The sequence below is a fragment of the Trichomycterus rosablanca genome, chromosome 14, assembly GCF_030014385.1.
Source record: "Trichomycterus rosablanca isolate fTriRos1 chromosome 14, fTriRos1.hap1, whole genome shotgun sequence".
NCBI classification, from domain to species: domain Eukaryota; kingdom Metazoa; phylum Chordata; class Actinopteri; order Siluriformes; family Trichomycteridae; genus Trichomycterus; species Trichomycterus rosablanca.
This window is the reverse complement of record NC_086001.1, coordinates 34593055-34881412: the sequence shown is the minus strand read 5'-3', so window position 1 is coordinate 34881412 and position 288358 is coordinate 34593055. Positions and strand designations below refer to the sequence as shown.

Here is a 288358-nt window from a genome sequence, read left to right as displayed (position 1 = left end):
CACAAATAAAGAAAACCGTCGAGCCCAACTTGTGAGAATCTGTTCAGCCATGATAATAGAGACAGCAGCTGATCTGGTGTTAAGAACCACACAAACTACAATAATAATAATAGTAATAACTTTAACTTATATAGCGTCTTTCAGCAAACTCAGGATCGATGTACAATGACAAAACAAACATAACAGAAGGGATCGATTACACATAGAATTCAAGAAGAAAAAATAAAGTATTGTGTATAGAGAAATTCACAGAGAGAAGAGATCCAGCAAAGAGTCGAGCAGAGAGTTCTAGAGTGTCACTCATAGTGGACGACCTAAATAAATTAATCATTCATGATGCATCATGGTACAGGACTTTATCATCAGATCTCAGTTTAACATTTACTAACAATCTTTATTATTTATAATGTTATAAATGTATTTGATTATTTATAATGTTATAAATGTATTTTATTATTTATAATGTTATAAATGTATTTATTATTTATAATGTTATAAATGTATTTGATTATTTATAATCTTATAAATGTATTTATTATTTTTAATGTTATAAATGTATTTGATTATTTATAATGTTATAAATGTATTTTATTATATATAATGTTATAAATGTATTTGATTATTTATAATGTTATACATGTATTTGATTATTTATAATGTTATAAATGTATTTGATTATTTATAATGTTATAAATGTATTTGATTATTTATAATGTTATAAATGTATTTGATTATTTATAATGTTATAAATGTATTTGATTATTTATAATGTTATAAATGTATTTATTATTTATAATGTTATAAATGTATTTGATTATTTATAATCTTATAAATGTATTTATTATTTTTAATGTTATAAATGTATTTAATTATTTATAATGTTATAAATGTATTTGATTATTTATAATGTTATAAATGTATTTATTATTTTTAATGTTATAAATGTATTTAATTATTTATAATGTTATAAATGTATTTGATTATAATGTTATAAATGTATTAGATTATTTATAATGTTATAAATGTATTTGATTATTTATAATGTTATAAATGTATTTGATTATTTATAATGTTATAAATGTATTTGATTATTTATAATGTTATAAATGTATTTATTATTTATGTTATAAATGTATTTGATTATTTATAATGTTATAAATGTATTTGATTATTTATAATGTTATAAATGTATTTATTATTTATAATGTTATAAATGTATTTGATTATTTATAATCTTATAAATGTATTTATTATTTTTAATGTTATAAATGTATTTAATTATTTATAATGTTATAAATGTATTTGATTATTTATAATGTTATAAATGTATTTATTATTTTTAATGTTATAAATGTATTTAATTATTTATAATGTTATAAATGTATTTGATTATAATGTTATAAATGTATTAGATTATTTATAATGTTATAAATGTATTTGATTATTTATAATGTTATAAATGTATTTGATTATTTATAATGTTATAAATGTATTTGATTATTTATAATGTTATAAATGTATTTATTATTTATGTTATAAATGTATTTGATTATTTATAATGTTATAAATGTATTTGATTATTTATAATGTTATAAATGTATTTGATTATTTATAATGTTATAAATGTATTTGATTATTTATAATGTTATAAATGTATTTGATTATTTATAATGTTATAAATGTATTAGATTATTTATAATGTTATAAATGAATTTGATTATTTATAATGTTATAAATGTATTTAATTTTTATGTTATAAATGTATTTGATTATTTATAATGTTATAAATGTATTTATTATTTATAATGTTATAAACGTATTTATTTTTTATGTTATAAATGTATTTGATTATTTATAATGTTATAAATGTATTTATTATTTATGTTATAAATGTATTTGATTATTTATAATGTTATAAATGTATTTATTATTTATGTTATAAATGTATTTGATTATTTATAATGTTATAAATGTATTTGATTATTTATAATGTTATAAATGTATTTGATTATTTATAATGTTATAAATGTATTAGATTATTTATAATGTTATAAATGAATTTGATTATTTATAATGTTATAAATGTATTTGATTATTTATAATGTTATAAATGTATTTGATTATTTATAATGTTATAAATGTATTTAATTTTTATGTTATAAATGTATTTGATTATTTATAATGTTATAAATGTATTTATTATTTATAATGTTATAAACGTATTTATTTTTTATGTTATAAATGTATTTGATTATTTATAACGTTATAAATGTATTTGATTATTTATAATGTTATAAATGTGTCTGATTATTTATAATGTTATAAATGTATTTGATTATTTATAATGTTATAAATGTATTTGATTATTTATAATGTTATAAATGTATTTGATTATTTATAATGTTATAAATGTATCTGATTATTTATAATGTTATAAATGTATTTGATTATTTATAATGTTATAAATGTGTCTGATTATTTATAATGTTATAAATGTATTTGATTATTTATAACATTATAAATGTATCTGATTATTTATAATGTTATAAATGTATTTGATTATTTATAATGTTATAAATGTATTTGATTATTTATAATGTTATAAATGTATCTGATTATTTATAATGTTATAAATGTATTTGATTATTTATAATGTTATAAATGTGTCTGATTATTTATAATGTTATAAATGTATTTGATTATTTATAACATTATAAATGTATCTGATTATTTATAATGTTATAAATGTATTTGATTATTTATAATGTTATAAATGTATCTGATTATTTATAATGTTATAAATGTATTTGATTATTTATAATGTTATAAATGTGTCTGATTATTTATAATGTTATAAATGTATTTGATTATTTATAACATTATAAATGTATTTGATTATTTATAATGTTATAAATGTATTTGATTATTTATAATGTTATAAATGTATTTGATTATTTATAATGTTATAAATGTATTTGATTATTTATAACATTATAAATGTATCTGATTATTTATAATGTTATAAATGTATTTGATTATTTATAATGTTATAAATGTGTCTGATTATTTATAATGTTATAAATGTATTTGATTATTTATGTTATAAATGTATTTGATTATTTATAATGTTATGAATGTATTTGATTATTTATAATGTTATAAATGTGTCTGATTATTTATAATGTTATAAATGTATTTGATTATTTATAATGTTATAAATGTATTTGATTATTTATAATGTTATAAATGTATTTGATTATTTATAATGTTATAAATGTATCTGATTATTTATAATGTTATGAATGTATTTGATTATTTATAATGTTATAAATGTGTCTGATTATTTATAATGTTATAAATGTATTTGATTATTTATAATGTTATAAATGTGTCTGATTATTTATAATGTTATAAATGTGTCTGATTATTTATAACGTTATAAATGTATCTGATTATTTATAATGTTATAAATGTATTTATTTTTTATAATGTTATAAATGTATTTGATTATTTATAATGTTATAAATGTATTTGATTATTTATAATGTTATAAATGTATTTGATTATTTATAACATTATAAATGTATCTGATTATTTATAATGTTATAAATGTATTTGATTATTTATAATGTTATAAATGTGTCTGATTATTTATAATGTTATAAATGTATTTGATTATTTATGTTATAAATGTATTTGATTATTTATAATGTTATAAATGTATTTGATTATTTATAATGTTATAAATGTATATTTATTATTTATAATGTTATAAATGTATTTGATTATTTATGTTATAAATGTATTTGATTATTTATAATGTTATAAATGTATTTGATTATTTATAATGTTATAAATGTATTTGATTATTTATAATGTTATAAATGTATTTGATTATGGTATAAATGTATTTGATTATTTATAATGTTATAAATGTATTTGATTATTTATGTTATAAATGTATTTGATTATTTATAATGTTATAAATGTATTTGATTATTTATAATGTTATAAATGTATTTGATTATTTATGTTATAAATGTATTTGATTATTTATAATGTTATAAATGTATTTATTATTTATAATGTTATAAATGTATTTGATTATTTATGTTATAAATGTATTTGATTATTTATAGTGTTATAAATGTATTTGATTATTTATGTTATAAATGTATTTGATTATTTATAATGTTATAAATGTATTTGATTATTTATGTTATAAATGTATTTGATTATTTATAATGTTATAAATGTATTTGATTATTTATAATGTTATAAATGTATTTGATTATTTATGTTATAAATGTATTTGATTATTTATAATGTTATAAATGTATTTGATTATTTATAATGTTATAAATGTATTTGATTATTTATGTTATAAATGTATTTGATTATTTATAATGTTATAAATGTATTTATTATTTATAATGTTATAAATGTATTTGATTATTTATGTTATAAATGTATTTGATTATTTATAGTGTTATAAATGTATTTGATTATTTATGTTATAAATGTATTTGATTATTTATAATGTTATAAATGTATTTGATTATTTATAATGTTATAAATGTATTTGATTATTTATGTTATAAATGTATTTGATTATTTATAATGTTATAAATGTATTTGATTATTTATAATGTTATAAATGTATTTGATTATTTATGTTATAAATGTATTTGATTATTTATAATGTTATAAATGTATTTGATTATTTATAATGTTATAAATGTATTTGATTATTTATGTTATAAATGTATTTGATTATTTATAATGTTATAAATGTATTTATTATTTATAATGTTATAAATGTATTTGATTATTTATGTTATAAATGTATTTGATTATTTATAATGTTATAAATGTATTTGATTATTTATGTCATAAATGTATTTGATTATTTATGTTATAAATGTATTTGATTATTTATAATGTTATAAATGTATTTGATTATTTATAATGTTATAAATGTATTTGATTATTTATAATGTTATAAATGTATTTGATTATTTATAACATTATAAATGTATTTGATTATTTATAATGTTATAAATGTGTCTGATTATTTATAATGTTATAAATGTGTCTGATTATTTATAACGTTATAAATGTATCTGATTATTTATAATGTTATAAATGTATTTATTTTTTATAATGTTATAAATGTATTTGATTATTTATAATGTTATAAATGTATTTGATTATTTATAATGTTATAAATGTATTAGATTATTTATAATGTTATAAATGAATTTGATTATTTATAATGTTATAAATGTATTTGATTATTTATAATGTTATAAATGTATTTGATTATTTATAATGTTATAAATGTATTTAATTTTTATGTTATAAATGTATTTGATTATTTATAATGTTATAAATGTATTTATTATTTATAATGTTATAAACGTATTTATTTTTTATGTTATAAATGTATTTGATTATTTATAATGTTATAAATGTATTTGATTATTTATAATGTTATAAATGTGTCTGATTATTTATAATGTTATAAATGTATTTGATTATTTATAATGTTATAAATGTATTTGATTATTTATAATGTTATAAATGTATTTGATTATTTATAATGTTATAAATGTATCTGATTATTTATAATGTTATAAATGTATTTGATTATTTATAATGTTATAAATGTGTCTGATTATTTATAATGTTATAAATGTATTTGATTATTTATAACATTATAAATGTATCTGATTATTTATAATGTTATAAATGTATTTGATTATTTATAATGTTATAAATGTATTTGATTATTTATAACATTATAAATGTATCTGATTATTTATAATGTTATAAATGTATTTGATTATTTATAATGTTATAAATGTGTCTGATTATTTATAATGTTATAAATGTATTTGATAATTTATGTTATAAATGTATTTGATTATTTATAATGTTATAAATGTATTTGATTATTTATAATGTTATAAATGTATATTTATTATTTATAATGTTATAAATGTATTTGATTATTTATGTTATAAATGTATTTGATTATTTATAATGTTATAAATGTATTTGATTATTTATAATGTTATAAATGTATTTGATTATTTATAATGTTATAAATGTATTTGATTATTTATAATGTTATAAATGTATTTGATTATTTATGTTATAAATGTATTTGATTATTTATAATGTTATAAATGTATTTGATTATTTATAATGTTATAAATATATTTGATTATTTATGTTATAAATGTATTTGATTATTTATAATGTTATAAATGTATTTATTATTTATAATGTTATAAATGTATCTGATTATTTATAATGTTATGAATGTATTTGATTATTTATAATGTTATAAATGTGTCTGATTATTTATAATGTTATAAATGTATTTGATTATTTATAATGTTATAAATGTATTTGATTATTTATAATGTTATAAATGTATTTGATTATTTATAATGTTATAAATGTATTTGATTATTTATAATGTTATAAATGTATCTGATTATTTATAATGTTATAAATGTATTTAATTTTTATGTTATAAATGTATTTGATTATTTATAATGTTATAAATGTATTTATTATTTATAATGTTATAAACGTATTTATTTTTTATGTTATAAATGTATTTGATTATTTATAATGTTATAAATGTATTTATTATTTATGTTATAAATGTATTTGATTATTTATAATGTTATAAATGTATTTATTATTTATGTTATAAATGTATTTGATTATTTATAATGTTATAAATGTATTTGATTATTTATAATGTTATAAATGTATTTGATTATTTATAATGTTATAAATGTATTTGATTATTTATAATGTTATAAATGTATTAGATTATTTATAATGTTATAAATGAATTTGATTATTTATAATGTTATAAATGTATTTGATTATTTATAATGTTATAAATGTATTTGATTATTTATAATGTTATAAATGTATTTAATTTTTATGTTATAAATGTATTTGATTATTTATAATGTTATAAATGTATTTATTATTTATAATGTTATAAACGTATTTATTTTTTATGTTATAAATGTATTTGATTATTTATAACGTTATAAATGTATTTGATTATTTATAATGTTATAAATGTGTCTGATTATTTATAATGTTATAAATGTATTTGATTATTTATAATGTTATAAATGTATTTGATTATTTATAATGTTATAAATGTATTTGATTATTTATAATGTTATAAATGTATCTGATTATTTATAATGTTATAAATGTATTTGATTATTTATAATGTTATAAATGTGTCTGATTATTTATAATGTTATAAATGTATTTGATTATTTATAACATTATAAATGTATCTGATTATTTATAATGTTATAAATGTATTTGATTATTTATAATGTTATAAATGTATTTGATTATTTATAATGTTATAAATGTATTTGATTATTTATAACATTATAAATGTATCTGATTATTTATAATGTTATAAATGTATTTGATTATTTATAATGTTATAAATGTGTCTGATTATTTATAATGTTATAAATGTATTTGATTATTTATGTTATAAATGTATTTGATTATTTATAATGTTATAAATGTATTTGATTATTTATAATGTTATAAATGTATATTTATTATTTATAATGTTATAAATGTATTTGATTATTTATGTTATAAATGTATTTGATTATTTATAATGTTATAAATGTATTTGATTATTTATAATGTTATAAATGTATTTGATTATTTATAATGTTATAAATGTATTTGATTATTTATAATGTTATAAATGTATTTGATTATTTATAATGTTATAAATGTATTTGATTATTTATAATGTTATAAATGTATTTGATTATTTATAATGTTATAAATGTATTTGATTATTTATAATGTTATAAATGTATTTGATTATTTATGTTATAAATGTATTTGATTATTTATAATGTTATAAATGTATTTGATTATTTATAATGTTATAAATGTATTTGATTATTTATAATGTTATAAATGTATTTGATTATTTATAATGTTATAAATGTATTTGATTATTTATAATGTTATAAATGTATTTGATTATTTATAATGTTATAAATGTATATTTATTATTTATAATGTTATAAATGTATTTGATTATTTATGTTATAAATGTATTTGATTATTTATAATGTTATAAATGTATTTGATTATTTATAATGTTATAAATGTATTTGATTATTTATAATGTTATAAATGTATTTGATTATGGTATAAATGTATTTGATTATTTATAATGTTATAAATGTATTTGATTATTTATGTTATAAATGTATTTGATTATTTATAATGTTATAAATGTATTTGATTATTTATAATGTTATAAATATATTTGATTATTTATGTTATAAATGTATTTGATTATTTATAATGTTATAAATGTATTTATTATTTATAATTTTATAAATGTATCTGATTATTTATAATGTTATGAATGTATTTGATTATTTATAATGTTATAAATGTGTCTGATTATTTATAATGTTATAAATGTATTTGATTATTTATAATGTTATAAATGTATTTGATTATTTATAATGTTATAAATGTATTTGATTATTTATAATGTTATAAATGTATTTGATTATTTATAATGTTATAAATGTATCTGATTATTTATAATGTTATGAATGTATTTGATTATTTATAATGTTATAAATGTATTTATTATTTATAATGTTATAAATGTATCTGATTATTTATAATGTTATGAATGTATTTGATTATTTATAATGTTATAAATGTGTCTGATTATTTATAATGTTATAAATGTATTTGATTATTTATAATGTTATAAATGTATTTGATTATTTATAATGTTATAAATGTATTTGATTATTTATAATGTTATAAATGTATTTGATTATTTATAATGTTATAAATGTATTTGATTATTTATGTTATAAATGTATTTGATTATTTATAATGTTATAAATGTATTTATTATTTATAATGTTATAAATGTATTTCATTATTTATGTTATAAATGTATTTGATTATTTATAATGTTATAAATGTGTCTGATTATTTATAATGTTATAAATGTATTTGATTATTTATGTTATAAATGTATTTGATTATTTATAATGTTATAAATGTATTTGATTATTTATAATGTTATAAATGTATTTGATTATTTATAATGTTATAAATGTATTTGATTATTTATAATGTTATAAATGTATTTGATTATTTATAACATTATAAATGTATCTGATTATTTATAATGTTATAAATGTATTTGATTATTTATAATGTTATAAATGTGTCTGATTATTTATAATGTTATAAATGTATTTGATTATTTATAATGTTATAAATGTGTCTGATTATTTATAATGTTATAAATGTATTTGATTATTTATGTTATAAATGTATTTGATTATTTATAATGTTATAAATGTATTTGATTATTTATAATGTTATAAATGTATATTTATTATTTATAATGTTATAAATGTATTTGATTATTTATGTTATAAATGTATTTGATTATTTATAATGTTATAAATGTATTTGATTATTTATAATGTTATAAATGTATTTGATTATTTATAATGTTATAAATGTATTTGATTATGTTATAAATGTATTTGATTAATTATAATGGTATAAATGTATTTGATTATTTATGTTATAAATGTATTTGATTATTTATAATGTTATAAATGTATTTGATTATTTATGTCATAAATGTATTTGATTATTTATGTTATAAATGTATTTGATTATTTATAATGTTATAAATGTATTTGATTATTTATAATGTTATAAATGTATTTGATTATTTATAATGTTATAAATGTATATTTATTATTTATAATGTTATAAATGTATTTGATTATTTATGTTATAAATGTATTTGATTATTTATAATGTTATAAATGTATTTGATTATTTATAATGTTATAAATGTATTTGATTATTTATAATGTTATAAACGTATTTGATTATTTATAATGTTATAAATGTATTTGATTATTTATGTTATAAATGTATTTGATGATTTATAATGTTATAAATGTGTTTGATTATTTATAATGTTATAAATGTATTTGATTATTTATAATGGTATAAATGTATTTGATTATTTATGTTATAAATGTATTTGATTATGTATAATGTTATAAATGTATTTGATTATTTATAATGTTATAAATGTATTTGATTATTTATAATGTTATAAATGTATTTGATTATTTATAATGTTATAAATGTATTTATTATTTATAATGTTATAAATGTATTTGATTATTTATGTTATAAATGTATTTGATTATTTATAATGTTATAAATGTATTTGATTATTTATGTCATAAATGTATTTGATTATTTATGTTATAAATGTATTTGATTATTTATAATGTTTTAAATGTATTTATTATTTATAATGTTATAAATGTATTTGATTATTTATGTTATAAATGTATTTGATTATTTATAATGTTATAAATGTATTTGATTATTTATGTCATAAATGTATTTGATTATTTATGTTATAAATGTATTTGATTATTTATAATGTTTTAAATGTATTTATTATTTATAATGTTATAAATGTATTTGATTATTTATAATGTTATAAATGAATTTATTATTTATAATGTTATAAATGTATTTGATTATAATGTTATAAATGTATTTTGATTATTTATAATGTTATAAATGTATTTGATTATTTATAATGTTATAAATGTATTTGATTATAATGTTATAAATGTATTTGATTATTTATAATGTTATAAATGTATTTTTATTATTTATAATGTTATAAATGTATTTTTATTATTTATAATGTTATAAATGTATTTGATTATTTATAATGTTATAAATGTATTTGATTATTTATAATGTTATAAATGTATTTGATTATTTATAATGTTATAAATGTATTTTTATTATTTATAATGTTATAAATGTATTTTTATTATTTATAATGTTATAAATGTATTTGATTATTTATAATGTTATAAATGTGTTTGATTATTTATAATGTTATAAATGTGTTTGATTATTATTTATAATGTTATAAATGTGTTTGATTATTTATAATGTTATAAATGTATTTATTAATGTTATAAATGTATTTGATTATTTATAATGTTATAAATGTATTTATTATTTATGTTATAAATGTGTTTGATTATTTATAATGTTATAAATGTATTTATTATTTATGTTATAAATGTATTTATTATTTATGTTATAAATGTATTTGATTATTTATAATGTTATAAATGTGTTTGATTATTATTTATAATGTTATAAATGTGTTTGATTATTTATAATGTTATAAATGTATTTATTATTTATGTTATAAATGTATTTGATTATTTATAATGTTATGAATGTATTTGATTATTTATAATGTTATGAATGTATTTGATTATTTATAATGTTATAAATGTATTTGATTATTTATAATGTTATGAATGTATTTGATTATTTATAATGTTATAAATGTATTTGATTATTTATAATGTTATAAATGTATTTGATTATTTATAATGTTATAAATGTATTTGATTATTTATAATGTTATAAATGTATATTATTATTTATGATGTTAAATGTATTTGATTATTTATAATGTTATAAATGTATTTGATTATTTATAATGTTATAAATGTATTTGATTATTTATAATGTTATAAATGTATTTGATTATTTTCTGCTTCAGAACTGAACAAGGATTTCTGCTGCTCCTCGTGTCCACGTTCCTCTACAACCCAAAATCAGCTCCACAATCACATCAAGAGCTGCAACCATGATAAATATGAGACTCTGGTGAAGATTAAGACTGAACATGAGGATCTGACGTCCACCAGAAGCTCCAGTAATCAGCAAACGTCCTCTGGTACTGTCAGCATTAACACCTCTCTCAGTCCCACACAGGAAGAAGGAAACGTCTGCTCACAGTGTGGGAAGAGCTTCAGGTTCCTGAGTCATCTCAAAATACACCAGCGCATTCACACAGGAGAGAATCTGTATCAGTGCTCACAGTGTGGGAAGAGCTTCAGGACCCATGGTGTTCTCAAAACTCACCAGCACATTCACACTGGAGAGAAACCATATCAGTGCTCACAGTGTGGGAAGAGTTTTAATCAACAGAGTGCTCTTAAAATACACCAGCGCATTCACACTGGAGAGAAACCATATCAGTGCTCACAGTGTGGAAAGAGTTTTATTACACAGAGTGATCTGAAAAAACACCAGCGCATTCACACTGGAGAGAAACCGTATCAATGTTCACAGTGTGGGAAAAGTTTTACTGAACAGAGTGCTCTCAAAGTACACCAGCGCATTCACACTGGGGAGAAACCGTATCAGTGCTCACAGTGTGAGAAGAGTTTTAATACACAGAGTAATCTAAAAATACACCAGCACATTCACACTGGGGAGAAACCGTATCAGTGCTCACAGTGTGAGAAGAGTTTTAATACACAGAGTCATCTTAAAATGCACCAGCGTATTCACACTGGAGAGAAACCGTATCAGTGCTCACAGTGTGAGAAGAGTTTTAATACACAGAGCAATCTAAAAATACACCAGCGCATTCACACTGGGGAGAAACCGTATCAGTGCTCACAGTGTGAGAAGAGTTTTAATACACAGAGTAATCTAAAAATACACCAGCGCATTCACACTGGAGAGAAACCATATCAGTGCTTACAGTGTGGAAAGAGTTTTAATCAACAGAGTGCTCTTAAAATCCACCAGCGCATTGAGAGGAACTGTATCAGTGCTCAGTGTTGAAAGAGATGTTTTGTATAAAAGTGTCGACTAAATGCTACAAATGTGTGTAAATGAGTCTATAAAAGTGAGTGAGCTGAGTGAGTAGGGACTTAGTGAGTGACGTCTTCAGATGAATTGGTGCTTCATCCAGCTAAACGTGGTGGTAAGGAACTGAACTTAAGTAACGGTGCTTTTTTTTATTTCCAGGTTTATGAGTTTCCATCGTTTTCACTTTTAACATATATTTAAATTTTAGTTCATCTCTAATCTAAAACTATTTTTTTCTTGTTAATAATGTAGAATATTTTGTGGTCACATTGATTTTTGTTTGTATTAAATATTCATTAGTAATGTTGTTAAAAAATTTTTTGCTTGCACAACAATAAAAAAACTTGGTACAGAATTTCCCCATATTTTTTTTTGTAAATTATTTGTTATACTGACTGACTTTTTTTTGTCAACACTAAAAGACATATTTAGTTGAGTAAACAAAAAAAACCCTTGGGACCAAATTTCCCTGAAATTTTTCCTGTCTACTCAACTTTTGCACATTTGTTAAACTGACTGACATTTTCTTGTCAATATTAAAATACATATTAAGTTGAGCAAACATAAAAACATTCATTGTACTATGAACTACAAGTAGTCTTGAGCAAAACTATTTGAGTTGCACTGACTTTTCTTTTGTTTACCAAACAAAGAAAAATTAGTTAATGTAAGCCTTAAATTCTCGCCTAATAAACAAAGCTTTCTCAAGTTGAGTTGGCTAAAAATTATAAATTGTAAATCAGTACTAAGAAATATCAAGTTTTGCTATAAAATTTAAAGATTACAGCTGGTGTGTGAGGTGTAAAGAAATAGAGGAGGCTTTAAACTTTAGAAGAAACAAGCTTTGTTTTATTAATCTCACAGCCTCAGCTGATGCATTAAGGATACATAAACCTAACACCAACCATGGTAAGAACCTTCTCTTTTCATCAACAATCCTTCAATCCCACCATCAAAAGAAACCAAAATTAGCAGTTCCAAAGTAACCAACGCAGAAACACAACAAAAGTTCTCCAAAACTTTTCTTAATTCTTGAAGGGACTTTACAATGATAAACGAGGGTAAAACACCCAACAACTGAACAGCAATACTTTGGCTGTCTACAGCTTGAAGAGTTTATTCTTTAGGGACTGAACTCTATTGGTGCACCTGTCTCCTAGACCGACAAAGATGTTCTGCACTGCCTCAAATGTGTATTTTATTCCTTTTGGATATTCCATGTTCTCTAAATAACAGGTTCCATATTATGTTATTCTTATCATAAGAGTTTTTTTTTTTTTACTTATTAAAGGAATTTACTTTTCTTATTGTCAGTTGTAGCATTTGATGCCGTTTGAAGTTTTTGTAGAAGATTGACCAGTTTGCAAAGAAAAAGCATTATTTGTTTACAGGGGATGGGAACAACAGTGACCACTGTTAGTAACAATTCAAAACTTAACAAACCTTAAGCAGAAGTCATTCCTGACTGACCAGGAGAGCTTGTGGCTGCACAAGCACCAAATTTTAGTAATATTGTAACCAGCCTCAGGCAGACTCACAGGACTGTCAGAAGAGCTGGATAACCAATGATGGATATTCCCATTAAGGAGATGCAGGGTCACTAGGAATGAGCCCAGTGTTTTCTAACCCTGGTCCTAAAGGAACACTGTCCTGCACATGTCTTTTGTCACTTCCTTTAATACACATCCCACATAAAGTCCCTCTTAACGTCCCACCCATAACATTTGATTGACAGAAAGCCTTTTTGATAGTGAAGATGCAATAGCACACAGGGTTGCAAACACGTTTTAATTTTGGCAGACCTACAGCGCTACAGTGAGGAACTGCAAAACAAAATGGATGATTATTTCAACTATTAAGACAATGAAAATGAAAACACAATTCGCTTTTCCTTATTACATTTTTCCAGGCAATATACACAAAAATGCAAATGCACATTTTCAATTTGAATTATGTCTTAAATGATGGGCAACATATTCTGGACTTCATTCAAATTATAAAGTAAATTTGAATATTAAAATGCAAAATTAAAAATTCTAATTCAATTGTGTTGTGTATTTACAATGTGAGTGCAGAATTCAAATGTAAAATGTGTATTTATATTTGTATTTTTGTGCATAATGGCTGCTAAAGTTTATATGGAAAAGTGCTTTTCACATTTCAATGTTTTGTCTTAATGATCTGATTGATATATAAAAAGGAAAAAACAATACACACAAAACAACAGCTTGTTAACAACTGATAACTATTTTTAATGGATGTGCAAGAAAAGCCCCTGGTACGTGCTGGTCAGTGTTAATCCAAGACCAGTGCTCCTCTGAGCAGGCAGCAGGAAGGCAGAAAACACTCTGGACAGGCCACCAGTCCATCACAGGAAAGAAGCCATTATGCACAGAAATGTAAATGCTAATACAAATTTTGCATTTGAATTTGAATTATCAGTTTAATAATGCACTCACACTAGAAATGCAATTGTAAATACACAATTGAATTTGGAATTTGAAATTTTTTATTTGAAGTTTAATAAAGTCTGGAATATGCTGCCATAGATGCACACTCGAAATTCACGACTGTGTGGTTTTACTTACAGAAACTCGCAAGAGCTATCATATTATATTGCAGGAAACTCACCAGGCAGATCTTTGATACTGGCTCATGCTCCCTTAGATACACTGGCAGTCCCCTTAGAGCTGTAGCCCTCCTATGGGATAGTATGTCTGTTGTCTATAAAGTAAAAAAAAAACATTAGGTACACCAAATTGCTGCTGTCAAAACAACCTTGTATCTCCATTTTGATTTCATGATGAATGGACAAAATGAAACTGCCCAAATTTATTTAGAAAAAGTCTGTTGAATATCACTGCTATAGACTATATATAATAAATACATTTACAGCCTTAATACTGTTTGTTTTTATTAATCTTTATGTATTTATTTTCTCTATATTTTAAGGCAAACACACAATAACGCTAACAAAGCAGATAATGAATATATTGCCAAATATACAGTGTACACTGATCAGGCATAACATTTGGAACACCTGTGTGGTCATAATTTGTTGGTTCCCCCTTTGCTGCCGAATCAGCCCTGACTCATCAAGGCATGGACCAACACCTTTCTATCAGAACCAGCATGAACTTCTTCCGCAGTTTGGATCCAGCATGAACTTCTTCTGTTGGATCCAGCCTTCACTCCCCACATGCATCAATGAGCTTTTTTCTGCCCATGACCCTGTCACTGGTTTACCACCGTTCCTTCCTTGGACAACTTTTGAGAGATGCAGACCAGGAACACCCCACAAGAGCTGCAGTTTTGGAGATGATCTGATGTCTAGACATCATAATTTGGCCCTTGATTCAAGTAGTGAGCGAAGGCTTTCCAATGTGGTCCGATCCTACAAACAAAGTACTGTAGCTAAAATTGCTGAAGAAGTTAATTCTGGTTCTGATAAAAAGGTGTCGGTCCATGCCTTGATGAGTCAGGACTGTTTTTGCAGCAAATGGGGAACCAACAAATTATGACCACAGGTGTTCCAAATGTTATGCCTGATTAGTGTATATCCAAATACACTTTGAATCACATCTACCCATAATCACCTGGTCATCAAGTTTGTCTAGGAGAATTCTCATCTCATCTCCAAAGTCTCTGCTCTTTGCACGGTACATTTTGATTAGTGTGTTGGTATGCTTATCAAGAGAGGTCATGAAAGCAGTTTTGAGGTCCGTACAGGTGATCCTTTGGAATTCAGCAAAAATCTGAAGGGCGGGAGAGAGAGAAGGAGAAATAAAGAGAGGGAGAGGAAAAATGCACATTTACAGTATTAGTACAATATTACAATTACCTATCACAACACAATGGGATATTTGCACTCAAGATCAGACAGGTAAATCTAAAGGGACACTTACTTGCTCTTCCAAAAAGAGGCAGGGCCACCTTTCTTTTACAACAGAGACAAGAGGCTGCTCATTGACTATTTCTTTTCTCCTGAGTGAGAATGTATTTTCCATTTTTGCATTGATCACAGTCATGTCCATGTTCTTTTTCTTTCCTTCATTTTGAAGGTAATCCCGCTCTCTCTCCAGTGTGGCATCATCTACACCAATAGGGTTGTCAGGAAGAAAGTTTATCTCTGACCTTCTAGGCTTCTTCACAGGAGCTTTTGAACCATTGTCTCTCTTACTGCTAAGCTCTGTACATCCAGCGAAGCGCAACTTTTGCCTGTAATTGCCCATTTTGAATTTGAGGCTCATTTTCCAGCCACGGCATCCTCTATCACAACCAGACTCCTTTAGACATGGGTGTCTGGAAACCAATGCAGCTGCAACTTGCTCAATCTCAGAATCACTTGGATATGCCTTGAAGGAGTACATAGTTTCTGCTAGTTTCTCCAATATGTCTATTGTTATCTCTCTTGTAATTTCCAGAGTAGTTTTCTGCTTGTCATAGACTTCGTTAGCTTTTCTTAGTCTGAACTCCACATCATATGAGAATGTTGGTATTGGAAATGCCTTTGGCCACCGCTCTGCCCTAGATGTGGAAGGGGACTGACTAGATTGACTGGAGACACTAGCTGTATCAAGGGTTAAATCAGTGTCAGACCCCATGCTTTCACTCCTGGAAGTCTCTGCTTGTGGTGTAACATTAAACAGTTCCTGAATTATTTTAAGTGTAACTTTCTCAGCTGGAAGCTCACTGATGTCTGTCAAATTACAGAGTTGGCCACCAAAATCAGGATCCTCAAACTGGATAACAAAGTTTCTGTCAATATTTAGTTTGTCACAAAGAACTTCTTTAAGACTATCTACTGAGGATGGCACTTCAGGCAGGGTCAGCTTCTTTATGCAATCTGGTGCAACTATTACTCGGAGAAGCATTGTTGCTTCCTAAGAAAAGAGACAAGAGAAAATGAATAACCTAGTGTCCTACCAGTACATTAGGCTGAAAGATTAATCAATTTTATAGAGAAATCACAATTTAAGAGAATTTTCAAATCGCAAGAGCAGCTATTTTTATTACAGCCTAAATTTTAAGTGGGAGAATTTGGGGCCGAAAGATTCATTGGTTTTATTACGCAATTTACAATTTGCAAAACCGGCAATATTTATAGAATCCTACGTTATCAACTGTGTTGCTGTAACAAATTTGAAGTGAGAACACTGAAGCTAATAGCATAAAGGTTGTAAACCATCTGTAGATAAGTTTGACCAATCGGAAACAACCTGTGTGACTATGTTAAAGCCTCAAGTCAGAAAAAGTGGATACACTAAACTTTCTGGCCTCAAAAAAGGATTATACCTCAATTGATAGAGAATTACCACAATTTTAATCACAACAAAACCAAAAAATTGCCATTAGATATTTTGTCCATATCGTTCAGCCCTACCAGTAACTTATATACACCTCTGTTAATGTAATAAAAACCTCTTGGGTGACACTAACAACTTTCTCCCAATTCTGTAAGCTGCAAGAGGGTAGAAGTCATTTAGATCATTTGGGTCAGTGACAACCAACTCCACATATGCACTGTCCACCACCTCATAAGCCCTGAGATGTTCAACATACCAAGAAGAAAATCTCTCCAATACAAAAGAAACTTCGTTGACAACTACCAAAATGCTATGTATTCTTCCAAATTCTGGCAGGCCACCACAGCTTCCGACAGACACCATCATTCCTTTGGAGTATGAGGTCCCATTTAACACAACACTCAAAGCAAAAGACACTGTATTATGCTCAGCATATTTTCTCTCAACAGCCATTTTCAATCTTCCATCTAGTGAGGATGTCTTGACAGTTTTGACTCTGTCAACACACAAGCGCTGTTTGAAAAAGCTGGGAGATTGTAAGACATGTGCCATCATGAGTTGGTGCTGGTTGGCCAATGTCTGAAGAACGTTTTTAAAATTCTGTGTGTTCAAAACAATTGTTTTGAAGTAACTGTGTTTAGATTCAAAATGCATAGTCCACAGCTCAACAACAGGACCAAAGCAGCGTATAAGGTTTGGATAGTGTTCCAAAAAATGATGCTTTGATCGAAATCTTTCATTTGGAAACACTTCTGTAAAAAGCTGGCGATGATCAGATATTTTAGTCTCCAGATAACAAAGACTGTCCTCTGAAAACTTGGGTGAAGCAACAAGCTCAACAATATCTTTGAGATCCATCAAGAGCTGCCATGCTTTCTCTGTTTCTGGCACAATATGACCAACCATAAATAGTATTAGCCTTATCAGCGTCCAATTTTCATGGCCATTGCCACCAATTGTTTTTTTAGATGAGAATGTTTGTGGAATTTTTTGTGGACGGTTCACCTTATCTGAGAAGCTGTAGGGGAAAGACTGAATTATACTATTCAAATAATCAAGTGTAAAGAACTTTCCAGAAATTAGCTTCTTAAGGCACAAAGATAATTCAAAAGGCACTACACCTTCAAACAAATCATGTAACGCATCTGGGGGAAATCCAGTCACTGGATGAAAATATTTGAGATGTTTTCAAAACGCAGTCTCCTTTTACCCCATTCACACTCGTCAAGCTCAGATTTGTTTTGAGTTCCTCAAGAAAAGCATTATGCTGTTCAACACTTCTTAATGAGAAGAGTCCCTTCTTCACTTCAGTGGTCTGAATGTCACTGATGGAAGCAAGACAAAACCTACAGAATTTTTCTACACGAAAACTTTCTTGAAATCCTGCTAGGCCATGTGCCCCAAGATTGTCTGCAGAGACAGTTAAAACAGTTCCTTTGACATGTTTACCAACATGGTCTCGATATAAGCCCTCTTGCTCAAGTATTTGTATATCCTTCACAAATGGCTCAAAAAATACTTCATAGCCAAATTCCCTAACATCACTGCTTTTCCCCAGTAAGGCCAACTGAACAGAGTTCAAATTTGATCTGAACTCTGCAGGCCAATTCAAAATTACCCAGTACACTGCTGTAATCTTGTGCTTTTTACGTGACGTTCCCAGGGGATTGACTACTTCAAAGTCATCAATGTACAGACCAAGAGAAATAGCTGTATTCTCATTATGGAGTAGTGGGTGTTCCCTGAAATACTGTCCATCAAAACAAGATGTATAAAAACCATGGGTGGCTTCACTGGAAAACAAAGTCTTTTCGATTACCTCATTATGGCCTAACAGTGTTTTCAGAACTCTGAGACAGGGCACATAAACAAATGTCCTGTTTTTTCTTCTGCTGAACACAAACTCAACAGGTTCAACTACATTAAAGTTCTTTTTGTAGTACACATTACGCCTATGATCAGTTGACAATGGTCCCTTAGCTGTAGTAAAGTAAAGAGGATTTGTCTTATGAACAGCCTCAGTGATTTCAGTGAGAACAGACTGATCAACTTCACAGTTGTGACTGAGTAAAGTATCTCTAATGACTTTTGCAACACATGTTTTTGAAAGAATTAAAATATCATTCAGACCATCAAAAATCTGCCTTATAGCACTTCTAGATACATGTAATTCTGTCTGCATACAGAGAAACAAAAATGCCAATTTCTTCTCAAGGATTTTCTGGATGTCAAATTCTGTAGCCTCTGCCTCAACCACTAAAGACTCAGCAATACCAGATTCCCCCTCATCACAGTCTGATGCAGAATCTGCCCAGTCTTCAGACTTTGTGCAGTTAACTGGTACAATGGATGATCTATAATCGCAAAAAGTTTGGTTTTGGTGACATTTAGATTTGTGGGTATGGAATGTTACATAGACATTAGTCTTAAAATTACAGTGTAAAAAAGGGCACTGTAGAGTCTCATGCTTTTTTAGATGTGTAACTCAAATGCCTGATGAATGTGTCTTCAGTGCAAAGATTCCTGTAATCGCACAGTTCACAATGAAAGATGGCTTGCTCTCTCCTTTTGCTTGCATTTGAATGAGCTCTGTGGAGATGAGTTTTCAAAGCACCAGCGGTCTTAAATGTGCAAACACACTCTGGATATAAGCACAATAATCGTAAACGTCGCCCTGGTTGCCAGTGTCTGAGTCTGTAGTGTTTCAGCAGCAAATTACAACTGTGGCTCGTGAACTTACAGAATCTACACTGCATGAGAGCCGCACCACCAGTACTTGGTCCAAGGTAGACCTACAAAAGAATGTACACAAATCTGAATACACAAAAAAGGCATCAGTAAGAAAAAAACAGACACTTTCTATAAAATATTAGAAACTCTTTTAAATTACTCACTAACAAAATTTTAAATACTTCCCATTTATTACAATAATACACACGTACCATAAGTCTTGACCATAAGTCTTCTTAAGACAAGAAATAGTATCATGACTTTTGGCACATCCATGAGTGTGCGTGCATATACAGTGTATCACAAAAGTGAGTACACCCCTCACATTTCTGCAGATATTTAAGTATATCTTTTCATGGGACAACACTGACAAAATGACACTTTGACACAATGAAAAGTAGTCTGTGTGCAGCTTATATAACAGTGTAAATTTATTCTTTCCTCAAAATAACTCAATATACAGCCATTAATGTCTAAACCACCGGCAACAAAAGTGAGTACACCCCTTAGTGAAAGTTCCTGAAGTGTCAATATTTTGTGTGGCCACCATTATTTCCCAGAACTGCCTTAACTCTCCTGGGCATGGAGTTTACCAGAGCTTCACAGGTTGCCACTGGAATGCTTTCCCACTCCTCCATGACGACATCACGGAGCTGGCGGATATTCGAGACTTTGCGCTCCTCCACCTTCCGCTTGAGGATGCCCCAAAGATGTTCTCTTGGGTTTAGGTCTGGAGACATGCTTGGCCAGTCCATCACCTTTACCCTCAGCCTCTTCAATAAAGCAGTGGTCGTCTTAGAGGTGTGTTTGGGGTCATTATCATGCTGGAACACTGCCCTGCGACCCAGTTTCCGGAGGGAGGGGATCATGCTCTGCTTCAGTATTTCATAGTACATATTGGAGTTCATGTGTCCCTCAATGAAATGTAACTCCCCAACACCTGCTGCACTCATGCAGCCCCAGACCATGGCATTCCCACAACCATGCTTGACTGTAGGCATGACACACTTATCTTTGTACTCCTCACCTGATTGCCGCCACACATGCTTGAGACCATCTGAACCAAACAAATTAATCTTGGTCTCATCAGACCATAGGACATGGTTCCAGTAATCCATGTCCTTTGTTGACATGTCTTCAGCAAACTGTTTGCGGGCTTTCTTGTGTAGAGACTTCAGAAGAGGCTTCCTTCTGGGGTGACAGCCATGCAGACCAATTTGATGTAGTGTGCGGCGTATGGTCTGAGCACTGACAGGCTGACCCCCCACCTTTTCAATCTCTGCAGCAATGCTGACAGCACTCCTGCGCCTAGCTTTCAAAGACAGCAGTTGGATGTGACGCTGAGCACGTGCACTCAGCTTCTTTGGACGACCAACGCGAGGTCTGTTCTGAGTGGACCCTTTTAAAACGCTGGATGATCTTGGCCACTGTGCTGCAGCTCAGTTTCAGGGTGTTGGCAATCTTCTTGTAGCCTTGGCCATCTTCATGTAGTGCAACAATTCGTCTTTTAAGATCCTCAGAGAGTTCTTTGTCATGAGGTGCCATGTTGGAACTTTCAGTAACCAGTATGAGAGAGTGTGAGAGCTGTACTACTAAATTGAACACACCTGCTCCCTATGCACACCCGAGACCTAGTAACACTAACAAATCACATGACATTTTGGAGGGAAAATGACAAGCAGTGCTCAATTTGGACATTTAGGGGTGTAGTCTCTTAGGGGTGTACTCACTTTTGTTGCCGGTGGTTTAGACATTAATGGCTGTATATTGAGTTATTTTGAGGGAAGAATAAATTTACACTGTTATATAAGCTGCACACAGACTACTTTTCATTGTGTCAAAGTGTCATTTTGTCAGTGTTGTCCCATGAAAAGATATACTTAAATATCTGCAGAAATGTGAGGGGTGTACTCACTTTTGTGATACACTGTATATATATATATATATATATATATATATATATATATATATATATATATATATATATATATATTCACTGAGCTCCTGAGAGTGACTAATTTTTTCACTAATGTGTGTAGAAGCAGTCTGCATGCCGAGGTGCTTGGTATTATACATCTGTGGCCATGGAAGTAATTGGAACACCTGAATTCAATTATCTGGATAGGTGAGCGTCATATTTCAGGGGTGGGCGATATGGCAATAATATTTCACAATTTTTTTTGTAGGATCACAATCTCAATTTTATCACGATTCAATACTACTAAACAGTACAGTAGCCTTGGCTTATTAAAAAAAAGTTGAAATACATTTTTTAACTCTTGTTATTATCTAAGTATTGGTATTAATATTTAACTGAACCCTGAATATTTAACTGACTGAAGACTGGTTAAGTTATAACACTAAATATTTTACCTGCTGTAATCTCTTAAAAGTGCAATGTGATTCAGAACCGAAACAAAGTCAATAATAACTGTCTTTAACAAAAACAGATTAAACAGCAGATTTATTATTCACACTTCTTACAGCTGGTCTTGCTGGCTGCAGTGTAGCGGACCTCCTCAGTGTACTGTTTGGGATGTTTTAAATTCGCTTTAAATTATTATGTTTTGTGTCAATATAGCGTTAGCTTTAAGCGGACCTGTTACATTATAGTGTGACACTGAGGAAAGACTCCACTTTATTAGGTTGTTATTTAATCCATTCGTTCCTCCAAACACCTGTCAGCCAACAGAACGTAACTTTTTAAGGCTTCTGATTGGCCGACATGCGGTTACAGTCAGTGCTGTAATCCCGCCTACAGATTTGCATACAGCTTTTTTATGCACGGTGAAAGAAAAATATCTGTGTACGTGTGAACGGGGTTCGCTGGCTTTCATTCATGTCTCCCCACTTGTAAAAACAAAAAATATAGGCGGGGGAAAGCATGATTGATTATAATAACCACAGTGTAAGATCGATTAAATGTTGAATTAATATAAGCCACTTAACACTAATTCAATATATATTTAACCACAAAACAACCATGAATCAACCATAAACCATTGTGGATTTTATGTTGGTTTTAAGTTTGGAGTTGAGTTGAAACAAAGTTCAATGTTGCATAAATAAATCTGTTCTGATGTCGGAGATCAACGCTGATTAAAAGAATAACGTTAATTTAACGTTGTTTTGCTATCAGGGCAGCTACAGCAGTTTAGTTTGTCTTAAAGCTAGTCATTAGTCATTATAAGGACAATATGATTCCTTAAAGAACAGTATTAATATAATTTTACAATGATGTTTCTCGTGTAACATAACTAGTTTATTTTAGAATTGTACCTATAAAGACACCATTACACTGTTTTAATCAAGTGCGGTGCTATCTAAATTTTTTATATCGACTACAAACCCTAGCTAAGTGTTACTCACCTAAACGAATAAAACTGCAATATCCAAACAAGAAACCAAATATCAACAATATGAATCAATATTAATATATGTAAAATATTAAAGCACCTACCATTTTAAAACGTTGAGTGATGATGTGAAGTTGATAAAACCATCCACAGATACTGTTGGCTCCCTCGGGGGACAAAATGGCTGAGTTTTTCTGGCACACTGCCAGGCAATTTCCCACGCGATGACATTAGCCAATGAGCTTTCAAACAGTCACATGTTGTGAGGTGAATTTTGAATGAACTCATTATTTATTGTTCATCAGGCTTATCATCTTCATTTTCTGAACGAAATCCATATGAGTCATTCTTTAATTTGGGGTACATTCCATGTCCAATGATAATAATTATATTTATTCTAACTTTTCTTTAAAAATGTCATATTTTACCTATGAATGGAAAACATGTTGTAATATCACAAAAACATTATGTGCATTCTATGCTTCATTTAGCTTAAAATTTGTCATGATGTTCCTAAATGAACAGTTTTTGCTGTGTCCGTTTTTTAAGTTGAGGGTGCCTTGGTTTCAAAATAATGAATAAAATCATTAAGGGCAATGTTAGGATGAATCTTTTGTCGAGAGGTCCTGAAGAAAGCAGTCGGGAAGTCCAGAAAGTACTCTACAAAACACTTTATTAAGTGTAAAAATGATCTGTGAATATATATCAGAGCTAAGCTGATCAGCGCTCTTTTCTCCTGCAGTCTAGACACACAACCACAAAAGCAAGAACCCCGTTTTTGTCCGCGCCGTCCTTTTAAACTAGTCTGGGCTCCTCCTCCGCCGCTGCTGTTGGAGCCAATGAAATGTGCTAAAAAGCCCCGGGCTCCGCCTCCCCCCCCCTCGGTGGGAGTCAGAGAGGGAGCCTAGCCGGCGCCATGTTGGACAAAAGACCATGCGGCCTGGATGTCGTAAAACTTGGAACATGCCGTAAAACTTCCCATATTGAATTTATGTTTAATGTTCTGAAAAACCTAACATTCCCCCCTTCACATTAACTTTTAACTATAGGTTAGGTGTCTCTAGATTCCAGGAGATAGGATAGCCGTCAGCAACCCCCAATTTAACCCCTTCTGACTTACATGGCCACTGGGCTGAATTTTTACAATAAAAGGTATCTAAAAAATAAAAGGCTACCAGTTAAACTAAAGGAACCGTACCTATCGCAACAGCTCCTACCCTTAAACCAAACAAACAAACAAAAAATAGAAAATTAAATAAGAATAGGAAAACAAAATAAAGCAATTTAAAAATAGAAAATCAAAATCGAGAAAAATAAAATAAAAACAATGGGTGCGTGGCTTCTACAGGAAGTCCGTTCAGGTTGTCCTCCACCAGACGGAGCTGCAGATATTCAGAAGGGGCCCATAGCTCCTGTGTCTCTGCATGACTCCTAATGTCTTATGGATTCTCCCCTGTCGGTCTTACCTGTTTCCACAGCAACACAAACATTTAAACGATGAAACACAGAGAATATCCCTCCTAAAAATAGCAGAGTATCAAACATATATACATTGTAAACAATCCTGAACTAACCCCTTGCGTTTTGTAGCTAAACTATGTGTGTTGCACTTAACTAGTGTTTTCAAAGATGGTCTAGGTGTCTGCGAACTATATGTTTATGTTTTTTCTCTCCTAGTCTAACTAAATTCTTTCTCTTCTTCTTGTTCCGGTGGCTCCTCTGGACTCGTCTTCCGCATGGTTGGTTTCGCTGGGCGTTTTTTTTTCTTTTTTTCTGTGATTTGTTCCCTGTAGGCAGGTCCAGTTAGTGGCACTTCTGTCCCTTGGAGTGGGTCTTCCAGTCCCCTCATTGTCTGCCTCTGCCAGTCCTTCCAAGTCTCCTTCCTTCATCACGGTGTGTGATCAGTAGTGCTGGTCCTCTCTCCTCATTTTCTCTGGACGGTTTTACCTTTAATTAAGCAGAGTTAGTAGCACTTATACTGCTCAAAGTGGGTCTTCCGGCCCACCTTCAAGGGTATCCTCCTCATCATCATCTACCTGATATCTCGACAAATCAGCCAACACCATCTGGATAACTGGTGGATCCTGCCCCCCTCTGCTTCCTCTACTCACTATATCTATTACAAATCTTCCCATTAACACCCTGATACACGGGACACAACAACCACATACCACTAAAATTGCCGTTCCCACGCATGCTGACATCACCAAACTCGCAATAACTTCCTTTCATGGCCCAAACATCCCTTCTAGCCACTTAACCCATTCATACCCACATACAATCATACAACAGACAAACATATAAGCTACTTACCCAGCCCTCACCGCAGCCACCCCACTCCCAACAACGGGATACACGGCCACGGTGAGCTTAGACACCACTGCCGCAAGGCTTTCTGGGTAAAGCCTGTGCCGGCCCCCAGTAGCGACGCTACACTGCCCCCTCCCTAATGGTCAACCGTCCCGGTGACCCACTCACCAGCGTCCACTGGGTGGCTCCATGTCCGGACCGCACCCCATTACACTGCCGAGTCGCTCTTCCACCCACTGCTGGACCGGGCACCCTGCCCCTACAGCCACCTGGGCTAGCGCACTCAGACAGACCGGGCATATTGGCTCACCAAACCATCAGAGCCACCCAAACACCACGATCCCACTTCTGACACCAATGTGGCGCCGGCGAGTAAGGAAGGTTAGCGTCAGGGCCGCAAGTGAGCTGCCTTTGGCAGTTCATTCAGTGGTTTAGGGACAGACACCCATTCATTGTTTATCCCTGAATTTTCCTTCCATTCTTGTGACAAAGCCCTTAATCCTTCCAAAGCTCGTGTCACACTACCATCGGGTGCAGTATTATTGGGGATGAAGGTGCAACACGATGAACCCACAATCTGGCAAACTCCATCTTTCTCTGCTGACAACATGTCTAATGCCATTCTATTCTGTAAGGTCATAAGTGAAGTCTGGTCTAGCTGGTCTCTCAGTCCCTCAATGGCCTGAACACTGAAATTAACAAATCTCTGCTGATTGTAATAGAGATAGTTTACCCAGTCTACATTCTTATTGATAGTTACCCACCAAAAGAGTGCACTTTCAAACCCTGCAGCAATCTGGTTCCTAGCCTTAAATTCATCTGGGACCCCCCCTTGGGACCCCTATACCCTCAATCCACACGGTCTTGTCGAAGGATCCGCCAGGTTTGACCTCTCGGGTATCTCTTCGATGGCTGTGGTGATTGGTCAGGACGTCCGCGGCATCCTCCACTCCGTGTTGCTTGTAAATTCTGAAAGGCATAATCAGAAAGACCAACACACACTCACCAGACCAATTCCCATGCAATCTTCGCCGGATTCTCATATCTCCACACAACCATACTAAATCCGCCCTACTGAATTTTGTGCATTCAGCTGGCTGCCTGTATAATTCCCATTTACATTTGTCAACTTTATGTTTTAGATAAATTTAGAAAATTTTTAATACGTTGTTCAGATCCAGGTGGGGCTTTAGTTTCCAGTGGATAGAGACCAACCTCTGTCCAACTCAGTTCCTCAACTTTTGCGCCTGTTTTCGCCTTCTCTTTGACAGAGGAGGTTTCCACCAGTCGCTTAACAATTACTTGTTTCAATTCTCTATGTGTTAAATTAGACATTTTAGACCGCTTTAAACAACCTTTCGAGCAAAACCTGTAACACGTATTAAGAAAAAGACAAACTGATACGAGTTTGAGAATACGAGTATTCTTTTAACATTCGCTGGCACAACTCAGACAAAAGAACATAAACCTCAGTACAACAACAGTGTCTACTGGAAACAAACAATTACTTCACCGCGACCGACAATGGCCCTATGGAAACAAACATATACTTCAGGGCAATCGACAGTGATCCCCTGGAAACAAACAGTCACTTCACCGCGACCGACAATGGCCCTATGGAAACAAACATATACTTCAGGGCAATCGACAGTGATCCCCTGGAAACAAACAATTACTTCACCACGACCGACAATGGCCCTATGGAAACAAACATATACTTCAGGGCAATCGACAGTGATCCCCTGGAAACAAACAGTCACTTCACCGCGACCGACAATGGCCCTATGGAAACAAACATATACTTCAGGGCAATCGACAGTGATCCCCTGGAAACAAACAATTACTTCACCACGACCGACAATGGCCCTATGGAAACAAACATATACTTCAGGGCAATCGACAGTGATCCCCTGGAAACAAACATATACTTCACAGCGACCGACAATGGTCCTATGGAAACAAACATATACTTCAGGGCAATCGACAGTGATCCCCTGGAAACAAACAATTACTTCATTATTTGTCTCTCATACTGCATTAACCCTTCCTGCTATATAAAATTCCACTTCAAACAGTTCAAACTGATCAGAGCAGAAGGTGCATACACATTACATCTAACATTTTCTACACTTATTCTACTTCATCATCGCCGCATGCTAGAGAGCCTTCAGATTTTCTAAATCACATTTTTTCCCAATACAAAATCACCAATCCACTAATTATTATTTACTCTGCCATACTTAAAATAACAACAGCTCTGCTATATCAACTTCCATCAGTCCCACAAACCCCTGACTTATATTATTTATTCATTCAGATTTTTTCCCCAACTTTTGGTCACTGGTACTAACACACCTCCTGCTTCTAACAATACAGACTCCATTTCCCACAATCCAACAGACTCTCACATGACCATCTCCTGCTCCTAGTCAGCCAATCCCTCATGCTCATCATCACCAGCGCTTTGATCCACTTTGGCTTTCTTGAATCACATTAAACTCTACTTAAATAGTTCCACTTAGTTAACTGTCTACTAGACTATTCGATACTTCTCACCTACCAAGTTATTTTCTTCACTGTTCCCTCAATCTTTAAACTGCACTCATCTATGATCATGCATAGTATTGCCACAAGGTTTACTGCACCACATTGAACCAATCTAACTTCTTCAATAAACTATATAATATAAAATGAGTGAGTTGACCCGATCAATTAGCTAGAAAAGATTCATCGGATACAACACAAGCATCAAATATTAACAATTGCCAATTAACAATTTCCAAAAAAATATTACCAATTAAATTGAATCTTACCAGAATCCGTGTAAGCAATTATATTTAATCTCCTGAGACCCGAGCTTTGATTTTTTTTTTTTTTTTTTCAATGCATTTTTCCTATTCCTTTTGTTTTTAACCTTATTAGTTGGGCGACACGGTGGTTCAGTGGGTAGCACCGTCGCACACTGTCACAGCAAGAAGGTTCCCCCTCCGCGGAGCCCGCATGTTGTCGTGTGGAAATAAAAAATGCAGTCACACCATGACTTGTATTGACAATAAGAGGATGACATGACCAAATGTGCTGTTTGAGCTATGGTACAAGGGTACAGCTCTCCACTCCCCCCTTTTCTGAAAAAGAACTGCATTTATAATGCCATTCTTTTCAGAAACATCCAAATAGAAAGGGTAAGAGTATTTCGGTTGTTGTAGGTCACAATATTTTAGAAACAGTAACATATTAGCTTTTACCTTTTACTAGTATTCAGCATTTGTATACAGAGAAAAACACGACATCACTCTCAAATAAACATAAGCTTTGACAATATATAATCTAATATATTACCATATGTCCTAATCAGAGGTGGAAAGAGTACCAAAAAATTGTATTCAAGTAGAAGTACCATTACTTTAATGAATCTTTACTTAATTACAAGTAAAGTTACTACTCTAAAAATCTAGAAAGTAACTCATTTAAAATGTACTCACCGAGTAAACAGCAGGGGGTCTCCTCTGTGTAATGTAAACAGTATGGATACAAACCTCAACAGTAGTTTTTAATTCAAATGCAATAGAAGAAATGTTGTCCTTAACTCAAATGCAATAGAAGAAACATGTTGATGCAACACTTAACAGTTAGGGATGTGTAATGCGTCATTTCAAATGACATAAAACTTTTTCAAACTGTATAACCACTAGCGATGTGTCGTAAAATTATTCGAATCTATGAACCGGCTCTTCTAACCGAAACAAAGGAACCGACTCTTCCGGGAGTCGTTATGCGAATAAACGGCTCTTTAAAAGGAACCGAGACAAACGAATCGACTCCCCGTCGTAAAATTTACTGCAGCAGTTCCCCAGCCGCGATTTCTTTACCGTTTTTATATTGCTCAGTAACAGATGTTATTTAAAATGTAGCAATTACTAATACAAAACATACTCAAGTAAAAGTAAAATTACAGTCTGTGTAATGTGCTTTAAAAACTACTTTGTTACAGTAACCAGTGTGATCAGAGCGGTAACACTAAGCACTGGCTTCGTGTATGTACAGTGTATCACAAAAGTGAGTACACCCCTCACATTTCTGCAGATATTTAAGTATATCTTTTCATGGGACAACACTGACAAAATGACACTTTGACACAATGAAAAGTAGTCTGTGTGCAGCTTATATAACAGTGTAAATTTATTCTTCCCTCAAAATAACTCAATATACAGCCATTAATGTCTAAACCACCGGCAACAAAAGTGAGTACACCCCTAAGAGACTACACCCCTAAATGTCCAAATTGAGCACTGCTTGTCATTTTCCCTCCAAAATGTCATGTGACTCGTTAGTGTTACTAGGTCTCAGGTGTGCATAGGGAGCAGGTGTGTTCAATTTAGTAGTACAGCTCTCACACTCTCTCATACTGGTCACTGAAAGTTCCAACATGGCACCTCATGGCAAAGAACTCTCTGAGGATCTTAAAAGACGAATTGTTGCGCTACATGAAGATGGCCAAGGCTACAAGAAGATTGCTAACACCCTGAAACTGAGCTGCAGCACAGTGGCCAAGATCATCCAGCGTTTTAAAAGAGCAGGGTCCACTCAGAACAGACCTCGCGTTGGTCGTCCAAAGAAGCTGAGTGCACGTGCTCAGCGTCACATCCAACTGCTGTCTTTGAAAGATAGGCGCAGGAGTGCTGTCAGCATTGCTGCAGAGATTGAAAAGGTGGGGGGTCAGCCTGTCAGTGCTCAGACCATACGCCGCACACTACATCAAATTGGTCTGCATGGCTGTCACCCCAGAAGGAAGCCTCTTCTGAAGTCTCTACACAAGAAAGCCCGCAAACAGTTTGCTGAAGACATGTCAACAAAGGACATGGATTACTGGAACCATGTCCTATGGTCTGATGAGACCAAGATTAATTTGTTTGGTTCAGATGGTCTCAAGCATGTGTGGCGGCAATCAGGTGAGGAGTACAAAGATAAGTGTGTCATGCCAACAGTCAAGCATGGTGGTGGGAATGCCATGGTCTGGGGCTGCATGAGTGCAGCAGGTGTTGGGGAAATACATCTCATTGAGGGACACATGAACTCCAATATGTACTGTGAAATACTGAAGCAGAGCATGATCCCCTCCCTCCGGAAACTGGGTCGCAGGGCAGTGTTCCAGCATGATAATGACCCCAAACACACCTCTAAGACGACCACTGCTTTATTGAAGAGGCTGAGGGTAAAGGTGATGGACTGGCCAAGCATGTCTCCAGACCTAAACCCAATAGAACATCTCTGGGGCATCCTCAAGCGGAAGGTGGAGGAGCGCAAAGTCTCGAATATCCGCCAGCTCTGTGATGTCGTCATGGAGGAGTGGAAAAGCATTCCAGTGGCAACCTGTGAAGCTCTGGTAAACTCCATGCCCATGAGAGTTAAGGCAGTTTTGGGAAATAATGGTGGCCACACAAAATATTAACACTTCAGGAACTTTCACTAAGGGGTGTACTCACTTTTGTTGCCGGTGGTTTAGACATTAATGGCTGTATATTGAGTTATTTTGAGGGAAGAATAAATTTACACTGTTATATAAGCTGCACACAGACTACTTTTCATTGTGTCAAAGTGTCATTTTGTCAGTGTTGTCCCATGAAAAGATATACTTAAATATCTGCAGAAATGTGAGGGGTGTACTCACTTTTGTGATACACTGTATGTGTATTGATCGAATTTGTTTAAAATCATATCCCCGCTATTGAAACATTCTCCACTTGCGACATATTGATGTCGAATTATTGTCCAGCATTGCCCCACACATTAAAACAAAAACAAAAAAAAACAAAAAAAAAACAATATAACAATCTCTCAACAATACATGCAAAGCTCCTAACACGATTAACAAGCGCTGGGTTAGTCAAAAATTTTAATCTTATCCACTATAACCACTCTGATTAAGGAGATTTTCCTTAACTATTTGTGAAAATGTCTTACTCCTCTCAGTGGAGAGGGGTAATACTTTTCATGCATGGATGAATTCTACTCTAAGTGCCCCCTTTCCTAGTTTAAGCACCTTAAAGTTGAAGAACGCTACCTACCTTAAAACACACTTAGTAAGGTACCATAACAAATACTTGTCTTAACTCATAGTTATTTTAAGATTATAAAAATAAAGTTGATTATAAAATTAACTGCAGCACTTACTTGATCCAGGCGTACAAAGACAAAGATAGCCGATGGACAAGAGATACGGCAAGCCGCGCACATAGAGCCAAAATGGCCGACGGACAGAAACACGTTGCCCATTCAGAGCCAAAATGGCGGATAGACAGAAAACCACGCTGCGCTCTCTGGTCCAAAATGGCCGCCGAACAAAAGAAACCACGCTGCGTAACTCAGAGCCAAAATGGCGGACAGACAGAAAACACGCTGCGCTCTCTGGTCCAAAATGGCCGATAGACGGGAGACCACGCTGCATTCCCAAGTCAAAATGGCGGACAGACAGAGCCAAAATGGCGGACAGACAAAAGGTTACATACAAATACACACAGAAACACTGACAAACAAACTCCTGATGTACTGTTTTCGAACCGAATTTAGAATTTAGAATAATCAAATTGCTCGAGCCCCGTTGCCAAAACAGACGAGCCCGAATTTAGCATAATCTTATAGATCGAATCCCGTTCCCAGAACCAAAAGATTCTTTCAAGATTAACCGGCGCTCCGTTACCCAAACAGCCAAGCCCGCATTTATTACAATCTTATTATTCAAGCCCCGCTATCCAAAACCGACAGGCTCTCCTTTTAAGATTTGTAACAATCTAATTAACCGAATCCCGTTGCCCAAACAGACAGATTCGTTAAAATTTAGAACACTCTTCTTAATCAAATCCCGTTACCCAAACAGACAGATTCTTTTAAGATGTGTAACTATCAAATTAGGCGAATCCCGTTGCCCGAACAGACGGATTCTCCTTGCATTCCAATGGTGTTCCCGGGCCTATCCCAGTCCAACACAATGGCGCCCTGTACAGTTTATTTAGACCGATCTGGTTCAATTTCAGCAATCAGGACACATACATTTTTAGCTTCGGCATATATTCACAGTTTTAAACTATCTAATGATACTTTAGTAATTTAATCAGACACTTACGGATTCTGAGATTCACTTTCACACTCAATACGCTAAATAATAAATGCAGCTAATATATACACAGAGAACGTCTGTTTACCTTAAGTAGGCGCGCGCCTTGTATTGAGTACAAAATATCCTCAGAATCTCCGGTCTTTAGCTCAGTCAGCTGAATTAATTCTGATGCAATTCTCAGACCTCTACGAACCATATCCTCTGCTACCATTTGTTAGGATGAATCTTTTGTCGAGAGGTCCTGAAGAAAGCAGTCGGGAAGTCCAGAAAGTACTCTACAAAACACTTTATTAAGTGTAAAAATGATCTGTGAATATATATCAGAGCTAAGCTGATCAGCGCTCTTTTCTCCTGCAGTCTAGACACACAACCACAAAAGCAAGAACCCCGTTTTTGTCCGCGCCGTCCTTTTAAACTAGTCTGGGCTCCTCCTCCGCCGCTGCTGTTGGAGCCAATGAAATGTGCTAAAAAGCCCCGGGCTCCCGAGGGAGCCTAGCCGGCGCCATGTTGGACAAAAGACCATGCGGCCTGGATGTCGTAAAACTTGGAAAATGCCGTAAAACTTCCCATATTGAATTTATGTTTAATGTTCTGAAAAACCTAACAGCAACAACATCTATTTTTTATTTATTTCAAAAGTTTAAATACTAAAGAAAAATAATATTTTTTAAATTGAGTTTCTTTTAAATAATTTAAATATCTTTATTTATTAATGTCCGCAAAAGTTCTGTCAACTATGTTACTAACAGAACTCCACTCAGCAACTCAAAAATGGTTTGTTCTAAAACTATGTGACCAGCATTACATGATATCATTCATCTCTGTGGAGGGTATATTGAACACACTGTGGTGAATGTCCTCTTATTTTTAAAATATTTTATCTATAATAGAACATTGTCAATGAGTATATTAATTGACCGTCAACTATGTTACATACATTGTCATGGTTAAATTTTTTTTATAATTTTTATTCAAATGTATGTTCAAATTAGACATTATTCTGTTCATGAAATGACATGTGGTCAGCCAGGCAAGGTCTACCACTGAAGTTATGGGTCAAAATAGGGAAATTGTCAACTATGTTACCTGTCAACTAAGTTACCTAGTAGTCTACATCTACTGTCCCTTTAATATAAAAATAAAAAAAAATGAATGCTTAAGCTTTGCAAATAGTGGATATGTTACACTAAAGGAATATATTAACTTGAACCACTGATTGTTCTGTTGAGAAAGAACATTGTTTTTGTACTTTTTTGGTGATGAGAAATGTACCCCAAATTATAGAATGACCCATATAAAAGTTCAAGAAACTCAAAATGTATTGTTGATTAGACTTTTTAAAAGGTTTTTTGCTCAACCAACTTGATAAAAATAGTCTTTCTAACTTTTGTTAAGTTGGATTTTTTACAGTGTTGGAACTAATAATGCTTAATAATATAATGGGAAATAATAATGCTTATTTTAAACATTCATGCATTTAGTTTGAGTTTATTTGGTAGCACAATGTTACTTACTTAAAGCTAATTATGAATCAAATAATATTCATTATTTAACTATTTTGGTTGGTGTGGAATTTTGTCATGGAAAAAGTTTTTGAATCCCTGCTTCGATTTCGGAACGCTAGTGTGCATCGTTTGCATACTCAAAAATGGCTGCCTAGGCAGTAAGTGATCCAGGTACTTTATGCTTACTGATTAATGATTCTACGTATTCGAACACAAACCGCTCTCGCGTACTGCTTTCGTACTATTTAGTATGGAAATATCCCTGATAGCACATATACGTCTCAGAGACGTCTGGAAAAGGTCGGAACATCTTAAATGCATCGCGTTCCATTTAACTTGATCTTACATTGGTCTCATCATCATCACCGCGTTCTACATACTGAACACATACGCATATACGTCTTTTTGACATCTGCATTATGCAGCGATTTTTACCCGAGCTGCAATTTCCCAGTTCGGATTCTGACCTCGTCGAACTTTCACACCATATGCTCACAACATGAAAAAAGTAGTTAGTATTGTATCCAGTACGCTGGAAGGTAGAATTATTACTGTTTTTTTTAACCTCCTTATTAACTCGCACTTAGTACATAACTACACTGGGCGAGTCGCAGGGCTCATCAGTTCATACAGACAGGCAGACGTGACCTACCTTTGAAGAAGGATGACATAAAAGTGGGGAGGGGAAAAAGGGGGAAAAAAAACACCCCACACCATTCATTATGTTGTTGATTGAGAAACACACATGCAGCAGTTTCTGCTGTGGCCAAGCTGAATTGTACATATGACCATATGCATTTATTCTTCATTAGTGCAACTAGGAAACCTCATACTTATCTAAACAGAGCTAAATAAAGGATCAAGTACATGCAAGAAAAATAAAGTTTTCTTTAAAGTTAATGGAAAGTATAACATTCATGGATCTTACCTCTGCTAAGAAAAGTTTACAGACATTTGAATATTTAATCTACTTAATATAGTAAAAAAACATTTATACACACACACACGTACATTAGACTTGGACTAATTCACACCTTATACCAAGCCCTGAAAATTAGGTAATAAATTGTCCAGTAGCTGGACAAGATCTTTGTTTACTTTTCATACTTCCTGAGTTACATTACAAAATCAAAACAAAAACATGGATAACTCAGCAAAAGACTACTGTATCTGGCATTTGATGACCTGATGGACCCAAGTTCAACGTCGCAAAACGAAAACGAAGCAAGACACGTTGAAGGTAAGCACACTTATTTTATTGCAAATAGTAACAGAAGTAGTATAGATCAATGCCTTCATAAATGTTACACTCTTCTTTGCTCATGTGTTCCATGTGTGTTGCGACATGCACAAATTTTAAGTTCAGCAAGAGTCAAAGTAATTAAACACTTTACGAAGCTGTAAATGTGGTCTGCATTACAGGAGCGAGGAGGCTAGCAGTTTTTATACTACCACGCAGAGATGGTCAAGAATCCATGCAGTACAGGTGCAGCAGATGGAAATTGGGTTAAAACTCCACTCATCAGAAACTTAAGACAACTCAAACCCCTTGCATGGCTGCTACAGGCAACACATATGATGTCTGCATTCACCTAGAAACAAAAATAGCAAGATTTACAATACAAAGGTGCACTGTAGAAATTCTACAAGTAGTAGAAGGAAGTGTCCTTATAACTGTGTGCATTGGTGTGTGTGTGTGCACTGCTGCAACAAAACACTTCATCTGGAAAATACACTTTGTATTATTTATATTTAACTTTCAACATTCAACTAAATGTCTTAAGATTCGAATGAGGTTTAAGTTTTTGAGAAATGTAACCGACAAAAAAGCCTGTGCTTCCCTCCAGCTAAAAGAAAGCAGTGTAAACTCACTTCCACTGTTAGGCTCTGTGGCGTCAGGGGAATGTGCCATCTCTCCCTGACGCCACAGGCCTTACAGAGCAGAGACGAGCTGCGCATTTAATTACCTGGCCAGCTCGTTAGGGTGAACGGGCTGCACCTGTGCTTTCCCTTATTTAAGGGATAGGTGCAGAGCTGTAGCCGTCGCACCTTCTGCTCCTGTTGGCTGTTTCTTTTCTCTGTCTTTCAGCTTGTTTGGCACTGCGGTGCCCTTTTATGTTTGTTATTTTTTATCTCTAGGTTGTGCCGCCGCACTGTGCCGCCGCCGCCGTGCCGCCGCTGCCGGGCCACCGCTATTGGGGCGCCACCAGGCCGCCGCCGCCGCCAAGCTGCCGCCATTGTGCCGCCGCTGTCGAGCCGCCGCCGCCGCCTGGTCGCCGCCTTCAGGTCGCCGTCAGGCCGCTGCCGCCGAGCCGCCGTGCCGCCGCCACCGTGAGATCCTATTATCGCGCCCAGAGGAACGCGACCCCCTCCCAGCGCAAAACTTCCCAGCCACCCTGGCTGGTGACAGCGCCTTTGCATTTAATTTTTGAAGTCCGCAAATAAATCACACCCGGTAGCTGGCATGGCTCTAGCCAGCATAAGCTGCTGGAAAGCGCCGTGCCATCCAGCTATTGTCGGTGTTACCCCCCCCTTTTTCGGCCAACAGCGCGAGGTGTTCCATCTCGCGAACCCACTCTTTGCCTCAATAGCGCCGGGAGCGAGTCTGCCACCAGCGCCGCTGTGGCAGGCTGTTAAAGCTCCCGGTCGGGAGGCAAGAGTCTTGGGTTCGCGCCTCGCGCTTCCCCTTTTCTTTTGTATGCCTTTTTGTTCCTTTTCAGCCCCCGACGTCCGGCTGCCTTCGGGATTCCCCAAAGTGTTTTTTGTTGTTGTTATTCCTTTTATTTTTGTGTATATTATGTTTATGATTTGGTAAATAAAACCCTTTTTAGTTAATCCTCCGCATCCTTGGGTCCTTCCTCCCCACCTCATAACATCCACTGCATAAGCTTAATAAAGCACCTGAACTAAGGATGCTGTGTGAGAGCTCTGCTGCAGCTGGCCAACATAATGCTCCATTTGGGTCACGGTCATCAGTTGGGCCCAAATAGTATAGCTAACCTTTTTTTTTTTTTATCTATCAGCTGGCTAACAGAGCTTCTGTCTGTATCACACACATACCAACAGTTTCTGTAATATTCAGAAGTGTTTGAGCACTGTGATATACTGCATTTTGAGTTTCCTTTTAATTAACCGTCAATTGTTTGTTAAATTTTTACCATTTGTCTCTCCGGAATGCCTAAATCCTAAATTATAGCTGTAGTATCTCATTGTTTGAGCACTGTGATATGCTACAGTAATTTGCACAGAGCTGAAAGAAGTTTACACTGCTGCTATCACTTAACCACAAGGGTTTTTGTGAAAGTTTATTACTCAGCATGCCAGTGATGGAACTAACAAAGCAGCCAGAACTCATTCATTTGTAAGTAGTACTGAGATTTTGAGTTATGCAATGAAGTTCAGCTCTGCATTTTTTGTAAATGAGCAGTGAAATTGGGCATTGATGACCTTCCTTCACTGACTGGTGCAGCATGTCCACTAGAACATGCTTTGCTCACCTTACTATCAAACATTTGTTCCGTTGAAACCGCAGGGTCTGAGATTACCAAGCTGTATGTGTCATGTGGGAAGAAGGGAGGACTCACACGCAGAGATAAATACAAATTATATATTTTATTTAATAATAATAAACAGAAAAACAAACAGGGAAAATAAAAGGGCAACAGAAAAACCGATCGGAACCTCCGACGGGAGAAGCGAACTAAAAAATGACAAAAAGGAAAAACTGAAGAGAGCTGACGCGAACCCCAGTCTTCTAGGCGAGAGCCGGGAGCGTTACCACCGCGCCACTCTGGCGCGGGTTAACGAAACACGCGTAAGCGCTGAAAGCGCTATGGTGCGCTGTTGCGGGAGAAACAAAACCTCCGCTGACTTCTAGCCCCTGCACAGCGGTAGGCTAGCGTAGGATTCAATCGGTGACAGATCAGCTTACGGTCGCCGTAGCTGAAGCACACCGATCTGAAAAAGAGTAAAGATACAAGTTCAGATTAGACAAGCACACACATGCGGATTCGAACCGGGGTTGCTGGCAGACCAACCGAGTACCTTACGGAGTCGGCACCCAGCAGTTGCGAAATCTAATGAATAGATTCAATATACGCAATGTAGCGGAGCACTTGAACCAATGCCGTTTCACAGCGTGTATGCAACCGCTAATGCTAAATGCTAAGGAAAATAAACAAACAGCAGTACGAGGACTGCAAGGCGTCGCACCACACTATGTCTAAGAGGAGAAAGGAAAACTGACTACCTCGACCTTGCGGTCTACACACCCTAATGGCCTTGTGCCACCAGGGGAACCACCTAAGGCTACGAACAGAGTGTGGACGAGCTGCCACCAGGAGAGCGAAAACAAACAAAAGGTGCGACACCCACTACTGCACGGAGCTGGCTTAAATAGCCAGCCCCACAGCTGCGGGTGATCAGCCCTAATGAGCCACCTACCACTTAAGGCCTTGTTTTCTGAGCTCTGTAACGCCTGTTTCGCTGGGAACCCGGGGCACGGTCGGGAGGCAAGAGTCTTGGGTTCGCGCCTCGCGCTTCCCCTTTTCTTTTGTATGCCTTTTTGTTCCTTTTCAGCCCCCGACGTCCGGCTGCCTTCGGGATTCCCCAAAGTGTTTTTTGTTGTTGTTATTCCTTTTATTTTTGTGTATATTATGTTTATGATTTGGTAAATAAAACCCTTTTTAGTTAATCCTCCGCATCCTTGGGTCCTTCCTCCCCACCTCATAACATCCACTGCATAAGCTTAATAAAGCACCTGAACTAAGGATGCTGTGTGAGAGCTCTGCTGCAGCTGGCCAACATAATGCTCCATTTGGGTCACGGTCATCAGTTGGGCCCAAATAGTATAGCTAACCTTTTTTTTTTTTTATCTATCAGCTGGCTAACAGAGCTTCTGTCTGTATCACACACATACCAACAGTTTCTGTAATATTCAGAAGTGTTTGAGCACTGTGATATACTGCATTTTGAGTTTCCTTTTAATTAACCGTCAATTGTTTGTTAAATTTTTACCATTTGTCTCTCCGGAATGCCTAAATCCTAAATTATAGCTGTAGTATCTCATTGTTTGAGCACTGTGATATGCTACAGTAATTTGCACAGAGCTGAAAGAAGTTTACACTGCTGCTATCACTTAACCACAAGGGTTTTTGTGAAAGTTTATTACTCAGCATGCCAGTGATGGAACTAACAAAGCAGCCAGAACTCATTCATTTGTAAGTAGTACTGAGATTTTGAGTTATGCAATGAAGTTCAGCTCTGCATTTTTTGTAAATGAGCAGTGAAATTGGGCATTGATGACCTTCCTTCACTGACTGGTGCAGCATGTCCACTAGAACATGCTTTGCTCACCTTACTATCAAACATTTGTTCCGTTGAAACCGCAGGGTCTGAGATTACCAAGCTGTATGTGTCACGTGGGAAGAAGGGAGGACTCACACGCAGAGATAAATACAAATTATATATTTTATTTAATAATAATAAACAGAAAAACAAACAGGGAAAATAAAAGGGCAACAGAAAAACCGATCGGAACCTCCGACGGGAGAAGCGAACTAAAAAATGACAAAAAGGAAAAACTGAAGAGAGCTGACGCGAACCCCGGTCTTCTAGGCGAGAGCCGGGAGCGTTACCACCGCGCCACTCTGGCGCGGGTTAACGAAACACGCGTAAGCGCTGAAAGCGCTATGGTGCGCTGTTGCGGGAGAAACAAAACCTCCGCTGACTTCTAGCCCCTGCACAGCGGTAGGCTAGCGTAGGATTCAATCGGTGACAGATCAGCTTACGGTCGCCGTAGCTGAAGCACACCGATCTGAAAAAGAGTAAAGATACAAGTTCAGATTAGACAAGCACACACATGCGGATTCGAACCGGGGTTGCTGGCAGACCAACCGAGTACCTTACGGAGTCGCCACCCAGCAGTTGTGAAATCTAATGAATAGATTCAATATACGCAATGTAGCGGAGCACTTGAACCAACGCCGTTTCACAGCGTGTATGCAACCGCTAATGCTAAATGCTAAGGAAAATAAACAAACAGCAGTACGAGGACTGCAAGGCGTCGCACCACACTATGTCTAAGAGGAGAAAGGAAAACTGACTACCTCGACCTTGCGGTCTACACACCCTAATGGCCTTGTGCCACCAGGGGAACCACCTAAGGCTACGAACAGAGTGTGGACGAGCTGCCACCAGGAGAGCGAAAACAAACAAAAGGTGCGACACCCACTACTGCACGGAGCTGGCTTAAATAGCCAGCCCCACAGCTGCGGGTGATCAGCCCTAATGAGCCACCTACCACTTAAGGCCTTGTTTTCTGAGCTCTGTAACGCCTGTTTCGCTGGGAACCCGGGGCACGTTCACCAGCTACTACAGGCCTCGTTATAGGACCCCCTCCTCTAGGGACAGCTCCTGAGGTCCCAAGACCTGCAGCTCGGTTCCGTCGGAACTCGCTGATCAGTTCAGGGTCCAGGATCTGGCGAGCCGGTACCCATGAACGTTCCTCAGGGCCGTAACCCTCCCAATCCACCAGGTATTGGGTGCTACCCTGAACCTTCCTGCTATCAAGCAACTGACGGACAGTGAAGGCAGGGGCACCCTGGATGATACGAGGGGCGGGAGGTTGGGGAGGGGGTAAAACTCCCCCGCACATAAATGGTCGGAGATGGGAGACATGGAATGTTGGATGCACTTTCATGCGGGGAGGAAGCTCCAACCTATATGTCACCGGGTTAATCCGCCTTACCACCTTGAACGGGCCGATGTACTTGGGTGCCAGCTTATGTGGGACACCTCGAACGGGGAGATCCCTCGTTGAAACAAGTACCCGTTGGCCTGGCCGGAAGGTAACAGCCGGCTGCCGCCTGCGGTCAGCTTTGCGCTTCACAGAGCGCTGGGTGGCCACAAGTGCCTGCCTAGCTTTGCGCCAGGCGGCGCGGCAGTGACGGACATGAAGCTGTACAGACGGGACCGCTACCTGCTGCTCCTGCTCAGGAAAGAGCGGCGGAGGGTACCCGAACTGAGCTTCAAACGGTGACATGCCAATCGCCGAATGATGCAGGGTGTTGTGAGCAAACTCTGCCCACATCAACTTATCCGACCACGTGGTCGGATTCCCTGCCGTCAGGCACCTGAGCATCTTGCTCAGATCCTGGATAAGCCTCTCCGACTGCCCATTCGACTCCGGGTGGTAACCGGAGGATAAGCTGGCCTTAGCGCCGATAAGTCGGCAAAAGGCCCGCCAGCACTGGCTCACAAACTGTGGGCCCCGATCAGACACAATGTCTGACGGGACCCCATGTGCTCTCACCACATGATTCAGAATGATCTGCGCAGTGCCCATGGCGGATGGTAGCTTGGGCAGCGGAATAAAGAGGCAAGACTTGGTAAACCGGTCGACAATTACCAATACCGCCGTGAACCCTCTGGACTTTGGCAAGCCTGTCACGAAGTCCAGGGAGATGTGGGACCACGGTCTAGCAGGTATTGGCAACGGATGAAGAAGACCCCTCGGGCGTTCTCTGGGGCTCTTGTTCAGAGCACACACAGAGCAGGCACGGACAAAGTCACGTACCTCAATCTCCATCCCCGGCCACCAAAATCTTCGGCGCAACAAAACCAGGGACTTAGTCACGCCTGGGTGCGCCGCAAACGGGGAAGCATGAGCCCACTCAAAAACCTGACGCCGTACAGTAGAAGGTACATACAGCCTGTCAGGAGGTCCCCCACCGGGGTCGGGTTCAGCCCGCTGGGCGTCCCGAATGACCTTTGAGATACCCCAGGTGACTGGGGCAGCTATCTGGGTCGAGGGGATCACGGGATCAGGTCCGGTCTCCGGCCTAGTCGGTTCCCACTGTCTAGACAGGGCATCCGGTTTAGTGTTTCTGGATCCCGGTCTATAAGACAGTGTGAAGTGGAACCTACCAAAAAATAAGGACCACCGGGCCTGACGTGAGTTCATCCTCTTTACTTGCTGGATGAACGACAAATTCTTGTGATCTGTCCAGACAAGAAAAGGATGTTTGGCCCCCTCGAGCCAATGTCGCCACTCCTCTAAAGCCAACTTAATGGCTAAAAGTTCCCTGTCTCCGACCGGGTAATTCCGCTCAGCCGGAGTCAGGCGGTGCGAAAAGAAGGCACACGGATGCAGCTTCCTTCCTGGCCCCACTTCCTGGGACAAAATTGCCCCTACCCCGATCTCTGAGGCGTCCACTTCGACCACGAAGGGTTCCTCAGGATCGGGCAACTGCAAAACTGGTGCAGTCGTCAGGAGAGCTTTTAGCTTGTCAAAAGCCTGTTGGGCCTGCACCGACCACTTGAAAGGGACTTTGCCCGTAAGGACCGTTAATGGAGCGGCGACGGAGCTAAAGTTCTGGATGAAACGCCGGAAAAAATTTGCAAAGCCCAAAAACCTTTGCATCTGGCGTACAGAACTTGGAGTAGGCCACTTCTCCACAGCAACGACTTTAGCCGGGTCCATGCGAAGGGTGCCCTCAGCCACTACAAACCCCAGGAAAGAAACCGTGGGGGAGTGAAAAACAGACTTCTCCAGCTTGACGAACAACTGGTGATCGAGCAAGAGCTGGAGAACCCGTCGGACATGCCCTACGTGCTCGTCGATGGACCGACTAAAGATAAGAATATCGTCTAGATAGACATAGACGAATTTATCAAGAGTCTCCCGCAAGACCTCATTGATAAACCTCTGGAAGACTGCGGGGGCATTCATTAACCCAAATGAATGGCTACCTTCTCTGGGCCGGAGAGCGAGAAAAGGCGCCCTCTAGGGGGAGTAGTGCCGGGCAACAAATTAATGGCGCAGTCGAACGGTCTGTGGGGGGGCAAGTCCTGCGCCCGGGACTTGCTAAAAACCTCCCGTAAATCATGGTACACAGGAGGAACTGTGGCCAGATCCGGGGTCTCCATCTTGGGTACTGGTGGGTCGGGATTCGCACCAGCCTGAAGCAAGCACGAACCTCGGCACCGTGTTCCCCAGATGAAGATTGACCCGGAGGCCCAGTCGATCTGGGGGTTGTGTCTTTGCAGCCACGAGTGCCCCAAGACCACCTGGAGGTGAGGAACGTGAGTTACTAGAAAGGTGATCCATTCCTCGTGGTCATTCAGACGCAACGTCAAGTGTTGCGTCCGGTGGGTAACCGGGCTGCCCGCTACGGCTCGGCCATCTACTGCATGGACCGAGACCGGCCTGGTTAGCGGTTGGACCTCTATCCCCAGCCTGCGTACCAGATTGATGTCCATAAAGCTCTCTACCGCCCCCGAATCCACACAAACCCTAAGGTTTGTGTCCCCCGAACCCCAAGACAACCGGGCCGATAGGAACAGGCCCTGAGTAGGGATGTTAATAGGGCCCTCTCTCGTCTCCCTGGCACGAGAGCGGCCTACCTGTTTAAAGGTCGTCGATGTTGGGGAGATGAGCCTGATGCCGGAAGGGCATCAGGTCCCGTCGACCCAAGCTGCATGGGTTCGGGATCCGGTTCGGGTGGAGAGGCTCTAGGAGGGACCTGTGCACGAATAAACGGAGGACAGGTACTCCGTTCTCGCGCACGCTGGCGAAGGCGTGTGTCGACGGATGTCGCCAGCGTATAAAAGGCCTTTAGTGTAGTGGGTGGGTCCCTAGTGGCGAGCTCGTCCTTGATCTTACCAGAGAGACCACGATGGAAGATGGCGGTAAGGGCTCCCTCGTCCCAACCACACTCTGCTGCTAGCGTTCGAAACTCAATAACATAATCCGCTACAGATCGACTACCTTGGGTGAGCTCGAGAAGGCGTGGACCCACCTCGCGGCCCCCCGAAGGGTGAAAAAAGGTCTCCTTAAGGGCCTCCTTGAAAGCACTTTCGGATGAGCATTCGGGGGCATTTTGCTCTCAGAGGGCAGTAGCCCACTCCAATGCTCTACCGGACAACAAGGACACGATGTAGGCGACTTTAGAACGCTCGGTAGGATAGCGAGAGGGTTGTAGTTCGAACGCTAGTGCACATTGAAGGAGAAAGCCGCGACACCTCTTAGCGTCCCCCGAAAATCTTTCAGGGGGAGGTATGGGGGTGTCGCGGACTCCAGACTCCCCAGAGTGGGTCACGGGATTTGGGATGGGCTCAGAGGTTGGCGGATGCCGGGTGCTAGCGCAATGTAGCGGAGCACTTGAACTTTATGCAACCGCTAATGCTAAATGCTAAGGAAAATAAACAAACAGCAGTACGAGGACTGCAAGGCGTCGCACCACACTATGTCTAAGAGGAGAAAGGAAAACTGACTACCTCGACCTTGCGGTCTACACACCCTAATGGCCTTGTGCCACCAGGGGAACCACCTAAGGCTACGAACAGAGTGTGGACGAGCTGCCACCAGGAGAGCGAAAACAAACAAAAGGTGCGACACCCACTACTGCACGGAGCTGGCTTAAATAGCCAGCCCCACAGCTGCGGATGATCAGCCCTAATGAGCCACCTACCACTTAAGGCCTTGTTTTCTGAGCTCTGTAACGCCTGTTTCGCTGGGAACCCGGGGCACGTTCACCAGCTACTACAGGCCTCGTTATAGTATGGAGTTCTGTTAGTATACCATAATCTTAATAAAAATGAGAAGTCTAATTAAATGATATCCATGGCAACAAAGTTTTAATCTTATGATGTGACGGCTTGAGATTTGATGAGCACTTTTGAAACAGGAAATGTAACAGGCAACGTTTATTCCAAACTTTTTGTTTAATGTTAACATTCATCTGCCATTTCAGAATGATCTACAGCTGTTAACATCTGCTGAGTGAGAGTGTGTTGGAGGCTCAGGAGGAAGCATTGCAGAGTTACGATTATTGGTTAAACTGTCCAATCGAAATTTAACCCTTTCATGCCTGAGTGGAACATTCCATTTTCGGACACTATGTAACATGGTCATAGAAAAAACCTTATTGTGTAAATACCGTACATAGCATAGACTATATATACACACACCATTATAACCAGAAGAATCAGTTCTTTAAAATGATATAAAACTCAGTATGGTTATTTAAGTGTAATATGAACAAATCTATACAAAAATCCTTCAAAATCAACCTAAAAAAACTCTCAATTTTTATTTCATACATAAATACTTACATTTTTAACACATTTCTGTGCAATTTAGAGAAAAATATAGAGTATATGAAATGTTTGCAATTTTGTGAGCCATTTGTCAAGAAAATAATTTTGAATTTATCATCTTCTATTCAAAAGTTATGATCAATTTAGCAGAAGGTGTCATTTAGCAATTTAGAATGTTCGTGTAGCTCCTTTTTTACCTCACTTTTTACCAATGTCAGCATACACTATAAACCAATGAAAGTGTACTTTTATGAAAAAAAAACCTGCATATACACACACCATTATAACCAGGAGAATCAGTTCTGTAAAATTATATGAAACACAATGTTTTTCAAGTGTAATATAATAAATGTTTACAAAAAACCTTCAAAATCAACCTAAAAAAATCTCTCGTTTTTTATTTAATTCATAAATACTTACATTTTTAACACATTTCTGTGCAATATAGAGAACAATATAGAACATATGAAATGTTTGCAATTTTGTGAGCCATTTGTCAAGAAAATAATTTTGAATCTATCATCTTCTATTCAAAAGTTATGATCAATTTAGCAGAAGGTGTCATTTAGCAATTTAGAATGTTCGTGTAGCTCCTTTTTTACCTCACTTTTTACCAATGTCAGCATACACTATAAACCAATGAAAGTGTACTTTTATGAAAAAAAAAAAACCTGCATATACACACACCATTATAACCAGGAGAATCAGTTCTTTAAAATTATATGAAACACAATGTTTTTCAGGTGTAATATAATAAATGTTTACAAAAAACCTTCAAAATCAACCTAAAAAAATCTCTCGTTTTTTATTTAATTCATAAATACTTACATTTTTAACACATTTCTGTGCAATATAGAGAACAATATAGAACATATGAAATGTTTGCAATTTTGTGAGCCATTTGTCAAGAAAATAATTTTGAATCTATCATCTTCTATTCAAAAGTTATGATCAATTTAGCAGAAGGTGTCATTTAGCAATTTAGAATGTTCGTGTAGCTCCTTTTTTACCTCACTTTTTACCAATGTCAGCATACACTATAAACCAATGAAAGTGTACTTTTTTCTTAATTATTACTAAATTGTCAACATCCATATTTTTGAAATAAGACAGCAGATAAAATGTATTTGACAAAATAAGCACTCTAACAACAGTGTATAGTTCAAAAACATTAAAGATTTTTATTAGAATTATATACACTTCTCATTCTATAAATAATTTCAAAACAATACAATATAGTTCAGCACTATTGAAGAACATCACTCCATAAAACAAACTTTCAAATAATCCAATTCAACAATACAAGAAAAAGCAATTATTTGTTCAGGATAATCATTGAACAATTCAGTAAACAGTTTTGAGGCAACAGGATATCAAATCTCATCTAAGCCATTTTGCCAAAAATTCACTACAAAATATTTAACAGACAATGCACAATGGATAATTACCTCAAGTTACCTCCTTCCAATGAACAATGCACACTGAACTTTGACCTGTGAAGAGAAAGAGAAACAAAGAACATATACACAAACACAGGGGTTGAGGAAAGATGAGAGGGACTGACAGTAGAAGACAGAAGCCCTGTGTAGGTCTAACTGCGAAACTCATCTCCTTTGCTAGAATGCCAAGACTGAAAACAGTTTCGATTGCCAACTAAACAAAATCTTCTACCTTGGCACTCAGGAGCCATGCATGCAATCTTTGTTTTATTTTCTTTTTTGAATTTTTTGTAGCAAAGCCAGCAATTTCTTGATACTTGCTCTATCTGAGGAATGTGGGTGACGTAAAACGATGAGGAAGTGGTTGGAGAGTTTCAATGGCTACTGAAAGCTGAGATGGCAAAATTGAATCGACGGAAATGTCTGCAAGTTGGCGCGACAGATTTTCCCTAAAGTTTATCTGGCTGTAGCCTGCTGAACTAAACCCATAACGTGATGCTGGATTGGAATGATGCCAGTCCTGAAACAAAATGAAACTATTAACGACGGCTATGTCCACAAAATGGAAGAAAAGTGTTTTCCACCACTTTTGAGTTTTCTGAAGCAGATTGTATGTGTTTAACATTTGATCAGATCTGTCAACACCTCCCATGTGTTTATTGTAGTCCTTTACTACAGCTGGTTGATGGACTACTTTCCTGTCCCACGTGGCACCATTCTTTACCATCCTAGAAACCTCTGATGAATCATTAGCATTGTGGAAATTAGAGAGGCATGTAACTGCTCGTGTGTCCTTCCACTGAACAACTAAGACATTTCCGTCAATTCTACACCACCTCATATCACCACGGTTAGCTTGCCGCTCCCATTTCTTGACATCTTTGAAATCCACTGGGAATTTCTTACGATTAATCCTACGATTAGTCCCACAAGCATTGATTCCCCACTCCTTAAGTCGGACCATAACAGTTGGTGATGTATAGAAGTTGTCAAACCAAACTGTGTGACCTTGATTTTTAAATGGTTGCACAAGGTCTTCGATCACTTTTATAGCCAAATCAGTTATGCGCCCATCAAGACTGCCTGTGTAAACATCAAAGTCTAAGGTATATCCCGAATTTGAAGTTGCAATGACCCACAATTTGAAACCCCAGCGAGTAGGTTTGCCCTTCATATACTGCTTGAATCCTGATCGACCTTTTGATTTTACCATTCTCTCGTCTATGCTCAGATTTTCATTAGCCTGGAAAAGCTGCTGACACTTGGTTTTGAGGTGGTCCATCAGGTAACGCAACTTCCTAAAACGATCAAGATTATTTTCTGTGGCAGGATCTACAACATGGAGGGCTGCCATCAATTCCTTGAAACGGTCACGGGACATGAATAACTTGGCCCATGAACCCTGAAGAGATTTGGTTCCCCAATATCTGTGAATGCTGTGCAGGGACGTGAAACCCATGTAAATAAGGAGCCCAAGAAACCGGTAGAATTCATCCGGGGTCACTTCTTCCCATGCCCCATGATGGTTCGCATAAGACGGCCTATTCAGTACAAGCTCCCACCCCTTAGAGTTTGTAAACTGGCAAATCTCGGCAACGATGGTGTACGTGAAAAACAACTTGAAGAAGTCTATTTCACGCAAGGTACTTGTGGCTGACCATACAGCCCTACGCACACTTCCCAGATCTATGCCTACTGGACGAGAGGGATTAAATGGTATGGGCTTTGGTGCTTCTGTGTCTACATCAGCATAGGAAGGAAAGGATACAGAGTCAGGAAAGCGTTTCCGCTTCCTACCTGACATGGGACAAGAAAGACTAACCAAACCCATAAAAGAAAGCAAACATTAGTAAAAATCATAATCTCAGTTTGTACTCTTTTGTTAATTTTAACTTTTTGTTGGCAGCCCTGATTGTGTGTGTGGGTGCAAATGCTGACATTTATTGTCAGCATATATCTACACACACACATTTACAAATACACACTATTGGAATACATGCATTTACCGATAGGAGGTTGTTGGTTGATCCCTCTGCTCATCTTGCTCCTCTTCATCCTCTTCTTCCCCTTCATCCAGGAGCTCCATGTCCATGAAGTCCTCCTCTTCAATGGTCATGCCTTCATGATCTTCATCGCTGTCATGTTCAGCAATAAGTCTAAGCTCGTCAGGGCCTAGCCGCTGTCTCCTCTTCAGAGACTCCATAAGGCGTGAATATTGAGCCTTGTCTCCATCCATCTCAGAATAATAAAAGAAAGAGATTACAGTGAATAAAGGTGGTGACAGTGATGTTATTTTAAAAATAATTACATATATGTAGAATTCAATCACAAATACTCTATATGTTTTTGCCAGAGAAGCTAATGTCCACAGGCTCATGTTTAGAAGTAAACTCAAGTACACTGAACCAATACATATGACAAAAGTTTCTCAAATCTGGCACATGGTTTACACATAAAACAATAATTATCTAAGAGGAGCAATAAATACAAGACAAAACTTGATTATATGGTTATATTTAAAATGTTGTAAATAGTCACAGACTGAAATGTTATGCACCTGTATGCTTTCAAAAAAAAGCTTTCAAAAAAAGTTTGATACCATATTTTAGTCCTTTTCAAATATCTCTTGCAATACATTAGAAATTTATGCAAATCTGACAGAAATATTTTATAGATAAAACTATATTTCACTGATACAAGTAAGAATTACCACAGAAAAAAATATATTATGGTAAAAAAAGAAGTTATAAATTGCCCAGACTGACTTGTTATCTACCTATATGCACCTATATGGTAGCATAGCATACTTTAGTCTCTTTCAAATAAATGCAGCAATTTTTTAGAAAATGATGCAAATTTGACAGAAATATTTTATAGATAAAATAATATTTCTCTGTTATAAGTACAAATTACCACAGATAAAATATACCATGGAAATAAAGGTTATAAATTGCCCAGACTGACATATTATCCACACCTTTATGCTTTCTGCCTCAGCTTACTTTAGCCAGTCATGCTAAATGCATGCAATGCAAAATGTAATGATATTATGAGCAAAGCTAAGGTGATTTCTAAGCAGACTTTAGACAGTATTGAAGTAAAACAAGTAAGCTATAACTGATTTCAAGATTACATGCATAAAATCTAACTTTGGAGTTTGGGAGCAGCCTTTAGCAGCCTTTTCAAACCACATGGCTGCAGGACGCAACAAACAGCTCCGGTAGCTTAGCTTAGCTTAGGTTCACTACTAATCACTTATTTGTGTAAAACTGCTGCATACTTTACAAACTACTAAACAAACAAGACTAAAAAGGTATCTGATAAACTCTCCACACGTATTTATCTCCATCTAGATGGACATAAAAAACATTACAATCGATTCAGAAAGGAGAGCAGAGCACCTGACTGACTAAACTTAGAACGCAACTCTCAGAATCACCTCAGCCTTTCCAAAGCGTAAACACTAATAATATTACAATTTTACCATTAAAGCCAAGTTTTCTGAGTAGAAATGAAAAGTAATAACACTAATAAACAGTTTTAAAATAAATCTTACCTTATTTCACTGACAGATTTTCTCTTTCTGTGTTGTTATCCAGTCGACTGTCTCAGCAGCGCTCCGTGTGAGGGCGGGGCGAATGAAAAAAATAAATTCTCCGCCTTCTCATTAAATATGCAAACCAGCCACGACACAAACCGCTTGACCAATGATATTGCCTTTTAGCCTGGGTTGTCAGCTACCTGGGGCAGTTTTCAGATTTACAATCAGTGATTGGACGGCGGAGATATAAGGCTTCAAGCCATCGAAATTATTGTTTCGAAATTTGAATGGGCCGGCTGTAAAGGGTTAATTCACATTTAGCAAATGCTTTTGTGCTTGTTATTAATTGATAATTTAAGACTGAAAGCAAACCTAAGCTGGTCATTGTATGTGGGCCATAAAATTGAGCTCATATCACAGTTCAAAAACAGAAATCTATTCACCAGTAGAAACTATAACAGCATTAAGGAAAAAAACTATAAATAAGATGATTCATTATAGGCAGTCAAGTTAACAACCATACAAATGACCAAGAGAACTTACCAAAGGTGACCAGGATTGGGATTTGGAGTTTCAGCATCCATTTCCAAGTGCTGTCAAACTAATGAAATTGAGTCACTAATAAAGAAAGAAGAAAAAAAGGGAGTCATTGTAATTATTGTAATCAGTTTGTTCAATTGCAAGTGAAATGGTCATGAAAGGATGCACATGGTCAGCAACAATACTCAAACAGTCTGTGACATTCTATCTACACAAGGCAGGCTGGGTTTATGGATTCAAGCTGTGTCAAATTCTGACCCTACCATCTGTGTACCTCAGCAGAAATTATGTTTCATCAGACCAGGCTATGTTTTCTCAGTCTTCAACTGTCCAGTTTTGGTGAGCCTGTGCCCACTGCAGCCTCTTTGCATTCTTTGGGTCTATTTATATCAATTCATTCATTCATCACTTGAATACCACAGACTATTTGAGTGTTGTTGCTGACCATGTGCACCCTTTCATGACCAGTTTACCATCTTGTAATGACTACTTCCAGCGTGATTTGATTTTATGAACCAGGTTTCAGGTTTTTTAGTTACCAGGTTTTTATCGAGTACAGTACCTTTGTGATTTGGCAGAAGATTGGTAACATGTAAGTGCACCTGAAAGATCTGCAGCAATTGCATGACAACCTTGTCAACAAGGACCACAATCTCAAAGGAATGTTTCCAACATCTTGTGGAAACCATACCATGAACAATTGAGGCCTTTTTCAGAGCAAAATGATTGTAATAATGGGTAGGACCTCAGCAGCCTAAAATGCTACTCCATTAAAGTTTAGCATTAGACTTTGCAGTTTTATAGCAGTTTTATTTTTACTTAGAATAAAAATGTTTCAAAAAGATCAAATAGGTGAATATCCAATCAAAAAAATAAATAAAAAGAAAAGGGAAAAAAAGGCCAGACAACCCCCCCCCCCCCCCCCCCCCAACCCTCCCCCATGTTTACGTGGCTCCGAACATGCAGCCAAATAAACATGGGCGTTTCTGCAGCCATGCACAAAGTCTGTATTTCCATCTAGCACAGGGGTGCACAACTCCAGTCCTGGAGGGTTGGTCTCCAGCAAAGTTTGGGAGTTGCCCTACTGAAATACACCCACTTTGTCTGGTAATTAACTGATGAGTTGAATCAGGTGTGTTTGAGTAGGGCAACTACCAAGCTTTGCTGGAGACCAACCCTAAAGGACTGGAGTTGTGCACCTCTGCGCTAGCCTAGAATAACCAATCTGCGTGACCCTGTGACTGAGGAGCCTCTATCAATCTGCTAAATGTGAATAATATGATCTGATCAGCTGATCTCAGGATCAGCAAAGTTAGAGAAACAAATTCTAATCTCTTAGATCAATCAAAACAAATGACTAAAACTGAGTATTTGGCAGTGATTTGTGCTCAGGTAGGCTGAGAACCAACATGTTACCTACATGTACCCTGTGTGCCTAGGAGTCATGAACAAACTTCTTTCTCTTTAGCTGAAGTGAGGTCCTTTCACTAGAAGGGTATCTATATTTACTGCCAAAGATCTCACAACCAATGTCTGGAAGAGACCAGTCATGTGATTCTCCACAACCCCCTAAGTTCTGCAAACAGGACAGAGAAATTGCATATAATTGTTCAGGCATTAGAAAACATTTGATAATGAGTAAAGGGAGCTGTTGATGTCACATTAAATGAATGCATGAACATGAAGCTATGAAATGAAGACAAGAAGCTACCCTGTTACTAAGAAAAATTTATATATTTGATGGAAAATGGAAAAAACACCAAGAACCATCTTAAATTTATGGGTACATTTGATGCCCAATGTTGGCATTCATATTTTGTTCGGAATATTTTCACAAAAAGATTTACAGCTTCAGGAAAAACTATGGGTCTGTCAGAGAGCAATCCAGCTTAAACCCAGTTACTAATGTTGGCGTGACACCGACTACAGAAGGACAACCTGCCTTTGATCGAATACATGTTCTTATACTAACGCATCTAATCTCATATGCTCTTAATACTTGCATGCATAAGCACGTGTAGTTTGGTTAACACGATAAGCATGCATATGCCTTAGGCAAGCACACCTAATTTCATCATTTTAAATCATGTTGCCATTTAATTTCAATTAGACCAAGGAATCAGGTATGTTTCTGCTTAGCTGATGTTTAAACCTGCAGCCACACTAGCCATTTATGAATAAGACTGGAGAACCATCTCACGATATATAAGCGTTAAAGAATTCCACTAGCATTCAATGATGGAGAGAACAACTTTGTCTTAGAAACGACCCTGATAGCACATACAGTGTATCACAAAAGTGAGTACACCCCTCACATTTCTGCAAATATTTTATTATATCTTTTCATAGGACAACACTATAGAAATAAAACTTGGATATAACTTAGAGTAGTCAGTGTACAACTTGTATAGCAGTGTAGATTTACTGTCTTCTGAAAATAACTCAACACACAGCCATTAATGTCTAAATAGCTGGCAACATAAGTGAGTACACCCCACAGTGAACATGTCCAAATTGTGTCCAAATAAAGCAATAAGCCACGAGAGGCCGTACGTTACTGTGATTTTAGCACGGGGATGACATTTTTCTGTTTAAAATCGTAACAGTAACGTACGGTCTCGAGTGGCTTATTGCTTTTATAAAACGGCGGTCAACATAAAATATAATAAATACAACAATGTTTAATCATAAAGGTATTTATTGTGTATAAACTTACAATAAAGCATTCTTCCGTGACGCAAGGTAATCCGATTAACAGTGTTGCTAGGCAACGTGTAGGCGAAAATAACATTAACTTTCTCTATTCAGTGGCGTATTAATATGGAATGATGTGAGGTGATCCTAGGTGTGCGTTTATCGAGGATTTTACAACGGCTTCGAACGCGGCTCAGCCAATCAGATTTTAGGACCGGAACTATCCGTTTTATAAGTGTCAATATTTTGTTTTCGAAGGGAGGGGATCATGCTTTGTTTCAGAATGTCACAGTACATGTTGGAATTCATGTTTCCCTCAATGAACTGCAGCTCCCCAGTGCCAGCAACACTCATGCAGCCCAAGACCATGATGCTACCACCACCATGCTTGACTGTAGGCAAGATACAGTTGTCTTGGTACTTCTCACCAGGGCGCCGCCAAACAAGTTTATCTTGGTCTCGTCAGACCACAGGGCATTCCAGTAATCCATGTTCTTGGACTGCTTGTCTTCAGCAAACTGTTTGCGGGCTTTCTTGTGCGTCAGCTTCCTTCTGGGATGACGACCATGCAGACCGAGTTGATGCAGTGTGCGGCGTATGGTCTGAGCACTGATAGGCTGACCTCCCACGTCTTCAACCTCTGCAGCAATGCTGGCAGCACTCATGTGTCTATTTTTTAAAGCCAACCTCTGGATATGACGCCGAACACGTGGACTCAACTTCTTTGGTCGACCCTGGTGAAGCCTGTTCCGAGTGGAACCTGTCCTGGAAAACCGCTGTATGACCTTGGCCACCATGCTGTAGCTCAGTTTCAGGGTGTTAGCAATCTTCTTATAGCCCAGACCATCTTTGTGGAGAGCAACAATTCTATTTCTCACATCCTCAGAGAGTTCTTTGCCATGAGGTGCCATGTTGAATATCCAGTGGCCAGTATGAGAGAATTGTACCCAAAACACCAAATTTAACAGCCCTGCTCCCCACACTCTAAACCCGGATTTGGTTTTAATAAATTTCTTGAGCAGTCATTAATTATTCTTTCATGTTTTGTAAAAAAATATTGCCATTACTAAATCAAACTAGTTGTTAGCAATATTAAGCTGAAATATGCAGTGTAATTATCACGTTAAGCAAAGATCACTCAATATGGTACGTTTTTGAGAGGGAGGGGAGGGGCCTGTTTGAAACGGCAGCAGAACGTTGTGTGAAGAGCCCTGGTTTATGGCCGCTGCACTCCGAAGCTGTGGGTTTTGAAATCAGTGTTACTTCAAATGGTGAGTATGTAAAGGAACTATATTTTAAATTCGACATTTCTGATAAAAAGAAACTTTTCACTGAGGTTGACTCAGCTCGGAACAACGTCAGGTCTTTCTCACAAGCATCTCGAGTGCGTGTGATGGATGAGGAGAAGTTGATCAACGTGAGATTATAAAGAATCTATAGTCATCATGAAACGTTGTCAACTTTCTTCGTTTGAACGTCTTTAATATAAACAAAACATCAGTCACAGAGGTCTTACTTCAGCCGCGGTGCTTCATTTAGCGTGCTAAAGGTAGCCAACTCTTTTTTTATCGGTTCACAGTTTATAGCGTTAGCACATTCCCCCATGCCGCGTTTTTCGCCACCACGCCTCTCGTTGAGTCGTTGTGTAGCAGTAATACAGTTATTACAGCCGAGGCTGATAAATGTTTTGCAGTAGAGTTTACAGAACAGAAGTGCAGCTGTTGAGCTAAAACTTTTTTTTTTTTTTTAACAGGATCTTTTGAAGATGCAGTGGAAGTGTAAGTATTGTGAGTTTATATGTGAAAAAAGGGGTTACCTATTAAAACATTACAGGTTAAAACATGGGGGTTACAATAGAACGGTGCCATTTCCTTGCTTACACCAAGAATGTTTGTGCACATTTAACTCCATTAATGCACTTAAGGTCCACTTATCTAAGATTCATCAGAAAACCCAACATGCACAGCTGTGTAAATCTGACCAGGTAATTCAGTGTCAGTTATGTGATTTTTCTGCACCATGTACAAAAGCAGTTTTTTTTACACACCTGCGCAGTACACATTTAAAAGTTAATCACAGAGTCCCGTGTCCTTATAAAGGATGTAACTTCCATACCAGTGTGTACTCCACATTTAATGCCCACATCAGTAAAGAGCACAGAACAGGCAATTGGACAATGTTCAAGCCAGAAGTAGTCTCTGCTAATATAACTAATGAAACAGTCCAAGAAGTACAGGTGCCTACAAATGATGTCCTTGATTTACAGGACAGTGAGGATTCCAGCAGTGAAGAGCTTCCTGATTTAGAGAAACAGCTTGAGCATAACCTAGCAGCTCTTTTTTTAAAGATGCAGACCACCCTTCATATTCCAGAAAGTTCTGTACAAGAAATTGTACAACAGCTTTTGCAGATATGTAAACTGTCCCAGCCACTGCTACATAATTCAGTCACTGACATTCTGAAACAACACACAGATGTAGATGATTCAACTGTGAGACAGATAGTCAGGGTTGCCTCAGAGAGCAATGTCATAATGAGATTTTGTGGCAAGGATGGCTCCTTATCAACCACTAAAAGGAGAGCAGCATATGTGAACAAAAACTTCACAGTGGTTATGCCAGTGGAGTATGTTATTGATAGAGGGAAAAAATCTGCTGCTGTATATGTTCCTCTAAATGCAATGCTACAGAAATTGTTGAACAGGGCAGATATTTTAGACAAAGCTCTTCCAGTACAAAAACATGTGCCACATGAGTACAGTACATACAGAGATGGTTCATACTGTAAAGAAAATGACCTCCTTAAAGGGGAGGAGTTCAAAATTGCTGTTGGGCTTTACACAGATCAATTTGAAGTGTCCAATCCTTTAGGAACATCTAAAAAAAAACACAAAATGTGTGCAGTGTATTGGGTGATAGCCAATGTACCATCAAAATATAGGTCCACACTCCACTCCATTCAGCTTGCTCTTTTATGCAAAGCCTCTGATGTAAAAGAATTTGGCTATGCTAAAATTCTCCATCCTCTCATCCAAGATCTTGTTTATTTGGAACAACACGGTCTATATGTTGAGAAGTTAGAAGCATCAATCAGAGGCACAGTGTTATATGTGGCTGCTGATAACTTGGCTGCTCATTCACTTGCAGGATTCTTTGAGAGCTTTGCAGTGGACAAGTTTTGCAGGTTCTGCATGGCGGCAAGAAGAGAGATCCAAGACAAAGAGGTATGTTCAGGCACCTTTGAACCCCGAAATAAAGACTCTCACAACAGACAGGTGCAGAAGGTACAGCAAGATCCTACTGTGGCTAAACAGTATGGTGTGAAAAGAGGGTGTGTGTTGACTGAAAATTTGGAGCACTTTCATGTTGTTCGTGGCTACCCTCCCGACATCTTGCATGACCTTTTGGAAGGTGTTGTTCCTGTTGAGCTATCACTCTGCCTTTCAGACATGATTTTTAAGAAATATTTCACTTTAGAAACACTGAACCATGCTATCAAAACCTTTGCATATGCTTTTGATGACAAAACTGACCAGCCCCAGCTCATTTCCCAAGGCTTCTCCACCAAAGGGACCATAGGTGGAAATGGCCATGAGAACTGGGCTCTAATCAGACTGCTCCCACTTCTCATTGGCCATAAAATACCTGAAGGAGACAATGCATGGAACGTTCTGATGCTCCTTAAAGACATTGTTGAGTTGGCTGTAGCAACAAAACACACAGACGAGTCGATACATTTCCTTGATTGCAAACTGTCAGAACACAGAGAATTGTTGCGAAGTACGTTTCCTGAATACAGACTACGTCCAAAACACCACTTTATTGAGCATTATCCTGAGATGATTAAGGCATTCGGCCCACTTTCAAATGTCTGGACAATGCGCTTTGAGGGAAAGCACAAATTTTTTAAACAGGTCATTCGCAACGCTCACAACTTCAGAAATGTAGCTCTTACACTGGCTGTTAAGCATCAGAAAATGATGGCTTACCATTTAGACTTAAGTTCATTTTTCAAACCCTCAGTTGAAATGGACAAGGTTACTACAGTGCCGATCACTTCTTACCCTGAGAATGTCCAACAAATTTTCTGCCAGAGAGTTCCTCAGCTTTCATCAGTTCTTGTTGCATCATCAGTCTTTGTGGATGGCATCAGATATTGTGCTGACATGATAATATCTGTTGGTTCATGCTCAGGCCTCCCTAATTTTAAGCAGGTCAAACAGATTGTGGCAATTAACACAGAGATTCTGTTTCTCTGCCGGGTGATGACTGCATGGTACCATGAGCATTTCAGATCTTTTGAACTCTGTAACAGCACTAACTCCTCTCTGTGTGTGGTACAACTAAAAGAACTGAATGATGTTTTCCCCCTTCCAGCATACAGATTTGGAGACAATTTAATAGTAACACTTAGACGTTATATTCTGTGTTAAAAAGCAAGTGTGATTGAGCAGTCAATCGGGGCTCAATCGTTATATTCTGTGTTAAAAGCTTCTTTGAGCCTTCATGTTTAAGATATGCCCTTTCCAAAGGATATAATTGGATGATGATTGTTTTTACTGACATGTCAGTTTGCATGGGATTAGTGTAACCTGAGATTATATCTAAATTTTGTTTTATAGAAAGTAAAAGATACTGGAATCTATACTAACATGTTGGTAAAATCGTCTTTTATTGCCGAATTTGAATGCGACTAAAATGAGAAATGTTGGTAAAAATGGTATTACCCCACCTCCTCATGTAAAACTAATTCTGACTGTATGGGGCTAAAGATATACTCTAGTAAATATATTTTAGTATTTTTAGTAAATGTATGTAAATACTTCTTCCACCACTGGCTCTACCAACCACTCAGTGATGTTTTTCCAACCATCTAACAATGGCTCAGCAACTAACTGTTATTGAGGATTTGTGTACTTCTAATAAGCTTATTATTATTTTTATTCCCAAGATGACTGCACACCAGAAGATGACCTTGAGGGTCATTCTCACAGAGGCAGATATAAGAAAGGTCACCCTGAACACAAGGCCTGCTACCATGGAGGATTTAATATGCAAGCTTAAAGAATCACTGGGACTTGATTACAACTGCAGTCTCCAGTACAAAGATCCTGAATTCAATTACGAGCTGTGCAATCTCACAGATATTGAAGATCTTCCAGAAAAACCAACGGTAAAAGTCATTCCTCTACTTGAGCTGGTACCTGTCTCAACACCTGATGAAATTTTGAGTGACACACAGAGTACAGCAGATACAGAAGTCCTCTCACACTCATCCCAGGACCGACAGACACCATGGCCAGAACTATTTTCTATCCCAGCCTTTTCTGTTGATGTAAACTATAGACTAAGACAGGCAGATCTACTGTATCTTAGGGACGGAACACACCTAAAAGTAACAAAAGAGCTAAAACATGTGATCCTTGAAAGTTTGGCAGAGAGTATGTATAGCTACACAGCATACCCAAATAATGCTCAGTTTGAAAGTGTTGCAGCAGCACTGATAAGTAAGCACCCCTGTCTCCAGGAACGAGGCTCCACCAATCACTATAATGGTTGGAAAAACAGCCTAAAATACAAAATGGCTAACTACAGAACAAAGTGTAGAAGATCAGGCTGCCTTGATGTTGCGGTAAATGCAGGTAAACGGGGAGGGCATTCAGCAGAAGGCGAACCAGCTAACAAGAATATCAAGAAGGCCAAGAAAGGCGAGCTTAACTACTTACCCAACTATCCTGAGGGATTTGATCAGTCAGGCCTTGAGGGTGCCCGCAAGCAATTGATTGATGAAATGCAGAAGAGAACTCCAGATGGACAATGTATAAAACAGAAGATGGATGTGACATTTGCATTGAGAAGAAAAGAGGTAGTGGAATCTGAACCTGCCATAAGCAAGATTTTGGAATGCTGGCCTGCTCTTTTCACGGAAGATCAGGTATGTTCAAGAGAGATTATTAATGTCTGACCATTCTGTCACTTTAATGTAATTTTTGACATCTCATTTTAATCTTTTTTAAATATATTCAAATTTATAAATTATATATTTATTCCAAGGATAATATTGCAATTATCCTTGTTCCATGCCCAACCAACTACATCTGACCTAATATCCTACTACGATACATTCTCGTTATTCTTAAAGGCCCATGTGAGAATGAATGGTGGGTGGGATATTGGTCAGGTGTAGTTGGTTAGGGATGAAACAAGTAGGCTAAGAGGGGATGGAACAAAATTGCTGCAGGCCCAGCCACAGTATTAATTAGTTTTGAAATCTGTATTTTTCAGGTGTACATGGAGTTCAACAGGATTGTGGGCAAGAACCTCAAGCAAGAGTTCTATGAAAGCATTGATCAGCACAGTCTTCGTCTCATTGAGATATTTCAATCTAAGAGAGGGAACATTGGGCAGCTTTTGTCACAGCTATCACAGCAGACTAAGGTTGGTCCATATCCATTATGTACTTGCATTGTATTGTTTTTCACAGCTTATGTGATGACATGTCACTAAAAATGCAACTATACTAATTGCACAATCCAATCAAAATTGTGTTTTCTTATTGACCAGTCATTAACTTGTCATTCTACATACATATGTAACTGTATTGTTATTTTACTCTCCAAAAGACCAAAGAGCCAACTGACATTCGGACACTGGTGCTCAGAGGGCTTCCTATTGTCCTTGGGGACAGTCCCGCAGACTTCTACAAAGAATGCTCTGTAAGTAACCTCTTACTTTATCAAAGAGTATCAAATGTCAGCGTAACCTTGACTTTTCACTATTGTTTTATAGTTTCTGTTTTTGACAAACAATGTGAGCATAGTTTTATGTAGTTTTTTTATAGATTGTTATTTAAAGAATTGATTGAATGTGATTATTGTGCTCTTATGTTGTTAGGACTCTGATGACTCATTCTGCCACCTTGACGTTGCTTTGCTCTCCCCATCCCCCCACCTCAGGCCAGCCTCTCTAAAGATCATTATTGAGGGAGAGGTTGTGATGGACAACATTCAAGACCTGCCAAAAGCTATGTGCATTCTGTTTGGACTTACTTACGCCCTGCATCTCAACTATCCCAAATCAATGAGGAACACATTCCAGTTCATCCAACAGGTTCTCCTTTCACTGGGCCACAATGAACTAAAACCCAGATTACAAACTCTGAAAAACCAGCTTGCACTGTAAGTAATTGCTATGGCTAATAGCAATGGCTAAGGTTAATGTGAGAAGGCATGGCTGCTTGTTTTTTCAGTGACTTTTTCCCCACTACAGCCTTGTGTCTCTTTATTCATTGTTACTGTCCGTTCTTTGACACCAATAGCACTAACAACCCTTTAAAATGTTTGTTAAAATACAATACAAATGTCCTTTTGTCACAAGTGATAAAAAAGGAAATGTTAAACAGTTTTGTTAGATTTTGTATTGTGACAACTGATTGAAGTTTGTTGTGGGATGGGAATGTCCAGCCACTTGTGTTCTACAATTCAGGATGTAGAAATTTTTTCTCAGGACTGCATATTAGTGTTCAGGTGACTAGATAAACTTAACACAGTTCATCAGTCAAGTTGATGTTTTAACAGCTTGTATCAAGTTTTAATGTATGGTTTAAAGTGTTTATCTTGTTAAATGCTGTGCATACGGGTTCTGAAAACAAACAAAACAAATTACCAAGCAGTTTTAATGCCTGTTTTTACTTTTACTTGGTTGACAAATTTGTTATTGACTCGGCAACACATGAGAACTGCAACATTTTGTCAATAAAATACATTGGAACACTGAAAAGTATTGTTTAATTTCTTTAAAAATTTGTTGAAACAATTTAATGCAAAGTAATCTAAAAAATGAATTACAAGAAAACATTAAAGTATTAAACATTTTAAGTAGTAATTAATAATGTTATTATTTGTTATATGATTTTTGTATACTTAAAATATTTATTTTCTACAATTTAAACTTAAGAAAAGAGATCATTTAGGTGAACTTATGATTTTAAGTAAAGACTACTAATGTAAACTTGATTTGTCTAATGGATCCATTTAAGAGTCTATGTTAATACGACTTGACTTTATTAGTTTCTGCTTGTGTAAAAACTTAAGTAATTTAAGGCAACGGGTTTCCACGCAATTTTCTAGTAAACTCAACTAATCTGGGATAAGAGTGCATTTACACCTGGGACCTTGACACATGACACCAGGGAGGGACAACGACACATTTGGGCAGAATTTGGACATGTTCACTGTGGGGTGTACTCACTTATGTTGCCAGCTATTTAGACATTAATGGCTGTGTGTTGAGTTATTTTCAGAAGACAGTAAATCTACACTGCTATACAAGCTGTACACTGACTACTCTAAGTTATATCCAAGTTTCATGTCTATAGTGTTGTCACATGAAAATATATAATGAAATATTTGCAGAAATGTGAGGGGTGTACTCACTTTTGTGATACACTGTATACATCTCAGCGACGTCTGTTGGATGTAACCCAGTTGGTCTGGAATACGTATTTAATAGAGCGTTTGCTCATCTGCAATACGTCTCTGATACGTCGCTGGTGGATCGTGGAAGACCTTCAGCTGCTGCGTTCCAGATCAATCTTACTACGTCATCATCATGGCTGCATCTCAAAGACACTTATGAGAGGTATCTGAGACCATCTAATATAGCGCTTATTCATCTGTAATACATCTCCTAAATATCAGGCTTGGATGCTGAAATGGCGTTCAGACGCTGCATTCCAGACTTATGTGTACAGTATAGCTAAAATACAGCGTCTGAATGTAATTGAATGTGTGTGTGTGCACTCCCCTCTCATGTACTGCTTTAAAAATAATAATAATTATAATAATAGATAATACAGATAATATATCTATAAACAACAGACATTATAATCAGTGGTAGTAAGATTCTTATTTATTATTGTTCCTTGACACAAAATTAAGTGAAATATGAATTCATGAATCAAAATTTTTATATATGATAAATAAACATTAGAATAATAATTACGATGAACACAAATAACAAAACAAAAATAGCAATTAACTACTAAATACAATAAAAATTAATGTCTCCTTCCTGGTGCCAGCCGTAAGTAGTCCTTTAAGCAGTTCTCCGCTTCTGCTTCAGTTGGCGCTGGCAGCACGTGATTTTTCATCGTGGCAGCTGTGTGTGAGAAACAAACAGTATTAAAAGAGTAATTTATCTTCAGGTCCATCTCTCTCAGTGCCTCCAGGACAGTTCTGTCTACAGCTGCAAAATTAAAAAAATATATCATTTTACAAAATCTAGTTTATTTTCTATTCATGATTAATGTGTTCTAGGGCTGTTCATTTTAACTGATCAAACTTACGTGCACACTGATTGGGTATGAACCGCCTTGACAGTCCCTGCTGTATGGTGGGTGCTGTTAAAGCAGAAATTAAAATGAAAAAGTTCACCCTACAGAAGATGCATTTTGCAACCTAAGACGTTGTTCTTACCTATAATATTTATGTATTAATAAACTGATAAATTGCTTTTCTCCTTCTTCATTAAACTCACCGTTGACATGAGGTAGGATGCCCTGGCCTTGTCCTGTCCCCTGAGAAGCATCTGCCCATGTACACTGGTTGGACATGGGCCACCTTGATGGATCTTGTTGTACAGTAGGTGCTGTTTACATGGAATAAAAAATTAGAAAATACATGACTTTTTTTTTCTTTTTTCTTTATTTATTTATTTATTTATTTATTTTTTACAGTGGTGCTTGAAAGTTTGTGAACCCTTTGGAATTGTCTATATTTCTGCATAAATTTGACCTAAAACTTCATCAGATTTTCACACAAGTCCTAATAGTAGATAGGGAGATTCAGATCAAACAAATAAGACACAAATATTAGACTTGGTCATTTATTCATTGAGGAAAATGATCCAATATAACATATCTGTGAGTGAATCTTCAGGATTAGCAGATAATTTGAAGGTGAAATTTGAGTCAGGTGTTTTCAATCAATGGGATGACAATCAGGTATGAGTGGCACCCTGTTTTATTTAAAGAACAGGGATCTATCAAAGTTTGATCTTCACAACACACATTTGTGGTAGTGTATCATGGCACAAACAAAGGAGATTTCTGAGAGAAGTCATTGATTCTCATCAGGCTGGAAAGGGTTACAAAACCATCTCTAAAGAGTTTGGACTCCACCAATACACAGTCAGACAGATTGTGTACAAATGTTGGAAATTCAAGACCATTGTTACCTTCCCCAGGAGTGGTCAACCAACAGTGATCACGACAAAAGCAAGGCGTGTAATAGTCTGCAAGGTCACAAAGGAACCCAAGGTAACTTATAAGCAACTAAAGGCCTCTCTCACATTGGCTAATGTTGATGTTAATGAGTCCACCATCAGGAGTACACTGAACAACAATGGTGTGCATGGCAGGGTTGCAAGGAGAAAGCTGCTGCTCTCCAAAAAGAACATTGCTGCTCGTCTGCAGTTTGCTAAAGATCACATGGACAAGCCAGAAGGCTATTGGAACAATGGAACAGATCTTTTTGGTTTAAATGAGAAGCGTTATGTTTGGAGAAAGGAAAACACTGCATTCCAGCATAAAAACCTTATCCCATCTGTGAAACACGGTGGTGGTAGTATCATGGTTTAGGCCTTTTTTGCTGCATCTGCAAGAGAATGTGGGTCACGCAGCAAGACAACAACCAGAAGCACACAAGTCATTTTACCAAAGAATAGTTAAAGAAGAATAAAGTTAATGTTTTGGAATGGCCAAGTCAAAGTCCCGATATTAATGCAATAATGTTGTGGATGGACCTGAAGCAAGCGGTTCATGTGAGGAAACCCACCAACATAACAGAGTTGAAGCTGTGAAGTTGTACGGAGGAATGGGTTAAAACTCCTCCAAGCCGATGTGCAGGACTAATCAGGAGTTTTCGGAAACGTTTAGTTGCAGTTATTGCTGCACAAAGGGGTCACACCAGATACTGAAAGCAAAGGTTCACATACTTTTACCACTCATAGATCTGTAACATTGTCATTTTTTTATTGAAGAAAATGGTCCAAAGTCTAATATTTGTGTTTCATTTGTTTGATATGGTTCTCCTTATCTACTTGTAGGACTTGTGTGAAAAGCTGATGATGTTTTAAGTCAAATGTATGCAAAAATATAAAATTCTAAAGGGTTTCAAGCACCACTGTAGTTTTGGTTTTGACAAGGCATGATGAGAAAATTAGCTTGGTTACGGCAATTATGGCACATCCTGTGCTTTTGAGAATGCCTGATTTTTATTATTTGCATTTCAGCGACTTCAGGCATCATTCTTACCTGTAGTGTTAACGTACTAATACCCAACTGAAAAATTGCTTTTCTCCTTCTTCAGTAAACTCACCATTAACATGAGGTAGAACACCCTGGCCTTGTCCTGTACACTGGTCAGACATGGGCCACCTTGATGGCTCTTGTTGCATGGTATATGCTGTTTACAGGGAATAAAAAAAAGATACTCAGAAAATGTGTGACTCTAGTTTTGTTTTGACTGGGCATGATGAGAAAATTAGCTTGGTTATGGTGATTATGGCTCATCCTGTGTGTCACAAGAAGACTAACTAACCTGGGCCCAGATTCTTAAAAGAATCTTGGTGTAAAGATAAACTTAACTGGTAGAGCAAGCATCACACTAAACACACAGTCTGACAGTTAAGATTATCTTAACACTATTTTAAGCATCATATTCGTGCTCAGATGCTTTTGAGATTAAAAGTGTACTTAACTGTCATAGCTGTATGGTGGGTGCTGTTAATGGGGAAATTAAAATAAAAATGGTTACTCTACAGAAAATGCCTGACTTTTATTCTTAGTATTTTAGCGACCTAAAGTGTCATTGTTAACTATATTATTCATGTATTAATGCCCAACTGGAAAAAAAATTCTGCTTCTTCAGTAAACTCACCACTGACATGAGGTAGAACACCCTGGCCTTGTGCTGTCCCATGAGAAGCATCTGCCCATGTACACTGGTTGGACATGGGCCACCTTGATGCATCTTGTTGCATGGTAGGTGCTGTTTACAGAAAAAAAAAAAAAAAAAAAAATTACTTTGTGATATTACATTTTTCCATATCACCCACCTCTAACTCTGAGATTATTTATTTATAGTTTTGGTATTGACAGGGCATGACTAGATTAGTTTGGTTATGACAATTATGGCTCAATTATGGAATGTCACAAGAAGACTAACTAACCTGGGCCAAGATTCCCAAAAGGTTAGTTCACCCTTAGTGTTAAGATTATCTTAACTTGTAGAGCGAGCATTACACTTAAGACTTACGCTCTTCTAGTTAGGATTCATAAACACTAATTTAAGAATCATATTCATGCTAAGATGCTTTTAAAAACCCCATGCGTGCTTTATAACTAACTCACATGGCTGTTAAGTCCTGTGTTTAGTTAATAATTGCTTGTTAACCGCAGGACTTGTCATGAATTAAAAAAAGATTGTTTCACCATGTGTATTGTCATGTGCATTTTATTTTTAAACAGGCCACCAAAGTGGATACTAAACAAAGCAACCAGCAGCTAAGCAGCCCCCTTAAAACACTTACTGCACTGAATTACTAAAAATGAAAGTTCCAAATCTTTAAGGGCCTAGATAGTATACAAAATTTATAGAATTTAGAGAATTAAACATTCTCTTTGACTGATAAGAGGAACAAATGGGGTAATCCTAAAAAATAAGAATAGAATCCTGTACTTAATGTTGATGCCTTGAAGTCTCAGTTGTAATTTGACGTATGTAACTATGATCCCAATTTATCCTTAGCGTAAAAATAATCTATTGTTCCAAATGCACAAACTTTCAAATAGCAAATTTCACATCTTTTTATGGCGAACTAGCATTGACGTTATGATAACATCAACTTTTTTCTTAAATGTAATAAAAAATTCCTTGAATGTTGTCTTTGTTATGTTTAACATTTGGGAGCCCTTGGTAAGTGAAAATAAGTACAGATACTCTACAGAGAACACAATTACTATTTTTGGCTGAAGTTAACATGTTGGAAAAAAATAAACATAAAATGTGGCCTGACATACAATTGTCCCCTGCTTCTGATTTGTCATCATTTAGGACAGTGTTGCTGTGGTGATCCATGTGTTGAATAAAGCAGAAAAGACCGGGTAAGTATTTAATTTTTTTACAGAAGTGCCAATATCTATAGTGGACAACAGTCATTTCCTTTATGTGGGGAAACAAAAATGGCTTTCTGATCATTAACAAAACATGATATTAACAAGTTGGATTGATGTTCCATTTGCATAATGAGATTGATACTAATATTTTATTAAAACAGAAGTTTTTACTGCTTAAAGGTAACAGGGGAAAATTCATGCTGTTGATTACTTCAGTCATTAGGTTAAAAATGCTGAAGTGTTCCTTTTAAATCCACCATTCTAAATGTTTCAGACATTATACCTTGACTATCTGACAGATTGTTACACCACTCCTGCTCTGCTCTTCCAGGCTGGAAGGTGCTGGTTAGTGCTAAGAATGCAAAAAAGTCAGGTTTAGAGCGTTGACATTTTTGCAACTCTTTTGTGATTAAAGGTGTAGCTATGGTATGAGATTGTTAATAGATGACATGCACCGTGGTTGCTTCAACAACAAGAATGTGTGTAGTCTGTGTGGTTGGATCCACACAATTGTAAAATTAAATGCACTAACCGTTATTTTTTGAACCATGTTTTTGTCTTTGTGGTGGGGCTGGGGGCCTTGGTGCATTTGCAAGTTTTACTTTGGCAGGTTGTGGTTCTTCTTCTTCTTCTTGTTCAGATGAAGAGTATATTTTCTTTCTACAAGAGTACAGTAATAAATTAGCAATAGGTAGTACACACTGCAGAATTGTTTTATAATATTTATAGCACAGTATGCACAGCTCACTTCCTGACTCTCTTTCCCAGAGTTTCTGTGCTGGAGTTTCTTAACTCAGTTTCTGAGTTAAGATCTGATGTGTAGCATGACTTTTTCCAGTTGGCAACAATGTTGTCAAACGACTCTGTGAGGAGGGCAAAAAAAGAAAAGAGCAGCTTAGATCAGGTATATTATGGTTACAATAATATATTTTTCCATACAGTGTGTGGTCACCAAACTTTTATTATCACCTGATTCATAAAGTATTCGCACGCTGTGCTTGCTCCACCCTTTATCAGGCTGTGGGACCTCTGATTTCCTGACACTTTTCAAGAGTCGGTTTTCGTCTTTGTAGGGAGGCCACCAGGAGAAGCCATCCTTATACCAAGATTTTGCCACTGGTCCGGTTTGCTCCTCCCCAACAAACTCTACTATGAGGTACATTGCAGGAGCTGCACCACGCCCAATCCCCCCAAAATGACACGTTTTTTCTGACAGAAAGGTACTAATACTTTTGTTATTTTTTAAAAGTGAGCTGTAGATAGATAGATGCATTAATAAATTTTTCACACATACTACCATTCACCGTTTGGGATCACAGTTACAAATATATCATTGTAATATTATGTAATGCAAAACTAGTAGTTTCAGATAATTAGGAAGCTACAAATGTAACACAATTTCCAAAATGTAGATGTATCCAGAGTAATGTTGCTAAGGATGAAAATGCCCACAAATAGCAGCAGAAAATGTTGGTACACTGCGGTGCTCAATGTATCTTTGAGCAGAACAGGGCCAGTGTACAATAAAAATTGTCTAAACTCTGTGGCTTTCCACCTGTCAATTTCTCTGAGAGTCCTTGGTCGACGTGCAAACTCAATAGGTACATAGCTTTGGATACCCAGCAGCCTTTCCGTTAATGCGTTTTCCTGAAAGTTGGACAGCCTACAAGTGAGAGGACCTAACTTCAGCCACAGGTACAGAAGTCGCCGCATGACACCTAGGCACACAAGGTGCATGTAATCAAGAGGGAACCCAGATACCATTCCCAGAGATGTCTTTTCTAGAGCTGAAATACCATGGTGGTGATCCAAATCGGTCTTATCCCTGAAACTTTGATCTGTCCGTTGTGGCAGGTCGGTTCTAGGATACGTCATTCTGTTGTCTATGTAAACGCCTTCCTGTGTGCATTTCTCACACCCATGGTACCCTGTGTGACCTTTTATACACTTAATAAAAGCACGAGCTGGGGCATCACAGACCATTGAAGAGAGCTGCAAGGTTAACCTTACTCCCTCAAAGTCAAACCCCTCAGCAAGCTTGGCTATCTCTAATGCAAAGTCATCAAGAAACTCGTTTGGTGAATTAGGCTTTCTTTCACCACAAAACAGCCCAATTGTCACTGGCTCATGATGTGGCAAGTTAATAACAGTGCCAAGGATGGACCACAGCTGTGTTGGTGAGCTTTTGAAAAGTGGTAGCCCATCAATATTGACTTGAAGTTTCAGGTGTTTTGTATTGGTCACTAAACCCTTGTTTTTTTGCAGAATGTGTGTAATTGATTGGAGCACACCAATGTAGTAGTACTGACCACCAGCTTTATCCTGAATTGCAAGATCATTTAATCTTGCTGTACTCAAGAGTGTCCTGGCATCTTTTGGCAAGATTGAGTGATACTTGCCAAGGACATCTAGCAGTGCATTTATTGCACTGTGCGTGATGTGGTGTTGAATTGCCCATTTTGCTAGTTCATCACGCAAAGAATCAAACTCCAGTTCTGACTCTGATCCAGAATCAAAGTCCTCACAGTCAAAAAATACATCATTAGTAATGCAACTGAGGTCATTATTACACACAGAAGATTGGCAATCCATGAACTCCAAAGCATCATCATCGTTTTCGTCTTCAAGTAGAGCATTGTTTTCCATTTCTGAATCAATGCTCTGCTCCCCCTCCCCCCCTTGTGCCTGAATTGACTCTGTCTCGATCAACCCATGCTTTTGCTTTTCGCCTAAGTGTCCAATATGATGGTTTTCTGCAAGACATTCTGTACAGTTAGACAAAAGATACAAAACAGAATCATTGTCACATTCAATGTATGTTATTAAAGTTATTAAAGAATCTATTGCTTGTTTATTACATACCTTTGTCTTTTGCGCACCTGTCTTGCTAGTGAACCTGAGTATAAGAAGACAACTGTGAGTAATTGTATAAAAAAGGTTAATATGGTAAATAATCCATACTCCTTTGATAAGTGTACACACTTAAAAAAAATATATGGTTCTTCAAGGGTTCTTTAGTAAAGTGAATGACCATGAGCATTAAGGACCTATATAGAATGGAGAATTCGTTATACGTTTCTATTTAGCACCAAGAGGGTGCTTGTAGTGTTACAATGTCAAGCTTGTAACAATAGAAGAACCCTTTTGGTGCTATATAGAACCATGCACAACACAATCTCCATCAATCTAAAGAACCATTTCACTATGCAAAGAACCTTTTAAGCATGAAATGGTTCCATATAGAAATCATAGTTTTAAGTAGAACTACTTCCTTAACTAACGAACCCTTGAAAAAATCATTGTTTTGTCAAAGGGTTCTCTGAGTCATGCCACAGAAGAACTACTTTTGGTTCCATAAATGTTTGTAGAAGGGATGTGTGAGTGTGAAGAAGTCTTAAAGAATCTTAATTTGGAAAAGGTTGTGGTTTTTTGTTTTTTAATTTAAAGGTTCTTCACACTCTCACGTTCCTTGTGCAAACTTTGTATTTTATGGTAACAAACGTGGATCTTCTGTGGGATCACTCAGAGAACCCTTTGACAGTTTTCCATAAGGAAAAAAGTAATCCTGGATTGATCTTAATCACTATCTGGGAACACTGACCCTGTGGTGTGTTGAAATGTTTGCAAAGTTCCTGATTTTGTGCCCTTTTTCGACTGCTCAAATTTAGTGAAGGTAAATATATTTGAATGTAGGTTTGATCATTTTTACACATGTATTTAATAATAAATGGGAGATAATGTTAACTATACATTGAACGGCCATTAAATTTACCATGCTTCTTTAATATATAGTTTCTTGATGTTTGAAAGAACCTGTGTATTTTTATTCAGCATTGTCCATTTTTATCCACAACTGGCCAGTTACCTGCTGGATTTCTTTCCAGACAAGCCAGAGCACATCAGGTTAACTGTTTAAAGACTGAGGCCAACTGATTACACAAGTATATGGGTCAAAGAAGAGACGTAACTTTTTAGAGTGACCCCACTTGATAAATAATATACAATTATATTAATATAAGTGGATATACCTTCAATCTACTCCATTTGTACATCTTTACTGAAACCTAAAGTAGTTTTTACAGAAAATTTATGATTTTTGAAAAAATAACCCTTGAAACCCCCAAAATGTCATTCAGTGCAACGGTCCCCCTACCTCTTTAAGTAATAAAACATTAAGAAAAAACTAATTATTCTTAAGTAAAACTTATAATTTACTGCTTTGGCATAATTGTACAAATGTCATGTGTGACATATTAAATAATATTCAATCAGATGTTTTTTAATATTAATAATATTCAGGATACTTTCAGTCCCCATTTTCCCAATCTTCAGTTGTCATTCAGTACAACGTTAATAAAAAGCCTTATTTTAATATGCGATCAAGTTACTGCAGTCATGTGACCAATTATAACAACAAAAGAAGACACCTGGGGACCCTTCAGCACACACACGAGGTCAGTGCATTTTAACATTATTTGATAAAAATCTCTTTTTACTGACACAGTACATTAAAGAACAAAACTGAGTGTCATTCTGTACAACAACATGTGCTAAAGTAAAATTTCTGTCATTCAGTACAACAACAGTCATTCAGTGCAACAGAATTCCGCTGTTGCACTAAATTGACAATGACATTGTTATACTGACTTTATAATGTTTTAAAATTATTTTTAAATATTGAAACCACTTTTTCCATTCTAGGCTTTCTTAATAAGAGCAGTAATTACAATGAATATTAATAATTATGTTTTTGATGAAGTATGATGAAGCGGTCCCTGAGATTTTGTTATTGTCAAGTACGATGACCTGCCATTCGTTGGGGGTAGGAGATGAGGTGCAAGTTAGCTGCTACAAAATAAAATACAAAATAAAATGTGACTTCAAATGGTTTTCACTGCTGAATGAATTTAGATTAACTGCAACTTTTTCACATGTTATGACACAAATTCCACACGTTCACACTGTTCTGGTGCCTTACAAGTTGTTATGATGGCTTCATTAGCTGTGTTTTTATATTAAAATGCTTTATGAATAATAAATGCTTTAACAGCAACCATTTTTTCATGCTTTGACAGGACTTTAAATGATCTCATGTTACATCAGTTTTTATGCAAGTTTTTTGTTTTATTTCAGAATAAAGTTTATGTTTTTGATTGCCTTACTTTTTTCATGATGTAGTAATATCATAACACATACAGTGTATCACAAAAGTGAGTACACCCCTCACATTTCTGCAGATATTTAAGTATATCTTTTCATGGGACAACACTGACAAAATGACACTTTGACACAATGAAAAGTAGTCTGTGTGCAGCTTATATAACAGTGTAAATTTATTCTTCCCTCAAAATAACTCAATATACAGCCATTAATGTCTAAACCACCGGCAACAAAAGTGAGTACACCCCTTAGTGAAAGTTCCTGAAGTGTCAATATTTTGTGTGGCCACCATTATTTCCCAGAACTGCCTTAACTCTCCTGGGCATGGAGTTTACCAGAGCTTCACAGGTTGCCACTGGAATGCTTTTCCACTCCTCCATGACGACATCACGGAGCTGGCGGATATTCGAGACTTTGCGCTCCTCCACCTTCCGCTTGAGGATGCCCCAAAGATGTTCTATTGGGTTTAGGTCTGGAGACATGCTTGGCCAGTCCATCACCTTTACTCTCAGCCTCTTCAATAAAGCAGTGGTCGTCTTAGAGGTGTGTTTGGGGTCATTATCATGCTGGAACACTGCCCTGCGACCCAGTTTCCGGAGGGAGGGGATCATGCTCTGCTTCAGTATTTCACAGTACATATCGGAGTTCATGTGTCCCTCAATGAAATGTAACTCCCCAACACCTGCTGCACTCTTGCAGCCCCAGACCATGGCATTCCCACCACCATGCTTGACTGTAGGCATGACACACTTATTTTTGTACTCCTCACCTGATTGCCGCCACACATGCTTGAGACCATCTGAACCAAACAAATTAATCTTGGTCTCATCAGACCATAGGACATGGTTCCAGTAATCCATGTCCTTTGTTGACATGTCTTCAGCAAACTGTTTGCGGGCTTTTTTGTGTAGAGACTTCAGAAGAGGCTTCCTTCTGGGGTGACAGCCATGCAGACCAATTTGATGTAGTGTGCGGCGTATGGTCTGAGCACTGACAGGCTGACCCCCCACCTTTTCAATCTCTGCAGCAATGCTGACAGCACTCCTGCGCCTATCTTTCAAAGACAGCAGTTGGATGTGACGCTGAGCACGTGCACTCAGCTTCTTTGGACAACCAACGCGAGGTCTGTTTTGAGTGGACCCTGCTCTTTTAAAACGCTGGATGATCTTGGCCACTGTGCTGCAGCTCAGTTTCAGGGTGTTGGCAATCTTCTTGTAGCCTTGGCCATCTTCATGTAGCACAACAATTCGTCTTTTAAGATCCTCAGAGAGTTTTTTGCCATGAGGTGCCATGTTGGAACTTTCAGTGACCAGTATGAGAGAGTTTGAGAGCTGTACTACTAAATTGAACACACCTGCTCAATAAGCACACCTGAGACCTAGTAACACTAACAAATCACATGACATTTTGGAGGGAAAATGACAAGCAGTGCTCACTTTGGACATTTAGGGGTGTAGTCTCTTAGGGGTGTACTCACTTTTGTTGCCGGCTGTTTAGACATTAATGGCTGTATATTGAGTTATTTTGAGGGAAGAATAAATTTACACTGTTATATAAGCTGCACACAGACTACTTTTCATTGTGTCAAAGTGTCATTTTGTCAGTGTTGTCCCATGAAAAGATATACTTAAATATCTGCAGAAATGTGAGGGGTGTACTCACTTTTGTGATACACTGTACTTGCCACTGGTGTGGCATATTTTCATTCTACTACTGCTACTTTAATCAATAAAGAACTTAAAAACAAATTAAGTCATGAATATTCTGATGTAACATGATAATTTGGAGTATGTCATTCAGTGCAACATAAAATCATCATACAGTGCAACAAAAACATTTGCTTAAAATAACTGTAACAAGTAATTATTATATATATTTTTTATGTGAATGCAAGAGAATCCAGGCCTGCTTTATAGAAAACAGAGTTTGATTGGGTTTCAAATAGAATAGAATGTGTAGCAAAAACATCTTGTATACAAATAAACAATGCAAACAATGCACAGAAAATTCAAAACAGAGTAAATACAGTTTCTTCTGAGGTTTTAAATCTTTTGTAAGAGATATACTAAACTTATACATTTGAAATGGCTAAGATTGTTCCTTGTGTGTGTATTTTGTCATAAATTAGTCGTTGCACTGAATGACATTTTTGTGCCCTTGTTGTGTCAACAACATTAAAACTATCAAATAAGCAAAATGCTGAGAAAAAAAATACATATTTACATAGGTGACACATTTGTGCACAATATTAAATGAAAAAATTATACAATTTAACCTTTTTTTTTTTTTGGTACTTGGAACACCCTATTCGTCTTTCACCCATATACCTATATACTTCTGGTTTGATGACTATTAATGGTAAATGAACATATGTTTCTTTGCAGGGTACGGTGAGAGATAATATTTTAGCATCTGTCAGTGGGTGAAGATAATCCTGAGCTTGGCTTGCTTGATAATCATTATTGCTGTAATGTTTTATTCATTCATTCATTTAAAAATAAATGTAATATAGCTACATCAACCAACAATTAGTGTTCTCAGTTGTATTGCTTGCACTTTACGTAACAATAAACAAGTTGATTTAGGTGTTGCACACACAATAAATACAATAAAGTATTTTACACTCAAAATTAATAAAGTTGTTTAAGTATTGCTTACTTACAATAAATAAGTTAATTTAAGTGTGTGTGAATTTTAAATTGAGATTTTAAATGAAGCTTCAAAAAGCTAAGTACTGCTTCAAACTACCCATTACCACTGCTTTACAAGGCTATGCTAGCTATTCAAAGCATCATGTTTTCTTAAGTATTGTCTGGTTTTTCTCTATTTTTTGTTTAATACAGATGTCTGATTCTGATGATGACGATGCAGATCTGCGTGAAGGCCAAACTGCTCATGATGATGCCCAAGTTAGTATCACACTACATTGTTTTTCATTATTATTGAGCAATATAAGAGAGTTTTGTTAATTTAAAAAGGAAGATTGGAAGTTATTCTTAAGCATTTTTAAAACTAAAGTGACCACACACATGAGCTAAAACAAGCAGCACGAAAATTAGAAAGCTGCACTGGAAGTGTATAAGATGGCATGGAAAGCTGCTCTAATCGAGTATAAACATGAACTCATAAAAGCTAAATCTTTATATTATTCTTCCTAAATAGAACTTTTAGTTCAATTTAATTCTGTGTTTGTATGATTTGTGTAAATTTTATTTATTTAAAGTATCCTCCAGGCCACCCAAGGAGGACGGGGGTCCCCGCTGAGTCCTCTCAAGGTTTCTTCCTGTAATTTTAAGGGAGTTTTTCCTGCCACAGTCGCCCTCGGCTTGCTCAATAGGGTTTTTTTGTCTGTTGGTCCTGGATTCTGTAAAGTTGCTTTGAGACAATGTCTATTGTAAAAAGCGCTAAATAAATTAATGTGACTTCCCTTAAGTACACATTTTTATTTTTGTTTCAATACAGATGTCTGATTCTGATGAAGACCTTGCAGACCAAATTGCACATAATGATGCGCAGGTTAGTATCACACTACCTTGATTTTCATTATTATTTAACAATAATAATGTAATGTTAATTTGAAAAAGAGAGAAAAAGCCCTTATAAAACCTTTTTAAACATCATAACAAGAAAACATTTTCTCAATTACACTAAGTTTTTATTTATTTTTTATTCATTTATAATAGATATCTGATACAGATGAAGACCTTGCAGAACCATTTGAAGGCCGAAGTGGTCACGATGCTGCTCAGGTTAGTAATGCACCACCTTCTCATAGTCCTCCATTTCATAAGTACTACTACCTCAAAATACATATTCCTTGAATATACCCGTATTTACCTTAAAATTAAACACAAAACAAATTATATTCATACCCTTCTAAATTTTTGAAGGAGCAAATTTGACCAGGGCACAGGCAGTCTGTCTTATCACCGCTTTTACTTTACGACACAAGTTGGCTGGAACTGCTCTGCAGGATTTATTGACACTAATTGACCTTTTGATACCAGGAATTCTTCCATCAACAAAATTCCTGTTTGAGAAAAAGCAGGGTCTAGTATCACAGTTTAAATATGTTTTCTGCTGCATGTCTTGCAATGCCAGAATTCCAGAAAACACTGGGACATGTAAAGAATGTCAGCGACCATTCTCACAAAAGGAGTGCCTAGACAAAGGTAACTTCTGCATATACACACCCTTGCGAAACCAACTGCAGATTTTTTTGGAAAACCCATCTGTCACATTTATCAGAGATGAAGAGAAGGCAAGACGAGATGTTGTGACTCATGTCACAAATTCTGATTTTTATTTAGAACACTTGAACAATGGAAAAATAACACCACAGGATTTCACTTTGATTTTTAACATAGATGGTGTTCCTTTGTTTAAATCAAGCAAACTGTCCATGACTCCAATTCAGTGTGCCGTCACAGAGGCAAAAAGTATGAGAAAGCATATTTTCCTTCTTGGTATGTGGCTTGGTTCTGAAAAGCCCAACAAAAGAGCATTAACTGAGCCTTTTGTAAATGAGTGTTCCAGTCTAAGTGAAGAGGGTTTGACTTGGAGAAATAGTGAGGGTGTGATCACTACTTCAAAATTTCACCCCTTGGTGTGCACAGCTGATGCAGTTGCACGACCTGTTCTTCGGAACTGTACACAATTTAATGGAAAGTTTGGGTGTGATTGGTGCAAGCATCCTGGAGAGTATGTGCCAAAAGGTGATGGGCATGTGAGATGTTACCCTTTTCAGCCCAGGGTGCAGATTAGGAACAACAGCAACCACATAGAGGAGGCACTAACTGCCAGTCAAACACAGACTGTTGTTAATGGTGTGAAAGGTCCCTCTGTGTTGAGTCTTATGCCTAATTTTGACATTGTCAGGTCATTTGTTCCTGATTATATGCATTCTGTGTTGCTGGGAGTGACACGGTATATTGTCAATCTTTGGTTTGATTCAGCAAATCACAGTATGCCCTGGTACATTGGCCGTGACATTCCAAGAATTGATCAGCGGCTTCTTTCCATCAAAAGTCCACTGGAAATATCCAGACCGCCTAGGTCACTGATGGAACGAAGGTTCTGGAAGGCTTCAGAATGGCAAAGTTTTTTGTTGTATTATTCATTGCCTGTTCTGTCTGGCATACTGCCACTGAGGTTTCTGAAGCACTTCTTTCTCCTGAGCTACAGCATTAATACCCTAGTTCAGGAGAAGATAGACAGAAATGTGCTTCCACTGATAGATGTAGCCCTTAACAAATTTGTCATATACATGGAGGAACTGTATGGTAAAGAAAACTGTACATTCAATGTCCATCAACTGACACATCTGGTATCTTCAGTTAAAGATTTTGGCCCTCTTACTGGTGTTTCTGCCTTTGTGTTTGAGTCCAATAATGGTCAGCTGAAAAACATGATTTGTGGCACCAGATATGTTGCATCACAAGTTGTTAACAAATTTCTTCTTATGAAAAATCTTCCAACCATGGCCAGTAACAGTAACTTGGAAATGGCAGGTGAACATGTCAGAAATTATTTTGATAATCTTCTTTCATCCAAACAGCAAAATCTCTTGTCACGTTATGTGTGGGGTGGTGTTGCTCTTGGCAGAGGGAAAAGAAGATATCTGTCTGTAACACAGAGGCTAGCCTTAGAGGAGCTTCTGGGGCAAGAATTTGTTGCTGAAAGTCCTGTGTTTTATAAAAAAATGATTGTTAATGGTCTGGTTCTGCAGACCTCTGAATACTGCTCAAAGTTTAAGAGTGACAATTCTATTGTGCATACCAAAGAAGGCAGTTATGGAAAAGTGACAGATCTTGTCATAATGGATGCATGCCATTGTGGTATGCAAGGTGGGTGTCAATGTGATCAAGTAAGTGAAGGGATTGTCATTGCCAAATTGTACACCATCAATTCAGACAAAGTTTTCACTGATCCAGAGACTGGCATAAAACAGTCGAGATTTTTATTGTCAGTTACGCTATCAAATCGTACAGTGGCATTTCGATTGTCTAGTATAGATGCCAAGGGAATAGTGATTACTGTTGGACACTCCATGTACATTTCTTCTTTAATTAGAAATGAGGAAATTAATTAGATTTTGATTCTTTAGGCACCAATGTTACAACCCCAATTCCAATTAAGTTGGGACGTTGTGTAAAACATGAATGAATGATGAACCTTGCTTGTGAACGTGTGAGCCTTTCAGGGACGCTCCCTTTATACCCAATCATGACATTTACCTGTTTCCAATTAACCTGTTCACCTGTGGAATGTTACAAACAGGTGTTTTTTTAAGCATTCCTCAACTTTCCCAGTCTTTTGTTGCCCCTGTCCCAACTTCTTTGGAACGTGTTGCAGGCATCAAATTTAAAATGTGAATATTTGCAAAAAAAAAAAAAAAAAAAAAAAATCTTGTCTCTGTAGTGTATTCAGTTGAATATGGGTTGAAAAGGATTTGCAAATCATCGTATTCTGTTTTTATTTATGTTTTACACAACGTCCCAACTTCATTGGAATTGGGGTTGTATATTTTGGATAATTTCTGTATAGTATATTCCATTCCCTTTTCTGGATGTAAATATTTTGTGTAAATATTTTCAACTGTTCTCAACGGTTTCAAACTAGCTAGCATTATTTTTCTGTCAGAATTGTCCACGGTACTTGGAGCAAATTAGGTCCATATGGACATATATACAGTAGACCCTTGACTTATGAATTGGTTCCAAAGGGCTGTTCTTAAGTCAAAATGTTCATATGTTAAACCTATTTTTCCCATAAGAAATAATGTAAATAGAATTTATCCGTGCCAGACCTCCCAAACCTCCCCATTACCTAACCTTTCTAATGTCTTAAATGCTCTTTTTCCCTTAAATCTTAAATTATAGCATAGACATTCCTGTAATAAACAATAATACACACAAAAAAAACAATACACAGTAGTGTTGTACATAAAACACACACCACATTTCATACACCATAATACACCATAATACATTTTTATATAAAATGTATCTACCAGAAACAACAATAACTCTCATATTTCTTTATTATTTTCTTCTTTATTTCAATAGTGTTGTATTTTGTATGTGTAATTGCACAAAAGAAACACAGTGACAACTACTGGCAGGAGTAATTATACAACAACAAATGTAACAGTTGGAGAGTTGCTCGGAATGAACTTGTTCGTGACATCAAGTGTTTTGCGAATTTCGGTTCGCAATCCAAAATTTGTTCGTATTTTAAGTTGAAAAAGATCGTGTGTAACCCGAAATGTTTGTATGGTAAACCGTTTGTAACTCAAGGGTCTACTGTATATTGTATTAACACATTAAATTAAAGATGATGTAAATACACCAATCAGGCATAACATTATGACAGGTGAAGTGAATAGCACTGATTATCTCTTCATCACGGCACCTGTTAGTGGGTGGGATATATTAGGCCGTAAGTGAACATTTTATCCTCAAAGTTGATGTTAGAAGCAGGAAAAATGGACGAATGTGAGGATTTGAACGAGTTTGACGAGGGCCCAAATTTTGATGGCTAAATGACTGGGTCAAAGCATCTCCAAAACTGCAGCTCTTGTTCAGTTATGAACAGGGTTATAATGTTATGCCTGATGGTATAAGGGTGTGCTGTATTGTTTAAAATATTTTAAATACATTAAATACTTTTTATAAATATTTTTTTATTTTTTTTATTTATTTAAGCATTGTATTCATGTTTTGTAATTAACTTGCATACACTTACATCCCTCACTCACATACTTTCAATAAATAAAAAGAAATAAGTACATAAATATTTCATACATTTATATTATTTTGTCTTTCATATTTGTCCCTTGTCATTTATTGTAAACTTCACTGTAAACATTAAACATCAAGAGGTGACTGGTGAGGTGAGTTAAATTGTAAACTTAATACACAAGAGGCCTAAAACTATCAAAACTCAATTTCACAGTTCAACAAAATCATGTTTACAGTTGAACTGTAAACTTCACAGTTCATATTATTAAACACTGAAAAGGTTACCATGAACTTCATAGTAACATGAGAGTTCACAGTTGTATTCATGGTCAAACTGTAAAGATGACAGTAGAACTGTAAACTATTATGGTTCAACTGTAAACTTAAAACTTTTACTGTAAACTTCACAGTCAATATTATTAAACACTGAAAAGGTTACCATGAACATCATAGTAACATGAGAGTTCACAGTTGTACTCATGATCAAACTGTAAAGATGACAGTAGAACTATAAACTATTATGGTTCAACTGTAAACTTAACAGTTTTACTGTAAAACTTCACAGTACATTTTTTCCTGGGTACCATAGCAACCCTCTGTGTGTTGAGTTTTCTCAGGGTAATTTAATTAACTGAACTATTGGGACTGTGTGATTACAGTGATTGAGTAACATTATTTCAGTTAAATCTCATTATGAGAAGCGAATTTTAATCATTTTAACATTTTTCTTTAGCTTAGTTTAGCTCAGTTCGTTTTACTGAATCGGTTCTTTTAAATCATCCGTTTAAACGAATCGAAAAACTGAATCGATTGATTCATTAGGATTTAAGAGGACCTAATGCAGTCGGTTCGGAAGTGCAGAATCGGTTTGGAAGAATCGGTTCTATAAATCGAATCGTCAGCAACATTGCTTTTTGTTATTAGCGTTAAAGCTGGTAGTGGTGGATATATTTAGGGTAAAGCACAACTCTTCCAAAATACATCATCCCATTTACTTTATTCTGGTAAAGGAAACATTTTAGCTTGTAGCTGTAACTAGTTTTCAGGTGACTTGTTTAATAGTTGTTAAACAGCCTATGTGAATATTAGAGACATGACAAATTTGGAGGAATATTAGTTGTGTTAGCTGATTACTCATTTGGTTGGTTGACTAATCAAATATTTAATGTTGTAAATGTCTAATTCAGTTAATATTTTGTGATGTGATCACACAAGACTCTCTGAGAGAGAAACACAGTACCTTGTAATTGTTTGGTTTGTTTAAGTTTAGTTGTGGTTTAGTTTAAAGTTGCTCGACAACACCACCTAGGGGAATTTCACCCCTAGGAATAGTTATATAACGGGCACTTAAGGCCCAGAAAGAAAGACACCCAGGTTCGAACACAATTTTACTCCTTTTCCACCAAAAAAAACCATGGTTCTTGAACTGGTTCTGTTCAGGTTTCTCTGGACCTTGGTGTTCTGTAGAGAACCGACGCGCGTTTGCACCAGTTTTTGAGAACCAAGCAGCGTCATAATCGGTGGGCGTTACTTACTAAGAGTTAAGAGAAGTGATAACATGGCGGAGTGTGTGGATTATGTGCGAGCATTTGTGCTGCTGTTACAGATGTTTGTTTTTATGTAAAAAGCAGCGATCTAACAATCGGTGATAAGAAGACGTGAATTGTTTGTCTCAGTTGTTGTTTTCTTTAGTTTACTGACGTGAGAGGAGTTTTGCGCTTCGCTTTCACCGTGACTCCCGGCGATTTGCTCAGCGCTCAACTCGAGCGGTGAAACATCATTAAAGTTCCACAACATGAACATTAATCTGTGTGAAATAAACATCAAATCCACTCTAAAATACCACATGTATCTGTGTTTAACTGGATTTACTTCACGTGTGTTTATGCAGCTCGGGGAGTTGAAAAAGCTTCACGCTTTATTTTTCACGTTAAGCGTTTTCCGTTCTGTCCGGGTCACTTTTATCTCGTAATATCACACAGTTCACCTTTTTAAAGGCGCTTTGAAAATATAAGCGGCAAACTGGTTCAAAATGTAATCAGGTGAAGTTTAAAAGATAAAAATGCAGCATTAAGCTCCATATGAGACTCCAGCGGACGGCATTGTTGCTAACGCGCTATGCTGTATAACATGACACGCCCACTGACGGACGTCATGGTTCGGGCTGAAAAACCAAGTATTCTGTGGTGCCAGATTGGCCCGCTAGTTTACTGTCTGGAACCTCTTTTTTCCAGTGGAAACACGCAGAACCGGTTCAAAATCAAGTTCGGGAACCGGAACGGGCTCCGTGCCGCGTCGGTGAAAAAGGGGTAATAGAGACCAGAAACTTACTTCCAACACTTAGTTAGTTTTATTAACAATTGTTTACAAAAGTTTCCACATGACAAGCCACGTTCTAAAACAGACACGATTAGTATAAAATAATTAGCCACATCACATTTAATACTCTATGGGTCCATTTATAATTTATAAAGACAACCACGGCAGGAAGGAACAGGGCTGAGGGCTTACCACGGCAGCGGGAAATATGGAAGTAAAGAAATCTCCTACACTACACACCACACGTGATCACACCGCACACCTCAATAACACCCAACGTGCTCTAGACTACAGGGCAAGTGAAAAGGGTTCCACCACCAAAGTCCGTCTGCCTCCTGCTTTGGCCCACAGCTCCTGTCCGGCCAGAGGAAAAAGAAAAACAAATAATTATAAACCAGGTGGTGAAGGGGGGGGGGGGGGGGGGGGGGTTAGGGGGGCAATGATAATTAATAGCTCAAGAGGCAAAGGACACTTATCTCTCTTGCTTCTCACCAGTGTTAATTTCGTTGACGAATGATTTTCGTCATAGTTTTCGTCAACGAACCTTTTTTTTCATGACAAAAACGAGACGATAACTAAATAAAAACTACATAAAAGGATAAAACCTATGACGAAATGAATCGACACTTTCGTCATCGAATAAAAACGAGACGAAAATGTTTGGCAGGGACGACATCCAATCAGAACTGATTTAGTTTTGTGGAAGGTAAGGACAAGTTAGGAAGAGATCCAATCAGAACCGATTTAGTTTTGTGGAAGGTAAGGACAAGTTAGGAAGAGATCCAACCAGAACTTCTTTAGCGTATGTGGAGGGGCGGGACAAGCCGGGTAGCCATTCAATCAGTACTAATCTTTTGCAGTACTGCGGCAGAGCCGTAGATAGAGATAGCTCTGTACCGCGGTAAGAGCACACTCGCACAAGTTTGATCTAAACCCGGGAAGACCAGACTAGCCTGTGAACTGTCTTTACTCATGGAACTAGGTTAACTCCACAATGTCAACATGGAGAAAGAGGAGAGCCGATATATGGACATATTTCTCATTTGACGTCGTGAAAAACAAGACGATGTGTAAACCCGGATAAAAACACAAATCTGAAACATCTGGCACTGCTGGCAGTATAATGGCAACATAATGTCACAGCTGCTTTTACGGTACCCAGTTTTATAAAGAATGTAATATACAATTTGTTATGAACAATGCATATATTTTTCAGGCAGAACAAGCCTACTGGTCATTAATATTTTGTTATTGTTATGCTCAATAAGCGAGGTCATTTACATTTTACACACTTTATATGTATTTTAGGGCGGCACGTGGCTAAGTGGGTTGCGCTGTCGCCTCACAGCAAGAACGTCCTGGGTTCAAACCCCAGGTGGTGCGGTCTGGGTGGAGTTTGTGGTGTGTGGAGTTTGCATGTTCTCCCCGTGTCTGCGTGAGTTTTCTTCCGGGTGCTCCGGTTTCCTCCCACAGTCCAAAGACGTGCAAGTGAGGTGAATTGAAGACACTAAATTTGTCCACGACTGTGTTCGATATAAACTTGTGTAATGAGTAACTACCGTTCCTGTCATGAATGTAACAATGTGTAAAAACATGACGTTAAAACCCTAATAAACAAACAAATATGTATTTTAGTCGACTGAATCGACTGTAGATTTAGTCGACTATATTCTTATGATAATTAGTCGACTAAAACTAGACTAAAAATAAAACAATTCAGATGACTAAATTATGACTAAAACTAAATTACATTTTAGTCTATGACTAAAACTAAATCAAAATTTGCTGTCAAAATTAACATTGTGACAAAGGAACCCAGTACCAGTGCCACAGCAAGCTTTAGGTTTTTCTATTTTTTCCCTCCCATTGTTTTTGTTGTAAATGTTGTTTATCATTTGCTGTTTTGTATCAAACATGAGTTCTCTATAGAAAATAAGCTGTTACACTTGATTTTTTTTTTTTTCAGGAGATATTCCACATTATGTACTTAAACTTCATGGGTGCCAATAATGGCAAGCAGGACTGTACCTTCAAGCTATGTAAGGGACTGTGTGGCACCATTATTTTCAGTTACTACACCCACACTGCACTCACCTGCACTATGTACATATGGATTGTATCCTTGTATTATACCTGGCTATTAAAGTACAGGGTTATATTGGGTGAAGACTCGGTGGAAAAGAAAAGAAAAGTTGAAAATATGTGTGTATATTGTTCAGTGGGGTCATTCTTTTTGTCAGTGAGGGTGTGACACAAAGTGTGGTCACATTTGTTAGATGTGATGTGTGTTTGATTATGTGTGTATGGAGTATAAACTTTTTTTAAGACAGTTTTAACTGTTGTGACTAGGAATGTCCATGGGGGGGGGGGGGGGGGGGGGGGGGGTTATCATGGTTTGCTGCTGTTTGTTGCTCTGTCTCTCAGACTTGAGAGGCATTTGTGAAGACAAGCCGCGACTCCTCGTGTCTCATTTATTTCACCGTTACATTACGGGATAACACTTACAGTAGTGTTCAAAAAAATAGCAGTGACTTTAAAAAAGTGAATAAAGCACAAAATCATTATAATAACTTTTATTTCCATAAATGCAAACGCACTGAAAATACTACACTTTTAATTCTAAATCAAAACATTAACTAAATGTAGCCAGTTTGTGTTAATCCTTTACAGAAAGTTAAGAAAAATGAATATTAGGCTGTTCAAAAAAATAGCAGTGCCAGCATTTTTCTTTAAAAACTAAAAAAATTTATCTATAACATGAAAAAATGTTTGAGGTTTCACTTTACTTTAAATTACTGAACTAATATTCAGTGGCATAACAATTGTTTCCGAGATCTGTGTTGCATGGAGTCGACCAACTTCTGGCACCTCTGAACAGGTATTCCAGTCCAGGATGATTAGACTACATTCCACAGTTCTTCTGCAATTTTGGGTTTTGCCTTAAAAAAACGTGTTTCAGACGTCAGCCCACAAGTTCTCTCTGGGATTGAAGTCAGGGGATTGGGCTGGTCACTCTATTACCTCAATCTTGTTTGTCTGTAACCAAGATGTTTTGGCTCATTGTCATGTTGAAACACCCATTTTAAGGACATTTCTTCTTCAACATAGGGCAACATGATCTGCTCAAGTATTCTGATATATTTAAACTGATCCATGATCCCTCGTATGCGATAAATAGGCGTAAGACCATGGTATGATAAACATCCCCATATCATCATTTTGTACCACAGTGCTTGACTGTCTTCACAGTGAACTTTGGCTTGAATTCAGTGCTTGGGGGTCGTCTGACATACTGTCTACGGCCACTAGACCCAAATAGAACAATTTTGCTTTCACCAGTCCACAAAATGTTGAGCCATTTCTCTTTGGACCAGTCAATGTGTTCCTTGGAAAATGTTAACACATTCAGGAAACGTCTTTTTCTTAACAACGGGACTTTGCAAGGAGTTCTTGCTGGTAAATTGGCTTCATTTAATCATCTTCTGTACTCACTGGTAACTTCAGATGTTCCTTGATCTTTCTGGAGGTGATCATTGACTGAGTATTTGCTATTTTGGCTAATCTTCGATCCAATTGAACAGTAGTTCCACGCTTCCTTCCGTATCTTTCAGGTTTTGGTTGTCACTTCAAGGCATTTGAGATCATTTTAGCTGAGCAGCCTATAATTTGCTGCACTTCTCTGTATGTTTTTTCTCTCTACAATCAACTTTTTAATCAAAGTACGCTGTTCATCAGAACAATGTCTGGAACAACCCATTTTACCCAGTATTTCAAAAGGAAATGTGCTATGACCAACCTGTGCAACATTTGCCACCCTCCTACATTAAATAAGGGCCAAAACTGACACCTGTTCTTCTGCAGAATGAATGACTTCACCAATTGAACTCCTCACTGCTATAATTTTGAACAACCCCTTTTCAATCAATGCTCCGATTACTCAGAATGAGTGGGATGCATGTCCTAATTGTTGGGTTCGTTTTGTTTTCATTACTCTACTACACTTTCAAGTCAATTTTTTGCTATGTAGAAATAGCATTTCTACTAAAAACAGTGATTTATCAGGTTAATGGTGTTGGACTGCTATTATTTTGAACACTACTGTAGATAGATAAGATACAATTTTATTAATCCGAATGGAAATTGTTTCATTACAGCAGCAAAACACAGAACTCTACACATATTGCACAACCATAAAATATAGAACAAAAACACGAAGGGAGGAATATACAGGGGCACCGCTATATATGTACAATTATCGAGTAAAAAACAGTATACTGTATCAATGCATCCAAATGTATCCAAATACACATTTATTATTACCATTATAATTACCACTACCATTACCACCACTATTATCAACATTATTACCATTACTATCACTAGATTATTAATAACAATAATAATAATGACAATAACAAAATGTGACAGCAAATTTGGGGTCTAGAAAATAAAGTGACTTCAGTGAATGAGTGGTTTACGATCAAGGAAAAACAGCCCTAATCAGTCCAGCAACATTAGATCTGGCTGCCTCGACTGTGAAGAGACTCGTTGTAGAGTCTGATGGTGGTGGGTAAAAAAGATCATTAAAGATTTTATGGATTTTACTGTTTTTACTTCAAAAGAAAGGAACCAGATCCTGAACCAACCCCTATTTCTGAACCCAGCCATAAGATTAGAATATAAAGGAGCAAAAATCAACAGCTAAAAGGCATTTTCCCACACAGGCATGCACTGACTTAATGAAAGAAAAAGAAGTAAAAACATAAAATGGAAATTAAAAAACAATATAAAAAAGAACAACAAAACCTTTTAAATGGATAAAATAAATTTTAGAGAATAAAACAAAGAAAGAAAATGATGAACCTGAAATAAAAGTAAAAAAAAAATGAAAACAATAGAATTTTTACTCAAATATTATTGTAACTCAATTCATAATGTAATAATACAGACCCTGTAGCGGTGGTCTTACTAAAAGAATCAAGAAACAGTCATTGGATGAATCACATTTACCATTTTGTAATGTACACAAACAGGGCCGGAGTGGGCCCCTTTTTCAGCCCGGGAGTTTCATGCCCAAACCCGGCCCACTTTTTCCATGGAGGAGCAATTTGAATAAATTAAACAGCAGCTAGCTCTTACAATGCCTTTTTATTGGGTATAAGTTCAGGTATATGTTGGAAAGTTAACAGAAAACACTTCACTTAAACATGTTTAATTCAAATTTAAATCAGATAAAGATTTAAAAATGTGATAAAGATGAAAACGTATTTACATTTGTACAGGAGCAATAAGTTGAAATAAAAATAATTTGAAATTAAAATTGCATTTGTCTTCCCAACAGAGAGGTGCTCTATCGTTAGGTTTACACTAAACTCTTAAGTAGCTTCACTACACACATATTTTGTAGGCTACCTACAGCATCAAAAGCCTCCTAAGCAGTGCACTGGTTTCTGCAACTTTATTAATAACGGTGTCATTGTCTATAGACATGAGACATGGCTTATCTGCTGCTCTGAGGCTAAAAAAAAAAAACATTTCATTAAGGGTTAGCCTATTTTTTTTTTAACAATTTAGCCTATAAAATTGATAGTGATTTAGGCTATTTGTCTCCATTTGTTAAAATAAATTAGGCTATCATGCTGACATCTTTCTGAATGTCTGAACAATTTAACATGTACTGTATCATGTATATTTTCTACGTTGTATTTTACATTACAAATAACTATGTTAGTTTAAATAACTCTGTTAGACTGTCCTCAGTACAGTAGCGTCGGAACAAAAACATTCCATTAATGAGTTAGGCTATTTAATATATTACACTTCAAATTATGTTTATTATTTTCAGCTTGAAACTGGATATTTGTGATTAATGGTGTGTTTTGGGTTCTTCAAAATAAACTACGCTAAGTTGACATAGCAAATGTTGCGATTACAGTGTTGCCTTACAGTGACAATACAAAATTATTTCCATATCTGTCTTTACTGGCTGCAATTGCGGTCTGTCCTCTGGAAATCAGCTCTGTTAATTTGGCACATTTGGCAGCATCTTCTTCCAACGCCTTTCTGTTTTTTTAACCTGGCCTTTTTTCGGCTCCACCTGGCCTCTTCCTGCCCTCCATCACCACCGACTGATGGTTTGCGCTATTCTGTTGCTATATTTATTTATATTTACTTTTACCGGTGCTCCAGAAAAGACGCCTCATGGGCCCGACCAACTTAAACATTTGGGAGGGGGGAATTTCCTCAGATGGTAGAACCCATCTAATCTACTGCAATGTGATGAATGGAGAATGAATGCAAGAAGAAGATTAGATAAGTGACAGATAAGTGTCAAAATTATTCTTCTACTGCAGGTCACCACTTTGTTCTCCTCAGACAGACGGAGGAATTTATTATTTACTGTGTTTGGATCCAGTGTGATCCAAACAGTTAGGCTATTTAATATATTACACTTCAAATTATGTTTATTATTTTCAGCTTGAAACTGGATATTTGTGATTAATGGTGTGTTTTGGGTTTCCTCTCCAGATAACAAACATCTGGAGAGGAAACACAAAATAAACCAATTAACATAGTACAGACAAAGAGAGAGAGAGTGTTTGTGTGTGTGCAGTGTGTGTGTGTACAGTGTGTGTAGTAAATTAGTAAAGTAAGTAAGTACATTTTATTTATAAAGCACTCTTAAAACAACTTACGTTGACCAAAGTGCTGTACATCGAATAAGCATACATAACACAACATTATATTAAAAAAGTAAGAACCAAATAAAAAATACAGAGTAAGAGACAAAATAAAACAAATACAAATAGACTAAACAATTAAAATTAACACAGCTCCTCACTGTGTGTGTGTGTGCAGTGTGTGTGTGTGTGTGTGTGTACAGTGTGTGAGTGTGTAATTATACGTATGTCCAATGTGTGTGTGTGAGAGTGTGACACTGGACAAACACACACGAAAACTGCACAAATACACAGAATCACTGCACAACCAAAGATACAGTGCAACACTATTAAACACCAAACACACAAAAACACAAACACTGCACTCACACAAATACACAGAAACACCACACAACCAAAGATACAGTGCAACACTATTAAACACCAAACACACAAAAACACACACTGCACACACACACACAAATACACAGAAACACCACACATTAAATATACAGTGCAACACTATTCAACACCAAACACACAAACAATGCACAATTAAAGATACAGTGCAACAATATTCAACATCAAACACACAAACACTGCACACACACACACACACAAATACACAGAAACACCGCACAACCAAAGATACAGTGTAACGCTATTCAACACCAAACACTGCACAGACACACACAAATACACAGAAACACCACACAACCAAAGATACAGTGTAACGCTATTCAACACCAAACACTGCACAGACACACACAAATACACAGAAACACTATTCAACACCAAACACACAAATAGACAGACACTGCAGAGACATACAAAGACACTACACAAACTTACAGAGTTGCAACTAAAACACACAAGAACACTACACACGTGGACAAATGCTACACAAACACTTTACATACACACAGACACTACACAAACACATGTGTGTACTGGGGGTGCAAATACTTTTTCACTGCACTGTGTATGTTTGAGTGTTTGTGAGAAACTTACATTGTAGAAAATCTCTGATATTAGTGTCAGGAAGTAAAGTAATACATACTTTTTTCACTGCCAAAAAAATAACAAAACAATCACTAATCACAGTAAAATAAATGTTTACACCAGAAATTGTTGCAGGTACAGCAAGTAAGAAATTTAGTATGTTCTCCCAGTGTTTGTCTAAAGTGACCTTAAGTCTGAGTAACTGACCAAGTGTGAGTGTATTTTATTCAACCCTGGACACACTGTGACCATGACCAGTACTGGGTTAATGAGTAAATGAATGATGTTGTTAGATGTAAAATGTTCATGTTGGTGGATTTGATTGTTTTGTTTGATGTTTGAGTAGCGAAGCATTTTGGAGACAATGGAACACTGAGGGCTTGAACTCACCTTCATCTGGTATCTTCTCAGACTGATCTTTCCAGAATTCTTCTACTTTCTCTCTCAGCTGAGATACAGACTTTGTAACATCATCAAATGAGATTCGGCCGATTCTGCAGATCCAGCAGGAGCCGAGAGAGACTGAAAATTCTACATCCAGACAGAAAATGTTCACAGAGAAACAACAAGATGATGATGAATCACCATATACCAGCTGCCCCTTTTCCCTTTGGCTGGAAACCAATCAGGTTTCCTTTCAGTTAGAGATTAAATAGTGTGACTGTCCACCAAAAAACTCAGCCTTGTTATTTCCTTACCTGTCCAGTAAAGACCGCCATCAATGTTCAATCTAATCTCTTATTATCTGATATCAGGTGAGTTCTTACTATTTCTTATCTTTTTGACGCTACTGTCATCACGTTTTTTTCACATTCTGAACATATTTTATAACTTGGACTGGTGCAGCAATAATATAATAATTATTAGTTCTGTTACCTGGAGGAAATGGACGGGATCCTCTGTGTGTGAAAGCTGTTCCAGTTCAGCATCTTTCCTCTTCAGCTCTACAATCTGCTGCTCCACCTGTTTCAGGACTTTTTCAGCTCGACTTACTTCTGCTGTCTCTCGATCTCTGATCAGATCTTTTAGCTCAGAGAATCTTCTGTTAATTGAGTTGATTAGTTCAGTACAGATCCTCTCAATGTTCTTCACTGCTGTCTGTGCAGAACACTGTTAGAAGATTCATAAAGAGGAAATGTTTCTCACTTAAGTATTTGTCCATTCTTCACATTTATATGTAGCTACTGGCCAGACTAAGACTTTTATCACTCATAGCTTGGTGATGGTGCTAAATGGCTTGATTTTTAATACTCTTGTAAATGTTACCATCATCATCATGTCCACATGATGCAGTATTTGATCTTCTACTTCCCAAATATAAGAAAGAGTTCCAGTCTTCTACCTCCCACCTTAAAATCCAAATACTTCTTCAGTGTACATTATCACTTTAGTTTTTACTGCATTTATCAGCATGTTATATTTCCTCACACATTTTCAATACAACACACCAGCTCCTGTATGTCCTTAATTCAAAATTATATGTGAGGATTAAATCTAATAAAACTTAAAAACTATTTACGTTTCAGCATTTTGATCTTATGCAACAATCAATAATCTTATTTGGTGGCTCAGTAAAAGTCCTAATCTAATCTTATCACCCTTATAATTATTAGCACAACCTCAGATTTGTTGTACAGCATCAATCACCAAATAACCAGAATTTAAATATTTTTTTTAATTCATGAACAACAATCACGTGCAAAGTTACCTGAGATATAAAATATCTCATTTTTAATGGAGATTGGTTTAATAGAGGAGAGTCGGACTGATCCTGAGAGCTTTATGTTTATAAAACTTACCTTGTGAGACTCCACAGCGTTAATCAGCTCACAACGTTCCATCTCTCTGTTCTGGATTTTCTCCTGGAATTTTCTCTGGATCTCCAGCAGCTGCTCCTACACAGAATAACAATTTAGGATTTACTTGTATTGTGTACGAGCAACACATAAACAACCTCAGTGTAAATGCTAATGAGTTGTTGAGAGCTGTATAATAGTTTTACTTGTTTCTCAGTTCTTTCAGCTGCAGCTGATATTGTATCATGTCCTTGTACACATGATCATCCATGGTACACAACACACAGATACACTGCTGATCAGTACGACAGTAAACCTCCAGCAGTTTATTATGCTGAGAGCAGATTGGATCCTGGAGTTGTCTGGAAGCTTTAGCCAGCTTGTGCTTCTTATAAGAAGGAATTCTATAATGAGGCTGAAGGTGAGTTTCACAAAAAGAGGCCAAACACGTCAGACAGGATTTTACTGCTTTGGATTTTCTCTCTGTACAGGAATCACACTCCACATCTTCAGGTCCAGCAGAACAGTGACCAGGATGTGGAGCTTGAAGTTCTGTTTTCTTCAGTTTCTCCACAACTCCAGCCAGAATTGTGCTTGAAGTGAAGGTTTGTCTATACTGTGGACAGCTGTATGTTCCCTTATCATCCTCCTGATCCCAGCATTTATTAATACACACCATACAGAAACTGTGTCCACATGATGTAGTTACTGGATCCTTCAGTGTTTCCAGACAGACAGACTGAACAGCTGAACTTGTCCTGAGCTACTAAAAATTTGGACTCTGCCATTTTTCTACATGTAAACAGAAACACCAGTAAACACAGCAAGTTATTTACAGCAGCTCAGATTTCTTGATTTAGTTCGTGAGTGTTATGTTCAAAACAAGTGTTTAAATAAAATGAACAATCTGAACTACATAAAGTAACAATACACAGTAATGTACAGAAGTGTGGAAATGTATAAACTCACCTGCGTTCAACTTCAATTATCAACAAAACTACAAACACAGACACGGAACAGATCCACACTCGAACAGAACAGGATCAGATCAGTTTCACTTCTGCTGAACTAAAGGAGAGAGAGAGGTTTTTTATTTTTAGCACCTGGTCATGGTCACGGTGGGTCCTTCTTTACTTGTTAACACAATGTAAATCAGGAACACATGCTGCACAATTATTTGAAGGTAACCAATTATCATTCACTTTAGTTTTAAATAATACACACACACATACTTTTTATGCCTCATCCTTTAAAGTAAAGTTCATCATTATGTACAGACATTGTTTCCATCTGGTGGTGCCAGAAATACAAGGAGACGTTGGAATGTCCAAGGCAGTTAAAACAAAGTTACTTGTTGACATTTTCTGTATTTTTTACAGTATAATTTCCTGACCTTTGTCTTGTTGTATTGCTTTACCTGGAACACCTGTAGCCAACTCACCCGTCTTTAAATACTCTATAAGCGCCTACGTCATACTCACCAATTATCCAATCCTCATTCACACCTTCACATATAAACAAACACTCAGCAGGAAGACACTGTGTTTTACCTGTCACACTATGGTGCTAATACTTTTTACTGAAGATGTTTTTATATTCACGCTGCCAAAATAATTCAAAAAGGTTCTGTAAGCACCAGCACAAAGTCAACTTTCTGATTACTATTCCAGTACCTTCAGAGCTAAACTTTAAACGTTACTGCCCTTAAAACTTATTTAAAAGATACTATCATTCAAATCAATTATTCAATTAAAACTTTAAAACTGCACAAAGACTTTTTTTCTTGTCTTTCTCTCCCTCACACTCAGTTACAGGTAGATGTACTGAACTGTACTCTGTACTCACTGAGATGAAAACCTAAATTAACATCTTTGAGACTTTCATGTATGTTTGTAGCTGATAAAGTAAAAAAAAATTATTGAAACTATAAAAAAAGACATTTAAACTGCACTTTCTAACCATTTACACACAGACATTTACACACTAAAGGTAATCAGAATCAGAGTCTAAAAAAGATGTAGATATAAGGGGAAACAGCAACAGCAAACAGACCTACAATCTTAGGGCTTTTATTTCTAAAACGAACATGGAAACATGGTCGCACAGCAGTAAATTACACTAGCCCACCACTGCTGAGATCCAGGGTTTGAATCCTCAGAGGTCCTCTAGGGAGGAAGGGGGCTTTGGATGGATTGGCATCCTGCATGGGGTGGACCCATCATGGCCCTGACCAGTTAAAGCTGTTGTAAAACATGATAGTGAATGAATTTGCTTGGGGTTGGAGCATTTTAGGTAGATAGGAGTTACCATTAGCCAATGGAAACAGCCAGACCAGAGCTTTGGACAGGCAAATTAACTCAACACCACCTGCAGCTTCCAGCTAAATTTCTCTAACAAATATTAACATACGCAGCAAAACTCCAGTAAAAGAATGAAATCTTAATTTGAACATTGACAAATAAGCTGTAATCTCTACCTCAGTAGTGCATTTTTATCTGATTTAAAAAGCAACTATTTATATAAACACACATTGATCTAATTTATTAATCTTAGAAGTTTACTAAATACACTTTTACTTCCTTCAATTCTTAGTTACTTTTAAAAACCTGTACAGCAATAATCTGTTTTAATAGATCAGTCATCAGGATCAGTTTCTAACACAAAATATCAGTGTTCATTTAGTAAAAGAAAAAAGTAGATCATCTAATCATCAGTCTTTCTGTTGCTTTAAAATGATTAATATAGAATAGAGTTACTCCTACCACTAATTTTGCTGCAATTCTTCATAATCCCGGTGTCACGTGTGTGGAATCATGTAACTTTTTGTGTGTATGATGTTGGTTGAGGTTTGCAGTGTTTTGTTATTGTGCACATGTGTTTGAGTTGTCGAACTATCCCAGGGACTGTGACTGGTGGATCCCCTGCCTAACGAGCGTTGAAGGACAGATGGATGGACCTATTACTAGATGTCATCAGACACAATCCACCATACAGCAATCTTTTGAGCTATAACGGACGACGGTACCTAGCGGGACGGACGCGAGGAACCGGCGGAGATGAGAAAGAGGACGCTAAGCGTCGGCTGGTTCGCGTGAGAGACGAGTACAGAAGCTGCTTCAGTTGGACCTTCATTTGGGCCTTGGAATAGTCGCACTGGGAGTTGGCGTTGCTGCTCCCAGGCATATTGTGAGTATCTGCCAGTATATTAGTGTTCAACTAAATGTAATGCTTAGCGTAACGTAAGGTAGCCGTATAAAGAAGGTAGTTATAGGCTCGCTGTGGTGGGTCGTAGTGCTGCTGTCGTCTCTTCTTACAGTCGGCGTTTGCTGTGAACCACGTGGGTTGGTTGCCGAGGAAGAGAGCGAGCGGCTGGACCACGCCGTGCTGGAGGAGGACTTTCTTCCTTGTTACTGCTCCGACGATTGAGTCGCGTCGCTGCCCCGCCACTGGCCGCTGATTTCGACTGTGTTGCTGAGGGTTCTCCTTGTTGCGGGGAACCAGTAAGGTGGACTTTAAGTAACTGGCCTCGAGACAAAAGATTTTAGGTTTAGTACAATACCTTGGTTTTAGCGGTGATTATGTGTGTAGTGTATTTTTATGGGTATTGTTAATAAATTGTGGATAAAAAGGAATTCTGTCTTGAATTGCTCACCACCCAGATTAAAAAGAACCTGTTGTGTTGAGGGGAACCAAAAGTAAAAAAATATAAAACGAACCCTAGTTTAATCCTTGATTAAAGCATATTAATTGGAGTTCCTAGGGCTCTTTCTCTCCTAGGTGGCGTTGTCAGCAACTTGGTAGTTTTCGTGACTTAATAAGTGTCACACCAGTCCTCACAAAACTAAACTAACAATAAACAGAAAAAACATCATCCACAAAAAGCATCCAGAGAAACATAGTGCAGAATGAGGCAGATCAAGCTGAAGAGGGACATGCAAAAAATGCAAACTACTCAACACACAACCTTCTATCAGCTCATTGTTTGAAACGCAGAAACCAAAACTGAAAGCTTTCTTCTCTGTACAGTGCTTTACATCAATATTCATCCCTTACACCTTCCATATTTTGTATTGGTACAACAACCTAAACTGAAATGAACTGCAGAACTCAGCTGCTAGAATTCCTCCACCCCACAATTAAACATCTACACTGACTTCCTGTTCTTGTCTGAATTCAATATAAAACACTTCTTCTGTTTTAGGTTCTGTTTAGGTTGTCTTGGCCCCACAGACATTTCCAGTCTCCTCCAACCCTATTTACCCACTCGCACTATTCGATCCTATGACAGTGTCTGGCTGTCTGTTCCTCATTCAAGGCTACATACTTTTGGAGATATGGCTTTTAGCGTGGTTGTGCCAAAATAATGTAATACACCTTTCTGTATGCCTGCGTGTACTTTTCCCCCCACTTCAAAAAGATTTGAAAAATGAAGTAAAATCTGATACAATAACAATTTAAAAATTGTTGAAAAACAATTTTCTTTGACTGAATAATTAAACAGAAACACTAATAAGCAATTTAAATTCAATTGATTTGGTGGTGTACAAAATTCTGTAATGTCATTTAACTTTGTTATTGCCTTCAAATTACTCTTTATGTGATTATGATTAAAGTAAACATTTAATTAAAACCAATAAAAAGGTACTTAGAGAGTCAATGGGCTAGTAAATGTGCCAGGGCCAGTATGATTATGACCCAAAGAGGGCTGCACATAACGATTTTTTTTTCCAATTACAGTTTTTCTGAGTTGCTAAAACACATTTTCTGAAATGTCCTCTCCTTTTCTCAAAACAGTAAACACAAAACCCAAAATGTAAGCTACTTTCACAAAACCTCTGACTTGTCTTGCAAAATCAATCAACTCAAAACTATTTTATCTTTGCTCAAAATCAAACACTGCCATCAAAATACACACAAATCCAGCCAATGCATGAACACTACACAGCAGTTATTACACACTACATTAAACAATACAAAACACTGTGCTTTTATCATAGCAAAACCAAAAATCTTTATTCAGGAATTCTGGATTTGTTTTTATACATGAAAACATATTTACTGATGTGTTTATATGTTTACATACTAGAGAACCAACAAAGAAATACAGTATATGAACTGCAATATATTTATTTATTGTATATACAGTTTGCAATGTCAATCATTTATTCTGTCTTAGAATCATGCTTCTGGGCTCAGTCAGGCCACAGGATTCATCTACATCACAGGCAATATTCTCCCTATCTAGACAATGCAAAAAAAAATCCATGCAGAATCCAGGCTTGAGAAGAATCCACTCTAATGTCATCACATACTGCATACTGCATACATACTGGAGCAGATTTTTCTTAGTACGCTTAGTAGAATTCCTCAAATGATTTTAGGAAGAGAGAGTATGGTTGAAGGCTTAGATTTATAAAACAGAGGTTATTGATAAACCACCAACGTTTAGACAAAGGTGAAAGCTCACATTTGTCAAACAACAATGTACACAGGATGCTCTCTCAGCTCAGGATCCCCTGCTGAAGTCCAATCAAAGCATCTTGTAGACCATCCAGAAATGTTAGTAGTACCCCATTGCTATAGATGGCCGCACATACATTTTACATTTTCAGCAATATGCAGACACTTTTATCCAGACAACTTACAGTATACAGTCTAAGCAACTGAGGGTTATGGGTCATGCTCAAAGATCCAACAGTGGCAACGTTGCAGTGGGTTTACTAGTCCAGTACCTTAACTGCTAGGCTGCATGTTCACATTGCCACCACAATGACCAGGCATTTCTATAATTGCAGGTTGATCAGTTATGTTTGATATGTATGATATATGAAACTGATATGTTTATCAGTTGAGACCTCTTCTCCACCTCTTTGTGATAATAAATCCAGCTTTGTTCAAATGTAAACATTCATGGGGCATCTCCATGGGTTTAGTTTAAATGTGACACTTCATGACAGACCTCATGTCATTGTATACATGTACTGCTTTACACAGAATACAGTATTCGATATGACTGCTCTTGTTCTTGGTCATCCTCACATTTCTCTTCTTCACCACGCTCTCCTCTTCTTCTTCTATTGTTGCCTCCATTGCTAAAGTTACAATACAGCTCAGAAATGCCACATGCATTGGAACTGACTTTTATCTTGTTTACCTACTAATTTAAACCCTTTTTACTGATATGACACGTGTGTGCACAGTTTTTACCTGCGGTGTGTTAACGATGACAATAGTGTGTTTGTTGTGTTTAATCTTTGTGGCATGTGTGTGCCATTTTGCATCAAAGTGCACTGCTATGAGAAATGTGTCAATCAGATGTGAAACTGTGTCAAACTAGGAGAAAATAGTTTAAGGTTTTGTGAAAAGAGTGAATCATTCAATAGACAAGTTTTGGCAGTTGACAGTTGTGTTCCAAGAATGGGGTTTAGTGTTTTAGCGATTGAGAAAAACTGTAATCGATTCATCTACTAACTACAGTGCTGTGAAAAAGTATTTGCCCCCTTGCAGATTTCTTTTGTTTTTGCACATTTGTCACTCTTAAATGTTTCAGATTATCAAACAAATTTGAATATAAAATTTCCTGTGATTAATTACCTGTGATTAACCACAATTTTGGGAAAGCTTGGTTCAATTTCACTAGCCACACCCAGGCCTGATTACGGCCAGAACTGTAGAATCAAGAAATCACTTAAATAGCACCTGTCTGACAACATGAAGTAGCTAAAAGATCTCAAAAAGCAACACATTATGCCCTGATCTGAAGAAATTCAAAAACAAATGAAAAACAAAGTCATTGACATTTATCAGTCTGGAAAAGGTTACAAAGTCATTTCTAAGGCTTTGGGACTCCAGCAAACCACAATGAGACCTATTATCCATAAAGGGAGAAAACATGGAACAGTGATGAACCTTCCCAGGAGAGGCCGGCCTACCAAAATTACTCCAAGAGCGCATCGACAACTCATCCAGGAGGTCACAAAAGAACCCAGAAGAACATCTAAAGCACTGCAGGCCTCACTTGCCTCAGTTAAGGTCAGAGTTCATGATTCAACAATAGGAAAGAGACTGGGCAAAAATGGTATCCATGGGAGAGTTCCAAGGCGAAAACCACTGCTGACTAAAAAGAACACAAAGGCCCATCTCACATTTGTTAAAAAACATCTTGACAATCCCCAAGACTTTTGGGGAAATATTCTGTGGACTGACGAGACAAAAGTGGAACTTTTTGGAAAGTGTGCGTCCCTTTACATCTGGCATAAAACTAACACAGCATTTCAGAAAAAGAACATCATACCGACAGTCAAACATGGTGGTGGTAGTGTGATGGTCTGGGGCTGCTTAGCTGCTTCAGGAACTGGACGACTTGCTGTAACTGAACCATGAATTCTGCTCTCTACCAGAAAATCCTGAAGGAGAATGTCCGGCCATCAGTTCGTGACCTTAAGCTCAAGCGTACTTGGGTTCTGCAGCAGAACAATGATCAGCACACCAGCAAGTCTGGACTTGAATCTGATTGAGATGCTATGGCATGACCTTAAACAGGCTGTTCATGCTCGAAAACCCTCCAATGTGGCTGAATTAAAACAATTCTGCAAAGAAGAGTGGGCCACATAGATGTGAAAGACTCATTGCCAGTTATCGCAAATGCTTGATTGCAGTTTTTGCTGCCAAGGGTGGCACAACCAGTTAGGTTTAGGGGGCAATTACTTTTTCACACAGGGTCAGGTTGCATTTGATAGCTTTTTTCCCTTAATAAATGAAAACATTATTGAAATTCACTCAGGTTATCTTTGTCTGATGTTGAAATTTGTTTGATAATCTGAAAAGTGTAAGTATGACAATAAGGCAAAAACCAAAGAAATCTGTAAGGGGGCAAATACTTTTTCACAGCACTGTATGTGATGGTTGAAAATGTAAATCAATTCCTGGTAAAACTCAAACTCTCTCTCACCTGTAGTTCAGCAGAAATGAAACTGATCTGATCCTGTTCTGTTCAAGTGCGGATCTGTTCCGTGTCTGTGTTTGTAGTTTTGTTGATAATTGAAGTTGATGAACGCAGGTGAGTTTATACATTTCCACACTTACTGTGTATTGTTACTTTATGTAGTTCAGATTGTTGATTTCACTTGTTTAGAACATGACGTTTACAAACTGGAGGAATAAACATATTGATAAATATATTGCTAGAATCAGGTCTAAAAAGACAGAAAGTGGAAGTACATTTTTACTCTAAAATAAATATATTTAAAGTCTTTTTATAATATATATTTTAATGTACGTACTCCAAGTGCACTTGGAATACTGATTGTGCAGTTGTGAAGTGTGCTTTAATTTCACTTTAAGTGTATGTAAAACATGTAATTAAATACACATGCTGTAGTATATAAGGTAAATTAACTACTTAAAAGAGTTTCATTTTAGTACAGTTTAGTGCACTTAATCCAATTAAAGTCGAGCTTTTGTATTATTTTTGTACAATTACAGTATAATTAGCACATTTTAAGTGTATTGATCATTAGGGTGACAATAATACACTTTAGTGCACTGTAGCCTACTGAAGATTCGTATGCGTAAGTATACTTCTTTTCACTACGGAAGTAACTTTATGAAAAAAATACACTTAAGTAAACCTTTGTATAATGTATTAAAAGTGTGCTTTAAGTGAATTACTACAGCAGTTGTTTAACATACTTTGCAAAAATATATTAAACATGTATTTGAAGACAAGTATATGAGAACTGTATTCAATTAAATAAAACTTGATTGTAACTAAACGTATACTTCAGGTTAATGTATTTATTAAAATTATACTTTTTGATACTTTTATACTTAGATGAATCTTAGTAAATTTTAAGTACACTTAAGTACTTAAGTATTTTTTTTCACTAGGGACAATATCAGCTGCAGCAGAAAGAACTGAGAAACAGGTAAAAATATTATACAGCTCTCTTTAACAAGTAACAACTCATCAGTTCTGTTTATATTTTATACATACCTTTATATTTTATACATATATTTTATTTTATACAGCTCTCTTCAACAAGTAACAGATCATTTATGTTAGTTATGCTGTGTATAAATGACAAACATTTCACTCTAGCAGAATTAGATTATTATAATGCTTTTCTATTCTCTAATTGTACAGTTTATTAGGTACGTTTACCTTTTATAATTATATTATTGCTGCACCAGTCCAAGTAATAAATTACAGCTGTTTGTAACCTTGTAACTTGACGTCCCCTAAACTCAAAATCTTTGAATTCTTACACCTTTTATTGAGAAATGTGTTCCCTTAAACTCGATTATTGTTAGCTTTCATTCAAACATGTTGGGGAGAGCCGGAACCATGAAACCATGTCACAAGCAAAGCATCCTCTCCTGTCTTCCCAGAGATCTCCTTTTTTTTTGTCTCCCCCTGGTGGTATCTTCGTGCATCTTCCACAAATCTGTAACATAGAGAAAACCCCCCTACACAAAAAACATTATGGCCCATAAAGTCGTAACACAGAAATTGTAAGAATCAGAATCAGCTTTTTCGAGAGTCTGTTTTAGTACAATAAGTCATGTTAAGTTTTGTGCACCGGCACCACAATCCATAGGAAATAATGACACAGCAGCACAAAAGCGGTTTTGTCACTTCTCATGTGAATGCGCCGATCAAGCATCTCCATGATTAAAAGCTATAAGAAAACAATAAAGAAGAAAAGGTAAAATGCAGCTTTTATTGTATTTTTTCTTGACTTTTAACTGTTTTTAATTGTATTTCACTGTTTCTATATTATATTTGTGGTATTTTTAGTGAATAAGTGACAAAAACAACCCCATTAATTTACATTACACTAAAATACAGTATATGCAGTTCCACGGGATCATGGGACACATTAACAGGTTTCCTAAACATGAGAAAAAATACCTTAAAACTCAACATCCCAGAACCAACTGACATCGAGTTTCAAGGTACCGCTGTATATTCAGAATGTGAAAAAGTTCAGATATAGTAAGAACTTACCAGAGATCAGATGACTAGAGATTGAATATTGACTAAATATTGATGGCGGTCTCTAGTGGACAGGTAAAGAAATAACAGGGCTTGTGATGCTTGTTGAAGTTGTGCTTGCTCATAATGTACTGGACTTCACCTGAATGCTTCTTTTATATGCAGACATAAACACTTTATCCATTTAACATGTTTCTGGAACATTTTACAATGTTTACAGTGTAAATTTGCTCTTGTTCCAACTGTTTTCAAATCCCTTGTTGTCATGAGTTTCAGAATGAGTGAATATTTACATAAATTAATAAAGTTAATAAGTTAACCTGATAAATATTTGAGTATTTTGTTGAATTCAGGTCAAAGAGAGTTTTACAAATCACTGCTCTGTTTTTCTCTTACATTTTACTTACTGTCCCAACTTTTCTGGATGTTTGATTCGTATTAGAGATCATGAAATACTGTTAATGTTATTTGGTGAAACATCACTGTGCTTCATCATCTTGTTGTTTCTCTGTGAACATTATCTGTCTGGATGTAGAATTTTCAGTCTCTCTCGGCTCCTGCTGGATCTGCAGAATCAGCAGGCATCACAATCAGTCCTGAGAGGTGTGAGAAGATACCAGATGGAGGTGAGTTCAAGCCCTCGGTGTTCCATTGTCTCCAAAATGCTTCGGTACTCAAACATCAAACAAAACAATCAAATCCACCAACATGAACATTTTACATCTAACAACATCATTCATTTACTCATTAACCCAGTACTGGTCATGGTCACAGTGAGTCCAGGGTTGAATGAAATACACTCACACTTAATCTGTTACTCAGAATTAAGGTATATTTAGACAAACACTGGGAAAACATGTCAAATATTTATTTACTTTTAATTTTAACTGTTGTTTGTACTGTTACTCTTTCTTCAATGAAGAATGTCCAGATACCTCCTAAACCTGAAATCAGAGAAGATTTTCTACAATGTAAGTTTCTCACAAGCACACAAACATACACAGTGCAGTGACAAAAGTATTTGCCCTCCAGTACACACGTCTGTGTGTATGTGTAATGTCTATGTTTATTTGTGTAGTGTTTGTGCAGTAGTTGTCTACATGTACACACAAGTGTTCTTGTGTGTGTGTCTGCATGTGTATTTGTGTATGTGTTTGTGCAGTGTTTGTGTTCTGTGTGTTTGGTGTTTAATAGTGTTTCACTGTATTTTTGGTTGTGTGGTGCTTCTATGTTAATTGGTTTTTTTTGTGTTTCCTCTCCAGATGTTTGTCGGTTCACACTGGATCCAAACACAGTAAATGAATTCCTCCGTCTGTCTGAGGAGAACAAAGTGGTGACCCGGAGTAAACAATTACAGTCGTATCCTGATCATCCAGATAGATTTGATAGTTACCAGCAGGTTATGTGTAGAGAGAGTGTGAGTGGACGCTGTTACTGGGAGGTTGAGTGGAATGGGAAGAAGTGGGTTGATATAGCAGTGTCATATAAAAGCATCAGCAGGAAGGGATTCGGTGATGAGTGTGTGTTTGGATGGAATGATCAGTCCTGGAGTTTGTTCTGTTCTCAATCCAGATTTTCATTCTGGCACAATAACAAAAAGACAAAAATTCCCATAATGCCGAGTTCCTCTAGAATAGGAGTGTATGTGGATTATGAAGCAGGAACTCTGTCCTTCTACAGCGTCTCTGATACAATGAAGCTCCTCCACAGAGTTCAGACCACGTTCACTCAGCTCCTCTACCCGGGGTTTAGTATTTATTATAGATCAAAAGTGAAACTGTCAGATTTAACAAATTAAAAATTAAATTTACATGAAAGTGTAACATTAACCTGTTTGAGTGATTTTAGAATCTGTGAGTCTATTGTAAGCAAAATCTTATTATACAAATGATCATTTTCCTTTTGAACCACAGGTTGGTCATTTCAGCAGTAGCGAGCGCTTATGAGCAGTAATAACTGAGAGACGTTTGGTGTTCCTAGGCTGTTTAGTACATTTTATTTTTTATTTTTACTTCTTTTTCTTTCATTAAGTCAGTGCATGCCTATGTGGGTAACAATCCGGGTGTTAATTCATATAAAATGTTCTTTAGCTGTTGACTTTTGCTCCTTTATATTCTAATCTTATGGCTGGGTTCAGAAATAGAGGTTGGTTCAGGATCTGGTTCCTTTCTTTTAAAGTAAAAACAGTAAAATCCATAAAATCTTTAATGATCTTTTTTACCCACCACCATCAGACTCTACAACGAGTCTCTTCACAGTCGAGGCAGCCAGATCTAATGTTGCTGGACTGATTAGGGCTGTTTTTCCTTGATCGTAAACCACTTATTCACTGAAGTCACATTATTTTCTAGACCCCAAATTTGCTCTCATGTTGTTATTGTCATTATTATTATTATTGTTATTAATAATGTAGAGATAGTAATGGTAATAATGTTGATAACAGTGGTGATAATGGTAATAATAATAATAATAATAATAATACATTTAATTTGTAATGCACTTTACATTTGTGTACAAATCTCAAAGTGCCAAAACAATGCAACATTTAACAAATAATTAACATACATACAAAACAACATACATACGCACCAACATATAAACATGTAAATCAAATAAAACCACAAATGGACTCAAATGCCAAAAAAATATTACAAATTTAACCTAAATGCATCTATTGTGTGGGACTCCTTTATGAAAAGTGGAAGACTTTCACCCTTGAATCTCATTTTGAGAGTGTGGAATAGGTAAGAGCAGGTGGTTGGAAGATCGTGGAGCTTGTGGAGTGGAGTGAACACAGAGAAGGTCTGCGATATAGCTCAGAGCCGAGCCATGTAAAGCTTCCAGACATGCAAATGCTGCGGCGGGATCCCGATAGATGTAACATGGGCGTCGTACTGTTCCCATAGCAACACAGCGTGTGTAAACCTCAGTAGGCAGGCGAGTGTTTGAATTTAAGCGCAGCAGCTCCGGTCCCGAGTAATAAGGCATATCACCGTATATGTGAAAGTATATGGCAGACTTTGAATCATTACCCGAGGCAGGGTAAAGTCCATGAATAAATCCAAACAGGACTAAAATTGCCACAGCAAATTTAGAGTTGGAGCAGGGCAGCAACGGCTCATGTTAGGCAAGCGATAGTACAGATTAAGTCCAGAAAACTCCGGGTGCAATAAAATTCAATTTAAGGATGAGTCCAGACTGAATGTTGTCCTCCCGTTCCTGAAGGAGTAGCGATAATTCACCAATAAGATCATTTACTAATCAAAATTCAAAAAATAATAAAATACGGTAACGGTAGCGGCAGCCAAATGCGCCAGCGTTCACCATCACCATACAGTACCCAACATAATGGTAGTGGTAATTATAATGGTAATAATAAATGTGTGATACTTTATTGATACAGTATACTGTTTTTACTCCATATTTGTATATAGCGGTGACCCTGTATATTCCTCTCTTACTGTTTTTGTTCTATATTCTATGGTTGTGCAACGTGTAGAGTTCTGTGTAGAGTTCTGTGTTTTACTGCTGTAACGAAACAATTTCCATCGGGATTAATAAAGTTCTATGTTATCTATCTATCTACGTATATCATATTTTTTAAAACAATTTTCCAAAAGTGCCACAAAAGGGCGACATCACAACGATTTTTTTCTATGGTCACAAGATTATGGGGTTAGTAACGACCCACGGTTTAGTAATCCATACACACACAGTTGTGAACTATACCCTCAGTTTAGCAAAACTGTACTCACGGATTTGTAAATCGTACCCGATTTTAAATCCGACGGCGGTCACGCTATTGTCACCTACAGTTTTATCTAAACCCTGTTTTATGGTAATACAGTTGTGAAGAGTTGAAGAAGGTAAATCATCTCTTTATAGTTTAATATACAAGACCTACAGAGTTCTGATGCATAAAAATGTACCAGAAAGAAAAGTTACAACCTGTATATAGATCTAAAAAGTTGGAAATTCAGACCTTCTCTGTTATTAAAAAATCTCTGTATTTTTTTAAAAACCACACTGTTAGACATTTCAAAGGGTTTTTACAGTAACTTACTGGCAACACTGTTGCCAGTAAGTTACTGTAATTCAAATTTACAGGTCCATAACTGTATTTTATTTTACAGTAACTTAATGTTACTGTAATTGCATTTTACAGTAGCACCACAGTAAAAACTTAGGTTAACTGTACAATACTGTAATTATTTGTTAAATTTAATTTTAAATTTTAAAAAACTCTGTAAATTGTACTTATTTGACTTATAACTTACTCAATACTGCTATTTAATCCACACAGACAATTATTGCAACATATCAAATTCTTTATTTAAATCACTGCAAATGCTTAAAGCACTTTCAACAAAAACGTGTACAAGTACAGAATTTCCTTAAAAACATTCTTACTTTAATCCATGCAACTTTCAAAATACATTTAAAACAACACATTTAAAATAACACAATGTGCATTAACTTAACATGTACAAAATTCATGTTAATTCATATTACAGAAAAACACTTTTACTGTTAAATTATTCAGTATTGAATGCATAGTACAACAATGAACAATGAATCTAGATAAAGTTACATTAGAAATAACACAAGAGCTTCAGAAATGCAGGGTTACAGAAACACAGTAGTTTTGGTATAAAACTCCACTCAACACTGTCGACTCACATACCCGACTTAACATGAAATGAACCGTGTTCCTAGGTAGATCCTGGGTAGCAAACGCAGCGAGGTAAACCACTTCTCAACCTGCAACCTGCTTTGTTCTTTTCCCTTAACAATCCATTCAGCATTGTTCACCTGTAATCACAGAAAGATCATCTTTAACAGTTCTATTCAATTCAATACAGTATCCTCAAAATAAATCTAATCTTTCTGAAAATTACAATGTTTTGTAAGGATCCTGTGGCGACTGTTAAACGATGTCACAGTTTACAGCGTCGCAGGAGATTAGCTACTATGCTAGCGCTGTTGTGTCGTAAATTTCACCTAACCTGACTAACTTAGCTTTTAAACATGAAACTCACAGTCATTTGTAAAATGGAACGTTTACTTGTTTTACTTTGGAAAAAAGTTGCCGACAAGTAATGCTAACGCTCCTATAGTGCACAACAGACCCGATAACCGTGACTAGTGTTAATTTATTGTCCTAACTGACGTAGACTCTTTACCTTTATTTTTTGCTGGTTCCCAGTTTTGGTGTAAAAAATCCTCTTCGAGGGTCAGAACCCCTGCTGCTCTACTGCGGCTCCATCCATCATAGCTGAACTGTTTCTGTGTGCGCACCTCTCCTAAACTCCTTCCCGCAAAACCTGAGATAATGTGGTGGTTCCGAAGCTGAACCGTTAGGCAAACAATGTCAGTTCAAAACTCTCACAGCTGAAAATTAGGTTGAATCTTGTCAATAAAATCGTTTGGCGCCAAAGGTAATTACAGTAATTTACCTCAATGTAAAAAATACAGTAAATCTCTGTATTCAGTATTTGGCATCAGGAAAAATTGTCATGATGCAGTGGAAAATACAGTTATGTACTGTAAAAACTATTTGCAGTATTTTACTGTGTGGTATGTGGTTAATAAATGTAGAAATTACAGAAATGTCTAACAGTGCACTTTCTTACCTACTTGTTACACTTCCTTTTATTTATATAATTTGACAACATAAGGACATAACACAGTAAAATTATGCACATTTTAACATTCCATTAATTACTAATTTATCTATTTATTTTAGTTTCAATACAACACGAGGCCGACAAGAAAAATACAAAATAAAAGTAAGAGAGAGTTAAAAGCTCTTCTGTCCAAAGTGTTTTTGTGTAATTTTGTAGGCAGCAGTGAGCGACTTTTCTGGTACATGGTTAAGAAAAGGTTGAATCCAGATGATTTGTTGTAGTGTTTTTGTACTAAATGCAGGTAAAAGCCCAGGAAAAAATGTACTGTGAAATTTCATAGTAAAACTGTGAAATATTTTACAGTTCTACTATGAATTTTTGATGGTAATTTGGCCACTTCATGGTTCTACTGTGAAATGTCATAGCAATCTAGTTGACAGTTCCACTATAAACTTTCACAGTAAAATCATTAATTATTTTACAGTTTTACTGTAAACAATTTCATAGTAAAACTGAATTATTTTACAGTTCTACTATGAATTGATGGTAATTTGGCCACTTCATGGTTCTACTGTGAACTTTCATAGTAATCTAGTTGACAGTTCCACTATGAACTTTCACAGTAAAACACTGAATTATTTCACAGTTCTACTGTAAACAATTTCACAGTAAAACTGAATTATTTTACAGTTCTACTAATTGATGGTAATTTGGCCACTTCATGGTTCTACTGTGAAATTTCATAGTAATCTAGTTGACAGTTTTACTGTAAACTTTCAGTTTGACCATAAATTATTTCACAGTTCTACTGTAACAATTTTATAGTAAAACTGTAAACCTGATTGATTATTTTACTGTGATGTTTAACAGTTCCACTGTAAACTTGGTAAACAGTTTTACTCTGAACTTCACAGTTTACTTCGACTATAATTACTGTACTTTGACATCAATTATACAATACAATACAATACAATGTATAGATCTCACAACTCAGAACTGTATCTTTGGCTCTTTGCCATTTATTAAGCAACGGTATAATTTCAAACACGCACAAAAACAACAGGTAAGGATTTCTTCTAAATGGTAAACTGATAACACATTTACCAACTTGGCATTTTATATTGTAATGTTAAATGTACTATAATAATAGTAATATAGAAAATAATAGTAATAGATTGTATTTGTTATATAATAACAATTATATTACACTTAATAATTTATTTTACGATGGTAATTATACAATAATATAATTTTATTATACAGTAATATATACAATTATATAACTGAATAATGTATTGTGGTATAAATCTATATATATAAACTCTATACATACATAATGAAAAATCTAATTCATAATCATTCACTTTGCATTTAATTATGGCAGTATTGGGTGCTTGGATGTGTCCTATGTCTGTGTGTGTGTGGGGGCGTGAATTGTGACATGAATTACACCTCTTGTTTTCCTAGCTTGTCCACATTGTTGAATTTGCTGGTGAAGTTACACTTTCTGGACCTTTTTAATAAGGAAAATCAGTTTGGCCACCTTTGAAAATGCAAAAAATAAATAAATAATCAAACATTTGCCGTCATCACCTCTAAGCTACAGGGGCCCTAATATATTTGATCAGCAATGTCTTATATCTGATGTATAATAAAGCATATACTTGGTGAGCGTATCAATATGTAAATGCAAACATATGTTTATACATGTTCAAAAGATTGATTGATCTTAAGCAGAAGTTAAAGTGACAGACAAAGTACTGTGTATTTTATTTTAAAAATATAATCTGTTGTTTGAGTGCTCAATATATGACGAGATATATAAACTTTGTGATCTCACCATTAATTCTTATGGTGCAAAAAATATTTATTGCTGAAAAACATGACACCTTCATCTGCACTAATGAACTGACGCAGACAGATCTTTTTTTTTATTTCATTATTTTAGTAGCTCAAACTGCCTTAAGATGGATTGGCATGGCCCGTCTGATTCACTAGTAGACTGGAAAAGAACCAAACAATTAATATCAGCAGCTATGCAATCAGTACACAGTTTAGCATTTACCCCATAGTAACACCCAACAGAAGTTGAAAACAGTCAGGGCTTTAAGCATATACAGATGGGCAGGCAGGCACAAAGGTGGATGAATGGATGGATGAATAGATATTGTCAGCACCAAAACTGTAAAGAAGTGAGTTGTTTTACATATTTTAACACAAATATATTTTAAACACAATCTATTCTTCAAAGATCAGCTAGGACTTACTTCAAGTCTCCGAGATCAAGGCCTCGTTGCAATTTTCTCTTTTACAGCATAGTCCTAGAATGAAATGATTTAGTATATGTAGTTATCTGGGGCTACAAAAACAGTAACATTCTGTGCATGTGGTTGTAAAGCAATGTACTGAATATCAAACTTGTTGCTACTATCATGAACAAGAATATGGAAAACATGTCCTTATGTGCTGATGTAAATGTAGTCAGATACTGTTATCTACAATACCCGGGTCTTCACTGTTGGACACTGAGACTCTCTCAACCTCAGCAGCACTCCTTGACATGTGGTCATTTTACTGAATTAAAATACTGTTTTTAATTTCATATTTAAAATCTGTAGTTAACAGAATGCTACAATAGCTTAAACACAGTGGCACAAATGCAGGGTTTTCCCTGGGTTGTTGGTGGGCTTACGTAGTGTGGTCACTGGGCTTGGGCTTAGGTGGTGCCCAAGTCTTATAAGAGTAGGAAAAACCTGAAATGTGTGTTAATAGACATTTTCTGAATAAATCATATAAACTTTGATCAACTGCCTCAGTTTCACAGCAATAATTTAAAGCACACATATCACCCATCATTCAAAAGAAAATGCTGGACCTCCACTATTTTAAGAGCAACTTGCAGGTTAACGTCCACATTTAATTAAGACGTGTATAAATAAGACATAAAAGGTGAATTGTCTTGTTGGAAATATTAAAAGCATTTACAAACTTGTCTATGTTCATTTCTTAGTAATATTATCTGTACACTTAGAATCATAAAAAGTGATAGGTTTATTATAGTGCAGTTCAGCACTGTAACAACACTATAAACTAAGTAATTGTACCAGTCTTAACGCGTTGCAAGTATTACTACGCATTTAAAAAGTGCACAATCAACTACCGTCAGATAACAGACTGTTAATGCTAATGGTTTGGCTAACGTCCCAAGTAACTAATTTGAAGACATAGAATCCTGAGACCTGTGTTATTTTCGGCTTTCTAAAATGGCCACTTATTTTTAATAACATTTCAGGCATAGTAAATATATTATTGTTTATTATAATAAACTGTTTAAGTTTATGACTTAGCATCGAACTTCAGGGTTTAGCATGTTAGCAGGGCGCCGCTTCACCAACGTCTTTTTATCCATTTCTCACTTTCCAGGTAACAGTTTAGCCACTGACGAGATTACCGTCGTCAGATTCTTGTCCTTTAATAAGCTCTGACTCAATAACACATGTGGCAGGAACTTTATCTTTAAGCAGATACACAGCGCGGACTTTAACACACTCGTTTTTGAGAATTAAATCACTGAAACTGAGACTAAATTTGTATTTCGTGCGGTTCACCTGAGAAGCTCGAGACGTTTGGTTGAGATAACGGTCTCAAATCAAGTGCGCATGTGCGCATGCCCAGATGTCCAGACTGACATGATGTCTGACATGATGTGTGTAGAAGAGAGGTTTGTGCAGAACAGGCAGAATAAAAGGTTATAAAGTCATCTGTCTGATGTAATATTGATGGAATGTAATATTTGTCCTGTCTGCATGAGGTTATTTGTATTTTTGTAATATTATAAATATGTAAATCTGTGCTGTATTCTTTTTTTATTGGAATATTGTTAATCATCTAATTTTTTTGATGTAAATAATGTCTTTTTGACACGTTTTTCATGTCATGTAATTAACTTACTCCCACACACATACACTCCCTTCATTCACATACATCCTTTAAATAATACATAAATATTATATACTGTACATTATTATTGTCTTGATATTTGTATCTTGTCATTTACCTATATGATCATAGTTAAACTGTAAATTATTGTAAACATCAAACATTAGAAGAGGTGACTATGAACTATTCTTAGTTGAACTTTAAACTGTAAGTTGACTGAATTTCACAATTCAACAATATCATGTTTACAGTTGAACTGTAAACTTCACAGTCAATATTATTAAACACTGAAAAGGTTAGAATGAACTTCATAGTAACATGAGAGTTCACAGTTGTACTCATGGTCAAACTGTAAAAGTGACAGTAGAACTATGAACTATTATGGTTCAACTGTAAACTTAACAGTTTTACTGTAAACTTCACAGTCAATATTATTAAACACTGAAAAGGTTACCATGAACTTCATGGTACCATGAGAGTTCACACTTGTACTCATGGTCAAACTGTAAAAATGACAGTAGAACTGTGAACTATTATGGTTCAACTGTAAACTTAACAGTTTTACTGTAAAACTTCACAGTACATTTTTTCCTGGGTAGCACCACGCTCTAACCAACTGAGCTAACCGGCCAATGCCCAAGAGGAGGTCATATACCCACATACCCGATTCTACTAGATGTTAAATGAAGAAACATGTCAGAACAGACAGCTCATCGGTCAGACCAACAGAGAGATGTAGGTTTAATTCACTAACATCACGACCAGATTAAGAACTAATTCACAGTTTACAAACAAACACAATTCAGAATAAGTAACAGAAACAGACACAGACTTACTGTCACTTTTAAACTACTACACAATTACTGAACCCGCTCCATTATGCTTTACACCTCAGTGTATATTATCTGGAAACAGATGCTCTTCATATAGAAATATGCTTTACATTTGCTTGATGGTAATAACTCTTAGTGAAGTCTTAATGAACAATTAAAACATCAATTCAGGTTTTTAGTTCAACTGAGAAAAAATATTAACAGTAGCTAAACTTCCTAAAACCCAGAATCTACACGTACAAATTCTACATTCATTCCACAAAGTTCACAAACTACATGATTTAATGAGTGAAAACTTGATGTTTGGAGCCCCTCTGGTGTGCAGGCTGGTACTGTGTATCAGCACTACTTACTGTGTGCAGGACCTGAGTCGTATCTGCTCCAGTCGCTGGTTGGTGGCATTAAGCTCAGTCAGGAACTTTACGAAATATATAGTTTAGATAGTTCACACATATAAGAACCTACAAAACCTCTTAGATGTGTATTAAGAAAGTCTGACCATAAGAAATGACTAGACAGTGATGTCTGAAGCAGGACTGAGATCTCTGATCATTAAAATAACATGAAACTGCTGCATTTCTGGTGCAATAACAACCAAATTCAGTTTAGAAGCCGCTTATTTTTACAGATCTTCCTTGTAAGTGTGAAGAATCTCAAATGGTTTTTGTGCTGCCATGCAGCTGGTTGAATGGGGGTTAGTGTAGAATTATGTACAAAGATCTAAAGTGAACAGGTGGCCTGGCCAATTAGCTCAGTTGGTTAGATCGTGGTGCTAATAACGCCAAGGTTGCAGGTTCGATCCCCGTACGGGCCACACCCTCTTTTGGATTTAAACTAACAAACAAGTGATCCTTCTCTAACTAGCAGTTCCTATTGACCTGGGCTTCAAACGTTGACTCTGACAAGTGTGAGATCTTTTTAATGCCCCTCTCATTCAGGTCAGAAACATGCCATTATTTCAATTTGCCGAACTTAATGACCCTTCTGTAAATGGTTTAATGTGCACACTGCTGCTACTGGCTTGTTTTTCTTTGCTACAATGTAGGTTCATACCTTTTTGATAAGTTCATGTTATCAAGTTATCTCATACAGCAGTCTATAATTAATGTTTAATTGGCATATAAGCATATATATATTTGGGTATGTTCTATTTTTTCCAACAGAGAGTGTTTATGGCTCTTCTGTCCCAAGTGTTTTTGTAACGTGTTGTAGACCTGAAGTGGCGACTGTTTTTGGTATACAGAAAAGAAAAGGACGAATGCAGGTGAAAAAGTGTCATTTGGCAACCAGCACTGTGACAGAACACATGATGTTTTTTTTTACCATGGATCAACTATGTAACTTTACTGCAGCTTGTATTTAAATGAAAGGTTTACATTGCTGTCTTCAGGATTTCCTCTTTAGTGATATTTAATGTTAATAGCTGTTCTGATCTAAAAGATGCTGCTCCTTTGTCCTTTAAAACTGAGAAGTGATTTGTGAGATAATTAAAATAAGTGAAATGTTTATTTTGTACTTTGGTTTTATATTATTTGTACAAACATTTGTTTTATGCAAATTTAAACCTGTAATAACAGATGAACATTTTAAATGTGTCTTTATTTGCTTTAACTAAGCTAAAGTTTTTAACAGGGACAAAATGACAGTTTGTGTAGCAGGGCTGGACACGCCTCACTATTGAAGTGGAAGGTAAACCTACACTCCTGCAAGAATAGAAATAGTAAGTAAGTACAATGTTTTATATAGCTATAAAACTACTTCCACTGACCAAAGTACACAGCATTCATATGAATGAACAAAACACAGACCTCAAATTACATGAACCTGAAGGTATGAACTTACATTGTAGAAAAGAAAAACAAGCCAGTAGCAGCAGTGTGCACATTAAACCATTTACAGAAGGGTCATTAAGTTTGGCTAATTGAAATAATGGCATGTTTGGAGTTGAACAGCAGCAGTTGGAGTTGAACAGCAGACTGTTGTCCTTTAGACGTTCTTCCAAGCAGTTCCTCTAATGTCATGTTTAGTTCTCCAACATGCTTCTCTAACTCTGTTCTTTATTTCTCAGACCTTTTACAATCTGATAATCTGAGTTTGATTCCTGTGTATTACAGTGTTTACAGAGTCCAGATACAATTTATCTCCAGTGTGAATGCGCCGGTGTAATTTGAGATGACAATGTTGATTAAAACTCTGATATCCACACTGAGATCACTGATACGGTTTCTCTCCAGTGTGAATGCGCTGGTGTATTTTTACGGTCACTTTGTATATTAAAGCTTTTCTCACACAGAGCACTGATACGGTTTCTCTCCAGTGTGAATGCGCTGGTGTATTAACTCTATTCTGCCACCTTTATACGCCCTGCATAAACTGGCAGATAGATAACTCCTCCACCAATCACCACGCTGTAGATGTTTAGTTCAACTCTGTTTAATGGCAAACTGGAAGTAGGTTAAAACTACAAGAAGTAAAAACAACACATTTATAAACTTCCGCACATCAAGAAATGAATATCAAATGATATTTAAGTTCATATGCATATTATTCCAAGTTATGCATTTCAATACTAATAATCCAACATGTGCAAATTCATTTAACTTAATGCATCATGAGCTAACCTGATTCAAGCATGTAATACAAAATCACATCGAATACAAAAAAAGAATTGCATACTTCCATACTCAATAGTACGCGAGAGCGGTTAGTCTGTCCGAATACACAGTATACATAAATATACATTAAAAAGGTACGCGAGAAGTACCCGGATGACCTACTTCTTGGGCAGCCATGTTCGAGTATGCAACCCATAATGTATCCCGTAATGCAACTGTAGCTGCGAAGCGGAAGCAAAAACAAGAAATTGGGGAGAAGGAGGAGTCCTCTGTTTACAGGTGTAAGTAAGATAAACAAAATAAAAATGTTATTATTGTGTACAACCCTAAATAATGTTATGATTAGCGCAAAAAGACGATAAATATCCAAAAATTTGGCAAGTGGGGCTTGTCTGTAACTATGGTGGTCTGTAACCATGGCGATATTACGTCATCACGTCTTCACTTGACGTTGGTAAGATGGCGGACGTAGTACGTAGGGGTGTTGTTACTTCTGTACTGAAAGCACTGTGTACTTCCTCCAATCTAGTACAGACTCTGTTAGTATCTGATTCCGGATGCAGATAATGTTTTTCTCCAGTGTGAATGTGCTGGTGTATTTTAAGCTCACTCTGTCTATTAAAACTCTTTCCACACAATTACCCCTTGAACCGTTTCTGTTCGGGTTTCTCTGAACCTTGGTGTTCTGTAGTGAACCGACGTGCATTTCCACCAGTTTTTGAGAACCAAGCTGCATCATCAACGATGGGCGTTACTTACTAAGAGTTAAGAGAAGTGATAACATGGAGGAGTGTGTGGATTATGTGCGAGCATTTGTGCTGCTGTTACAGATGTTTGTTTTTATGTAAAAACATCAATTATATATCGGTGATAAGAGGACGTGACGTGTTTGTCTCAGTTGTTGTTTTCTTTAGTTCATTAAGGTGAGAAGCGTTTTGCGCTTCGGTTTCACCGCGACCCTCGGCGCAAATAGCCGATTAGCTCAGCGCTCAGCTTGAGTGGTAAAACATCACTAAAGTTCCACAACATGAACATCCATCTGTGTGAAATAACCATCAAATCTACACTAAAATACCACATGTATCTGTGTATAGCTGGATTTACACGTGTGGTGTTTATTCAGCTCGGGGAGTCGAAAAAGCTTTGTGGTAGCCGTTAGTAGTAAAAAAAAAAAAAAAAGGTTAAACTAAGTTGATGTTATTATTTTGTATTTATTATTGATTTTGTGTTTATAAATGTATTACGTAAGTTGGGGATGGGCGTGTTTTTTGGTACGTTACACCTGCACGTAGAGCACGTGATAAAACGGGGAAGAAAGGTGTTTGATGTGCTAAATGTGGGTCACGCTGTGGGAACAAACAGTTTAGACCACTTTATGACGCATTGGAACTTTGGAATTATCACTTTATGACGCATTGGAACTTTGGAATTATCACTTTATGACGCATTGGAACTTTGGAATTATCACTTTATGACGCATTGGAACTTTGGAATTATCACTTTATGACGCATTGGAACTTTGGAATTATCACTTTATGACGCATTGGAACTTTGGAATTATCACTTTATGACGCATTGGAACTTTGGAATTATCACTTTATGACGCATTGGAACTTTGGAATTATCACTTTATGACGCATTGGAACTTTGGAATTATAAAGTCATTTAAAGAGATCATTAATTTTGTGGATGTAACAATGAACAATAAACCACTATGCACTATACATAAAAGCGTCGATTGAAGTGTGTACAAACAAGACAACAGCTACCACATTTAAAGTCTAATTTTTCTCTTTGGATGAAATACGGCATGCTGGACAAACGATACAGAAAACCGTGAGTAAACAGGTGTTTACGAAGAACGAGCCGCCGCGCTCGCGTGTTTGATGTAAAGTGCACGGTAAACACGGTTTAAAGTGGACTTGTTTTAAAATGGAAATGGAAGAGGTTTCTGAACAAGTGGTTGAGGAGGAAAAGAAACTTTTAAAGTTGATCGCTAAGCGAAGGGGGAAGCTTGGTGTTTTAACGAGGAAACGAAATGAAATAAACGCTCTGTTTGAAGCTGGTGAAGATAAAGAAACAATAGATAAGCATGTTGCATTGTTTAATACTTATCTCACTGAGTTCACTGCTTTACATGAATCTGTACAAGCTCTGTTAGACGATGAGGAAAAGGAGGCCGATCAGTGTGACTGGTACGAACCAAAATTAATACGTTTTAATGAATTTATGGATGCTGTTCAGTTATGGATGGAAAAACCTGCTACAGATAAAAACGATGATGTTGTAATAACTGATAACAATGATGATGCAAATGGTGTACCTAAACAGCACAGTATACATGAACAACAGGATGGTGACATTATGCCTGATGATAGCGCATCTCAAACATCTTCAAAAGGATCTGGTGCATCTAGTAAATCCAGCCCGAATTTAAATGCATTTGCCGCTCGTTTAAAAGCTGAGGCAGAATATGCGGTTCTAATGGCAAAAACCCAGGCATTGGAACAAAAACATGCTTTGGACATGGAGGAGGCTCAACTAAAAGCAAAGAGAGAAAAATTAGCCTTGGAAGTTAAAATTGCTGCAGCAAATGCAAAGTTAAAGGTCTTTAAACAATCTGAATCTGTAAAGTCAAGTGATTCTTCTATATCTGGTCCTTCAACCGAGTACATAAACCCAGTAACCCCTTTCAGACAACAAACACCTCAAAGGCACCTCAAACACACACCCACCATGCCTGCTGAACCAAGTGCACCACCTCCATCAGAGAGTGTTAAACAATTAAAAGGCCAGTGCAAAACAGAAACAGAGAGAATTGAGGTGCATTATTCTCAAGGTGCTGAACCTGCTGGCTCATTTGGGTATAATGCATTTGCAGACGTTATGGCAAAGCAAAATGAATTAACTGAGCTGCTAATTAAACAACAAAATATGTCCCTTCTTCCAGCAATAGAAATACCTGTCTTTGATGGTAACCCTCTCCAATACAGAACTTTTATTACAGCCTTTGAGCAAAGCATAGAGAGCAAAACAAATAACATGCAAGACAGACTTTATTACTTGGAGCAATTTACAACTGGTCAACCTAAAACTCTAGTGCGTAGCTTTATGCACATGGATCCACAAAAGGGCTACAAAAGGGCAAAGGAAAAAACTGGAATGGAACTTTGGACACAAATTCAAAATAGCATCTGCGTTTATGGAGAGAGCTTTAAATTGGACCATTATAAAACCAGAAGATGGTCCTGCTTTGAGATCGTATTTTCTCTTTCTTCAGAGTTGTTATAATACGATATTGGAAGCTGGCTACATGGATGAACTGGAAAGCCTTTCTAACATGAGATGTATAATATCCAAGTTACCATTCAAACTTCGTGACAAATGGAGAACAGTGGTTTGTGATATAGAAGAAAGCCAAAAAAGAAAACCAAAGTTTAAAGACCTCCTTAAGTTTATTGAAACTCAGTCCCTAATTGCAACACATCCTGTATTTGGTGAAATACAAAATCCAACAGACAAAGGGTTCTCCAACGCAAAACGACAACAAACTCCAAGTCCTAAAGCCACTACTAAAGGCAGTAGTTTTGCCACTACAGTAACTGCCATGCCAGCTCAAACCAAAGGTAAAACGCCACAAAACAACCAGTCCTTAAGAGACATTGTTCATCCCTCAGCACAAGTGGGGTGTTTGTTTTGTAAAAAGGAGCATGAATTGGCAGTGTGTAAAATATTTAAACACAAATCCAACAAAGAAAAGGTGGAATTTATGAAAAGCAGCGGGATATGTTTTGGATGCTTGGAAAAGGGACACATAAGCCAAAGATGTCAAAAGCGCATGTTATGCCAAATTTGTCAGGAAAATCACCCAACAATTTTGCATATTCAAAAGGGACCAACAGTTGGACCAAAAAATGTGATGATGGAAGCCAAGGAATCATCAATGTCAAGTGCGTTGGTGTCTTTGAAAGCAGGTTGCTATAATGGGGCCAGAACAAAGGAATGTTCACTTGCTATAGTCCCTGTTAAAGTAAAGTTAAACAAAGGAACAAAATGTATTCATACTTACGCATTTCTTGATCCAGGCAGTTCCGCTACATTTTGCACCGAGGCACTAATGGCAAGACTGAACGCACCAGGAATAAAAATGGAAATCCTTATAAAAACAATGGGCCATGAAAAACTTGTCAACAGTTTTAGAATTTCAGGAATGGAAGTGGCTGCTCTTCAAAGCAACACTTTTTTGACATTGCCGGATGTATATACACAGGAAAATATTCCAGTAACCAAGGACAACATTCCCAAAGAAGAAGACATAAAACACTGGTCTTATCTGAGAGAGGTGGAATTGACACCAATTGATGCTGGCATTGGGCTGCTTATTGGTGTAAATGCTCCAAAAGCATTGGAGCCTTGGAAAATAATAAACAGTGAAGGTAGTGGGCCTTACGCTGTAAAAACTTTACTTGGATGGGTCATTAATGGTCCTCTTAATTCTGGTAGAAGTCGTAATGATGGTGATTGTTTTTCAGCACATGTCAATAGAATCACTATGAACACTTTGGAAAAACTGCTAATTCAACAATACAGTCAAGAATTTATGGAACAACATTATGATGAAAAGAAAGAAATGTCTATGGAAGATCAACAGTTTATGAATATAATGACCAACTCTACAGAACAGAAAAATGGACATTATTATTTGAAACTGCCCTTTCGCAATGCTGATGTGAATATGCCAAATAACAAACACATGGTGCAGCAACGAGCGCAGCACTTAATGAAACGGTTTAAAAGGAATGAAGCTTTCTTCAAAGAGTATAACATCTTCATGAATGATCTGTTCGAAAAGGGGTATGCAGAAGTTGTGCCTCATGATCAACTGCAACCAACAAGTGGAAAAGTGTGGTATATCCCACACCATGGTGTCGATCACCCACGTAAAAAGACCTTACGTGTGGTTTTTGACTGTGCTGTGTCACTTGGAGGAACCTCTCTCAATAAAGAACTTCTACAGGGCCCTGATCTAACAAATACACTAATTGGAGTACTGCTTCGATTTCGTCTAGGTCCCATTGCATTTATGACTGACATAGAAGCCATGTTTTACCAAGTTCGCGTAACAGAAGAGAATGTGGATTTTCTTAGATTTCTTTGGTGGCCAAATGGAGATCTCAGTAAAGACCTTGTAGAATACAGAATGGTTGTACACGTCTTTGGAGCCGTGTCTTCACCAAGTTGTGCATCATATGCTTTGTTAAAGACAGCTGATGACAACAAAGAAAGGTATCCTGAAAATGTCATTAATACTATTCGAAAAAACTTTTATGTTGATGATTGCTTAAAATCCACTGACACTGTTGAGCAGGCAGTTTTCTTGTATAAACAACTCACAGAGGCATGTGCTAAGGGTGGATTTCGACTTAATAAATGGATATGCAATCATCGTACAATGCTTGCTGAAATTCCTGAAGATGACCGAGCTAAAGGGATTAGGACAATAGATCTTGACAAGGATCAGCTACCTATGGAAAGGGTTCTTGGTATACAGTGGGATATTGAATACGATGCTTTCACTTTTACCTTGTCACAAAAACATCACATAAATACAAGAAGAGGTATTTTATCTGTCGTCAGTTCGATCTATGATCCCTTGGGCTTGTTGGCTACAGTCATTCTCCCTGCCAAGCAGATTCTTCAAAGCTTATGTAAATGCAAGTATGGATGGGACGAAAAAATCCCCCAAGACTCAGCTCAAAAATGGCAAAAGTGGTTGGGTGATTTATGTTTATTGGGTGATCTTCGCATTCCAAGGTGTATCATACCCAAAAACTTTGAAGACAGAGCTGTCCAGCTGCACCACTTTTGTGATGCCAGTGAGGAGGGATTTGGGGCAGTAGCGTACCTTCGTTTAATTAACAACCAAGGAGAGGTAAACGTTACCTTTATTATGGGAAAAGCCAAAGTAGCCCCTCTTAAGCAAATCACCATACCCAGATTAGAGTTTGCTGCTGCAGTACTCTCTGTACGCCTGGATCGAATGTTAAAAACTGAACTAGAAATTCAAATGGAAGATTCAGTTTTCTGGACAGACAGTATGACTGTTCTCAAGTACATTGGAAATACAACAAAGAGATTCAAAACATATGTAGCAAATAGGATTGCTATTATTCAAGCCTCATCAAAAGTAACACAGTGGAGATATGTCAGCTCCAAGTTAAATCCAGCAGATGCTGCTTCACGAGGGATGGCCATAAAATCATTCATCAAATCTCAAAACTGGATTAACGGACCAAACTTCCTGTACAACCCTCAGTGTTTCTGGCCAGAAAAGGTTGAACAACGGGAAGTTTTAGATGATGACCCAGAAGTAAAAATGAAAATCACAACATGTTTGGTCATTTTGAACCATGGAGACAGCCCAACAAGTAGACTTTTAAATTCTGTTTCAACATGGAAAAGGCTACAAAGAATCGTGGCGTGGATACTGAAAATTAAGGAAGCACTTTGGAAACAAGCATGTGAAAGAAAGAAAGCAGAGCACTACCCACTGAAACAGCAAACCAGCACCAAGCAAAAGAACCAACAGAGACTTGCAATGGAAGACTTGGCTAAAGCAGAAAAGGCTATTGTGTGCTTTATTCAAAGACAGTCATTTCAAGAAGAAATCACTGCATTACGGAAAGGTCCTGTAAAGAAATCTAGCTCTTTGTACAGACTTGATCCAATTCTTGTCGATGGAATATTAAGAGTTGGGGGCAGATTAAGTAAAATAGCCTTACCAGAAGAAACAAAGCATCCTGCAATTCTGCCAAAGCATAGCCACGTCTCCAAACTTATTCTTCGGTTAATACATGAAAAGGTGGGTCATGGTGGAAGAAACCACATGCTTTCCACACTTCGACGTCACTATTGGCTACCTCATGCCAACTCTGCAGCACGAACCATTATTAAAGAATGCATTGTATGCCAACGCCAGCGCCAAAAACCAGGTGAACAAAAGATGGCCGACCTCCCATCTGACAGAATAGCTGTGGATGTTCCTCCCTTTACAAACTTAGGAATTGATTACTTTGGCCCAATAGAGGTAAAAAGAAATCGGGCCACATGTAAAAGGTATGGGGTTCTATTCACCTGTTTAACCTGTCGTGCAGTACATCTAGAAATGGCATACTCTCTCAATACAGATTCCTGCATTAATGCGATTCGAAGATTTATATGCAGGCGAGGACAAGTGAAGGAAATTAGATCAGATAATGGAACCAATTTTGTAAGTTCTAACCGTGAACTGAAACAGGCTGTAAAAGAGCTAAACCAAAGCAAAATACAAAGGTCACTTATGCAAGATGGAATTAAATGGGTTTTTAACCCCCCTTATGGAGCCCATCATGGTGGAGTTTGGGAACGGTTGGTTCAGCAGGTGAAGAAGGTGCTTTGTTCAGTCGTGAGACAGCAAGTTTTAGATGATGAAGCTTTGCAAACAGTTTTATGTGAAGTAGAGGCGATTCTGAATGACCGTCCTCTCACACCATCATCTGATGATCCAAAAGATCTGGAGGCGCTAACCCCTAACCATCTTATACAACTCAAGGTAAAGCCACTTCTTCCACCTGGTCTGTTTAGAAAGGAAGATTGTTATGTACGGAGACGTTGGAGACAAGTCCAATACATTGCAGACTTGTTTTGGAAAAGATAGATAAGAGAATACCTGCCAATGACGCAGAAAAGAAATAAATGGAACAAGTTGCACAGAAACTTCACAGTCGGAGATGTGGTCCTAATAATGGACGAGACCTCACCCAGAAATTCATGGCCTATGGGACGAATCATTAAAACCATGAATGACTCTAAAGGACTTGTGCGGCGTGTACTTTTAAAGACTCAAACAAATGAACTAGAGAGACCAATCAGCAAGATTTGTTTATTAGTGGAAGCAGTGTAACCTAGACTCATGAACTGCTATAATAAAACACACTGCTGGGACTATTAAAATTTGCAATAATGCGATGTTGTAGAATTGCTAGGGATTGTGGACATTGGGACATTGTCTGGACAATGGAAAATAATAGAAATAGTAATTAAATGAGAGGTATATACGTATGTAAGAAGTATATAATATGTATATAAAGTTATGTAAGTTTCATATGAATTGTGAAATGTGGAATGTTCATATGTATTGTGCACTACGGCTACTAAGTTTATTAGATAATTAATTGATTGCTGGGCAACAATTAGGGGCCGGTGTGTGGTAGCCGTTATTAGTAAAAAAAAAAAAAAGGTTAAACTAAGTTGATGTTATTATTTTGTATTTATTATTGATTTTGTGTTTATAAATGTATTACGTAAGTTGGGGATGGGCGTGTTTTTTGGTACGTTACACCTGCACGTAGAGCACGTGATAAAACGGGGAAGAAAGGTGTTTGATGTGCTAAATGTGGGTCACGCTGTGGGAACAAACAGTTTAGACCACTTTATGACGCATTGGAACTTTGGAATTATCACTTTATGACGCATTGGAACTTTGGAATTATCACTTTATGACGCATTGGAACTTTGGAATTATCACTTTATGACGCATTGGAACTTTGGAATTATCACTTTATGACGCATTGGAACTTTGGAATTATAAAGTCATTTAAAGAGATCATTAATTTTGTGGATGTAACAATGAACAATAAACCACTATGCACTATACATAAAAGCGTCGATTGAAGTGTGTACAAACAAGACAACAGCTACCACAAGCTTCACTCTTTATTTTTCACGTTAAGCGTGTTTCGTTCTGTCCGGGTCACTTTTATCTCGTAATATCACACAATTCATCTTTTTAAATGTGCTTTAAAAATATCAGCAGCAAACTGGCTCAAAATGTAATCAAGTGAACTTTAAAAGATAAAAATGCAGCATTACGCTCCATACGAGACCCCAGCTGACGCCAGTTGCTATAGTTGCTAACGCGCTGCTGTACAACACGACACGCCCACTGACGGATGTCACAGTTCGGGCTGAAAAACCAAGTATTCTGTGGTGCCAGATTGGCCCGCTAGTTCGCTGTCTGGAACCTCTTTTTTCTGGTGGAAACACGCGGAACCGGTTCAAAGTCAAGTTCGGGAACCGGAATGGGCTCCGTGCTGCGTCGGTAGAAAAGGAGTATGGGTGAAGAATTCCTCGTTACTCTCATAACTCACATCATCCTCATCCTGAACATCTTTTACTTCCTGCAGCTTCTCCTGCAACTGAATCCTAACAAAACGTAACATAAACTTTAATATGAAATCAACCACTCGTAGTCACCATGTACTGACAGTGTTTACAGTGTACTTTGTAGTGGTTGTTGTGTTAGATAACATTGCAGAATTTCTTCTTAGCAAAGAAACCTACTGGTTACAGTCAGAGCATCGTACCGTAAAACAGGGTTTAGATGCGCACTAAAGCTTTTAGTGTAGACGATGTGATCAGTAGCGTAAAACAGGGTGTAAATGCGCACTAAAACTTTATTAAGTAGAATTAGCGCGACCGAGCAAGTCCAGAAGCTCTAAAACAAATGCAGCTCCCAGTTTCACCCTCAAAAAGCTTCATAAATCTCTTTTCTAGCAAGAAAACTCAATAAAAAACAAGAACACAACAAGAACTCACCACGTTTTCTCCACTCAAATGATCCACAGGTGAGTTTAATAACAAGCAGCAGAAACAGCGTCCTGTAATAAGAGTCCCAATACCGCTAGATCCCACCGTCACTCTGTTCACTGTAGTGCTGCTGGGTCCTAGTGCCCTATAGTTCACCTACCATACTGCGCTCCATGTGTCTCCTACATGCAGTAATACCACAGTAATACTCAGTATGAGCAGAAAGACGCGACTAACTTACACTTTTACATTTAGTTCTTATTGTTATATTCTGAATTGTGTTTGTTTGTAAACTGTGAATTAGTTCTTAATCTGGTCGTGATGTTAGTGAATTAAACCTACATCTCTCTGATGCTCTGATCGATGAGCTGTCTGTTCTGACCTGCTGCTTAAACCCGGCTAGCTCAGTCGGTAGAGCATGAGACTCTTAATCTCAGGAGTTCTTCCACCTTGGACAGCCGGTCTCCGGTGATTTATTAGGTGGATATCTGTGCTTGTAGGACTGTTGTTTAATGGATGTTTTCAGTTACTTATTTCCACTATTCTGTGGAGCTACACATCGTTGTTGTGTCTCATATCCGTTTCATCAACAGGCAGGTTGTGCAATAAAAGACACTCGTCCCTGGGTGGACTCGAACCACCAACCTTTTGGTTAACAGCCCACACGGACACGGGGAGAACATGCAAACTCCATAATGATACCACGTCCAAAAATGCATGTCAACAAGTAGCGAGCGATCAAAGTTTGTAAGCTGATGTGCAGAGTAAAATCAAAGAGGAAAAATAAATGAATCTGAGTGGATTTGACTTGGATTGTTCTATAGCGAGTTGGAAGTTAATAGATGAACTGGCCGGTTAGCTCAGTTGGTTAGAGCATGGTGCTAATAACGCCAAAGTTGCGGGTTCGATCCCCGTACGGACCACACCCACTTTAATGATTAAATGGCTGAGAGTGTCAGGTGAGCGTGTGCTGTGTATCAGGTATCAGGCTTTTCTAACCTGAGTAATTTAATCACTGAAAGTAAGAATATCACCCTGTTCTTCTGCCATCTTTAATTCTGGCTTCATTTCACCTAATGAACGTGGCATGACCTTTATAAATGCTTACAATCAATTTTGTTAATGGAAAAAACTAAGTAAATAAATAAATAAAAAGAGAACTGCTGTGTAATTTAGTGAATTCTTGCACTGCACATGGCAGAAGACTGAAAGATATTTAGACCGTGTAGAACAAAAGTATTAGGAAAGTATGAGGTTAAAAGCATCAGCTTTTATTTATTCTTAAAAGAAAAATACATGAACCTCAGTCATCTCACACGAAGATCTGTTCTGCTCAACAACAGTAAAGCTCTCCATCGTTTCTGTGTGGCAGCTCCATAACTGAAGGGCTGTCAGTGTAGGATCGGGTATGTGGGTATATGCCCTGTCCTTTGTGCACAGCACGGTTAGTTGGATTGTTCTATAGTGAGTTGGAAGTTAATAGCTGAACTGGCCGGTTAGTTCAGTTGGTTAGAGCGTGGTGCTAATAATGCCAAAGTCGCGGGTTCGATCCTCGTACGGGCCACACCCACTTTTGGACTTAAACAAACAAACAAGTGATCCTTCTCTAACTAGCAGGTCCTATTGACCTGGGCTTCAAACGTCTCTGACAAGTGTGAGATCTGTGTACTTTGGTCAGTGGAAGTAGTTTTATAGCTTTATAAAAACATTGTACTTACTTACTATTTCCATTCTTGCAGGAGTGTGGGTTTACCTTCCACTTCAATAGTGAGGCGTGTCCAGCCCTGCTACACAAACTGTCATTTTTGTCCCTGTTAAAAACTTTAGCTTAGATAAAGCAAATACAGACACATTTAAAATGTTCATCTTTTATTACAAGTGTAAAGTTGCATACAACAAATGTTTGCACAAATAATATAAAACCAAAGTACAAAATAAACATTTCACTTATTTTAATTATCTCACAAATCACTTCTCAGTTTTAAAGGTCAAAGGCAGCAGCATCTTTTAGATCAGAACAGCTATTAACATTAAATATCACTAAAGAGGAAATCCTGAAGACAGCAATGTAAACCTTTCATTTAAATACAAGCTTTAGTAAACTTACATAGTTGACCCATGGTAAAAAAAGAACCTCACAGCTGGGTTGTTGTAAGAACTCAGCACAATGATTAAACTGCACAACCCAACAAGTAAAAATAACCCATCATGTGTTCTGTCCAATATTTACACAGTACTGGGTTGCCAAATAACACATTCACATTTGCCATTGCAGGTCGCCATTGCAGGTCTACAACACCTTACAAAAACACTTGGGACAGAAGAGTCATAAACACTCTCTAATCTTTATATATTATAAAAATAAAATAATTGTAATAATAATAAAGTCCCAAATTTGTACCAAAGCAACAAGCTGTAATTTATTTCTAGCACCACTAGATGGGAACGATGTCTGTACAACATTTTGAACTTCACTAAAAGTCAGTTCAGTGTGTTTTACTGTAGTAAGCATGAAAGTATCAGCTGATCTTTAACTAAAACCAAACCATCAGGAATTTGTTGTTAGGAGCTGGAAAAGGGGGAGCAGTCTATGTCATCTAAGGCATTTATTTAATAATTTCTTTTGGATTTATTACAACATCACATCAGCAAGAAAAGGTGTTTTGTAAGGGGTTGCAGGCAGCAATGACGACTTTTCTGGACAAATAAATAAATATTACATAATATTTTAACAAAAATCATTAAATAACTCAAAGCTAAAGTAAAGGTCTCCTTGTACTGCATTTTTTATTAGCTAAACTGAAAAAGTCAAATTAAAATCTTTACTGTTTAGCTGGCTTTTAAGGTGGAGTTTATAATCATGTGGAGTTCATCATCCCATCTAGTGGTGCTAGAATACATTACATCTTGTTGAATAGATACAGATTTATGACTTTATTCTTCTTCTTCTTATTATTATTATTAATGTATTTTTTATTCTTTTTAATACTATTTGCATTATTTTATTTGCATTTTTCATACTGTCCCAACTTTTTCTGATTTGGGGTTATAATAGACTTGAGAAGAAAGAGGTTTGAGGTGAAAATGATCACATTTATCATTTTGTAATGTACACAAATTTTCTCTTTTATGTTTTTAAATATTCAGTTTGTCTTTTATTTATTTTAGTTTTAATATCTGAATCCATTTAGATGATGAATATTTAAGAACAGAAGAAATCAGGAAAGGGGGTAAATACTTTTTCACAGCACTGAATAAATGGTGGTTAATAAATTGAAAAAGAAAATCTTCATAAATGTATCACTGCCTCACAGATTCTAAAATCACTCCAACAGTTTAATGTTACACTTTCATGTAAATTTTACATTTAATTTGTTCAATCTGACAGTTTCACTTTTGATCCTAAACAAACATAAAACCCCGGGTAGAGGAGCTGAGTGAACGTGGTCTGAACTCTGTGGAGGAGCTTCATTGTATCAGAGACGCTGTAGAAGGACAGAGTTCCTGCTTCATAATCCACATACACTCCTATTCTAGAGGAACTCGGCATTATGGGAATTTTAGTCTTTCTGTTTTTGTGCCTGAATAGAAATCTGGATTGAGAACAGAACAAACTCCAGGACTGATTATTACATCCAAACAAACACTCATCACCACGTCCTTTCCTGCTGATGCTGTTATATGACACTGCAATACAAACCCCATCATCCCCACTCCACTCAACCTCCCAGTAACAGCGTCCACTCACACTCTCTCTACACACAACCTGGAGGTAAATATCAAATCTATCTGGATGATCAGGATACGACTGTAATGTTCTACTGCAGGTCACTACTTTGTTCTCCTCAGACAGACGGAGGAATTTATTTACTGTGTTTGGATCCAGTGTGAACCGACAAACATCTGGAGAGGAAACACAAAATAAACCAATTAACATAGAAGAGAGAGAGAGTGTCCTTATTGTATTTATTGTGCACTGCTAGTCTCTGTATAACCAAAGTCAAATTCCTTGTACTGTATGTGTGAGCATACTTGGCCAATAAAGTCTGATTCTGATTCTGAAATACACAGAAACACCGCACAACCAAAGATACAGTGCAACACTATCCAGCACCAAACACACACAAAAAGACAAACACTACATACACACACACACACACACACAAATACACACAAACACTGCACAACCAAAGATACAGAGCAACACTATTCAACACCAAACACACTAAAAGACAAACACTACATACACACACACACACACACACACACAAATACACACAAACACTGCACAACCAAAGATACAGAGCAACACTATTCAACACCAAACACACTAAAAGACAAACACTACATACACACACACACACACACACACACAAATACACACAAACACTGCACAACCAAAGATACAGAGCAACACTATTCAACACCAAACACACTAAAAGACAAACACTACATACACACACACACACACACACACACAAATACACACAAACACTGCACAACCAAAGATACAGAGCAACACTATTCAACACCAAACACACAAACACTACACAAACGCACAAACACTACACAAACGCTACAAAAACACTACACATACACACAAATGCTACAAAAACACTACACATACACACACACACGTGTGTACTGGGGGGGTGCAAATACTTTTTCACTGCACTGTGTATGTTTGTGTGCTTGTGAGAAACTTACATTGTAGAAAATCTTCTCTGATTTCAGGTTCAGGAGGTGAAGTAATCCGGACTTTCTTCACTGCAGAAAGAGTAACAGTAAAATCACTAATCACTGTAAATACATTTATACACAAGTATTATTATTATTCTGTTTAGCCCACTAGTTAAGAGACAGGTGCCACCCCTTGTCTTTTTTGTGTTTGTTAGTTTAGGCCTGCTTTGGCAGTTTAGCTGTTTTGCTTATTTCTTTTATTTGGCTCCGTGTACAGTTCACTTTGTGAGTGGGAGTTTTGTTGGATTTGAAGTTGTAATTTCTACATTTGTGTCGTGTAATTAAAACACTTTGTTTATAAAAACCTGTAATATTTAAAGAGCTGCTGAGTAAAGTTGATTTAGCTGAGTATAAATCTGGTTTTCTGCCTCCTGATTTTCACACTTCACTAAGTTATGTAGCACACTGGCAACTTACTAATGTACCAGCAATTACACTAGTCTTTTATTAAGGCTAACTATGTACGCGTAACAGTGTGTGTGTGTGTGTGTGTGTAATTAAATGTAAGTCTAAGTGTGTGCGTGTAAGAGTGTGACACTACACAGTGATAGGGCCAGTGATAGCTCAGTGGTTAAGGTACTGGACTAGTAAAGGTTGCCGGTTCGAGCCCCGCCACCACCAAGTTGCCACTGTTGGGTCCCTGAGCAAGGCCCTTAACCCTCAATTGCTCATTGTGTTCAGCTCATTGTGTAAGTCGCTTTGGATAAAAGCGTCCGCTAAATGCTGAAAATGTAAATGTAAATACACAAACATACACAAACAACACACAAATACTACTCAAACACACACAAATACTATACAAACACACATGAACACCGCAAACACACACATACATTACACAAACATTGCACATATACACACAGACACTACACATACACACAAATACTACACAAACACACATGAAGACCACACAAACACATACACTGCCCATACACACAGTCACTGAACAGGCATACAGACACACTGCACAATCACACAAACACACGCAAACACTACACACAAATACTACTCAAGCACACAGATGCTAAACAAAAACAAACAAATGCTACACAAACACATACAAACACTACACATACACACAGGAACTGAACAGGCATGCACACACAAACGCTACACAGACACTACACATACACAAATACTACACAAACATACAAATGTTACACAATCACACAAACACTACACACAAAAATACTCAAGCACACATGAATACTACACAAATGCTACACAAACACATACAAACCCTACACACACAAATACTACTCAAACACACAAATGTTACACAATCACACAAACACTACACAAACAAACACACACAAATACTACTCAAGCACACATAAATACTACACAAACACACATACATTACACAGACACTAAACATACACACAAACACTACACAAATATACACATACACACAAATACAACTCAAACACACACAAATGCTACACAAATGCATGAACACTACAGACATACATAAACAGTACACAAACACACACTAGCAACACACAATCCAACAACAAACACACAGTCATGCTAATAAAGCTCTTTAAATTGTGTGTGTGTATTTCAGTGTGTGCATTTGTACACATGAATAAGAGAGTATGTATAAGAGAATGTGTGTAGGAGTGTGTAGGCATGTGTGTCATAGGGTTTGTCTGCGTAAATGTGTGTTGGTGTGTGTGTGTGTATTTCAGTGGTTTCTGTGACTGAATGATTTAGACTTATAAAATCTCCTGGATCAAAAATATACAGACAGCAGTTTAAATGATTGTTTTACTTTTTTTTTTACTTCATGACCTCTGAAGTGTGACAAATATGTAAAAATACAGATAACTGGGGGGTGCAAATACTTTTTCACTGCACTGTGTATGTTTGTGTGCTTGTGAGCAACTTACATTGTAGAAAATCTTCTTTGATTTCAGGTTCAGGAGGTGAAGTAATCCAGACTTTCTTCACTGCAGAAAGAGTAACCGTACAATCACTAATCACAGTAAATACATATTTGACATGTTCTCCCAGTGTTTGTCTAAAGCAGAGATGCATGAGTACCGATACTAGTATCGGGTATTAGCCCGATACCACGTTCATTAACTCGTACTCGCAAACGAGGCTCCGATACTAAACATCCGATACCGTGTGCCTAGTGCACGTTGCTGCGTTAACGCAGGGGTTTTCAACCTGTGTGCCTGACCTTGCGAGATTTTTTTACTTTTAAAACTAAAGCAATTCATTTTTCACCCACGGGAGACAGATTGAATTATTCTCACTGACCACGCTCACACGCACGTTTAATGTTATTTAGTTCCGTTTGAAAAAAAAAACATTCAAAATACAGCTAACAGCGAAAAAGCAAAAGCAGCGACCGCCGTTATAGGACGTGTGTGTGTCTTTAATTCTCTGTTCACAGTGTCGATACAAGTGATTCAGGAGTCGACTCATTTTAAGTGCAGCGTAAGTTTCTTTTCTCAGTCATCTCTCCGTGTTTACTGTTATAATGAATGATGCGGTTGTAAATAAACACCAAATACTACAGAACATTTTGTGTGACTCGCTTACCTTATAAAGCTCAGGCTTAATTATACTGGTTATTACCACAGAGCGGGAGCCGACTTCGTCGTTTACGATTTACCGAGGTGAACCACGAATGTATGTGCTGATAGAATCGGCTCAGATGGGATCGGACTGTATTATCTTTTTAAAGTAAATATTTCATTCAGCAGAATCGCATCGCATGTATGATGTGCACAACGTTAATTACGTGCGTTTATTAATGAACGTTAACGTTAGCTTGTCAGAAGCTTTCTCAATGATGTCTGTGCGGTGTTTTTTTTTTACAATTAGTGATGGCAACCCAAGCAACTGTTCCACTGCACTATTTTACACTAAAAACTACACTATTCCATAATGCTCCAGATTGCATCATTCTAAATAGGTATCGGTATCGGCGAGTACAAAAATACATGTACTTGTACTCGTACTCGGTTGGGAAAAAATGGTATCGATGCATCCCTCGTCTAAAGTGACCTTAAGTCTGAATAACTGTGTGTGAGTGTATTTCATTCAACCCTGGACTCACTGTGACCATGACCAGTACTGGGTTAATGAGTAAATGAATGATGTTGTTAGATGTAAAATGTTCATGTTGGTGGATTTGATTGTTTTGTTTGATGTTTGAGTACATTTTGGAGACAATGGAACACTAAGGGCTTAAACTCACCTCCATCTGGTATCTTCTCCCACTGCTCTTTCCAGAATTCTTCTACTTTCTCTCTCAGCTGAGATACAGACTTTGTAACATCATCAAATGAGAGGAAAGGACTGATTGTGATGGCGGCAGATCCAGCAGGAGCAGAGAGAGACTGAAAATTCTACATCCAGACAAATAATGTTCACAGAGAAACAACAAGATGATGATGAATCATAAATGATTCAACTAATAAACTAATAAACTTGTGCCTGTAAAACTGTTGAAAATAGTTGGTACAAGGACAATTTAACACTACTGTGAAGATTGTAAAATGTCCCACAATCATCTTAAACAGATAATCCAGCTGTGTTTGGGTATAAAAGAAGCATTCAGGTACAGACCAGTTTTTATGAGCAACGACTCTAAAATGCATTATTAAATAATCCTACAGTTTAAACAGAACATTCTTCATCAAGCAACAGCAGCCCTGTTATTTCACTACCTGTCCACTAGAGGCACCATTACCTAAATATTGGACTTTAATTGTATGCATCACATGTTTTGTGTTTGTCCTCATTTTTAAAACCAGACTCCTGTTAGCCTGAATATTGTGGACTATGTATGTATTGTGTTAAACAAGGTCAAGCTTGTTCCTTTAAATAAGACTTTTAAAAAATTGCTGCTATTTCGACTTATTTTCGATTGAGAAAAGTAATCATTAGAACAAATGCACAGCAGCACCTACAATTTGTTTCCTCATCGACGGCCAAGTCAAAGCACTTCACCAGATTATTAGGACTCGACTGTACACAGATTTAATAGAACTGCATTCACTTCCTTCTCAGGGCTGAACAGGTTCATTTATTCAACCACTGGATTGATACAATCCCAAATACAAGCTGCCCCTTTTCCCTTTCGCTGGCAACCAATCAGATTTCCCCCCCAAAAAAACTCAGCCCTGTTATTTCCCTATCTGTCCACTAGAGACCGCCATCAATGTTTAATTTAATCTCTTATTATCTGATTTCAGGTGAGTTCATACTAATTTTTATCTCTTTAACACTACGGTCATAAAGTTTGTTCACATTCTGAACATATTTTATTACTGGTGCAGCAATAATTTATTCTTTTTAGTTCTGTTACCTGGAGGAAATGGACGGGATCCTCTGTGTGTGAAAGCTGTTCCAGTTCAGCATCTTTCCTCTTCAGCTCTACAATCTGCTGCTCCAACTGTTTCAGGATTTTTTCAGCTTGACTTACTTCAGCTGTCTCTCGATCTCTGATCAGATCTTTTAGCTCAGAGCATCTTCTGTTAATTGAGTTGATTAGTTCAGTACAGATAATCTCAATGTTCTCCACTGCTGTCTGTGCAGAACACTGTGAGAAGAGGAAACATTTCTCACTTAGATATTTGTCCATCCTTCACATTCATATGTAGCTACTGGCCAGAGTAAGACTTTCATCACTCATAGCTTGGTGATGGTGTTAAATGGCTTGATTTTTCATACCCTGGTAAATGTTACCATCATCATCATGTCCACATGATGCAGTATTTGATACTCTACTTACCAAATATAAGAAAGAGTTCCAGTCTTCTACCTTCCACCTTAAACTCCAGCACTTCTTCAATGTTCATCATCATTTTACTGCATTTATCAGCATGTTATATTTCCTCACAGCTCTTTGATACAACACACCTGCTCCTGTATGTCCTTAATTTAAAATTATATGTGTGGATTAAATCTAATAAAACCTAAAAACACCATATATACCGTAAAATGTGCTGGTGGTAGCATACTGTTACATAAATTCTTTTGAGTATCAGGAAACAGCAGGCTGGCCAGGACTGGGAAATTCAATGTAGTGATCTTCTCAAATCTTTACCAGAAATCTTATACAGTCATTTATGTTTAAGCATCTTGATGCAAAGCAACAATTAATATTTTTTTTTGGGTGGCCCAGTCAAAGCCCTAATCTGATCTTATCACCCTTATAATTATTAGCACAACCTAAGAATTGCTGTACAGCATCAATCACAAACTAACCAGGCAGAATTTGAAGAATTTTTTAAAATTCATAAACAAAAATGCTCCATCACTTGCAAAGTTACCTGAGATATAAAATATCAAATTTTTAATGGAGATTGGTTTAATGGAGGAGAGTCGGACTGATCCTGAGAGCTTTTTGTTTATAAAACTTACCTTGTAAGACTCCACAGCATTTATCAGCTCACAAAGTTCCTTCTCTCTGTTCTGGATTTTCTCCTGGAATTTTCTCTGGATCTCCAGCAGCTGCTTCTACACAGAATAACAATTCAGAATTTACTTGTATTGTGTACGAGCACCACATAAACAATGTCAGTGTAAATGATAATGAGTTGTTACTTGTTAAAGAGAGCTGTATAATATTTTTACCTGTTTCTCAGTTCTTTCTGCTGCAGCCGATATTATATCATGTCCTTCATGATTCTCTAGCATACACAATGTGCAGATACACTGCTGATCAGTACGACAGTAAACCTCCAGCAGTTTATCATGCTGAGAGCAGATCTGATCCTGGAGTCGTCTGGAGGCTTTAACCAGCTTGTGCTTCTTATAAGCAGGAATTTGATAATGAGGCTGAAGGTGAGTTTCACAGAAAGAGACCAAACACACCAGACAGGATTTTACTGCTTTGGATTTTCTCTCTGTACAGTAATCACACTCCACATCTTCAGGTCCAGCAGAACAGTGACCAGAATGTGGAGCTTGAAGTTCTGTTTTCTTCAGTTTCTCCACAACTACAGCCAGAATTGTGTTTCTCTTCACAACAGGTCTTGGAGTAAAGGTTTGTCTACACTGTGGACAGCTGTGTGTTCCCTTATCATCCTCCTGATCCCAACAGTTATTAATACACACCATACAGAAATTGTGTCCACATGATGTAGTTACAGGATCCTTCAGCGTTTCCAGACAGACTGAACAGCTGAACTCGTCCTGAGTTACTGAAATTTTGGACTCCATTTTTCTACACGTAAACAGAAACGTTCATTTTTAAAATTTTTGATTATCTACTGTACTCATGCTGTGGGAATTTGTATTGTGGTTGTAGTAAGTAGTACAAGTCAGTAGTTAACTACTACAACCTTCGTCTTATCAAAATTTGCGTTTCTTAATTTTTGTTAATTTTCTATATTTTATTATTACTATACCTTTACTGTACCTTTACATTTTATGATTTGTTACTGTACCCATGCACTTTTATAATGTGGTTGTAGTAACTAGTACAAGTTGTTGGTTACTATGAAATATGGTTACATTAAATTATGTTTTTTTTTTTTTACTTTTTTACAATTCTTTATTACTGTACCCATACTGTAGGGTTTGTTTCTGTAATTTAAGTGTAGTGGGTGGTACATGTCACTAGGTAACTATTGCATCGTTTATTATATTAAAATGGTTGTTTTTAGAATTGTTGACACTATATATTGTTACTGTACCCATACTGTAGGACTTTATACAGTTGTATTGAATGGTACATGCCACTGGGTAATAACTACACCTCGGCTTGCACTTTGTAGACGCTCCCTTAACACTTCCTTAGCCTTTCAACGCGGATGAAGCTCACATTTACAAAATAACAGAAAATAAACATTTACAGAAAAAACTTTAAAACATATTTGATTGTAGTTTGTTCCTTGTTTACTGCAGAATCAGTTAATGCAGTTTCACTCATTTTTGGATGTTTATTAGCCGAGAACGGCTTCCTGGTTTAGTTCGTGAGTGTTCTGTTCAAAACACGTGCGTTTAAATCAAATCAACAATCTGAACTACATAAAGTAACAATACACAGTAATGTACAGAAGTGTGGAAATGTATAAACTCACCTGCGTTCATCAACTTCAATTATCAACAAAACTACAAACACAGACACGGAACAGATCAGTTTCACTTCTGCTGAACTAAAGGGGAGAGAGAGAGAGAGAGAGAGAGAGAGAGAGAGAGAGAGAGAGAGAGAGACGGAACCACAACGTACAGTTTTTTCTTTTCATCACCTGGTCAGGGTCACGGTGGGTCCGTCTTTAATTGGTAACACTAAATATAATTCAGAAATGTATCATTCAGTTTGTTTTTAAATAAAATACAAACACATATTATTGTCATGCCTTATCCTGCAATTGTTTTCAATGCTTTTTAATTCAAATCAATATTTTTTCATAGTAGAGATGAAATTTCAAGACTTTTAAGCCAAATTCTGGACTTTTATATAGTTTTGAAAGTTGATTAGCCTAGTACATTATATCTTTTTTCTTAAGTTATGAATGTAAATGTTACAGTAAAAGTCTAATATAGCCACATTTAGTAGTTTGCTAATGGTTTATAGTAGACGTACATAAAATTCACTTCATACACAGAATATTAAAAACAAAATGATGAAAAATACAGATTACTGCAATAATTATTATTAAAGAAATTGTAAGTTGTAGCAAACAGCTATTGTGAAAATGAACATCCATGCACCTTCATATATTCAGTGAGTTTATTTATGTTTTATTTAATGTTATGAGATTTTGAGGCTTGTTGATCCTGATCATCAGGGCGGCAACCACAATTAATGCCAACTTCAGTGGTTGTACAGTTTGAAAAAGTTTTATGGGATGGTCTGTACTAAAATAACACATTACACATCTCTAAATGTTTTAAATGTTATATCAACATGTTTTTTCTGTTTTAATTAAAAACAACTATTGTGAGATTTATATCCACTTGTCCTGTTTGTATTACACCGGAGAGACCCCCCCCCCCCCCCCCCCGTTAAAAAAGTAACTAAGTAACGTTTACTCATTTTAAATAAGTTACTTTTTACTTGAGTAGATTTTTAGACTAGTAATTTTATTCGTACTTAAGTAAAAATTAATTAAAGTAATAGTACTTTTACTTGAGTACAATATTTTAGTACTCTTTCCACCTCTGATTAATGCAAAGGAACCGACTAATAACAAAAACAAAAGGGGATGTAACAATATGTGTTAATGTATCGAATGTGTGATGGTTTTATATTTCAGTACGGAATGGTTAGAGCGACGCACACACAGATGTCTGCGGGATTTTGATAGTTAATGTTCGTTACTGTTGTGGATTTAATAAATACAAAGTAAGCAAGTACAATGCTGTAATCGTCAAGTTTGCTTGGAGTGAGATATTTTTTTGGGGGGAGCAGGGGGTTGGAGTTTTCACAGGTTGTTTCGGGGGGGTTGGTGCATTGACAAAATATGACATAGAACGACAAAGACTTGTAATTCTACCAAACACAATGGTATAAATCTTTAACAAAACCAACACAGGAACTCTGATCAATTACTTGAAATATACATGACTGATAATACACATCTACAAATAAACACAGAAAGGACAGAAGACAAAGAACATGAATAAATAACCTGAACAAAAGTAGGTACCTATCTTGCCATGAGAGTGACCAATGGGTAAACATGGCGTTAAACAACAAACAAACAAACAAACAAATGAACAGCAGCTGTGTGTGTTTGTGTTTATGAGTGATGTGTGTTGTAAGTGTTTGTGGCAGATTTTGATGCCTTGATGATTAGTTCTGCCTCACTCAAATGCAGATGCAGAGAGGGTTTTTTCCATGGTGGGGCTTAATAAAACAAAAACCAGGAACGCGTTGGCTCTGGATGGAACTCTGTCATCCATCATGACTGTGAAAATGGCTGACATTGAACCACATTGCTTTAAATGGGAGCCCCCAATATCGGTATCATTTAAAGCAATGTGGTTCAATGTCAGCCATTTTCACAGTCATGATGGATGACAGTGTTCCATCCAGAGCCAACGCGTTCCTGGTTTTTGTTTTATTAAGCCCCACCATGGAAAAAACCCTCTCTGCATCTGCATTTGAGTGAGGCAGAACTAATACCAATTTGGCTATTGTAGACAGCCTTGGAAATATGCTCATACCAGTCACCTTTGAAAAAAATGAACCAAGGAAGCCTAATTACACTCCTACATATTTTTGCAGTTATTATGTTGCTCATGTCAATGCTGAATATTTCTTACCCTATTCTTCAGTGCGGTTATATTCCCCCAGAAAGCCTCAATGTCAAACATGGCTGGGTCTTGGGGCATAGGGATGTCCATTAACTGGTAGTCCAGGAACTCCTCACTCAGCTGATCATGCTCTTGGGGTCCATGGTATGGAAGCAGTTCAGGAAACCTAAAGAACATAATGTGTACTGAACTAGGAGAAACAAAGGGGTTTGTTTTTTCAAATGTGATCAAACTTCACAATCTATTCAAAATGTTAAACCTTTACCTTTCCACAAAGTATGCAGCATCATTCACTTCACACTCAGTCCTCTGCTGGACATCAACAAACCTGGCATGTTTCAGCACGGTCTCTTTCAGGGGTAGTTTCGCAATAGCATACTCAACTGCCCCTATTAGAAATGCCAGCGCTGCCTGATGGAACCTCTCCACTTGCTGTGGCTTGATATCTCCTGCATCAAGGAGCCTGTTGAGCGTTGCTCGGGTTGTAAACCCAATATTCTGCTTTTGTCCTACCAGAGACATAAATCAAAGACCTAAACCTCAGGAAGGTACGTTCACAATAATAGTCATGGACAACTCCCACATTTTCCATTTTTCATACTCCTATACAATATCCCTTCACATCAGTGACATCCTCAATGTCATAACTGAATGAGCCATTTGTGGTCAGTGGGTGAAGAGTTTATGTATTTGCTTATGGAAAACTTGGGGAACATTACCTGGCAGCTGGTTGGATGGATCCTTGTGGTGGATCTCATCCACCGCTCGGCTCTGCAGTGCTTCAACTTTCAAAAACCTTCCGCACAACTTGCGAATGAACTTGGTCATCTACAAAGTTGCATTTCAGTAAAGATTTTGAATTAAATTTGCACAAAATAGTTTCAGCAAATGAAAAATGACCAGTGGCTATTACTGGCAGAAACACAGCTTAACCCTCCTGTTTTACCTCTTCATAGAGAAGGCAGCTTGAGGATTTCTCTCTCTGAAAGAGGAGATTTAGTGAGGAGAAGGCTGGCAACGTTGCATGATAGAAAAGCAGGTAGACCTCTGTCAGTGGGTTACAGAATGCATCCACCAGCCTTCTGAACCTTGGTTATTTCTCACCTAAAAATTAAAAAGCACACATTGTACATAGTATACATTTACATAGCAATCTCCTGAAGAACCTTGCATTCATGTCAGTGAAATATGCAACCTACTTGACGACTTGAAATAGCTGGTGAGTGGCTCGTATTGCTGTAGAATGCGTATCAAACACCGCTCCAGGCTCAGCCAACGAATGGAAATATGCTGAAGTATCTCCATATAGTCGTATTCGTGCAACTCACAGAATTCTGTGATGAGAATGTAACATTAAGTTTCAGTCTACTGAAAATCTTCTGCATGCCATTCACACTATACTGCTGCTGATTAAATCACAAACCTGTTAAGTAACCTTTACGGTTCATACTGCCTCTAAACCAGTGCCCAACATCCACTGCAAGATCTTCGGGGTCAAATCCAGTCACCTACAATACATTATGTTTCATAATCACAGCATTTTGATCACAGATTCATTACACTACAGCATAACAAGCTATTTAAATCTTACATTAGGTTTAACATATAGGTTATTGAAAGGATACAAACTTACTTCCAAAAACCTCTGCCCAGCATGTTTCACAGTATTATGAAGAATATGGCATGGACACCCATGGATGTACACATGGGGATTCTCTGTGAGTATCCCTGAGGAAATGGAGTTTCTTGCCCCTGTATTGACAGGGGCATTGTCGATAGAGAGAGAAACACAATTACCCCACGGTATCGAGTGTTTCTGGAGGATGTCGTTCATTTTCTGGAAAATGACTTCGGCCGTGCCGCAGCGTTGCCCACTTGTTGTACACATGTCCAGAAATCTGTGAACAACAGCCTTGCCGTCAAACACTCTGACCGAGAGGGGGTTCATTTTCTCTCGTCCTGTGATGACAAGGTGCAAGCATTACATTACAAGCATTACATACACCCCACACTGAAATGTTGTGTAAAGAAATAAATACTGGAAAATGAGGAAGTGTCAACTGGCTGTCAAAATAACACCTGTATCATTTGATCCATCTATTATTAGAGTGAAGGGATTGGTCTTCATCTTGGTGACCAGCTCCTCCCTAAAATGTGGTGCCACAGCTTCATTTATTATGCACATTGTTTTTGTGCTGGCACATTTGTAATGCTGTGCTGTGACAGTCCTTGAAGCAATCCCTGAACAATGGACTGAAATGTTCCGCGATGGCAAATGGCACATTGTGCTGCACCATAGCCACAGCCACTTTAACTTCAGCTCTTCTTGTCTGTAACAGAAAACGATGATAACCATGTTATCAGCAGAGGGGACATTTAAGTCAAATTTATTTGTATAGCTAATTTCATATGGTAAACACAGACTCAATGTACTTTAAAAGTGTGATATCAGCTACCCTGTAATTGTTCATAATCATTGTGACTGAATTACAAAAACTAATTTTTATAAATGGAGGGCAGAAATAATGAAAAACAAGATTTCATGTGTTAGCTGCATGTGCTCCTATACCTTGGCCTCTTGTGTAGTCATGCCACCAACAGCAACTGTGGGATAAAACTGAGCAATCCCGCTTGTGGACTGCAGTGCCTGCTCTTTAGACTGGTGTCCTTTGCTCCTAATATGTCGCTGCACATCTGCTACACCTTGATGGGCACATGAGTTTTCCTGTCTGCAGATTGAGCACCAATAGTAGGAGCTGGTGGTGCCTACACTAATGAATGGCCATTTTGCTGTCCACTCACTTTTAAAAGTGCTCCTATAGGTGGCAGCTCCGGTTAAGGCCGTTTTTTTTCACTGTTATTTCTCTGACCTCCACACTCTCTTCTTCGGTCATCTCCACTGTCACTATCTCCCCTAATGTCTCCCTTGCTGTCTCAATCACTGCCTCTTCCACTGGTAGGCCTACCTCATCTGACCTGGAAACCTTTTTTGATGGCTGAGCCACCAAAAATGAAATAATACTCTTTTGTTTCTTCCCTGACATCTTGAAGTCTGAATAAACAACACAAACAGTAAAAAACAGGCAAACGTTCCTCTCTTCATCCTCTTTAAGCCTACCATTCAAACGAACACTTTAACTGGCAGGTATAGGCCTTATACAAAGAGTTGAAAAACTATAGTAACTATAGTAACTAATGAAAGATTAAAATAAATGAAGATATTACCTGATGATCCTGACGGTTCTCTTCCACCTCCAGCTCGTCTACAATTATGTGCACGCATTTAGAGCATAGGTTACGTCACTATTTCAGACCTCCCGCAGCAACAAGAAATTCTATTTTCTGATTGGCTGAGAAATTCTATTTTCTGATTGGCCGATAGGTCGCTAATTCAAGACAGCGGTATGAGTGCAGAGTAGTCTGCCTTTGACTCGTGTGTAGGATAGGTTATAGTCATTTCTGTGCGGCGAAGTTCATCATTTCTCAGCGTGAGAAATACCATGTGTGGTGTGTGAGCTCGTTGAAATGCGTGTGTCTCATGCTCAATGCGTGAGACTTGAGAGCTCTGGTGTTATGTAGATAATATTTAGGTAATTTGATGTATTTTTATGTTGTTGAGCTTTGAATGTTATTTTTGCTTCACTGTGTGTATGGTCCCAGCTAACAATTTTTGGTTCCCAGAACGGTCTGGGAACGTTAGTTTTTGGTTCCCAGAACGTTCTGGGAACGGATCATTTTGGTTGCCCTTTGGTTCCCCAGTAAAGTTTTCTTTACCGAAATAGAACGTTCCCGTTTGGTTGTGCATTATAGTTCTGGGAACGTTCCCCTAACGTTCCCGTAACCTTAAAATTATTGAAACCTTTAAGGGAACCTTGTACTAACCTTTCAATTATTGAAAACTTTAGACAAGAAAACCTCACTTTCTAGTTGTGCTAATGGAGAGTTCTGCTTGCTATATACGTGCACTGCAAAAAATGTGGAGTAAGATTTACTTAAAAAAACTTAGGAAAGTTTTTACACGTACAAACTGCTAGTAAATTTAACAGACCATATATTCAAGTAAAAGTTACTCACAATTCTATCTGGATTTTACTAGAAATTCTTCAGTCAAAGTTACTTTGCTACACACTGCTTCAAGTATATTTTAATAGCTGTATCTTAGTAGATTTTACTTAAACATTGCAGCACTAAAAGCATTAAAACATGGCTTATAAAATGCTATATTATATATTATTAAAATGCTATATATTATTAAAATGCTATATTATAAAATGCAAAATAATTTTACATTATTCAATTCAACATCAATGATTACCATATACAAAAGCCACTAAAACAGACAAACAAAATTTTTTGTCAAACTTTTTTTTATTTGTTTTGCTCAATTAATGGAAATGCATTTTCACTTACAGTTCAGTGGACAAAATGTCTTTCAAACAGCGTGTTTTCTAAAGTCTCACTCGCTACACAAAAGTAAAAACTGTAAATGGAAAACAAACTATAAAAGTGTCACAGTGTAAGGACAAAATAAATGATATCAATCTTTCAAACATTTTTCTGAAAACTTGCAGTAAAAAATAAAAATAGATGCAAGTAAAAGTGCAAGAGAAACTCTCGCTCCAGGTGGACTGACTGTAGTCATCCTCCTGAACTCATCTTTCACCTAAGACAAAGATTAAAAAAATAACATAAATTAGTAATTATAAAGTTTATGTAGACATCAGAATGTTATGTTACATATTATAATTCAATTTTACTTTCTCAAGGTTTGCTCACAGGTTGCCTAATAATGCACATTTGTATTTGAAAGACCCGGGACTATACAGCCTCAGACAGATTTATTTTTAAGTAGCAAAACAGGCTTTCATAATCATGAGACAAAAGAACTATTTTAGAACCAACGTTTTAAGCCCACGTTCATTAAACGAAACAAGTTATCCAGATTAATATAACTACATATCATTGAAACATGTCCGGACTTGCCAGGCAATGCGCATGCGTGGAACATAAAGTAATATTTACTAGAAGTTTTTAGTTTTGCTTTGCTTCAATCCAAGAAATAAAAAACATAGTTAATTTTACTTGGTATTTAGAATAAAATTTACTACTGTATTTGATAACAAATAATTACAAAGAAACACCAAGTAACACACTAAATTATAAGTGACATTCTTAAGTAGCAAGACTGTACTAGAATATTCTTGTATAAAGTACTTTAAAAAACTTCACTCTATTTACTAAGTCAAAAAATCTTTTTTTGCAGTGTAGAGCTAATTTCTCTCACTGGATCATGAGAAAACCTTCCGGAAACGTTACTGGAACGATACTTTATACACATAAGAAATAAAACCTTATACAAGCTTTAACTAATGTTCTCTGTTAGTTCTCATAAAACCATGAGAGAACGTTAGGTTTCATAGTTTTATAGTTGGTACTTGTAAGTAAAGGTTGATCTACATGGACCGTCTTAAGCAAAAGGCCTGAGAACGTTACTGGAACGTTACTTTAAACACATAAGAAAGAAAACCTTAAGGCAACTTTTAGATAACGTTCTCTGTTAGCTCTCATAAAACCATGATGAGGATGTTAGGTTTCATAGTTCCCGGAACGTTCCGGGAACAGCGCTGATTTTTTTAACGAAAATAGAACGTTACCATAACGTTATGGGATGGTTCCCTAAAAATAACCTTAGGGGAACCAAAATCTAACGTTACGGGAACGTTCTGTGTTAGCTGGGGCGGTTCTTGGCAAGAGGTGGGACTGACATATAAACATAATATAATAATGTAGCTTTTGTTATTTTTCGTTTCTTTGGTGTTCTTTTAACATTTCTGTTTCTGTATTATTTGCAATTTTTTATTTCTCATATTTAGGTGAATCGTTCAAGTCCCTCAGGTTCCAGTACAGGATTGGGACCAGCACTATTTCACAGATCGTTATATAGACCTGTGGTGCTCTGTACCAGGTCATGAAAAAAGACTTTCTAAAGGTAGGATTTTATGGCAAAAACTTATACTGTATATTAGGATTTTCAGATAACCTACATTTATTTTTAATTAGTACAATTAATATTTCGGACATTGTTGTTGTGTATATATCATTACATTTATTTGTATCTTGTAGTTTTTTATTATAGATACATTTATCTGTTATTATCCAGACTAGTAGGACTACACTTTTCTAAAATTAAATTATAGACAAGAGTGTTGTTCAATAAAATATTTTGCCATTACTAGCACACATTAATCACACATCAATATATAATGTCATAATGTCTGTATTTTGATGGGGTAATATAAACAGAATATATATATTAATAAGTGTCAGTGTAAAATTAAACAAAAATTCAACCTCCTAATTTTCTTCTTTTGCTAGACACCATCAACAGAAGCAGAATGGCGAACAGTAGCCCAGGACTTTGATTTGAAATGGCAGTTTCCACATTGCCTTGGAGCGCTTGATGGAAAACACATTCATGTGCAACCTCCAGCAAAAAGTGGCAGTTTGTACTACAATTACAAGGGCAGGTTCTCAGTGATAATGATGGCTGCTGTGGATGCAAACTATAAGTTCATCTATGCAAGTGTGGGTACCCAAGGTAGGGTCTCAGACGCTGGACTGTTTGCTCACTCTGACCTGTGCAAAGCGATGAACCAGGGGCTGCTAAACTTTCCTTTGCCTGACCCTTTGCCCAATTCTGACATAATGATGCCATACATGTTTGTGGGTGATGATGCATATCCTTTAAGGCCTGACCTTATGAAGCCATATCCATTCAGGCAGATGGACCACAGTCAAAGGGTACTAAACTACCGTCTCTCCAGGACACGAAGAGTTGTAGAAAATGCATTTGGCATTCTTGCAAACAGGTTTAGAGTTTTCAGCTCCACAATATGCTTGGAGCCAGGCAAGGTGGTAAAAATAACGATGGCTTTTCTGTGCATCCACAATTTCCTCCGTGAGCGCAAGTCTGAGGCATATACACCTCCGGCCTTCGCAGACTGGGAGAATGCTGACCACAAAATAGTTGATGGAGCCTGGAGACAGAACGGGATGGGGGCTTTTAAGCCAGTAGAGTCACGAAGGGAACGCAACCGAACACTCACTGCAAAAATGCAACGGGATCTTCTGCGTGATTATTTTGTCTCACCTGCAGGTATAATAGCATTATAACTATTTTTTAAAACTCTGTAAAGTCAACGTTGCTTCAGTTTTTTATACAACAGTGAATACAAACTCAATCAATACAAACTTGTAACAGCATAGCCACAACAATCCACATCTAGTAGTAAAAACTAAAATGTATTATAAAAAAAATACTGTAAATGTAAACAAAATTAGAAAAAAAAATATTTCAAAGGCTTTCCTTTGGGTCAAAGTGTTGCAGTGTTTGCAAAAAACTCCTCTTTCGTTTCACCCCTTTTGCAGTTGACTCCTCAAGTGTCTTTCTGCTGCTAGATGCTGAAGCAGGCGAATGACCTTCCCCTTGATCTTCATGGGGGGAAGCAACACGTGATGGGGTGGGTGAGGGTGTTCCTGCTCTTGATGGTGGTGTTGGTGATGGTTCAGTTTCAAAGATCACCAAAGATGTTTCAGAAAGATCATCCAGCTCAGACATATCAAGCTGGAAGAGAGGTGACAGTAAAATAGTGTCAGTACACATCACAGCAAAGCAGTAGCCATGAAATAAACATTAGTATATCTGAATACTAAATACATATTGGGATTATAGCATGTGATTTTTAATGTGCAAAATACCATCATATTTGATAGTTAATTATGTGTTTTAATTACTTAATTTATTACATAAACTTATATAAAAAATTTAAAGCATGATTCCAATATGTTAAAAAAAAACTAAAGAAGCAAAATAATGACAATTTTGCAGTCTGTTCATTGTGTACATTCAAAAACATGTTTTTAGACTACATAATAACTTACAGTGGTCTCACATGGATGGTGAGCAATATGCTGCTTAATAAAATCCATTACTCTGAGGAGCCACCTTTGCCTGGATGTCAAAGGTTTGGTCCCACTCCCACTTGGTTTGGGCTTTATTAGCCTGGAATATTGCGTTCGCAGAGACGCCGCCCTGGTCTTTACCTCGTCAACTGAAAGACAAAAAACGCAAGAAAAAAAAAACATTGTCAATTGTCATGCATTCCAGTATTTAATTCGCATGCATTCCAAATGTTTAAACGTGTCTTTACTTTTTGTCATCTGTCGTCATTACAGTATGAAATTGTAGCTCTAATCAATTTGGCTCACCTGGTCTTTGAAGAGAATTTGCAATTTCTCTCCATTTCTTCTCTTTCTCAACGCGGTTGTGGTAGAGGGTATCGGAAACATCATAAAGGCATGGGTGTTCCTGCCAAATTTCAACTAATCTTTCATCCATTTCTTCGGTCCAAGCCCGTTATTTTTTACTCCCCTCCCCCCGGGTTTATCCTCATCCCGTATCTTGCGTTCTCATTGGCTGTTCGACACCGCCAGTTGTGCGATTTAGATCAGATATCTGGCGTGCTAGAAAACTCATTTCGCTCGGCGATCACTCGGCGAGCCAGTCGGGTCGAGTTGTTGGATAGTTCACACTTAGCAATTGAGAGCCGAGTTTTGATCGCCGAGTGAATGCTGAGTTGCTCCCGACCTGGAAAATTAAGTGCCGACCAGTCGCCGAGCGAAAATCAGGGCAAAAATCGTGTAGTGTGAACTAGGCATAAGGGACTGTGTGGCACCATTATTTTCAGTTACTACACCCACACTGCACTCACCTGCACTATGTACATATGGATTGTATCCTTGTATTATACCTATCTATTAAAGTACAGGGTTATATTGGGTGAAGGCTTAGTGGAAAAGAAAAGAAAAGTTAAAAAAAAATATGTGTATATTGTTCAGTGGGGTCATTCTTTTTGTCGGTGAGGGTGTGACACTTACAAAGTGTGGTCACATTTGTTAGATGTGATGTGTGTTTGATTATGTTTGTATGGAGTATAAACTTCTTTTAAGACAGTTTTAACTGTTGTGACTAGGAATGTCCATTGGGGGGGGCATCATGGTTTGCTGCTGTTTTTCGTTCTGTCTCTGAGACTTGAGAGGCATTTGTGAAGACAAGCCGCGACTCCTCGTGTCTCATTTATTTCACCCTGTTTACAGGTGAGAAATGGGATAACACTTACATTAACTTGTAAATGATTATATTTGCAAGTGGATGTATAAATGAATCCAAAAGAAGTTTATAATCTTTGCAAATAGTGTGAAGTGTTGAGAGGCCGACACGCGTTGCACGTGTGGATACATATCGCTATAAGTGAATAATAACACAATGCACTATTTTTTGTACTGTTTATAAAATTATACTGTTGAATCTATACTTATTTGAATATTACTTTGTTCAGAGTAACTAAATACATCTTTCTAATGTTAGTTGGTAATGTTAAAAGCAAGCCATGGTTACTATTTTAGCTTAGAATTTAAATGTGAACGTTAACCTGCAAGTTGCTCTTAAAATAGTGGGTCCAACATTTTCTTTTGAATGATGGGTGATATGTGTGCTTTAAATTATTGCTGTGAAACTGAGGCAGTTGATCAAAGTTTATATGATTTATTCAGAAAATGTCTATTAACACACATTTCAGGTTTTTCCTACTCTTATAAGACTTGGGCACCACCTAAGCCCAAGCCCAGTGACCACACCACGTAAGCCCACCAACAACTCAGGGAAAACCCTGCATTTGTACCACTGTGTTTAAGCTATTGTAGCATTCTGTTAACTACAGATTTTAAATATGAAATTAAAAACAGTATTTTTATTCCAGGAAAATGGCCAAATGTCAAGGAGGGCTGCTGAGGTTGAGAGAGTCTCAGTATCCAACAGTGAAGACCCGGGTATTGTAGATAACAGTATCTGCCTACATTTACATCAGCACATAAGGATGGGTTTTTCCATATTCTTGTTCATGATAGTAGCAGCAAGTTTGATATTCAGTACATTGCTTTACAACCACATCCACAGAATGTTACTGTTTTTGTAGATAACTCAGATAACTACATATTCTAAATCATTTCATTCTAGGACTATGCTGTAAAAGAGAAAATTGCAACGAGGCCTGGATCTCGGAAACTTAAAGTAAGTGCTAGTTGATTTTTGAAGAATAGATTGTGTTTAAAATATATTTGTGTTAAAATATGTAAAACAACTCACTTCTTTACAGTTTTGGTGCTGACAATATCTATTCATCCATCCATTCATCCACCTTTGTGCCCGCCTGCCCATCTATGTATGCTTAAAGCCCTGACTGTTTTCAACTTCTGTTGGGTGTGTTACTACGGGGTAAATGCTAAACTGTGTACTGATTGCATAGCTGCTGATTAATTGTTTGATTCTTTTTCAGTCTACTAGTGAATCAGATGGGCCATGCTGATCCATCTTAAGGCAGTCTGAGCTACTAAAATAATAAAATTAAAAAGAGAGAATATCTGTCTGCGTCAGTGCATTAGTGCAGATGAAGGTAAGTCATGTTTTTCAGCAATAAATATTTTTTGCACCATAAGAATTAATGGTGAGATCACAAAGTTTATATATCTCGTCATATATTGAGCACTCAAACAACAGATTATATTTAAAAAATAAAATACAAGGTACTTTGTCTGTCTTTTTAACTTCTGCTTAAGATCAATCAATCTTTTGAACATGTATAAACATATGTTTGCATTTATATATTGATACGCTCACCAAGTATATGCTTTATGATACATCGGATGTAAGACATTGCTGATCAAATATATTAGGGCCCCTGTAGCTTAGAGGTGATGGCGGCAAATGTTTGATTATTTATTTCTTTTTTGCATTTTCAAAGGTGGCCGAACAGATTTTCCCCATTAAAAAGTTCCAGAAAGTGTACTTCACCAGCAAATTCAACAATGTGGACAAGCTAGGAAAACAAGAGGTGTAATTCATGTCACAATTCACGCCCCACACACACACACAGACATAGGACACACCCAAGCACCCAATACTGCCATAATTAAATGCATAGTGAATGATTATGAATTAGATTTTTCATTATGTATGTATAGAGTTTATATTTATAGATTTATACCACAATACATTATTCAGTTATATAATTGTATATATTACTGTATAATAAAATTATATTATTGTATAATTACCATTGTAAAATAAATTATTAAGTGTAATATAATTATGTTATTATATAACAAATACAATCTATTACTATTATTTTCTATATTACTATTATTATAGTACATTTAAATTACAATATAGAATGCCAAGTTGGTAAATGTGTTATCAGTTTACCATTTAGAAGGAATCCTTACCAGTTGTTTTTGTTCCTGTGTTTGAAATCATACCGTTGCTTAATAAATGGCAAAGAGCCAAAGATACAGTTCTGAGTTGTGAGATCTATACATTGTATTGTATTGTATAATTGATGTCAAAGTACAGTAATTACAGTCAAAGTAAACTGTGAAGTTCAGAGGAAATCTGTTTACCAAGTAAACATCACAGTAAAATAATCAATCAGGTTTACAGTTTTACTATGAAATTGTTTATAGTAAAACTGTGAAATAATTCAGTTGTACTATGAAATTGTTTATAGTAAAACTGTGAAATAATTCATGGTTTTACTGTGAAAGTTCATAGTGGAACTGTCAACTAGATTACAATGAAATTTCACAGTAGAACCATGAAGTGGCCAAATTACCATCAAAAATTCATAGTAGAACTGTAAAATATTTCACAGTACATTTTTTCCTGGGGATGTCTGTACAACATTTTGAACTTCACTTTAAAAGTCAGTTGAATGTGTTTTACTGTAGTAAGAATGAAAGTATGAGCTGATCTTTGTCTCATTGTGTAGCTTTGATGAAGAAAAAGCCGCTGGGTCAGTGTGTAACAGGAGGTTTGGAGTGAAGGTGGGTGTGTGTGGATAAAAGCTTCCAGCACCTGGTATTCCCAGGCGGTCTCCCATCCAAGTACTAACCTGGCCCGACCCAGCTTAGCTTTCGAGATCGGGTGTTCTCAGGGTGGTGTGGCCATAAGCAAGAGACGCTGTAAACAAGCTGCTTCTTATAGACATCCGTCGTTCAGCCTTTCACTCCGCTGTGTGTCGTCTTTTACTTTCTCTGTTCTACACGCAGCTTTTCAAATAAAAGATCCTGAAACAGTGACAAAACACACAGAGAACCACACACACCGCTCAGCTGCTGCTGCTGATCCACTTTCACCTGCATTTGGTACAAAAACACCACAACAAATCATCTGGATTCAACCTTTTCTTAACCATGTACCAGAAAAGTCGCTCACTGCTGCCTACAAAACCACACAAAACACTTTATACTTCGCAAACAAACAGAACGTATTCTGTAAATATGATATGATTTGTAAACAAACACAACACGATGTACAAATAAAAAACACGACTATCTAATGCCAAGTTCACACTACACGACTTTCCAAGTCGTCGGGTCGCTGTACAGTTCACACTACACGACTGAATCTTTTGCACTCGGGAGTCTTTCAGTCGGTGTATATTTCACACTAGACGACTGATCGGCGATAGTGGGTTTCACACTACACGATCTATCACCAACTGGAATCGCAGGCGAGCTTCTCTGCTCTCCCTTTTTTTTCTTTTTTTTTCTTTACAAAAACACACGTGAGAAGTGACGATGGGTTTAATGATACCAAGCCCAAAAATGCACGTCAACAAGTAGCGAGTGATCAAAGTGTTTGTGCGCAGATGTGCAGCGTAAAATCAAGGAGGAAAAATAAATTAATCTGAGTGGATTTGGCAACACAAACAGTATGGCTTGTTCTATAGTAAGTTGGAGGTTAATTAATAATTTTGCAATGCAGCGTGGGTATTACGTTTTGTAGAGGACGATCAAATCAGAAATACTGTAAAACGTGTGTGTCGGTGTATTCTGATATAAACTATAAGCCCCTGTCCCACCTGTTTACACTTCCCTGCTGCGTTTTCCTCACACCGTATCCTGTGTTCTCATTGGCTGTTCGACATGTACTATCATTATGAAGTGGAATTCCTTTTAATAACAATAACACTTTATGTAATGAAGATTATTCAATTTAATAACAATCTAAATTAAAACGGAAGAGCATAGATGACATTTTAGTTGACTTTAAATTGAAAGTAAAATCACAATATGCAGTTATTACCAACCCTTTTATTTCAAAGACTGAAATTTTATCCCAAATACAATTTGCAGGAAGAAATGGGTTTATTAATGTATTCATTTTTAAAACTGATATATGCATATTATTTTAACTGATATATGTATATTATTTTAACTGATATATTTATTTATTATTTTAACTGATATATTTATATATTATTTTAACGGATATATGTATATTATTTTAACTGATATATTTATTTATTATTTTACCTGATATATTTATTTAATATTTTAACTAATATATATATTTATTATTTTAACTGATATGTTTGTATATTATTTTAACTGATATATTTATTTATTATTTTACCTGATATATTTATTTAATATTTTAACTGATATATATATTTATTATTTGTAACTGATATATTGTGGCGCCGTCAAGGCCGCAAGTGAACTGTCTTTGGCAGTTCATTCAGTGGTTTAGAGACAGACAGCCATTCATACACACATACAATCATACAACAGACAAACATATAAGCTACTTACCCAGCCCTCACCGCAGCCACCCCACTCCCAACAACGGGATACACGGCTACGGTGAGCTTAGACACCACTGCCGCAAGGCTTTCTGGGTAAAGCCTATGCCGGCCCCTAGAGCGACGCTACAATATTTATACTGATATTGATAGGCACGTTCACATCGTGATTTTTTTTTATCAGTTCTCAACAAATCTTTCTGAAGTTCTAGATCTCAGGAATGCTTTTAATTATTTCTTATGTAAAACACTTTGAATTGCCACTGTGTATGAAAGGTGCTGTACAAATAAACCTGCCTTGCCTTTACCGTAATGTTTATTATACGCACATCTTTACAAACAATGTGGGGGCTTATTTGACTGAGCATTTGGAAGTGGAGGCTGGCTTGACCACAGTAGGAAATTCGTGGATACTAGCCAGACCAGCAAATATATAGAAACACAAACTCACCTGCTGACCGCTCATGATGTAAAGAACACAGGGTGCTAGACTCACAGCCGGCTGGAGTTCCTTGTTACCACTCAGGTAAATGTTGAAAAGTGTACCACAGCGCCCCCTACTGCTCAGGTGCGACGCATTTGTACGAGTCGAGATGTATTTGTGAGAAAATCTGACACTAAATGACACAAGGCGCCAGAACAGTGTCAAAGGTCACGTGATTCACAAACGGCATTTGCGGAACAGCGTTTGTATTTGTAAAACGTGTTTTATTTGTTTGTGAAGTGCAGTGTATTAGAAAACAGCATTTATTTTAAAGTCACATATGTATTTGCAACAGTGGCGTTTTGTATTTGTAAATCCCACTGTGTGCGTTACATAGTCGTGTTTTTTATTTGTACATCGTGTTGTGTTTGTCATCATATTATATTTACAGAATACGTTCTGTTTGTTTGCGAAGTCTTGGCACCAAATTAGCTCCATAATAACACTCCACGTGAACGCGCAAACGGAGGCGGAGTGAGTAGGGAGCGGATTGAGATGGGGTGGGGGTCTCTTTCTCTCTCTCTCTCTCTCCCTCTCCCTCTCCCTCCCTGTTCTGTTCGAGTGCGGATCTGTTCCGTGTCTGTGTTTGTAGTTTTGTTGATAATTGAAGTTGATGAACGCAGGTGAGTTTATACATTTCCACACTTCTGTACATTACTGTGTATTGTTACTTTATGTAGTTCAGATTGTTGATTTGATTTAAACACACTTGTTTTAAACAGAACACTCACGAACTAAACCAGGAAGTCTTGGACATTCGCCTGACATTCGAGTTTCTTTCGGCTCGTTCGGCTCGTTCTCGGCTAAACTCCAAAACATCCAAAAACGAGTGAAACTGCATTAACTGATTCTGCAGTAAACAAGGAACAAACTACAATCAAATATGTTTAAAACGTTTTTTTCTGTAAATGTGAGATTCATCTGCGTTGAAATGCTAAGGAAGTGCTAAGGGAGCGTCTACAAAGTGCATGAAGCCGAGGTGTATTTATTACCCAGTGGCATGTACCATTCAATACTACTGTATAAAGTCCTACAGTATGGGTACAGTAACAATATATAGTGTCAAAAATTCTAAAAACAATCATTTTAATATAATAAACGATGCAATAGTTACCTAGTGACATGTACCACCCACTACACTTAAATTACAGAAACAAACCCTACAGTATGGGTACAGTAATAAAGAATTAAAAGTAAAAAATTACATAATTTTAAGGACTAAGTAGTTAACTAGTCACTCGTACTAGTTACTACAACCACATTATAAAAGTCCTACAGCATGGGTACATTTACGAATCATAAAATGTACTACAATAAAGGCACAGTAATAATAAAATATAAGAGATTAACAAAAATTAAGAAACGCAAGTTTTTGATCAGACGACAGTTGTAGTAGTTAACTAGTGACTTATACTACTTACTAAAACAAAATTGCAAATTAAAAGTCCCACAGCATGAGTACAGTAGGTAATCAATACAATTAACAAAAATCAAGAAATATGAACATGACTCACAAACTAAACCAGGAAGTCTGAGCTGCTGTAAATAACTTGCTGTGTTTACTGGTGTTTCTGTTTACATGTAGAAAAATGGCAGAGTCCAAAATTTCAGTAGCTCAGGACGAGTTCAGCTGTTCAGTCTGTCTGGAAACACTGAAGGATCCAGCTGCTATTCCATGTGGACACAGTTTCTGTATGGTGTGTATTAATAACTGCTGGGATCAGGAGGATGATAAGGGAACATACAGCTGTCCACAGTGTAGAAAAACCTTCACTCCAAGACCTGAAGTGAGTAAAAACATTATTCTGGCAAAAGTTATAGAGGACCTGAAGAAGAGAGAAGCCCAAGTCCCACTTCCTTCTGGACCTGAAGATGTGGATTGTGATTCCTGCACTGGGAAAAAATACAAAGCTGTTAAATTCTGTCTGGTGTGTTTGGCCTCTTTCTGTGAAACTCACCTCCAACTTCACTATGAATCGCCTGCTTATAAGAAACACAAGCTGGTTAAAGCCTCCAGACGACTTCAGGATCAGATCTGCTCTCAGCATGATAAACTGCTGGAGGTTTACTGTCGTACTGATCAGCAGTGTATCTGCATGTTGTGTATGCTAGACAATCATAAAGGACATGATACAATATCAGCTGCAGCAGAAAGAACTGAGAAACAGGTAAAAAACTTTATACAGCTCTCTTTAACAAGTAACAACTCATTAGCATTTACACTGACGTTGTTTATGTGGTGCTCGTACACAATACAAGTAAATTCTGAATTGTTTTACTGTGTAGAAGCAGCTGCTGGAGATCCAGAGAAAATTCCAGGAGAAAATCCAGAACAGAGAGAAGGAACTTTGTGAGCTGATAAATGCTGTGGAGTCTCACAAGGTAAGTTTTATAAATGAAAAGCTCTCAGGATCAGTCCGACTCTCCTCCATTAAACCAATCTCCATTAAAAATGAGATATTTTATATTTCAGGTAACTTTGCAAGTGATGGAGCATTTTGTTGATTAATTTAAAAAATCTTTAAATTCTTCCTGTTTAGTTGGTGATTGATGCTGTACAGCAATTCTGAGGTTGTGCTAATAATTATAAGGGTGATAAGATCAGATTAGGACTTTGACTGAGCCACCCAAAAAGATTATTGATTGTTGCTTTGGATCAAGATGCTTAAACATAAATGACTGTATAAGATTTCTGGTAAAAACTTGAGAAAATCACAAAATTGAATTTCCCAGTCCTGGCCAGGCTGCTGTTTCCTGATACTCAAAATTATTTCTGTAACAGTATACTACCACCAGCACATTTTACAGTATATATGGTGTTTTTAGGTTTTATTAGATTTAATCCACACATTATTTTGAATTAAGGACATACAGGAGCAGGTGTGTTGTATCAAAAATCTGTGAGGAAATAAAACATGCTTATAAATGCAGTAAAAACTAAAGTGATGATGAACACTTAAGAAGTGCTGGAGTTTAAGGTAGAAGGTAAAAGACGTAAGTAAATGATCAAATACTGCATCATGTGGACATAATGATGATGGTAACATTTTCAAGGGTATGAAAATCAAGCCATTTAGCACCATCACCAAGCTATGAGTGATGAAAGTTTTAGACTGGCCAGAAGCTACATATGAATGTGAATGATGGACAAATATGAGTGAGAAATGTTTCTTCTTTCTGAATCTTCTAACAGTGTTCTGCACAGACAGCAGTGGAGAACATTGAGAGTATCTGTACTGAACTAATCAACTCAATTAACAGAAGATGCTCTGAGCTAAAAGATCTGATCAGAGATCGAGAGACAGCAGTAGTAAGTCAAGCTGAAAAAGTCCTGAAACAGTTGGAGCAGCAGATTGTAGAGCTGAAGAGGAAAGATGCTGAACTGGAACAGCTTTCACACACAGAGGATCCCGTCCATTTCCTCCAGGTAACAGCACTAAAATAATTATATTATTGCTGCACCAGTTCAAGTAATAAAATATGTTCAGAATGTGAAAACACTTGACGACAGTAGCGTGAAAAAGATAAGAAATAGTAAGAACTTACTGATATCAGATAATGAGAGATTAGATTGAACATTGATGGCGGTCTCTAGTGGACAGGTAGGGAAATAACAGGGCTGACTTTTTTTGGTAGAAAGCCACACTTTTTAATCTCTAACTGAAAGAAAATCTGATTGGTTGCCAGCCAAAGGGAAAAGGGGCAGCTGGTGTCTGAGAATGTATTGGAGTGGTATTGAATAAATGAACCTGTTCAGCCCTGAGAAGGAAGTGAATGCAGTTCTATTAAAACTGTGTACAGTTGAGTCCTAATAATCGGTCGATTTTCTGGTGAAGTGTTTTGGCCTGGCTGTTTATAAAGGAATTAAATTGTAGGTGCTGCTGTGCATTTGTTCTATGATTCCAAAATTAAATGAAGTAAATAACAATTTAAGGCCAACAAATTTAGACCTCTAAATCCTGACTTTTCATAATCTGTTCTTATCTGTTTATGATGTTTACAATCTTCACAGTAGTGTAAAATTGTCCTCGTACCAACTATTTTCCAACAGTTTTACAGGCACAAGTTTATTAGTTGAATCATTTGTGATTCATCATCATCTTGTTGTTTCTCTGTGAACATTATCTGTCTGGATGTAGAATTTTCAGTCTCTCTCGGCTCCTGCTGAATCTGCAGAATCAGCCACCATCACAATCAGTCCTTCCCTCTCATTTGATGATGTTATAAAGTCTGTATCTCAGCTGAGAGAGAAAGTAGAAGAATTCTGGAAAGAGCAGTGTGAGAAGATACCAGATGAAGGTGAGTTCAAGCCCTTAGTGTTCCATTATCTCAAACGCTTCGGTACTCAAACATCAAACAAAACAATCAAATCCACATTTTGATTATTCTTTCTGCAGTGAAGAAAGTCCGGATTACTCCACCTACTGAACCTGAAATCAGAGAAGATTTTCTACAATGTAAGTTTCTCACAAGCACACAAACATACACAGTGCAGTGAAAAAGTATTTGCACCCCCCAGTTATCTGTTTTTTTACAGATTTGTCAGACGTTTCTAGTTCAGATGCTACAGTGCTACAGTACACATTTATGTGTGTCTGCAGTGTTTGTGTGTGTTTGTGTTGTGGCACACTCTCACACGCACACACTTAGACACAAGCACACACACTGTACACACACACTCTCTCTCTTCTATGTTAATTGTTTTATTTTGTGTTTCCTCTCCAGATGTTTGTCGGTTCACACTGGATCCAAACACAGCAAATAAAAAGCTCCGCCTGTCTGAGGAGAACAAAGTGGTGACCTGGACTGAAGCATTACAGTCGTATCCTGATCATCCAGATAGATTTGATCATTGGCCTCTGGTTCTGTGTAGAGAGAGTGTGAGTGGACGCTGTTACTGGGAGGTTGAGTGGAGTGGGGATGATGGGTTTTTTATAGCAGTGTCAAATAAAAGCATCAGCAGGAAGGGAGGTGATGAGTGTTGGTTTGGACTTAATGATCAGTCCTGGAGTTTGTTCTGTTCTCCATCCAGATTTTTATTCTGCCACAATAACAAAGAGACTGAAATTCCCATAATGCCGAGCTCCTCTAGAATAGGAGTGTATGTGGATTATGAAGCAGGAACTCTGTCCTTATACAGCGTCTCTGATACAATGAAGCTCCTCCACAGAGTTCAGACCACCTTCACTCAGCTCCTCTATCCGGGGTTTTTTCTTTATCCAGGATCAGAAGTTAAACTGTCAGATTTAACAAATTAAATGTAAAATTTAATTGAAAGTGTAACATTAAACTGTTTGGGTGATTTTAGAATCTGTGAGGCAGTGATACATTTATGAAGATTTTCTTTTTCAATTTATTAATCACCATTTATTCAGTGCTGTGAAAAAGTATTTACCCCCTTTTCTGATTTTTTTTTCTTTTCTTAAAATATTTATCATCTAAATGGATTCAGATATTAAAACTAAATTAAATAAAAAACAAACTGAATATTTAAAAACATAAAAGAGAAAATGTGTGTACATTACAAAATGGTAAATGTAATCATTTTCACCTTAAACTTCTTTCTTCTCAAGTCTATTATAAGCAAAATCTTATTATAAAAATGATCATTTTCCTTTTAAACCACTGGTTGGTCATTTCAGCAGTAGCGAGCGCTTATGAGCAGTAATAACTGAGAGACGTTTGGTGTTCCTAGGCTGTTCCTTGGTGACTAGGGAGTGAACGCTGGCATGTCTGTCTGCCGCTGATCCCCGGTGTATGGTGTTTTGAACGTTTTTGGACTTTTTGACTTTTCCCTGGACGCTATTTTAAGACTTGCTTTATCTGGACTAACATAGTCATCAAGGATTTAAAGTTTGTTGAAAACTCACGTGTGCTGAAAACTTGTCACCTGCCTGACACAAGTCCTCTTTGCTCTGCTCCACTCTCTGCTGTGCGTTGAGTAAGTCTGCCAGCTTTTACTGCTGTTTTGGAGAGCAGTTTCAACTTCTCCTCCGTAACAACATGCCTCGGGTGGGTTAGCTGTTAGTTGACTAGTTGACAGTGTCCTTGTCTGATCTGCTTAAGTTAACCACAGGTACTAGGGCTTCTACTTGCTCTCTGGATGTGATACCCACACTCCTACTCAAAAATGTGTTGCAGACTGTTGGCCCCAGCATCTTATCTATAATAAACAGCTCCCTTCTTCTTGACTGTCTTAAGTGTGTGGTTGGCATCCGGGGAACAGCCTTATGGTGGTTCACCCCCTACTTAAAAAACAGGACTTTTTCAGTAAAGTTTGGCAATTTTTCTTCCTCTCTGGCAGAAATTACCTGTGGAGTACCACAGGGCTTTGTCCTTGGCCCTATTCTGTTCTTGTTGTACATGCTTCCTTTACAGACCATCTTCCGTAAACATAAGATTTCATATCACTGTTACTCAGATGATACACAGCTTGTAACATTCACCCTTTAAATTCTAATCCTTAATGTGTATAGTTCAAAGGAAAGAAAAAAAACTGGACGTACAAGGTGACCTCCAAAAGGACTACTGTGGAAGTACTTCAGGAACTGCTTGACCAAGTCTTCTGGAACCACCAACTGATAATTATAGCCACCGAATCTAGAAGGCACACCCCGGTACAAGACGCCTTGCTGTTCTTGGTACTGCACCCGACCCAACTTGGTGCTTTGGCAGGTTTCCTTTACTTGCTCACAAACTTGGCTTGTTCTTTGAGCAGCTTCAATTTCTTGAAGAGAAGTTGGCAGGTTGCACCAATCGGTTTTGGCCACAGCAATGCAGATATTTCCTTCTACTGTAGGTGGGGCTCGTGATAGTGCGTCTGGCACAACATTGCAGCAACCTTTCCTGTAGTGTACTCTGAAGTCAAAAGCTTGGAGACGTAGAGTCCAGCGAGTTAATCTTGAAACCGTTTTAGGAGAGTTAAATGCCCATGTAAGGGCACTATGATCCGTAAAGATATCGAATACCGCTCCTTCTAAGTAATGCCGCCACTTTTCCACTGCCCAAACCACAGCTAAACATTCTTTCTCGGTGGTGGAATATCTCAGCTCTGCTCCTCTTAAAGCCCGGGAGGCATATGCTGTGACTCTTTCGTCACCACAGATTTGCTGGGTGAGAACAGCACCTAGCCCAACGTCACTTGCATCAGTCATCACTTGGAAAGTGACATCGTTCCTCGGTTGAGCCAGGACAGGGGCAGCTTGAAGGGCTTCCTTCAAGCTCTTGAAGGCATTTTGGCAGTCTACAGACCACTCCCATTTTACGCCCTTCTTTTTTAGGTGATTTAGTGGCGTAGATATATCAGCCAGATTAGGGATGAACTTATGGTACCAGCCTACCAAACCTAAAAATCTTTGTAGGCTCTTAAGATCCGTTGGAGTAGAATATCTGCAAATGGCTGTCACTTTTTCAGGATCTACTTCTACTCCCCGGCCAGATACTACATGCCCCAGGAAGTTGATTTGAGTCTGGAAAAGGTGACACTTTTTTACATTGAGAGTTAGCTGGGCCAGATGTAATTTGTTGAAGACTGCATCCAAGTGCTGAAGATGTTGTTCTGGAGTTTGCGAGAAAACGATAATATCATCGATGTATACGAAACACATTTTCCCCTTCAACTCTCCCAATACTTGTTCCATCAACCGTTGAAAGGTGGCGCCAGCATTTTTCAGCCCAAATGGCATCACTTTAAAATGGTATAAACCTTGCGGTGTGATGACGGCAGTCTTTAGTTTACTCTCTTCGTCCATTGCCACTTGCCAGTAGCCACTTTGCAGATCTAGTGTGCTAAAATATGCAGCACCCTGCATTGATTCAAGGATCTCATGCACTAAGGGCATAGGATATGCATCATGGAAAGTCTTGGAGTTTAGACCACGGTAGTCCACACAAAAACGTAATGATCATCAGGTTTGGGTACCAAAACCACAGGAGCAGCCCAGGAGGAAGAAGAAGGTTCGATTATGTTGTCCTTTAGCATTTTTTGGACATGTTCCTTGATAATGTCCTGCTTTTGGATGGAGGTCCGATAAGCTCTTCTCCTTATGGGGACTTCATCTGCAGTGATGATGCAATGTTTTACCACATTGGTGAATCCCAACCACTCTGTCCAGACAGTCGACCACTTCTGCAGCAGTGGTCGTACTAACTCTGGTTGACAGTTAAACATGTTGTCCACTTGTGGCACATTCTTCACCATGGCCATGTAGAAATTAACTCCACCTGCTATGTTGGTCCAGCTAAGTGTGGTTCTCGGTTTAACCAGAAACTTATGGGACTTCCCGCTCGGTAAGGTGTATTCCCCCAGGTGCGGTTTAAGAGACATTTTGCTGGCGATTAAAAAGTCTAAGCCAAGCAGGACTGGCATGTATAGACTATCCTCCCTCAGGACATACACATCGGTTTTATAAGAAACATCATGGAGTTTTAACACTAGAGGAGTTTTGCCAACAGCTTTACTCTCTTGGCCATCTGCCATAATGAAGGCTTGGTTTTCACAGCGTTGCAATTCTTCATTCTCCCAGGCTAACTGCTTCCACAAACGTTCTTGAATAAGTGTGTATGTACTGCCAGTGTCCAACACAGCATCAATGTTAGCTCCACGGATCTGTATAGGGATAATGAGAAGGGAGGGCGCTCCATGTACCGTTGCGAGATTGCCATCCCCGATGTTCTTATCTCCACCTTTTCTTAGATTTTTCTTGCTTTGGCGTTCTCCTGAGATATTTTGTACTCTACTCCAGTACCCTTTCGAGGAGGCCCAATCCTTCTCAATCATTGATCCTGTCTTAACCAGCTGGTCAACAGTAGATACAATGCCCCGTAAGCCACTAGCCAGCCGTGGGTTACATGCATTTAGAATTCTCCTCACCAACTCCTCCTCAGACATCTCCGGCCGCCACTTTAAGCACAAAGCCCGATAATCATAGGCAAAGTCCCGAAGACGCTGCTCTGGAGCTTGGACCATGGCATGAAGCTGTTCTTGAATTTCCGTGGAGTAATCCTTAGATAAAAAAGCCTCCAAGAAAGCGGTTTTAAACATTGGCCAGCTTTTTATTTTGTTCTTTGTTGCCTGCCACCAGCTCCGTGCCGGACCCTGTAGCACAGCATTTAGCGCGCCCAGCAGCTCCTGATCGCTCAGGGGACGAAGTGTTAAAAAGTTTTCACATTGTTCTATGAAGTTAGTGATGTCGGTGGAGCTAGTGGATTCCCCAAACTTTGGAAAGTCCATACGAATAGGTGGAGTGGATGGAGCACTGAGAGCAATAGAGCTGGCATCACTAGGAAAGAACTTCACTGCAGGAGTAGAGGTTATTAGGGGTTTTGAATATTTCCGAGGGCTTCTATGGGTAGATTCTTTTAGCTGTTCTTCCCACCAACGATCACGCCGATGTAGACATTCTACAATAGTACGGTCCAGATGGCTAAATCTCCCATCTATGTACTCTTTCATGTTTGTAGACAACTTGTCAATTCCCTCTCTCAGCCCTTCTTCTCTACTAAGTGAAGAATCAACCACATCTTTAAGCCGACCTTCTAAAGCTTCCACCTTTTCAGTGAGTTTATTGAGCTGATCTCTCCGTAGGTTTAGCTCCATGCTAACGTCATCCTCTTCATCACCCTCATGCTGTCCCACTGATGTCTTGGGATCATCCAAATATAGCTGTTCCAGCAGGCTAGAAACCTCAGTAATATCACCACGGGGCTGCCTTAGTGTTACATGCTGAGGGAGTCTATTTTGTTCTTCTGATGCCTCCATCTTATGATAAGGAAATGCCCACTGATGTATATGTGTATACTAATGTGTGGATGAAATATCTACAATTATCTAGGATAATTGTGAAAGTGCAGGTAATGTAGCCTATACTAAGCAGAACAGGCTGAAAAGCAAAGATGCTAGCTCAAGTTAACAACTTAGTTAAACACTGTTTAACACTGGTAAAATGTGTTGCTAACCACCCAACAATGAGCAAGTTAAAAATGTTAACTTTATCTGCACTGGTAAGCTCAAAAGAGAGGATTATCGCCTAGATCCCCGTACGGGCCACCACTTGTAACATTCACCCTTTAAATTCTAATCCTTAATGTGTATAGTTCAAAGGAAAGAAAAAAAACTGGACGTACAAACACCTTTTAGGATGGGGCGGCATAAAATTATCTCTCTCCTAGCTCACCACACAAACAAAGTTTTAACAATCATATAATGCATTTATTTAGCTAAATTATTTCATAACCCCGATTTATTCGACACTTTATCAAATACATCATAAATACAAATCACAAACAAAGACCCAGCTATTTGTCCTGGCCGTTCCCGAGGTCAAAAGTTAATAAAGGCTCGGCGGCCACCATAAAGTTTGCAGACAGTGTAGAGCTAAATCCGGTAAGATAGGGAGGGCAAAAGTTTATTAAACTAATCCGGGACTCGGCGGTCCTTCCTTAACCCAGGTAGCTCACCACCTTTAGCCCGTTCGCATGATGTGGGTCCGTTGCTGCTCCCAACGAAACGCTCCGTCCTTTTTTGTCTGTCCACGCAATTCCCCAAAAAACACACAAAAAGTAGCGTGTGCGCACACTTATATGCGTAAAAAACGACAGTCAAAAAAGTATATATATTCCATCAGTGGGAAAAGTTTGCAACGCCGGTCACCATGCTTTTTTTTTTTTTTACAATCACTGACCTCCTTGTTTATTTCCAAGCCCCCTTTCTCATTGGCTGACGGTCCCATGACGTACAGCAAAAACATCTGGGGCACGTAAATACAGAGGGAAGAAATTACCCTTTTATATTATTGTAATAAGGTAATTATTTCCAACCTTCCCCCACTTTTTCTTTTTAAACTATTTAAACAGTTGTAACTTTGTTACAAGCTGAATGATGATAAAAGAGAAGCCATTATCTTTGGTCATCCGGACTGCCCTAAAATAATAGAGGACCGCCTTGGCCCATTATCTGTTAATGTACACAGCCATGCCAGGAATCTTGGAGTTATTTTTTATTCTGCGCTTAAGTTTGATAAACAGATAAACTCTGTTGTTAGTGCTAGTTTCTATCAGCTCAGAAAGATTGCTAAGCTTAAATCCATTTTAACTGTTAAGGATTTGGAAACAGTCATCCATGCTTTTATTATGTCACAGCTAGACTATTGCAACTCTCTTCACTTGGGTATCAACCAATCAGCTGTCACGCTTGCAGCTGGTTCAAAATGCAGCTGCTAGCCTTTTAACTGAAATCAAAAAAAGGGCGTCCATCTCGCCTGTGCTGGCCTCCCTACATTGGCTCCCTGTTAAATACAGGATTGAGTTCAAGGTCTTTCTGGTTTTTAAAGTCCTAAATTCTCCAACGTACATCTCTGAGCTCCTGCGTCCATACTCGACCTCACGAGTTTTAAGATCCTCCAATCAGTTGCTGCTATACATTCCTAAATCTAGACTTAGTTCTAAAGGTGATAGAGCTTTTACCGTTGTAGCTCCAAAAATGTGGAATAGTCTGCCTGTTTTTATTAGGATGTCATCCACAATCGATGTTTTTACGTTTAATTTAAAAACACACTTATACTCTCAGGCTTTTCATTGCCCTTAATACATTTTAAAGAACTTCTTATTATGTCCAAGGTATATTTCAAACTTTTGTTTCCTATTGTTTCTGTATTTTTATTCATTATTTAAAAATTTTACTGTCCTTTGTTATTTTTTATTGCTACTTTTTTATGGTTATTCTTTTATTGTTACTCTTTTTATACTCTTTTATTTTACTGCCTGATTTTTATATCGTACAGCACTTTGGTTGGTTCTTGTAGTCTTTAAATGTGCTTTAAAAATAAAGTTGACTTGACCTGACTTGTTTAGTACATTAAGCCACATGAGGTGTTTTAGACTCCTGGGGAAGCTGATTCTCACCTGATTTCTTCTAAGCTGTAAAACACAAGTTTTAAAGTGAAACTAGCACATGGTAAGGAATAATACAGCAGAACTTAGATGCGTGTGGATGGTTTCAGAGGGGATTTGATTCTTTCACAGAAATAGTTCTTTGTATTGTGGAACGTTTGTTCAGCCCTCATCAGTTTATCTCTGCTCATTCAGCCTACAGCAGTTTAGACCCACCCACTTATCCACCAAGTTTGTACTTTTATTTCAGGTTCATCATTTTCTTCCTCTATTTTATTCTCCTTAATTTCTTTTATCCATTTAAAAGGTTTTGTTGTTTTATTTTTGATATTGTTTTTTAATTCCCATTTATTTTTTTATTTTTACTTCTTTTTCTTCTTACTTCTCTGTGTTGATAAAAATATGTGTGTAAATTCATATGAAATGTCTTTTAGCTGTTAATTTTTGCTTCTTTATATTCTAATCGTATGGCTGGGTTCAGAAATAGTGGTTGGTTCAGGATCTGGTTCCTTCTTTTTGAAGTAAAATCAGTAAAATCCATAAAATCTTTAATGATCTTTTTTATCCACCGCCATCAGACTCTACAACGAGTCTCTTCACAGTCGAGGCAGCCAGATCTAATGTTGCTGGACTGATTAGGGCTGTTTTTCCTTGATCGTAAACCACTTATTCACTGAAGTCACTTTATTTTCTAGACCCCAAATTTGCTGTCACATTTTGTTATTGTCATTATTATTATTAATAATCTATGTTAATTAATAATGTTGATAGCAGTGGTGATAATGGTAGTGGTAATTATAATGGTAATAATAAATGTGTATTTGGATACTTTATTGATACAGTATACTGTTTTTTACTCCATATTTGTATATAGCGGTGCTCCTGTATATTCCTCCCTTACTGTTTTTCATTTATATTCTATGGTTGTGTAACGTGTAGAGTTCTGTGTGGAGTTCTGTGTTTGCTGCTGTAATGAAACAATTTTCATTGGGATTAATAAAGTTATCTTATCTATCTATATCATATTATTTTTATTTCACAATTCTCCAAAAGTGCCACAAGAGAGAGACATCACAGTATTTTTTTTAAAGTTTGGTTTATTTCTACTTTTATTTCAGGTTCATCATTTCCTTACTGTTTTATTTCCTCCATTTCTTTTACCCATTTAAAGGGTATTTCTTGTTTTATTGTTTGATATTGTTTTTTAATTCAATTTTATTTATGTTTACTTTTTTTTCTTTAATTAAGGCAGTGCCGGTGTGAACAATGGTCACAAGATCTCCATATCATGTTTTTTTTAGCAATTATCCAATAGTGCCACAAGAGGTGCTAAACAATAATACAAGTCAAGTCACATTTATTTATATAGCGCTTCTTACACTGAACATTGTCTCAAAGCAACTTTACAGAATCCAGGACCAACAGACCAAAAACCCTCTGTTGCGCAAACTGAGGGTGACAGTGGGAAGGAAAAACTCCCTTAAAATTACAGGAGAAAACCTTGAGAGGAACCAGATTCAGCAGGGACCTCCATCCTCCTTGGATGGCCTAGAGCAGGGGTGTCAAACTCACGGCCCGCCACGTCGTTTTATGTGGCCCGCGAGAGCTTAAACGACTGTACGATTGTTGTGATGGTTCGAGTCGTTACAGAGACGCACTTATAATTTAATGAGACACCTGCGCCTTTAAGAGACAACTGTGACATCGTAGTCATGGCAACTAACTTTGACCTTCGCTGAGAAGCCATGTGACTTTTTTACGGCAAAAGAACGAGGGTAGTAATGTAAACAATAATAATAAATATAAATAATTATCTTGCAGTATAATACCAAAGCATCGTCTGTAAGTAGTGGCGTTTATATTCTCAGTTGTTTGTAAATGTTTAGTGAGTATATCACAGCGTTTTAGTTACAAATTTACCATAATTAAATACAGTTGTTACCGTTACTATAGCAATTAGTATCTTTACACAAAATTTTAACTCCTTAGCACTATTTTACGTATTTTACATATTGTACCAGATGTAACACTTGACTACAGCTGTGTGCTTGTACTGTATTAAGTTCTTTATTGTTTTTATTGTTTGTATTTTTACTTCATTCTGGTGCACACAGTGTATCACACAGCTGGGAAGCAAATAAAACCGACTGTATTCTGAAGAGAGCTGTCTGTCTGTCTGTCTAGCTGAGCAAGAAGGATAAACTATTAGTGAGGGCAGAACAATTGTCTTAAAATACACTGTAAAATCCTACATTAACTGCATCTCTCAAAATGCATGCTGATTTTGTGACCTGCAAAGTGACACATCCCACCAGTAGATGATGTTACACATATTTACACATGATCCCAAAATGTACAAGAAGATAAGTAAGAAAATTAAGCAGAAGGAGGAAATGTAATGAAAGTGAAAACAAGTTTGTGCTTCAGGAAGAGAAACCGGTGTGTCTCTTGTGTTATGAGGCCATGTCTGTGGTAAAGGAGGGCAATATACTCCAAGAAAAACAACAGACAGCAATCACAGCAGGATACGTTACAATCGGCCCTTTGAGGGCCACAATAATGCTGATGTGGCCCTCGGTGAAAATGAGTTTGACACCCCTGGCCTAGAGGATAATTTAAATAAATAAAATGTACACAAATCATACATACACAAACCTAACCTAAACAATTTTAAGCTTTTAATGACTTATTTACTTATTTTAGTTTCAATACAACACGAAGCTGGCAAAAAAAATACAATAAAATAAAAATAAAAGTACGAGAGAGTTAAAGGTTCTTTTTTTAAGAAAAGGTTGAATCCAGATGATTTGTTGTGGTGTTTTTGTACTAAATTTAGGTGGTGGATGGCGGCGCGCACGGACGCAGCGGCTTTTGCTCTCCTGAACGGTACTTTGTTTTGTTTGTTTTTGTTAGTCTACTTATTTTCCGGCATGACTAGAACACTCACGAACTCAGCTTATAAACGACAGGATCTATTAAAGATCAGGATTTTATGTAAAGAGTTGGATTTTATCAGGAACTACAGACATGAAAACATCCCAGAAGAGATCGTGCGTCCAGCGGGATCTCCATGGATCACCATACCGGGACGCAGACGCAAGCGGCGTAGAGAGAGGAAACAGAAGCGAGGTTGCAGGGCTGGAATAAAAAACAGACTAAAGAAGGCTCCTCACAAACCTGCGCTTCCCAGCCTATACATAACCAACGCAAGATCGCTCAGCAACAAAATGGAAGAACTGGAACTTACGATTGCAGCTCAGAAATCTGTGCAGGACTGCTCGCTAATGATAATAACTGAGACCTGGCTTCACTCCAAGATTCCCGACGAAGCTATCACGCTACCGGGACGCACAGCTCACCGAAGCGACAGGAATAAAAACTCCGGTAAGAGCAGAGGGGGAGGGCTGTGTATTTACTCTAATAATCAGTGGTGCACGAATGTTACCATCATAGAGAAGCATTGCTCGCCTGATTTAGAGTACATTACAGCAAAATGCCGACCCTTTTATCTGCCGCGAGAGTTCACCATCATCATTGTCATTGCTGTGTATATTCCTCCAAGTGCTAACACCAAGATAGCATTAAGTACACTGCTTACAACGATCAACACACTGCAGTCTGCTCACCCTGAAGGGATTTTCATCATAGCAGGAGACTTCAATCAAGCTAATTTGAAAACTGTCCTTCCCAAATTCTACCAATATGTGACATGCGCCACCAGGGGCAGAAATACATTGGACCATGTTTACAGTAACATCAAGGAGGGATACAAAGTCTCCACCCTCCCCCACCTAAGCACGTCTGATCACCTATCACTCTTTCTCACACCTGCATACAGACCCATCATCAGCAGAACAAAGCCTTCTGTGAAAACCATCACCAGGGAGGTTAAGTGCTGACTGAGGGACCACAACACAGCCTTCAGGTCGGGAAATGGCGAACTTTACAGCACTGCCAGGTCCAACCTGAAGAGAGCCATCAAAGATGCAAAAACAGCCTACAGGCTGAAGATTGAGGGCCATTTACATTTACATTTTCAGCATTTAGCAGACGCTTTTATCCAAAGCGACTTACACAGTGAGTGGAACACAATGAGCAATTGAGGGTTAAGGGCCTTGCTCAGGGACCCAACAGTGGCAACTTGGTGGTGGCGGGGCTTGAACTGGCAACCTTCTGTTTACTAGTCCAGTACCTTAACCATTGAGCTATCACTGGCCCATTTCAGTGATGGCAACCGCCGGCATGCATGGGAAGGCATCCACCACCTCACAAACTACAAAGGCAATAAAAACACAATCACCACCAGTAGCAGTGACTCACTAGTGGAGGAACTGAATTATTTCTTTGCACGCTTTGAGGTGGATGCAGTGGAGAAGACAGAGACCAGGACAGCACCACTGCAAACCGTTGACAGCCTAGCACTTACTGTGAGTACAGAGGATGTCAGGAGAGTGCTACGCAGTGTCAACCCCAGGAAAGCGACCGGCCCAGACGGAATTTCAGGGAGGGTACTTAAGGACTGTGCATATCAGCTGGCAGAGGTGTTCAAAAACATCTTCAACCTCTCTCTGTCCCACTGCACTGTCCCCAAATGTTTCAAGTCTGCCACCATTGTGCCTCTTCCAAAGAAAGCCACAATCAACAGTCTTCACTCCCACTTACCCTGGACCAACATCAGTTTGCCTACAAAGGCAACAGGTCAACAGAAGACGTCAACATCAACACTGCTCTCCATGTGGCACTGACTCACCTGGAACATCAAGGAACATACGTGAGGATGCTGTTTGTGGATTTCAGCTCGGCATTTAATACAGTTATCCCCAGCAGACTGGTATCCAAACTGCTAAACCTGGGTGTCAGTCAGCACACATGTAGGTGGATTAAGGACTTTTTAACAAACCGCCCACAGTCTGTTAGGATGGGGGCCCATCTCTCCCCTGTTCTGACACTGAGTACTGGAGTTCCACAGGGCTGTATGCTGAGCCCTCTTCTTTACTCCCTCTACACCCATGACTGTACACCAACCCACAGCACAAATTCAATCATCAAGTTTGCAGATGACACCACTGTAATCGGACTAATACAGAATGGAGATGAGTCTGCCTACAGGGAAGAAGTCCTCAACTTGTCTGAATGGTGCTCCATTAACAACCTGGCACTCAACACCTCTAAAACAAAAGAGATGGTCATCTGCTTCAGGAGACAGAGAGAGGAACCTACTCCCTTATACATCGGAGGAAACACAGTAGAGAGAGTATCTAATTTCAAATTCCTCGGCACACACATCTCCCAGGACCTCACATGGACTACCAACACCACCTCTAGTGAAAAAAGCACAGAAGCGACTCTACTTTTTAAGGACACTAGGGAAAGCCATCCTGTCCAAGCAGCTACTAGTGTCCTTCTATCGCAGCACAGTGGAAAGCATACTCACCCATGGCATTCTGGTGTGGTATGCCAGCTGCTCTGAGGCTGACAAGAAGGCTCTTCAGAGGGTCATCAAATCAGCTCAGAGAACCATCAACACTGAGCTGCCTTCACTAGAGAACATTTACAGAACTCGATGCCTGCGTCGGGCCACAAACATAATTAAGGACTCATTTCACCCTTGTTGCAACCTGTTCACCTTGTTGCCCTCTGGTAGGCGCTATATGAGTATCAAGGCCCGTACTTCCAGACTCCTGAAAAGCTTTTTCCCCTCTGCCATAAAAACATTAAACTATCAAACTTTACATCCTAGGAAATAATGTGCAATTTATAGGGACTGTGCAATAACCACCTTCTTCTTTTTTTCTGTAAAGTTCTTAAAACCACACGTTTATTTTTTTTGTATCTAGATGTGTATATGTTTATTTGTAAATAGATGTGTATATACTGTATATGCCTGTGTGTACATACATGTACCGTCAAGGAGATGCTCTTAAAATTTCGTAGTGCACTGTACAATGACAATAAAGGCATTCTATTCTATTCTAAGAGAGATCCACACTGAGATCACTGATACGGTTTCTCTCCAGTGTGAATGCGCTGTTGTATTTTATGGTCACTTTGTATATTAAAGCTTTTCTCACACAGAGCACTGATACGGTTTCTCTTCAGTGTGAATGCGCTGGTGTATTAACTCTATTCTGCCACCTTTATACGCCCTGCATAAACTGGCAGATAGATAACTCCTCCACCAATCACCACACTGTAGAAGATGTTTAGTTCAACTCTGTTTAATGGCAAACTGGAAGTAGTTTAAAACTACAAGTAAAAACAACACGTTTATAAACTTCAGCACATCAAGACATGAATATCAAATGATATTTAAGTTTAAAGTCCATATGCATATTATTCCAAGTTATGCATTTCAATACTAATAATCCAACATGTGCAAATTCATTTAACTTAATGCATCATGAGCTAACCTGATTCAAGCATGTAATACAAAATCAACTAATACTCTTAATAAACATCAATTAAAACATCTATTAACAAATAAACATACCCACAATGCATCCACAGGCACAAAATGAACTTCACGAGGCTCCACTACATTCTCGTGCACGAATCGCTTCATTTAGCGAATCGCTACAATAAATCATCATCAGTTACCAAACGACTCTTAAACAAACAGTAAACATTTACCACATGAACTGTATTAACAGCACAAACTCTGATGATTAAAATCTAGTCCAGACTCTGTTAGTATCTGATTCCGGATGCAGATAATGTTGTCCAGTGTGAATGCGCTGGTGTATTTTAAGCTCACTCTGTATATTAAAACTCTTTCCACACTGTGAGCACTGATACGGTTTCTCTCCAGTGTGAATGCGCTGGTGTATTTTTAGCTCACTCTTTATATTAAAACTCTTTCCACACTGTAAGCACTGATACGGTTTCTCTCCAGTGTGAATGTGCTGGTGTCTTTTGAAAGCACTTTGTTGATTAAAACTCTTCCCACACTGTGAGCACTGATACGGTTTCTCTCCAGTGTGAATGTGCTGGTGTCTTTTAAAAGCACTCTGTTGATTAAAACTCTTTCCACACTGTGAGCACTGATATGGTTTCTCTCCAGTGTGAATGCGCTGGTGAGGTTTGAGAGCACCCTGGGTCCTGAAGCTCTTCCCACACTGTGAGCACTGATATGGTTTCTCTCCAGTGTGATTGCGCTGGTGTATCTTGAGAGCACTCAGGCACTTGAAGCTCTTCCCACACTGTGAGCAATGATACGGTTTCTCTCCACTGTGAATGCGCTGGTGTACTTTGAGCTCAGTCTTTGTATTAAAACTCTTTCCACACTGTGAGCACTGATACGGTTTCTCTCCAGTGTGAATGCGCTGGTGGATTTTGAGCTTACTCTGTGAATTAAAACTCTTCTCACATTGTGAGCACTGATACGGTTTTTTTCCAGTGTGAATGCGCTGGTGTATTTTGAGACGACACTGGTACCTGAAGCTCTTCCCACACTGTGAGCAGACGTTTCCTTCTTCCTGTGTGGGACTGACAGAAGTGTTAATGCTGACAGTACCAGAGGACGTTTGGCAGCAGAAATCCTTGTTCAGTTCTAAAACAGAAAATAATGAAATACATTTATAACATTATAAAAAAAAAAAATACATTTATAACATTATAATTAATCAAATACATTTATAACATTATAAATAATAAATACATTTATAACATTATAAATAATAAAATACATTAATAACATTATAAATAATAAAATACATTTATAACATTATAAATAATCAAATACATTTATAACATTATAAATAATCATATACATTTATAACATTATAAATAATCAAATACATTTATAACATTATAAATAATAAATACATTTATAACATTATAAATAATCAAATACATTTATAACATTATAAATAATAAATACATTTATAACATTATAAATAATCAAATACATTTATAACATTATAAATAATCAAATACATTTATAATATTTTAAATATTAAATACATTTATAACATTATAAATAATCAAATACATTTATAACATTATAAATAATCAAATACATTTATAACATTATAAATAATCAAATACATTTATAACATTATAAATAATCAAATACATTTATAATATTTTAAATAATAAATACATTTATAACATTATAAATAATCAAAAACATTTATAACATTATAAATAATCAAATACATTTATAACATTATAAATAATCAAATACATTTATAACATTATAAATAATCAAATACATTTATAACATTATAAATAATCAAATACATTTATAACATTATAAATAATAAAATACATTTAACATTATAAATAATCAAATACATTTATAACATTATAAATAATCAAATACATTTATAACATTATAAATAATCAAATACATTTATAACATTATAAATAATCAAATACATTTATAACATTATAAATAATAAAATACATTTATAACATTATAAATAATCAAATACATTTATAACATTATAAATAATCAAATACATTTATAACATTATAAATAATCAAATACATTTATAACATTATAAATAATAAAATACATTTATAACATTATAAATAATCAAATACATTTATAACATTATAAATAATCATATACATTTATAACATTATAAATAATCAAATACATTTATAACATTATAAATAATCAAATACATTTATAACATTATAAATAATCAAATATATTTATAACATTATAAATAATCAAATATATTTATAACATTATAAATAATCAAATACATTTATAACATTATAAATAATCAAAACATTATAAATAATCAAATACATTTATAACATTATAAATAATAAAATACATTTATAACATTATAAATAATCAAATACATTTATAACATTATAAATAATCATATACATTTATAACATTATAAATAATAAAATACATTTATAACATTATAAATAATCAAATACATTTATAACATTATAAATAATCAAATACATTTATAACATTATAAATAATCAAATACATTTATAACATTATAAATAATCAAATACATTTATAACATTATAAATAATCAAATACATTTATAACATTATAAATAATCAAATACATTTATAACATTATAAATAATCAAATACATTTATAACATTATAAATAATCAAATACATTTATAACATTATAAATAATCAAATACATTTATAACATTATAAATAATCAAATACATTTATAACATTATAAATAATCAAATACATTTATAACATTATAAATAATAAAATACATTTATAACATTATAAATAATCAAATACATTTATAACATTATAAATAATCAAATACATTTATAACATTATAAATAATCAAATACATTTATAACATTATAAATAATCAAATACATTTATAACATTATAAATAATCAAATACATTTATAACATTATAAATAATCAAATACATTTATAACATTATAAATAATCAAATACATTTATAACATTATAAATAATCAAATACATTTATAACATTATAAATAATAAAATACATTTATAACATTATAAATAATCAAATACATTTATAACATTATAAATAATCAAATACATTTATAACATTATAAATAATCAAATACATTTATAACATTATAAATAATCAAATACATTTATAACATTATAAATAATCATATACATTTATAACATTATAAATAATCAAATACATTTATAACATTATAAATAATCAAATACATTTATAACATTATAAATAATCAAATACATTTATAACATTATAAATAATCAAATACATTTATAACATTATAAATAATCAAATACATTTATAACATTATAAATAATGAAATACATTTATAACATTATAAATGATCATATACATTTATAACATTATAAATAATGAAATACATTTATAACATTATAAATAATCAAATACATTTATAACATTATAAATAATCAAATACATTTATAACATTATAAATAATAAATACATTTATAACATTATAAATAATCAAATATATTTATAACATTATAAATAATCATATACATTTATAACATTATAAATAATCAAATACATTTATAACATTATAAATAATCATATACATTTATAACATTATAAATAATCAAATACATTTATAACATTATAAATAATCATATACATTTATAACATTATAAATAATCAAATACATTTATAACATTATAAATAATCAAATACATTTATAACATTATAAATAATCAAATACATTTATAACATTATAAATAATCATATACATTTATAACATTATAAATAATCAAATACATTTATAACATTATAAATAATCAAATACATTTATAACATTATAAATAATCATATACATTTATAACATTATAAATAATCAAATACATTTATAACATTATAAATAATCAAATACATTTATAACATTATAAATAATCAAATACATTTATAACATTATAAATAATCAAATACATTTATAACATTATAAATAATCAAATACATTTATAACATTATAAATAATCAAATACCTTTATACCATTATAAATAATCAAATACATTTATAACATTATAAATAATGAAATACATTTATAACATTATAAATGATCATATACATTTATAACATTATAAATAATGAAATACATTTATAACATTATAAATGATCATATACATTTATAACATTATAAATAATGAAATACAATTATAACATTATAAATAATAAATACATTTATAACATTATAAATAATCAAATACATTTATAACATTATAAATAATCAAATACATTTATAACATTATAAATAATAAATACATTTATAACATTATAAATAATCAGATACATTTATAACATTATAAATAATCAGATACATTTATAACATTATAAATAATCAAATACATTTATAACATTATAAATAATCAAATACATTTATAACATTATAAATAATCAAATACATTTATAACATTATAAATAATCAAATACATTTATAACATTATAAATAATCAAATACATTTATAACATTATAAATAATCAAATACATTTATAACATTATAAATAATCAAATACATTTATAACGTTATAAATAATCAAATACATTTATAACGTTATAAATAATCAAATACATTTATAACGTTATAAATAATCAAATACATTTATAACATTATAAATAATCAAATACATTTATAACATTATAAATAATCATATACATTTATAACATTATAAATAATCATATACATTTATAACATTATAAATAATCAAATACATTTATAACATTATAAATAATCAGATACATTTATAACATTATAAATAATCATATACAATTATAACATTATAAATAATCAAATACATTTATAACATTATAAATAATCAAATACATTTATAACATTATAAATAATCAGATACATTTATAACATTATAAATAATCAGATACAATTATAACATTATAAATAATCAAATATATTTATAACATTATAAATAATCAAATACATTTATAACATTATAAATAATCAAATACATTTATAACATTATAAATAATCAAATACATTTATAACATTATAAATAATCAAATACATTTATAACATTATAAATAATCAAATACATTTATAACATTATAAATAATCAAATACATTTATAACATTATAAATAATCAAATACATTTATAACATTATAAATAATCAAATACATTTATAACATTATAAATAATCAAATACATTTATAACATTATAAATAATCATATACATTTATAACATTATAAATAATCAAATACATTTATAACATTATAAATAATCAAATACATTTATAACATTATAAATAATCAAATACATTTATAACATTATAAATAATCAAATACATTTATAACATTATAAATAATCAAATACATTTATAACATTATAAATAATCAAATACATTTATAACATTATAAATAATCAAATACATTTAGAACATTATAAATAATCAAATACATTTATAACATTATAAATAATCAAATACATTTATAACATTATAAATAATCAAATACCTTTATACCATTATAAATAATCAAATACATTTATAACATTATAAATAATGAAATACATTTATAACATTATAAATGATCATATACATTTATAACATTATAAATAATGAAATACATTTATAACATTATAAATGATCATATACATTTATAACATTATAAATAATGAAATACAATTATAACATTATAAATAATAAATACATTTATAACATTATAAATAATCAAATACATTTATACCATTATAAATAATCAAATACATTTATAACATTATAAATAATGAAATACATTTATAACATTATAAATGATCATATACATTTATAACATTATAAATAATGAAATACATTTATAACATTATAAATGATCATATACATTTATAACATTATAAATAATGAAATACAATTATAACATTATAAATAATAAATACATTTATAACATTATAAATAATCAAATACATTTATAACATTATAAATAATCAAATACATTTATAACATTATAAATAATCAAATACATTTATAACATTATAAATAATCAGATACATTTATAACATTATAAATAATCAGATACATTTATAACACTATAAATAATCAAATACATTTATAACATTATAAATAATCAAATACATTTATAACATTATAAATAATCAAATACATTTATAACATTATAAATAATCAAATACATTTATAACATTATAAATAATAAATACATTTATAACATTATAAATAATCAAATACATTTATAACATTATAAATAATCAAATACATTTATAATATTTTAAATATTAAATACATTTATAACATTATAAATAATCAAATACATTTATAACATTATAAATAATCAAATACATTTATAACATTATAAATAATCAAATACATTTATAACATTATAAATAATCAAATACATTTATAATATTTTAAATAATAAATACATTTATAACATTATAAATAATCAAAAACATTTATAACATTATAAATAATCAAATACATTTATAACATTATAAATAATCAAATACATTTATAACATTATAAATAATCAAATACATTTATAACATTATAAATAATAAAATACATTTATAACATTATAAATCATCAAATACATTTATAACATTATAAATAATAAAATACATTTATAACATTATAAATAATCAAATACATTTATAACATTATAAATAATCAAATACATTTATAACATTATAAATAATCAAATACATTTATAACATTATAAATAATCAAATACATTTATAACATTATAAATAATCAAATACATTTATAACATTATAAATAATCAAATACATTTATAACATTATAAATAATCAAATACATTTATAACATTATAAATAATCAAATACATTTATAACATTATAAATAATCAAATACATTTATAACATTATAAATAATCAAATACATTTATAACATTATAAATAATCAAATACATTTATAACATTATAAATAATGAAATACATTTATAACATTATAAATGATCATATACATTTATAACATTATAAATAATGAAATACATTTATAACATTATAAATAATGAAATACATTTATAACATTATAAATAATCAAATACATTTATAACATTATAAATAATAAATACATTTATAACATTATAAATAATCAAATACATTTATAACATTATAAATAATAAATACATTTATAACATTATAAATAATCAAATACATTTATAACATTATAAATAATCAAATACATTTATAATATTTTAAATATTAAATACATTTATAACATTATAAATAATCAAATACATTTATAACATTATAAATAATCAAATACATTTATAACATTATAAATAATCAAATACATTTATAACATTATAAATAATCAAATACATTTATAATATTTTAAATAATAAATACATTTATAACATTATAAATAATCAAAAACATTTATAACATTATAAATAATCAAATACATTTATAACATTATAAATAATCAAATACATTTATAACATTATAAATAATCAAATACATTTATAACATTATAAATCATCAAATACATTTACAACATTATAAATAATCAAATATATTTATAACATTATAAATAATCAAATACATTTATAACATTATAAATAATCAAATACATTTATAACATTATAAATAATCAAATACATTTATAACATTATAAATAATCAAATACATTTATAACATTATAAATAATCAAATACATTTATAACATTATAAATAATCAAATACATTTATAACATTATAAACAATCAAATACGTTTATAACATTATAAATAATCAAATACATTTATAACATTATAAATAATCAAACACATTTATAACATTATAAATAATCAAATACATTTATAACATTATAAATAATCAAATATATTTATAACATTATAAATAATCAGATACAATTATAACATTATAAATAATCAAATATATTTATAACATTATAAATAATCAAATACATTTATAACATTATAAATAATCAAATACATTTATAACATTATAAATAATCAAATACATTTATAACATTATAAATAATCAAATACATTTATAACATTATAAATAATCAAATACATTTATAACATTATAAATAATCAAATACATTTATAACATTATAAATAATCAAATACATTTATAACATTATAAATAATCAAATACATTTATAACATTATAAATAATCATATACATTTATAACATTATAAATAATCAAATAAATTTATAACATTATAAATAATCAAATACATTTATAACATTATAAATAATCAAATACATTTATAACATTATAAATAATCAAATACATTTATAACATTATAAATAATCAAATACATTTATAACATTATAAATAATCAGACACATTTATAACATTATAAATAATCAAATACATTTATAACATTATAAATAATCATATACATTTATAACATTATAAATAATCAAATAAATTTATAACATTATAAATAATCAAATACATTTATAACATTATAAATAATCAAATACATTTATAACATTATAAATAATCAAATACATTTATAACATTATAAATAATCAAATACATTTATAACATTATAAATAATCAAATACATTTATAACATTATAAATAATGAAATACATTTATAACATTATAAATGATCATATACATTTATAACATTATAAATAATGAAATACATTTATAACATTATAAATAATCAAATACATTTATACCATTATAAATAATCAAATACATTTATAACATTATAAATAATGAAATACATTTATAACATTATAAATGATCATATACATTTATAACATTATAAATAATGAAATACATTTATAACATTATAAATGATCATATACATTTATAACATTATAAATAATGAAATACAATTATAACATTATAAATAATAAATACATTTATAACATTATAAATAATCAAATACATTTATAACATTACAAATAATCAAATACATTTATAACATTATAAATAATCAAATACATTTATAACATTATAAATAATCAGATACATTTATAACATTATAAATAATCAGATACATTTATAACATTATAAATAATCAAATACATTTATAACATTATAAATAATCAAATACATTTATAACATTATAAATAATCAAATACATTTATAACATTATAAATAATCAAATACATTTATAACATTATAAATAATCAAATACATTTATAACATTATAAATAATCAAATACATTTATAACATTATAAATAATCAAATACATTTATAACATTATAAATAATCATATACATTTATAACATTATAAATAATCAAATACATTTATAACATTATAAATAATCAAATACATTTATAACATTATAAATAATCAGATACATTTATAACATTATAAATAATCATATACAATTATAACATTATAAATAATCAAATACATTTATAACATTATAAATAATCAAATACATTTATAACATTATAAATAATCAAATACATTTATAACATTATAAATAATCAAATACATTTATAACATTATAAATAATCAAATACATTTATAACATTATAAATAATCAAATACATTTATAACATTATAAATAATCAAATACATTTATAACATTATAAATAATCAAATACATTTATAACATTATAAATAATCAAATACATTTATAACATTATAAATAATCAAATACATTTATAACATTATAAATAATCAAATACATTTATAACATTATAAATAATCAAATACATTTATAACATTATAAATAATCATATACATTTATAACATTATAAATAATCAAATAAATTTATAACATTATAAATAATCAAATACATTTATAACATTATAAATAATCAAATACATTTATAACATTATAAATAATCAAATACATTTATAACATTATAAATAATCAAATACATTTATAACATTATAAATAATCAGACACATTTATAACATTATAAATAATCAAATACATTTATAACATTATAAATAATCATATACATTTATAACATTATAAATAATCAAATAAATTTATAACATTATAAATAATCAAATACATTTATAACATTATAAATAATCAAATACATTTATAACATTATAAATAATCAAATACATTTATAACATTATAAATAATCAAATACATTTATAACATTATAAATAATCAAATACATTTATAACATTATAAATAATGAAATACATTTATAACATTATAAATGATCATATACATTTATAACATTATAAATAATGAAATACATTTATAACATTATAAATAATCAAATACATTTATACCATTATAAATAATCAAATACATTTATAACATTATAAATAATGAAATACATTTATAACATTATAAATGATCATATACATTTATAACATTATAAATAATGAAATACATTTATAACATTATAAATGATCATATACATTTATAACATTATAAATAATGAAATACAATTATAACATTATAAATAATAAATACATTTATAACATTATAAATAATCAAATACATTTATAACATTACAAATAATCAAATACATTTATAACATTATAAATAATCAAATACATTTATAACATTATAAATAATCAGATACATTTATAACATTATAAATAATCAGATACATTTATAACATTATAAATAATCAAATACATTTATAACATTATAAATAATCAAATACATTTATAACATTATAAATAATCAAATACATTTATAACATTATAAATAATCAAATACATTTATAACATTATAAATAATCAAATACATTTATAACATTATAAATAATCAAATACATTTATAACATTATAAATAATCAAATACATTTATAACATTATAAATAATCAAATACATTTATAACATTATAAATAATCAAATACATTTATAACATTATAAATAATCAAATACATTTATAACATTATAAATAATCAAATACATTTATAACATTATAAATAATCAAATACATTTATAACATTATAAATAATCATATACATTTATAACATTATAAATAATCAAATACATTTATAACATTATAAATAATAATATACATTTATAACATTATAAATAATCAAATACATTTATAACATTATAAATAATCAAATACATTTATAACATTATAAATAATCAAATACATTTATAACATTATAAATAATCAAATACATTTATAACATTATAAATAATCAAATACATTTATAACATTATAAATAATCAAATACATTTATAACATTATAAATAATCAAATACATTTATAACATTATAAATAATCAAATACATTTATAACATTATAAATAATCAAATACATTTATAACATTATAAATAATCAAATACATTTATAACATTATAAATAATCAAATACATTTATAACATTATAAATAATCATATACATTTATAACATTATAAATAATCAAATACATTTATAACATTATAAATAATCAAATACATTTATAACATTATAAATAATCAAATACATTTATAACATTATAAATAATCAAATACATTTATAACATTATAAATAATCATATACCTTTATACCATTATAAATAATCAAATACATTTATAACATTATAAATAATCAAATACCTTTATACCATTATAAATAATCATATACATTTATAACATTATAAATAATCAAATACATTTATAACATTATAAATAATCAAATACATTTATAACATTATAAATAATCAAATACATTTATAACATTATAAATATTCAAATACATTTATAACATTATAAATAATACAATACATTTATAACATTATAAATAATCAAATACATTTATAACATTATAAATAATCAAATACATTTATAACATTATAAATGATCATATACATTTATAACATTATAAATAATGAAATACATTTATAACATTATAAATGATCATATACATTTATAACATTATAAATAATGAAATACAATTATAACATTATAAATAATAAATACATTTATAACATTATAAATAATCAAATACATTTATAACATTATAAATAATGAAATACAATTATAACATTATAAATAATCAAATACATTTATAACATTATAAATAATAAATACATTTATAACATTATAAATAATCAGATACATTTATAACATTATAAATAATCAGATACATTTATAACATTATAAATAATCAAATACATTTATAACATTATAAATAATCAAATACATTTATAACATTATAAATAATCAAATACATTTATAACATTATAAATAATCAAATACATTTATAACATTATAAATAATCAAATACATTTATAACATTATAAATAATCAAATACATTTATAACGTTATAAATAATCAAATACATTTATAACGTTATAAATAATCAAATACATTTATAACATTATAAATAATCAAATACATTTATAACATTATAAATAATCAAATACATTTATAACATTATAAATAATCAAATACATTTATAACGTTATAAATAATCAAATACATTTATAACATTATAAATAATCAAATACATTTATAACATTATAAATAATCATATACATTTATAACATTATAAATAATCATATACATTTATAACATTATAAATAATCAAATACATTTATAACATTATAAATAATCAGATACATTTATAACATTATAAATAATCATATACAATTATAACATTATAAATAATCAAATACATTTATAACATTATAAATAATCAAATACATTTATAACATTATAAATAATCAGATACATTTATAACATTATAAATAATCAGATACAATTATAACATTATAAATAATCAAATATATTTATAACATTATAAATAATCAAATACATTTATAACATTATAAATAATCAAATACATTTATAACATTATAAATAATCAAATACATTTATAACATTATAAATAATCAAATACATTTATAACATTATAAATAATCAAATACATTTATAACATTATAAATAATCAAATACATTTATAACATTATAAATAATCAAATACATTTATAACATTATAAATAATCAAATACATTTATAACATTATAAATAATCAAATACATTTATAACATTATAAATAATCAAATACATTTATAACATTATAAATAATCATATACATTTATAACATTATAAATAATCAAATAAATTTATAACATTATAAATAATCAAATACATTTATAACATTATAAATAATCAAATACATTTATAACATTATAAATAATCAAATACATTTATAACATTATAAATAATCAAATACATTTATAACATTATAAATAATCAGACACATTTATAACATTATAAATAATCAAATACATTTATAACATTATAAATAATCATATACATTTATAACATTATAAATAATCAAATAAATTTATAACATTATAAATAATCAAATACATTTATAACATTATAAATAATCAAATACATTTATAACATTATAAATAATCAAATACATTTATAACATTATAAATAATCAAATACATTTATAACATTATAAATAATCAAATACATTTATAACATTATAAATAATGAAATACATTTATAACATTATAAATGATCATATACATTTATAACATTATAAATAATGAAATACATTTATAACATTATAAATAATCAAATACATTTATACCATTATAAATAATCAAATACATTTATAACATTATAAATAATGAAATACATTTATAACATTATAAATGATCATATACATTTATAACATTATAAATAATGAAATACATTTATAACATTATAAATGATCATATACATTTATAACATTATAAATAATGAAATACAATTATAACATTATAAATAATAAATACATTTATAACATTATAAATAATCAAATACATTTATAACATTACAAATAATCAAATACATTTATAACATTATAAATAATCAAATACATTTATAACATTATAAATAATCAGATACATTTATAACATTATAAATAATCAGATACATTTATAACATTATAAATAATCAAATACATTTATAACATTATAAATAATCAAATACATTTATAACATTATAAATAATCAAATACATTTATAACATTATAAATAATCAAATACATTTATAACATTATAAATAATCAAATACATTTATAACATTATAAATAATCAAATACATTTATAACATTATAAATAATCAAATACATTTATAACATTATAAATAATCATATACATTTATAACATTATAAATAATCAAATACATTTATAACATTATAAATAATCAAATACATTTATAACATTATAAATAATCAGATACATTTATAACATTATAAATAATCATATACAATTATAACATTATAAATAATCAAATACATTTATAACATTATAAATAATCAAATACATTTATAACATTATAAATAATCAAATACATTTATAACATTATAAATAATCAAATACATTTATAACATTATAAATAATCAAATACATTTATAACATTATAAATAATCAAATACATTTATAACATTATAAATAATCAAATACATTTATAACATTATAAATAATCAAATACATTTATAACATTATAAATAATCAAATACATTTATAACATTATAAATAATCAAATACATTTATAACATTATAAATAATCAAATACATTTATAACATTATAAATAATCAAATACATTTATAACATTATAAATAATCATATACATTTATAACATTATAAATAATCAAATAAATTTATAACATTATAAATAATCAAATACATTTATAACATTATAAATAATCAAATACATTTATAACATTATAAATAATCAAATACATTTATAACATTATAAATAATCAAATACATTTATAACATTATAAATAATCAGACACATTTATAACATTATAAATAATCAAATACATTTATAACATTATAAATAATCATATACATTTATAACATTATAAATAATCAAATAAATTTATAACATTATAAATAATCAAATACATTTATAACATTATAAATAATCAAATACATTTATAACATTATAAATAATCAAATACATTTATAACATTATAAATAATCAAATACATTTATAACATTATAAATAATGAAATACATTTATAACATTATAAATGATCATATACATTTATAACATTATAAATAATGAAATACATTTATAACATTATAAATAATCAAATACATTTATACCATTATAAATAATCAAATACATTTATAACATTATAAATAATGAAATACATTTATAACATTATAAATGATCATATACATTTATAACATTATAAATAATGAAATACATTTATAACATTATAAATGATCATATACATTTATAACATTATAAATAATGAAATACAATTATAACATTATAAATAATAAATACATTTATAACATTATAAATAATCAAATACATTTATAACATTACAAATAATCAAATACATTTATAACATTATAAATAATCAAATACATTTATAACATTATAAATAATCAGATACATTTATAACATTATAAATAATCAGATACATTTATAACATTATAAATAATCAAATACATTTATAACATTATAAATAATCAAATACATTTATAACATTATAAATAATCAAATACATTTATAACATTATAAATAATCAAATACATTTATAACATTATAAATAATCAAATACATTTATAACATTATAAATAATCAAATACATTTATAACATTATAAATAATCAAATACATTTATAACATTATAAATAATCAAATACATTTATAACATTATAAATAATCAAATACATTTATAACATTATAAATAATCAAATACATTTATAACATTATAAATAATCAAATACATTTATAACATTATAAATAATCAAATACATTTATAACATTATAAATAATCATATACATTTATAACATTATAAATAATCAAATACATTTATAACATTATAAATAATAATATACATTTATAACATTATAAATAATCAAATACATTTATAACATTATAAATAATCAAATACATTTATAACATTATAAATAATCAAATACATTTATAACATTATAAATAATCAAATACATTTATAACATTATAAATAATCAAATACATTTATAACATTATAAATAATCAAATACATTTATAACATTATAAATAATCAAATACATTTATAACATTATAAATAATCAAATACATTTATAACATTATAAATAATCAAATACATTTATAACATTATAAATAATCAAATACATTTATAACATTATAAATAATCAAATACATTTATAACATTATAAATAATCATATACATTTATAACATTATAAATAATCAAATACATTTATAACATTATAAATAATCAAATACATTTATAACATTATAAATAATCAAATACATTTATAACATTATAAATAATCAAATACATTTATAACATTATAAATAATCAAATACCTTTATACCATTATAAATAATCAAATACATTTATAACATTATAAATAATCAAATACCTTTATACCATTATAAATAATCAAATACATTTATAACATTATAAATAATGAAATACATTTATAACATTATAAATAATAAATACATTTATAACATTATAAATAATCAAATACATTTATAACATTATAAATAATCATATACATTTATAACATTATAAATAATCAAATACATTTATAACATTATAAATAATCAAATACATTTATAACATTATAAATAATCAAATACATTTATAACATTATAAATATTCAAATACATTTATAACATTATAAATAATACAATACATTTATAACATTATAAATAATCAAATACATTTATAACATTATAAATAATCAAATACATTTATAACATTATAAATAATCAAATACATTTATAACATTATAAATAATCAAATACATTTATAACATTATAAATAATCAAATACATTTATAACATTATAAATAATCAAATACATTTATAACATTATAAATAATCAAATACATTTATAACATTATAAATAATCAAATACATTTATAACATTATAAATAATCAAATACATTTATAACATTATAAATAATCAAATACACTTATAACATAAATAATCAAATACATTTATAACATTATAAATAATCAAATACATTTATAACATTATAAATAATCAAGTACATTTATAACATTATAAATAATCAAATACATTTATAACATTATAAATAATCAAATACACTTATAACATAAATAATCAAATACATTTATAACATTATAAATAATCAAATACACTTATAACATAAATAATCAAATACATTTATAACATTATAAATAATCAAATACATTTATAACATTATAAATAATCAAATACACTTATAACATAAATAATCAAATACATTTATAACATTATAAATAATCAAATACATTTATAACATTATAAATAATCAAATACATTTATAACATTATAAATAATCAAATACACTTATAACATAAATAATCAAATACATTTATAACATTATAAATAATCAAATACATTCATAACATTATAAATAATCAAATACATTTATAACATTATAAATAATCAAATACATTTATAACATTATAAATAATCAAATACATTTATAACATTATAAATAATCAAATACATTTATAACATTATAAATAATCAAATACATTTATAACATTATAAATAATCAAATACATTTATAACATTATAAATAATCAAATACATTTATAACATTATAAATAATCAAATACATTTATAACATTATAAATAATCAAATACCTTTATACCATTATAAATAATCAAATACCTTTATACCATTATAAATAATCAAATACATTTATAACATTATAAATAATCAAATACCTTTATACCATTATAAATAATCAAATACATTTATAACATTATAAATAATGAAATACATTTATAACATTATAAATAATAAATACATTTATAACATTATAAATAATCAAATACATTTATAACATTATAAATAATCATATACATTTATAACATTATAAATAATCAAATACATTTATAACATTATAAATAATCAAATACATTTATAACATTATAAATAATCAAATACATTTATAACATTATAAATATTCAAATACATTTATAACATTATAAATAATACAATACATTTATAACATTATAAATAATCAAATACATTTATAACATTATAAATAATCAAATACATTTATAACATTATAAATAATCAAATACATTTATAACATTATAAATAATCAAATACATTTATAACATTATAAATAATCAAATACATTTATAACATTATAAATAATCAAATACATTTATAACATTATAAATAATCAAATACATTTATAACATTATAAATAATCAAATACATTTATAACATTATAAATAATCAAATACACTTATAACATAAATAATCAAATACATTTATAACATTATAAATAATCAAATACATTTATAACATTATAAATAATCAAGTACATTTATAACATTATAAATAATCAAATACATTTATAACATTATAAATAATCAAATACATTTATAACATTATAAATAATCAAATACACTTATAACATAAATAATCAAATACATTTATAACATTATAAATAATCAAATACATTCATAACATTATAAATAATCAAATACATTTATAACATTATAAATAATAAATACATTTATAACATTATAAATAATCAAATACATTTATAACATTATAAATAATAAATACATTTATAACATTATAAATAATCAAATACATTTATAACATTATAAATAATCAAATACATTTATAATATTTTAAATATTAAATACATTTATAACATTATAAATAATCAAATACATTTATAACATTATAAATAATCAAATACATTTATAACATTATAAATAATCAAATACATTTATAACATTATAAATAATCAAATACATTTATAACATTATAAATAATCAAATACATTTATAACATTATAAATAATCAAATACATTTATAACATTATAAATAATCAAATACATTTATAACATTATAAATAATCATATACATTTATAACATTATAAATAATCAAATACATTTATAACATTATAAATAATCAAATACATTTATAACATTATAAATAATCAAATACATTTATAACATTATAAATAATCAAATACATTTATAACATTATAAATAATCAAATACATTTATAACATTATAAATAATCAAATACCTTTATACCATTATAAATAATCAAATACATTTATAACATTATAAATAATCAAATACCTTTATACCATTATAAATAATCAAATACATTTATAACATTATAAATAATGAAATACATTTATAACATTATAAATAATAAATACATTTATAACATTATAAATAATCAAATACATTTATAACATTATAAATAATCATATACATTTATAACATTATAAATAATCAAATACATTTATAACATTATAAATAATCAAATACATTTATAACATTATAAATAATCAAATACATTTATAACATTATAAATAATCAAATACATTTATAACATTATAAATAATCAAATACATTTATAACATTATAAATCATCAAATACATTTACAACATTATAAATAATCAAATATATTTATAACATTATAAATAATCAAATACATTTATAACATTATAAATATTCAAATACATTTATAACATTATAAATAATACAATACATTTATAACATTATAAATAATCAAATACATTTATAACATTATAAATAATCAAATACATTTATAACATTATAAATCATCAAATACATTTACAACATTATAAATAATCAAATATATTTATAACATTATAAATAATCAAATACATTTATAACATTATAAATATTCAAATACATTTATAACATTATAAATAATACAATACATTTATAACATTATAAATAATCAAATACATTTATAACATTATAAATAATCAAATACATTTATAACATTATAAATAATCAAATACATTTATAACATTATAAATAATCAAATACATTTATAACATTATAAATAATCAAATACATTTATAACATTATAAATAATCAAATACATTTATAACATTATAAATAATCAAATACATTTATAACATTATAAATAATCAAATACATTTATAACATTATAAATAATCAAATACATTTATAACATTATAAATAATCAAATACACTTATAACATAAATAATCAAATACATTTATAACATTATAAATAATCAAATACATTTATAACATTATAAATAATCAAGTACATTTATAACATTATAAATAATCAAATACATTTATAACATTATAAATAATCAAATACATTTATAACATTATAAATAATCAAATACACTTATAACATAAATAATCAAATACATTTATAACATTATAAATAATCAAATACATTCATAACATTATAAATAATCAAATACATTTATAACATTATAAATAATCAAATACATTTATAACATTATAAATAATCAAATACATTTATAACATTATAAATAATCAAATACATTTATAACATTATAAATAATCAAATACATTTATAACATTATAAATAATCAAATACATTTATAACATTATAAATAATCAAATACATTTATAACATTATAAATAATCAAATACATTTATAACATTATAAATAATCAAATACATTTATAACATTATAAATAATCAAATACCTTTATACCATTATAAATAATCAAATACATTTATAACATTATAAATAATCAAATACCTTTATACCATTATAAATAATCAAATACATTTATAACATTATAAATAATGAAATACATTTATAACATTATAAATAATAAATACATTTATAACATTATAAATAATCAAATACATTTATAACATTATAAATAATCATATACATTTATAACATTATAAATAATCAAATACATTTATAACATTATAAATAATCAAATACATTTATAACATTATAAATAATCAAATACATTTATAACATTATAAATATTCAAATACATTTATAACATTATAAATAATACAATACATTTATAACATTATAAATCATCAAATACATTTACAACATTATAAATAATCAAATATATTTATAACATTATAAATAATCAAATACATTTATAACATTATAAATATTCAAATACATTTATAACATTATAAATAATACAATACATTTATAACATTATAAATAATCAAATACATTTATAACATTATAAATAATCAAATACATTTATAACATTATAAATAATCAAATACATTTATAACATTATAAATAATCAAATACATTTATAACATTATAAATAATCAAATACATTTATAACATTATAAATAATCAAATACATTTATAACATTATAAATAATCAAATACATTTATAACATTATAAATAATCAAATACATTTATAACATTATAAATAATCAAATACATTTATAACATTATAAATAATCAAATACACTTATAACATAAATAATCAAATACATTTATAACATTATAAATAATCAAATACATTTATAACATTATAAATAATCAAGTACATTTATAACATTATAAATAATCAAATACATTTATAACATTATAAATAATCAAATACATTTATAACATTATAAATAATCAAATACACTTATAACATAAATAATCAAATACATTTATAACATTATAAATAATCAAATACATTCATAACATTATAAATAATCAAATACATTTATAACATTATAAATAATCAAATACATTTATAACATTATAAATAATCAAATACATTTATAACATTATAAATAATCAAATACATTTATAACATTATAAATAATCAAATACATTTATAACATTATAAATAATCAAATACATTTATAACATTATAAATAATCAAATACATTTATAACATTATAAATAATCAAATACATTTATAACATTATAAATAATCAAATACCTTTATACCATTATAAATAATCAAATACATTTATAACATTATAAATAATCAAATACCTTTATACCATTATAAATAATCAAATACATTTATAACATTATAAATAATGAAATACATTTATAACATTATAAATAATAAATACATTTATAACATTATAAATAATCAAATACATTTATAACATTATAAATAATCATATACATTTATAACATTATAAATAATCAAATACATTTATAACATTATAAATAATCAAATACATTTATAACATTATAAATAATCAAATACATTTATAACATTATAAATATTCAAATACATTTATAACATTATAAATAATACAATACATTTATAACATTATAAATAATCAAATACATTTATAACATTATAAATAATCAAATACATTTATAACATTATAAATAATCAAATACATTTATAACATTATAAATAATCAAATACATTTATAACATTATAAATAATCAAATACATTTATAACATTATAAATAATCAAATACATTTATAACATTATAAATAATCAAATACATTTATAACATTATAAATAATCAAATACATTTATAACATTATAAATAATCAAATACATTTATAACATTATAAATAATCAAATACATTTATAACATTATAAATAATCAAATACACTTATAACATAAATAATCAAATACATTTATAACATTATAAATAATCAAATACATTTATAACATTATAAATAATCAAGTACATTTATAACATTATAAATAATCAAATACATTTATAACATTATAAATAATCAAATACATTTATAACATTATAAATAATCAAATACACTTATAACATAAATAATCAAATACATTTATAACATTATAAATAATCAAATACATTCATAACATTATAAATAATCAAATACATTTATAACATTATAAATAATCAAATACATTTATAACATTATAAATAATCAAATACATTTATAACATTATAAATAATCAAATACATTTATAACATTATAAATAATCAAATACATTTATAACATTATAAATAATCAAATACATTTATAACATTATAAATAATCAAATACATTTATAACATTATAAATAATCAAATACATTTATAACATTATAAATAATCAAATACACTTATAACATAAATAATCAAATACATTTATAACATTATAAATAATCAAATACATTTATAACATTATAAATAATCAAATACATTTATAACATTATAAATAATCAAATACACTTATAACATAAATAATCAAATACATTTATAACATTATAAATAATCAAATACATTTATAACATTATAAATAATCAAATACATTTATAACATTATAAATAATCAAATACATTTATAACATTATAAATAATCAAATACACTTATAACATAAATAATCAAATACATTTATAACATTATAAATAATCAAATACATTTATAACATTATAAATAATCAAATACATTTATAACATTATAAATAATCAAATACATTTATAACATTATAAATAATCAAATACATTTATAACATTATAAATAATCAAATACATTTATAACATTATAAATAATCATATACATTTATAACATTATAAATAATCAAATACATTTATAACATTATAAATAATCAAATACATTTATAACATTATAAATAATCAAATACATTTATAACATTATAAATAATCAAATACATTTATAACATTATAAATAATCAAATACATTTATAACATTATAAATAATCAAATACATTTATAACATTATAAATAATCAAATACATTTATAACATTATAAATAATCAAATACATTTATAACATTATAAATAATCAAATACATTTATAACATTATAAATAATCAAATACATTTATAACATTATAAAGAATCAAATACATTTATATCATTATAAATAATCAAATACATGTATAACATTATAAATAATACTGTTAGTAATTGTTAAACTGAGATCTGATGCTAAAGTCCTGTAACGTGATTCATCCTGCATTCATCATTTCCTGCTCACACTGATCTGCATGAGCACAATACAAGCTTTCACTGTATGATGCTTCATCCCAGGTTCCTCTGATTCTATTCAATCCAAATCTTATTTTACTCAAGATAAAAAATATCTTACTGAGTTCATCTTTATCTTCAGGTTCTTCCTTCTTCACAGGCTTCATCTGGAAACCTCCACAGTGTTGCTCCTCTGGGGTGAGGTGTTCCTCAGAGGTGACGTGTTCCACAGGGATTAAAGATCCTTCACCTGAAATTCATCAATATGTGAAGAAGAAACTCAACAACTGGAGGAAACTGAAGGTTGTGGGTTTAGTTACCACAAATAAATACTACTTAGATTTAATCCAGACTGGAGTGTATCAGCACTTCTACACAGGACAGTACGGTACAGTACAGGTTCTAATCCCACTATCCACATTCTCTTATTATTTCTACTATACTAACCACACTGTACTGTACTAACATGGCAAATTGCTCCACATTTACTTACAGAAGTAACTTCCATCTTCTTCCTCCTCCTTTTTTATTAGTTTCTCTTGGAATCCTTCATTTTGTAGATCTATGGGGGTGACGTCTCCCTCTTCTGCTGACTGCATTATTAAAAGATCTGACAGACAGACGAACAGATAGACAAATGTACTTTATTCCCTATTAAAGAGAAATCCAGGAATACTCTTTCAGACTGTTTTAACTGTTTATTTTTAATGCTGTGAGGCTGTAAACAGAGTAAAAATGTTGAAACTATTGTGGGACTGAGCAGCATCAGACAGAAAAGACTTCTAATAGAACTTTTTGGGTTGGTTTCACAGACAGGGATTAAGCCTAGTCCTAGACTACACAGCATTTTGAATGGAGATTCTCTATTTAAAGCTAAATGTAGTCCTGGACTATAAGTCTTAATCCCTGTCTGGGAAACAACCCTTTGAGTTTGGTGGAAGTGGTTTTGTGGCCCAAAGTGAAATGATTAAGTCTGATGTTCTTTACATCTAGTTTCTCATCCACTCCCAATAACAGTGCTGTACTAATACTTTTAACTTTTACTATAAACCTGTAAAACAACCTGTAAACAAAGCTACAAGAACTCGCTGTTTCTATCAAACATTACAAACTGTAAACAAAGCTGAAAATGTGACGCGTTTATATCAAAATGTTAGATTTAATCATGAATAAACTCTGAATCCGTTACAATTCACTGATTCATCGGTTCAATGAATCGGTTCATCAGTACTGAATCATGTGTGATGCTAACAGTTAGCGGAGCAGCTAAAAGTTTGTTTGTTTAAATAAAACTGGAGTTGAAGCTCCTCAAATCCTCACAGTGATGTTTTATTATAAACTCTAGTTTTATTATTAATTAGAATATGGTTATAATGAAATATAAGGGTTATAATTAAATACATATTTTACTTACAGATGAGGCTCTACAGTACAAACACAGCAGCTTCTTGTTCTTCTTATGATGTTTAATGGCGGTTGGCAGAACAACTTAAGACGCACCAGCGTCACCAACTGGACTGGAGTTGAACAGCAGCTTAGCAGTAAAACATCTCCATTAGCCCTGTATCTCTCAGCTACAGTGTTGGGGGGAACGCGGTACAGTCACGTGATTACTTTTTATCTGTAACGAAGTCATGTAACGCGTTACAGTTACATATTTGTAATGACATTACAGTTACTGTGATGAGGGATGAGTCGTTCTCGAACGAACCGATTCTATTGAACGACTCTTTGAAATGAACTAAAGGAACCGAGTCGCTCCTCTAGTATAAGGACAAATAATTAAGGAATAAACTTGTTTAATGATGTTAAATCTGATTGGTTCATGGCGTTTGTGTTTTAAAGCAGAAACAAACTCAGGCACATCTCTGCACAAGAGAGGATTTTTCTGAAACTAAATAAATAAAGTAAATAAATGAATTTGTTTGTAGATGTGATTCCAGTATACAGGATTTGTTTGGGTTTAGAATGTAACGTGAAAGTAAAGTAATGAGGAACGAGATTACATTTTCCAGGATGTAATGAGTAAAGTAATCCCATTACAATTGTAGTTAAGTAATAAGTAATGAGTAATGGATTACTTTTTTGAGTAACTACCCCAACACTGCTCAGGTAGCTTTAGAGAGGACTACAGTCAGTCCTAGACGTTCTTCCAAGCAGTTTCTCTAATGTCATGTTTTGTTTTCCAACTCTCACACTCACACCAGTAGAAGCTTAAAAATAACACTACAAACCAACTACCCAGCTAGCAAAAAATGTATGGCCCAGTTTTGGGCCATATCCGGCATGCCGGAACTTTTTGTGTCGGCCCACATCCGGCAGCCGGATCTGGCCCGGTGTCAAAATGAATGACGGTTAGATTGTGGCCCGTATACGGCTGCCCAGATCCCAGCCATGACTGCCAGCAATATTCCAGCACTTAACCACCTGCTAGCCAGAACAACCATTATCGGGCCAATAATGGCCCAGTTCTGGCCTGCAGTAGATTTTTAAAAAGGCTTTCCCCAGCCATATGTAACCTTTAATGGTAACTGGAACTACTTCAGTTGTTCTTGCTCTTTATTAATAAGTACAACTATTGCTAATAATGTATTAATAAGAAGACAAAGGTGAAGAATAAGAATAATAGTAACAAAAATGTACACACATTAAACATGTTTTTACATCTCTTGTAAGCACTTACCTATGACAAAAATATATATACTTTATTATAATTAAAAGTGAAAATGTCTTAAATAGTACTATAGAGTACAGTTAAACCAGTAACAGAAAAAAACAAATGTACACCAAAAATGTTTTCAAGTATTTTTTATTTATTATAAGTTAATAATAAAAAAAAAAATATATGTTTTGTCTAGCCATAATCTCCTGCCTCACACTGGTCTTCAATTCTGAAATGAAACCAAAAACAGAAATTAGAAATGTTGAATGTTGAAGAAAAAAATGCCACAAGCATTATCCAGAACAGTGCTTTAGCAAAAGAAACAGTGTCTTCAGTAGGCTGAAGAACATACAGCGGGGGAAAGTATTGAACACATTAACATTTTTCTCAGGAAATATATTTCTGATGGGGTTATTGACATGAAATTTTTACCGGATGTCGGTAACAACCCAAATAATCAACACATACAAAGAAATCATAACAAATAAATTCATAAATGAAGTTATGTTTAATAAAGTGGAATGACACAGGGAAAAAGTATTGAACACGCTTACTGAAATTTCTTTTCATACACAGAAAAAGCCTTTGTTGGTAATGACAGCTTTAAGACACCTTCTGTATGGAGAAACTAGTTGCATGTATTGTTCAGGTGTATTTTTGGCCCATTCTTCCACACAAATCTTGAAGGTTCAGGCGGCCTTTTCTGTGAACTCTGATCTTCAGTTCTTTCCATAGATTTTCAATTAGATTCAAGTCGGGTGATTGACTGGGACATTCTAGCAGCTTTTTTTTTCTTTCTCTGAAACCATTTAAGAGTTTTCCTGGCTGTGTGTTTGGGATCATTGTCTTGCTGAAATGTCCATCCTTGTTTCATCTTCAGCATCCTGGTAGATGGCATCAGATTCTTATCAGGAATGTCTCGGTACATTCATCCTTTCTTCAATTAAATGAAGTCTGCCAGCACCATATGCTGAGAAACAGCCCCTTACCATGATCTTCCCACCTCCAAACTTCACTGTTGGTATGGTGTTATTGGGGTGATGTGCAGTTCTATTTCCCCTCCAAACATGGTGTGTGCTATGACACCCAAAGAGTTCAATTTTGGTCTCATCTGACCAGACTATATTCTCCCAGTATTTTATAGGCTTGCCCACATGTTGTGCAGCAAACTTTAAACAAGCTTTTTCTACAGCAATGGAGTTTTGCACGGTGAGCATGCATAGAGGCCATGATGGTTAAGTGCATTACTCTTTGTTTCCTTGTAACAAGAGTATCTGCTAATTCCAGGTCTTTCTGAAGCTCTCCGCCAATGGTCCTTGGCTCTTGGACAACTCTTCTGATTATTCTTTTAACTCCTCTGTCAGAAATATTGCACCTGGTCATGGTTTATGGTACAATTATGTTCTTTCTGCTTCTGAGTAATGGTTCCAATGGTGCTTACTGGAATATGTCTGTAACCAATACCATCAGTATGTTTTGCAACAATAAGATTGCGAAGGTCTTGAGATAGCTCTTTGCTTTTACCCATCACAAGATGCTTCTTGTGTGACAACTTGGTGATAACATTTTTTTTATATAGGCCAACAATTAGGACTAAACCAGCTAATATTAATTTGCACTGATAGGGGCAGGATTGCTTTCTAAATAAGGACAGATTTCAGCTGGTGTTTTGGCTTTCCATTCCTTTTTGCACCTCCTTTTCTTCATGTGTTCAATACTTTTTCCCTGTGTCATTCCACTTTATTAAACATAACTTAATTTATGGATTTATTTGTTATGATTTCTTTGTATGTGTAAAATATTTGGGTTGTTACCGACATCCAGTGAAAATTTCATGTCAATAACCCCATCAGAAATATATTTTTCTGAGAAAAACGTTGTGTTCAATACTTATTTCCCCCGCTGTAACTCTACACTGACCTCATTTAAGCAGCTGAAACGGACTGAGTTCTTATATGTGTAAACTATCTAAACTATATATTTCTTAAAGTTCTTGACTGAGCTTAATGCCACCAACCAGTGACTGGAGCAGATACGACTCAGGTCCTGCACACAGTAAGTAGTGCTGATACACAGTACCAGCCTGCACACCAGAGGGGCTCCAAACGTCAAGTTTTCACTCATAAAATCATGTTTGTGAACTTTGTGGAATAAATGTAGGATTTGTACGTGTAGATTCTGGGTTTTAGGAAGTTCAGCTACTGTTAATATTTTTTCCCAATTGAACTAAAACACAACCTGAATTGATGTTTTAATTGTTCATTAAGACTTCACTAAGAGTTATTACCATCAAGCAAATGTAAAGCATATTTCTATATGAAGAGCATCTGTTTCCAGGTAATATACACTGAGGTGTAAAGCATAATGGAGCAGGTTCAGTAATTGTGTAATAGTTTAAAAGCGACAGTAAGTCTGTGTCTGTTTCTGTTGATTATTCTGAATTGTGTTTGTTTGTAAACTGTGAATTAGTTCTTAATCTGGTCGTGATGTTAGTGAATTATACTGTTTGGGTATAACTCATGTTGGTCCGGACTACTCTTTGGGATTGGAAGTCCACTCTTGAGTTCTTCGTGTTCCTCAACTTGGTCTAAGACGTCCCCGACTGCCTGCAACTGCTCAATATCTAGAATAAAGCAAACATAGATTGATAATTGTGATTATATTTTATTCTCAATCTGTCTTCTAGCAAACAACTAAATAGGAAATATAAAACACATACAGTTCTGTGCAAGCGTCTACTTTTTACTGTATTTATGATTATTTGTACTTATTCTAATTGTATAACTTCATATATAATCTTAGGAGTCTAAGACTGTTGTGTAGTCTGTATTTCCTGTTCAAAACTGTCAACATATCAGTAAAAAACTTGTGGTCATGATGTGATACTCTGTGTTTGCCTTCAATATTCAGCAAACAATGAAACATATGGAAGCCAAGTTCCTCAAAAACAAATCATTCCTTGCTCTTCCTGCTTGCAATCATCACCTGGTTCCCATGGTCTGACTTTATCTGATTCAGGTGTGGCTGTAAGCTGTAGCTTAGTATGTGGTAGCTTTAGGTTGTACCTTCACTTTTCCTAGTAAATGTTTATAGAAAGGTTTAGTTTGCATTGTTCAAATTCTATTGTTTTCATTTTTATTTCAGGTTCATCATTTTCTTCTCTATTTATTTCATCCATTCAAAGGGGTTTGTTTAATATTGTTTTTTAATTCAATTTTATTTATGTTTACAACCGATCACCGCCCATTGCATAACAATGGAACCGGTGATCAGGTCCATATGCAATTCTCAATGACCATTAATGACAATGGCACATGATTGGGGAAAAAAACACACATTTACCCCAATTGTGAATTGCATATGGACCTGATCACCGGTTCCATTGTTATGCAATGGCGGGTGATCAGTCATTATGCAAATCAACTGCATATAAGGTTGGGGCAGTCACTGCTGGAGGTAAACAGACCGAGTACAAGTACAGTCTGTGTTCCTGTAGTTATGAACTGCTCTCATTCTCAGCTGTTTTAACAGGATTTCAACAGAAGGTAAAGCTCTTATTTTCAGGTTTTTATTTCCTTCTCTTTATTAATCTGTATCTTTCCTCAGTGAGCTCGTATCACTGTTCAGAATGTAGAAAGTGCTTAAAATATTTCTTATATATATATTAATAATACTTAAATATTTCTACACCATAAATACAGATAAATCTATAGGTGGGTGTTTCCTCTTATAGTTTTCTTATTGTTCCTCATATACAGTAGAAACTAATTCACACAAATATACATACAGCATTTGACATGACTTACATTCTTATCATAAAAGCTTTATCTAAGTTCATGTCATTTCACTTTACAGAAAAAACTTTCAATTCCTTGTTTGTGTTTAGGATTAAATGTAAATCACTTCTCTGCTGAGATAAATAGGTGTAGTCTGACTTCACCCATCATGCTTTGTGGCTCCATCTACTTCATTTGCACACGTTCCATAGATAATGATCTAGTACTTCACACAAGAAGGTGTGAATAGTTGGCTGATGATTGACCAATGCAGAGTTTTTAACTGGTCTTGGGTCTTTGTCCTCAGCTCTATTTAAGGACTAAACTCTAGACTTGTAGCTGAGTCACTTGGTAAGAAGGATCTTCTGCATGTTCTTCATTAGAAACGACCTGCTGGAGACACCAGCTTTGTTAAAGTGGCTGCCAGGATTCTAACAGGAAGGTAAAGGGTTTTCTTGTTTGTTTCTTTTACATTTATGTTGCATTTGTTGTTCTTTATATTTTATGATGTTATTTAATATTATCAGGTTAATATATTCAGACTGTTTAAAATAGCTTTATGCTCATAATTGTGGTGATTTATGAAGCCTTTTTTACTCCCAGCACACCAAAGATTTACACTTGTGAGCTAATTATTAGTCCTGTCATGAACTGGATTAGATTTGCTTGGTGCAGGACTGATGTTGAGAAAGTCAGATCTCTTATATCTTTATTTATATCAAGTTATTTATAGTTATTTAATTATTAATATCTGCAGTATTTATAAGTATTTTATCCTGATGTTCTTTGAATTTAGATTCTCACTTAGATGTGAAGTGAATTTAATGTTTTTATTACTAGGTGATGAGTTTAATATTATTGTGGTATTAATGTAGTAAAAGTAATTCTAATTAATCGACTTGTTTCTTTGTTTCTGTTGCTTTCCAAGGAAACAGTTTCTACAGTCTTATCAAAGCATAAACATGAAGAACTTTCATCACTGCTCAGAGTGTGGGAAGAGTTTTATTAAGCAGAGTAATCTCCAACGACACCAGCGCATTCATACAGGAGAGAAGCCATATCACTGTTCAGAGTGTGGAAACAATTTTTCTCGTCAGACTACACTTCAACAACACCAGCGTATTCACACAGGAGAGAAACCGTATCACTGCTCAGAGTGTGGAAAGAGTTTTGCTCAACAGGGTACCCTTCAAAAACACCAGCGTATTCACACAGGAGAGAAACCGTATCACTGCTTGGAGTGTGGGAAAAGTTTTGCTAACAGTAATGCTCTTAAAGTACACCAGCGTGTTCACACAGGAGAGAAACCTTATTACTGCTTAGTGTGTGGAAAGATTTTTGCTCATGAAAATAGTCTCAAACGGCATCAGCGTATTCACATAGAAAACCTACATCACTGTTAAGAGTGTGGGAAGTATTTTATTGCATATTATGTTCTCCAACAACACCAGCGCATTCACACAGGAAAGAAATCATATCACCGTTCACTGTCTGAAAAGAACTTTAGTGAAAGGAATATCCTTTAAGTACACCACACCAGCGCATTCACATAAGAGGATGACTCATACTGCTGCTTATGGTGCGGATGAAGTTTTACTGGAAGCAGCATTTTTAACAGACACCAGTACGGTCACACAGAAGTTACGTTTTTGTGACTGGTCATCTTGAAAAACACCAGCACATTCAGAGGAGAAAATAAAATACTTAATACTTAATGCATGTACAGAAAAAGTTATGTGTACTTTCTTTTTCCACTAATATACACTAGAACTGTTCTACTTCAATTATCAAATGTACATGATGGTATGAATATGATTATTAATCTTTAAATGTAATTTGGTGTAATAAGTAGATCTTGCGAAAGCCCATATTCATATATTAGTCTGCCAGATTGTTAAGCATGATTAATTTCTCTAGCAAACCTGATTCTGCTTATCTAGAGTGCAACAGTTGTGTGCTTTACCACCTAATTCAAACCTAGACATTGTCATAGGGTTTTTTGAGCCCAGGAAACCTGCAACATAAAGCTCTGAAAGAACAGTTTCTGTGACTGTGTTGCTTGTGACTTGACATTAGTGACATCATGTGACTTGTTCCTGTACGTCTTGCACTTCTCATAGTTGACCTGTACAAGCTCTATCAGTTAATTTATCAACTGATTTGTTGAAAGTGTGCTTTTTGAGCTGTATTTCTGCCTCACACAGTTTTGGATAATTGAGTACTGTTTTGACAAAGAATAACCTGTTATTTCAGTATGGTATCTAGTTCAGGTCTCTGCACTAAAAATACCCAGTGTACACAGTATTATTACTCAGTGAACTGAAACTTACGTGGTGCTGGTTTACAGGATGTTTGGTGATGACTGCTTTAGCATAAATGTGCCTCTCAGACAGAGAGACAGGAAGTAGCCACAACCAACACTCAAAATATAAAAAAGAAACAAGATAGCAGGACTGATATTCTACAAAACAACACTGTGTTTAAAAGTAACCGACACATTTATGTTCTTTCAGTAATAATTTATGTTTTTAGTAACCAAAATTATTTACTGTCATCATGCAGGGTTCAGAGTTTAGGCTTGTTCTAGATCACATTGTAAACACCCTTATTTAAGGGTCTGAACAGACCTGTTTTTTCGGCAGGTCCTCATAGTTTTTTTTTAATTTATTTATTTATTTTTTTACGCTGGATGCCCTCTGATGCAGGCCTCGTTATTGTTATCTAGGCTTGGGACAGCACTAAGTGTACCTACCTAAGGCTAGGCTGTTCCAGCCAGTTCCAGCCAGTTCCTTCTTCCCAAATATAGCCAATCATGTCTGAGTAGACCTGACAGACTGATAGAGCCATGGAGCTCAGTGGTAGTGGGCTAGGGTAATTTAGCACTGCACCATCAACGCACCTACATTTTAATAAAATGAAAAATGATGTGATGCCTCCACTTCACAAAGCGATTACTAAAAATCCCCAAAATTCCAGAGAATACCCAGAAATACCCAGAAAATTATATGATCTCTACTGTGATACACAATTTGGTAATAAATAAAAAATAAAAAGTCTTCTGGCATCTTATGACATTCAGAGAAATCAAAATAAGCATTTATCCGACTACCCACAATGCATGTCAAATTACCCCATCTCTTAATTAATAAATACTGATAAAAATCTTTTCCATCTTATGCAAATGCAGCATCTGTACTGGTCACTGTTATGACTATTATTGACAAATTCCTAACTGATAACGTTGGGGATCAGAGACTTCAGTTAGTATTAATGACCCTGTGATTGTGGTCCTGTTTATGCAGGTCATAATTACTGAAACTCCACCTGGACCTATAGGCAGCATTAAAGCACCAGACCCTGTGCGGAATTGAACCGTATCTCATTTGAGAGTGCCACCACCAGAGTCGCTAGTAGGTCCAGTTGAATTGCAGCAGTAATGAATGTAACAGTAATTTTAAACATTAACATTGGCAGGAACTCTATGGCGTTAGATTTGTGTCAAAAGTATTGAGAACCAAAAAGCAGATATTGAGAACCAAAAAGCAGATTTTAAGAACCTAAGAAGTCTGTTTTTCATTTTTGGCTGCGCTGTTTTTCAATCATGTCTCGCCGTCAGTCTAAAAAGTTTCTCGCTTACGCTTTTTTCTGTGCTGCTCTCAGGGTTTTCCATCCACCAACTTTTTGCAAATTTTTAACTTTTAAACTTTTTAAGTGTCATATGCCTTTTGACACTTTTGACATATGCCTCTGACCTTTTTACTAAACACTTAGGCTGATTTGTACTTATTTACTAACTCTTTATTCCAATCTTTTCCATTTAAAAAAAAGGGCACTTTGGTTCTAACAGGTTTTAGCAGAGTTGTGTTCTTCGACTGTTGTCTATCTAAACTTAAGGAATGAAATGTTCACTGTGGAAGCACTTCTGTAAGTCGCTCTGGATAAGAGCGTCTGCTAAATGCTGAAAATGTAAATGTAAATGTAAATATGCGTTGCCTGGAGAGCCAAGACATACATCACGAATCAACAACTGGTCATCCACAAGTGCCTGCAAAACAATCGATGGCCATCCCTTTCGAGCATTTGGTAATACGACGTAACGTTTCATTAGTTATTGCTTGGCATACAGCGTACACACTACGGTGAACTGTTGTTACGCAACCCCATGGTGGTCTTTAGCCCGTGAACGGGCTTTGAATTTTTATGTTTGTGTTTCTCTGTATACTGTCACACCGTCAAAATATCATTGTTGGTAAACAAGGAACCTTCTGATAGCTTAAAATCTCTAGTTTTTAGCAACGTAAACATTGAGCTTATTTTGTTTATAAGTTCTTTTAAAAACACAAAAGAATTGTAGGTCTGAAAAATTTCTGCCAGAAATACAGCCTTTATATTTTGTAATATTATACTGCGGTACTTACTTTCATACCGACAACATTTATACCAAACAAGCCAGCACAACTTCACCATCACATTTCTGCTGTTTGTTTTACTTCAAATACATCAGCATCCAAAATATTACAGAAAAGTTTTACATCTGATAAAGCTCTGCCATCAATGCATGGCATGCAATGCATCAAGCACTCGGTAAACAACACCACCGCGACAAATGTATATCAAACAAAAGCATGAGAGCTAAACCAGCACATACCTGGATCTGTTATCTTCAATCTGAGTCCAAATTTATGTTCATTAGTCCTTCCATTCCAGATAAAATCCACTTTTTGTAAATGTTTACAAACACCGGCGGCCATTTTGAATAGTTACAAGCATGTTGTATAAGTTTATAAGTCAATAACACGCGAATATCAGATCGTATCATAATGAGAGAGCGCTCACAGTAATCACAAAACCTCCCTCTAACTGATAGCGCTCAGAGTTTGGCTGTGAGATTGCGCAATACCTTTACAGCCAATGTAGAGACAGTATCCATCTCACCACCTAATACTTGTTTTTCATTGGAGAAATGCAAAAATATTAGCATATTTTGCTTTTGATTGGAGGACCAGCTTATATCCCGCCCCGCTTTTTGCATTTAGCCTCTCGGATTAGTCTAAACAGCTGTATTTCACCAGCCGTCACCATGGATACACATTACGCACGCTGAAACCTGGGCTTCTGAGTCAGTAAAGTGAGTCAAACTTCCCTCTTAGGGCTGATAATACAGTGTGAATCTATTTAAACGACTCAGTTCGTGAAAAGTTCAACCGGCTGCCTGTATCTTGTTACAAAAGTAGCGGTTTGTATATGTGTGTGCGCGCTGGGGGAAGGGAGCGCTGACTGGCTGCCTGTGAGAGTTCATCACTCCAAAAAACACTCAAATGTTATAAATAATGACTTTATAAAGTATAAATAATGCATTTTACACATTTTATCTGCAGTATAATCTGTTTATTCTGAGTTAGAAAGCTTTGGAAAGATTTGGAGAGCAGTAAAGTGTGATGCCACTCCGGGTGCAATAACTCAAAATCAGAATGAGTTAGAGGTCTAAAATCTGGGCTGGTGACAGAAAACCCCTTTGGCTACAACTCTATATATGTTGTGTAGATGGTCTGCAGACCTGCAGTCCTACTTATACTCACTGAAACTTTGGATTTAAAAAAAAAAATGTAAAAAGCGCCTACATTTTGGGGGGTTTTTGTCATCATTTGATCATTGTAACATAACATCATGGCATTTGGCTGTGTTTTTCTGATACTTTAAAGGGTTCTCTATAACACTGAAGTATAATTTTTGTGTTATCTTATAAACTTTCTGAATGAGAAGCCTTAGAAACTAGGTATGTCTTTCAGGCGGAAAATGCACAAAAATAGGCCGGACTGCCAAGGGGATTAGTGCACATCTAAACCCTGTTTTACGGTATGATTCAAGTTTTATTGCGCATCTACACCCTGTTTTACGGTATGATAAAACTTTCAGTGCGCATTTACAACCTGTTTAACGGTAGGATTCAAGTTTTTTGTGCGCATCTAAACCCTGTTTTCGGTACCCTTAAACTTTTAGTGCGCATCTACACCCTGTTTTACATTGTGGGACTGCTGAGGCATGTAAGCTGTTTCCTTATCGAAATTTAACCCGAAAACGGAGCGCGGAGAGAGCGACACACACACAGAGAGAGAGAGCGAGAGAGAGAGAGACACACACACACACACACACACACACACACACACACAAACTCAAAAGAAGCTTTATTGGCATGACAAATAAGGACATTCGTATTGCCAAAGCAAGTTACAAGGAAAAATTAAAAATAAAAATAAGAAAAAACAAAAATATACAGAACAGTTATATGTGCAAAATATATAAAATAGAATAAAATATTAATAAAAACAGTGCAAAATAATAACAATAAAAATTATAATATTTACATTAATGAGGTAGTAATAACGATCAGTTTGTGTGTGTGTGTGTGTGTATGAGACATGGTCACCCACTGTCCCTCACCTGGTGGCAGGTGTGTGGGTGTAGAGTGCTGCTAGTGTGCAGCTCTCTCTGTGCTCCCCCAGTAGGTGGGGCAGTTTGTCGGGGTCTGGGAGGGAGGTAAAGTTGGGAATGATGTTATTAAATTTAGGGAAGAATTGAGAGCGGATGTGGTGGTACTTGGTACACCGGGTGAGGAAGTGCAGCTCCATCTCTACTTACTGAGAGTGCAGTAGTGCTGGCACAGCCTCTCCTCCCATGGCAGCCAGGACCGGGTGTGTCGCCCCGTCTCAATGGCCAGGTCATGTGCACTCAGTCTGTACCTCGTCAGGGTGTTTCTTAATTTAGGGTCAGATACTGTGCTCAGATAGTCTGCTGCACTGTAGTGTCTGTTTAGGGCCAAATAACACTGCATTTTACTCTGAGTTTTAGTTTCAGTTTCCCAATAATTCAGATATTTAGTTCTGAGTTTTTGTGTAATTTGGTTTATTCTAATTGGGTTTGCAGATTTCTCCTGTTCCTGAGTCTTTATTGTGTTAGTGTGTGTTAGTGGTGTGTCGGCGTGTGTTATTACAGTGTCTGTGTGTGTTAGTGGTGTATCTTTGTGTGTTGGTGGTGTATGGGTGTGTGTTAGTGGTGTATCTTTGTGTGTTGGTGGTGTGTGGGTGTGTGTTAGTGGTGCATCTTTGTGTGTTAGTGGTGTATGGGTGTGTGTTAGTGGTGTGTCGGCGTGTGTTATTACAGTGTCTGTGTGTGTTAGTGGTGTGTCTTTGTGTGTTGGTGGTGTATGGGTGTGTGTTAGTGGTGTATCTTTGTGTGTTAGTGGTGTATGGGTGTGTGTTAGTGGTGTGTCGGCATGTGTTATTACAGTGTCTGTGTGTGTTAGTGGTGTGTCTTTGTGTGTTGGTGGTGTATGGGTGTGTGTTAGTGGTGTATCTTTGTGTGTTAGTGGTGTATGGGTGTGTGTTAGTGGTGTGTCGGCGTGTGTTATTACAGTGTCTGTGTGTGTTAGTGGTGTATCTTTGTGTGTTAGTGGTGTATGGGTGTGTGTTAGTGGTGTATCTTTGTGTTGGTGGTGTATGGGTGTGTGTTAGTGGTGTATCTTTGTGTGTTAGTGGTGTATGGGTGTGTGTTAGTGGTGTGTCGGCGTGTGTTATTACAGTGTCTGTGTGTGTTAGTGGTGTATCTGTGTGTGTTAGTGGTGTATGGGTGTGTGTTAGTGGTGTATCTTTGTGTGTTGGTGGTGTATGGGTGTGTGTTAGTGGCGTTATTACTGGTGGTGTGTTGGTGGTGTATGGGTGTGTGTTAGTGGTGTATGGGTGCAATGACTCAGGACAAGTTGGATGAGGGGACTGGTATGTTTGCTCAGCTCTTGGTGTTTAAGGGCTTTATAATGATAAGTTTGGGGGTCGCTCTCATTTAGATGGTTCCAGAAGTTGATTGCTCTTCTCTGTATGTTTATAATTAGAGGAAATCAGCCTAATTCTGCCATGCACGCATTGCACAAACACACACACACACACACACACACACAAACTGATCATTATTACTGTAAATATTATAATTTTTATTGTTATTATTTTTGCACTGTTGTTATTAATATTTTATTCTATTTTATGTTTTTTTGCACATGTAACTGTTTTGGATATATTTGTTCTTTCTTACTGTTATTTTTTATTATTTCTCTCTAACTTGCTTTGGCAATACGAATGTCTTTATTTGTCATGCCAATAAAGCTTCTTTTGAGTTTGAGTTGAGAGAGCCGTAACCGAGCTACAGAGAGAACATGCAGAAAAGAAGCTCTGCTCTTATAATAACAAATAATTGAGAAATAAACTATAAACTTGTTTAGTTATGTTAAATCTGATTCGTTCATGGCGCGAACTGAGCTTTTCGAGCCTAACTTACATAAGAACAAGTACAGGGAGCGACTGAGGGCTCTGGACCAGGAACTCTGTGTCTGCCTCTCATCCATCCCTGCCAGAATTGGGCGATTGTGTGCATCATCCCAGGCTCAGGTTTCCCATTAAAAGTAAGTCACGTTTACCCCTCCCTCCCTAAATGACACCTTATGGTGTGTGTGCGCGTGTGTTAGCAGTCCGAGGGATGCTGAGTGTAAATTTTTTAATACATTTTAGACTGGGGTGACTTGAGATTTTGCATACTTTTAAAGGGTGCCATAACTGAAAAAAGGCTGAGAAACACTGGTGTAGTAGACAAAAGGTAAGTAACTGTGCACACTTATATACATATATACATAACCTAGGTTTATTTTCATATTCCTTCAGAATGTTGGGGATGAGGCAGGCTATCTGACCTAATCACATACATTAACTTTAAACTTTTAATGCGCATCTACACCCTGTTTTACAGTATGATTAAAGTTTTAGTTTGCATCTAAACCCTGTTTTACAGTACTCTTAAACTATTAGTGCGCATCTACACACTGTTTTACGGTTTGATTAAAGTTTTAGTGCGCATCTATACCCTGTTTTACGGTACCCTTAAACTTTTAGTGCACATCTACACCCTGTTTTGTGGTATGATTCACGTTTTAGTGCGAATCTAAACCCTGTTTTATGATATCCTTAAACTTTTAGTGCGCATCTACACCCTGTTTTACAGTAGGATTCAAGTTTTAGTGCGCATCTAAACCCTGTTTTACGATACTGATCACATTGCCTACATTTAAATGTGAGTTCAAATCTAAACCCTGTTTTACAGTACTGATCACATGGTCCACACTAAAAAGTTATGTGCGCATGTAAACCCTGTTTTACGGTACCCTTAAACTTTTAGTGCACATCTACACCCTGTTTAACGGTATAATTCAAGTTTTAGTGTGCATCTAAACCCTGTTTTACAGTACCCTTAAACTTTTAGTGCGCATCTACACCCTGTTTTACAGTAGGATTCAAGTTTAAGTGCGCATCCAAACCCTGTTTTACGGTACCCTTACACTATTAGTGCGCATCTACACCCTGTTTTACAGTATGTTTAAAGTTTTAGTGCACATCTAAACCGTTTGTTACGATACTGATCACATGGTCTACACTAAAAATTGTAATGCGCATCTAAACCTTTTTTTACAGTACCCTTACAATTTTAGTGCGCATCTAAACCCTGTTTCACGGTATTGATCATATGTTCTACACTAAAAATTTTAATGCGCATCTAAACCCTGTTTTACGGTATTGGTCACATTGTTGACACTAAAACTTTTAATGCGCATCTAAACCCTGTTTTACGGTACAGGTCAGAATGTCTACACTAAAAGTTTTAGTGCGCATTTAAACCTTGTTTTACGGTACAGGTCACATGGTCTACATTAAAGGTTTTAGTGCACATCTACACCCTATTTTATGGTACAGGTCACATGGTCTACACTAAAGGTTTTAATGCGCATCTAAAACCTGTTTTGCGGTACCCTTAAACTTTTAGTGCGCATCTACACCCTGTTTTCTGGTACCGGTCACATTGTAGACAATTAAAGTTTTAGTGCGCATCTAAACCCTGTTTTACGGTACTGATCACATTGTAGACAATGAAAGTTTAGTGCACATCTAAACCCTGTTTTATGTTACTAATCACATTGTCTAAACAATCTTAATGCTAATTATTAGAAATAAAAACCTGATGCTTCAGCTTTACTTTGTTAATCTTTCCTAACTTACATCAGTGTGTTTGGAAAGGTTGTATGGGGAGTTTCTGTTCTGTTCTGAAATGCTGATATTTCTGTATCTTTGGGTAAAACATAAGAAACACTTAAATCTTACATGAAGAAACTTACACTCCTTTCACTTTTAGAGAACTTTTGTTTGAAGTAAAGGATGCTGGAAAAGGGGGAGCAGTCTATGCCATTACTTATTATTACCTATTATTTATTATTTATAAATTATTTATTAATTTGCAATACAACATCACAACAATAATAAGGTGTTTTGTAAGGTGTTGCAGGCAGCAATGACGACTTTTCCGGTACATGGTTAAGAAAAGGTTGAATACAGATGATTTGTTGTAGTGTTTTTGTACCAAATGCAGATGAAAGAGGATCAGCAGCAGCAGCTGAGCGGTGTGTGTAGTTCTCTGTGTGTTTTGTCTCTGTTTCAGGATCTTTTATTTGAAAAGCTGCGTGTAGAACAGAGAAAGTAAAGGACGACACACAGCGGAGTGTAAGGCTAAACGATGGACGTCTATAAGAAGCAGCATATTTACAGCATCACTCGCTTACGGCCACACCACCCTGAGAACGCCTGATCTTGGAAGCTAAGCAGCATCGAGCTTGGTTAGTACTTGGATGGGAGACCGCCTTGGAATACCAGGTGCTGTAAGCTTTTATCCACACACACCCACCTTCACTCCAAACCTCCTGTTACACACTGACCCAGCGGCTTTTTCTTCATCAAAGCAACACAATGAGACAAAGATCAGCTCATACTTTCATTCTTACTACAGTAAAACACTCACCGCCCCGCTCGTACGACTTATACTTAATTATACGAAATTATACTGTAAAAATTACAAAAAAAAAAAATAATAATAATAACAACTTCATGACACATTTAGAGTATGTGTAAAAGAAATATGATATGGAAATATGAGATCTTGTGACCATGTTTAAAAATCATTGTGATGTCGCCCTCCAAAGGTGCCACAAGAGGGCGACAAACTGCTGTAGGCTGAATGAGCAGAGATAAACTGATGAAGGCTGAATGAACGTACCACAATGCAAATAACTATTTCTGTGAAAGAATCAAATCCCCTCTGACACCATCCACACGTATCTAAGTTCTGCTGTATTATTCCTCACCATGTGCTGGTTTCACTTTTAAACTTGTGTTTTACAGCTCAGGAGAAATCAGGTGAGAATCAGCTTCTGCAGGAGACTAAAACACATCATGTGGCTTAATGTACTAAACAGCCTAAGAACACTAAACGTCTCTCAGTTATTACTGCTCATAAGCGCTCGCTACTGCTGAAATGACCAACATTCATATAATAACCATCATATGACCATCATTTATATAATAAGATTTTGCTTATAATAGACATGGGAAGAAAGAAGTATCATATTTACCCTTTTGAAATGTACAAGAAGAAATCGGGAAACGGGGTAAATACTTTTTCACAGCACCGAATAAATGGTGGTTAATAAATTGAAAAAGAAAATCTCCATAAATGTGTCACTGTCTTACAGATTTTAAAATCACTCAAACAATTTAATGTTACACTTTCATGTAAATTTTACATTTCATTTGTTAAATCTGACAGTTTCACTTTTGATTTATTATCAACTCTAAACCCAGGGTAGAGGATCTGAGTGAACATGGTCTGAACTCTGTGGATGAGCTTCATTGTATCAGAGACGCTGTAGAAGGACAGAGTTCCTGCTTCATAATCCACATACACTCCTATTCTAGAGGAACTCTGCATTATGGGAATTTCAGTCTTTTTCTTATTGTGCCAGAATGAAAATCTGGATGGAGAACAGTACAAACTCCAGGACTGATCATTACCTCCAAACACACACTCATAACCATCTCCCTTCCTGCTGATGCTTTTATATGACACTGCAATATAAACTGCATAATCCCCACTCCACTCAACCTCCCAGTAACAGCGTCCACTCACACGCTCTCTACACAGAACCTGGGGGTAAACATCAAATCTATCTGGATGATCAGGATACGACTGTAATGTTCTACTGCAGGTCATCACTTTGTTCTCCTTAGACAGACGGAGGATTTTATTTACTGTGTTAGGATCCAGTGTGAACCGACAAAAATCTGGATAGAAAACACAAAATTAATCAATTAACATAGAAGAGAGAGAGAGTGTGTGTGTACAGTGTGTGTGTGTGTGTGTGTACAGTGTGTGTGTGTGTGTGTGTGTGTGTCCTTGTGAGAAACTTACATTGTATAAAATCTTCTCTGATTTCAGGTTTAGGAGGTGAAGTAATCCGGACTTTCTTCACTGCAGAAAGAGTAACAGTACAATCACTAATCACAGTAAATATTTACACCAGAAACTGTCGCAGGTACAGCCAGTAAGAAGTTTGGCATGTTCTTCCAGTGTTTGTCTAAAGTGACCTTAAGTCTGAGTAACTGTGTGAGTGTATTTCATTTAACCCTAAATTCACTGTGACCACGAGCAGTACTGGGTTAATGAGTAAATGAATGATGATGTTAGATGTAAAATGTTCATGTTGGTGGATTTGATTGTTTTGTTGGATGTTTTAGTACCGAAGCATTTTGGAGACAATGGAACACTGAGGGCTTGAACTTCATCTGGTATCGTCTCACACTGCTCTTTCCAGAATTCCTCTACTTTCTCTCTCAGCTGAGATACAGACTTTGTAACATCATCAAATGAGAGGAAAGGGCTGATTGTGATGGCGGCGTATTCTGCAGATCCAGCAGGAGCCGAGAGAGACTGAAAATTCTACATCCAGACAAATAATGTTCACAGAGAAACAAGATGATGATGAATCACAAATGATGGACGACAGACATGAAGCACAGAGTGAAGTTTCACCTAATAACATTAACAGTATTTAATGATCTCTCAGAAAAGCTGATTCTGATTCTCACAATTTCTCAGAACCCCGAGTGTTACGACTTTATGGGTCATAATAGGGCTGGGCGATATATCGAGATTTTATAATATATCTATATATTTTCATACGCGATATAAGATAAGACAATATCGCGTATATCGATATAGATGTTGCGTTCCAGTTAGATCAGACAGTTCGTCTTTCTCTTCTCCCAGTTTGTCTCTGCACATGTTCACCTGCCCCGCCCCTCTCCCTCACTGAACACAACTCACCCCTCCCCACCGCTTCACCAGTAATTCCTGCAGGCAGCGATAGCATGGAGACGGATAAAGACGTGACAGAAGCTATCGAGGAGGAGCTGCTTACTAAAAAGAAAAATAATGGCTCTTTTTGGAATTAATTGGAGATGGTTCGAATTCAAAGTGTCAGATGAGCAGCAGAATAATGTATTCTGTAGAGAACGCCGAAAACAAGTCCAGACAAAAGGTTCCAGCTCCGTGTACCTTCATTCGTTTTCACTTCAAATCCCAAAGTTAAAAAACAAGAAAACGAGTCGTTATTTGTTTTAAAAACCAACACAAGCGCATGCACGCGCTGACATGCACGTATTTACTTCACATTAAGTGTTGAGAAAGTAATAATAACGTAGCGGTGGGTCTCCTGTTGTTCTGACGTGTGAGTTGTGTATGTGATGTGCATATATTTGCTCTATCTGTAAAAACAATTATTATGGAGAGTGATTTCTGTACTGGATGTTGTACGTGGTTGTGTTAGTTTATACTGGACGATTGCCCGACGTCCGACACGTCATTTATTTATCTTCTATTATATTATTTCTTGTTGTCGGCCAATAAACAACCAAACATTATTAAATTGCATGAACTAACTCTGCAGTAAACAAGGAGCAAACAGCAATTAAACAACAAATAAAGCTGTTAAATAATAATAAAGTGCATGAAGAAGAACGCTGATTAAAATGCATTAAATGTTGTAATAGTTACACAGTAACATGAACGATTAGTTCTGCCTGTATTACAGAACTGAGTTCTATACAGTAAAAGAAAATATTAATGTAAATGTTAATGTTGTGGCGACATATACATAAAATAATGTATAAAGTCCAAACATGGGGGGTGGGGGGTTAACGAGGGGTTTACTTTAACGGGGTTTTACTTTTAATGTCACACAAGCTCAGCCGGAAACCGTCATTCCGACATCTTCCCTACACACTCGCTCCCTGCGCCCTATAGTACACTTAACATTCTTAAAGGGCCAGACAATATATTTGTAATTCACATTAGACGACAGGAGATGCCTTAGAAAACAACTTTTTTTTTTCTTAGAATAGCTTTTTTTTTTTTAAGGAAAAATAATTCTTGTGTGAAGCTTCCCCAGCATGAATATTAATAAAAGTGCCTGTAAAAAAATTGGAACATGTAGCTTTGTCTCAGAAGTGTCTTTTTGTTATTACCTTATGGGATAAAAAATATATCGAGATATATATCGTATATCGCCATTCAGAAAAAAATATCGAGATATAATTTTTTATCCATATCGCCCAGCCCTAGGTCATAATGTGTTTTGTGTAGGGGGATTTTCCCTATGTTACAGATATGTGGAAGATGCACGAAGATGCGCAAAAGCAACCACCAAAGAGAAACGCCTATAAAAAGGAGACTTCTGGAAGAACAGCAGAGGATGCTTTGCTTGTGAAGTGGTTTCTGTTGCATTTTCGACTCTCCCCAACATTAAGGTTTAAGGGAACAAATTTCTCAACAAAAGGCATGAAGTTTCAAAGATTTCGAGTTTAGGGGAAGACAATTTACAAGGTACCTCTGTAATTTATTACTTGGACTGGTGCAGCAATACTATAATTATTTTTAGTGCTGTTACCTGGAGGAAATGGACGGGATCCTCTGTGTGTGAAAGCTGCTCCAGTTCAGCATCTTTCCTCTTTAGCTCTACAATCTGCTGCTCCACCTGCTTCAGGACTTTTTCAGCTCGACTTACTTCTGCTGTCTCTCGATCTCTGATCAGATCTTTTAGCTCAGAGCATCTTCTGTTAATTGAATTGATTAGTTCAGTACAGATCCTCTCAATGTTCTTCACTGCTGTCTGTGCAGAACACTGTTAGAAAAGTCAGAAAGAGGAAGTGATTCTCACTCAGATATTTGTCCATCCTTCACATTCATATGTAGCTACTGGCCAGACTAAGACTTTCATCACTTATAGCTTGGTGATGGTGCTAAATGGCTTGATTTTTCATACCCTTGAAAATGTTACCATCATCATCATGTCCACATTCTCAAGTCTTTAGCAGAAATCTTATACAGTCATTTATGTTAAAGCATCTTGATCCAAAGCAACAATCAATCTTTTTGGGTGGCCCAGTCAAAGTCCTAATCTGATTTTATCACCATCATAATTATTAGCACAACCTCAGAATTGTTGTACAGCATCAATCACCAACTAACCAGGCGAAATTACATTTTTATTTTGAATTAATGAACAAAAATGTTCCATCACTTGCAAAGTTACCTGTAAAATATGTCATTTTTAATGGAGATTGGTTTAAGGGAGGAGAGTCGGACTGATCCTGAGAGCTTTTTTGTTTATACAACTTACCTTGTAAGACTCCACAGCGTTTATCAGCTCACAAAGTTCCCTCTCTCTGTTCTGGATTTTCTCCTGGAATTTTCTCTGAATCTCCAGCAGCTGCTTCTACACAGAATAACAATTCAGAATTTACTTCTATTGTGTACGAGCACCACATAAACAACGTCAGTGTAAATGCTAATGAGTTGTTACTTGTTAAAGAGAGCTGTATAATATTTTTACCTGTTTCTCAGTTTTTTCTGCTGCAGCTGATATTGTATCATGTCCTTTATGATCATCCATGGTACACATCATGCAGATACACTGCTGATCAGTATGACAGTAAACCTCCAGCAGTTTATTATGCTGAGAGCATATCTGGTCCTGGAGTTGCCTGGAGGCTTTAACCAGCTTGTGATTCCTATAAGCAGGAATTTGATAATGAGGCTGAAAGTGAGTTTCACAGAAAGAGGCCAAACACACCAGACAGGATTTTACTGCTTTGGATTTTCTCTCTGTACAGAAATCACAATCCACATCATCAGGTCCAGAAGGAAGGGAACCCTGGGATTCTTTCTTCCTCAGGTCCTCTACAACTTTTACCAGAATAATGTTTTTCCTCACAACAGGTCTTGGAGTGAAGGTTTGTCTACACTGTGGACAGCTGTATGTTTCTTTATCATCCTCCTGATCCCAGCAGTTATTAATACACACCATACAGAAACTGTGTCCACATAGAATAGTTACAGGATCCTTCAGTGTTTCCAGACAGACTGAACAGCTGAACTCGTCCTGAGTTACTAACATTTTGGACTCAGCCATTTTTCTACATGTAAACAGAAACACCAAAAAACACAGCAAGTTATTTATGGCAGCTCAAACTTCTTGGTTTAGTTTGTGAGCGTCATGTTCAAAAAAAGTTCATAAAGTTACTTTATACATTAATGTACAGAAGTGTGGAAATGTATAAACTCACCTGCGTTCATCAACTTAAATTATCAACAAAACTACAAACACAGACACTGAACAGATCCGCACTCTAACAGAACAGGTTATATTTATGTACATTACATAACACTCACAAGACGGGTACCGTCCCAATATAACTTGGGAGCATACCTTAAGTGCACTAATTCTAAACTAGCACTTACGTTGACACCCCCAACGTGCTCTCATGTTACATGCATCACATATTTCAACATGTTACTTTCCAAAATTCAACTCTTTAAACTTTTGTAACTTCACCTTTGTTGCAAGTTTTGTCATTACCTCAGCATCATGTTTTTTGTTGAACAAAATAAGTATTTTACTGTAGTAAGAATGAAAGAATCAGCTGATATTCTTCAAAACACACCGAGAACCACACGCACTGCTCAGCTGCTGCTGCTGATCCTCTTTCACCTGCATTTGGTACAAAAACATCACAACAAATCATCTGGATTCAACCTTTCCTTAACCATGTACCAGAAAAGTCATCAATGCTGCCTGCAACACCTTACAAAACACCTTGTTCTTGCTGTTGTGATGTTGTTTTGAAAACTAATAAATAATTTGTAAATAATAAATAACAGGTAATAATAAATAATGACATAGGAGCTGGAAAAGGGGGAGCAGTCTAACAACAAATTCCTGATGGTTTGGTTTAGGCTGGTTTAGAAAGACAATCGAGTTTTGCAAAATGTTGTTCAGTCTTAATAACCGTGTGTAGTAAAGGATGATTAGATCTCGTAGTAACCACTGGAACTCCTCATTGCTTCAGTATTTATATATTAAGTAAAACTGTTGATGCTGTAAGAAAAAGGAAACAAACAAAAACCATCAAGCATGATCATAAAACACAGTAACCCCAACCTCTGTACAACAGTACAACCCCCCCCCACACACACACACACTGTGTACATCCACCCAGCATCTTACAGAATGTGAGGATGAGGGTTCAATCATAAGCTGTTTTACAAAGACATGCCAACAGCATCAGAATTTAGGATGTAATAACACTCACAATCATTTACACAATGTAATTACCCCCATCAATAAAATATTCATCTCTTATACACACAAAACCAATAAACTAAACCAGATCATCCATAAACCAGTGGTGTTTAATAATAGAGGAGAAAATCCACGTTCACAATCACTATAGTGTGTGTCCTCTGTTCCCACATCATTACAGAATTATGTTATAAGACATACCCATGTCCCAACTTTTTGGGAACATGTTGCAGTAATCAAATGTACAATAAGCACGTATATTTACCTCAATTTACTTCAAAAAACTTTATTGTAGTAAATTAATTTTAGGAAAAACTCACAGAATACAGTCAGGTAGCTCTAGCAAAGTCCATTAAAATGATGCATTGTTTTTGTAAACCTCCAACAGTGATCCTTGAAGGTTTTTTCAGAGTTACCATTCGCTGCATTGTGTGTGAGGGCAAAACAATCTTGGGTCCTCGTCCAGGCAAGTTTGTTTAAGTTCCAGTTGATCTATTTTATCAGCTCCACTTACCATATAGAAGCACTTTGTAGTTCTACAATTACTGACTGTAGTTCATCTGTTTCTTTACATGCTTTGTTACCCCTTTCACCCTCTTCTTCAATGGTCAGGACCCTCACATAGCAGGTTTTATTTAGGTGGTGCTGGTGTGTTAGTGTGTGTTGTGCTGGTTTGATTGGAGTTTTTAAACAGCTCATTGTCACTGCTTGAGAATCATCCACCAACCAAAAATATCCAGCCCACAGCGCCCCATGGGCAGCATCCTGTGACCACTGATGTAGGTCTAGAAGATGATTGACTCAAACAGCAGCAATAGATGAGCGATCGTCTCTGACTTTACATCTACAAGGTGGATCAACTAGGTAGGAGTGTCTATTAGAGTGGACAGTGGGTGGACATGGTATTTAAAAACTCCACTCATACCAGCACAACACGCACTAACACACCAGCACCACCTAAATAAAACCTGCTCTGTGGGGGTCACACACTGAACTTGGGTTACATGATCATTTGAAGGCATGACGCTTAAACCCAAAAACTGTGAGAGACTTATAAAACTACCTGCTGTAGCACTTTGCCTGCTATCTTGTCCTTGTAAATAAGCATTACACATGTGAGAACTTTTAATAATCAGCCAAATGTAAACAAGTAACCACAGTACAAAATAATTCCAGAGGAAATCTCACAACATTAAGGTTGAAATTGTACAGAGAGGCCATTCAAATTATTCTATTAACCTCAAAAGATCCTATACTGATTAAGTTTGGTCTTCCTCTTTGTCCTCCAGCAGACCTTGGAAGGTCAGGTAAAAGGCACTGCAGTAGCTTGTTTCCTTGTTGGGACTCGACTGCACCTGCTCAGGTTTCTTGGAGCTGAATGGGTTTGGTCCAGTACTTTTAATGTCCATCTCTAACTCCAGCAGAATTTGCAGGGAGTACTGCAGCTCCTCATCACTGACAGAAAGAGAGAAGAAGAGAACGATGTATGATTTATTAAAGAGGGCAAAAGTACAGAGAGGAAACCCAGAACAAGTCGGAGACGACCACCAAGTGGCACAGCACGTGCCCAGCATGGGTCAAACTCTAGGGTACAATCTGCGAAAGGGCCACAACACCAATGGGGCAGCCAATCAACCATAGAACCAGCAACCTTCTGATCCAAGTAAACAGGTATGAAGAAACCTAAAGCTCTCAGTTCACATGCACTTGTTATTCATTCTGACAGCTTGAGATGATTTGCCATGCTGAATGACTTAAACTGCCTAAATCCAGCTGAGCTTGTACAGATGTGTTACAGTTGTAATTGAGCCAATAATGTCTCTGCAAATCCCAAATCCACATCTTAAAACATTTGTTCAGTTATTTCCAAGGGGGGCACAATCAGCGATGTCTAGATGTGAGATCTAAAACATATAAATGTGACAAATAATGCAGTCCCAGAAGGTTGGCTGTGTCTCCAAGCATAAGTCTCACACCAACATACAGACTTATGTTTTGTTCATATAAAAAGGGACACAGTTTAGTGTAAATCCAAGTGTTCAGATTTGTAGATGTGCATGTGTTTTTATTCTTACTTGCTCATGGTGAACATGGTGGGTATATTGTAATCTCTTAGTAGCAACAGTGTCGGTAACCAGCCATCTGACATTCCCTGATGAGAATCAAACCCTGCAACAACAACAACAACAGAGAGTGTTGGGTCATCTGCTGTACTACCTCCTAGGCTCATGTGTCAAGTATTACAGACCTCTAATTGTGCTCACTATTGCTTCTAAATTCATGACTACCAAGGATTAAACTATTGAGACATTTGAGACTCTGGTTTAAGAACCAAACCATTAAAATGGCAGATGTGAACAGACAATGTACACCAACCAGGCATAACATTATGAGCACTGACAGGTGAAGTGAATAACACTGATTATCTCTTCATCATGGCACCTGTTAGTGTTTGGGATATATTAGGCAGCGAGTGAACATTTTATCCTCAAACTTGCTGTGTTAGAAGCAGGAAAAATGAGGAGCTAAGCGAGTTTGACATGGGCCAAATTGTGATGGCTAGACGACTGGGTCAGAGCATCTCCAAAACTGCAGCTCTTGTGGGGTGTTCCCAGTCTGCAGTAGTCAGTATCTATCAAAAATGGTCCAAGGAAGGAACAGTGGTAAACCAGAGACAGTGTCATGGGCGGCCAACTGCTGAAGAAGTTAATGCTGGTTCTGATAGAAAGGTGTCAGAATACACGGGGCATCACAGTTCGTTGTGTATGGGGCTGCATAGCCACAGACCAGTCAGGGTGCCCATGCTGACCCCTGTCCACCACCAAAAGTGCCAACAATGGGCACGTGAGCTTCATAACTGGATCACAGAGCAATGGAAGAAGGTGGTCTGGTCTGATAATTCACGTTTTCTTTTACAACGCGTGGATGGCCTTGTGCGTGTGTGTTGCTTACCTGGGGAACACACGGCACCAGGATGCACTATGGTAAAAAGGCAACCTGGTGGAGGCAGTGTGATGCTTTGGGCAATGTTCTGCTTGGAAACCTTGGGTCCTGCCATCCATGTGGATGTTACTCTGACATGTACCACCTACCTAAGCATTGTTGCAGACCATGTTCACCCTGTCATGGAGACGGTTCCCTGATATCTGTGGCCTCTGACACAAAGCAGAAATGCTTCAGGAATGGTTTGAGGAGCACAACAACCAGTTTGAGGTTCCAAATTCCCCAGATCTCAATCCAATCGAGCATATGTGTGATGTGCTGGACAAACAAGTCAGATCCATGGAGGCCACATCTCACAGCTTATAGGAGTTAAAGGATCTGCTGCTAACATCTTGGTGCCAGATACCACAGCACACCTTCAGGGGTCCAGTGGAGTCCCTGCCTCGATGGGTCAGGGCTGTTTTGGCAGCAAAAGGGGGGTCAGCACATAATGTTATGCCTGATTCTTGTGTCAGGCTGTGATATATATACAGTATGTGTAATAACAAAATGATGCATTTAGTATGTTCACATTTTAAATAATATGAATAGTTGTTTAGTACCTGGGTGAAATCCCACCACAAGATCTGGTCTGGTTGCCTCTCCTTTCTCCACAAGCTCCTCCCAGAACTGGTGGTAAAGTCCCTTGTAGGCACTAATGTAGACTCTACCTCTGGGACCAAACCCCCTTAAAGGAGGCCTTACAATGGGTCCCTGTACCACTCCCGGTCCTACCATGACCACCTCCAGCCCCTGATGCCCGGGGAACATACGACTTAGCTCATCCATGTCGGTGGTCCTCGCTCCCAGGGTCTCGGTGTTTCCTGCCCCCACCACATGGATGGTTAGGGGTCGGGAGTAGGGATTCAGATTGAACATTTGCATCGCCATTCCTATCGTCAGAGGACGGGAAAAGAATTCACTACACACACGGCACACTGATTCACAAAGCTCCTCGTCATGTGGCCGGGCCTGCAGGCATTGCTCCAGAGGTCTGTCATGTTTTTTCCAGACAGAATGGGCTCCAGTCGGGCTGTAAGGTCACCTTGCATGGATAGCCAGTCATCCCAGCATCGGACCTCTTTAGCAGGTTTAGACCACGCCTCTGTGGGAAAGGGCAGGTCCCCTATTGAGGGTTAAACATAAAAATGCATTGATTATTGAATCACTTCCACTTTATGTACTTTTGGTAATTTATTTGTCATCAAAATAAATTGGTCATATACGCTGATCAGCCATAACATTAAAACCACCTTATTGTTTCTACACTCACTGTCAAGTTCATCAGCTTCACTTCCCATATAGAAGCATTTTGTAGTTCTACAAATACTGACTGTAGTCCATCTGTTTCTCTGCATGCTGTTCTTCAATGATCAGGCATTATTTAGGTGGTGGATCATTCTCAGCACTGTAGTGACACTGACATGGCGGTGGTGTGTTAGTGTGTGTTGTGCTGGTATGAGTGGATCAGACACAGCAGCGCTGCTGGAGTTTTTTAACACCTCACTGTCACTGCTAGATTGAGAATCGTCCACCAACCAAAAATATCCAGCCAACAGCGCCCTGTGGGCAGTGTCCTGTGACCACTGATGAAGGTCTAGAAGATGACCGACTCAAACAGCAGCAATAGATAAACGATCGTCTCTGACTTTGCATCTACAAGGTGGACCAACTAGGTAGGCGTGTCTAATAGAGTGGACAGTGAGTGGACACGGTATTTAAAAACTCATACCAGCACAACACACACTAACACACCACCACCATGTCAGTGTCACTGCAGTGCTGAGAATGATCCACCACCTAAATAATAGCTGCTCTGTGATGGTCCTGTGGGGGTCCTGACCATTGAAGAACAGGGTGAACGCAGGCTAAAAAGTATGTAGAGAAACAGATGGACTACAGTCAGTAATTGTAGAACTACAAAGTGCTTCTGTATGGTAAGTGAAGCTGATAAAATGGACAGTGAGTTTAATGTTATGGCTGATCAGTGTAATTTTAACACATGTATATGTTAGTGATGGTTTAAGCAAAATTAAAACTAGTTTTGTACAGTGTAGAATTATTTTTGATCATCATACCTTGATAAATAAGCCACTCGACAAGTCTATCTACAGCAGCCATGCGCAACTTTGAACAATATTTCTTATGGGTGCTCCAGTCCTGCTTCTGACAGTCCTTACTACAGTAATATACATTCAAACACCTGCAAAAGCCAGATTGTAGTACATCAAATACAAACAGGGGAACAGTCATTGATTTCAGGCTATGATTTAACAGGAGAAGAAAGAGACTAAAAACTAAACCAGCTAAATTATCTTGTCTGTATCATGTAGAAGGAAGCAGCATAAACTATGAAGTGGATGACGTATCAGTGAAAAGCAGTCTGGGGAATTTACACAATATGAGTCCGAGTCAAGTCAAGAGTTTTTAGGCTAGAGTCCGAATCAAATCACGAGTCAATATAATAAACACCAAACATGTAAATGTAACGTAGAAATAAACATAATCTGTAAGTTCAGATAAAAAACAACAACAGATTAGCGACTGTATTTTGCCGTTTTACTTAGTGCCTTTACTTTTCTAGTCATTGTGAAAATGAACATAATTTCCATAACAAGAAGGTACCAGTTAAAAGCTTCAACTGATACGTTTTGTTTTCATTGCGATAAATCACGGCACAGCAGCCAAAATCCAAAACACAGCTAAAAAAAATCATAACCACTGCTTACCTTAGATTCTGTTCTTCCAGATGCTATTAAATGTATAAGCGTGTGTCCCATTAGGAATAAAATCCGTCATTTTGTAAATGTGCTTATAATTAAAAACCTCCAAACTTTTCCCGGTTGTGAAGTAAAACACTAACTCGTTAGAAAGCCAATCAAGCATTTCATTGACACAAACTTAATGAATGCAAATAACAGCATTTCGTAATAAAAATTACAATCAGAAGGTCTGATTGGTTCGGAAAGCGCTCTTTCAACCATTAGCACCAATTCTGTAGGAGCGTTCCATTCACCCCGGTTGTTCCTGTGAAGTGGACACTACGTAGGGTATTCCACCGTTTTATGTGAGATTCCAATCCAAAGGTAACGAAAATGTTTAAATGAAGTGAACTTTAAACTGTGTAGGGAGTAGGGAGCGACGCTTCATCACTACGCCGGAACATTTACCCATTACGTGCGTTGCCGGGTTAAGACGGCCAGATTGTTATTAGAGAGCAGAATATTTATAATAATAATTATATATACATTAAAATATATACATCAATATATATATTAACACATGCTGACGCTAGCGACTCTTGTTGTTCACAAGTAATTCTTTAGCGAGTCATGAGTCGAGTCCGAGTCGAGTCTGAAGTCGCTGTGTGAAGTCTCTGCTATTTTGTAATAATCACGGATGTCACCATCAGGTATATTTATTAAATGTTGGGCTGATGGTAGTTAGTCAGAGTACACATGTTAAGTGTAGATGGTTTGGGAAGCCTGAATGATGTTCTTAATGGTCAACTAATTATGGCTAAAAAAGTACTTCCTAAACAGCAAGGGGTGCTCACAGGAAACTGTGGTGAGTCCCTTCCAATAGTGTTTCAAGGAGGCAAAAATCTATGAACCACTGACAGGGTGTTGGGCTGCCAAGACTCATCGATTCCAGATAAGATAAAGGTTCATATTGGTGATGAAGTGAATGTGTACACAGTACATCATACTCTTCTGTGTACTGTGGGCTGCACAGTCATAGGCCAGTCACAGTGCCTGTAAACATGAACATCGGTTGAACTGATGATTTTTCGTTTTTTGCTCTGGTATTACACATCTCTCACTAGAGCTGGGTAACACTGTCACCTCACTGTAAGAAGGTTCTGGGTTTGATTTCCAGGTGGATTGGTGGGTACTTTCAGTTTGAAGTATGCATGTTCTCCCTGTGTTTGCGTGGGTTTCCTCCAGAAGCTCCAGTTTCCTTCCACAGTAAGAAGACGTGAAAGTGAGGTGAACTGGAGAGGTGAATTGTCCATAACTGTATAGCTGATAGAGCTCATCTGCTGCTACCTGCTGGTTAAAGTCTCCAGGCTGCTTTCTAATGGTTCATATAAACACAAATACTGACGAGTCTTACTGATGAACTGATGTCTGAAGAATAGAGAATCTTAAGAATATTGATGTTTTGATTAGCTGATTTTATGAAACAAAGAACTATCCACTAATCCTGCAGCATGTTTATAATCATTACAAAGTTATAACACATCCAGTCAGAACAGATCTTTACTTCTTACCTCGCACAGCGTCTGAGTGAATCTGCTGCTTGGGACGACTGTTTTCCACATCTGCAACAGAATTGAAACGATTCCTCCATCTTCTGGAACATTTCCTTCTGAGAGTGGAAGATGAGCGATGTTCTGTCTGCACCCTCCAGCACACTGCAGAAAAAACAAGTTGAATCATAACAATTTTACTCACACAAATGTACATGCATCAGTTTACAAAAATGATAATGTATCAATATTTTACACTTAACCAGAGAATAAAATAAAACTACTAATGTACAAAAATGTAAATAATAAGGTAAAACATTGCATAACTTCTGCACATTTTATTGCATCTAATACTTGCATAAGGTTGTGAAATATGTGTGTGTGTGTGTGTGTTGGGATATTTTAAGCTTTTTGTTCCTCATTCTTGACCTCCATGTGGAGCTATAAATAAAAAACATAGAAGCCTCATGGTGCAGCTGCTTCTTCTAGTCAGTAACAGAGGTTCAGCTGTTTTTGGACTCCCGTATCGCTGCACGAGTTTAATGTTCTTTTCTCAGACAACAATTCACAAAAACATGAACATAATATAAATTAATAAATTAATATAAATGTTCAGCTCATATTATATGAGTCTTCATTCCATAAAACTGCATGAGAAATCATTCATGACTGCTATAAACCTCCATCATCAGATTAGATTAGTTTATATTTATGCTGCTGTTACAGGTTTTTAGGAAAACATTACAATAATATGATGTGATGCTATAAAGTATGTAATGAACGTAGCATTCATATAGAAACACAATGTAAAAAAGTTATTTTAATGAAACACTGAGGTGCTTACAACACTACAGATTACTGTGACATACTGTATTACCTACTTATAATTCACCATAGCGGTCTCTTACCTGTGTGTGTCTGTCATTATGAATCAGTTCAGTTTCCACCATGTGTGAAAGCTTGAAATCACCAAATCGATTCTTAATCAGATGATTCGTTCGGTTCGTTCCTCAGTTCAGGCGCACACTGAGAACTCAACCCGCTTTTTATAGATCCTACTACTGCACCACCCACAAGCCTCTGGAGCTTTCTGGTTCAGGGGACACAACATGAGAGTATTAAAACACTCAGCACTAATCTGACATATGTGATACACCATTTATTAACAATTCAGATTCATTATACCAGGGGTCACCAACCTACTACTACTACTTATAATTAATATTAATATACGTGAAGACTCTCTCTCTCTATTAATGATTATATATATATATATATATATATATATATATATATATATATATATATATATATTCGAACTCTGAATGGATGTCATTCAGGGCACTTGTCAACACATCAAACGTGTGCAAACCTCTCAGTTGTTTACAGACTAAGGCTGCCGACATCTTTTGAGACTGTCAGGGTCAATCCAATGGCCAGTAATCCCAATGAAGCTCCGCCTATTGTCAGACCAGCAGTCGATGGTGGTGGCAATATAGACATTGCTGTCTAGTAATTTCTTATGATCAGACTTTCTTAATACACATCTAAGAGGTTTTGTGGGTTCTAAACTACATATTTCTTTAAGTTCTTGACTGAGCTTAATGCCGCCAACCAGTGACTGGAGCAGATACGACTCAGGTCCTAGGATTTGTACGTGTAGATTCTGGGTTTTAGGAGGTTCAGCTGCTGTTAATATTTTTTTCCAATTGAACTAAAAACACAACCTGAATTGATGTTTAATTGTTCATTAAGACTTCACTAAGAGTTATTACCATCAAGCAAATGTAAAGCATATTTCTACATGAAGAGCATCTGTTTCCAGATTATATACACTGAAGTTTAAAGAATAATGGAGCTGGTTCAGTAATTGTGTAGTAGTTTAAAAGCAAATTTTGTTTGTTTGTAAACTGTGAATTAGTTCTTAATCTGGTCGTGATGTTAGTGAATGAAACCTACATCACTCTGATGGTCTGACCGATGAGCTGTCTGTTCTGACATGTTACTTAAGCCCGGCTAGCTCAGTCGGTAGAGCATGAGACTCTTAATCTCAGGGTCGTGGGTTCGAGCCCCACGTTGGGCGAGTATCTTCATTTAACATCTACGAAAACCAAAAGGACGTTTTTCCACTTTCTCCGGTGACTTATCAGGTGCATGTTTGTGCTTGTAGGACTCTTGTTTACTGAATGTTTTTAAGTTACTTACTTCCACTATTCTGTGGGACTACACGTTGTTGTATCTCATATCTGTTTGATTAACAGGCAGGTTGTGCAATAAGTCACTCGTCCCTGGGTGGGCTTGAACCACCAACCTTTCTGTTAACAACAGAATGCACTAATCGATTGCGCCACAGAGACACACACCTAGATGTTTCATTGGATGGTACACATGGGTCATATGACTTGTTGACATTTAAGTCAGGCTAATAAACAGTATAACACTCAGTGTTGCCACCTTACAGTATCTCACAAAAGTACGTGCACCGCCCACATTTCTGCAAATATTTTATTATATCTTTTCATGGGACAACACAATAGAAATGAAACTTGGATATAGCTTAAAGTAGTCAGTGCACAGCTTGTATAGCAGTATAGATTTTTTGTTGGTTATCCTGGGTCGGTTCATGATGCAAGGGTACTAAAAAACTGCCCTGTATATAAAGAGGGCTCATACCCACCTGCTCTTTAGACTGCTATAGAAGACTGCTCTTTATATGAGCTAAGATCTCTCAAAGCATTTTATCACTATTGGTGTGAGAGCGATGGGCCGGTAGTCATTCATACATGTGATGCTGGACTTCTCTGGGACTATAATAACATGAAATATATAATTATTTGCATTAGCAGAGAATTTACACAAGTGAAGACTGAAGAAATGTTTGGTCTGTTTCAGATACACACGTACAAATTAGTTAAAACCAGCTGTTGTGGTCTAAGTGCTGTAGGTTGTGATGTAGTTTTTCTCTTATTCCTCAGTGAAATTGATTGAAGTCAGTATTTCTCGTTGTGAAGTTTTGCTTTGATCTTCACTGAAAGAGTGCAGACTCTAATGGTTTCTAAAGTCAAAAACGTATTTGCCCTTCAGTAAACGTTTGTAAATAATGTGACCCGTGTGTACCGTCCAATGAACTAGCTGTGTGTGTGGCGCAATTGGTTAGCGCGTTTGGCTGTTAACCGAAAGGTTGGTGGTTTGAGCCCACCCAGGGAGGAGTGCCTTTTATTGCACAACCATGCCTGATGATCAAACGGATATGAGACGCAACAACAACAACGTGTAGTCCCACAGAATAGTGGAAATAAATAACTGAAAAACATCCAGTAAACAACAGTCCTACAAGCACAAACATCCACCTGATAAGTCACCGGAGACCGGCTGTCCATTGACATCAAATGAAGATAGTCGCCCAACGTGGGGCTCGAACCCACGACCCTGAGATTAAGAGTCTCATGCTCTACCAACTGAGCTAGCCAGGCTTAAGTAGCATGTCAGAACAGACAGCTCATCGATCAGACCATCAGAGTGATGTAGGTTTAATTCACTAACAACACGGTCAGATTAAGAACTAATTCACAGTTTACAAACAAACAAAATTCAGAATAAGCAACAGAAACAGACTTAGGCTGCGTCCGAAATCGCATACGTACTAGATTGGAGGAAATATGCACAGCTCTGCCGACAAAGAAGTATGTACTTTCAGTACAGAAGTGTGGAGTATGCACACAACACAACACCCGTACGTACTACGTCCGCCATCTTACCAACGTAAAGTGACCATAGTTACAGACTGCATGCTCATTTCAAGCTCCACTCGCCAAAATTTTGGGTATCTATTGTCTTTATTTGCGCCACTTACTGATTAATCTATAGTCATGTATCCCGACTCCACACTGAGACGGCAGAGAGTAGTAAATCACAGAAGAGAACTAAGAAAGTTATTGATTTTTTTACCTCAGAGATAATGTAAGTACTGCCAACCTCTTTAGCAACAGTATACTACATTACCATGATTAGACTAATACAATGAAATAAATGACAAAATGATAGATCTGACACATTAATAATTACAGTAGAATAATTTTTCGAAAATCGTCTGTGCACAACATTGTGCACAGAATGAGTATGGCTGTCAGAGGGCTCGTCAGGAGGATCATCACCCTACCAACTGGTGATGAACTAGAGTGTGTAGGATCCGAATGTTTTAGAGTGGCAGTTGGTGCTACTGATGGGTGCCACATTCGAATAAAACCCCCATCTGCCAACGCACAGTGCTACCTAAACAGGAAGCTGTTCCACTCGATTCAGCTTCAAGCCATCTGTGACCACCAGGGGAAGTTCAGAGACATTTTTGTTGGTTACCCTGGGTCGGTTCATGATGCAAGGGTACTAAAGAACAGCCCTGTGTATAAAGAGGGCTTATACCCACCTGCAGGACGATACATTCTTGGGGATGGGGGTTATCCCTGCATTAATACACCCATCCGGCTCCTGACCCCCTATCGAGAGCCTGTGCAGAACCCTGTACAGGCTCGTTTTAACAGCAAACTGTCCAAGGCCAGGAATGTGGTGGAAAGGGCTTTTGGAATGATGAAGACAAGATGGCATTCCATTTTCTTTAAAGCCCTTGAGGTGAGCCCTGTCTTCGCCCCGGAGGTTGTTGCATGCTGTGCGGTGCTCCACAACCTCTGTATCACTCATGGAGACATTATTGAGCCAGAATTAACAGAGGTACATGTTGACCAACCAGAGCCTGTAATAAATGACATTACATCAGGTGAAGATGCAAAGCATCTGGCTGCAGCTGTCTCAGCACCACAGCACAGCATACCAGCTCTTTATGAGCATGATTATATTTACAAAAAAATTTTGTTAATAGGTTCATGTTGTTTGTTTTTACGTTTTGTTCTACAGTTCTTGATTGTCTCTTGACATTAACAGTTTATGCATTATTTAAAAGTAAAACTTGAATATTTTTTTAATTACAATTTCCAATTTTCCAATTTTTCTATTTTTAATTAAGATTAAATGAAAAAGAAAATTCTTTATTTCCATTATTTGCCAACACATTTTCTTTCTCACAACATGCAATAATACTACAACACTTTTTGATTTTCAACTATTTATTTTTTCATTAGAATCTGTAGGATTTCAATAAACCTTTCCTCTCTCTCTCTTGCCTCCCTATCTCTCCTTTCCTCCCTCATTCTTGCTTCCTGGTCTCTCCTCTCCTCTCTCTCTCTCGCGTCTCTCGCTCTCGCTTTTCCTCTCTCTGGTGCGCCTCTTGCTCTCTCTTCTCCTCTCTTTCTCTTCTTTCCCTTTCTCTTCTTTCCTACCTCTACTCAGCCTCTCTTCATCTTCTCTCCTCGTTCTCTGCTGCTTCTATCTCCCTCTCATTTTCACTTTCTTCCATCTCTCTCAGATACTCAACTAAATCTTTCTTCCCTCGTCTCTTTTTGGCTGGGGTTTCCATGCTTCTCGAGGATGGTGAAGCTTCAGAAGCATCCTGGCCGGATGAGGAAATAAGGGTCGGTGGGCCAATTGATGGTCTCTCACCTATTGCCTCATCCATATCCGCATACCATTTCCAGGATGCTGCTGTTGCTTCACCACCCTCTGTACTTACCCCAGTAGGTGGACACTTAAGTTCCTACAAGATTCATAAACACAGTACAAGGATCTTAACTTGGATTACAAATCTTTTCTGATATTTTTACTGAAGATCTTGCCAACAAACGAAGCTTACTTTGTATTTTTGTTTGAGGTTCTCCCACCTCTACAATATAATGCACATAACAGTTATTAATGTTTATAGCATACACTGCTTCAAAAAAAGTTTAGTCATTAAAAGTTTTTAATGCTTTGAAAAAGTTTGCAAAACTTAAATACTAAAACTTGTGTTTATACCACCCTTTGTAATTAATATTATGCATAAGATGCAACACAAATTTTGTTATGTCAAACAAACAGTCACTTACTCAAACCCTCGAACCGCTGCATTCTGTTTTCCAGTGAAGAGGGCCTGGTTGGCCACTCTCCACCGGATAAGATTTTTAGTGTCTTCATCAGACCCTGCAATATCAAACATTAGTTTTAAAAGGGATTTCTAATGTGACTGTGTAGCAACATTACAACAATCATGAATATTTAGCCTCAACAACCCCAAAGCTAGATATATCTACCTTCCTAAAGATAGTTTAGGATAGCCCATCACTAGCATTACAGATAAAATTAAATGAATCTATAGATAGATCATTTATTACAGCAGCTCAATATATATTAATGCAAAGTATTATAGTAATCAAGTATTAAAGTATGCAAGTATTCAAATTTGCAAGTATTAAAATACAAAAGTATTAAGTACACATGTCATGTTGTACAACATTATGTAGTTTAATACATTGAATAAAAAGTAGTATATCGCTTTTATTGTCCTACCAGAATGACAACGTTTGAAGCCCAGGTCAATAGGACCTGCTAGTTAGAGAAGTCTCACTTGTTTGTTAGTTTAAGTCCAAGAGACGGGGTGTGGCCCATATGGGGATCGAACCCACGACCTTGGCATTATTAACACCACACTCTAACCAACTGAGCTAACCGGCCGATGTACAAGGGCAGGTCATATACCCACATACCTGATTCTACACTGACAGCACTTCAGTTAAGGACCTGCCACACAGAAACGATGGAGAGCTTTACTGTTGTTGAGCAGAACAGATCTTCGTGTGAGATGAAGCCAGAATTAAAGATGGCAGAAGAACAGGGTGATATTCTTACTTTCAGTTATTAAATTACTCAGGTTAGAAAGTCCTGATACACAGCACATGCTCACCTGACTCTCTCTCAGCCATGCTACCTTTAATCATTAAAGAGGGTGTGGCCCATACGGGGATCGAACCCGTGACCTTGGCGTTATTAGCACCACGCTCTAACCAACTGAGCTAACCGGCCAGTTCATCTGTTCTCTGTTCAGATTTTTGTACATAATTCTACACTAACCCCATTCAACCAGCAGCACAAAAACCATTTGAGATTCTGCACACTTACAGTGAAGATCTGCAGAAATGAGCGGCTCCTAAACTGAGTTTGTTTGTTATTGCACCAGAAATGCAGCAGTTTCATGTTATTTTAATGACCCGAGATCTCAGTCCTACTTCAGACATCACTGTCTAGTCATTTCTTATGTTCAGACTTTCTTAATACACATCTAAGAGGTTTTGTGGGTTATGTGTGAACTATCTAAACTATACTGTATTGTGGTACATTCATTCAGTCTTCATCAGTTTAGACCCGCCCACTTAACCACCAATTTGCCTCCACAGTGAGCCTGTATAGAGAGAGATTTGATTTTTTGTATACCGTCCAATGAAACAGCTGTGCTGTTAGCTGTGCGCATGTCTGTGTCACAATCGGTTAGCGCGTTCGGCTGTTAACCGAAAGGTTCGTGGTTCGAGCCCACCCAGGGACGAGTGTCTTTTATTGCACAACCTGCCTGTTGATCAAACGATTAAACCTCAGTGTAGATTATCTGGAAACAGATGCTCTTCATATAGAAATATGCTTTACATTTGCTTGATGGTAATAACTCTTAGTGAAGTCTTAATGAACAATTAAAACATCAATTCAGGTTGTTTTTAGTTCAACTGGGAAAAAATATTAACAGTAGCTAAACTTCCTAAAACCCAGAATCTACACGTACAAATCCTACATTCATTCCACAAAGTTCACAAACATGATTTAATGAGTGAAAACTTGATGTTTGGAGCCTCTCTGGTGTGCAGGCTGGTACTGTGTATCAGCACTACTTACTGCATGCAGGACCTGAGTCGTATCTGCTCCAGTCACTGGTTGGCGGCATTAAGCTCAGTCAAGAACTTTAAGAAATATATAGTTTAGATAGTTCACACATATAAGAACCCACAAAACCTCTTAGATGTGTATCATTAAAGTCAGTTTCAGCTGCTTGAATGGAGTTAGTGTAGAATTATGTTATACAAAGATTTAAAGTGACTACATGAATTGGCCGGTTAGCTCAGTTGGTTAGAGCATGGTGCTAATAACGCCAAGGTCGCGGGTTCGATCCCCGTACGGGCCACACCCACTTTTGGACTTAAACCAATGAGCCTTCTCCAACTACCAGATCCTATTAACCTGGGCTTCAAACGTTGTCTCTGACAAGTGTGAGATCTTTTTAATGCCCCTCTCATTCAAGTCAGAAACATGCCATTATTTCAATTAGCCAAACTTAATGACCCTTCTGTAAATGGTTTAATGTGCACACTGCTGCTACTGGCTTGTTTTTCTTTTCTACAATGTAAGTTCATACCTTCAGGTTCATGTTCTTTGAGATCTCTCTATGGCGTCAGATTGGTGCCAAAAGTCGAGAGCACATTTTATTTGTGGGCGAGCAGGATTTTCTCAGCTCTCGCACGAATTCACCCTGCTCGCTCACGAATGAGTTGTGCTCACGCACGAAATTGCATGCGCGCGCTCGAAACGCTGCTCTCGCGCTCAAATCATATGCGCGCACTCAAAGCAAACTGCGCTCGCGCTCAGATATTTCCTGCTCGCTCTCAGAACTGCACTTGCCCTCGCGCTCGGAGTTTGCACGTTAAAACAGTGCCAAAAGTCGTCGACCAATCAAAATGTGTTTTCAGCTTCGACCAATGAGCCCCAACTTTCCATTGTAAAGAGAGTAATGGACAATCAACGACCTCAGGTAAGATTATTAATTATTTTAATTTTACACTTATTTTAGAGTACATCAAATCATCATTTTAAAAGGGTAGAATTTGTTAAAGCTTTAACAATCAGGCATATTCTGACTATACTCATCTTTTAACATGTATGTCTAATTATCTTAGGTTTCTTTTGTTGTCTAGGCCTTACTAAGACATAAAGCTTTGGAGGGGTAGCTGCATAAATAGCAGTATGTAGTAAGTATTGATCTGAATTATTTACATTTCATTTGCACACATGAAATGATTATTATTGATTAATTAGCGGATTGATTAAAAATCATATTCCTGAAGATATATTAAATGCCCTCAGGCAAATTCACATGTTGGTGAGTGAACATGTGGAAACCAGAATGTCATCCATCAGGGTACAGACAGTTCCACCAGTGACTGAACTTAAATCCATGCTAGGATTCCCACTGGCCACATTTGGGCATACTGGCACAAATGTCCTTGATTGTCTAAGTTATAAAATTCTTCAACATATATTTCCCTACACTGTTTATTGTTTCTACATTTTAAGGCTATTGTTGTCCTTGAATTCTATACGGCTACCACTTTTTCACAGATGTTATTTAGTCAACAAAGTATTACATTTTAAATAATTTATTTTGTCTTACAGAATTGAAAGGCTGTTGGTTGATGTGTGGACAGCTGTGACCTCCACATATTATGATATCCTGCACAATGTTGAACAAGTTGAGATGCTGGACATTGCAAATACCCTGCACCTCTTTCTGGTACACCTTGTGTTTCTTCCCCGACCTTCAGATCTTTGTTGAAGGCTGGAACCAACATCCCCGTTCATGACAACGGAACAAATGTGGCAAATGTAACTTTTGTACTGACTCTGACTTGTACTGACTCTATTCTCATAGATATTATATATAAATAAATAACAGTACACAGTTTGTTTTACTAATTTATTGAATGGGCACAAATATCCACAGACGAACTGGTCTGATGTGTTCCTGTCCTGTGAGCCATTGAAAGAATGTTCTTGGACAAAGAGAGGGCGAACCAGCTGTCTTAACCATAGGTGGTAAAGTCTGCATTAGCCTGTTCAGAAAGAAACATCAAAAAGCAAAATAAGCATTGACCTTTGTATAGATTACAATGTTTCTTGTTATATACATGTACATACCACTCTGCAAATTTATTATGGTGTTATTATAGCAGGTGAACGAAGCAGAATTGGAATTAAGGGCCATATTTAATGCATTAACTCAATAATTATAACGGTGTCCTAATATGATAGTATTGTCCTTATAATTTAATTATAGGAGTAATAAAAATGAAGATAATATCAAATACATTGTTATCTTTCTCCACACTAGCTGGCATAAATTTCTATACAATCCAATAGAAAATATTTTTGACACACTGAACATTAAGCCTAAATAAAACATTAGTGTTAACAATATCAATACACAATAAGTGCACCATATTAAATGCAGACTGGTTGGTGCTATGATATTGTTGATATTGCAGATATGTTTTTACCTTACTGCTTGGTGTTCTAACACTACTTGCTTCCTTGCTGGATTCTGGTGGAGGGAGGGGAACGCTGTCATTGTATGTGGCTTTTTCTTGAACACTGCAAATTATTCAGAAACCTACATTTAAAACATTACATTATGCATGGTAAATATGCAATGTTTACACTTTATATAATAGTAAAGAAAGCAAAAGCCTGACATACTGTAAGGTATCAAAAACTATCAAATTGCTGTAATAATAAAAAAACAGCAAAACATTCAATTGTAAAACATTTTATTTTAAAGAGTTGCGGTTAAATTATTTAATGTGTCATGTTTGATATTCTAGTCTTGGTTGGGAAAGTGAACATAATGTTCACTATCGTGTTAGAGATAGTTCATCATATCATTTAGGTGGCTATAGCTTCCAGATCTACCCACTTTGATTTACTAAAATAGTCCATTTTTGTGCTGTGGCACTAAACACGTGAGCACATGAACTTTACTGTATAAAGGCTTTACTTTATTAATTAACATGTACAATACACAAAAGCTATTTTATCAAGTTAGGGGTACCGCTTTAGTTTATATTCACATAATGACACAAAGTTAACCTTACATTCTCTTTAACACTTTTTTTTAAATTAAAAAATAGTCTAAAATGAAATAATTATTAATCTTACCTGAGGTCGTTGATTGTCCATTTGTCTTCACAACGGTTCACTCTCTTCGACCAATGAAAATGCAGGGGAAGCTGGAGCTCATTGGTCGAAGCCGAAAACACATTCTGATTGGTCGACGACTTTTGGCACTAGGCTTGTTCGACTTAACCCGGCGCTGCGCAGACCGATCGCCGCCTGGCTCGGTACGGTGCATGCCGGTAAGTTTTTTTTGTCCGACTTGCGTCGGCGCCACCGGCGCGTCACGATGACAGACTGGTGATAATCTCGCGAGAGCGCGGCGGCTGCAGGCGGCGGAACCGGTCACTGCAGTTGCTCTCCACGGGCTGCGCTGCCTGAGAGACGGCTTGATGACGACAGAGCTTAATCCTCATTGGCTAGAAGCTCCGCTGAATCCTCTGGCGGTTGTTTCGTTTCATTCTAAAATGTAAATCTCAGTTTATTTGTCTTAAAGACCTGATATGTGCGAAATACTATCATGCTTTCTAGTAGCATAACAGTTTATTTTCGTACAAATTGCAACATATGTCATAATTATCATTCCATATCATGAAAAGACTCAAGTAGGCTACCTGATATTTCTTTAATGTAACAGATCTTTTTATCTTGATGTTTTTCTAGAACTTCTGATGGTCCTTGTCTTCTAATTTTATTAATATAAAGCAATCTAAATTGCTTTAATATTTTATATCTTAACTGTTTTAATACCACTATCACTATTACACTTTGATTTATTTTTCATTTTTCTCTGTAAACTTTGTAAACATTTTAAAATATGCTACATAAATAAAAATGTGTGGATGTGCATGGTGTCATGTTTCTTTACAAGAACCAAGGCCAGAAGGTAAGCTGTTCTGGAAGAACAAAACAAGGTGTTGTTCAGAAGATGATTGTGTCAAGAGATTCATCTTCAATAAACCACAGCCACTATTCATCATCAATGCCTAAATAACTGATTTGTCAGTGCTTGAAGAAGCACAAACTTCTACACAATTGTACAATGTGCATATTAACCACATTATTCATTAGTGACTCATACTGGGCACATCGGTGAGCATACTGAGGTATACTGTTTAACAATGCATCTATAGAATACAGTGGCATGCCAACATTTGGGCACCCCGGTCAAAATTACTGTTACTGTGAACAGTTAAGCAAGTTGAAGATAAAATTATCTCCAAAAGGCATGAAGTTAAAGATGACACAAAAACATTTTTTTTTATTATGTCTCTATAATGAATTACATCTTGGTTGTGAGGTTGTAGTGAATGTTGTTCATCATCCTCTTCATCCTGCACATCATCACCATGGTCTCCTGGCTCCAAGCAAACACTGTGTAGAATGCAACAGACACTGCTGAGCTGATGGACTGGACATTCCTCATGTGCAGGCATCGGAGTCTCCTAAACTTTGCCGAAGGCCTAGCTGTCAAGTGCCCATTGTCTCTGTAAGGCCTCATCAGTTGGGGCAATAGAGGGTAGGATGAATCCCCAATTATATACATCCCTTGTGGGACCAGGGACAGGGGATCTTCTTCTAAAAGACAAGCAACCTCTGTGAGGCGAAAGGCTCTGGCATCATGCCAGCTACCAGGATGACCCACGCTGAACATGAACTGCTGGTGACTGTCACAAAATCCAGTGAGAATGATAGAATAGAACTGTTTCCTGTTAAAATATGCCAGGGGGTTGTCACAGTGTGGCTTCTGAATATGAATGTGGCATCCATCTACTGCACAGATAGTGTTTGGAAATCCAGCTGCTTCAAAGCTTAACAAAGAATTGTGCAGGGTTTGTCCTAAAGGCCAGCAAATGTGGTGTGCCATGTGTGTATTTACCAGAGTACAAAACTCATGGAGATGTTTGGCAAGAGTGGATTTTGTGATATTGAATCTGTCTGAAATACCCCTATATATATGACTCCTGGTTCAACAGTGTCCATAGACAGGCTAGGACACTCTTTGTCAGTGGCAATTTTGTCTGCTGTGGATTCATATAGACAGGGCCAATGGTGTTTATAAGATCCTACATAGTAAGTGAGAGAAAAGAAGGTTATCATATCGTACCTCCACTTGTCCTTTGTAGAGTCTGAAATGACCTCTAAATTCTGAGAGACTATAGAGGGGGACAACATCCTCTACAAAATGTTGTGTTTTTGGAACAAGCCTAAAGAAGGGTAAATGTGATTAAGTCCTTACGTAGACAATATAATTAGACAGTTTGGACTTTAAGCCACTTTGACACAATATAATTGCAGTCTATTTACCATATACACAACCACAATGATGATTAAGTTCTGATTGAGTGCACTTTATAATTTCCATCTGATTATTTCTAGAACACTTTTATATACATTGTTTATCATATTCACTAATTCTACCTTGAACAAACCGTATATTTGGAATTATGTATTCACACGTTTTCATGTGAAATGTTTCAATAGACAGTCTTGAAAAATAGGCTACTTAGTTTAGGTCTATTCATTTAAATTGTTGTAGACAAATATTTAAATCTAATCAATAACATAAATATGTGTTTGATAACATGTTTGTTAGAACTTTTCTTTTTCACCAATCTACAAGATAAATGAATGATGAGTAAAACTATATTTATTTACAGATTTTACAGAAACTTAGTTTGACACTTTATGGTCATCTATATTCACCACTATGGATTTGGAAAACAAACGCTGGGTTTAACCTAATGATAAATAATGTTTAGTTCGATTTCACGCAAAAGCAGAGCGATTTCTACTGCATCCACTTCATCAGCCACGAAGAACGCAAACGCCACGAGATCCGCTGTAGCTCACGTTTGTCGCAGGTGGCGACTGTCCGACTTGACGGCTTTCTTTTAACCTCCTCCCCCAACTGCAACCAGCTGCTCTCGCTGACCACCAAGGCGAGGCGCAGTTCATCTCGAACAAGCCTACATACTTGCCTGGTATTCCCAGGCGGTCTCCCCTCCAAGCACCAACCAGGCCCGACCCTGCTTAGCTCCCGAAATCGGAGGAGATCGGGTGTTCTCAGGGTGATGTGGCCGTAAGCGAGATAAGCTGCAAACAAGCTGCTTCTTATAGAAGAAATAAGTAATTAAAAGCTTAAAATTATTAAGGTTAGCTCATTAAATTTCAGGCATGCTTATGTAAACAAAAATCTTAAATGGATGACTAATGAAATTAATTTATGTATAAATAGTGTTTATGGTTTTACGCTTTATGTTTAAAAAAAAAAAAAAAAAAAAAAAAACAGCAGCAATTAATGTTAATAATAATAATAATAATAATAATAATAATAATAATAATAATAATAAGTCAGAGTGAAAGATTTATGGTTTTCAGGAAAATTCACGTCTTTAAAATCACCATGTTTTGTTAAACTCTCTTAAGTTTTGCTCAATAAAATACCAATAAAAAAGACACAGTGTAAACCAAACACCCAAATCAATCATTACATTCATATTGTAAGAAGAACAGCTTAGTCTACAGACTGGAAGCAGGTGATGAGATTTTGTGACATATAAAAAAAAAAAAAAAACTTTGTGATGTCGCCCTCTTGTGGCACTTTTGGGGAATTGTAAAAATTAACACTTTAAACATTAAATTAAAGAAAGACACGGAAAAAAAAACATACCAGAATTTTATAAAGAGGTTTTTAGAGCATGGAAAGATTTTATGGATTTTACTATTTTTACTTTTCAAGAAAGAAACCAGATCCTGAACCAACCCCTATTTCTGAACCCAGCCTTAAGATTAGAAGGAGACAGAATCAAACAGCTAAAAGACATTTTATATGAATTTACACACAGATTTTTACCCACACAGGCATGCACTGACTTAATTAAAGAAAAAGAAGAAATGATGGAAAATAAAACGGAGGAAGAAAATTATGAACCTGAAATTAAAGTAGAAATAAAAATGAAAACAATAGAATTTGAACAATGCAAACTAAACCTTTCTACTAACGATTACTAGGTAAAGTGTGGGTACAACCCAGAGGTGGAAAGTAACAAATTACATTTACTCGTGTTACTGTAATTAAGTAGTTTTTTGTGTACTTGTACTTTTTAAAGTAGATTTTACAACCAGTAATTTTACTTTTACTTCAGTATGTTTTGTATTAAGAACTGTAATTCACTACAATTTAAATAACATCCGTTACTGGTGCTAAAATAAAGGAGCTGTAATCTAGGTATAGAGTAGGGAGGGAAGGGTGATTTTAAAAGTTTAACATGTTTGGAGTTTAATGCTTCGTTATTTGACAACATAGTAAGTTTTGTCTTACATCTTGAAGGTTTCTTTGGGTCATTTAGTGAAAGTCACAACACTTGTAACCTTGACTTGTTTTGAGTTATGAGATCTGCAGTATGATGTTGTTTGGTATTTGTTGGTGATGAAAAGAAGGCTGGTCTATAGAATCCACAATTAATGCCAACTTCAGTGGTTATACAGTTTATAAAAAGTTTTATGGGATGGTCTGTACTAAAGTGACACATGACACATCTTTAAATGTTTTAAATGTTGTATCAACATGTTTTTTTTCTATTATATTTTAATTAAAAACAACTATTGTAAGATTTATATCCACTTGTCCTGTTTGCATTACACAGGAGACACCCCCCCGCCCCCGTTAAAAAAGTAACTAAGTAACGTTTTACTCTGAGTACATTTTAAATTAGTTACTTTTTACTTTTTACTTGAGTCAAAGCAACTTTACAGAATCCAGGACCAACAGACCAAAAATCCCTGTTGAGCAAACCGAGGGCGACAGTGAGAAGGAAAAACTCCCTTAAAATTACAGGAAAATCTTGAGAGGAACCAGACTCAGCAGGGAGCTCCATCCTTCTTGGGTGGCCTAGAGGAGAATTTAAATGAATAAAATGTACAGGGCTAGTGATAGCTCAGTGGTTAAAGTACTGGACTAATAAACAGAAAATTACCAGTTAAAGCCCCGCCACCACCAAGTTGCCACTGTTGGGTCCCTGAGCAAGACCCTTAACCTTCAGTTGCTCATTGTGTAAGTTGCTTTGGATAAAAGCATATGCTGAAAATGTAATGTACACAAATCATACATACACAAACCTTACCTAAACAATTTTAAGCTTTTAAATACTTATTTATTTAATTTAGTTTCAATACAACACGAAGCTGGCAAGAAAAATAAAATAAAAATAAAAGTAAGAGATAGTTAAAGGTTCTTCTGTATAAAGTGTTTTGTGTGGTTTTGTAGGCAGCAGTGAGAGACTTTTCTGGTACATGGTGAAGAAAAGGTTGAATCCAGATGATTTGTTGTGGTGTTTTGTACTAAATGCAGGTGAAAGAGGATCAGCAGCAGCAGCTGAGCGGTGTGTTTGGTTCTCTGTGTGTTTTGTCTCTGTTTCAGGATCTTTTATTTGAAAAGCTGCGTGTAGAACAGAGAAAGTAAAAGACGACACACAGCGGAGTGAAAGGCTGAACGACGGACGTCTATAAGAAGCAGCTTGTTTACAGCGTCTCTTGCTTACGGTCACACCACCCTGAGAACACCCGATCTCGGAAGCTAAGCAGGGTCGGTTCTGGTTAGTACTTGGATGAGAGACCGCCTGGGAATACCAGGTGCTGGAAGCTTTTATCCACACACACCCACCTTCACTCCTTCACCTTATTATTGTACTTTTATAATTATTAATTGTTGCCGTTGTGTTTGTTGTAATAAAAAGTGTAAAAGCATAAACAGCACCGTCTATAAATAAATGAATCCTCTTGTGCTTATAGACTAGTTGGTTTGTAGTGTTATTTTTAAGCTTCTACTGATGTGAATGTGTGAGTTGGAAAACAAAACATGACATTAGAGAAACTGCTTGGAAGAACGTCTAGGACTGACTGTAATCCTCTCTAAAGCTACATGAGCAGTGTTGGGGTAGTTACCAGTGGCGGCTGGTCAATACGGGGCGCAGGGGCGCCGCCCCCCTTAAAATTATTAAGATGTTAAAATAAGTAAATTACATTCTGCAAAATAGTTATGAAATTAATTAGTCTGTTTGTCTAATTGTCTAATTAACTGTTTATCTAATGGTCATGATAGCATTTTTTAAATAAATAAATATTTGTATTTAATTGTTTACATGCACACTTCCCATGCGCGGGGCGCCGGTATAATGAGTGTCTGTGTGCGTACACAAACTTTTGGCAAACATGTGGTCTGAGGCTGCTCTTTAATTGGTTGTTTTACATTTTCCACAGGGGCGCAGAGAGCTGCGTCCCGGATACACCCACTCTTATTAGAAGTGTGTCACTATTGGCTTATTTTTTTTAAACGCCGTGTGATTGGACAATCCCCGAGTCGACTCATTAACTGATCAATCGTTTATCAGCTTGGTTCACGTTAAACAGTTAGTTGCAGATTGGAGCAGCATTTCTTCCATAATGAAAGAAAATTCAGTCTTGTCTTTACAAAAAAACGCTTTCACAAAGCGTTCACTGGAACAAAAAAAAAAGGATAAAGGAGCTTGGACCGGATCGTCCCAATTTACAAATTCAGCAACAGGTAAGTGATCGAGGACGAGACTACACTCGAGCCTTTTCCAGCTCTTGTTATGACAAACGGAGTTGGCTAGCTGGATGCGACGTAAGTAATGCCTTTTACTGCTTTCCCTGTTTGCTATTTCAAAGTCCTGGCACGGAGGTGTTGTGGATAACGACCGGGGTACGAGATTTAAAACATCTTTCAGAAAAATGCAAACGGCACGAAAACAGCCGCAGCCATCTAGACAATGCTATGAAGCTAAGTTTTTTTGGGAAACTTAGCATTGCTCAACAGCTAGATGAAGGTTACAGGATTGCTGTTAGAAGGCACAATGAAGAGGTGACGAAAAATCGGCACATCCTGTCTAGAATAATAGACTGTGTGAAATTTTGTGGAGCCTTTGAGCTGGCCTTGCGTGGCCATGATGAAAGTAAGAGCTCAGATAATCCCGGAATTTTTCGAGGGTTGGTGGATTTTGTTGCTTCTCTTGATGGAGTGCTGAAGGAGCACATTAAGAATGCCACTGTGTTTAAGGGAACTTCAAAAACTGTGCAGAATGAGCTACTGGACTGTATGTTGTCTGTTCTGAAGGAACATATAATCAAAGAAGCCCAGGGCAGCGATTTTCTTTCAATCCAGGCAGATGAGACAATGGATATTGCCACGCAGTGCCAGCTTGTTCTTGTACTACGCTATATTGATGCTAAAAACAATGTGCAGGAAAGATTTTTTGAGTTCATCCCTTTGCAGTCGGCCACTGCTGATTCCATTGCTACAGCCCTAAAAGAACGTCTTGCAACTATCCTTCCTGAGGATCAAAAGGGTAAGCTCATCTGCCAGGCATATGATGGAGCCAGCGTGATGAGGGGTGCCACTGCAGGTGTTCAGAAGAAGATACAAGACATGTACCCAAATGCACACTACATCCACTGCTACGCACATCAGCTCAATCTGATAATGCAGCAGGCTACTTCTCACATAACCAAAGTGAGAATTTTTTTTTCTAACCTTGATGGATTTGCCAGCTTTTTTTCCAGATCACCCAAGCGCACAAGTATTCTTGATAAAGTTGTGGTGCACAGACTACCAGCATCCAGCAATATCAGATGGAACTTTCACAGCCGTACCATCAATACTGTGTTTGAACACAGAGAGGACCTCATTCGCTGTTTTGAAAGCATACGAGACTCTGGTGACTTTGACCCCGTTACTGTCAGAGAGGCAGGTGCGTTTGCCATGCTACTGGAGGATCAGGATTTTAAGTTCTTTCTGCAGCTTTTCCACCATATCATGCCTCATGTGGACCTCCTCTATTCCAAACTCCAGAAGAAGGTCATAGATTCAGTTTATATCAAGGAGAGCATTCAGTAGTTCCAGCAGGACATTCAAAAGATCAGGTAATAGTTGTGCATTTTCCTCTTTTGTTTATTAGTATTATTGTTATTATTATTGGTATTGTAATTTTTTTCCTTTGCAGAAATTCTCTCCATTCCATGGTTGGACAAAGCAGTGAAGGTAGCGGTCAGCCAGTAAAGAAGCGTCTGACACTCAGTGTAGAAGACCATGAAAGGATTGCTGCAGAGGTGAGTTGTGGAAGTCACAGTCCAATTAGATTAGATTTGTTTAGAGCTGTTTCTATGCTATGCATGAATGATCAGTGTATGTTGGTGTAATGCTTGTCAGCAATATATGTTATTATTCTTGCTGTACTGCAATATATGGGTAATATGGAATAAAACTAATTCTCATAACATTTGGTTCCTGAGTTTTCTATAAACCTGTTCCACAAAAATTCTGTTCCAAAAATGCTTGAAAATGGCAGCAAACTCATTTCTATGACTTGATCTATGACTAAATTTCAACAGTGATAGAAAAATAACTATTTAGATGTGAAATAAATAAATTATGATCACCATAATTTTCATGTTTATCCTTCTCTAGGTCTGTAATATCATACTGGGACAACAAGTATTTTCAGAGACTGTCACTCTCCTGAAGATCCTCATCACCACACCCATGACCACAGCAGAAGCTGAAAGGTGCTTCTCAACCTTGAAAAGAATTAAAACTTTTCTGAGAAACTCTATGACCCAGGACAGGCTGAATGCATTGGCCATGTTGTCAATAGAGAAGAGACTAGTGACTGAGATTACTGACTTTAACCATAATGTCATTGAGAAATTTGCAAGCCAGAAGGAAAGGAGGGCAAAATTCATGTTCAAATAGTGCTATTTTTAAAGGCTAGTTTTTTTATTGTTTTGTTTTTAATTTGTTGTTTTGTTTGCACCCCCTCAAATTTTTTAGCACCAGCCACCACTGCTTTTGGTGTTACAATTGGGCATACTCAGCATTGATAACAGTGTTTTTACCTAAATAAAGCCAGGTTCCACCGAGATTTGAACTCGGATCACTGGATTCAAAGTCCAGAGTGCTAACCATTACACCATGGAACCACACAGTGAGATCTTACTTAAGCCCAAAAGTTAATAACTAGTCATTTAAGAACAAGTTGGCTGTTAGATGGCGCTGTAAACAATGATTAGCGATTATATTTTGGGATGGAGCAGTCACATGTGGAACACTATAACACTACTAGTGCTATTATGATATTCAAGCTGGATGAATGGATGGAAATTAACATGTCATTTAAGGTGACTCTAAACTAGCACAAGCAATTGTGATGCTCTGTTCTACTGCACATGCGCTGAATGCTACCATCCTGAAACTGCTAATGTTTCAGTATGGCCAGTGATAGCTCAGTGGTTAAAGTACTGGACTAGTAAGCAGAAGGTTGCCGGTTCAAGCCCCGCCACCACCAAGTTGCCACTGTTGGGTCCCTGAGCAAGGCCCTTAACCCTCAATTGCTCATTGTGTAAGTCGCTTTGGATAAAAGCGTCTGCTAAATGCTGAAAATGTAAATGTAATGTTTCTCAATCTTGGACCTCACACCGGGCCCCAAATAAAAGCAGTAAGGTCCCACCGAGATTTGAACTCGGATCGCTGGATTCAGAGTCCAGAGTGCTAACCATTACACCATGGAACCCTGACACCAAGAAAACTAAACGTAATGATTAGCCATTTGCTAAGTAAATAAAGAAAAGCTACACAACTTCAGACTTTACTTTTACATCTCAAGTGATTTAAACTTACGTGATTGATATAATTGATTGAAATCAATTAAACAAACTGAGGTAATTTAGAAGTTTTAAACACTAAATAAAAGTAATTTTAGTTAAACATTGCCACCCAAGTATCAAAATCACAACAAAACGTTCCACTGTTGGAAAATTGCACCAAGTTCAGGACTCAGTTGGCCGGTAGATGGCGCTGTAAACCCACTTTAGGACTTAAACTAACAAACAAGTGATCCTTCTCTAACTAGCAGGTCCCATTGACCTGTGCTTCAAACGTTGTCTCTGACAAGTGTGAGGTCGTTTTAATGCCCCTCTCATTCAGGTCAGAAACATGTGATTATTTTTATTTGCCAAACTTAATTGCCCTGCTGTAAAAGTTAGCAAGTCATGTGACCCGTGTGTACCGTCCAATGAAACAGCTGGGCCTGCGTCTCTGTGGCGCAATCGGTTAGCGCGTTCGGCTGTTAACCGGAAGGTTGGTGGTTCGAGACGACCCAGCTAACACAGAACGTTCCCGTAACGTTAGATTTTGGTTCCCCTATGGTTATTTTTAGGGAACCATCCCATAACGTTATGATAACGTTCTATTTTCGTTAAAAACGAAACGTTCCGGGAACTATGAAACCTAACGTTCTCTCATGGTTTTATGAAAACTAACAGAGAACGTTATCTAAAAGTTCCCTTAAGGTTTTCTTTCTTATGTGTATAAAGTAACGTTCCAGTAATGTTCCCAGAAGGTTTCTAAGTTAACCCAGCTAGCACAATCATCTGACCCATGTTGAACAGCGTCACCATAGCAACAGTGTGATGCGAGCCGTTGAAAATGAGGACTCGTTCGTTCGTGTGAGGTAAATAAACATTTAATCTTAACAACTTTTTACTTAGTAAAATGTAAGGAGAAAGTCTTTTAATGAGTTTTGAATTAAGATAGAGAGCAATTTGGAAATGGAAACTGTTAGGTAATGTTATCTAGTGAGTTTCAGGTTAACTGGTAGTCTGAACTGAAACACTTCAGGTAACGTTAGCTAAAAGGCTAACAGTTTCTAGCATTAGACAACAGCTGCTAAATAATTGAAGCTCATTGAATACTGTAGATAACGTTAACTTAAAAGCTACAATAAGCAACAAGAACAACAACAATAATAGTAATACAATAATAAGCAACAGACGACCTACCATCTCTGACTACATCCACAAGGTGGACCAACAAAGCAGGTGTGTATAATATAAGAGTGGACAGTGAGTGGACACGGTATTTGAAAACTCCAGCAGCGATGCTGTGTCTGATCCACTCATACCAGCACTACACACACTAACACACCACCACCATGTCAGTGTCACTGCAGTGCTGAGAATGATCCACCACCTAAATAATACCTGCTCTGAGGTGGTCATGTGGAGGTCCTGACTATTGAAGAATAAGGTAAAAGGGGGTAACAAAGTATGCAGAGTAACTGATGGACGACAGTGGAACTGTAGAGCTACAAAGTGCTTCTATAGATAGATAACTTTATTAATCCCATAGGGAAAGTCAGTAAATGGTTAGTAAACTATATGGTTAGTGGAGCTGATAGAAAAAGAGTATACATACAAGGAGGTTTAATGTTATGGCTGATCATATATAGTTTTATAACCCAAAGATTGTCCCTTGTATTTTTTGTAGATATTCAAGTGTCCACTACCATCACTGAGCCACATTTGCTTCTTCACCTCTCATACATGAGTAAAAACTATGAACACTACTCTGCAGCATCTAACATCCAGTGTAGATCATCAGCCAAGGTTCAGCAAGAAGGTTCTGGGTTCGATCCCCAGGTGGGGCGGTCTGGGTCCTTTCTGTGTTGTTTGCATGTTCTCCCCATGTCCGTGCAGGTTTTATCCGGGTGCTCCGGTTTCCTCCCACAGTCCAAAGACATGCAAGTGAGGTGAATTGGAGACACTAAATTGTCCATGACTGTGTTCAATATAACCTTGAGAACTGATGAATCTTGTGTAATGAGTAACTACCGTTCCTGTCATGAATGTAACCAAAGTGTAAAACATGACGTTAAAATCCTAATAAACAAACAAACAAACATTACTTCTTTATATTGTTTATATACAGTATATATACATATATATATATATATATATATATATATATATACAGTGTATCACAAAAGTGAGTACACCCCTCACATTTCTGCAAATATTTTATTATATCTTTTCATGGGACAACACTATAGAAATAAAACTTGGATATAACTTAGAGTAGTCAGTGTACAGCTTGTATAGCAGTGTAGATTTACTGTCTTCTGAAAATAACTCAACACACAGCCATTAATGTCTAAATAGCTGGCAACATAAGTGAGTACACCCCACAGTGAACATGTCCAAATTGTGCCCAAAGTGTCAATATTTTGTGTGACCACCATTATTATCCAGCACTGCCTTAACCCTCCTGGGCATGGAATTCACCAGAGCTGCACAGGTTGCTACTGGAATCCTCTTCCACTCCTCCATGATGACATCACGGAGCTGGTGGATGTTAGACACCTTAAACTCCTCCACCTTCCACTTGAGGATGCGCCACAGGTGCTCAATTGGGTTTAGTCCATCACCTTTACCTTCAGCTTCCTCAGCAAGGCAGTTGTCATCTTGGAGGTTGTGTTTGGGGCCGTTATCCTGTTGGAAAACTGCCATGAGGCCCAGTTTTCGAAGGGAGGGGATCATGCTCTGTTTCAGAATGTCACAGTACATGTTGGAATTCATGTTTCCCTCAATGAACTGCAGCTCCCCAGTGCCAGCAACACTCATGCAGCCCAAGACCATGATGCTACCACCACCATGCTTGACTGTAGGCAAGATACAGTTGTCTTGGTACTTCTCACCAGGGTGCCGCCACACATGCTGGACACCATCTGAGCCAAACAAGTTTATCTTGGTCTTGTCAGACCACGGGGCATTCCAGTAATCCATGTTCTTGGACTGCTTGTCTTCAGCAAACTGTTTGTGGGCTTTCTTGTGCGTCAGCTTCCTTCTGGGATGACGACCATGCAGACTGAGCATGGTCTGAGCACTGACAGGCTGACCTCCCACGTCTTCAACCTCTGCAGCAATGCTGGCAGCACTCATGTGTCTATTTTTTAAAGCCAACCTCTGGATATGACGCCGAACACGTGGACTCAACTTCTTTGGTCGACCCTGGCGAAGCCTGTTCCGAGTGGAACCTGTCCTGGAAAACCGCTGTATGACCTTGGCCACCATGCTGTAGCTCAGTTTCAGGGTGTTAGCAATCTTCTTATAGCCCAGGCCATCTTTGTGGAGAGCAACAATTCTATTTCTCACATCCTCAGAGAGTTCTTTGCCATGAGGTGCCATGTTGAATATCCAGTGGCCAGTATGAGAGAATTGTACCCAAAACACCAAATTTAACAGCCCTGCTCCCCATTTACACCTGGGACCTTGACACATGACACCAGGGAGGGACAACGACACATTTGGGCACAATTTGGACATGTTCACTGTGGGGTGTACTCACTTATGTTGCCAGCTATTTAGACATTAATGGCTGTGTGTTGAGTTATTTTCAGAAGACAGTAAATCTACACTGCTATACAAGCTGTACACTGACTACTCTAAGTTATATCCAAGTTTCATGTCTATAGTGTTGTCCCATGAAAAGATATAATTATTATTATAGTTATTTTCTATGTATAGTATTCATATAGCTGTTATTTTGGTTCACTTTTGTAATTGGTCTTATTTATAATATCCTGATTATTATTATTATACTACTTTCTGCAATTATCTTAATAAAATACTTTCTACTGCACAATCTGTAGTTAATCTGTAGCATCTGTAGTTAATCTGTAGTATAAATCTACTATTTTATCTATGATGATGTAAAGGAGAAGAAAACGGTAAATAAATAGTATCGCAGTGTTTCGGGGGCTATTCCGGCCCAGTTATGGGAGAGTCGGCGGAGATCTGGCATCCGGATTTGGGCCAGTGTATTTGGCCCGATTCTGGGCAGTCATTCAAAAAGAGTCAGAGCCGACACGGGCTGCCGGTGTTACCGGAGTGTTATTGCAAGGTTGTCTAAAGTTTTCAATAATTTAAAGGTTAGTACAAGGTTCCCTTAAGGTTCCAATAATTTTAAGGTTACGGGAACGTTAGGGGAACGTTCCCACAACTATAATGCACAACCAAATGGGTACGTTCTATTTCCGTAAAGAAAACTTTCCCGAGGAACCAAAATGATCCGTTCCCAGAACGTTCTGGTAACCAAAAACTAACGTTCCCGGAACGTTCTGGGAACCAAAAATTGTTAGCTGGGGAAACAGTTGCAGGATGAGACATAAAAAGTAGATGTGTGTGTATTATTTAAAACTACACTGAATGATAATTGGTTACCTTCAAATAATTGTGCAGCATGTGTTCCTGATTTACATTCAGTTAACAAGTAAAGAAGGACCCACCGCGACCCTGGCCAGGTTCCATCTCTCTCTCTCTCTCCTTTAGTTCAGCAGAAGTGAAACTGATCTGATCCTGTTCTGTTCGAGTGCGGATCTGTTCCGTGTCTGTGTTTGTAGTTTTGTTGATAATTGAAGTTGATGAACGCAGGTGAGTTTATACATTTCCACACTTCTGTACATTACTGTGTATTGTTACTTTATGTAGTTCAGATTGTTGATTTGATTTAAACACACTTGTTTTGAACAGAACACTCACGAACTAAACCAGGAAGTCTTGGACATTCTCCTGACATTCGAGTTTCTTTCGTCTCGTTCTCGACTAATAAACATCCAAAATGAGTGAAACTGCATTAACTGATTCTGCAGTAAACAAGGAACAAACTACAATCAAATATGTTTAAAACGTTTTTTCTGTACATTTTTATTTTCTGTTATTTTGTAAATGTGAGTTTCATCTGCGTTGAAATGCTAAGGAAGTGCTAAGGGAGCGTCTACAAAGTGCATGAAGCCGAGGTGTAGTTATTACCCAGTGGCATGTACCATTCAATACAACTGTATAAAGTCCTACAGTATGGGTACAGTAAACATATATAGTGTCAAAAATTCTAAAATCAATAATTTTAATATAATAAACGATGCAATAGTTACCTAGTGACATGTACCACCCATTACACTTAAATTACAGAAACAAACCCTACAGTATGGGTACAGTAATAAAATATTAAAAGTAAAAAAAAAAACATTTTTTTTTTATATAACCAAGGATTTAGTAGTTAACTAGTCACTTGTACTAGTTACTACAACCACATTATAAAAGTCCTACGGCATGGGTACAGGGTACATTAATAATAAAATATAGAAGATTAACAAAAATTAAGAAACACAAATTTTGATAAGATGAAGGTTGTAGTAGTTAACTAGTGTATTATACTGCTTACTACAACAACATTACACATTAAAAGTCCCACAGCATTTTTACAGTAGATAATCAAAAAGTTTAAAAATGAACAAAAATCTAGAAGCGTAAACATGAACATAACGCTCACGAACTAAACCAGGAAGTCTGAGCTGCTGTAAATAACTTGCTGTGTTTACTGGTGTTTCTGTTTACGTGTAGAAAAATGGCAGAGTCCAAAATTTCAGTAACTCAGGATGAGTTCAGCTGTTCAGTCTGTCTTGAAACACTGAAGGATCCAGCTGCTATTCCATGTGGACACAGTTTCTGTATGGTGTGTATTAATAACTGCTGGGATCAGGAGGATGATAAGGGAACATACAGCTGTCCACAGTGTAGACAATCCTTCACTCCAAGACCTGTTGTGAGGAGAAACACAATTCTGGCTGGAGTTGTGGACAAACTGAAAAAAACAGAACTTCAAGCTCCACGTCCTGGTCACTGTTCTGCTAAACCTGAAGATGTGGATTGTGATTACTGTACAGAGAGAAAATGCAAAGCAGTAAAATCCTGTCTGGTGTGTTTGGCCTCTTTCTGTGAAACTCACCTTCAGCCTCACTATAAATCTAATGCTTTTAAGAATCACAAGCTGGTTGAAGCCTCCAGACGACTCCAGTATCAGATCTGCTCTCAGCATAATAAACTGCTGGAGGTTTACTGTCGTACTGATCAGCAGTGTATCTGCACATTGTGTATGCTAGACAATCATAAAGGACATGATACAATATCAGCTGCAGCAGAAAGAACTGAGAAACAGGTAAAATATTATACAGCTCTCTTTAAGAAGTAACAACTCATTAGCATTTACACTGACGCTGTTTATGTGGTGCTTGTACACAATACAAGTAAATCCTGAATTGTTATTCTGTGTAGAAGCAGCTGCTGGAGATCCAGAGAAAATTCCAGGACAAAATCCAGAACAGAGAGAAGGAACTTTGTGAGCTGATAAACGCTGTGGAGTCTCACAAGGTAAGTTTTATAAACAAAAAGCTCTCAGGATCAGTCCGACTCTCCTCCATTAAACCAATCTCCATTAAAAATGAGATATTTTATATCTCAGGTAACTTTGGAAGTGATGGAGCATTTTTGTTCATGAATTAAAAAAATCTTTAAAATCTGCCTGGTTAGTTGGTAATTGATGCTGTACAACAATTCTGAGGTTGTGCTAATAATTATAAGGGTGATGAGATCAGATTAGGACTGAGCCGCCCAAAAAGATTATTGATTGTTGCTTTGGATCAAGATGCTTAAACATAAATTCCTGTATAAGATTTCTGGTAAAGACTTGAGAAGATCACTACATTGAATTTCCCAGTCCTGGCCAGGCTGCTGTTTCCTGATACTCAAAATAACTTCTGTAACAGTATGCTACCACCAGCACACTTTACAGTATATATGGTGTTTTTAGGTTTTATTAGATTTAATCCACACATATAATTTTGAATTAAGGACATACAGGAGCAGGTGTGTTGTATCAAAATCTGTGAGGAAATATAACATGCTGATAAATGCAGTAAAAACTAAAGTGATGATGAACACTGAAGAAGTGCTGGAGTTTAAGGTGGAAGGTAGAAGACTGGAACTTTCTTATATTTGGGAAGTAGAGTATCAAATACTGCATCACGTGGACATGATGATAGTAACATTTTCAATGGTATGAAAAATCAGGCCATTTAGCACCATCACCAAGCTATGAGTGATGAAAGTCTTAGTCTGGCCAGTAGCTACATATGAATGTGAAGAATGGACAAATATCTGAGTGAGAAACGTTTCCTCTTTCTGAATCTTCTAACAGTGTTCTGCACAGACAGCAGTGAAGAACATTGAGATGATCTGTACTGAACTAATCAACTCAATTAACAGAAGATGCTCTGAGCTAAAAGATCTGATCAGAGATCGAGAGACAGCAGAAGTAAGTCAAGCTGAAAAACTCCTGAAACAGGTGGAACAGCATATTGTAGAGCTGAAGAGGAAAGATGCTGAACTGGAACAGCTTTCACACACAGAGAATCCCGTCCATTTCCTCCAGGTAACAGCACTAAAAATAAGTATATTATTGCTGCACCAATTAATAAAATACAGCAGTACCTTGTAACTTGACGTCCCCTAAACTCAAAATCTTTGAAACCTGATGCCTTTTATTGAGAAATTTGTTCCCTTAAACTCGATTATTGTTAGAATTCATTCAAACATGTTTGGGAGAGTCAGAAATGCAACAGAAAACCCATCACAAGCAAAGCATCCTCTCCTGTCTTCCCAGAGGTTTCCTTTGTATAGGCGTCTCTCCCTGGTGGTAGCTTTGTGCATCTTCCACAAATCTGTAACAGAGAGAAAACCCCCCTACACAAAACACATTATGACCCATAAAGTCATAACACTCGGGGTTCTGAGAAATCGTCCATCATTTGTGATTCATCATCATCTTGTTGTTTCTCTGTGAACATTATCTGTCTGGATGTAGAATTTTCAGTCTCTCTCGGCTCCTGCTGGATCTGCAGAATCAGCCGCCATCACAATCAGTCCTTTCCTCTCATTTGATGATGTTACAAAGTCTGTATCTCAGCTGAGAGAGAAAATAGAAGAATTCTGGAAAGAGCAGTGTGAGAAGATACCAGATGAAGGTGAGTGAAGGATCATCATTCATTTACTTATTAACCCAGTACTGGTCATGGTCACAGTGAGTCCAGGGTTAAATGAAATACACTCACACTGTAGTTTTTTAGACTTAAAGTCACTTTAGACAAACACTCGAGGAACATGTCAAACTTCTTACTGGCTGTACCTGGGACACTTTCTAGTGCAGATATTTATTTACTGTGATAAGTGATTGTACTGTTACTCTCTCTGCAGTAAAGAAAGTCCGGATTACTTCACCTCCTGAACCTGAAATCAGAGAAGATTTTCTACAATGTAAGTTTCTTCCAAACACACAAACATACACAGTGCAGTGAAAAAGTATTTACACCCCCCAGTTATCTGTATTTTTACATATTTGTCACGTTACTAGTTCAGATGCTACAGCAGCTCAGTTTGGTTCAAGTCCAGATTTGATTAGGTCCAAAACCTAAACTTTATTTCCTCAGATTTATTTCAACAAAGATCTGCTCTTGTTATTTGGAATTGTTGTGTTTTTATATTGCACGAGTGTTTAATCTTTAAATCATGAACTGATGACCAAGCGTTCTTCTTTAATCCTGAAACACCATCACACAACCACCACCATGACTGACTGTTAAGTGAGATGTTTTTTATTGTAAAATGCTGTTTTAGGTTTATTGCAAGTATAAGAATTCTGACTCATCAGTTCACAGAACATCATCACCAAAAAGCTTGAGGGTCATTAAGGTTCTTATATTGGTAAATGAGAGGCGAGGCTTTATGTTCCTCTTAGTTAACAGTGATTTTACCCTGTGACTCTCCCATGGATTTTATTTGTGCTCAGTCTCCTTCTAATACTGGAATCATTAAATCAGATTTAAATTGAGGTCAGCAGGTCCTGCGGTTTCCTAAATGTTTGTTTGGGTTCTTGTATGTTTTCCTTGATGAGACATTGATGAGCTCCTGAAGCAATCTTAACTGTTCCAAGTGTCATTTAGAGATCATGGCTCTTACTGTGGTTCGCTAAAGTACTAAAATCTTAGGATTGACTTTGTAACTTTTTCCAGACTGATATACAGTATTACAATAACTTTTTTGATCTATTTTGGAATTTGTTTGGACAGTGGTGAAGTGGTTCTGACAGTGATCATGCCTCAGATTAGGGACATTTTTGGTCCTTGCTAAAGACCACTGTTCCATGTACTTTTCTTCTATAGTTATTTAAAATCACCAAGAACTTTAGAGGTTAAAACAAGTAAAACAACCATTTAAACTGCTGTCTGTATATTTTTGCTCCAGGAGGTTTTATAAATCTTAATGATTCAGTCACAGAAACCCTTGAAACACACACACACACACACACACACACACACACACACACACACACACACTAACATACACCAACACACATTTACACAGACACACCCTCTCACACACATGTTTACACACATTCACACTTACACACACATTAACAGACGCACACACACACTCATATGTGCACACACACACACACACTGAAACACAATTCAAAAAGCTTTATAAGCATGACGTTGTGTTTGTTGGATTGTATGTTGCTGGTGTGTGTCTGTGTACTGTTTGTGAATGTGTCATGTTTGTGGGGTGTTTCTATATGTCTGTGTAGTGTTTTTGTGTGTTTGTGTAACATTTGTGTGTTTGTGTAGTTTTCATTAGTTTGTGTAGCATTTGTGTGCATTTGTAAATGTTGGTGTCTGTGTATTTGTGTAGTGTCTGTGTGTGTATGTGTAGCGTTTGTCTGTGCTTGTGTAATGTGTGTGTTTGTTTGTGCAGTGTTTGTAACAAATGTGTGTGTTTGTGTAGTGTACAATACTACAAGTAATATTTGTGTTTGAGTAGTATGTGTGTGTTTGAGTAGTATGTGTGTGTTTGAGCAGTATTTGTGTGTTTGAGTAGTATGTGTGTGTTTGAGCAGTATTTGTGTGTTTGAGTAGTATGTGTGTGTTTGAGCAGTATTTGTGTGTGTTTGAGTAATATTTGTGTTTGAGCAGTATTTGTGTGTTTGAGTAGTATGTGTGTGTTTGTGCAGTATTTGTGTGTTTGAGTAGTATGTGTGTGTTTGTGCAGTATTTGTGCTTATGTGTAGTGTCTATATGTCAGTGTAGTGTTCATGTTTTTGTGTAGCATTTGTTTGTGTTTGAGTAGTAGTTGTGTTGTAGTAGTATTTGTGTGATCGTGTAGTGTCTTTGTGTATGTGTAGGGTTTGTATGAGTTTGTGTAATATGTGTGTTTGTTTGTGTAGTGTTTGTGTAATGTACAGTATCTTACAAAAGTGAGTACACATTTCTGCAAATATTTGATTTGATCTTTTCATGGGACAACACTATAGAAATGAAACTTGGATGTAACTTGTATAGCAGTATAGATTTACTTCTGAAAATAACTCAACACACAGCCATTAATGTCTAAATAGCTGCAACACATGTGAGTACACCCCACAGTGAACATGTCCAAATTGTGCCCAAAGTGCCAATATTTTGTGTGACCACCATTATTACCTAGCACTGCCTTAACCCTCTTGGACATGGAATTCACCAGAGCTGCACAGGTTGCTACTGGAATCCTCTTCCACTCCTCCATGATGACATCACGGAGCTGGTGGACGTTAGACACCTTGAACTCCTCAACCTTCCACTTGAGGATGCCCCACAGGTGCTCAATTGGATTTAGTCCATCACCTTTACCAGAGGTGGAAAGTAACAAATTACATTTACTCGCGTTACTATAATTGAGTTTTTTTGTGCACTTGTACTTTTTAAAGTAGATTTTACAGCCAGTAATTTTACTTTTACTTAAGTATGTTTTGTATTAAGAACTGTAATTCGCTACATTTTAAATAACATTCGTTACTGAGTAAAAAAAAGAAAACAATAAAAAACTCGACATCAAACCTGCGCAAATGTAGAGCAGTGGTGGCTAAACTGTTAGATCCATAAACAACTCTATGAATCAGTTCATTTGGTGAAGAGATTCAGATGTATAAACCAATCAGAGCTTCCGAATTCACATTCTAGGTGGAATTTCAATCTCTCTCTTCATTGGTTGTTGTATAAATGACAGTTTAGTGAGCGAATAACCAATGTAAGCTTTTTACCGGGAAAGCCGAGAGAATAAATGATCTACAATAGTTTTTATAAGGTGGGTATGGATTTATATATTCTGGAAACATACAAGATGGTCTTATATAAAGTGGATTATATATTTAATGGAACAACACAGGGATATAGATCGGTAAGCAGATAAGTGGTTATGATTTTCTGCTGTTGTGTGATTGATCTGGGTCGCGGTTCTGCTGTTTACGGTACGCTTTCATTTTGCAACGATAGCAAAGCATTATGAAATATTGTGATTTTTTTAAGTAAAACGGACAGCATAAATGTGATTGTAAGATTCTGCTGGTTTGTTTTTGATCATGTTCCTACGACGGTGTAAGACCCGTTATATTTTTTATAAGTGCAACCCTAACCCCCCCCCCCCCCCCCTCACACACAGGTAAACACCTGACATCCCACCCCCCACACTATGTCTTCCACCAACCCACCAGCCCATGGTGTTTTTTTTTATTTCCAGTTCTAAAAGTTGGCAACCCTAGTTGGCACTATTGACCTGAACCAAGTTAGTTAGCGTCAAGTCCAACTAGTTATAAAATACAGCGATTTATTGAGAATAAACAGAAATAATGCTGTTTTTAATTGATAACAGCAGTTGCAGTCTGTTAGGTGTGTAAAGTGGTTAACGTTTACTCTTAGAGTACAGTTTAAATTTTAAGAGTTAATTTTTACTTGAGTAGATTTTTAGACTAGTAATTTTACTTGTACTTAAGTAAAAAATCATCAAAGTAATAGTACTTTTACTTGAGTACAATATTTTAGTATTCTTTCCACCTCTGACCTTTACCTTCAGCTTTGTCAGCAAGGCAGTTGTCATCTTGGAGGTTGTATTTGGGGTCATTATTGTGTTAAAAAACTGCCATGCAGCCAAGTTTCCGGAGTGAGGGAAGCATGATCTGTTTCAGAATGTCACAGTACATGTTGGAATTCATGTTTCCCTCAATGAACTGCAGCTCCCCAGTGCCGGCAGCACTCATGCAGCCCAATACCATGATGCTACCACCATGCTTGACTGTAGGCAAGAGACAGTTGTCTTGGTACTTCTTACCAGGGCGCCGCCACACATTCTTGTCACCATCTGAGCCAAACAAGTTTATCTTGGTCTCGTCAGACCACAGGACATTCCAGTAATCCATTCGTGGACTGCTTGTCTTCAGCAAACTGTTTGCTGGCTTTCTTGTGCATCAGCTTCCTTCTGGGATGACGACCATGCAGACCGAGTTGATGCAGTGTGCGGCGTATGGTCTGAGCACTGACAGGCTGACCTCCCATGTCTTCAACCTCTGCAGCAATGCTGGCAGCACTCATGCGTCTATGTTTTTAAAGCCAACCTCTGGATATGACGCTTAACACGTGGACTCAACTTCTTTGGTCGACCCTGGTGAAGCCTGTTCCGAGTGGAACCTGTCCTGGAAAACCGCTGTATGACCTTGGCCACCGTGCTGTTGCTTAGTTTCAGGGTGTTAGCAATCTTCTTATAGCTTAGGCCATCTTTGTGGAGAGCAACAATTCTATTTCTCACATCCTCAGAGAGTTCTTTGCCATGAGGTGCCATGTTGAATATCTAGTGGCCAGTATGAAAGAATTGTACCCAAAACACCAAATTTAACAGCTCTGCTCCCCATTCACACCTGGGACCTTGACACATGACACCAGGGAGGGACAACGACACACTTTGGCACAATGTGGACATGTTCACTGTGAGGTGTACTCACTTATGTTTCAGCTATTTAGACATTAATGGCTGTGTGTTGAGTTATTTTCAGAAGACAGTAAATCTACACTGCTATATCAGCTGTACACTGACTACTCTAAGTTATAACCAAGTTTCATGTCTATAGTTTTGTCCCATGAAAAAATATAATCAAATATTTGCAAAAATGTGAGGGGCATACTCACTTTTGTGAGATACTGTATGTGTGTATGTGTAGTGTCTGTGTGATTGCGCAGTGTTTGTGTAATGTGTGTTTGAGTAGTATCTGTGTGTATATGTAGTGTTTGTGCAGTGTTTGTGTAATGTTTGTGTGTGATTGTGTAGTGTTTGTGTGATTGTGTAGTGTTTGTGTGTATGCGTAGGGTTTGTATGTGTTTGTGTAATGTTTGTGTGATGTATGTGTGTTTGTGTGATTGTGTAGGGTTTGTGTGATGTATGTGTGTGTAGTGTTTGTGTGTATGCGTAGGGTTTGTATGTGATTATTTAATGATTGTGTGATTGTGTCTGTGTTTGTGTGTGTTTGTGTAATGTATGTGTGTATGTGTAGTATCTGTGTGATTGTGTAGGGTTTGTATGTGTTTGTGTGATGTATGTGTGTGTAGTGTTTGTGTGTATGCGTAGGGTTTGTATGTGATTATTTAATGATTGTGTGATTGTGTCTGTGTTTGTGTGTGTTTGTGTAATGTATGTGTGTATGTGTAGTATCTGTGTGATTGTGCAGTGTTTGTGTAATGTTTGTGTTTGAGTTGTATTTGTGTGTATGTGTAGTGTCTGTGTGTATTTGTGTAGTGTTTGTGTGTTAGTGTAGGGTTTGTGTGTGTTTGTGTAATGTATGTTTGTGTGGTGAAGTCAAGATTCAAGAGTTTTACTGTCATGTGCACAGAAGAACCAGCAGTTACACTGTACAATGAAATTCTTACTTTGTTCATCCTCCAAACATCAATAAGTATTGTACATAAAACAAAATTAAACTAACACAATAAAAGAATTAGTATAAAACTTTTTCAAAAAATATTTAAATTTAAACTATAAAAAAAAACGTTTTATATACAAAGTAATACAAATAGAAATAAACTAAGGCAGTTCTGATAAATGTCCTGTAGTGCAGGGAAGGACGTTCCAGAAATTCTTTGTGCAGTTTTTATTACACGCTGGAGTGCCTTCCTGTCCTCTGCAGTGCAGTTTCCATACCAGACTGTGATGGAGCTGGTAAGGACACTTTCCACTCTACATTTGTAGAAGTTGCTGAGAATTTTGGTTGACATGCCAATTTTTTTTAGTCTTCTTAGGAAGTACAGTCTCTGTTGTGACTTTTTGATGATGTGGTGTGTGTTGCAGGACCAGGTGAGATCCTCACTGATGTGCACACCCAGGAATTTGAAGGTTTTCACCTTCTCCACTACTGTTCCACCTATATACAGTGGTGTATGCTGTTCTCCTCTCCTCCTGGGGTCCACAATCAGTTCCTTTGTCTTGTTGATATTTAATGAAAGATTGTTGTTCTGACACCAGCCCACAAGATCTGCTACCTCCTTCCTGTACACCGTCTCATCCTCCCCAGTAATAAGACCAATGACGGTGGTGTCATCAGCAAACTTAATAATACTGGTGGTGTTATAAGAGGCCACACAGTTATGTGTGAAGAGCGAGTACAGAAGAGGGCTCAGCACGCAGCCTTGAGGTGTCCCAATGTTTATGGTCTTTGTGCTGGATGTTCGCGTGCCAATCCTGACTGACTGAGATCGGTCAGATAGAAAATCTAGTATCCAGTTCTCTGATCTCACGTTGTGTTGTTATCCTGGTTCTCAGCTCATCCAGCTTGTTTTCGAGGGAGCGAACGTTAGCCAGCAACAGGCTAGGTAGCGGTGGTCGTGTAGCCCTAGCCTTTAGCCTAGCATGAAGCCCACCTCTCCTGCCACGCTTCCGTTTTGGCCGCTCTGTTCGCCGTCTACGTCGCTCGTCCAATACCGGTGCTGCTGGGCCATGCTGCTCGAATTCGGGTTTGTGTGTGTTTGTGTTATGTGTGTGTTTGTGTAGTGTTTGTGTGATTGTGTAGTGTTTGTGTGTATGCGTATGGTTTGTATGTGTTTATGTAGTGTTTGGGTAATGTATGTGTGTGTTTGTGTAGTGTTTGTGTGTATGTGTAAGGTTTGTGTGTGTTTGTGTAGTGTTTGTGTAATGCATGTGTGTGTTTATGTAGTCTTTGTGTGTATGCGAAGGTTTTTGTGTGTTTGTGTAGTGTTTGTGTAATGTATGTGTGTGTTTGTGTGATTGTGTAGTGTTTGTGTGATTGTGTAGGGTTTCTATGTGATTGTGTAGTGTTTGTGTGATTGTGTAGTGTTTGTGTAATGTGTGTGTGTTTGTGTGATTGTGTAGTGTTTGTTTGATTGTGTAGGGTTTGTATGCATTTTTGTTCTGTTTGTGTAATGTGTTTTTTTGTAGTATTTGTGTATATGTGTAGTTTCTGTGTGTATTTGTGCATTGTGTGTGTAATGTGTGTGTTTGTGTAGTGTTTGTGTAATGTATGTGTGTATGTGTGAGTATGTGATTGTGTTTTTGTGTAATGTATGTGTGTTTGTGTATTGTTTGTGTGTATGCGAATGGTTTGTGTGTGATTGTGTAGTGTTTGTGTGTATGCGAATGGTTTGTGTGTGATTGTGTAGTGTTTGTGTGTATGTGTAGTGTCTGTGTGATTGTGCAGTGTTTGTTTAATGTGTGTGTTTGTGTTGTATTTGTGTGTATGCGTAGGGTTTGTATGTGATTGTGTAGTTTGTGTAATGTATGTGTGTGTTTGTGTACTGTTTGTGTAATGTATGTTTGTGTTTCTTGTCATGTGTAGGGTTTGTGTGTGATTGTGTAGTGTTTGTGTAATGTATGTGTGTGATTGTGGACTGTTTGTGTAGTGTTTGTGTGATGGTGTAGTGTTTGTGTGATTGTGTAGTGTTTGTGTAGTGTTTGTGTGTATGTTTAGGGTTTGTGTGTTGATGTGATGTATATGTGTGTTTGTGTTGTGTTTGTGTAATGTATGTGTGTATCTGTTGTTTTGTGTTATTGTGTAGTGTTTGTGTGTATGTGTAAAATGTGTGTGTGTTTGTGTGATTGTGTAGGGTTTGTGTAGTGTGTGTGTAATGTATATGTGTGTGATTGTGTAGTATCTGTGTGATTGTGTAGTGTTTGTGTGTAAGTGAGTTTGTGATTGTGTATTATTTGTGTAATGTATGTGTTTGTGTGTATGTGTGAGTTTATGTGTTTGTGTCTGTGTGTATGCATGTGATTGTGTCTGTGTGTATGCTTAGGGTTTGTGTGTGATTGTGTAGTGTTTGTTTGATTGTGTAGGGTTTGTGTGATTGTGTAGGGTTTGTGATTGTGTAGGGTTTGTTTTATTGTGTAGGGTTTGTGTGATTGTGTAGTGTTTGATTGTGTAGGGATTGTGTGATTGTGTAGGGTTTATGTGATTGTGTAGGGTTTGTTTGATTGTGTAGGGTTTGTGTGATTGTGTAGGGTTTGTTTGATTGTGTAGTGTTTGTGTGACTGTGTAGGGTTTGTGTGATTGTGTAGAGTTTGTTTGATTGTGTAGGGTTTGTGTGATTATGTAGGGTTTGTGTGATTGTGTAGGGTTTGGTTGTGTAGGGTTTGTGTGATCGTGTAGTGTTTGATTGTGTAGTGTTTGATTGTGTAGGGTTTGTTTGATTGTGTAGGGTTTGTGTGATTGTGTAGTGTTTGTGTGATTGTGTAGTGTTTGTGTGATTGTGTAGGGTTTGTGTGATTGTGTAGGGTTTGTGTGATGGTGTAGGGTTTGTGTGATTGTGTAGGGTTTGTGTGATTGTGTAGGGTTTGTGTGATGGTGTAGGGTTTGTGTGATGGTGTAGGGTTTATTTGATTGTGTAGGGTTTGTGTGATGGTGTAGGGTTTATTTGATTGTGTAGGGTTTGTGTGATGGTGTAGGGTTTGTGTGATTGTGTAGTGTTTGCTTGTGTAGGGTTTGTTCGATTGTGTAGGGTTTGTGTGATTGTGTAGGGTTTGTGTGATTGTGTAGGGTTTGTGTGATTGTGTATTGTTTGCTTGATTGGGTAGTGTTTGATTGTGTAAGGTTTGTGTGATTGTGTAGGGTTTGTGTAATTGTGTAGGGTTTGTGTGATTGTGTTGGGTTTGTGTGATTGTGTAGTGTTTGATTGTGTAATATTTGATTGTGTAGGGTTTGTTTGATTGTGTAGGGTTTGTGTGATTGTGTAGGGTGTGTTTGATGGTGTAGGGTTTGTGTGATTGTGTAGGGTTTGTTTGATTGTGTAGGGTTTGTGTGATTGTGTAGGGTTTGTTTGATTGTGTAGTGTTTGTGTGATTGTGTAGGGTTTGCGTGATTGTGTAGGGTTTGTGTGATTGTGTAGGGTTTGTTTGATTGTGTAGGGTTTGTGTGATTGTGTAGGGTTTGATTGTGTAGGGTTTGTGTGATTGTGTAGGGTTTGTTTGATTGTGTAGGGTTTGTGTGATTATGTAGGGTTTGTGTGATTGTGTAGGGTTTGTGTTATTGTGTAGGGTTTGTGTGATGGTGTAGGGTTTACTTGATTGTGTAGGGTTTGTGTGATGGTGTAGGGTTTATTTGATTGTGTAGCGATTGTGTGATGGTGTAGGGTTTGTGGGATTGTAGTGTTTGATTGTGTAGGGTTTGTTCGATTGTGTAGGGTTTGATTTTGTAGGGTTTGATTTTGTAGGGTTTGTGTAATTGTGTAGTGTTTGCTTGATTGTGTAGTGTTTGATTGTGTAGTGTTTGATTGTGCAGGGTTTGATTTTGTAGGGTTTGTGTAATTGTGTAGTGTTTGCTTGATTGTGTAGTGTTTGATTGTGTAGGGCTTGTGTGATTGTGTAGGATTTGTTTGATTTTGTAGTGTTTGATTGTGTAGGGTTTGTGTGATTGTGTAGTGTTTGATTGTGTAGTGTTTGATTGTGTAATGTTTGAATGTGTAGGGTTTGTTTGATTGTGTAGGGTTTGTGTGATTGTGTAGTGTTTGTGTGATTGTGTAATGTTTGAATGTGTAGGGTTTGTTTGATTGTGTAGGGTTTGTGTGATTGTGTAATGTTTGAATGTGTAGGGTTTGTTTGAATGTGTAGGGTTTGTTTGATTGTGTAGGGTTTGTGTGATTGTGTAATGTTTGAATGTGTAGGGTTTGTGTGATTGTGTAGGGTTTGTGTGATTGAATCGGAATCAGAATCGGGCTTTATTGGCCAAGTATGCTCACACATACAAGGAATTTGTTTTTGGTTACACAGATGCTTGCAGTGCACGAAAAATACAGTAAAGACAATCTTATTCACACAGCTCACTCTCTCCTTACACACACATTCATACCCGTAAACATAGAAAACATTTGTAAACATTTAGCATGTGCAATTTACATTGTAATTTTAAAAAGGTGCAGTTTTGTGCAATATAAAAACTATAGAAAATATAAAAATATATAAATATGAAATGCAAGTAAAAGTGAAAATCCTGTGTATGCTATTACATAAATTAAATAGGTAGTTTTGATGTGCAAGTGTCCCGAGTATTAACAGTACAGTAGTGTTCAATTGTTCATGAGCGTAATGGAGTTTGGATAAAAGCTTCTCTGTAGCCTGGTCATTCGGGTCTTCATGTGGCTGAAGCGTCGGCCTGATGGAAGGCACCGAAACAGGTGATGGCCAGGGTGAGACGGGTCAGTGATGATTTTCTCTGCACGCTTCCTGGTTCTGGAGGCATGCAGGTCCAGCAGTGTGGGCAGCTTTACACCGATGGTCCTCTCTGCAGACTTGATGATGCGCTGCAGTCTCTTGGTGTCATGTTTTGTGATAGCGCTGCCCCACACTGTGATGGAAGTGGTGACGATGGACTCTATGATGGCTGTGTAGAACTGCACCATCAGCTCTTGGGGTAGGTTGAACTTCCTCAGCTGGTACAGGAAGTACATCCTCTGTTGAGCCCTCTTGATGATAGAGTTGATGTTGCTGTCCCACTTCAGGTCCTTGGAGATCGTTGTGCCCAGGAACTTGTGGGACTCCACAGCCATCACAGTTCTGTCTAGGATGGTGAGTGCTGGCAGGGTTGGGGGGCTCCTCCTGAAGTCCACGGTCATCTCCACTGTTTTTGCTGTGTTCAGCTCCAGATTGTTCTGACTGCTCCAGAGGACAACCTGATCAACCACCCGTCTATAAGCAGACTCATCACTGTCACTGATGAGACCAATGACTGTAGTGTCATCTGCAAACTTCAGGATTTTAACAGAGGAGTCCATGGAGGTACAGTCATTTGTGTACAGCGAGAAGAGCAGTGGGGAGAGTACACAACCCTGTGGGGCACCTGTGCTGATGGTTCTGGTCCCTGAAGTACACTTTCCCAGCCTCACCTGCTGTTTTCTGCCAGTAAGAAAGTCAGTTATCCACTGGCAGGTGGAGGCTGGTACGCTGAGTTCAGTCAGTTTGCTGTGTAATTGTCCTGGAATAATTGTGTTGAAGGCTGAGCTGAAGTCCGGGAACAGAATTCTTGCATAAGTTCCTGGGTGATCAAGGTGTTGGAGGATGAAGTGGAGACCCATGTTCACTGCATCGTCCACCGACCGGTTGGCCCGATAGGCAAATTGCAGGGGGTCTAGCAGGGGGTCCGTGATTTCCTTAATGTGGTTGAGAACCAGTCTTTCAAAGGACTTCATGACCACAGAGGTCAGGGCAACAGGTCTGTAGTCATTTAGTCCTGTGGTAGTTGCCTTTTTGGGAATGGGTTTTATTGTGGAGCATTTAAAACAGGACGGAACAACACACAGCTCCAGTGATCTGTTGAAGATCTTAGTGAAGACAGGTGCAAGTTGGTCTGCACAGGTCCTCAGGCAGGAGGGAGAGATTCCATCAGGACCTGGGGCCTTCTTGACTTTCTGTTTTTTAAAAAGTCTCAGCACGTCTTCCTCGCAGATCTCAGGGCAGGCTGGATGGGTGGCTGATAGTCGGATGGGTGTGAAGTGGTGTTGAATGGGAGCTCGTTGCTGGGCTGTTCAAACCTGCAGTAGAATCTGTTAAGGTCGTCGGCCAGTTGACGATCTCCCATTGTCTGTGTAGGTGGCCTTTTGTAGCTGGTGATGTTCTGCAGACACCTCCAGGCGGTTGATGGCTCATTTGTGGACATCATGCTGCTTAGCTTGTTAGAGTAGTTCTTCTTTGCAGCCTTGATCTCTTTGGTTAGGGTGTTCCTTGCCTGGTTGTACAGCGCCCGATCCCCACTTCTATATGCTACCTCCTTAGACCGGCGCAGCTGTTTCAATTTGGCATTAAACCAGGGCTTATCATTATTATATTTAAAGCGAGTCCTGGTGGGAACACAGATGTCTTCACAAAAGCTGATGTAAGATGTCACAGTGTCCGTGTATTCATCCAGGCTGCTTGTGGCATCATCAAACACACACCAGTCTGTTAATTCCATGCAGTCCTGAAGCCTTTCTTTAGCCTCATTAGTCCATTTCTTCACCGTGCTGACCACAGGTTTGGCACACTTGAGCTTTTGTCTGTAGGTCGGAAGATGAACTAAGCAGTGGTCAGATAGTCCCAGTGCTGCACGGGGGACAGAGCGGTACGCACCTTTAAATACAGTATAGCAGTGATCTAATATGTTGCTCTCCCTGGTGGGGCAGGTAACATGCTGTCTGTATTTAGGTAGTTCGTTGTTAAGTTTTGCTCTGTTAAAGTCCCCTAAGATGATGAAAACAGAGTCTGTGTGTTTGTGCTCCACGCTGAGGATCTGATCAGCGAGTGCGCTCAGTGCCTCGCGTGCGCACGCTTGAGGTGGAATGTAAACAGCAACAAGCACAACTGATGAAAACTCCCGCGGACAATAAAACGGTCTACAGTTCAGGAAAAGTGATTCCAGATTAGGGCTGCATGTTCTCATTAACACTGTCACATCTGTACACCAGCCTTGGTTGATATAAAAGCAAATTCCGCCGCCTTTTTTCTTGCCGGAAAGCTCCGCGTTGCGGTCCGCTCGGTGGAGATGAAAGCCGTGCAGGTGGAGCGCGCTGTCCGGGACGGAATCCGTGAGCCAGGTCTCAGTAAAGCACAGTACAGCAGAGAGAGAAAAGTCCTTGTTGGTACGGTTTAACAGTGAAAGTTCGTCCATTTTATTTCCTAAAGAGCGAAGGTTTGTCATATGGATGCTGGGTAGCGGTGTACGAAGTCCGCGCTGTCGGAGTTTGACGAGCGCTCCGGCGCGCTTCCCACGTTTGCGCATCCGCCTGCGTCTGCTCAGGAGCGCAGCTGCTCCGCTGACGAAAATGTCCAAAAAACTGTCCGAAAATGAAAAATCAGGAAATATACCTGGTGGCATGAGCTGCCTAATGTTCAGCAGATCTTCTGCGCTGTATTGGAGTGTGTTTGAATCACACATGCCATAACAAACAAACAAAAACAAACAAAGCACTACGGAGCTCCTAACCAGTGTCGCCATCTGCGGCGCCATCTTGGATAATGGCAGGATAATGTGTAGTTTTTGTGTGATTGTGTAGTATTTGATTGTGTAGGGTTTGTGTGATTGTGTAGTTTTTGATTGTGTAGGGTTTGTGTGATTGTGTAGGGTTTGTGTGATTGTGTAGGGTTTGTGTGATTGTGTAGGGTTTGTTTGATTGTGTAGTGTGTGATTGTGTAAAGTTTGTGTGATTGTGTATGGTTTGTGTGATTGTGTAGTGTTTGATTGTGTAGTGTTTGTGTGATTGTATAGAGTTTGTTTGATTGTGTAGGGTTTGTGTGATTGTGTAGGGTTTTGTGTGATTGTGCAGTGTTTGTGTAGTGTTTGATTGTGTAGGGTTTGATTGTGTAGGGTTTGTGTGATCGTGTAGGGTTTGTTTGATTGTGTAGGGTTTGTGTGATTGTGTAGGGTTTGTGTGATTGTGTAGGGTTTGTGTGATTGTATTGGGTTTGATTGTGTAGGGTTTGTGTGATTGTGTAGTGTTTGATTGTGTAGGGTTTGTGTGATTGTGTAGGGTTTGTGTGATTGTGTAGTGTTTGATTGTGTAGGGTTTGTGTGATTGTGTAGGGTTTTATTGTGTAGGGTTTGTGTGATTGTGTAGGGTTTGTGTGATTGTGTAGGGTTTGTGTGATTGTGCAGTGTTTGTGTAGTGTTTGGTTGTGTAGGGTTTGTGTGATCGTGTAGTGTTTAATTGTGTAGTGTTTGATTGTGTTGGGTTTGTTTGATTGTGTAGGGTTTGTGTGATTGTGTAGTGTTTGATTGTGTAGGGTTTGTGTGATTGTGTAGGGTTTGTTTGATTGTGTAGGGTTTGTGTGATGGTGTAGGGTTTATTTGATTGTGTAGGGTTTGTGTGATGGTGTAGGTATTTTTTATTGTGTAGGGTTTGTGTGATGGTGTAGGGTTTATTTGATTGTGTAGAGTTTGTGTGATGGTGTAGGGTTTATTTGATTGTGTAGGGTTTGTGTGATGGTGTAGGGTTTGTGTGATTGTGTAGGGTTTGTTCGATTGTGTAGGGTTTGATTGTGTAGGGTTTGTGTGATTGTGTAGTGTTTGCTTGATTGTGTAGTGTTTGATTGTGTAGGGTTTGTGTGATTGTGTACGGTTTGTGTGATTGTGTAGGGTTTGTGTGATTGTGTTGGGTTTGTGTGATTGTGTAGTGTTTGATTGTGTAATGTTTGATTGTGTAGTGTTTGCTTGATTGTGTAGTGTTTGATTGTGTAGTGTTTGATTGTGTAGGGTTTGTGTGATTGTGTAGGCTTTGTGTGATTGTGTAGTGTTTGATTGTGTAGGGTTTGTGTGATTGTGTAGGGTTTGTGTAATTGTGTAGGGTTTGTTTGATTGTGTAGTGTGTGATTGTGTTAAGTTTGTGTGATTGTGTATGGTTTGTGTGATTGTGTAGTGTTTGATTGTGTAGGGTTTGTGTGATTGTGTTGAGTTTGATTGTGTAGGGTTTGTGTGATTGTGTAGGGTTTTTTGATTGTGTAGTGTGTGATTGTGTAGGGTTTGTGTGATTGTGCAGTGTTTGTGTAGTGTTTGATTGTGTAGGGTTTGTGTGATTGTGTAGGGTTTGTGTGATTGTGTAGGGTTTGTGTGATTGTTTAGTTTTGGTTGTGTAGGGTTTGTGTGATTGTGTTGGGTTTGTGTGATTGTGTAGGGTTTGTGTGATTGTAGGGTTTGTGTGATTGTGTAGAGTTTGTGTGATTGTGTAGTATTTGATTGTGTAGAGTTTGTGTGATTGTGTAGGGTTTGTGTGATTGTGTAGTTTTTGATTGTGTAGTATTTGATTGTGTAGGGTTTTTGTGATTGTGTAGGGTTTGTGTGATTATGTAGTTTTTGATTGTGTACGGTTTGTTTTATTGTGTAGGGTTTGTGTGATTGTGTAGTGTTTGTGTGATTGTGCAGTGTTTGTGTAGTGTTTGGTTGTGTAGGGTTTGTGTGATCGTGTAGTGTTTAATTGTGTAGTGTTTGATTGTGTTGGGTTTGTTTGATTGTGTAGGGTTTGTGTGATTGTGTAGTGTTTGATTGTGTAGGGTTTGTGTGATTGTGTAGGGTTTGTTTGATTGTGTAGGGTTTGTGTGATGGTGTAGGGTTTATTTGATTGTGTAGGGTTTGTGTGATGGTGTAGGTATTTTTTATTGTGTAGGGTTTGTGTGATGGTGTAGGGTTTATTTGATTGTGTAGAGTTTGTGTGATGGTGTAGGGTTTATTTGATTGTGTAGGGTTTGTGTGATGGTGTAGGGTTTGTGTGATTGTGTAGGGTTTGTTCGATTGTGTAGGGTTTGATTGTGTAGGGTTTGTGTGATTTTGTAGTGTTTGCTTGATTGTGTAGTGTTTGATTGTGTAGGGTTTGTGTGATTGTGTACGGTTTGTGTGATTGTGTAGGGTTTGTGTGATTGTGTTGGGTTTGTGTGATTGTGTAGTGTTTGATTGTGTAATGTTTGATTGTGTAGTGTTTGCTTGATTGTGTAGTGTTTGATTGTGTAGTGTTTGATTGTGTAGGGTTTGTGTGATTGTGTAGGCTTTGTGTGATTGTGTAGTGTTTGATTGTGTAGGGTTTGTGTGATTGTGTAGGGTTTGTGTAATTGTGTAGGGTTTGTTTGATTGTGTAGTGTGTGATTGTGTTAAGTTTGTGTGATTGTGTAGTGTTTGATTGTGTAGGGTTTGTGTGATTGTGTTGAGTTTGATTGTGTAGGGTTTGTGTGATTGTGTAGGGTTTTTTGATTGTGTAGTGTGTGATTGTGTAGGGTTTGTGTGATTGTGCAGTGTTTGTGTAGTGTTTGATTGTGTAGGGTTTGTGTGATTGTGTAGGGTTTGTGTGATTGTGTAGGGTTTGTGTGATTGTTTAGTTTTGGTTGTGTAGGGTTTGTGTGATTGTGTTGGGTTTGTGTGATTGTGTAGGGTTTGTGTGATTGTAGGGTTTGTGTGATTGTGTAGAGTTTGTGTGATTGTGTAGTATTTGATTGTGTAGAGTTTGTGTGATTGTGTAGGGTTTGTGTGATTGTGTAGTTTTTGATTGTGTAGTATTTGATTGTGTAGGGTTTTTGTGATTGTGTAGGGTTTGTGTGATTATGTAGTTTTTGATTGTGTACGGTTTGTTTTATTGTGTAGGGTTTGTGTGATTGTGTAGTGTTTGATTGTGTAGTGTGTGATTGTGTAGGGTTTGTGTGATTGTGTTGGGTTTGTTTGATGGTGTATGGTTTGTGTGATTGTGTAGGGTTTGTTTGATTGTGTAGGGTTTGTGTGATTGTGTAGGGTTTGTTTGATTGTGTAGGGTTTGTGTGATTGTGTAAAGTTTGTTTGATTGTGTAGTGTTTGATTGTGTAGTGTGTGATTGTGTAGGGTTTGTGTGATTGTGTGTGGTTTGTGTGATTGTGCAGGGTTTGATTGTGTAGGGTTTGTGTGATTGTGTTGGGTTTGTTTGATTGTGTAGTGTTTGATTGTGTAGTGTGTGATTGTGTAGGGTTTGTGTGATTGTGTAGGGTTTGAGTGATTGTGTAGTGTTTGATTGTGTAGGGTTTGTGTGATTGTGTAGGGTTTTTTATTGTGTAGTGTTTGTTTGATTGTGTAGGGTTTGTGTGATTGTGTAGGGTTTGTGTGATTGTGTAGTGTTTGATTGTGTAGGGTTTGTGTGATTGTGTTGAGTTTGATTGTGTAGGGTTTGTGTGATTGTGTAGGGTTTTTTGATTGTGTAGTGTGTGATTGTGTAGGGTTTGTGTGATTGTGCAGTGTTTGTGTAGTGTTTGATTGTGTAGGGTTTGTGTGATTGTGTTAAGTTTGTGTGATTGTGTAGTGTTTGATTGTGTAGGGTTTGTGTGATTGTGTTGAGTTTGATTGTGTAGGGTTTGTGTGATTGTGTAGGGTTTTTTGATTGTGTAGTGTGTGATTGTGTAGGGTTTGTGTGATTGTGCAGTGTTTGTGTAGTGTTTGATTGTGTAGGGTTTGTGTGATTGTGTAGGGTTTGTGTGATTGTGTAGGGTTTGTGTGATTGTTTAGTTTTGGTTGTGTAGGGTTTGTGTGATTGTGTTGGGTTTGTGTGATTGTGTAGGGTTTGTGTGATTGTAGGGTTTGTGTGATTGTGTAGAGTTTGTGTGATTGTGTAGTATTTGATTGTGTAGAGTTTGTGTGATTGTGTAGGGTTTGTGTGATTGTGTAGTTTTTGATTGTGTAGTATTTGATTGTGTAGGGTTTTTGTGATTGTGTAGGGTTTGTGTGATTATGTAGTTTTTGATTGTGTACGGTTTGTTTTATTGTGTAGGGTTTGTGTGATTGTGTAGTGTTTGATTGTGTAGTGTGTGATTGTGTAGGGTTTGTGTGATTGTGTTGGGTTTGTTTGATGGTGTATGGTTTGTGTGATTGTGTAGGGTTTGTTTGATTGTGTAGGGTTTGTGTGATTGTGTAGGGTTTGTTTGATTGTGTAGGGTTTGTGTGATTGTGTAAAGTTTGTTTGATTGTGTAGTGTTTGATTGTGTAGTGTGTGATTGTGTAGGGTTTGTGTGATTGTGTGTGGTTTGTGTGATTGTGCAGGGTTTGATTGTGTAGGGTTTGTGTGATTGTGTTGGGTTTGTTTGATTGTGTAGTGTTTGATTGTGTAGTGTGTGATTGTGTAGGGTTTGTGTGATTGTGTAGGGTTTGAGTGATTGTGTAGTGTTTGATTGTGTAGGGTTTGTGTGATTGTGTAGGGTTTTTTATTGTGTAGTGTTTGTTTGATTGTGTAGGGTTTGTGTGATTGTGTAGGGTTTGTGTGATTGTGTAGTGTTTGATTGTGTAGGGTTTGTTTGATTGTGTAGGGTTTGTGTGATTGTGCAGTGTTTGTGTAGTGTTTGATTGTGTAGGGTTTGTGTGATCGTGTAGTGTTTGATTGTGTAGTGTTTGATTGTGTAGGGTTAGTGTGATTGTGTAGGGTTTGTGTGATTGTGTAGGGTTTGTGTGATTGTGTAGGGTTTGTGTGATTGTGTAGGGTTTGTGTAATTGTGTAGGGTTTTGTGTGATTGTGCAGTGTTTGTGTAGTGTTTGATTGTGTAGTGTTTGATTGTGTAGGGTTTGTGTGATTGTGTAGGGTTTGTTTGATTGTGTAGTGTTTGTGTAGTGTTTGATTGTGTAGGGTTTGTGTGATCGTGTAGTGTTTGATTGTGTAGTGTTTGATTGTGTAGGGTTAGTGTGATTGTGTAGGGTTTGTGTGATTGTGTAGGGTTTGATTGTGTAGGGTTTGTGTGATTGTGTAGGGTTTGTGCGATTGTGTAGGGTTTGTGTGATTGTGCAGTGTTTGTGTAGTGTTTGATTGTGTAGGGTTTGTGTGATCGTGTAGTGTTTGATTGTGTAGTGTTTGATTGTGTAGGGTTAGTGTGATTGTGTAGGGTTTGTGTGATTGTGTAGGGTTTGATTGTGTAGGGTTTGTGTGATTGTGTAGTTTTTTTTTTATTGTGTAGTGTTTGATTGTGTAGTGTGTGATTGTGTAGGGTTTGATTGTGTAGGGTTTGTGTGATTGTGTAGTTTTTGTGTGATTGTGTAGTATTTGATTGTGTAGGGTTTGTGTGATTGTGTAGGGTTTGTGTGATTGTGTAGATTTTGATCGTGTAGTGTTTGATTGTGTAGGGTTTGTCTGATTATGTAGGGTTTGTGTGGTTGTGTAGGGTTTGTTTGATAGTGTAGGGTTTGTGTGATTGTGTAGGGTTTGTGTGATTGTGTAGTGTTTGTTTGATTGTGTAGTGTTTGATTGTGCAGTGTGTGATTGTGTAGGGTTTGTGTGATTGTGTTGGGTTTGTTTGATGGTGAAGGTTTGTGTGATTGTGTAGGGTTTGTTTGATGTGTAGGATTTGTGTGATTGTGTAGCATTTGTTTGATTGTGTAGTGTTTGATTGTGTAGGGTTTGTGTGATTGTGTAGGGTTTGTGTGATTGTGTAGTTTTTGATTGTGTAGTGTTTGATTGTGTAGGGTTTGTGTGATTGTGTAGGGTTTGTGTGATTGTGCAGTGTTTGTGTAGTGTTTGATTGTGTAGGGTTTGTGTGATTGTGTAGGGTTTGTGTGATTGTGTAGGGTTTGTGCGATTGTGTAGGGTTTGTGTGATTGTGCAGTGTTTGTGTAGTGTTTGATTGTGTAGGGTTTGTGTGATCGTGTAGTGTTTGATTGTGTAGTGTTTGATTGTGTAGGGTTTGTGTGATTGTGTAGGGTTTGTGTGATTGTGTAGTGTTTGATTGTGTAGGGTTTGATTGTGTAGGGTTTGTGTGATTGTGTAGGGTTTGTTTGATTGTGTAGGGTTTGTGTGATTGTGTAGGGTTTGTTTGATTGTGTAGTGTTTGATTGTGTAGTGTGTGATTGTGTAGGGTTTGTGTGATTGTGTAGTGTTTGTGTAGAGTTTGTGTGATTGTGTTAGGTTTGTTTGATTGTGTAGTGTTTGATTGTGTAGTTTGTGATTGTGTAGGGTTTGTGTGATTGTGTAGGGTTTGTGTGATTGTGTAGTGTTTGTGTAGGGTTTGTGTGATTGTGTAGTTTTTTTTTGATTGTGTAGTGTGTGATTGTGTAGGGTTTGTGTGATTGTGTAGTGTTTGATTGTGTAGGGTTTGTGTGATTGTGTAGTTTTTGTGTGATTGTGTAGTATTTGATTGTGTAGGGTTTGTGTGATTGTGTAGTTTTTGATTGTGTAGTGTTTGATTGTGTAGGGTTTGTGTGATTGTGTAGGGTTTGTGTGGTTGTGTAGGGTTTGTTTGATAGTGTAGGGTTTGTGTGATTGTGTAGGGTTTGTGTGATTGTGTAGTGTTTGTTTGATTGTGTAGTGTTTGATTGTGCAGTGTGTGATTGTGTAGGGTTTGTGTGATTGTGTTGGGTTTGTTTGATGGTGAAGGTTTGTGTGATTGTGTAGGGTTTGTTTGATGTGTAGGATTTGTGTTATTGTGTAGCATTTGTTTGATTGTGTAGTGTTTGATTGTGTAGGGTTTGTGTGATTGTGTAGGGTTTGTGTGATTGTGTAGTTTTTGATTGTGTAGTGTTTGATTGTGTAGGGTTTGTGTGATTGTGTAGGGTTTGTGTGATTGTGCAGTGTTTGTGTAGTGTTTGATTGTGTAGGGTTTGTGTGATTGTGTAGGGTTTGTGTGATTGTGTAGGGTTTGTGCGATTGTGTAGGGTTTGTGTGATTGTGCAGTGTTTGTGTAGTGTTTGATTGTGTAGGGTTTGTGTGATCGTGTAGTGTTTGATTGTGTAGTGTTTGATTGTGTAGGGTTAGTGTGATTGTGTAGGGTTTGTGTGATTGTGTAGGGTTTGATTGTGTAGGGTTTGTGTGATTGTGTAGGGTTTGTGTGATTGTGTAGGGTTTTTGTGACTGTGTAGGGTTTTGTGTGATTGTGCAGTGTTTGTGTAGTGTTTGATTGTGTAGTGTTTGATTGTGTAGGGTTTGTGTGATTGTGTAGGGTTTGTTTGATTGTGTAGTGTTTGATTGTGTAGTGTGTGATTGTGTAGGGTTTGTGTGATTGTGTATGGTTTGTGTGATTGTGTAGTGTTTGTGTAGAGTTTGTGTGATTGTGTTAGGTTTGTTTGATTGTGTAGTGTTTGATTGTGTAGTTTGTGATTGTGTAGGGTTTGTGTGATTGTGTAGGGTTTGTGTGATTGTGTAGTGTTTGTGTAGGGTTTGTGTGATTGTGTAGTTTTTTTTTTATTGTGTAGTGTTTGATTGTGTAGGGTTTGTGTGATTGTGTAGTTTTTGATTGTGTAGTGTTTGATTGTGTAGGGTTTGTGTGATTGTGTAGGGTTTGTGTGGTTGTGTAGGGTTTGTTTGATAGTGTAGGGTTTGTGTGATTGTGTAGGGTTTGTGTGATTGTGTAGTGTTTGTTTGATTGTGTAGTGTTTGATTGTGCAGTGTGTGATTGTGTAGGGTTTGTGTGATTGTGTTGGGTTTGTTTGATGGTGAAGGTTTGTGTGATTGTGTAGGGTTTGTTTGATGTGTAGGATTTGTGTGATTGTGTAGCATTTGTTTGATTGTGTAGTGTTTGATTGTGTAGGGTTTGTGTGATTGTGTAGGGTTTGTGTGATTGTGTAGTTTTTGATTGTGTAGTGTTTGATTGTGTAGGGTTTGTGTGATTGTGTAGGGTTTGTGTGATTGTGCAGTGTTTGTGTAGTGTTTGATTGTGTAGGGTTTGTGTGATTGTGTAGGGTTTGTGTGATTGTGTAGGGTTTGTGCGATTGTGTAGGGTTTGTGTGATTGTGCAGTGTTTGTGTAGTGTTTGATTGTGTAGGGTTTGTGTGATCGTGTAGTGTTTGATTGTGTAGTGTTTGATTGTGTAGGGTTAGTGTGATTGTGTAGGGTTTGTGTGATTGTGTAGGGTTTGATTGTGTAGGGTTTGTGTGATTGTGTAGGGTTTGTGTGATTGTGTAGGGTTTGTTTGATTGTGTAGTGTTTGATTGTGTAGTGTGTGATTGTGTAGGGTTTGTGTGATTGTGTATGGTTTGTGTGATTGTGTAGTGTTTGTGTAGGGTTTGTGTGATTGTGTAGTTTTTTTTTTATTGTGTAGTGTTTGATTGTGTAGGGTTTGTGTGATTGTGTAGTTTTTGATTGTGTAGTGTTTGATTGTGTAGGGTTTGTGTGATTGTGTAGGGTTTGTGTGGTTGTGTAGGGTTTGTTTGATAGTGTAGGGTTTGTGTGATTGTGTAGGGTTTGTGTGATTGTGTAGTGTTTGTTTGATTGTGTAGTGTTTGATTGTGCAGTGTGTGATTGTGTAGGGTTTGTGTGATTGTGTTGGGTTTGTTTGATGGTGAAGGTTTGTGTGATTGTGTAGGGTTTGTTTGATGTGTAGGATTTGTGTGATTGTGTAGCATTTGTTTGATTGTGTAGTGTTTGATTGTGTAGGGTTTGTGTGATTGTGTAGGGTTTGTGTGATTGTGTAGTTTTTGATTGTGTAGTGTTTGATTGTGTAGGGTTTGTGTGATTGTGTAGGGTTTGTGTGATTGTGCAGTGTTTGTGTAGTGTTTGATTGTGTAGGGTTTGTGTGATTGTGTAGGGTTTGTGTGATTGTGTAGGGTTTGTGCGATTGTGTAGGGTTTGTGTGATTGTGCAGTGTTTGTGTAGTGTTTGATTGTGTAGGGTTTGTGTGATCGTGTAGTGTTTGATTGTGTAGTGTTTGATTGTGTAGGGTTAGTGTGATTGTGTAGGGTTTGTGTGATTGTGTAGGGTTTGATTGTGTAGGGTTTGTGTGATTGTGTAGGGTTTGTGTGATTGTGTAGGGTTTTTGTGACTGTGTAGGGTTTTGTGTGATTGTGCAGTGTTTGTGTAGTGTTTGATTGTGTAGTGTTTGATTGTGTAGGGTTTGTGTGATTGTGTAGGGTTTGTTTGATTGTGTAGTGTTTGATTGTGTAGTGTGTGATTGTGTAGGGTTTGTGTGATTGTGTATGGTTTGTGTGATTGTGTAGTGTTTGTGTAGAGTTTGTGTGATTGTGTTAGGTTTGTTTGATTGTGTAGTGTTTGATTGTGTAGTTTGTGATTGTGTAGGGTTTGTGTGATTGTGTAGGGTTTGTGTGATTGTGTAGTGTTTGTGTAGGGTTTGTGTGATTGTGTAGTTTTTTTTTTATTGTGTAGTGTTTGATTGTGTAGTGTGTGATTGTGTAGGGTTTGTGTGATTGTGTAGTGTTTGATTGTGTAGGGTTTGTGTGATTGTGTAGTTTTTGTGTGATTGTGTAGTATTTGATTGTGTAGGGTTTGTGTGATTGTGTAGATTTTGATCGTGTAGTGTTTGATTGTGTAGGGTTTGTGTGATTGTGTAGGGTGTGTGTGTGTTTGGATTGTGTGTTGCTATGTATAATTACACACACACACACACACACTACACACACACACACACACATACACACACTGTACACACTGTACTCTCTCTCTCTTCTATGTTAATTGGTTTATTTTGTGTTTCCTCTCCAGATGTTTGTCGGTTCACACTGGATCCAAACACAGTAAATCATTTCCTCCGTCTGTCTGAGGAGAACAAAGTGGTGACCTGCAGTGGAACATTACAGTCGTATCCTGATCATCCAGATAGATTTGATTATAACTCTCAGGTTGTGTGTAGAGAGAGTGTGAGTGGACGCTGTTACTGGGAGGTTGAGTGGAGTGGGGATGATGAGGTTGATATAGCAGTGTCATATAAAAGCATCAGCAGGAAGGGATTCGGTGATGAGTGTGAGTTTGGACGTAATGATCAGTCCTGGAGTTTGTTCTGTTCTCCATCCAGATTTTCATTCTGGCACAATAAGAAAGAGACTGAAATTCCCATAATGCCGAGTTCCTCTAGAATAGGAGTGTATGTGGATTATGAAGCAGGAACTCTGTCCTTCTACAGCGTCTCTGATACAATGAAGCTCCTCCACAGAGTTCAGACCACGTTCACTCAGCTCCTCTACCCGGGGTTTAGAGTTTATTATGGATCAGAAGTGAAACTGTCAGATTGAACAAATTAAATGTAAAATTTACATGAAAGTGTAACATTAAACTGTTGGAGTGATTTTAGAATCTGTGAGGCAGTGATACATTTATGAAGAATTTCTTTTTCAATTTATTAATCACTATTTATTCAGTGCTGTGAAAAAGTATTTACCCCCTTTTCTGATTTCTTCTTTTCTTAAATATTTATCATCTAAATGGATTCAGATATTAAAACTAAATTAAATAAAAGACAAACTGAATATTTAAAAACATAAAAGAGAAGATTTCTGTACATTACAAAATGGTAAATGTGATAATTTTCACCTTAAACTTCTTTCTTCCCAAGTCTGTTATAACCCCAAATCAGAAAAAGTTGAGACAGTATGAAAAATGCAAATAAAATAATGCAAATACTATTAAAAAGAATAAAAAAGACATTAATAATAATAATAATAAAGTCACAAATCTGTACCCATTTAATAAGATGTAATGTATCTCTAGCACCACTAGATGAGGATGATGATCTCCACATGATTATAAACTCCACTTTAAAAGTCAGTTAAACAGTAAAGATTTTAATTTGGCTTTTTTAAGTTTAGCTAATAATAAATTCAGAACAAGGAGACCTTTGATTTTCAAAGGCAGTTAAACAAAGTTACTTGCTGATATTTGTGGTAATATTTTGTAATATTTATTTGTTCTTTCCTATGTACCAGAAAAGTCGTCTTTGCTGCCTGCAACACCTTACAAATCACATTTTTTCTTGCTGATGTGATGTTGTATTGAAACCACTAGTTAGAGAAAGCTCACTCGTTCGTTAGTTTAAGTCCAAAAGTGTACGTACGGAGATCAAACCCACGACCTTGGCGTTATTAGCACCACGCTCTAACCAACTGATGTCCAAGTGCAGTGCATATACCCACATACCCGATTCTACACTGACAGCCCTTCAGTTCTGTCCAAATTGGAAGAATGTTCTTTTGGTTTGCGTAGATGTTAAACAAAGCTACTCACCCAACGTGGGGCTCGAACCCATGACCCTGAGATTAAGCGTCTCATGCTCTACTGACTGAGCTAGCCGGGCTTAAGCAGCAAGTCAGAACAGAGATCTCGGATCATTAAAATAACATGAAACTGCTGCATTTCTGGTGCAATAACAACCAAATTCAGTTTAGGAGCCGCTCATTTCTGCAGATCTTCACTGAAAGTGTGCAGAATCTCAAATGTTTTTTATGCTGCCATGCAGCTGGTTGAATGTAGTTAGTGTAGAATTATGTACAAAGATTTAAAAACAAAAACTTAATGGATTAGCTCAATTGGTTAGAGCAGGGGTGCACAACTTCTTTATACCAAGGGCCGATTTCACATAAACACCTAAACCAGAGGGCCACACATTTCATTTTTACAGATCTGTCCACATGAATTTGTAATACAGTTAGGGCTGGGTGATATTGAAAAAAAAAAATCGAGTATTTTCAAGTGTATTATCGAGTCTCGATTGCAATTTCTTTTTTGTTTTTGTATAATGCAATTGAAAAAATTTTTTTTAAAAGACGGCAGAAATGCAAAAATAGTAACAGCACCACCTATAATTATCCTTTCAAGGAAATCAAACTTTATAACAATATAACAATAATTAACAATAATTTGAACAAAATAGACATCTTAATTAGCTATATCCTTTATATAAAAAACTCACAAACAACTCACTTTAAATAATGTGCAGCATAAGAAAAGTGCAAAACCACAAACAGTTCTTTACATACACAGTATCTACACTGGGGGACATCAAGTAAACACTCAGCTCAGCTTTGATTTTGTCCTCTTGTGATTGGGGAGTGGATGGAGGGGGCACATTCCACGTCTAACCATATGGACTACAATTTCCATGAGCCCCTGGACTGTCACATGACTATCACATGTCCCCGGTCAGCCAATCCTGATCGCGCTCACCGTCTCCGGAGTTTTGATTCAGTTCAGCTGTGTTCGGTTCCATGAATCTTATTTAAACTCTTCTGTTTGAGTCTCGTTGTGAAGTTTTGCCGATCGTGTTTGTGTCCTTATTTCTAAATCTAACCATTACCGTGTATAATCCTTGCTGTCTTCCGTTTCCTGCCTGTCTGTTTATCCTCTGGTTTTGGATTTTGTACACTGTTTTTGCCCTTTTAATATTAAACTTTCCCTGATTTATATTCCGCGAGCATCTGGTCAGTTTCTGCTTCATGACATGTTGGTATTTTAATTAAAATATAAAGTATGTAAACAATCGCGATTGTCACATTTCTAACATCATGTGAAAACGTTCATTCGAATTAATCGTGAAAATCACCCAGCACTAAATACAGTTATATCAAATCAGGTAGTTAGAAGAAATGTGTTGGTCAGTGGGAGATACTGCAGCGTCTTTCTGACACCAGCTGATTAATGTGGTCGCAAGCACAGCAGACATGAGAAAATACCTGTATGTCCATTCAGGGTTAAATTTCCTCTGCTCGAGAACCACTTTACTTTTTTTACTCGTACTTGGTTTGGACAAACACACGGTACCGCTGAGGTAACTTGTATTTACATCATTTACTTTTCAGTCGCAATTTCATGGAATTACCCGGTGAATTTAAAGTGACAGCATCATTTATTTAAAAATGCATCAGCACTTTATTTGGCGGGCCGGATCGAGAGTTTTGCCGGGCCGGATCTGGCCCGCGGGCCGTATGTTGTGCACCCCTGCTTTAGACTGTTGTAATGGGCTGTTGTTATTGTTATAAACTGAAGCTACTGTGGCACCAGGCAGCAAAAAGTGATTTTGAATTCCTACAGTAAAATTATCTCAAAACCACAAGATTAGTACCAGAGTAAGTGTTTTTCATGGATGTCGGGGTGGCACCTGATAACAATTTGTTTTGTTTATTTTATTGCTCTTCAAAAAGTGGTATTAACAACCGAACAGACACTTCACATGAGTTTGAGATCCGACCACATCAAATTCCTCCAGTAAAAATGTCTGAAATGTATTTCATTAATAACAGAGTCGATGCTCTTCTTGAACTGAGTGGATTTTGTGCATCAGAACGCGGTAAATAATGTTTATTAAACTGTAAACAGCAGTTTTACCCTCTTTAACGCTTTGGGTACCGTAATACATGGTTTAGAGGTACAGTAACATGTTTAGTGTAGATGGTGCAGTGATAATTAAGTACACAATTAAGGACACTCGCTTACACTTTTCACCTGACTGTGACTATAAAACTCTACAGTTCAACTGTAAACAAAGTTCAACTGTAAACAATGTACAACTATAAACAAAGTTCAACTGTAAACAAAATTCAACTGTAAACAAAGTTCAACTGTAAACAAAGTTAAACTGTAAACAAAGTTCAACTGTAAACAACGTACAACTGTAAACAAAGTTCAACTGTAAACAAAGTTCAACTATAAACAAAGTTCAACTATAAACACAGTTCATCTATAAACAAAGTTCAACTATAAACAAAGTTCACCTGTAAACAGAGTTCAACTGTAAACAAAGTTCAACTATAAACAAAGTTCAACTGTAAACAACGTACAACTATAAACAAAGTTCAACTGTAAACAAAGTTCAACTATAAACAAAATTCAACTATAAACAAAATTCAACTGTAAACAAAGTTCAACTATAAACAAAGTTCAACTGTAAACAACGTACAACTATAAACAAAGTTCAACTGTAAACAAAGTTCAACTATAAACAAAATTCAACTATAAACAAAATTTTACTATAAACAAAGTTCAACTGTAAACAAAATTCAACTATAAACAAAATTCAACTATAAACAAAGTTCACCTGTAAACAAAGTTCAACTATAAACAAAGTTCAACTATAAACAAAGTTCAGCTATAAACAAAGTTCAACTATAAACAAAGTTCAACTATAAACAAAGTTCAACTATAAACAAAGTTCAGCTATAAACAAAGTTCAACTGTAAACAAAGTTCAACTATAAACAAAGTTCAACTATAAACAAAGTTCAGCTATAAACAAAGTTCACCTGTAAACAAAGTTCAACTATAAACAAAGTTCAACTATAAACAAAGTTCAGCTATAAACAAAGTTCACCTGTAAACAAAGTTCAACTATAAACAAAGTTCAACTACAAACAAAGTTCAGCTATAAACAAAGTTCAACTGTAAACAAAGTTCAACTATAAACAAAGTTCAACTATAAACAAAGTTCACCTGTAAACAAAGTTCAACTACATGACCTTGGTGTTATTAGCACCACGCTCTAACCAACTGAGCTAACCGGCCAGTTCATCTATTCTCTCTTTAGATCTTTGTACATAATTCTACACTAACCCCATTCAAGCAGCTGAAACAGACTTTAATAATACACATCTAAGAGGTTTTGTGTGTTCTTATATGTGTGAACTATCTAAACTATATATTTCCTAAAGTTCTTGACTGAGCTTAATGCCGCTAACCAGTGACTGGAGCAGATACGACTCAGGTCCTGCACACAGTAAGTAGTGCTGATACACAGTACCAGCCTGCACACCAGAGGAGCTCCAAACATCAAGTTTTCACTCATTAAATAATGTATTTTGTGAACTTTGTGGAATGAATGTAGGATTTGTACGTGTAGATTCTGGGGTTTAGGAAGTTTAGCTACTGTTAATATTTTTTCTCAGTTGAACTAAAAACCTGAATTGATGTTTTAATTGTTCATTAAGACTTCACTAAGAGTTATTACCATCAAGCAAATGTAAAGCATATTTCTATATGAAGAGAATCTGTTTCCAGATAATATACACTGAGGTGTAAAGCATAATGGAGCGGGTTCAGTAATTGTGTAGTAGTTTAAAAGCAAGAGATGATGTAAACAAGCTGCTTCTTATAGACGTCCGTCGTTCAGCCTTTCACTCCGCTGTGTGTCGTCTTTTACTTTCTCTGTTCTACACGCAGCTTTTCAAATAAAAGATCCTGAAACAGTGACAAAACACACAGAGAACCAAACACACCGCTCAGCTGCTGCTGCTGATCCTCTTTCACCTGCATTTAGTACAAAACACCACAACAAATCATCTGTATTCAACCTTTTCTTAACCATGTACCAGAAAAGTCGCTCACTGCTGCCTACAAAACCACACAAAACACTTTATACAGAAGAACCTTTAACTCTCTCTTACTTTTATTTTATTTTTATAAATAAATAAATAAGTAATTAACAGCTTAAAAAGCAAGTGTTTAAGTTCATTCATCATCTTAACACAGATTACAAACTAATCAAGCTCGTCCAATTTCAGACATTGTTCACGTAAACAAAAATCTCAGGTGTATAATGTTAATTTTAAGTAGTGCCCTAAGTAGGGAGTAGGCGTCATTTGAGACGAGGCCGATAGTCTCTACTCAAACTGCAGACTAAACGAACTGATAAACTATCTGATGAAGTAAAAGCTCTGAACCTTTTCTGTATTTTGGCTCCACTGTTCTTCATGTTTCATGTTTACAGTTTCTCCATTTTACACTAATTACTAAACTTGTGTTTTTACTTTCCCGGTCTTTTCTGTGGTATTTGTGTGATTGGCTGATAGTCCTGCACTGAGGATACTGTGGGTCACTGCCAGTGTTGCCAACTTCTTAGTAAGGAAAGTAGCTATTGGCTGGCTATAATTATAAACTATAGGTAGCACATCTCAATAGATCCATTGATCTGTATCTCAGCCATATAGTAAACATGTAGTATGTTTACATGTATCTCAGGCATGTAGTAAATAATATTCTAAACCTCTATGAGGAATATCTTCTAAGGTTTTACCTCCGTGATTAATCATACCATTTTGGATAAGATCCCAGTGAGAAAACTATAGATCACACAGATCTTATCTATAGCTACAAAAACATGGAGCGAGGAACAAATAATTAGAACTGAACTGACAAGGGAAAAGCAACAACATTGTTTTACATATACAAACAGCTAAGTACAAGATAACGTAATAAATGCTCAACATGTTTACTCAGTAATGAACTTTATTAGACACAACCTTTACATATGTACTTACTTGCTATGTGTTAATGTAAGGTTAACACATAGCATTAGATAAACAACTGTTATTCAACTGTATGCAATCACATAGCTAATCTGAGCACCTTGCATAGATCTGAAATAGAATACAAAATAAGTCACATAATAATGGCATTACATACACTTAAACTTTATACTTTTAAAGGAATTAAAACTAAAACCACACATTACTAACCGCTAACAGAAATAAATTAGGCAAAGGTAGCACAGAATTATAGGCGTTCCAATCAAAAACAGATGTGCACATGCTCGGTAGGACAAATTGATGGTATTGGGTAAAATAAATCAACAAAACAACAGCATCACCCGCTGCTCGGTGAGGACAGTAACTGCAGAACGATATGTGCTTTTACCTCAAAGTCTCCAAAAGTCTCCAATAACACCATAAAAAGTCACTAGAGGGTCTGAAAACTCGCTAAATATAGCACAAATATCCACCTGATAAGTCACCGAAGACCGTAGAATTATGTACAAAGATCTAAATTGAAAAGCTGAACTGGCCGGTTAGCTCAGTTGGTCAGAGCGTGGTGCTGATAACGCCAAGGTTGCAGGTTCAATCCCCTTATGGGTATCATTACCCTCTTTAATGATTAAAGGTAGCATATTTGAGAGTCAGGTGAGCATGTGCTGTGTATCAGGACTTTCTAACCTGAGTAATTTAATCACTGAAAGTAAGAATACCACCCTGTTCTTCTGCCATCTTTAATTCTGGCTTTATTTCACCTAATGAACGTGGCATGACCTTTATAAATGCTTACAATCAATTTTGTCAATGGCAAAAATAAATAAGTAAATAAAAAGAGAACTGCTGTGTAATTTAGTGAATTCTTGCACTGCACATGGCAGAAGACTAAAAGAAATGTAGACAGTGTAGAATAAAAGTATTAGGAAAGTATGAGGTTTAAAGCATCAGCTTTTAATTATTCTTAAAAGAAAAATACATGAACCTCAGTCATCTCACTTGAAGATCTGTTTTGCTCAACAACAGTAAAGCTCTCCATCGTTTCTGTCTGGCAGGTCCATAACTGAAGGGCTGTCAGTGTAGAATCGGGTATGTGGGTATATGCCCTGCTACACAAACTGTCATTTTTTTCCCTGTTAAAAACTTTAGCTTAGTTAAAGCAAATAAAGATACATTTAAAATGTTCATCTTTTATTACAGGTTTAAAGTTGCATAAAACAAATGTTTGTACAAATAATATAAAACCAAAGTACAAAATAAACATTTCACTCATTTTAATTATCTCACAAATCACTTCTCAGTTTTAAAGGTCAAAGGCAGCAGCATCTTTTAGATCAGAACAGCTATTAACATTAAATATCACTAAAGAGGAAATCCTGAAGACAGCAATGTAAACCTTTCATTTAAATACAAGCTGCAGTAAAGTTACATAGTTGACCCATGGTAAAAAAGAATCTCACAACTTACAGTGAATACGCTGATGTACTTTAAGGGCACTACTTTGAGTAAAACTCTTTCCACACTCTGTGCAGTGATATGGTTTCTCTCCTGTGTGAATACGCTGGTGGTTTTGAAGGGTACCCTGTTGAGCAAAACTCTTTCCACACTCAGAGCAGTGATACGGTTTCTCTCCTGTGTGAATACGTTGGTGTTTTTTTAGGTTAACATGTTGAGCAAAACTCTTTCCACACTCTGAGCAGTGATATGGCTTCTCTCCAGTGTGAACACGCTGGTGTACTTTAAGGTCACCACTTTGAGTAAAACTCTTTCCACACTCTGAGCAGTAATACGGCTTCTCTCCTGTGTGAATACGCTGGTGTTGTTGGAGTGTACTCCGTTGAGTAAAACTTTTTCCACACTCTAAGCAGTGATATGGCTTCTCTCCTGTGTGAACACGCTGGTGTACTTTAAGGTCACTGCTTTGAGTAAAACTCTTTTCACACTCTGAACACTGAAATGGCTTCTCTCCTGTGTGAATGCGCTGGTGTTTTTGGAGCGTACTCCGACAAGAAAAACTGTTTCCACACCCTGAGCAGTGATATGGCTTCTCTCCTGTGTGAATACGCTGGTGTAGTTTGAGATTACTCTGCACAGTAAAATTATTTCCACAATCTAAGCAGTAATATGGTTTCTCTCCTGTGTGAATGTGCTGGTGTTGTTTGAGATGACTCTGCATAGTAAAATTCTTTCCACACTCTGAGCAGTGATATGGCTTCTCTCCTGTATGAATGCGCTGGTGTCCTTGGAGATGACTCTGCGTAGTAAAACTCTTCCCACACTCTGAGCAGTGATATGGCTTCTCTCCTGTATGAATGCGCTGGTGTCGTTGGAGATTACCCTGCGTAGTAAAACTCTTCCCACACTCTGAGCAGTGACATGGCTTCTCTCCTGTGTGAATGCGCTGGTGTTGTTGGAGATTACTCTGCGTAGTAAAACTCTTCCCACACTCTGAGCAGTGATGAAAGTTCTTCATGTTTATGCTTTGATAAGACTGTAGAAACTGTTTCCTTGGAAAGCAACAGAAACAAAGAAACGAGTCGATTAATTAGAATTACTTTTACTACATTAATACCACAATAATATTAAACTCATCACCTAGTAATAAAAACATTAAATTCACTTCACGTCTAAGTGAGAATCTGAATTCAAAGAACATCAGGATAAAATACTTATAAATACTGCAGATATTAATAACTAAATAACTATAAATAACTTGATATAAATAAAGATATAAGAGATCTGACTTTCTCAACATCAGTCCTGCACCAAGCAAATCTAATCCAGTTCATGACAGGACTAATAATTAGCTCACAAGTGTAAATCTTTGGTGTGCTGGGAGTAAAAAAGGCTTCATAAATCACCACAACTATGAGCATAAAGCTATTTTAAACAGTCTGAATATATTAACCTGATAATATTAAATAACAAAATAAAATAAAAAGAACAACAAATGCAACATAAATGTAAAAGAAACAAACAAGAAAACCCTTTACCTTCCTGTTAGAATCCTGGCAGCCACTTTAACAAAGCTGGTGTCTCCAGCAGGTCGTTTCTAATGAAGAACCTGCAGAAGATCCTTCTTACCAAGTGACTCAGCTACAGGTCTAGAGTTTAGTCCTTAAATAGAGCTGAGGACAAAGACCCAAGACGAGTTCAAAACGAAAAGTCATTTACATTTAATCCTAAACACAAACAAGGAATTGAAAGGCTATTCTGTAAAGTGAAATGACATGAACTTAGATAAAGCTTTTATGATAAGAATCTAAGTCATGTAAAATGCTGTATGTATATTTGTGTGAATTAGTTTCTACTGTATATGAGGAACAATAAGAAAACTAGAAGAGGAAACACCCACCTATAGATTTATCTGTATTTATGGTGTAGAAATATGTGAACTGTTGGATTTACTGAAGCACTTTCTACATTCTGAGCAGTGATACGAGCTCACTGAGGAAACATAAAGATTAATAAAGTGAAGGAAACAAAACCTGAAAATAAGAGCTTTACCTTCCGTTCAAATCCTGTTCAAACTGCTGAGAATGAGAGCAGTTCATAACTACAGGAACACAGACTGTACTTGTACTTGGTCTGTTTACCTCCAGCAGCAACTGGAACCAACACCAAACAATTCAACTCTACCCAGGGATGCCAAGTCCAGCACAAATATCCAGCTCAAAGTCTGTCTAAACCCGCCGTTCACATGCTAAAACTAGCAGACCTTGTTCATAGGTATGTGAGTGCAAATCCTCATTAAAAACATTTTGTACGCTTTGTAATGAAAGCTTTTAGACAGCCGTTACACATTTTGAAAGTAGCTTATGTGGCCCCTTGGAAAATTTAATTGCCCACCCC

At 35.4% G+C, this 288358-nt stretch overlaps 5 protein-coding genes, 1 long non-coding RNA gene, 6 other non-coding genes and 4 pseudogenes across 12 annotated transcripts in view; 5 read left to right on the top strand and 11 right to left on the bottom strand.

The window, feature by feature from the left end:
• Positions 1–36614: 36614 nt before the first annotated feature.
• LOC134326859 (uncharacterized) lies at positions 36615–49931 on the bottom strand. Its single transcript, XM_063008983.1, has 3 exons — positions 49677–49931; positions 47680–47724; positions 36615–36723 (listed from the first exon to the last, which is right to left on the bottom strand). Exons 1-3 carry the CDS (start codon positions 49904–49906, stop codon positions 36720–36722), a joined length of 279 nt encoding a protein of 92 aa, XP_062865053.1. The 5' UTR covers positions 49907–49931; the 3' UTR covers positions 36615–36719.
• Positions 49932–55616: 5685 nt separating this feature from the next.
• Positions 55617–62210, top strand: LOC134326857 (uncharacterized). Its single transcript, XM_063008982.1, has 6 exons — positions 55617–56223; positions 57592–57668; positions 59396–60379; positions 60730–60882; positions 61068–61160; positions 61339–62210. Exons 2-6 carry the CDS (start codon positions 57636–57638, stop codon positions 61624–61626), a joined length of 1551 nt encoding a protein of 516 aa, XP_062865052.1. The 5' UTR covers positions 55617–56223; positions 57592–57635; the 3' UTR covers positions 61627–62210.
• A 65995-nt stretch (positions 62211–128205) lies between these two features.
• Positions 128206–217812, bottom strand: LOC134326853 (E3 ubiquitin/ISG15 ligase TRIM25-like). The gene is made up of 8 exons (XM_063008978.1): positions 217234–217812; positions 217021–217116; positions 216289–216522; positions 135063–135158; positions 134005–134238; positions 132892–133042; positions 129645–129704; positions 128206–128840 (listed from the first exon to the last, which is right to left on the bottom strand). The coding sequence occupies exons 1-8, from the start codon at positions 217810–217812 to the stop codon at positions 128314–128316; spliced, it is 1977 nt and encodes a 658-aa protein (XP_062865048.1). The 3' UTR covers positions 128206–128313.
• LOC134327177 (5S ribosomal RNA) lies at positions 150865–150973 on the bottom strand (annotated as a pseudogene).
• Positions 217813–219658: 1846 nt separating the features above from the next.
• Positions 219659–227141, bottom strand: LOC134326325 (putative protein MSS51 homolog, mitochondrial; annotated as a pseudogene).
• Positions 227142–228226: 1085 nt separating this feature from the next.
• Positions 228227–228299, top strand: trnak-cuu (transfer RNA lysine (anticodon CUU)). Its single transcript has one exon. It is a non-coding gene; the product is annotated as a tRNA-Lys (tRNA).
• A 1317-nt stretch (positions 228300–229616) lies between these two features.
• trnak-cuu (transfer RNA lysine (anticodon CUU)) lies at positions 229617–229689 on the bottom strand. Its single transcript has one exon. It is a non-coding gene; the product is annotated as a tRNA-Lys (tRNA).
• A 3398-nt stretch (positions 229690–233087) lies between these two features.
• trnai-aau (transfer RNA isoleucine (anticodon AAU)) lies at positions 233088–233161 on the bottom strand. The gene has a single exon. It is a non-coding gene; the product is annotated as a tRNA-Ile (tRNA).
• Positions 233162–234231: 1070 nt separating this feature from the next.
• Positions 234232–234305, top strand: trnai-aau (transfer RNA isoleucine (anticodon AAU)). Its single transcript has one exon. It is a non-coding gene; the product is annotated as a tRNA-Ile (tRNA).
• Positions 234306–235857: 1552 nt separating this feature from the next.
• Positions 235858–237244, bottom strand: LOC134326863 (uncharacterized). Its single transcript, XR_010014618.1, has 3 exons — positions 237110–237244; positions 236452–236545; positions 235858–236007 (listed from the first exon to the last, which is right to left on the bottom strand). It is a non-coding gene; the product is annotated as an uncharacterized LOC134326863 (long non-coding RNA).
• A 2786-nt stretch (positions 237245–240030) lies between these two features.
• LOC134327166 (5S ribosomal RNA) lies at positions 240031–240152 on the bottom strand (annotated as a pseudogene).
• A 2449-nt stretch (positions 240153–242601) lies between these two features.
• LOC134327219 (5S ribosomal RNA) lies at positions 242602–242710 on the top strand (annotated as a pseudogene).
• Positions 242711–245989: 3279 nt separating this feature from the next.
• On the bottom strand, positions 245990–246061 carry trnaq-uug (transfer RNA glutamine (anticodon UUG)). The gene has a single exon. It is a non-coding gene; the product is annotated as a tRNA-Gln (tRNA).
• Positions 246062–246579: 518 nt separating this feature from the next.
• Positions 246580–246651, bottom strand: trnaq-cug (transfer RNA glutamine (anticodon CUG)). The gene has a single exon. It is a non-coding gene; the product is annotated as a tRNA-Gln (tRNA).
• Positions 246652–252320: 5669 nt separating this feature from the next.
• Positions 252321–278649, top strand: LOC134326856 (tripartite motif-containing protein 16-like). Its single transcript, XM_063008981.1, has 6 exons — positions 252321–252911; positions 253028–253123; positions 253950–254183; positions 254616–254775; positions 255005–255064; positions 277987–278649. The coding sequence occupies exons 1-6, from the start codon at positions 252321–252323 to the stop codon at positions 278511–278513; spliced, it is 1668 nt and encodes a 555-aa protein (XP_062865051.1). The 3' UTR covers positions 278514–278649.
• Positions 278650–285886: 7237 nt separating this feature from the next.
• LOC134326324 (zinc finger protein ZFP2-like) overlaps positions 285887–288358 on the bottom strand; it is a 24860-nt gene continuing 22388 nt past the window's right edge. Inside the window, exon 3 of the mRNA XM_063008470.1 lies at positions 285887–286844. Within this exon, the coding sequence (XP_062864540.1) occupies positions 285963–286844 (882 nt within the window). The 3' untranslated portion in view covers positions 285887–285962. The remainder of the gene's footprint in view (positions 286845–288358) is intronic.

Coding starts and splice junctions, on each gene's coding strand:
- LOC134326859 (XM_063008983.1), bottom strand. CDS start 49,906: ATGGATGGAGACAAGGCTCAATATTCACGCCTTATGGAGTCTCTGAAG. Junction 47,725..49,676: donor CAACCAACAACCTCCTATCG/GTAAATGCATGT, acceptor TTCTCTTCACAG/GTCAAAGTTCAGTGTGCATT.
- LOC134326857 (XM_063008982.1), top strand. CDS start 57,636: ATGGCGGCAAGAAGAGAGATCCAAGACAAAGAG. Junction 57,669..59,395: donor GAGAGATCCAAGACAAAGAG/GTATGTTCAGGC, acceptor TTTATTCCCAAG/ATGACTGCACACCAGAAGAT. Junction 60,380..60,729: donor CTCTTTTCACGGAAGATCAG/GTATGTTCAAGA, acceptor TGTATTTTTCAG/GTGTACATGGAGTTCAACAG.
- LOC134326853 (XM_063008978.1), bottom strand. CDS start 217,812: ATGGCTGAGTCCAAAATGTTAGTAACTCAGGACGAGTTCAGCTGTTCA. Junction 129,705..132,891: donor GGAGAAGATACCAGATGGAG/GTGAGTTTAAGC, acceptor CTCTTTCTGCAG/TGAAGAAAGTCCGGATTACT. Junction 128,841..129,644: donor CAGAGAAGATTTTCTACAAT/GTAAGTTTCTCA, acceptor TTTCCTCTCCAG/ATGTTTGTCGGTTCACACTG.
- LOC134326856 (XM_063008981.1), top strand. CDS start 252,321: ATGGCAGAGTCCAAAATTTCAGTAACTCAGGATGAGTTCAGCTGTTCA. Junction 253,124..253,949: donor ACGCTGTGGAGTCTCACAAG/GTAAGTTTTATA, acceptor ATCTTCTAACAG/TGTTCTGCACAGACAGCAGT. Junction 254,184..254,615: donor ATCCCGTCCATTTCCTCCAG/GTAACAGCACTA, acceptor GTCTGGATGTAG/AATTTTCAGTCTCTCTCGGC.